The sequence below is a fragment of the Theobroma cacao genome, chromosome 4 (genome assembly GCF_053813885.1).
Source record: "Theobroma cacao isolate CCN51 chromosome 4, ASM5381388v1, whole genome shotgun sequence".
NCBI classification, from domain to species: Eukaryota; Viridiplantae; Streptophyta; class Magnoliopsida; order Malvales; family Malvaceae; genus Theobroma; species Theobroma cacao.
This window is the reverse complement of record NC_142642.1, coordinates 32244252-32504849: the sequence shown is the minus strand read 5'-3', so window position 1 is coordinate 32504849 and position 260598 is coordinate 32244252. Positions and strand designations below refer to the sequence as shown.

The 260598-nt window shown below is 33.8% G+C and overlaps 23 protein-coding genes, 1 long non-coding RNA gene and 5 pseudogenes across 45 annotated transcripts; 16 read left to right on the top strand and 13 right to left on the bottom strand.

Annotated features, from left to right (window-relative positions):
• Positions 1–6134: 6134 nt before the first annotated feature.
• Positions 6135–9499, bottom strand: LOC18602302 (uncharacterized). 4 transcript variants are annotated; one of them, XM_007033588.3, is made up of 4 exons: positions 8903–9336; positions 8498–8819; positions 7501–8274; positions 6135–7048 (listed from the first exon to the last, which is right to left on the bottom strand). In XM_007033588.3, the coding sequence occupies exons 1-3, from the start codon at positions 9088–9090 to the stop codon at positions 7549–7551; spliced, it is 1236 nt and encodes a 411-aa protein (XP_007033650.3). In that variant the 5' UTR covers positions 9091–9336; the 3' UTR covers positions 6135–7048; positions 7501–7548. The 4 variants fall into 4 exon arrangements, with proteins under 4 accessions (XP_007033650.3, XP_017975332.2, XP_017975330.2 ...); XM_018119843.2 differs by lacking the exon at positions 6135–7048 and adding an exon at positions 7103–7339 and having other exon boundaries at positions 8903–9337; XM_018119841.2 differs by lacking the exon at positions 6135–7048 and adding an exon at positions 9346–9499 and having other exon boundaries at positions 7405–8274; positions 8903–9161.
• Positions 9500–10207: 708 nt separating this feature from the next.
• On the top strand, positions 10208–12154 carry LOC18602301 (flavonol 7-O-beta-glucosyltransferase UGT74F1-like). Its single transcript, XM_007033585.3, has 2 exons — positions 10208–10906; positions 11211–12154. Exons 1-2 carry the CDS (start codon positions 10259–10261, stop codon positions 11937–11939), a joined length of 1377 nt encoding a protein of 458 aa, XP_007033647.3. The 5' UTR covers positions 10208–10258; the 3' UTR covers positions 11940–12154.
• A 10195-nt stretch (positions 12155–22349) lies between these two features.
• Positions 22350–24947, top strand: LOC18602299 (UDP-glycosyltransferase 74F2-like). Its single transcript, XM_007033583.3, has 2 exons — positions 22350–23054; positions 24070–24947. The coding sequence occupies exons 1-2, from the start codon at positions 22410–22412 to the stop codon at positions 24790–24792; spliced, it is 1368 nt and encodes a 455-aa protein (XP_007033645.3). The 5' UTR covers positions 22350–22409; the 3' UTR covers positions 24793–24947.
• Positions 24948–27850: 2903 nt separating this feature from the next.
• Positions 27851–28096, top strand: LOC148763302 (protein transport protein Sec61 subunit beta pseudogene; annotated as a pseudogene).
• A 2751-nt stretch (positions 28097–30847) lies between these two features.
• Positions 30848–35760, top strand: LOC18602125 (UDP-glycosyltransferase 74E2-like). 4 transcript variants are annotated; one of them, XM_088805827.1, is made up of 3 exons: positions 30856–31160; positions 33373–33748; positions 34785–35760. In XM_088805827.1, exons 1-3 carry the CDS (start codon positions 30898–30900, stop codon positions 35505–35507), a joined length of 1362 nt encoding a protein of 453 aa, XP_088661953.1. In that variant the 5' UTR covers positions 30856–30897; the 3' UTR covers positions 35508–35760. The 4 variants fall into 4 exon arrangements, with proteins under 4 accessions (XP_088661951.1, XP_088661953.1, XP_088661952.1 ...); XM_088805826.1 differs by having other exon boundaries at positions 30857–31116; positions 33293–33748; XM_088805825.1 differs by lacking the exon at positions 33373–33748 and having other exon boundaries at positions 30848–31533.
• A 326-nt stretch (positions 35761–36086) lies between these two features.
• On the bottom strand, positions 36087–42358 carry LOC18602126 (zinc finger BED domain-containing protein RICESLEEPER 2-like). 3 transcript variants are annotated; one of them, XM_018120245.2, is made up of 5 exons: positions 42067–42358; positions 41033–41171; positions 38885–40858; positions 38735–38808; positions 36087–36935 (listed from the first exon to the last, which is right to left on the bottom strand). In XM_018120245.2, the coding sequence occupies exons 2-4, from the start codon at positions 41061–41063 to the stop codon at positions 38735–38737; spliced, it is 2079 nt and encodes a 692-aa protein (XP_017975734.2). In that variant the 5' UTR covers positions 41064–41171; positions 42067–42358; the 3' UTR covers positions 36087–36935. The 3 variants fall into 3 exon arrangements, with proteins under 3 accessions (XP_017975734.2, XP_007033377.3, XP_007033376.3); XM_007033315.3 differs by lacking the exon at positions 42067–42358 and adding an exon at positions 41515–41975 and having other exon boundaries at positions 38735–38799; XM_007033314.3 differs by lacking the exon at positions 42067–42358 and adding an exon at positions 41515–41973.
• A 500-nt stretch (positions 42359–42858) lies between these two features.
• Positions 42859–44365, top strand: LOC18602298 (protein trichome birefringence-like 43). The gene is made up of 5 exons (XM_018118867.2): positions 42859–43139; positions 43221–43392; positions 43488–43666; positions 43779–43937; positions 44068–44365. Exons 1-5 carry the CDS (start codon positions 42859–42861, stop codon positions 44363–44365), a joined length of 1089 nt encoding a protein of 362 aa, XP_017974356.2.
• An 826-nt stretch (positions 44366–45191) lies between these two features.
• On the top strand, positions 45192–47425 carry LOC108661751 (mogroside I-E synthase-like). Its single transcript, XM_018119428.2, has 2 exons — positions 45192–45984; positions 46513–47425. Exons 1-2 carry the CDS (start codon positions 45361–45363, stop codon positions 47233–47235), a joined length of 1347 nt encoding a protein of 448 aa, XP_017974917.2. The 5' UTR covers positions 45192–45360; the 3' UTR covers positions 47236–47425.
• Positions 47426–52876: 5451 nt separating this feature from the next.
• LOC18602297 (protein trichome birefringence-like 43) lies at positions 52877–54383 on the top strand. Its single transcript, XM_088805778.1, has 5 exons — positions 52877–53157; positions 53239–53410; positions 53506–53684; positions 53797–53955; positions 54086–54383. Exons 1-5 carry the CDS (start codon positions 52877–52879, stop codon positions 54381–54383), a joined length of 1089 nt encoding a protein of 362 aa, XP_088661904.1.
• A 796-nt stretch (positions 54384–55179) lies between these two features.
• On the top strand, positions 55180–60097 carry LOC18602296 (mogroside I-E synthase-like). Of its 3 annotated transcripts, none has more exons than XM_088805425.1 (3): positions 55180–56071; positions 58017–58648; positions 59187–60097. In XM_088805425.1, exons 2-3 carry the CDS (start codon positions 58043–58045, stop codon positions 59907–59909), a joined length of 1329 nt encoding a protein of 442 aa, XP_088661551.1. In that variant the 5' UTR covers positions 55180–56071; positions 58017–58042; the 3' UTR covers positions 59910–60097. The 3 variants fall into 3 exon arrangements, with proteins under 3 accessions (XP_088661551.1, XP_088661550.1, XP_017974918.2); XM_088805424.1 differs by having other exon boundaries at positions 57971–58648; XM_018119429.2 differs by having other exon boundaries at positions 55181–56071; positions 57995–58648.
• Positions 60056–69509, bottom strand: LETM1 (LETM1-like protein). The gene is made up of 15 exons (XM_007033578.3): positions 69212–69509; positions 67601–68275; positions 67181–67493; positions 66300–66446; positions 66121–66209; positions 65903–65995; positions 64495–64621; positions 63819–63883; positions 63561–63735; positions 63085–63279; positions 62911–62958; positions 62433–62579; positions 62259–62341; positions 61169–61284; positions 60056–60543 (listed from the first exon to the last, which is right to left on the bottom strand). Exons 2-15 carry the CDS (start codon positions 68191–68193, stop codon positions 60461–60463), a joined length of 2274 nt encoding a protein of 757 aa, XP_007033640.1. The 5' UTR covers positions 68194–68275; positions 69212–69509; the 3' UTR covers positions 60056–60460.
• A 352-nt stretch (positions 69510–69861) lies between these two features.
• LOC18602294 (integrin-linked protein kinase 1-like) lies at positions 69862–77097 on the bottom strand. The gene is made up of 12 exons (XM_007033574.3): positions 76316–77097; positions 75715–75789; positions 75496–75600; positions 74532–74617; positions 73381–73501; positions 72643–72722; positions 72348–72410; positions 72110–72231; positions 71913–71998; positions 71442–71566; positions 71028–71159; positions 69862–70387 (listed from the first exon to the last, which is right to left on the bottom strand). The coding sequence occupies exons 1-12, from the start codon at positions 76733–76735 to the stop codon at positions 70381–70383; spliced, it is 1422 nt and encodes a 473-aa protein (XP_007033636.1). The 5' UTR covers positions 76736–77097; the 3' UTR covers positions 69862–70380.
• Positions 77098–81009: 3912 nt separating this feature from the next.
• LOC18602293 (ACT domain-containing small subunit of acetolactate synthase protein) lies at positions 81010–98087 on the top strand. 2 transcript variants are annotated; one of them, XM_007033572.3, is made up of 12 exons: positions 81013–81297; positions 82246–82459; positions 82832–82915; positions 83014–83082; positions 85351–85434; positions 85655–85807; positions 87242–87328; positions 88290–88394; positions 88468–88590; positions 96014–96166; positions 97633–97698; positions 97831–98087. In XM_007033572.3, the coding sequence occupies exons 1-12, from the start codon at positions 81083–81085 to the stop codon at positions 97912–97914; spliced, it is 1437 nt and encodes a 478-aa protein (XP_007033634.3). In that variant the 5' UTR covers positions 81013–81082; the 3' UTR covers positions 97915–98087. The 2 variants fall into 2 exon arrangements, with proteins under 2 accessions (XP_088662143.1, XP_007033634.3); XM_088806017.1 differs by lacking the exons at positions 96014–96166; positions 97633–97698; positions 97831–98087 and adding an exon at positions 93091–93251 and having other exon boundaries at positions 81010–81297.
• A 62-nt stretch (positions 98088–98149) lies between these two features.
• On the bottom strand, positions 98150–101964 carry LOC18602291 (2-alkenal reductase (NADP(+)-dependent)-like). Its single transcript, XM_018119552.2, has 5 exons — positions 101491–101964; positions 100767–100944; positions 99298–99464; positions 98922–99004; positions 98150–98670 (listed from the first exon to the last, which is right to left on the bottom strand). The coding sequence occupies exons 1-5, from the start codon at positions 101731–101733 to the stop codon at positions 98292–98294; spliced, it is 1050 nt and encodes a 349-aa protein (XP_017975041.2). The 5' UTR covers positions 101734–101964; the 3' UTR covers positions 98150–98291.
• A 957-nt stretch (positions 101965–102921) lies between these two features.
• On the bottom strand, positions 102922–123495 carry LOC108661793 (2-alkenal reductase (NADP(+)-dependent)-like). Of its 3 annotated transcripts, none has more exons than XM_088805371.1 (5): positions 123253–123495; positions 105130–105307; positions 104134–104300; positions 103722–103804; positions 102922–103501 (listed from the first exon to the last, which is right to left on the bottom strand). In XM_088805371.1, the coding sequence occupies exons 1-5, from the start codon at positions 123493–123495 to the stop codon at positions 103123–103125; spliced, it is 1050 nt and encodes a 349-aa protein (XP_088661497.1). In that variant the 3' UTR covers positions 102922–103122. The 3 variants fall into 3 exon arrangements, with proteins under 3 accessions (XP_088661497.1, XP_017975359.1, XP_088661498.1); XM_018119870.2 differs by lacking the exon at positions 123253–123495 and adding an exon at positions 108382–108633; XM_088805372.1 differs by lacking the exon at positions 123253–123495 and adding an exon at positions 106231–106467.
• On the bottom strand, positions 111048–118110 carry LOC18602290 (uncharacterized). 2 transcript variants are annotated; one of them, XM_018119873.2, is made up of 5 exons: positions 117309–118110; positions 113190–113232; positions 112921–113080; positions 111532–111673; positions 111048–111421 (listed from the first exon to the last, which is right to left on the bottom strand). In XM_018119873.2, the coding sequence occupies exons 2-5, from the start codon at positions 113196–113198 to the stop codon at positions 111415–111417; spliced, it is 318 nt and encodes a 105-aa protein (XP_017975362.2). In that variant the 5' UTR covers positions 113199–113232; positions 117309–118110; the 3' UTR covers positions 111048–111414. The 2 variants fall into 2 exon arrangements, with proteins under 2 accessions (XP_017975362.2, XP_017975360.2); XM_018119871.2 differs by lacking the exon at positions 113190–113232.
• A 5850-nt stretch (positions 123496–129345) lies between the features above and the next one.
• On the bottom strand, positions 129346–131535 carry LOC18602286 (2-alkenal reductase (NADP(+)-dependent)-like). The gene is made up of 5 exons (XM_007033563.3): positions 131206–131535; positions 130690–130867; positions 130442–130608; positions 130117–130199; positions 129346–129784 (listed from the first exon to the last, which is right to left on the bottom strand). The coding sequence occupies exons 1-5, from the start codon at positions 131443–131445 to the stop codon at positions 129406–129408; spliced, it is 1047 nt and encodes a 348-aa protein (XP_007033625.3). The 5' UTR covers positions 131446–131535; the 3' UTR covers positions 129346–129405.
• A 3716-nt stretch (positions 131536–135251) lies between these two features.
• LOC18602284 (2-alkenal reductase (NADP(+)-dependent)-like) lies at positions 135252–138819 on the top strand. The gene is made up of 5 exons (XM_007033559.3): positions 135252–135601; positions 135688–135865; positions 137313–137479; positions 138035–138117; positions 138309–138819. Exons 1-5 carry the CDS (start codon positions 135359–135361, stop codon positions 138688–138690), a joined length of 1053 nt encoding a protein of 350 aa, XP_007033621.1. The 5' UTR covers positions 135252–135358; the 3' UTR covers positions 138691–138819.
• Positions 138820–140229: 1410 nt separating this feature from the next.
• Positions 140230–142477, top strand: LOC108661788 (uncharacterized). Its single transcript, XR_001927616.2, has 2 exons — positions 140230–141692; positions 141794–142477. It is a non-coding gene; the product is annotated as an uncharacterized LOC108661788 (long non-coding RNA).
• Positions 142478–143312: 835 nt separating this feature from the next.
• Positions 143313–148328, bottom strand: LOC18602281 (putative disease resistance protein RGA3; annotated as a pseudogene). The gene is made up of 2 exons (XR_016025972.1): positions 147278–148328; positions 143313–146896 (listed from the first exon to the last, which is right to left on the bottom strand). The product of XR_016025972.1 is annotated as a putative disease resistance protein RGA3 (transcript).
• A 6655-nt stretch (positions 148329–154983) lies between these two features.
• LOC18602280 (putative disease resistance protein RGA4) lies at positions 154984–159340 on the bottom strand. 4 transcript variants are annotated; one of them, XR_001927614.2, is made up of 3 exons: positions 155835–159340; positions 155353–155431; positions 154984–155275 (listed from the first exon to the last, which is right to left on the bottom strand). XR_001927614.2 is itself a non-coding variant. In XM_018119830.2 (2 exons), exon 1 carries the CDS (start codon positions 159187–159189, stop codon positions 155884–155886), a length of 3306 nt encoding a protein of 1101 aa, XP_017975319.2. In that variant the 5' UTR covers positions 159190–159339; the 3' UTR covers positions 155191–155431; positions 155835–155883. The 4 variants fall into 4 exon arrangements, 1 of the variants encoding a protein (XP_017975319.2); XR_001927613.2 differs by having other exon boundaries at positions 155162–155259; positions 155345–155431; XR_001927615.2 differs by having other exon boundaries at positions 155162–155259.
• Positions 159341–166538: 7198 nt separating this feature from the next.
• On the bottom strand, positions 166539–167461 carry LOC108661612 (probably inactive leucine-rich repeat receptor-like protein kinase At5g48380; annotated as a pseudogene).
• A 4855-nt stretch (positions 167462–172316) lies between these two features.
• Positions 172317–177580, bottom strand: LOC18602278 (putative disease resistance protein RGA3). 3 transcript variants are annotated; one of them, XM_088805104.1, is made up of 4 exons: positions 177278–177580; positions 176475–176772; positions 173410–173527; positions 172317–172738 (listed from the first exon to the last, which is right to left on the bottom strand). In XM_088805104.1, the coding sequence occupies exons 1-4, from the start codon at positions 177481–177483 to the stop codon at positions 172620–172622; spliced, it is 741 nt and encodes a 246-aa protein (XP_088661230.1). In that variant the 5' UTR covers positions 177484–177580; the 3' UTR covers positions 172317–172619. The 3 variants fall into 3 exon arrangements, 2 of the variants coding, with proteins under 2 accessions (XP_088661230.1, XP_007033614.3); XR_016025681.1 differs by lacking the exons at positions 176475–176772; positions 177278–177580 and adding an exon at positions 172833–172878 and having other exon boundaries at positions 173410–176463; XM_007033552.3 differs by lacking the exons at positions 176475–176772; positions 177278–177580 and having other exon boundaries at positions 173410–176463.
• A 1214-nt stretch (positions 177581–178794) lies between these two features.
• LOC18602274 (protein LURP-one-related 15-like) lies at positions 178795–179905 on the top strand. The gene is made up of 3 exons (XM_018119246.2): positions 178795–179150; positions 179278–179505; positions 179610–179905. Exons 1-3 carry the CDS (start codon positions 178902–178904, stop codon positions 179751–179753), a joined length of 621 nt encoding a protein of 206 aa, XP_017974735.2. The 5' UTR covers positions 178795–178901; the 3' UTR covers positions 179754–179905.
• Positions 179906–183362: 3457 nt separating this feature from the next.
• LOC18602273 (protein LURP-one-related 15-like) lies at positions 183363–185682 on the top strand (annotated as a pseudogene). Its single transcript, XR_016025888.1, has 3 exons — positions 183363–183610; positions 185112–185339; positions 185444–185682. The product of XR_016025888.1 is annotated as a protein LURP-one-related 15-like (transcript).
• Positions 185683–189014: 3332 nt separating this feature from the next.
• On the top strand, positions 189015–190304 carry LOC18602272 (protein LURP-one-related 10-like; annotated as a pseudogene).
• A 2593-nt stretch (positions 190305–192897) lies between these two features.
• Positions 192898–194224, top strand: LOC18602271 (protein LURP-one-related 10-like). The gene is made up of 3 exons (XM_018119355.2): positions 192898–193176; positions 193681–193902; positions 194078–194224. Exons 1-3 carry the CDS (start codon positions 192898–192900, stop codon positions 194222–194224), a joined length of 648 nt encoding a protein of 215 aa, XP_017974844.2.
• Positions 194225–196933: 2709 nt separating this feature from the next.
• On the top strand, positions 196934–202300 carry LOC18602270 (TOM1-like protein 6). The gene is made up of 9 exons (XM_018119407.2): positions 196934–197340; positions 197977–198055; positions 198145–198243; positions 199040–199153; positions 199298–199461; positions 199569–199650; positions 199735–199820; positions 200188–200466; positions 200852–202300. The coding sequence occupies exons 1-9, from the start codon at positions 197210–197212 to the stop codon at positions 202131–202133; spliced, it is 2316 nt and encodes a 771-aa protein (XP_017974896.2). The 5' UTR covers positions 196934–197209; the 3' UTR covers positions 202134–202300.
• A 311-nt stretch (positions 202301–202611) lies between these two features.
• On the bottom strand, positions 202612–215440 carry RAPTOR1 (Regulatory-associated protein of TOR 1). Its single transcript, XM_007033538.3, has 23 exons — positions 214629–215440; positions 213384–213486; positions 212326–212408; positions 212083–212241; positions 211874–211990; positions 211599–211756; positions 210106–210260; positions 209865–210009; positions 209709–209787; positions 209442–209543; positions 208943–209026; positions 208739–208849; positions 207974–208327; positions 207687–207876; positions 206602–207186; positions 206127–206450; positions 205901–206030; positions 205152–205276; positions 204925–205070; positions 204723–204824; positions 203922–204007; positions 203468–203552; positions 202612–203334 (listed from the first exon to the last, which is right to left on the bottom strand). Exons 1-23 carry the CDS (start codon positions 214953–214955, stop codon positions 202996–202998), a joined length of 4089 nt encoding a protein of 1362 aa, XP_007033600.1. The 5' UTR covers positions 214956–215440; the 3' UTR covers positions 202612–202995.
• Positions 215441–260598: the final 45158 nt, after the last annotated feature.

The window sequence follows — 260598 nt, the reverse complement described above, 5'->3', positions numbered from 1 at the left end:
TTTGTTTAAAGATCAATTAAAATAAAGGTAATAAAATTCAACCATATTAAGATATAGTAACACATACTATATTCACAAATTCAATATTTGTCCCTTATTTTATTTATTACAAATTTGGTAATTTTTCAATATTTAATAGTTTTTTATTTTTATTTAATAATTAAATGAATTTATATTTAAAATTCATAAACGTTGATATGTTGTTCATCACATGGGGTCAAAACTAGTTTTTCAATATTTAATAGTTTGTTGCTTTTATTTTCTTTGTCTATCAAATCTTTTGACGCGTCGGAAAATTTTTCTTCTTTTTCTCATTTTTTTTAACAAACTTCATATTACTTTTCATGAATTAATTTTTACTTTTTGACATTAAAAACATTTAATTTTATTGAAAAGAAACTAATGTAAATTATTAATTTATGACAAAAATATACTCATTTTTTTATAACAATTTAAAAGTAGGAAACTAGAAATCCAGCTATTTGAAGAGAAGGATATCTAACAAAATTCTTTAATTTGAAAACTAAATAAATTAATGGAAAGCAACATATTAAATTGGCAAAGGCATAATTAAATCAATTTGCCAAGTAACTTGCAACAAAATGAAAGAAAATCAATGTCATGCTTTAATCTTCCATCAAAATTCAAGCGTTTTCTATTTACTTGAATGGATGTCCAATTAGAAATGCTATGTAAATGAACACTTGCTTACCTCTCTTTAATTATGAAATTACACCCAAAAAGGACTAATATGGAGGTATGTAAGTAATTTGAGGAATTTAACAAGTGAAAATCCAATTTGGGTAAAAGTTTCTATTGGTGGTCTAAATATATAGAATACATATTAATTAATATTTAAATCTCTGGGATTTTCATCCTAGATCATCCAACTCCCAATTACCCATTCTAGCTATTATGCGATTAATTAAGGATTAAAATAATATTCCATACTTGGTAGCATGCATACCTTTGTGTTTTTCAATACATGACTTTTAAATTTTTTTCATTTAAATTGTTTGTTGTAAATAAATTGATACAACATGAGATCGTGAATGAAACTTTTTGAAAAAAACTTTATTTTTGTATTGTGTTTAATCGAGTTCGTGTATTTTTATTTTTTATCAAATTATTATTAGTCAAAATATTATTTATCATTTCATATTCACATAATGTTAATATAATATTAACGTAAAGAGTGAAAATATCATATTACTATATCATCATACTATTTCATCATTTGTTATAACATGTTAATATGTCACGTTAGCATCGCGTGTTATTTTGACTAATAACAGTTTATTAACTATTAGTTATAAAAACTTATTTAGTTCAAAATAAAAATATCAAGTTTAAATTGAACGTAATAAAAAAATAAAAATTTATTTAAATTTTTATGAATAATTTAGAGTTTTTTTTGAAGTATTATTCATTTTCAAATTTAGCCCATGTTGTGTTCATATAAATCTAAAATCACATGCAAAAATTTTAAGATAATCTTCTTGTAATTAGTCCTTAACTACAAGTAATTGTGATGCTATTAACTGAATGCACAGTCCTAATAACATCAAGTGTTCGAATGTATAATAAAAAATAAATTTTTTTTATTTCACAATAAAACCATGTATGAAATGTTTTAAGTCCTGATTTTGAAATTTTCAAGTAAATTAAAAAATTTAATTGTTATACAATAATTACTTAAAAGTTTTTTTTGAAAGGTAATTACTTAAAAGTTAATCTCTTTTATAAAGGTTGTGTTCATATAAGTCTTGATTTTTTTTTTATTTTTGCAAAGTTTACTTTGCTTAATTAATTATAAAGGTTAAACTATAACAATTTAAACAAAACAAGTTGTCATAACTTAGTTTGTTAGAGTGCTTGACTATTAATGAGGCGATTGTAGATTCGATTCTCATGGATTACACTCTTTTATTGCTCATTTATAACCAGTTAATTCGTCAAAAAAAATTTCAAAATCAAAACCGACGAAATTAATGGAATTAACCCATTAATCAAACTGTTTTAACTGTTTTTTTTTTCCAATTAATTGGGTTTTAACTAAAAATTACTCACTCCGAGAAGTTACTCATTATATAGCAAAAAGAGAAAAGTTTGGGGTGTAACCCTACTTAAATTAGTACAAGTAGCACCAAAGGACCGCCCCTACTCCTAGGACATCTTACTCATACCTCACCTATTATTCAATCAATTACTTTAATATATACTAAAGTGTGTTGTGACAAAAATGCTTATGCCTTAATTTCGTCCAGAAACTAAAGGAATGACGCATTGAAATGCCCCTCCATAACGTCTCTAATATTAATGATTTATTGTCCTTTGGCAGAATCCCCATACTCTCTCTAATCCAATAATTTAACCTTTTTCCAACTTGACATCGCAATTAGTCGGTGCGGAATGAAAGCACAACCATTCAATTTCTCTGTGCTTTCATCTATGCAATTTTGTTTCTTGTCTAAAAAATTGGGATATCTTTTTGCCGTGAGATTTCCCATATTTCTATTTTTGTTTTATTTCGTGATATGAATTGACACCTAAATAGTTTCAAAAGGGTCTTATATTACTTAACATCAAATCGCACACGAGTTGTGTTGGCAATGTCGGCATATTTTTTTTAAAATATAATACTTAACTAAAATTTTAAATTATTTAAAAATATTTAAATAAAATTTTATTTTTTATTATATTTAATTAAGTATCATATTTTTATTTTAAATTAAATAAATTTTTATAACTAATGATTGACTAATTGTCATTAATAAAAATATCACTTGTCATATTATATCGACATAATCATATTATCATACTAAATTAACATATTATATTATCATCAATTATAATATACCAGCATATCACATTATAATCAAATATGATATTTTGATTAAGTCAATAATTAGTTATGAAAATTTATTTGATTTAAAATAAAAAATATAAAAATTTATTTAGCTCAAAATAAAAATATAAAAATTTGATTAAATATAATAAAAATATAAAAATTTATTTAAAATTTTTTAAATAGTTTAGAAATTTTTTTGTATATTATGCTTTCTTAAAACCATGACAACTTTTGATTACCTTTTTCTGTTTTTTTTTTCCAACTGGTTTAAAATTTGCCTTTAAGATTGAAACAAAAGTGGAAATAACTATTTACCAAAAATTTTGAGCTATTAACTATTTCTGCCTGGTTGTTTTATGTTTTATAATGTAAGGCTCAATTCTTAATTCTCCTTGTATAGTTGCTTATATATGCGTAGATAATTATCTTGTTAAAGTATATTTATGAAAATTAATATATATATATATAAATTAATTATAAATTTAAAAACTTAACTATAAGTGTATAAAATAATAATTCTTACTTCTTCTGTTTTATAAATTTTGTCTTAGTTTGACATTTTTCAGTAAAAAATTTTTTAACATTGACTTTATTGTTTTAAATATTTGATTAAAAATTAATTTTTACAAACATATATTTGAATTACTTCGTTAAAAGTTTTGGAAGAATTTTAAAAGTTTAATTAATAATAATTTATAAATAAAATGGTCAAATTTAAAACTCAAAACAATTTGATTAAAAAATAAAACTCAAATATTGCTTATGGGATCATATTATTAAAAACTTTTGTTTTGTTAAAATCAATGCATATTTTTATATGCTATTTGGATTATTGTTTTATATATTGATAGTGAAATTTTTAAATATCACCTGCAAATTTAAAATGATGGTTTCGGGTTTATTTATTAAATAAATGATTATTTTAAATATAACATATAAAATTGGAGAATTAATCGGATATATTTTTTTAAGATAAAAAATGAAGACGCTGACGATGATGTCAAATTCCTAATCGAGGAGATTTTGAATTTATCAGGACATGAGACGATAAGAAAGGCAAAAGATGAGAGATGGGGTGTGACTGTGTAACTGGCGGTGGTGATTGCTTTAATAAAAGTGGGGGCCACCTCGCACGTCCATACGACCACAGTGTGACCAAAATTAGACGGACCAATAGTATATGGACACGTGGACAAACATGATAGAGCCGGGAAAAGGAGAGACTGGGAAAATGGGGCGGCCGAAGAAAGACAAGGAGAGGGACTGGCCGGTAGAGCTCGTGTGGAAAAGGAAAGCAAAGCTGAGGACATTGCTACTAAGAAATGTGACTCTGATCGAACGCTGGTGGGTCCATCGCGGCATCACCTGGATCCCACTTTCTCTCCCTGTTTTTCATCGTTGTTGATTTTCTTTCTGCTTTGTGGGGTTGCCAACTTTAACAAACGTTTTCTATTTTTTTTCCTTGAAATTAATATTTGATAAATTAATAATTTTAATTAAATAATATTTTTGATTGATTCTATTTAAGATTAACTTGATAAATTAATAATTTGTAAAATTTATAAAATAATATATTAACAAAATATAAAACCTACTCTATATATATATTAATAATATTTTTTATATGTCAAAATTATATATATATGACTTAATAAGAAAGTTTTTGTAAAATATGATTATAATATTACTTTTTTTTTTTTCAATTGATGTTACCTTGAACTTTATTTTTAATTTTTCTTAGTGCATTGAGAACCTCAGGTGTAATGTTTTTGTATTGCAATTTAGTGCATTAAGTAGCTCTGACGTAATATTCTTGTATTACAAAAGAAAATTATGTAATGTGATTATTATTTGAGTGAATTTTTGTGCGAGATAAACTCTAGTACAAAATTATCATCTTCAATCTCATTTTCTTTATCATTTTTTCATGTCGTTCTCAATAATTTACTCATAAAAAATAATGATAATTCGTAATTCAATAATTATGTAATATTTGTATATTAAGTTCAATGTTTTGGAAAAAAAATAAAGAATACCTTAATAAATTATTTTTTTATTAATTAATGTATAAGTTAATAAATTATTAATTTATTGATTAAAAATATCTCTATTAATTAATAATTTTTTATGACTCAAGAGTATTAATTTAGAAAGATTTTATTGTAATTCGTTAATAAATTTTACCAATTTTAAATTTATTTTTATTGCTATATTTTAACCAATTTTGAACCAAATAAAAATGTACAAAGAAAAATTAACACCTATTAAAAAATGAACGATAACAAATTTAGATTTTATCTCGTTCATTTCATCATTCCATGAAAGTCATCCTATTCATCTTTTAGAACTTTTAAACTCCAAAAGTAAAGTTAGAAGCTTGACACTTGTTCGCTTAAGATATATTTATAAAATTAATAAAACATTTACTTAATATATGATAATCATTTAACTTCACAAAGTGGATTTTAAGACCATCGATATAAAAAATGATAGTCCTAATGTGAGTAAAGTTAAGAGGATTGACACCTGTCTGAATAAGATATATTCATAAAATTAATAAAATATTAACGTATGATAATCATTTAACTTTGCAAGTGGAGTTAAAATCGTCAATGTATAAAATATATATATATATATATATATATGTATATATGTCTGTATGTATTTTATACACATAAAAAAAGAAAAAAATATAATAACTAAACTAAAGTTATATTTCATTCAAAAGAATTCAAATGTGAAATTATTTTATATGTATGATTTGGGACAACACAATAAAAGATAATCATTTTTATTTTTTTAATTAAAAATTTAAACTCGAGAAGAAGGTTTATAAATTCTAACTAATATAGTGTTCCATAACATGATTTTTTTTTTTCTTTTACTTCTGTGGAAAATCAATCCATTTTTGCTTTCTATGTGGTTAACAGTTCCATTTAAATTGAGCCCATTCCTGCTGCTTTCTTCTTATTTTATTTGGTACAAGGAGCAAGGCTTGTTATGGATTAAACCAAATACAACGACACAACCATTGGACTATGGACTCAAAGAGACCAATTCTGGCCTGCCTACGGGCAACAATATCGCAATAAACCCATCTCAAACCACTTGCTATTTACTCTTACCCTGCGTTAATTCTTTGATGCTACCCCTAATAAATTTTTCGGTTTGATATAATCCATTTTATATCATGCATCCAAGTGGTTTGGCCTATTACCAAAACTCAATTCAATACATGTACTACTTTTGCACGTGCAGCGTGATGGGAATCTATCACAAAGCATACAATAATTGAGATTCAAGTTGTTATTAAGATAAAAATTGGAAAACAAAATGTTTCTCTTACTCGGTTGGTAATGGTTTTAAGTAATAAGAGGAAAATGAAAAGGGGAAAAGGTCTGTGGTCTACAACATCAGCAACACCCGACAACGACCCTCTTAAGCTTCATTTTTGTATCCAAAAGTTTAAAAACACCGAAGGGGAGTCAAACAGAGAAAGAAAGACAAGATAGCCATGGAGAAGAAGGCTTACGGAGGGCATGCGTTGGTGATTCCATACCCAGGCCAAGGTCACATAAACCCCATCCTCCAATTCTCAAGTGCTCAAGGCCACCCTAGTCCTTACCCTCTTCATCTCCAAGTCCATGAACCCTGAACTCTCATCCTCTGTCCAAATCGACACAATATCCGACGGCTGTGATGAAGGTGATCCTGCACAAGCTGGCATGGCCATAAATACATCAAACGCATGGAAGCTGCTGGTTCAGAGGCCCTAGCTGAGCTCATTATGAAACACAGAATCTTCTCACCCGATTGATTGCATAGTTTATGATTCTGCATTGCCTTGGGATCTCCATGTAGCCAAGCAATTTGGGTTACTCGTAGGCCCCCTTTTCACTTAAATGTGTGCCGTTAACTATATATACTATAGTATTTATCATGAAATACTTGGCCTCCCAATTTCTCTGATGCCTGTTTCGATTCCTGGAGACTTGCCATCCATTGTCCTTTCTTCAGGGGGGTCATATGCAGCTTATCTCAAGGGTGCGGTGAAACAGTTCTGTAACTTGGACAAAGCTGATTACATTCTTGTTAACACCTTCTACAACTTAAAAGACAAGGTTAGTTTTACTTTTCGGTTTACACCCAGTTAAAGCCATTGATTGAAGCCGGCCTCCTATTTTCCCTACTTTATCCCTGCAATTGGGAAACATGTCCCTTAGTTCCATAGTCTATATCAACAAAAGAGAGTACCATATCATTTACATTTTATTTAGAACTCAAATGTCCAATTAAGTGAGTTAAAGGGAAATATGGTTCAAACCACCTAAGGGTAATCAGAGACCTGTTGTTCACATTATGTTTGAATGACACTTCGGAAATTTAAAAAACTATTAGAACACTTCCTCCAAAACAAGAAATTCTCCCGTGGATTAGTCCTAACGACTAAAGTGAGACCATAACAGGCTTCTCATTCCATGCAGAATGCTGAAAATAGTACAAGTAAAATTGAAATCTCCCAGCTTAAATGGAAGCTCACTGAGAATTGAAAATTGAAAAGGTAAATCTAATTCAACTTCATATTCAATATCATGTAATTACAATACCCTGAAGAAAGCACACCCATGAATGGAAATGCAGGAGCATACCTGGATTATGAGAATTGGCAATGCAAAGAGAAGAAATGATTATAAGCATTAGCGTCTAAAAGCATTTCCTTCTGATCCAGACCTGCCTTGTGAATAATGTGTTCTGCGACGGACGCTCTCTTCTATTGTCAAGCTTCCTCCCTTCTCAGCACCGTAGACACTTCTATGAGCAGCATCCAAGAAGTTTCTTCCAACAGATTTGCGGGCCATTGTATTCTCCCACGCATCTTTCTCATCTGCCTTTTTCAACCGCTTCCATCTTTGCTCTTCATGCAACTCAGCATCCTCTTGCATTTCACGAAGCCTGGCAGCTCGCTCCTCTTCAGAAAGTTTAGAAGCAACATTTCGACGTTTATCATCCCGAGGTGCAGTAGCTTTATAGTCATAAGACCTATTTTTTTCTTGATATTTATCTGCATCAAAACTTTTTGGAGCGTGAGAAGAATATTTGTCATGCTTAGACTTGTCATGGTTCCTCTTGACAGCATCTTGATAATCATATCTGTATTTCTGCGTGTGGCAATTCTTCTCTCGACTTTCTGCTTCCTTCAATGCATCTTCTGAGTCTGACTCTGTTCTGTGATAGTGGCCCTCATAATCAGAGCTCTTACGATGGTGACTTCTAATCTTTTTGTCCTCCTTAGAAGTGTCGTCTTCAGAATATGAATGCTGCTTGGATGAAGAATGTTTCCGATGCTTGGAACTAGTCTGGTGGTGCTTCTTATGGTTTTCCTTGCGATCATGGGACTTATCCTTTTGTTTCTTTTCTCCAACCTGTTACATCATTAATAGGAATGGCAGTCTAATTAGGAATTGCAATAGTTATTATCATGAAACTGATTCAAAGCACAAAGTAATTGCAGAGATTGATGGGTTCCCTCCACCCTAGTTAACAACACATATTTGATTCATATAGAAATCCATCGGAAATATGGCATATATTTGTTTGCTAATTCCTTAAAAACGAAGAAGACAATAGACTAGATGAATAACATACAGATTTGCGAATGATGGCCATCTGGACAGGGTTGTTCTTAATGCGGGCGAGGGCTTCTTGCTCACGCTGGCGAATCAAAAGTAAGGGATCAGAATGGAGCTTGCGCCAGGCATCATTTGCCGAGTGGGGTTTGTCCTCAAAGAGGGCTCCTGGGGCAGAAGAAGACTGCTTAGCAGAAGCATCGGCAGCCTTGGACGTTGGGAGGGCTTCTTCAAGAGCTTTGAAACCTCCACCTCCACCTCCGCTGCCTCCAGCAGAGCTACTAGAGCCCTTCCCAACGGCAAGTCCAGAATCGTACAAGAAGTCCAATCTCTCCTGCTTCCTGCAGAATTAAAAGATGAAATCGGGAGTAAGACCCTCACCCTTAGTTGTATACCAAATAAAAAAAAGGAAGGAAGCACGTACGGAACAAGGCCGGCCTGCTCCTGGAGAAGACGAAACTCAGAGCGCTCCCTCTCCTCATGGATCTGCTTGCGGAGCTCTTCCAATTTCTTCTGCTCAGCCTCATGCTTCTGTTCCGCCTTCCACACGTTTTCTATGTTCCTCAAGCTTCCCGTGTGCCATCCTTTCTTGTTCAGAAACTTCAACGCCATTATTCAGATTTCGACGCCCAATCGGCTAAAACCAATTACCCTCACCTCGAATACGCCTATATTAACCTCTTCTAAATCAGATTAAAAGGTTTGGAGTTAACTATAGAATTGAGAACAAATACGTAATTAACCCTAAGCAATCTAAGGTTGAACAAATTTGCAGTTAACCCTACGATCAATAACAAATTTTGAACTGAAAAACGTATCGATTTCACTCGCAAAAACCCTAAATGAAAACTAGGACAGAGAAATTACCGTCAAGCGTTCGATTATAAATCTGGAGTCAAAGAGAGAAATTTAAAGAGACGAATTTTGATGAGGAGAGAAATTAGGAAGACAAAATCGACTTTAGATGGAGGGAGCACGGAAAGAAATTTGGGCCTTCTTGGGCGGACTGAACGGGTCTGGGTTCAGCCCAAAAGACCAGTGATATGATTATCCCTCTATATTAAGTGAGTTTAGAGCTCCTGGTTTGAAAGGGAACCTTTATCCTCATGTTCTAATTAGTGTATGAGTTGATATTTTTAATAATTTTTTTTCAATTTAGTTGCCATTTTATTTTCAAATTGTTAGTAATAAAAGTTTGAATAATGTAACTTTTGAACATATATTTGTTAATATTTAATTTAATAATTAATGCCAAAGTCGAAAACTCTAACACAAAAAGGAATAAAATTAAGATAATATTAATTAATAGGACAGAAAAAATATTTTTATCGAAAAAATAATAGATACATGGTTAAGTGTTCCTAACTCTTTAACATATCCTATAAGCTCACAATTAATTCATACAACAAGGGTTATTGAACATGTAATATCATAATATATCAAAATCTTCCTTATGCTTAATTGAAATTCAAATTTTACCTCTTACAGGGGAGTAAATATTTTCAAAGGCAAAAGTCTCTAAGTAAAAGCCTAGTAGAAATATTTATACCTGTTGGTGGTAGGAAGCTTCCTTAGCAATTTCATGACACAACTATTTGGATCTATTAACTTTGTTAAAAACCTACCAACCACGTGACTGACTGAAATCATCTGCTTGGCCTGATCCAAGGATTTCTTCCCTTGCAAGTTTTGACATTTCTTATAAATAGCTTATGTCCACATAGATTGTGGGCATCGAGCCTAGTAGCCTACCTTGTTTGGAGAGAGAAAAAAACAAGGGATGGAGAGCAAGGTTGACCAGCCACATGTGATAGTGCTTCCTTACCCAGCCCAAGGTCACATAAACCCCATGTTCCAATTCTCCAAACGCTTGGCTTCTAAAGGGTTCAAAGCCACCCTAGCCATCACAGTCTTCATCTCCAACACCATGAAGCTTGAATCCTCAGGCTCCGTCCAAATAGACACGATCTCTGACGGCTATGATGCCGGCGGCTTGGCTTCTTCCGGGGGCATCCAACATTACCTCCCACGGCAAGAAGCCATTGGGTCAAAGACCCTAGCCGAGCTCATCATAAAACATAAAAGAACTTCCCGCCCTATTGATTGCATAATTTATGATGCTGCGATGCCATGGGCTTTGGATGTAGCCAAACAATATGGCTTACACGGAGCAGCCTTTTTCACTCAAATGTGCGCTGTTAATTACATTTACTACAATGTTCATCATAAATTATTGAACCTCCCAATTTGTTCAACGCCTATCTCCATCCCTGGATTGCCATTGCTTCAGCCTGGAGACTTGCCATCCTTCGTTTGCTCTTCAGAAGGGTCATATATAGCTTACCTTGGAAGGGTACTGAATCAGTTTAAGAACATTGACAAAGCTGATTTCATTCTTATCAATACTTTCTACAAGTTAGAAAATGAGGTTAGTTTACTCTTAATTTTCTTGCTTTTATGTTATTTATTATTATATTATAAATTCTAATTTCCAGGTGCATGGTTTCTTTCCAAAAAATTAGAAAGTAACGAGATCTGTCAAAGCAAACATTAAATAAATAGATAGCAGACCATGAATTATACAAGGCTGCGTGTCCAATTTGTTTTTGTGGGTAGGCTATCACGCGCTTCTCAAGTGCCCTGATGTCATTCGGTTGACATCCAAAGCCCACGGCATAGCAGCAGCATAAATTACTCATTTTCTTTTTGACTATGTTTTACCTCATGGACAGGCAGTGGAGTCGATGTCAAAGGTTTATCCAGTACTGACAATTGGACCAACAGTTCCATCTATCTACTTGGACAAACCAGTAGAAAATGACAAAGCTTATGGTCTTGATCTCTTCGACTTTAACTCCTCCACCAGCACCGATTGGCTAAGCACCAAACCACCAGGGTCCGTGATTTGTGTATCCTTTGGGAGCGTGACCAGTATAAGCAGCAAGCAGATGGAGGAAATTGCTAGGGGCCTGAACAACAGCAATTTCTACTTCTTGTGGGTGGTTAGAGCCTCGGAGGAAGCAAAGCTCCCAAAGGGGTTCAAAGAAGAGAGCGGCGAGAAAGGCTTGATAGTGAACTGGAGTCCTCAGTTGGACGTGCTATCGAATGAAGCCGTGGGGTGCTTTTTCACTCATTGTGGATGGAATTCAACGACCGAAGCTTTGAGCTTGGGAGTGCCAATGGTTGCAATGCCACAATGGACGGATCAGCCGACGGTTGGTAAGTATATTGAGGATGTTTGGAAGGTGGGGGTTAGAGTTAAGATTGATGATGTCAGCGGAATTGTGAATAGAGAAGAAATTGAGTCCTGCATAAGGCAAGTAATGGAGGGGGAGAGAGGAAAAGAAATAAAAGAAAATGCTAAGAAATGGAGGGAGTTGGCCTTAGAGGCAGTTGGTGAAGGAGGAACTTCGGACAGGAACATTGATGAATTTATGTCAAAGCTCAGACGCACTGCCTAGCAAGTCAGTGGTGTCGATCAGTCTGAAATCACTGGAGAAAAAAGGACTGATATAATTAAATAAGATAATAATGACGTTTACAATTAAGGAATTTGTCAAAGTGCTCTGATGTTGCTAAAATTTCATTCTGTTTTTTCCTTTCTGCTTTGCGCTAGCGTTCCAGTTGTGTTGTATTGTCTGGCATTGCAATAAAAGTTTTTTTTTTCTTTTTTTGAGTTTGGTATGCATTGAGAAAGAGGGAGAGAATCCCTCCATTTAAAAAAAAAAAATTGGAGCCTATATGCCTTACAGGAATGGCATATCGACCCCAAAACCTCATAGTCTATATTTTCAAAAAGGTATTTTAAAAAATAACTTTCAAAGATAATATTTTTAAAAATAATTTTTTTTTTATAATTTTAACTATTTTTAATCAAACTGGATAAATTTATTTTTAATGAAATCTTTTCATATTCAAGTACACATATGTTACATGGTCATGTTGAAAAATGTTATTGTTACAGATCATGTACAAAAACATGTTACACGTCATAGTTAAAAAAAATTATTACACATTATGCTGAAAAAAAATATTATCGTTATATATTTTGTACAATAACATATTACATGTTACGTTGAAAAAAATATTATTGTTACACATTATGTTGAAAAAATATTATTATTATACGTTATATTTAAAAAAAATTATTATACTTTAATTTATAAAATATTGTTGTTACTTGCAAATAAAAACTTCAAATCCTCTCAACTATCTTTATTTTTTTTATGATTTGGCATTGATTAAAGAGTTTTTAACATATTTTTATAAATCAAAATACAATTTTCCTTATTTAAAACATCTGTTTCGACTAAAAATTGAAAAAAATTTTCTTTGAAACTCTAAGTTTATAAATTTTAAATTCTTGAATTTATTGGTGTCTAGATCCCGAATTAATCCAATTAAAAATTATTTCAAACATATGTGATCATTTTTACCGTTTCAATTTCATTCTAAACATAAAAAAATTAAAATTTTTAAATAGTCACCCACCCTAATCACATCAAAACTATCACTCAACATTCTAAAAGCATGAGAGAGAAATCGAGAGTACAATAAACGGTTGTTAAAGAGAGAAAGCGATAAAATTAAAAAAAGCTAGATGGTGAGACAAAAAAATAAAAAACAGAAACGAAAATAAAAAAAACTGTAATGAATTATTTAATTTATTTAAAATGATTTCTAAAATATTTTTATCAACTCATAGTTAAATATGAATAAAAACATTCCATTTTATTTTGAGTGCTAATTTTAAAGTCTAAATTATCAAGATTAGCATTTCTCACAATTTTTTATTTACAAATTCTCAACACCAATGAACCCAAAAGCCCGGGCCACAACGCTACATATCTCAAACATTAGAGACAAACTCAAACAGAGCGGAAACATAACCGGACTATCTCCTCCTCTAGCAAACATTCGAATAGCACAAACACAAACATCAGCAACTATCCACAAAGGTCCCATGCCAAACGGAATGTGTAAATAACCCCAAGTAACAGAGCAACACAAGCAGCAGAAAAAAGGAACCCAGGGTCAGAGCACCCTGTAGTCCATCCACAAACCCAGACACACAAGATACACAATGCCAACAGCTCCGAAAACAGGGCAACTGAAGCATCTAAGGGAACTCATTCAGCAGTGCAGCCTCCCTAAGCATCCCCTCCTTTGTCAGCTGGCCAGCAACACTACTAACACTTCTCGAGGTATGAACAATATTCCACCCCTTTAACCTATTTTTGAGACAATCAATTTTAAGGACCCACAGTATATACTTCCAAGGTGCCAAGCTCGGATCCCTAATCCACTTAATAGAATTGGTGGAATCGCTATCGATCCTGAGGCAGCGTGAATCCAACCATTGAGAAGAAACAAAGATGGAGAGTGGCTCAAAAATAGCCCAAGGGAACTCTGCATAGTTGGCATCCCCCGCACCTATCGATTTCGAAAACTTCACCTTTATGGTTTCTCAAAACTCCCCAAATTCTAGCTTGATTGCCTGCATAGTTGTTCTCATGCATTCATTTACAATATACATATATATATATATATATATATGTATGTATATAACATATTATATATATGAAAGATGAATTTATTGAACCATATTACCGGATGTCATGTCAAGTCTCTTGTCTGCGCAATGAGCAAATTAACTGCTACATGAAGAGGAAGATGGCCGTTCAAAAAAAAAAAAAAAAACACAAAAGACTCAAAAACTCAAAAGAGGAAAAAGCACAAAGTGCCTTGGTCCAAAAGCATGGCCTGTAGCAAGAAACAAAGGCCAAACTATCACAAAGAGCAAAAACCATCTGCTCGAGGCAAATAAGAAACTACTTCCTAGAACTTGAATAAAAATAACTGACTCTCAAGCCAAACCCAGTCCAAGACCGCCAGACAGAACGGTATTATGAAGCCTAGAACCTCTGTTTCCAACATCAGCATCGCTCCAGGACAAAGCATTCCGTTGCAAAGAGAAACTAGCATCACATTGAGAGTCTAGGGCGACTCAATAAATTCAAAAATTTAAAGTAAAATATTCAAATGACATTTTTTTTATTAAAATTAAAAAAATTATTAAAAAAATCATAGTTCTTCCATCCTAGTTTTACTACAACAAAATTCTTGTTAATATTCTTTTCCAATGTTTTTCTCTTTTTATTTGTTCTTGAACAACTTTATCAATTGTTTTATTTTTCAATAATCTCATTTTTAAATCAATCCAAAAACTCATATTAGTAATATGTTCATTACTCATTTCATGACTCTTAAGTTTAGTACTAAAGTTTCTCCAATCTCTCGTGTCAACATTAGTTAATTTTCTTGTACTAGAAACCAAATTAAACAATTTGCAACAAAAACAAAATACTCTATCTAAGTCTTTTAAATAAACTAGCCATCTTCTTTCATATGTCTCCCCATTTGCCAAATTTTGAAAAGAGTATGTAACCAAAATATGTCTTGAAAATTCATCTTTAGAAAAATCTAAATCATTAACTTTAATTGAAACTTTTTCTACTAATAAATCTCTTAAATTTGTATCAATATTTGTCCATTGATTTGGGTCGTAAATATTTTTATGAATGCAATCATTAAATTAATAAGTTGATCCTCTTCATCATGATTTCTGTCATCATTTTGAATCTCTTCATGATTTCTATAATCATTTTGAATCTCTTCATTAACTTCTTGGTCTAGTATTTCATCATCATCTAACTTTTTAAGATTATTAACTTGTTCGTAAGGGACATTTATTAATAATTTCTAATTCATTATTTTTTTCACTTGTAAAAAATTTATCAAGTGCTTCTTTTTGAGGTTGCATTAAACTTTCAATTCTTCCATTTTTTTAAGCTTTGAATAACCATATTCATATTTTTGTTTTGACATATTTGAATATTTATTATGAGATACAAAAATATTTAACTATTATAATTATCTTATATTTTTTAAATAGCTAATATAATTAAAATCAACAATCAAAATTTCTAATTCAAATAAATTAACTATCACATAAAATAAAGACAATATAACAATATAACAATATAATATAAACTCTAAATTAAAGTAAAAAGGTTTGTAAAGATCAAAACAATAATACTTAATTGTTGAATGTTTATTGTAAAGCGCAAATGAAGCTCACGATTTTATGAAAATAATAAATCTTGTGTATTTTTTAGAGGAAAATTGAAGTTAAAGGAAGAAAATGCAAATGAGAAAAGAGAAATTCAAAAGTAGATATTATACATTAAAAATAAATAATTTGTTTTATATATAAAAAAATAGTTATTAAAAATCATTAAATACATTAATTGAAAATAGAAAAAAAAGTGAAAAAAATAACCGTTAGAGATAAATAAATGCATATAACAATTATTTTTTACTTTATATATTTTTAATATAATTAATTATATTATAATTATTATAAAATTATAAGTTCTTTCCCAATTGGGCCTCTCCAAATTGAGGGCCTAAAGCCCTTGCTAAAGGGCTTCACCCAAGGGCCGGCCCTGTTCAGAGCCCCCACAACCTGACTGCACCAGCAGGGAACACGCACCAAATCAGAAGACCACCCATTGCAAACCATTCCTCAAGAAACCATCGACGTTTCGAAGGTCCTTAAACAACAGAAAGAAAACAAGAACCTTCCCCCCTTCTAAAAGCGGCAGGAGTTCACAACCAGCATAACACGCAAGATGGGCAAAGTGAAACGCAGGCCATAGAGGTAAGTCGTATCCCCTCCACACCAAAGACCGCAGCACATGACATCCTGCAGGTACAAGCAGGGATAGAGTTAGCTAAATTTTATTAAAAAAGTCAAACACAGTTAAATAAGAGTTAAAAATTTTAAACAATTAATATGTTAAATTCAATTAATAATAAAAATATTGATAATAGAAATATAAAATTAAATATAAAATTATAATTTATAAAATATAAATAGTTAAAAACGATATATAAGATTAATAATTTTTTTATATAATCAGAATTATTTAAATACTATATATTCAAGAAAATTTTATTTTAACTAAACATAAAAGGTAAATCATATAAAAAAATATACTCAAATTAATTTTATCTTACATAATTAGGATTAATAAAAAAATGATACGTTGATAAAATTTTAAGTAACAATGTAATATTACAATTTTTATTTTAAAACTATATAATAATTTATTAATTTTTAAAAATTAAAATCATATAAAAGAAAATTTATGTAACATAAAAAAGAAGAACTTGACAAGTAGAAGGTAACTATTATATATAACCTAACAAAAAAGAAAGAAAAAGAATATAATTAATGGTTTGTAGAAATTTGAGAAAAAATATTTATACAAACTTATAATATAAAAATAAAATATAAATATAAATATAAATATAAATTAAAAAATTTTAAAATTAAGTGAGATAAGTGAAATTATTTTATTATTTTTTATTTATATTAATTATTAAATAAAACATTATTTTGAGAGAACTAGTAATAGAATATATTGCATAACAAAAAGGAAAGAAAAAGAATATAATTAATAGTTTGTAGAAATTTGAAAAAAATTATTTATAGAAATTTATAATATATGAATAAATAAAAATAAAAATAAAAATTTAAAAATGAGTAAGAAAAGTGAAATCATTTTATTATTTTTTATTTATATTAATTATTAAATAAAATATTATTTTGAGGGAATTAATAATAAAATATATAAAAAAATTTAAATTTTTATATGTTATGAAAAAAATTTTAAAAATTTTGGAGAGTCATGGCCCACGTCACATAAGGAGGCTCCACCCCTGCGTACAAGAATCCTTCCCGAAAGTCAACCCAACCGGGTCAGCCACTCAAAGTCATTACACACGCAGCCGGACAACATCACCAGACAGGAGATAGGAGGCAGCACGTGGAAGGAACCCTACCAAAAGGCCGAGGCCACCTGCCCATCTTGATAATGTAAAGCATATTATATATTTATTTTGTAAAGGAAGGATTAGTATTTAATTTTTCTGTCTAATCCACCTGTCTTTAACAAACAACAAAGAGAAATTTGCCCACAATCAAATATATATGGATTAGAGTCATCAAGAAATAAAACGTAGAACTGAATATAGTATGTGAAGCATAGTATACATCATATTATATATGTGAAATATATTATGCATGGAATATTACAAAAAGCCATCATTGGCATGCAATATCATCCTTTTTCATGAACAAGAAATGACAGGGAGGGAGAGGAACGGCGAGGTAGGTGTAGAGATTTGAATTAAATATATTTTTTCTCACATGGTCTGTGAAAATATCTTTGACGAGATATTGTCCCTTCGGGGACATCCAATAAAATCTTTGACGAAATATTAGTGTCTAAATCTTTTAATTTTGTTGTTATTTTTGAAAAATTTCGTTAAAAATTCATTGAATTTTCTGGTAAAATGGTGTTGAAATCATTTTTTGCTGAGAATTTGTGAGAATATTTGAACGAAATCTTTGCAACAAAAAACTCTGTCCCAATAAATCTATTATTTTGCAGCATTTTCTTTTCTTAAATTGGTGTAAACGCTTGCGCTTCTCTTTTTACATAAGTCTAAGTTCCTACCGAATTGTAAGGAAAAAGAAAGTAAAAAAGCAATGACATCCATTTTGGATTGTGGCAACGCATACTAAATAACCAACCAATTCAAAAAAGTCAACAATATCAATTTGAGTTTGGAATATACTAATCCTACGAAATTTCAAACTTGAATTTTGTGTCCCAATGTTGTAGTCTTTGATCATATGGTTTTTAAAAAAATAAAAAGAAAGGAGGAAGAAATTAAATCTAGACTTATGGCACCTTGTCGCTTCACACCCGCTCTTACGCTTCAAAATACAAATGGAGGGTTCCAATGTCGCAACACATCATATGTTTGGACGTATAAGCAGTGGAGTGTGGTAATCTGCAAACAAGCAAAAATCAATTAAAAAAAAGAAAGTAATTAAATTATGTCACTTGTTAACTGTTATTTATTTAAAAATAAACACTAAATGCTAGGATCGATGCACATGATACTTAATTTAAGATAAACATGTGATAATTATTGCGATGCACATGATACTTATTTTAACAAAAACATGTGATAATTATTGTGATATTTTAACAAAAACATGTGATAATTATTGTGATGAGTAGATTCATTCACTTTACGCAGAAATTGTAAAATTAGAAACGAAAGAAGTAGGAGTCGACGGAGGACTTGATGATGTCACTGACGACGTTTAAAGATTCGTAATTGTCCATGCAATACCGCGTTTAGTTAACTAGAGGACGATAGTCGTGCAAACAACAACCATTGTTGCTAATCATTATTTCTTTTCTTTCTTTATTTTTTTAATAAATTGATAAGAATCATTATACATTATTTTTACCTAATGAAAGTAACTCTGCCATCTACAGACAATTCGTATGACTTTAACCCACATGTCGTACAAATTTTTTATTAATCCTGTCAATATCAAAATTTTCAAATTACAAAAAGAAAAGTTATAAGTATTCAATATTTTGTTGTGGTTCTTTGGGTATATAAATTAAGTATTCATTTTAAAATTTAAACATATTTTCTTCATTAATCATAAAGTAAAAGAAATACATGTAGCCTGTAGAGCAAGGTAATCTCACTTTCTTGAAAATGATGGTTGATAGTAATACTTGGAAATTTGATTATGAAACATTGCTGCTGTAGATGATATAAAATCTCACAACTCCTTTGTGCGGTTACAATTGACATGTTAAATGATAATATTATTTTGTTTTATAGTTATTAAATCAAAAGGCGTATTATACATTGAAATCTTATTTTTTTAATATTGAGTATCATATCGTATCATAATATATGATAAAAAATTTTAAATTAATTGTAAATAATATTTATACATGTAAAATAAAAAAATTTAAAAATATTATATTTTTAACAGAATTAAGATTATAGCACATAAATTAAAAAGATGATTATTTTTTTACTTTAAACTCTTAAAATTTTCTTTAGTAATATATATTTTTAAATAAAATATATATTTTCCATATTAATTAAAAATTAAAAAACATTTATCACGTTGAAATCAAAAGGGAATTAAATTTTTTTATTATTTTTTGTTTAAAATCTAAACATTTAAATTCATAAAAAAGTTTTTCATATTTTAACTAAAAAAATAATAAAATAACAAAAATTTTAATAATTAATTAAAATTAAATTTATAAAAAGTATATCAACTATATTGTACAATACGTCTCATATCGTAAAATTTGTATTATATATCATATGATATATTTTCAATATTTAATTAAATGTGATACAGTTATAAATATATATCGTTTTTTACTAATATTGTATTATATCATATAATACATATTATGTATTATATAATATTGATAATTATATTTTATTTTATGAAATTATCGTGTTTTGTGTGATTGTAATCATCTCTAAAACTTCTTGTTAGTAAAAAAGAGGCTCAATTGTATACACTCGCACCTAAGAATAGTGTTTATTGAAAATAGGTTTAATTATATCTAGTCCCATCCAATAATAGTAGCACTGAAATGAAGTTGAATTATATATATATATATATATATATAACGGCATAACGCAATCCAATAACAATAATCCTGAACAGAAGGTGAATATTATATATAAATCTATGTAATGGATAACAAAATTTTTTTATCTCATTTGATGTATTTTAGTGTTCTTTTCATAAATTTGTATCTCATGTTTATTAAATTTTTTATATTAAATTTTTTCTTATTGTTAAATTATTTAATTTTGAAAATTTTAAAAATTAAGATTTTTGGTTTATAGCATAAGACTAAGCAAGTGACTTAAAATTATGAAAAAAAAATCAAATAAGATGTGAAGCTAAATATCAAGTGAAGATAAAGAAGTTTTATGTACCTATGAGTTTTGAAGTTCACTTTGATGATTGGGTTTGTGTTTGACAAATATGTCATTGATGTCTCTCTCTTTTCTTCTAAAAAAGTTGATTTTTTAATTATAAATAATCAAGATTTTTTTTTTTTATAATTAGGAGAGAGGGATTCAAATTTTGCTCTTTACGCAAAGAGATCATGCACCAACCAATAAACCAAATACTTAGGCGTTTATAAATAATCAAGATTTGATTACCCTTTTGAAGAGCTTTTTTTTAAGAAAAATAAATTTAAGGTTCAAATTTCCTCTTTTTTCTTGAACTCTCTTACAACACACATAAAATTTTACACACATTCACACACACCCACACATATTAAATATATAATTTGTTGTTTTTTTTTTAGATACAAAAATGTTAGCTCTATAATGTTTAAATTAATTTTGTGTTTTGAAATGGCAAAAAAAAAATGACCAAAATTCATCCAAATATTGAAATATCAAATTTACACATCTCCAAACAATGTCAAATGAGTTGAGAATATATATAAGTAGTATTATTGTCCTTGAGAACACCAATCAATAAATGCATTAAATTGCAACCTTTATCCTACAGTTGAAAAGTGTTCAACTTCCAAATTGCTAAAATGCGATTTTCTCTCTATCTCCACAAGGGCAAAAGTCACTTTTTTTCAAAGAAAACGAAGAATTTTCAAAAAAAGTCAAACAAAAAGAGACATTACACAGAGAATTTCATATATAATTTAATTATTATTTATTTAAAAAATTAAATAAAATTTAAAAGATATTAAACATATAAAAAAAATACACATTAACAGTAATGATAATGTCATTTATATATATAACTAAATGAAATTATAAAAGAAGTCTGTCACTCACTCTTTGGGCACAAGAGTAAAAGAGAAAATAATTTTTTAAACTCAAATGAATTGCCTCTTTACTTTGTATGTTCTAATTCTCTTTTTATTTTCTATTTATCTCTTAAATTGCTAATTAACATATTAGATAATTGGATTGAACTATTGAGATATAATATGTTATGATAAGTTATTAGATTAGACTGTTAAGATATAATATGTTATGATAAGCTTAGATTTATATTAAAATTTAATAGGTTTGGATTAGTAGACTCACTTTTATTTTTTTTAAAAATTTGATAAGCTTAACATATTAATTTAGAATTTATTTGTTGAGTTTAACTAGTAATATGCTAACCATAATGACTCTAATTTTATTAAACAGTTTGAATAATAAAATTAATTATTAAAAAAATTATTTTGAGAGCCATTAAAAATATATATAATAAATAAAATTTTCTTGAAAAAAATACAATTATTTCATTCTATCATTGGTATGTATATCTTTATTATTTAAAGTTTACAACATACATGCTAGAATGCATTTGTTATTTTGAATAAAAAATTATTTATTGATGAAATTCTAAGCAACAGTGTAACAATGTAACTTATATTTGAAAATTATATAATAATTTATTTACTTTTAAAGATTAAAATTATTAAAAATAAAATCCACATAACAAAAAAAAAAAAAACATGACAAGTAGAAAATAGAATTCACATATGACATAATGAAAAAGAAAGAAAAAGAATATGATGGATGGTTCGTAAAAATTTGTGAAAGAAAATTTATAGAGATTTAGAACATATGAGTAAATAGAATAAAAATAAATAAATATGAATAATAATTATATAAATTGAAAAAAATTTAAAAAAAATTAAAATTGAGTCAAGTATATGAAATCATTTTGTTATTCTTTATTTGTATTAATTATTAACCAAAAATTTATTTTGAAGGGCTATTATGAAAATTTATAAAAAAATTATATAGTATATAAATTTTTTTTAAAATTTTGGGGGGCCCATAACAGGCTCTGCGCCTGCTTTTCTTCTATTGGAGTGATGCAATGGTCCCCTATTCACCCTTTCTCTAATTATAAATCTCAGCTTACCCCAACATGGTTGGAGATCATAAATTGGAGAGAAAATTAAGGGAAAGAAATGGAGAAGAAGGCTTACAGAGCCCATGTTTTGGCACTTCCTTATCCAAGCCAAGGTCATGTTAACCCGATGCTCCAATTCTCCAAGCGCTTGGCCTCTAAAGGAATCAAGGCAACCTTTGCCACCACCCTCTTCATCTCCCACACCATGAAGCCTGAATCATTAGGCTCCGTGGAATTCGACACAATATCCCACGGCTGTGACCAAGGCGGCTTCTCGGAAGCAGAGAGCATCCATGACTACCTCAAACGGCTAGAAGCTGCTGGATCAAAAACCCTAGCTGATCTCATCATTAAATACAAGAACTCACCACACCCTTTTGATTGCGTAATATATGATTCTTTCCTTCCGTGGGCTCTGGATGTAGCGAAGCAATTCGGTTTAGTGGGAGCAGCGTTTTTTACCCAGGCATGTGCTGTCAATTACATTTACTATTATGCTCATCATGGATTATTGAGTCTGCCGGTTTCTTCAGAGCCAGTCTCCATCCCTGGATTGCCATTGCTTCAGCTTCGAGATATGCCGTCCTTCATTTACGTGGCGGGCTCATATCCATTTTACTTCGAGCTGGTGTTGAGTCAGTTTTCTAATTCCGACAAAGCGGATTTCGTTCTTGTTAATACCTTCTACAAGTTGGAGCATGAGGTACTATGTCTTTTACAATCGAAAAGTGCGTATGCATATATGTATGTGTAATCGTTTTTGTTGATTTAATTACCTAGCAAAAATAATTATTTAACTGCAAATGCACAACTTTCTATTGCACAACATAGTTGTGGTAACAAAGCCTCTCATAAAGTCTATGAAATCAACACAAAAATCTAAAAGAAAAAGAGAAACACAACTCTAATTTTATTTATAAATACCATATAGATAATTGTTAAATATGTATTGTGTATTGAAATTTTATTTTTGAGCGTCGAGTATTGTAAGTATGGTAAATTTTTTTTAAAATTAATTATAAATAACATATGTACATGTAAAATAAAAAAAATTAAAATGTTATATTCATTAATAGTATTTAGGGTTTTATGACATAAATTGAAAAGATTATTGTTTTAATTTAAATCCTCAACATGTTTTTTAATAGTATAAATTTTTAAAAAATAAGCATTTTCATGTCAATTTATTAACTAAAAGTTGAAAAATATATAACATGTTGAAATCAAAAGGGTAAATATAGTTTTTTTTTTTTATAGAAGTCTAAACCTGAAAGGTTGAAACTAGATTTTCATGTTTTTACCCAAAAAAATAAATAAATAAATTTTAAAAATAAACTAGGATAAATCATATCATACGTGTATTACACATGTATCAAGCGATAGGTATAAATCATATTATAGGTATGGAATGATACACTTTGAATGTTTAATTAATATGATATAATATTTCATTGTATTATTTTTTATTAATGTTATAAAATATCATAGATATGTATCACGTATATTGATAATTGTAAACACATATAATACAACATATGAAAGTGAAAGAGATATTTATCCAACAAAAAAGGGGCGTTGCAATCATTCGATTTTCTTCGACTGGCATTATTCAAGTCTGTTTTATTAGGAGAATCGGTAAGCTCCAAAGGGCAAAAGCCGTAGGGCCGCGGATTAATAGCAAAATATTGACTGTTTCATCTCATCTGATTAATTAACAGGCCGTGGAGTCAATGTCGAAAGTGAGTCCATTGTTGACAATCGGCCCAACGATTCCATCCATGTACTTGGACCAAAGAGTGGAGACTGACGAGGATTATGATCTTAATCTCTTCAAATTAGACTCCTCCAGCAGCACCGAGTGGCTAAGCACCAAGCCACCAGGATCTGTTGTTTTTGTGTCATTTGGCAGCATGGCTAACCTAAGCGTCAAACAAATGGAGGAACTTGCCTGGGGCATAAAGCAAAGCAATTTCTATTTCCTTTGGGTGGTGCGATCATCCGAGGAAGCGAAAATCCCAAACAAGTTCGTACAAGAGATGGGGGATAAGGGCGTAATCGCCAACTGGATTCCCCAAATGCAAGTGCTAGCGAATGAGTCCGTGGGTTGCTTTTTCACGCATTGCGGGTGGAACTCAACCATCGAGGCTTTGTGCTTGGGAGTGCCAATGGTGGCGATGCCGCAATGGACTGACCAAACCACGGATGCCAAGTTTGTTGAGGATGTTTGGAAGGTTGGGGTCAGAGTTGAGGTTGATGAGAATGGGATCGTGAACAGAGATGAAATCGAGTATTGCATAAGACAAGTAATGGAAGGGGAAACGGGGAAAGTAATGAAAGAAAACGCTAAAAAATGGAAACAATTAGCTATTGAGGCAGTCAGTGAAGGAGGAAGTTCAGACAAGAACATCAATGAATTTGTTTCTAAATTGACAAGAACTTAGAGCTGATTCTATGTTCTTATTAAAAGAAACTGTGATATATATTAATGTCGTTGATCTTTATAGTATTTAATTATTTTTGTCCTTTCTAAGTCTCTTAGTTAAGTTTATCATGACATCAACTCAACATTTTATATATTTGGATGAATTAATCTTCACCTTGGCATGGGGTTTTCTTACTTCTATAATTGCAACTTGCCATTTTAAAATTTTCATTCCACGTTAGAGTCAATGAACTTTCCATTAACTGACAATTTACCATTGTTAGTAGTGTATTAGAAAAGAGAAATGTTAAAGGTGTCTATAGTTTGAATGTTCAATTACTCATAAAAAAATAAATATCTAAATAAAATTTATTTGTTAAAAAATATCGAACAAATTAACATTTATTTATTAAAAACTCAAATTTTTCTTTTGTACAATAACAGTTGAGTTTTTAAATTTCATAGATAGATTGACATGTGTCTAATTTTGTAATTATATTAATTTATTAATTTTAATAATTATATCATAAGGGACAGACGTTCCATAAACTTTGAACTCTTTTAATAATTTTAAACATGAAAATTTATCTTCTACATCGGTAAAGTTTTTAAACACTTCAAGAGTGCTAAACGTTTAACAAATGTTCTATTAAAATATATTTATAAAAAAATAAATAATTAATTATTCAATATATATATATATATATATCCATCATTCTAACTCTATATGATGAAAAAATGCATTTGTTATTTAAGCAAGAAAATTATGCACTAATTTTTCAATTGCTACAGTGTTTAAAATCTCCCACATAATGATTTAAAAATTCCCTAGCCACCCATAAGATAAATTTCCGTAGGAAAATAATGAATAATTCCTTATAGAAAGAGAAGTAGCATGGTGTCACTGCTGACGTTTGGAATTTGTACGTATTATTTTCAGCCATGAAAAGAAATGCCAATAAAGAATCTAATTGTCGAGAATTTCAACACTCCACTCCCTCAATTCCCGGATTGTGTGTCCAAACTGTCAGTTAGCTAGCTCTACAATTGGTTGTGTCTGACCAAATTCCTGTCTTATTATTTTTATCTTTATTATAGGATTATTTGGTTTGCATTCTATTGGTGACATCTTTATCACCAACTCATTAATTTTACCTTTCAACAAAAATTTCAATTTGTTTATAATATATTTTAGATTTCATCTTAACTTTTGTCACTCTTTTTTATTTTTTTAAGACTAAAATTTAATATTCAAATTCTCTAACTGCTTCATACATTTCATTTAGACGTTTTCTTATTATTCTATATTTAATTTTAAAAGTCAAAGATATATATATATATATATATATATATATATATATATATTATGCTTTTGTAATGATAGTGTACCAAAAAAAAAATCAAAGTTAAATCATTGGGCGACAGCTTAATGTCACTCTATTCTTTTAAAAGGCATTTGATGCTAAGTGCAAAATCTCCCACCTTACATTTTGTCTTCAATGTAAGAAAAGAAAATTGACTTTGACAAAGTAAAGTTTCCAAGACAAAGGATTGATCTATGAAATTATTCAGTAAATATCATTTTTATTCAAATTTTAACAGATCCACGTATATAATGTTTACTGATATATAGATTCATAAAATTTTAAATATGACTTATGAGAAAATTAATTATTTTTCATACATTATGCATGAGGATAGTAATGGATAGTATGTGAATGGATACTCAATATTGACTCGTTTAAGTAGGATTAGCGCTCTAGAAACGAATTTGGATAAAGTATGGATAGTAACCTTAGAGTATCTATTAACCGAACTCAATTATACATAATGAATTTTTTTTTGAAAGGATATATAAGTAATTTTTCAATATTTACTTTTATTCTTATATTATTTTTTGTGTATGCATTATTTATAATTGACAAATTATTTATTTTCATTTATAAATTATTTAAATATAAAGTTACTTTGAATTTATTAATTTAATTTTAATTGATAAAATATATAAAAATGGTTAAATTTTATTTTTTATTATTGAATTCGAGATGGGATGGATTTTGTAGTGGGTACCTAAATTATTTTTGACTAAATAAATGAGTTTGGACTTTAATAAGATTTTAATAAGACCTTGTTAATATATAAGATTTGGATATGTTATGAGTATTAAATTTCATAATTAGATTTAGATATAATACCTTAAAATTAAGGAGCTCACTTTTTTTATTCAAAAGACATGTCTGTTATTTCATCTTTTTGACATTCCACCTTATCCAATTGTGGAACACCCCCGTTGCAATGGCTTTTTACCCATAGAGAAGAGTCTCTTTATCTATAGATGAGAAGAACCTTTACATTGGTTCAAGTCTAATTTGATCATTGTGACTCTCATGGGAGAGTCTCACATCAGTGAAAATTTGGATCTGCCTCTGATACCACTTGTCACAGGTCCATTTTTCTAATTTAAAAGACTGGTTTGTTAAGTGGAGGAAGACCTATATCTATATATCCAAGACTTACTCCATTTCTTACTGATGTGAGATTAGTGACACTTTTCTCATTTTTCCCTCACTCTCTCCCCTTTCCTCCTTCATCTTTATCTCCCCACCTCATATAGTCCCCCCCCCCCCCCCTCCCCTTTTTTTTTTCTATTCTTCCTATCCCTTGCCTTCTGTCATTCCTCCTTCCCCTTTATTTTTCCTTTTCTCTCCCTTTTTCTTCAACCTCTTCTTCCTCTCGAGCTTGAGCCTTATTTCTTTCTTTAAAACCTTTGTTCTTTGTTTCCAATTGTTACTCTCAAAGTTGCTCAAGAAATATCGAATATCTCCTAAAATTTCTAAAACTCTGTCATATCCCAGACTAGGTGTTGTTAAGAAAAACTTTTGTATTTAATTTTCATTTATAGGATTGATAAAAGGAACGATTATTTTTACCCCTAAAAAACAAGTTGTTTTAAAAGATAACCATCTTTTTAATTTTAATTATTTTTAGTCAAGAGAAAATATTTTGGAACAAAATTTCTCTTAAAAAAATCTTCTTATATTCAAATTACATGATTTGAAATTTAAGTCAACTCAAAAATGGCAACTGGAATAACTCCACCAAGAGGAAATGCAGTTGCAACTGCAAGCATGAGAAAGAGAAAAACGACAAGAGGTGCGACCGTTAAAGGGGTTGTCGGGACTACGCTTCAGTTTTACACAGATGATGGACCATGACTAAAAATCTCCCCAAATGTTGTGCTTATCATGAGCATAGGTTTTATTGCTTTTGTTGCAATTTACCATGTCATGGGCAAGTTGTGCTTTGATTGTAAGAAGGCTTGAAAAGTGTATTAACATTAGCAAAATTAAGTTTCAATTTGGTGATTTTCAATTTTACTTTAATGGATTCAATTTTTCTCTCATTTTTTTATAATACCAGTATATTTTAATTTTCTTTTACTAGAAAAATAAATAAAATAACCAAAAACCTAATTATCTAAATTAGAGGATTTTAGATAATATCTTTTTGTCCAAATCCATTTCATTCCTATGACGTTGAATGATTTTTTAGTACATATTCATTTTCATGTTAAATTCCTTTTTGATTTTAAACTTTTATCTTTATCGTGAAAGTGTTTAACTTCAAAAGTTTATATCTTAGTGAAATACAATGGTAGAGAACAAGTTACACGTTATATTTAAAAAATGTTATTATTACATGCTATGTTTTAAAAATATTGTTATAGTTGAAAAAAAGTTGTTAGACGTTTTAATTCCAAGAGTTTATATTGTAGTAAAAATACAAAAGAGTGAATTACACGTCATATTTAATAACAAAAAAGAAAAACAAAATGACATAGCAAGCCTAAACAGATGTTACACGCTTCAGCAAAAAATGTTACATGCTTTAGCAAAAGATGTTACACACCAAAACTTCAATAGCAAATGTTACATGTCAAGGTCAAAACTTCAACACCAAATGTTACATACCAAGGTTAAAGCTTCATCATTAGATGTTACACACCAAAGCCAAAGTAGAAGATGTTACATACTAAAACTTCAGTAGCAGTTATTACATGCCAAGATCAAAGTTTCAGTACTAGATGTTACATGCTAAAACCAAAGCTTCAACACTAAATGTTACATGCCAAAGTTAAAGCCTCAGCACAAGATATTGCACGTCAAAGCCAAAGCACCAAAACTAAAGCAGAAGATGCTACACGCCAAGGTTAAAGTTTTAGCACTAGATGTTACAGGTCAAGACCAAAGCCTTAGCACTAGATGTTGCACGCCAAAGCTTTCTTTTTCCTATTGATGTTACACACCAAGGTATGAATCACTTTGTTACATGCTAAGGTATGTTCTACCAGACTTGAATCACTGAAAAACTCAATACCAGTAAACCTAAGAATTTATTGTTACTCATTATGCCATACTTTTTGGTTATAGATCGACGATAAAGGGTTTTGTGAATGTAAACTAATAAATCCAAGAATATGTTATTATTTTTTATATTATATTCTTTGATTTGTAGATTGACGACGATTTGGCTAGATGACGATAGATAAACAAAGATGGTGACGATGGTAAAATTAGAGAGAGCTAGATGAAGAAAGAGAAAAATAGAAAGTACAACAGACGATTGGCAAGAGAGAAAAATTGGGAGCATTTAATTTGTTTGAAATAGATTTAAAGCCATTTTTGTCATCTCATGGCTAATTTTGGCTAAAAAAAATTAAATTTATTTTAATGGTTATTTCTGAAATTGTCTTATCAAGATTCCTCATAATTTTCTCTTGACAAAATAAAAGGGTATAGTTCATTGTAGAAGTTAGGAGCTTAACTTTTATTTGGGCATAATGCTATAAAAAGCTTTTCAACTATTCAAAAAAATTCAAATAAACTCTTATTCTTTAATTATATCTAATCAAGTTTCTGCATTTTTATTTTGAGTTAAATAAACTCTTAAGATTAATAGTTGATTAATTATCATTAGTGAAAATAACAATTGTCATTTGATACTCATGTGGTGCTAATGTGGTGTTAATGTGAAGAGTGAAAAATACCACATAATCATACCATCATGTCATAGCAGCATGCCGAGTTGTTAGGCACTATGACATGTTAACATACCACATTAGTACCATATGGTATAAAATGATAAGTTACGTTTTTACTGATGAATAAGAGTCTATTTGATCCAAAATAAAAGTATAGGAACTTAATTGAATGCAATAAAATAATTAATAAATTTTTTAAATAATTTAGGATCTTTTTTAGGTATATTATGCCTTTTAATTATGCAACAATGTTTTTTTTCCTTTATGGCATTATATATATCCAGTTGCTTTTGCTTTTGGTAGAACACAAGATTAAAAAATCAAAGTGTATTAAGAAATTGTTTCAAGCCGTGAATCAATTAATGTTGTTTTTTTTTTCTAAGTTTCGTTCGTTTCTACCAATTATTGAATTAATGTGAAAAATGATAAATCTAAAAAATATAATAAAACTCAATGACTATAATTATGGTTTACATTGATAAAATCAATTCACTTAGTATTTCCCTAATGTATGATAACATTATTAAACTCTTATAAAATTTTTGTTTCAGTAAAATATTATACAAGAAATTTGAGAAAACTTTGACAACAATAACGGAGACTGTATAAGAATTGTTATTATCCTTTATCAGAAATTAGAAGAGTTCCATTAAAAAATAATTATATATATATATATATATATATATGTATGTATAAACATAACTATTTGAATGTTTCAATTTCTACATACACATGGTTGGAACTCTTAGAGTAGTTAACTTACCATTTAAGTCAAAAATTAAACTTACAATAAAAATAATAAATTATTATTGCCATTATTAAATAATATATTAATCATACATTATTTAATTAAAAATTAATTCCTTACAAGGCCAAACTAACATGAAAAGTTGTAGCCATAAGGCATAAACCAATTTGGCATCACACCCACATTAGGCCAATTTAATAAGACAAAAGTTTCTTATTTATAAACTCTTTTCTTTTGATTTTTTCTTACAGATATTGTGTTGTTGAAAATGTCACGACAGCTTTTCTTCAATTTAAAACAAGAGAGCGCAAGAGTTGCCTAGGTGAGAAAGTTGGATGATAATGGAGAGGCAGTCGAGACTTGGAGAAACTCATGTCCTGGTATTACCTTTCCCTATTCAGGGTCACATAAACCCAATGCTTCAATTCTCTAAACGCTTAGCCTCAAAAAGCCTGAGGGTCACCCTAATCACCACCTCCAAGTCCATGCAACCCTCAGCCTCCTCCGTCAACTTCGAGTCTATTGAGTTTGAAGAAGGTGAAAGAACAAATAGCGTGGATGATTATCTTGAGCTTTATGAAAAACTGATCCCAAAAAGGCTAGCCAAGTTCATTGAGAATCAAACTTGCTCTCAACATCCTGCTAAAGTCCTAGTGTACGACTCTTGTATGCCGTGGGCTTTGGCTGTGGCCAAAAATTTTGGCGTGCAGGGAGCTTCATTCTTCACTCAATCTTGGGCAGTGAATGCCATCTTTTATCATTTGAAGCAGGGAACATTCAGGGTGCCTCCGGAGGAGCCTGTGGTTTCTTTACCGTCAATGCCAGAACTAAGGCTCAGTGATTTGCCATCGTTCGTTTGTGATAATTCAGGGTCATATCCGGGTCTATGCAAGCTCGTCAAAAATCAGTTCTCAAATTTTGAGGAAGCAAATTGGGTCTTCTGCAACACTTACGATGAGCTGGAAGATGAGGTCAGTTAGCTCCTACGCTTCCTTTTTCCTTTGTTTTTAACCATTGGGAATTAAAATTACTAGAATGGCCTTTGTTTTATTACTATATAACTTAAACTTTTGCATAGAAATTAGAACCATAGATTGAATATGCGTTTTTGAAACTGCCATGTGCTAAATTTGTTCTTTCTAAACTTGAAAGTTGGGTCGGTTGGCATCACATGATAGGCCTTTTTCTTCTCTGTTTCCATTTGTTGTCGTATGTATTTAATCTTTTTAGGGAGAAATCCCTTGGACGTAGGAGATGAGGATTGAACCCTGACTAACGGGAGAACGTGATGAGGCACTGGACTAAACCCCGTGACCCTTCCCTTCCCCAGAAGGTTTATCTTCCCCTTTTCCATTTGGCTGCATCACACATATATCACATAAGAGCAGGTGGACTTCAATGCAACTTACATAGTACATTTATTCAATGTGGATGTGACCATGTGCTTGGGCCACCAATACTCTGTAGCTTTGGATGATACATATAAGTGTAAACAAACAAACAAACAAACAAACAAAAAAAAAAAGGGAAAAAAAGAAATTGAACACAAAACATATTTTTCATTTGACTTTATTCAGGTTATTTTTAGATTAGACAAATTCGGACTAACTAGTGATTTGGGTATTTAAAGTACCGATTATAATTAATTTTGATACATTTATTTATTATCCATATCCGTTTGATTTTATTATGTGTTCCTTCTGTTCAATAATTATTTGTTTAATTTGAATTTTTTCGATCAAATTTGCAAAGTTTGATTTTTTTTATGAATCATTATTAATTAAAACTTAAAAAAAACAAACTTTTTTACAACTTTTGATAAAATTAATTTTTAATATATATTTGTTACAATTTAATTAAATATTTAAAAAGTATGATGCTTGAAAAAATTTATAAATTATTCAAAAATATTCAAATAAAATTTTATTTTTATTATATTCAATCAAATTTCTATATATTTTTAAATCAAATAAATCTTTATAGTTAATAATTAACTAATTGTAATTAATCAAAATACTTCTTGTCATTTTATATTCACCTAACTCTAATATGCATGATTAAAAATACTATATGTTTATATTATCATGTCATATCAATATGTTATGTTATCATTTATTATGAAATGTTAATATGTCACGTCAATTATACGTGACATAAAATGAAAAATAATATTTTGATTAAATCATTAGTTATAAATATTTATTTAACTCAAAATAAATTGAATCTAATAAAAATAAAAATTTATTTAAACTTTTCTCAATAATTTAAGTTTGATTTTAAATATTATATCTATTTAAAATAAACAATATCAATTTTTTTTAAAAAATTGACTACAAAAAATAAAAAAATAAAAAAGATTGGAACAGCCATGACAAGAGCCGGCATAACAAATCAAATAAAAATTGGCTTCCTCCCCTCATATCCAAACTGTAGACGACTTTTCAAAGAGACAAGCCACTTGCCTTTATGAACAACGATAGTTGACACTTCTCAAACTGTTTGGAGAGAAACAGAGAATTGTAGAAACAACAAAGAACAAACAAAAGAAAAATGGAAAGGAAAGAGAGAAGTAGTGAAGATGAAACTGATGTGCTGGTGTTTCCATTTCCAGTGCAAGGTCACATAAACCCAATGCTCCAATTCGCCAAACGCTTAGCTTCGAAAGGTCTAAAAGTAACCTTCCTCACCACCAAGCCCATGCAATCCCCATCAACCTCCATCAGCATCCAGATCATTGAATTTCCCGAAGGTGAACAAGCAAATGGAACAGAGGAATTCGCTCATCTTTTCAAGACCCTTGTTTCAGAAAGACTAACCAATCTGATTGACCGCCTAAATTCCTCCTCTTCTGATCCTCCTAAAGCCCTGGTATACGATTCTTTTTTGCCATGGGCTTTAGATGTGGCTAAACAATGTGGTCTTCATGGAGCATCATTTTTCACCCAATCTTGGTCCAATAGTTCCATTTATTATCATTTAAATCAAGGAACTTTAAAGGTTCCTTTGGAGGAGAACGCTGTCGTTTCATTGCCTTCAATGCCGGTGTTGGGGATCAATGATCTTCCATCGTTTGTTTCTGATACTGGGTCTTACCCAAGTTTGCTGAAGATGGTTGTAGATCGGTTCTCCAATTTTCAGGAAGCCGATTGGCTTTTCTGCAACACTTTCAAAGAGCTCGAGCACGAGGTAAATTTCGAGAATTGGGTTAAATTGTTGAGTTTTTTCTGGCTTGTTATTGTTATGCAGTGTAGATGGTCGACTTATTTTATCGTAGGATCTCGGCTGGTTAGGTGTTCTTTCATCTACAGATTTTGTTTGAGAAGGTTCTCTGCTTTGTGGCCTTTTTTCGTGGCAGATTTGTTTTTCAGTCATTTTCTCTTTTTAGCCTAAGGAAAGGTCTATGATTAGAATATTTGGTACATTCTTATTATGCTTAGAATTGAGACTTTTCCATCGGAAAACCCATTTACAAACTTCGACTCTAGCTGTGAATAACACTTAAAAAGTATATTTCGTGTACCGATTAAGGTTGAAATTTTCTGCAAATATTTATGCTTGACGTTAATTCTCCTTGTCCACGCACTTAATCTTACCCTTGAGTTGCTATGGACATCATCTTGTTTGGTTTCTTAGGTTATAATGACATTTACCACGTTGCCACTGAAATTTTGGGGAAAGGACGAACTTAGGGAAGGGCATGGAAACCAAAAATCCATTGCAAGAATTCTGCAAGTCCTGAGCCTCCAAAAAGTCTAAGGTCATAGTTGTCAATGCCACTTGCCTCAAACAATTTCTTGCTCGCCTAGGCAAGAATGTTAAAACTGAACAATCTTTAACGGGTTCCAAGGTGTCAGGCACTCAAACGCCCTCCTACGGTCCTCATATCATTTGCATCAAGGAATTTCATGATACCTTTCAAAGAATCTGTCGTTTTTTGGTTTTTCTTTTTAATGGTGGTGGTAGGTTTGCTGCTAGTTCAGGGTTTACAGCCAACCATCTCTTGTTCATGAGATGCAAACACATCCATCCCTTATTTATACTGGTTTCTTATTTATACTTTGAACATCTTACAAGTTCATCCTGAGTTTCCGGATTCATACTAGGAAGAACCTACGTTCGTGAATATTAAAACTAGGTTATCCATAACTTTGAGCATCGATTGCAATTTATGCCAAAGTATTTTTCTCGGTCTTTGATGCAAAATTTTGCTGATTTCTTACAGGTAATCAACTGCATGGCGAGCAAGTGGCCAATCAAGACTGTGGGGCCCACAATTCCCTCCATGTACCTAGACAAACGAATAAAGGATGACAATGATTATGGCCTGCACCTCTTCAAACCCGACAGTGAACTTTGCATTAAGTGGTTGGACTCAAAAGAAACTGACTCAGTTGTCTATGTGTCATTCGGAAGCTTAGCTGGTTTGACGGAGGAGCAAATGCTGGAACTATCCTTGGGGCTGAAAAGGAGCAACAGATACTTCTTGTGGGTAGTTAGAGAAGCAGAACAGAGTAAGATTCCTAGCAACTTCATAGAAGAAACATCAGAGAAAGGGCTGGTAGTTTCGTGGTGTCCTCAATTAGATGTTCTAGCTCACAGGGCAGTGGGTTGCTTCATGACTCACTGCGGCTGGAACTCAACGCTTGAGGCATTGAGCTTAGGGGTGCCTATGATTGCAATGCCGCAGTGGACAGATCAACCAACTAATGCAAAATTTGTTGCTGATGTATGGCAAGGGGGAATCAGAGTGAGCAAGGATGAAAAAGGGGTCGTCACAAAGGAGGAGGTAGAATGGTGTATAAGGGAAATTATGGAAGGAGAGAGAAGCCTGGAAATCAGAAAGAATTCAGAGAAGTGGAAGAATTTAGCCAAAGAAGCAGTTGATGAAGGTGGAAGCTCTGACAAGAATATAGAGGAATTTGTGGCAAAACTTTTGTGCAATTAGCATTATATTATCTCATGGTGTTAATAGCTGCACTGCTGGTGATTCATAGCATTAGCAAAGACATTTGTTTAGCCTGCCAGAAGAATTAAAGGGCTGGATGAAGTAAAAATAAACCCAATATAATAAAAAGAGGGGACAAATTCAGCTTTAGGGAGGTAAGAAGCCAAGCAGGAACTGTACTATGAAATGAAATTGACTGTTGTGATTTTGTTTTTATATAAGTTAACAAAGATGTTCTGACTTCAAAATTAAATTTTATTTCTCTTGTGTTACACTCTCCAATCCTGAATGAATGTAAAAAATATTGGTAGGAGATATTCAATCCTATAATAATAATTAATATTACATATTATAGACCACAGAGTAATGTATCAACGTAAATTTTCATAATGTCTAAATATAACTTTTATAATTAGCATTTTATATTATGTTTGTGGAAATATAATTTTCACAGATATCTAAGGAAATATCTGTGACATTTTCACATAAATATCCTCAAATTTTGCAACGTTTTATTTTTACTATGAAAAATCAACTTATTTGTATATGCATATATCTATGAATATTTTGGGATGTGAATAAGAAAAAATTGAAAATGTGTATCCATACCTATGAATATTGGATATATACATGAATCCATGGAATTTAATTCCTTTGTTTGAATCTGAATAATCAGAGTGAAGTAGTAGAAATCAAGCACAAAAATTACAAACCTTCAATGGTTTTGGCATCATCATTTCACCTTTTCTCCATTCATGAATTCGAAATGCTAGAAATTAAGTCATGTGCGGAATGGGAGAGTGTTGGTGGGAAATTGGATGATGCAAAGAGTTGGTGAAAACTTGTGCGCTGGTACATTTCCTTTTCCGATACAAGGTCACATGAATACTAAATCCAATGCTGCAATACTATAAGCACTCAGCCTCAAAAAGGCCGCAGGGTGGAGCCTCATCACTACCACCAACTCCATGCAAGCCTCAGCAAGCTCCTTCAACACAAAGCCCAAATCATTGGAAGGAGGTGAAAGGGTAAATATTAGCGTGGATCAATATCTTCACCTCTGTCACCAACACTTGTTTCTCCAAGGCTAGCCAAGCTCATTCAGAAACTGATACTGAATTCTTCTGCCCTCCTCCTGTATGATGTAGTTAGTCACGAGCTTCAGATGTAGCTACAAAATCAGGTATGGCGGGAGCTGCATTCCTCACTCAATCTTGGGCAGTTAATGCCATATATTTTCATTTGAATTTTGGAAACGTAAGGGTCCCTTTGGAAGAGCCCACTGTTCCATTGCCTTCAATTCCTGTGCCGTACATGACTGATCTGCCATCATTTGTTTGTAACTCAGAGTCCTATCCAGGTCTATTGAACCTCATCATTAATCAGTTCTCAAATTTCCTGAAACTCTTCTGCAACGTTTTTGATAAGCTGGAAGAGGAAGAAGTAAGTTAAAAAAACTCTGCATACTTGTATGCAATTGAACATGCTACATGTGACTTCTAGGTCAAATACAGTACTGATCTATATAAATTCAAGCATGCTACGGAAGTTGACCTTAAGTTGCATGAAAGTGGTCATCAAAAGAGGGAAGAAAAGACCAAGTTAAATGAGTACACTCTCCCATCACTAATATCCTCCTTTTCTTTTATCCATAAAACAAAAGTTTGTCTTTTCTTTCCCAATACTCAGACCCCAGTTTCATGGTTGGTGAAGATTGCCTTCAGATCCTCCTTTTGTACTTTTTACTTCACATATTGTTCCACAACTAATTTTGCATATATGGAACTAAAAAGGATTGGTTTGAACAAATTTTAACACATATTTCATTTCTTATTTGAACCCAAGATTCTCCAAATCATTATCCCCAAAGCCCAAACCCACAAAATTCATAACCTACAAATATGAATCACTTCCAAAATCTGATCTAGTTATCTGGTAATGATGGCTTTGGGCATTTCTGATCTTCATGGTTTGGTTAAATTTTTAGGCTTTCAAGCTCAATTTAGGTCAAGCACCAGGTTGTTTGACTTTATTATTTTCTCAAAACAATCCATTTTATGTTTAAAATATTATTTTTCAATAAAAATCCATTTTCTGTTAAAAAAAAAGACTAAAAAAATTGTGCAAAAACATAACAACGTTAAACAAGTTTCTAATGGAATAAAGCTTGGGGTGGTTAACTGTTAGTTTTTCAACCACAAGGGCAAACTTCTTTTTGTGCCTAACCACAAGGTATTTTTTATTTTTGGTAGTTTGGCTAAGATAATATAGCATTTGATGGCGACCACTAAGGGCCAACTAATCAAATCCTACCACTCTTAGTAGGTTCATGCTACTTAAACAGCTCAGCCCTGTGCATGCAAAGTTGCAAATAGTGAAAACAAATAGGTCACAATATTGGAAAACCAATTATACACAAAAAATAAAAAATTGTACAACAAATAATACTAGAAGGCAGGTGGCAACATCACCTGCTAAATGTTATTAATGCTCTTAATTCAGGGTTAGCCAAGGCCATGCAAAGTTCATGTTCCATACAATGCACCTTAATAGGATTCTTCAGTTGTTTTACCAGTCTAAACTTGAGCAAATTTATCATCAAAGCATAAGAACCACTAATCTACAACCTGATTGGCCACCAATTTCATCAAGGGATACTTAACTTAGTCCTTACTAGGTGACAACTACAAAACACAATAAAACCCCATAAATGTCTCAAGAACCAGAGGGAAATAAGTCTAGGCTTGCAGCCACATAATACATTCCAAGTCATTTATATCCCCATGCCTAACTGACCTGTATCCCCTCAGGTCAGATTTAATTGACAAGTCCCACCACCCCCAAAGCCCACAACAGAGCTGGGCCAAAACAACCAGAAAAATAAAAAGGAAAAGCATTTTACATTTTGAAAAAGTTCAAAGGGTAACTGAATGTCCTAATAATCCCTGCAGAACTTCTAAGGAAAGAAGATTTATCTAGCCATCAGAACCAATACAACCTAATCATTCTACAACAAAAATGCACCCACTATCACAAGGTATTAACCCAACAAAAGACTCATGAGCTTTCTTTTCCCCCTCAATAGGCAAAAGGATAGTGAAGAATTTTTAAACCTGAGGGAGGCTTATATGTTGTGACTTTTAGAGAATCAGTAAAAGGTAAAAACAGTATTTAAAAGGAAAAAGAAGAAAACAATGGCAATTGGTATATGATTAAAACAAAAGTACCTAATAGTCATCATCACCATCACTAGAACTGGAGCTATCATCTTCAGTTCTGCTTTCCATAGAGCCTGAACCTCCTAAAGAGATTATGAGCAAAACAGTTACACATAGGATAATAGCAATTACTATATGCACTCAAAAAAGCCAACTTACTTGTTTTATCAGAAGCCAACATCCAATCTTGAAGACAAACCAATGCTTGTATCATCTTTGATTTCAGAGAACTACGATCAGTGCTAATCACTTGAGGCCCAATGTCAAATGCATTGTCAGAAGCAATAGTAGACACAGGAATGGTTAAAACATCACGAGCCATTCTTGAAAGCTCTGGATACCTCAGGGAGCATAAAGTCCAATACTCTAAGACATCAATTTCACTGTTTAGATCATGGCTTGGTTCGTCTAAGTAAAGATCCAGTTGAGACTTCTCCACTTGAGTTTGAAATCTGGCACTTTGAAAGGTTTCATAATCTTCAAACCCGTCGTTATCATCTTTATCATTGGAGATTTTAGTGGTAAGAACTGATAAGGTAGCAGTATGAGAAGGGCAGGCAGAATTTTGCATGTAGTCATGAAACAAGCCATACAAAGTGTTAACACTTGCACTAACATATTGCTGTGCACCACTACCATACAGTTTGGTGTAACAATATTCAACAAACTTAATCTTATACCTTGGATCCAAAATAGCAGCACATGACAAGATCAAGTTATACTCTGACCAGTATTGGTTAAATTTTGACTGCATTTCCTTGACCATGCGAGTCATAAAATTTTCTGGGCCTCTAACCATATCTGATAAGCGACGATGAACTTTCCACAGTGCTTTGAAATACAAATTTGACGTTGGCTGTCTGTTTCTAAAAAATATACATGCCACCTCAAAAATGACTTTCAGAAATTTGTATGACACACTTACTTTTTCCCACTCATCTTCAGATAATTTGTGTATAAAGTTTTTGTCCTGTTCTGCCAAGTACAGAAATGCATTCTTATAACACAAAGCAACTTCTATCATGTTATAGGTGGAATTCCACCTACTAGGAGAATCAAGACACAACTTTTTTTGAGTATCCAAATTCAAAGTCTTAGCAATTATGTAAAAGTTCTTCTTCCTATGGGGGGATTGCTGCACATACTTAATACCAAGTCTCAGTTTTCCAATGATATCAATAATTAGGTTGAAACCAGCTTGCACAATCAAATTCAAAATGCGAGTAGAACAACTCATATTAAAAAATACACCCTTAAAAGGGTGGTACTTTTTTGCATCAAGACGTGTTTTAAGTATGTCAGCCACACAATCATCACTCGACAAGTTCTCCAGCGTGACACTGAACACCTTGTGTTCAATGTTCCACTGAACCATACACAAACCTATCTCATCTGCAATGGACAAACTATCATATGGAGGGGGTATAAGCTTGAACCTTAAAATCCTCTTCTGCAACCTCCATTCATGGTCAATGAAGTGTGCAGTGACACAATTATAATGATCATCACAATTCGATTTCCATGTACTGGATGTCAAACAAATCCGACCAGGACATGCTCCTAGCAACTCACGAATATTCTCTCTCTCCCTCACATAAATGGAAATTATGTCCCTTTTAATAGCCTTCCTACTCAGAAGAGGAAATTCAGGACATGCAACATTCAATACATGTCTAAAACCTGTATCTTCAACCACTCTAAATGGTTGTGCATCAACAATGATCATCATTGCAATCGCACGACGAATCTCATCCACATCTAATTTATAGCTCTTTAAGGGTGTAGTAGCATCAATCAAGGTGCCCTGCGAAACAGTGTGGCGATTTGCATCGCGGTTAACAGGTTTAAAGCATGCTTCCGTTGAACGCTGGTCAAGGTCATGATTGCCACGTTTAAGGCACGCCTCTATATGACGTCTCAGGTGAGAGGTACCACTAGTGGTTTTAGCAGTATATATTCTCCTGCATAACTTACATATAGCCTTGGAATCCCCTTGCTGTGCTGGAAGCTTCTCAAAAACATCCCAGACCTTAGATGTTGTTTTTGGTCTCTTTGAGGAGCTTTCATATATGTCTTCATGAATGACGACGCTTAACGGGGAAATGGTTTCCCCAGAGAGATTCTTCAAAAAATCTGCCGTTGAGAAAAAGGAAGATGAGAAATGTTTTTCAAAAAAACAAGGGAAAATAAATGGAGGCAATGAAAAGAATACTCTAAGAAAACAAGTGGGAAGAGAATCAGAATTATGAACAAAATAAAGGGAAGAAAGGCGAAGGAGTGATTTGGATGCAAAAAAAGAGAAGGTACCTGGACCAAGCTTCTGGTCAAAGTTATCCATTTGTTGCTACTTTCGAAAGCCGAAAGGTAAAGCTCCAGTTGACGGGGGATGGCGAGAATCAATAAATTAGTTGGAATGAAGAAAGTTCAAGTAGGAGAACGAGAAAACCTGGTATGGTGGAGCAAAAGGATATAATCAAAATCATGACACTGGAACCAAAATTTTAAATTCAGACTTCAATTCTAAATACACCCAATTCTTTTCCTTTCAACTTTCAAACAATCAAATGCGGGGAATTTTCCCACTCTTTCTTCTCCTTCAAACAAACAACTATTTTTAATTTTTCTTTTGGCAGATTGATAGAGAAATTTCAACTCTCAACTTCAACAAACAGAGCAACGAAGAGCAAAAGCTGAAATACGAAAACGCACAAAATCCCAAATAAAAAAAATAGAGAGATATTAAAAAAAGAAAAATAAATAAATAAATATAGAGCGAAAAGAGATCGAACCTCAATTCTGATCGCCCAGAAAATATATATCTGACATTAAGAGAAAAAAAAAAATCATAAAACCCTAAGAAATAACGCCCTCTTCTTTGAATGAAATTTACCCAAAAGGCATTCTTTCGGTTTCAGACTCACTAAACTTGGCAGAGTCTGAGTGATTGATTACCGTTTACCCGACCATGGACGATATAATTAAAATTAGAGAAATTGGAACAAAAAAGAAAATGCCTCAGAGATTCGAACTCTCGCGGGGAACCATTAAGTACTTAACGGGCACACACCGGAACCACAGCGCCAAGACGATTAGAACACATGGGCGTAAGAAAAAATATGTAGTGTGCTTGACTATAATCTAACCTCAACAAGTCAAAAGAAAATGTTAATACAACTTTATGGTCGACCACAATTAAGGTTCGATCACTTCAACTTGGTACAAGTTCATACGGACTTCCGTATATAAATCATTTTAACCTTTTATCATATATTATGCAAAAAAATTCAATCAATGCAAAGTGATAAAATGGATGAACTAATTAGTTTGGAAGAAGGCTCAACTGGTTAGCTTTTCTACTTTTTGTGGAGGGGAGTAGTGAGCCTCGACTTATATTTCTCTTCATTCAATGGCTTCGGTGTATCCTTTCGGGCCTAGTAATCTTGAGATTCGACCGTGGATTCATGTCCTTAAAACTTGCGCTTGCGCAGGAAATTTGACCGAACCAGAACAGATTCATTAACCTTAGCTCATTGACATCCCTTCTTGGCAGTAGTAGTGTTGGGGAATATTGAAGATGGTTAAATAAAAGAGATGGAAAGAAACAAGCAAGCCTTGGCTGAAACTATGCTAAGCCTTAAAACCAATTTTGGGATGCAATTCAATACCATAAACCACCTCCAACAAATCAACTCAACTCTCCTCTCCTAATTAGTATTAAAAATGCTAAATTCAAATACAGTAATAAAAACCAATTTCTTTTTCATATGTAAAAGAAAGTTCAATTTTCAACTGTTACAATAAGCTTTGTATATATAAAAATTGTAAGCATCAAGGTTAAATGATCTTCAATAAAAGAAATTTAAGTCTAAATGATAACTAAAAATAAAGGCATCACATCAGCTTTAAAATATTTAAAAGGGTTCTAATAAGAAATAAAAAAAGAAATTTATTGATACAATAGTACAAAATATCAATGTATTTATTTGATTGACTAATTAAAAAAAACTGTTATTTAAGTAACTCATAAAAGAAGAAACTGAATATTTAAAATGGACTAAAAACTGCAAAAGCAAAGGTTATATATATTAAGATTGATTTTATCAATTTTTATTCTAAATTAAGAAGACGCAAGTATGGCATTCACGGCGATTATGTTTCTTCTAGGTACTGCCACTACCGCTGGTTTGTTAGGATTGGGTCATTATTTCACTCATATGGGCAAACACAAAAAATTTGAGGTTGAGTGCGATATTTTCCATGGCAGATGGGAATATGATGATGCTGATCCCTACCCTCTTTACTCTCCCCATACTTGTCCATTCATATCCAACCAATTCGACTGCCAAAGCAATGGTCGTCCTGACCAAGATTATATCAAATATAGATGGAAACCATATTCATGCACTTTACCACCGTACGTACTTCAAACAATTTGATTTTTCTTTCTTTTGATGCATGATGAATCATGATAGAGAATGTTAAATTTGTACTACAGGTTCAATGGTAAAAGGTTATTGCAGAGATTCGAAGGGAAACGAATCATGTTCGTTGGAGACTCAGTTGGATACAATCAATGGCTTTCCCTCGTATGCATGCTCCATTCGGCGGTTCCAAAAGCCAAATATCTTCTCGAGACCAAAGGAGGCCTTTCTACACTTACCTTCCCGGTAAAGGAATTGTACTTCAATTGCTTAGCTTAATTAGTTGATTACTTGGTATTTATGTTCTTAATTTGCTTCTCTTGGTCGCAATTAATTTGCAGGCACACAATGTCTCGGTGATGTTTTCGCGCAATGATTTTCTTGTTGACATTGTTGACGACAAAAATGAAAGAATCCTAAAGCTTGATTCAATTAGGAATGGAGGACAAATTTGGAAGAATGTTGATGTGTTGGTCTTCAACGCTTGGAACGAGGGGCTTCAAACTGGAAAGAAGCAATCGTAAGCCTTCTATACAATCATATATTTGAAAATTAATTAGATTTCCTAACATTAATTTGATTAATTACTTGATGGTTTGGAAATTTTTGGTGTTGCAACTGCACTGCATCAGATGGGATGTCATTGAAGAAGGCAACGCTAGGCACAAGGACATTGACCGATTGGCGGCTTTTGAACAAGCCTTGAATACATGGGCCAAGTGGGTAAACTCCACCGTAGATCCCAAGAAAACCAAGATTTTGTTCCAGGGTGTTTCCCCAGATCATGCAAAGTAAGCATAGCTGTTAATGTCGTCTAAAACATATCCTAACCATGATTTTCCTTAAAACAAATGCCATCATGTCCTGTCCACTGCATATATACCTTACAATTTTCGTTCTTTGTTTCAAATACTACTGTAGTTCAAGAGATTGGGCAGATCCCAATGCAAAGAACTGCAAAGGGCAGACAAGACCCGTGGCGGGGCATAACTATCCAGGAGGTCGACATGGAGGAGAAGCTATTCTGGACAAAGTATTGGGCAGAATATCCAAATCAGTTCGTTTACTTAACGTAACTGCACTGTCACAACTAAGAAAAGATGGACATCCTTCATCCTACGGTAGCAGCAAAGGCGCCGTTGACTGCACCCATTGGTGTCTTCCTGGAGTACCAGATGCTTGGAATGAGCTCTTATCTGCAACTCTACTGCGCTACTAGACATTGTTTGTCCTGAAAAAAGCTACACTACCTCTACCTCTATGCCAACTTAACTCCTTCAAATAAAACACAAGTAACTAAAAGCATAATAAATTAAAGTTCAATAAAGATCTTAATTAGTGATTGTTAACTACATATGAATAATTAATGTTCAGGATTTTGCCAAGAAGAAAATTTGATGATGAACGATATGCATTCGGACAAGATGGGTTCAATATATACATGCTTTACTATTCTACTATATTATTTTTGAATGAAAATCTCCTACCCCATTTGGTGACTCCATTGGTGCCCCATCTCTATTGTAATGACAAGTGTCATGCATCTTAATTACACAATTTTAAAGAGGTAAAAGATTGTGTATAATAATATTTACTTTTTAAAAATAAAAAATCTACATATTAAATGTTAATTATAAATTTCATAAGGAGGCATCATTAAAAATCTTCGAAAGGGCCAAAACAAGATTTTTTATATTTTTGTTGAGAAATTACAGATCTGTAAAGAATCCTTAAAAGCTAAAGGGGTCGGGAGCCATGGCCCCTGTCAGTGCCAGTTTACATCTTCTCCAACATAAACATATTTTCACTATTGTCATTGTCACTGCATTCAGAGCCAGTGGAACAAAATTGTGGAAAACTAATGGCCACAAAGAATTTGCAGATACATTAAAGCTGCATGGCCAATAATTGGTCATGCTTGAAGCAAATGTACTCTAGAGGACCCAAGAAAATGACCAATCATTGGTAATGTGTGATGTAAATGTACTCTCAAGGGCCCAAGATAATGACGAATAACTGGTTGTGCCTGCACTGTATTCAGTGACCGAGCTTAGGAATTAATGCGGGAGATGACGATGGTTTATACCTGAGATTTCTTCCCACCAATTTTTCGTGGCCAGCTAGCTTCCTTAACACATAAATTTGTACATGTTTAAGTGTGTGTATAGACTAAGAGAGAAAGGAACAGCGGCTCGTCAGATCGGATAGGGAAAAATGAAGAAACAAGAAAGTGTTTTTCAGACACACGTACTGGTAATGCCATTGCCTGTCCAAGGCCACATCAATCCCATGCTACAGTTCTCGAAACGCCTGGGTTCCGAAGGGCTGGAAGTCACACTATGCACCTTCTCTGGTAATAAGTCTATGCCAGTCCAAGTCGGTCCTGTAAAACTTGAGCCAGTTTCTGATGACCTTCAACTAGACAATGATCTAAAAACAGTCGATGCCTATCTGGAACGCTTCAAGGCAGTTGCGACCCTAAGACTACCAGAGATCATCGCGAAACGTGGCATAAGTTACCTAGTTTACGACTCGGCCATACCCTGGGCACTCGACATAGCCAAACATCTAGGCCTCCCTGCAGCTGCATTCTTCACTCAATCATGTGCTGTTGATACCATCTACTACAACGTTCATGAAGGATTGGTGAAGCTTCCGCTTGCCGAGTCCTCTTTGTCCATTGATGGCTTGCCACTGCTTCAAGAATGCGACCTGCCATCATTTGTTTATGATATAGGATCCTATCCAGCCCTCTTACACACTTGTGTTAATCAGTTCTCAAATTTCATGGAAGCTGACTGGGTCTTTATTAATACTTTCACTAGCTTAGAAGATGAGGTACGTGCAGCCTGATTTTGGAAGCTTTCTATACTAACTATACTAGTTAATTTTCTAACTTTGCACTATATATGTTTGGTAGAAATTAAGATAAATAGAGTGAATTAATGGGGAAAGAAATTAAAAATGAAGTAGTAAAAATGTTTTTCTAATTATGTTTGGTACAAAGGGTAAAACATTGAGGAAAAAAAAAGAGATTAGGGATCAAATTATGAATAGAATGATTAATTTAAGTAAAAAGAGTATAATCCTTTCAATTTGAAAGGATTAGATTTAGAGGAAAAGAAAAGGTACAAATTCATCCATTTTCATTCCTCTTTCCTATTCCTACGAATCAAGAATTGAGAAGGAAAGAAATATTATTTTCCTTCCACTTGAAAGATAAGTTGTATCTTTGAACATATCCGGCAATTTTTATCAAAATATTTTATTTATTTTTTTGTAATACAAATACTTAAGAATGAGTGAAATATTCTGATTAGAATGTCGTAATTCTTTAATTTTAAATTAGTTAATAATTTCGAATAGGTACTTAACTGGATGGCCAGCCAGAGACCGATCAAGGCTATTGGACCTGCAATTCCATCAAAGTACCTAGATAAACGAGTGGAGGATGACGAAGAGTATGGCTTACACCTCTTCAAGCCGGAGATCGACATTTGCATTAATTGGTTAAACTCAAAGGAAACTGGCTCAGTTGTTTATATATCATTTGGAAGCCTGGCGGCCTTAGGAGAAGAGCAAATGCAGGAGCTCGCATCCGGCCTACAGAGCAGCAACAGCTACTTCCTGTGGGTAGTTAGAGAAACTGAACAGAAAAAGCTTCCTGCCAGCTTCATAGGCGAGACTTCAGACAAGGGGCTGGTAGTTTCATGGAGTCCTCAATTAGAAGTTTTGGCTCACGAGGCAGTGGGTTGCTTCATGACTCACTGCGGTTGGAATTCAACGCTGGAGGCGTTGAGCTTGGGGGTGCCTATGGTAGCAGTGCCGCAATGGACAGACCAAACAACTAATGCAAAATATGTTACGGATGTGTGGCAGGTCGGAATCAGAGCTAGGAAGGATGACAAAGGGATCATCACCAAGGAAGAGATACAACGGTGTATAAGGGAAATCATGGAAGGAGATAAAAGTAAGGATATTAAAAAGAATGCAGAGAAATGGAAGAACCTGGCTGTGGAGGCAGTTAATGTCGGTGGAAGCTCAGACAAGAACATAAGAGAATTCGTAGCAAAACTTACATGCAATTAGCAGTCAGTTACTTTAAGTTAGTAAGTGCACCATGCACATTCCCCTTTAGCACTACAATAAGAAAAGAAAGTGCAAGCGCAACCCCCACTCTCCACCCTGTGTATTTCCATCCTTTCTATTTCTGAAAAACAGAGTACAGTAGTACTTATCCCAAATGAAATAATCAAGCAAATTAAACCATTCATAATAATATTTACTTCCTATTTTGTATTAACGTTACAAAAATTATAATTTATAAAATTATTAATTATAATATATATGTATCTTTATTTATGTAAACTTATCAAATATATACTTAAAAAGAAATTATGAAATTAGAATAGTTTTGGAACCAAATTATGTTTTTTTAATTTCATGCAATTAATAACAAACCTATATAGTTAATTAAACTTGTAATGCTGTTTAAGTTGATATTTGAGATATTTATTTTTTATTATTTAAATTTAAATTTTATTGTTTGTGTGTTTTTATATATTTAATTATTAATGAATTATATAAAATATGGATAAAAATATTATTGTATATAAATACGGGTATGGATTTGGATTCGGATAATTAAGTACCCATTAAGAGTATTTTAATAATTTTTTTATGTAATCGAGTTTTTAAATAGGCTCAATTAATTATTGGGTAGTGGATATGTATTAGGGTTCGAGTTAGGGTAGTAAATTTTAAAAATATTTGGATAATTATAAGATTCGGGTATCCCATTTACTAATCGAGTTTTGATAGTTCAAAATTAGTGGATACCTGACCCATTGACATCCCTAACCAAACTTACCAATTATTATGACATGAAAATTAAGTTACTAACTAAAGGTTTTTTGCACAGAGAATGTTGGTAAGCTAAAAAGCATAAAAAGAATGATTTTTTTGTTTCTACGATATTTGATAAAAAGAAAAAAGAACAAGAGGTGGTGATTGTGAAGTTTTGGAGAAGTTGGATTTAAGAATAATTTTACTACAATAGGTTTTATTTTAATCTTATTAAAATTAGTTGTTAATTGATTGTTATGGGGCATCTCATCAAATAAAAAATTATTGTAGAGGTAAAATTATAAAATTCCCAAAGATAAAATTATATCATAAAAATTTTAAAATTTTTGTAGAGGCAAAATTATAAAATTTCAAAAAAATAAAAGTAAGTTATAAAATTTTTAAAATTGTTGGGGGGGCAAAGGCCCCATTAACATCCCCTCCGCCTTTGAGTGTAATGCTATATAAAGAATAATGAGAACAACTAAAATAAATGAAATACTATTTCACATTAAACAACTAGAACAAGTGGACAATTACTTCATATAAAACAACTACTTCACGTGAATAGTAATGAAAGTAATTTGAAATAAGTGACAGGATTTATTGTTTACTTTCACTTTGGAATGTTCGAGCGAGCTTAGCGTAATGCCTTAGATATAAAAGGAATTAAAAGGTCTTTTTCTTAATTTTTTTTAAAGTACAATTTTTACCTTGTTCTCTTATATGATTTGACATACATTTTTGTTCTCTCTTCTTGTTATTGTATCTCTTCACATCACGTATATCTTTTCCTCTCACTTTTTGTTCAAAACTAAGTCTAATTACATTATTAATAATTATAAAACTCACTACTTTATGGTCACATAATGATTTTCTTACAGTTATTCATCATATGCAATAACATCACTACTTTAATATCCATAAAATGGGTGTCAGTAATGTTTACCCATATTGTGCATTGAAGTTCTTCTCAATAAATGTTATCCATTATGTGCATTAGAACTCATTTTGAGTAACTCTTTCTTTTGGCTCTAGAAATAGGGCTTTCACAATTCATTTGAGGAAGAGACTTTTTTAGAACTAGTATAACATATTTTCACCCAAAGCATCTCTCTAATTATCTTTTACTCACTAATTCTTCACTTATTCCCTTCCATTTACCACAATATCCAGTATTTCAGAAACTATTTCAATCTTCCCTATTGTTGCCTTTGTTAAATCCTTTTATTTGTTTGCAACACTTTTTCTCCCTTGAAAAGAACTCCTTTACAAATTACAATCAAACTTGATGCAACACTTTTTCTCCCTTTCACCAAAAACTCCTTTACAAATTACAATCAAACTTGAAGGATATCTTTTAATTTACACATCTTACAACCTCCCTTTTAATCAAACTTGGGCAAGAATTGCCATGCTCTTTTTTTCCATGCATGCTATCTAGTATATGATTCAAAGCTTGGCACACACCAATTATTTGCAGAATCATAAGCTAAGATACAACTGAGCACTAGCGAAGAAGGGCACAACTCGACAATAATTATGTTCATACTCAAAATGCATTACTTTTTATAATTACTCACTTACATATCTCCTAATAAAAACATTTTATAAGTCAGATTGTTGAGGATCATAAAAACATAATCATAAAGTTAATTGATCATCGAATCCATCAGAGCAGTAATAAAACAAAACTGTATGGCAACAAATTGAAACCTAATCAATTGATCCCCTCATTCTATCCTCATATCATTCTTGATGCTATCTTCTCAACTTGTAAGGAAATAGCCACCAATTGTTATACATAGCAGTATTTCCTCATAAAGAGAAAAAAAAGACCAAAAATAAAAAGCTACAAGCAAAACAGGTAGCTCAAAAGGTTGTAATGACGTATCAAAAAAAAAGAAAAAAAAGGTTGTAATGACAGCTCTTATTGTTGCTTATAATTTTCAGAAAAATGATACATAAGAATTGCATATTATAAGGAGGAATGCCGAACAAATTAAAGTACCCAACACATCAAAACTGTGACAAAAATAGCAAAAGTGTTTTTAAAAAATTCCAAACCTAAAAATAAGAAAAGATAAGATGAAATTCAATAATGTTACACTTCTAACCTTATATGTGTTTAAAGTTTGCTAACACTTCTCATTTATGGCACGGTCCAACATAGTAAAATTATCAGAAAGTAGTGCTTTTTGGTGGGAAACAAAAGGTTAATCTAAGATGGAAAAATTTACTTTAATTGTAAACGCAACATCTAAGACAGTTGAAATTTTTATAGTTAACTTGATGTGGTTTCAGTTCTTCAACAAATAGATCAATTTCAGGTTTTCTTAGTATCCTTTCCAAATAAACCTGCCAGTTTCATATTAATCCCCATCAAGATGGACTTCAAGGTTTTGTCATTGAAATAGAAAACGATATGCAAGACTAGTGCATGTGGAGATGCATATGTGACAAGGTGCCGCTGGATGCATAAGAGTGAAGGAGAACCTTTCGTAATATCAGATAAATATTCAGCTTAGAACACGTTCATCTTGAAACATGGCCCAAACCATTAATATAATTAGAATCAAACAGTAAAAAAATTTTCATATTACATTCCATCAAGAGAAAATATTTGATTTGTACAAGGTGGCAAGAACACGGGAACGTTGAAGACGTGCAACAGCTAATTGTACTTGTTACAGCAGCTGATAAAGCTTGCTCTTTAGCATCCTCATCGATTGTTCTGGAATAGGTGAACAATTATAATTTTGTATCGTAATTCCTCAAACATGATTCCAAGAACTTCTTTAAATCCAAAATCCTTGCCTAACAGACCTGAAAACAAGTTTGATTAATGTCGGGTTTACACCTTATAAATCAGGTTATATTGCTTTCCGCCAATAGCCTTCATCCCTTTTCAATAGATCAACAATGGCAGTAAAGAAGAATCTCAGATTCGAACGGCTTCAATCGAAATCGAAATTTTGTTTTGAACGGCTTGAATTGCAATTTGTTAAGATGATTAGGAAATTTTGCCAAATCCTAAATGTTGCTTTGAATCTAAGTTAATTTGAGAAGGAATCAAATAATTTGATAAATAGTTAAGTTTTTTTTTTTTTAATTTTTTTAAAAATCTCTAAGGTAATCATTTTAAAACATGTGATTAAGTAAAAAAAGAAAAAAAGACAATTTCTATCTAGCAACATGTGGCTGAGTAAATCTTTGGATTCGACAATGGATTGGATCCATGTCCTTAAAATTTTGGCTTGCGCAAGAAATTGGACTGAATCGAACAGATTTATTGAGCACCTTTTGTTTTATTATGGCTTTATTTTAGATTGGCATAATGTTTAAATAAATTCATAAATTATTAAAAAATTAAAATAAGTTTTTATATTTTTATTATGTTTAATTAAGTTTGTATATTTTTATTTTAAATTAAATAAACTCCGTAAGATTAATAATTAATTAATTGTTAATAATCAAAATATTTATTATCATTTTATATCCACGTAACATTATCGTGACTCTAACATAAAAAGTAAAAAATATAATAGAATTACGTCATCATGTCATATCAACATACCTTTTCATCATCTATTATAAAATATTATTTTATATTCATGTAACATTGTCACGATTTTAATACAAAAAGTAAAAAATATAATATGATTACATCATCATGTTATATCAACATATCTCGTCATTATTTATTATGAGATGTTAAACTTACCATTTATTCAATCATGGGCGATATAATCAAAATTAGAGAAATTGAAACAAAAAGGAAAATGCCTCAGAGATTAGAACTCTCGCAGGGAACCATCAAGTACTTAACGGGTACACGCCTGAACCATTGCGCCAAGATGAATATGTCATCATGGCAAAAGAAAAAATATGTACTGTTGTTGATGATAATCTAATGTCAAAAAGTAAAAGGAAAATGTTAATACAACTTCATGGTCAACCACAATTAAGGGTCGATCTCTTCAACTTGGTACAAGTTCATATGGGCTTCCGTATATAAATCATTTTAACCTTTTATCATATATTATGCAAAAAAATTCAATCAATGCGTTTGGAAGAAGGTTCAACTGGTTAGCTTTTCTACTTTTTGTGCAGGGGAGTAATGAGCCTCGGCCCATATTTCTCTTCATTCACTGGCTTCGGTGTATCCTTTCGGGCCTAGAAATCTTGGGATTCGACTGTGGATCCATGTCCTTAAATCTTAGGCTTGCCCAGGAAATTGGACCGAACCAGAAGAGATTCATTAACCTTAGCTCATTGGCATCCCTTCTCGCAGTAGCAGTGTTGACTGTTGAGGAAGATTGAAGACGGTAAAATAAAAGAGAGAGAAAGAAACAGGCAAGCCTTGGTTGAAACTATTTTAAGCCTTAAAACCAATTTTGGGATGCAACTCAATACCATAAACCACCTCCAACAAGTCAATTCAACTCTCATCCCCTAATTAGTATTAAAAATGTTAAATTCAAATACAGTAATAAAAACCAATTTCTTTTTCATATGTAAAAGAATGTTCAATTTTCAACTGTTACAATATGCTTTGTATAAATAAAAATTGTAAGCATCAAGGTTAAATGATCTTCAATAAAAGAAATTTAAGTCTAAATAATAACTAAAAATAAAGGCCTCACATATGCTTTAAAATATTTAAAAGGGTTCTAATAAGAAATTAAAAAAGAAATTTATTGATACAATAGCACAAAATATCAATGTATTTATTTGATTGACTAATTAAAAAAAAACTGTTATTTAAGTAACTCATAAAAGAAGAAACTGAATATTTAAAATGGACTAAAAACTGCAAAAGCAAAGGTTATATATATTAAGATTGATTTTATCAATTTGTATTCCAAATTAAGAAGACGCAAGTATGGCATTCACCGCGATTATGTTTCTGCTAGGTACTGCCACTACCGCTGGTTTGTTAGGATTGGGTCATTATTTCACTCATATGGGCAAACACAAAAAATTGGAGGTTGAGTGCGATATTTTCCATGGCAGATGGGAATATGATGATGCTGATCCCTACCCTCTTTACTCTCCCCATACTTGTCCATTCATATCCAACCAATTCGACTGCCAAAGCAATGGTCGTCCTGACCAAGATTATATCAAATATAGATGGAAACCATATTCATGCACTTTACCACCGTACGTACTTCAAACAATTTGATTTTTCTTTCTTTTGATGCATGATGAATCATGATAGAGAATGTTAAATTTGGACTACAGGTTCAATGGTAAAAGGTTATTGCAGAGATTCGAAGGGAAACGAATCATGTTCGTTGGAGACTCAGTTGGATACAATCAATGGCTTTCCCTCGTATGCATGCTCCATTCGGCGGTTCCAAAAGCCAAATATCTTCTCGAGACCAAAGGAGGCCTTTCTACACTTACCTTCCCGGTAAAGGAATTGTACTTCAATTGCTTAGCTTAATTAGTTGATTACTTGGTATTTTTGTTCTTAATTTGCTTCCCTTGGTCGCAATTAATTTGCAGGCACACAATGTCTCGGTGATGTTTTCGCGCAATGATTTTCTTGTTGACATTGTTGACGACAAAAATGAAAGAATCCTAAAGCTTGATTCAATTAGGAATGGAGGACAAATTTGGAAGGATGTTGATGTGTTGGTCTTCAACACTTGGAACGAGGGGCTTCAAACTGGAAAGAAGCAATCGTAAGCCTTCTATACAATCATATATTTGAAAATTAATTAGATTTCCTAACATTAATTTGATTAATTACTTGATGGTTTGGAAATTTTTGGTGTTGCAACTGCACTGCATCAGATGGGATTTCATTGAAGAAGGCAACGCCAGGCACAAAGACATTGACCGATTGGCGGCTTTTGAAAAAGCCTTGAATACATGGGCCAAGTGGGTAAACTCCACCGTAGATCCCAAGAAAACCAAGATTTTGTTCCAGGGTGTTTCCCCAGATCATGCAAAGTAAGCATAGCTGTTAATGTCGTCTAAAACATATCCTAACCATGATTGTCCTTAAAACAAATGCCATCATGTCCTGTCCACTGCATATATACCTTACAATTTTCGTTCTTTGTTTCAAATACTACTGTAGTTCAAGAGATTGGGCAGATCCCAATGCAAAGAACTGCAAAGGGCAGACAAGACCCGTGGCGGGGCATAACTATCCAGGAGGTCGACATCGAGGAGAAGCTGTTCTGGACAAAGTATTGGGCAGAATATCCAAATCAGTTCGTTTACTTAACGTAACTGCACTGTCACAACTAAGAAAAGATGGACATCCTTCATCCTACGGTAGCAGCAAAGTCGCCGTTGACTGCACCCAGTGGTGTCTTCCTGGAGTACCAGATGCTTGGAATGAGCTCTTATCTGCAACTCTACTGCGCTACTAGACATTGTTTGTCCTGAAAAAAGCTACACTACCTCTACCTCTATGCCAACTTAACTCCTTCAGATAAAACACAAGTAACTAAAAGCATAATAAATTAAAGTTCAATAAAGATCTTAATTAGTGATTGTTAACTACATATGAATAATTAATGTTCAGGATTTTTCCAAGAAGAAAATTTGATGATGAACTATATGCATTTGGACAAGATGGATTTAATATACACATGCTTTACTATTCTACTATATTATTTTTGAATGAAAATCTCCTACCCCATTTGGTGACTCCATTGTTGCCCCATCTCTATTGTAATGACAAGTGTCATGCATCTTAATTACACAATTTTAAAGAGATAAAAGATTATGCATAATAATATTTATTTTTTAAAAATAAAAAAATCTACATATTAAATATTACTTACAAATTTCATAGCTGGAGCATCATTAAAAATCTTCGGAGGGGCCAAAATAGGATTTTCCATATCGTTGTTGAGAAATTATGAAGCTGTAAAGAATCCTTAAAAGCTCAAGGGGTCGGCGGCCAGGGCTGCTGTCAGCATAGGCGGACCCATGTTTGGAGCACAAATTTTCTGACCCTGTTCTGTGACCCGTTTAGTGCCCCTCTTATAATTTAATGCCACGTGTATGATAGGTTTTTAATTGTTAACGTCAGCTGTTAGGTCATTTGTACTGCCGTTTAGTAGTCTAGGTTAATATCAACCCTATTTCTTTAAGAGGCATGGATTCCAAATAAATAAATAATAATAAAAAGAGAGAAAAGAAAGTGGCGGTGGGCAAATTTGAAATAGAAATTCAACAGAAACACGTAATCTAAAAGCTGAGGAAGCTGGAAAGGTCAAATCACATACTTGCTGCCAAAGGCAGTGGCCAAGGCTTTTGTCTGCCAATAGAGATGCCTGCAAAATAGGATTCTCTTCCCACGGCTATAAAAACCGGGAGAGAAGCACAATGAAAGAGGGGAAGAAAAAAGAGAGAAGAAAAAATAGATTTCTGTTGGTTCTAGAAATCCCCAAAAAAAAAAAAAAACCAAGAAAACAAAAAATCCCTAGTTTCTAGCAGTCGGCATTATACCCAAAGATCTTCAAAAAAAAAAAAAAAAAAACCAAAAAAGAGAGAAAGAAAATCAAAAAATATTCTGGAGAGAAGGGTTTTATTTAGGGCTTCTGTGATTTAGGAAGAAAAGAAGAGTTTAGAGGGGTGAGAAAAGGGGAGAGAAGATCAGTGTTTGAGTAGTGGAGCAGCGGTAGCCTAGGGGTAGAGGTTTTGGTTTGGAGAGAAGAAGGGAGGCTGGAAAAACAAACAAAAAAAAAAAAAGGAGAGAGAGGAGAAAGGCGAAAAGAAGCTGCGGGGAAGAAAGGAAAACGAGTTTTAAGTTGGGCATTGTAGAAACGACGCCGTTTAATGGGAGATAGGAGAGTCAAAGGACGTTGCGTTGGAGGACTTGTTTTGCTGCACTAAATGGTGCATTTGGAGTTTGAAAGTGAGCTAAGATTGTGAAATCCAATTACACTCTTCCGAAGCTTGATTTGTTGAACTCTTGAGACAAGCCCGTGACCTCAGCTGGACCTAGAGAACAGGCCTTGAAGCAGACCCTTGGTTTTGGTACTTTGAGCTCCGCCCGTGAGCCCTCCATCAAACCCAAGACTCTGAGGCAATTTCTGCCCAAGCTTAGGTGTGTGTCTTGGACTTTTTGGTTGATGAGCTTTGTGTTGGTTTGTTTGGGATGTTATTTTTATCCATTTTGTTTGGTGTGCTTTATTGTTAGTTCCAATTATATTATGGTAATAAAATATATACGTATTTATGTATATATAAATCAATATGCAATACTTAGTTATATGGAGTAACAAATGGTAAATATATAAATATATGTAGTTATAAGTGAAATAAAATGAGTCTCTAGTCAAGTGTGTAGAATATAATAAGAAATGTTTTAGATTAGCTAATGTTATAAGAGAAGGCCCAAAAAATAGAATATTCATATTCCTACAGAAATTAAAATGATGAGATATTCGACCTTTTTTTTTCTCTTATGATCGTTATTAGAGGTACGTAGGATAATAAAAAAAAATAAAATGGTTAGTTGGAGTTAACCCAATGATGAAATGTCATTCGGTATGCTAAGAGTCACATTTTTTAGATAGGTACAGAATTCGATTAAAATTTTCACTGAAGCATTGAATAAATTTTAATCTTATATTTCAATATCTTGTTAATTCAATTAATCATCTTAAAGAAATAAATTTATATAATATTTTATTAACTCAAACAATTAAAAAAAAATAATGGAATCAAATTGTTCAATAAAAGTAATGTTAAAAATAACAATAATAATAATAAAAATCATCAACTTAAATAAAACGTTAATATATATATATATATATATAATAAGACTAAATGAAATAGTTAATTATATTAAAATATTAAATATATTGCCAAAGAAATTAAGATCAAAGAAATTATTTTATAAATGCGTACCACTTACGAATTTATCTTGATATGGCATATGCTATTTTTATTTTGCTAATGGATCGAGAACCCCAATGTTGGGTGTTTCTTGAAGGATTTATAGAAATGAGTCTTTTCGGGGATATTTTTAAGTGAGGAAAGCTTTTAAATTTTATCAAAGCGGTGAGATGATTTATGAATAATTTTTTCAATACGTGGTTCTTGTTTTTCATCATTTAAAATTAGTAAATTATGATATTATTTTGTAATTACATTATGTGTATCTATAAAGTCGAGTAATCAAACATTGGTTTAAAAAATAATAAAAATAAAATAAATAAAAAAATAATAATAAATTAAAAAGAAAGATTATAAAAAATCAAATCAGGAAAAATCAAGAACAGAATAATAAATAATGATTAAGAAAACAAAAGAATAAAATTAAAAGTTAAAGTTAAAATAAAATAATAAATGATCAAATAGTATTTTTCTCGTGTGTTAATGTATTCTTAAACTTAACTTAAAACTTGCAGATCAAATTATTGTTCTTTATATGAATTTAAAATCAATTTAAGATTTTGTCAAATAAAATAACATTTAGATATGAAAAGATTAATGTCAACTCTCAACCATTCCGCATCAAGTGGTTGAGTTTTTAATCCCGAACATTAGGATAGAAGGGAGTGGTGTCACATGACATCACTCACTTCTTAAAATGTTTTAGCATTTATTCTATTTATCTAGGATGTAAGGTAGTTAATATACTAATGAACTCTTTTTTGATAATTTTATAGAGAGTGAGGTCAAAGGTTCTAAGTAAAAATGATTTATCAAAAAATAATTTATATATTAATATTTAAATACTGTAAGGACAGATAATTTTTTTTATATAATTTAAGATTATATTTTAAAAAATTAAAACCTAAACTATGATCTTCTTGTCTTAAAATTCAAGTTCTTATCGATCTTGGATTATGTTTTTCACTTTTAAAATAATTCATCTAGGTTTTAATTGTAAGTAATTATTAACTCAAATTAAATTTTTAAATACTTCATATCAAAATATTTTTTGATTAGTTTGATAATTTGTGTTAATAATTATAATCTAGTTAATAGAAAATAGTATTACATGTTTTAACGTGTGTAGAGACTAAGAGAGATTGGAACAGCGGCTCGTCAGATCGGATAGGGAAAAATGAAGAAACAAGAAAGTGTTTTTCAGACACACGTACTGGTTTTGGCATTGCCTGGCCAAGGCCACATCAATCCCATACTACAGTTCTCGAAACGCCTGGGTTCCGAAGGACTGGAAGTCACACTATGCACTGCCTCTGTTAATAAGTCTATGCCTGTCCAAGTCGGTCCTGTAAAACTTGAGCTAGTTTGTGATGAGCTTCAAGTAGACAATGATATGCTTGAACGCTTCAAGGCAGTTGTGACCCTAAGACTACCACAGATCATCGCGAAACTAGGCATAAGTTGCCTAGTTTATGACGCACACTTCCCCTGGGCGCTCGACATAGCCAAAAAGCTGGGCCTCCCTGCAGCTGCATTCTTCACTCAATCATGTGCAGTTGATACCATCTACTACAACGTCCATGAAGGATTGGTGAAGCTTCCACTTGCCGAGTCCTCTTTGTCCATTGATGGCTTGCCACTGCTTCAAGGATGCGACCTGCCATCATTTGTTTATGATATAGGATCCTATCCAGCCTTCTTACACACGTGTGTTAATCAGTTCTCAAATTTCATGGAAGCTGACTGGGTCTTTATTAATACTTTCACTAGCTTAGAAGAGGAGGTACGTGCAGCCTGATTTTGGAAGCTTTTTATACTAACTATGCTAGTTAATTTTCTAACTTTGCACTATATATGTTTGGTAGAAATTAAGATAAATAGAGTGAATTAATGGGGAAAGGTGGGGAAAGAAATTAAAAATGAAGTAGTAAAAATGTTTTTCTAATTATGTTTGGTACAAAGGGTAAAACATTGAGGAAAAAAAAAGAGATTAGGGATCAAATCATGAATAGAATAATTAATTTAAGTAAATGGAGTATAATCCTTTCAAGTTGAAAGGATTAGATTTAGAGGAAAATAAAAGGTACAAATTCATCCATTTTCATTCCTCTTTCTTATTCCTACTAATCAAGAATTGAGAAGAAAAGAAATATTATTTTTCTTTCACTTGAAAGATAAGTTGTATCTTTGAGCATATCGGGTAATTTTTACGAAAATATTTTATTTATTTTTTTGTAATACAAATACTTAAGAATGAGTGAAATATTCTGGTTAGAATGTCGTAATTCTTTAATTTTAAATGAGTTAATAGTTTCGAATAGGTACTTAACTGGATGGCCAGCCAGAGACCGATCAAGGCTATTGGACCTGTAATTCCATCAAAGTACCTAGATAAACGAGTGGAGGATGACGAAGAGTATGGCTTACACCTCTTCAAGCCGGAGATCGACATTTGCATTAATTGGTTAAACTCAAAGGAAACTGGCTCAGTTGTTTATATATCATTTGGAAGCCTGGCGGCCTTAGGAGAAGAGCAAATGCAGGAGTTCGCATCAGGCCTACAGAGCAGCAACAGCTACTTCCTGTGGGTAGTTAGAGAAACTGAACAGAAAAAGCTTCCTGCCAGCTTCATTGGCGAGACTTCAGACAAGGGGCTGGTAGTTTCATGGAGTCCTCAATTAGAAGTTTTGGCTCACGAGGCAGTGGGTTGCTTCATGACTCACTGCGGTTGGAATTCAACGCTGGAGGCGTTGAGCTTGGGGGTGCCTATGGTAGCAGTGCCGCACTGGACAGACCAAACAACTAATGCAAAATATGTTGCGGATGTGTGGCAGGTCGGAATCAGAGCTAGGAAGGATGACAAAGGGATCATCACCAAGGAAGAGATACAACGGTGTATAAGGGAGATCATGGAAGGAGATAAAACTAAGGATATTAAAAGGAATGCAGAGAAATGGAAGACACTAGCGGTGGAGGCAGTTAATGTCGGTGGAAGCTCAGACAAGAACATAAGAGAATTCGTAGCAAAACTTACATGCAATTAGCAGTCAATTACTCTAAGTTAGTAAGTGCACCATGCACATTCCCCTTTAGCACTACAATAAGAAAAAGAAAGTGCAAGCGCAACGCCCACTCTCCACCCTGTGTATTTCCATCCTTTCTATTTCTGAAAAACAGAGTACAATAGTACTTATCCCAAATGAAATAATCAAGCAAATTAAACCATTCGTAATCTGCAATGTATAGCACTTCTTTTCCTATTTTGATTATTACACCACCAACAAGGCTTCTATGCAATCTACTGTTTGAATATATTTGCTTCCTACTACTTATAATTTTTACAGCATTAGAAACACATCTGTTTCATCGGTATGTGGGAAGTGTAAAATCAGCTTCTTTATAACTGGCCTTAAAGAACTATTATGCATAAAGCCAAGGTCTACAAAAACTGACCATTGGAACTCAAACCATCAAGATTTGGTCCAGCATCATTTCCAAAGAGAACCCTGCCAAGAGATGCATTTGACCAACTAATGCTAAGTACAAAATGTTTTAAGGAGTCAAAGAAGGACTAATATAATCTCGACTTTAATTTCTACATTCTCCCCTCCTCCACACTATTTTCATCTTCTGTCTGACTGCCCAATTTGACAATGTCTTCCACAAGAATTTTGCCATCTATTGCATTGAAAAGATGAGAATAGCTGTCACTCTTGTGAACAAATAAATCAATTGATTGCCCAACAGCTTAAAGGTAACAATGATGCAACACTGCAGTTTGATAAAATTAAAGAAAAAGGAAAAAGTAAATTCATACTATATGAAAACACATAACACCAGATGACAAATAACCCCACCAGATTCAGCTAATTATCATTTTTCTCAATCATCCTTATCATCTCAAAATATGAATTTACCTTGTCCACCATTAAGAGAATATTCTCTTATAAATGTCTAAAGACAAAACATGCTGTCTCATCAAATGATAATTAACTTATATATCAGAAGCATAAATTGTAATTTTCTGGTTATTCATAATGCCCCAAGGAGGAATGGAACAAATGCATCTTCCAACTATTTTACAGCCTTAAAGCAGAATAAGGTGCTCTCACACCAATGGTTTCCAAGAAGTAAGATAAATTCTCCAATTATAGAAGGAAAAGCAGTACGCATTTTAACAAGCCAAACAAAAAAGAAATGCTCACATACATCAAAACGCATACCTAAAAGTATATCCCTGCCTTCTTATTTATTTGGACAAACAAAGTAAAGGCATATCAGCAGAAAAAAAAAATTAGCTGACCTCTATCTTTGGAAAGACTGCTGATGAGTTCTTGCACACCCTCCTTGCCTAATGTATCCTTCAAGTATATAGCAGCAGCAGCCACCTCCTCAGGCGTGACTTTACCATCATGATCTCTGCAGACATAGGTCATTTTTCACATATTTGACTACATAGACCAAATGCCAAGTTCAGCAAAATGGTCCTGATACTGTTCCATATGATTTATGTCCATGAGCATTGCAAGATGGCTTCAAAGAATATTATTTAATCAGCTATGGGGCCCCCAATAGCAACACCCTAGCAGTTAGAACTTGAGACTCCAACGTGGAGGTCTCGGGTTCGAATCTTAGGATGGGAGGGGTGGGATTTATCGGATGGGAGATGACTACCTCCTATTGTGTAGCCCAAGATCACATGTACCAAAAAATAAAACAATAATAATAATGATCAAGTATGAACATCTTCTTTGCCCATCAAAATTTAAAGAATAACAACATTTTTATGTAGTTAACAAAATGAATTTATTAAGAAGCCCAGATTCAAAAGTTGTAATCAAACCGAAAGTATCTTCTACTAGTTTTTGGCACCAAGATCAACTAAAAATATTAGGATTATTAATCCAAAGGGGCAAAGGTCTATAAAGGTAAATAGCTCCTTCAGCTGCACAACTTCTGCCTTTGTATACAGAATCTAGTGGGTGCAAATAACTTTGTTTTGGCAAAATCAAAATTTATAATTCATTGTAACTTTCAGTCCTTATGAAATAGCACTAAGATATTTAAGTTATCTATGGGCCTTGTTGTGGAGAAAACATCAATCATCAACTTTTTGATGTTGAATACTTTAACCTTTATCATTACTGTAAGCCTAATAACACAAACATTGCCAACTTCAATAACTTTATTACAAGGTAACCATGCCCTTGCGATCATTAATATGTGGGTAACTGTGCCCATGACAGTTGATATGAATAACACCACCAAACTCTACAAATACTTTTCAATAACAGAATGTAAAATCAGGATAACAGACATCACTTTGTTTGCACAGCTACATAGAATGAAGCTAAGATAGGAGAAAAAGAAACAATCTAGAAACATATTTGCACCTGTCGAGTAATCGCCAGTGATCACCTATTTTTGCATCTACATCATCAATTTCCTTCTCAAGATTTTGGAGCATAGCATCAACCTAGTAAGGGACAAGAAAGGTAAATGCTTTACTTTCTATCACATGATAAGAAAAAGAGAAACCATAACAACTGAGTTCCAATAACTCTTACTTTTTCAATAAGTGCTGAAGAAACCTCATCACTTTCAGACCCTTCACTAGAATGGTCACTTTCCTCCCGTGCAGCTCTATATGCCTTAATGGCATCCTTTTCACCATCTGTGCCCTCTTTGTCTACCATGCTATTATAAAGTTCTATCTGGCAACATTGGCAAAACCCAACATCAGCAGAAAAGAAAAAAAGAGCAGAAACAGAATTAGAAAATTTATCATTTGCTTAGTCATTTTTCCAAGTTAAAAAGTTGCAACTAAAGACCAAATTATGTTTCCACTAACCTAGCAAGTCACTACTGAAAAGGAAGAACTTAAAAACATCTAGTCCAAAAGAATTCCATTAGGATTTTATAATATGCTTTATTTATTAAACTTGCTTAATTGGCTTCTGACATAACTAGTTAAAAATAATACGTAGACATCATGCAAATGCAGTTCACCACAACCAAATCAAAATATCCACGTTATTAACACACCTCCTTGTTGACAAGACCCAGGAACTCTTCACGCTCTCTGCTTACAGACTGCATGGTATAAAGAAAATGAAGTTACATCTAGATTGCTAGTGGCAATACTAGGAATAATACAATAGAAGAACAGAATCAATAGAATGACAGTCACTGAAGAAAATATTAAAATAGAGTCCCTACAGATGCTGAAGCTAAAACAGCCAATGCACGACTGAGTTCACAAAGCTGCTCTCGTTTTTCCAATGTTCTAGCTACAGCCTGTTCTTGTGCTTCCCTAGCAGTTGGGATAGTCATCTCTTTAAGTGCCACATCCTCTTCACTAGCTTTAGATTCTTTCATCCTTGCCAGCTCTTCTTCTTCGTTCTCTTCCTCCTCCTACAAAGATACCAATTTAGAACAGGCAAGGCAATTCAAAAGAAGTGCTCAAAACCTGAAAAGCTGCTTTTAGGCACATTTCTAAAGCCTAAGCTGAACACTTCAGGACTGGAGGCTCTATTTACTGGCAGTAAGATTCTATCAAACTACTTCACAAAACGCAGAATGAACTGAACACAGCATGCTTCCAATAGTACACAGCCTATTTTGTCAAATTCTTAAAACAAGAGAGGAGGCTTTTCGTATGATAATAATATAAAGAAAACATCTTCCTTTTTAACCTTGATCAGTTCTTCCTGCATCTCAAGGTACTCCAGCTTCCTTCTCCTTTCTGAAACAGAATCTTCAGATGGTAAAGCTGTAACACCAACAGTATCCACAACTTCATCAGGTAAAGAAGAAAGGGTAGCTCGTACAGCATCTTCTGGCTTCAGCTTTCCTGATACAGTGAAGGCCCTGCAGATTGTAATCAATTGATGAACTTCAGAACCCAATGAAGCAGGGAAAGAAAGAAAACGTAAGACTAAACCTTTAATCACCTAGAAAGAATCAAAAGGGAAGAAGGGACTGAGTGATTGAGAGACAAATCCAGCCAATCTCGAAGCTGCAGGCAGATGTTAACCATGTTAAAGAGTCACATAAAAATCTACTTGCTATTGCAATTAATTTAATAACCACTAAATAGAAGAAAGACGGCCTAACAACTTCCTCTATAAGAATTTAAAAGATAAAGATAAAACAATTCTTCCAAAAATAATGCCTTTCATATAAATGCAAGCCAATTCAAAGTAAGATAAACCTGAAATGGAAACATGGTAGTGTACATCCAATCATCCAAGCATGCCAAATTAGAAAAAAAAAAAAAAGATTGTTCCAATAGAATTAAATCAACAAAGCACAATGGTTACAAGAATATGAAGCTACTTTCATTTTTTGTCTTCTTTCATGTTGGTGGTTTTGCCATGCTAGGGTTCTGGAGGGGTGCATGTTTGTACAATCTTCGTAACGGAACCATATAATCAGCATAAAACAAGACATAATGGTCTTAACAAAATGAAACTATGCAAATCCAAAATTGTATCAATAAATGAGACATTAGCATATCTCATTAACCACTTATCATTGCAAACATGGTTCAGATAGAGATTGTAGAGTCTCAAGCACTTAATTGGCAAAGAGAAAAGAAATAAGCAAATAATAAAAAAAAAAAAACACCTGTTGACGCATTTCTTCTACTGAGAACACTCCAAGCATGCCTCGCTCCCTACAATCTTCACGAAGTTCAGCTTCTGATAGGGACTCCACACCCTCAGCTTGAATCAACTTGTCATCATTCTTGATCCTAAAACATACATAATAACTATAAGAAAATAGTAACAATAAGAATATTCACAATGACCTCAAAGTACTGGAAAAGGAGAGAGATAGACAGAAAAAGAATTTAAAATAGAGTTTAGTTGGATCCTAAAACTTAAAGTGAAGTAGAAGCTAAAGAAACAAACTTACTTCAACTAAAACCCATTAGAAAACAAAACCATATACCAAGGATAACATACTATTTGCTGAATCTCCTATGTGCATTATAATACTAAAATCCCCAAAATGATGGATCAATCTCTAAACGATTTTATACTAAGAGATTCAACCCTAAATGTCAACAAGACTCAGTAACTCCGCTTATTATATTTTCATATTTGCTTCTTCTCTATGCTTATTCTAACAATTCCAACCTAAGATAATTCCACCAAATGCAGAAAAACCAGAGTAGCATAAAAGAACTGTATCATCTAAACAGAAAAAAAAGAGTCAAGTATGCATCTTTGCAGAAATCTTGCAAACAAGAGAGCTTAGAGTGTGCAGCCTATTCTTCCATAAAAATAAACAACTATATGGCAATAGAAGTAAATATTTTCTGTGATCAAGCAGATATATGAAAATAAAATTATACTTGAGGACAGAAAAACAATTTTAAGCACCACCACAATATACAAATATACCAGCTCAGTTCTCTATATATGCTAAAAACTTTGCAGCACATTCCAGATATCAGTAAAGGCATTCAAGGAGACATGCCTATAGATTTAAAGTTTGAGTATGAGCTGGCAGGTTCCAGTACAATAACTCCCATGTACCAAAAGAATTCAAGGAGACATGCCTATGGATTTAAAGTTCTACTTTTATAGAGATTCTACATTTTGTATTGCAAAGCTGCATCAATAAGTTCTCAACATGAAGACCTCCCACCCAGAAAACTAAATAATAAATGAATATCCATACCATGAAACCTCATGGTTTTAAAATGCAATAGGAGAAGTAATGGTTTAAGCAATAAATTTAATTATATTTAAACTTTACAAGTGGAAAAGGAGAACCATAAATCATGCAAATAAGCAGATACCCCTCCAAAAGCCAAGATGTTATCATGAGTTCACAAATGATCAAGTAAAATAAGATCAGGTAAATTTAACCAGCCCAAGCAACCACAACAAAACGCAAATTCAATGCAGCAGATGAGGAAGATTCTATTCACTCCTCTCTAATTCATTCAAATCCATTAACATGTTCTGCCAAAACAGGGTACAGAACTGTTAATTTTAATTCAGATTGAATAAACAAGTTTTACCATTGGAGTCTCTTCCGAAGCATATAACGCAAATATGCATCTGTTCCAAAGGGGCTGATTCCCATATATTTGCACATATTTACCAATCGAGGCCTGGCAAACAAAACAGAAGAACAAACATGAAAAAAAAACAAAACAACTTTGCTTAATTAACCATTCAATTTAAATTAAATAGTCAAAAGCTTTTAAATACCAGAATACTTGCAATGGAGACCAACCTGCTGATGTTATCCAGAGTGAGCTCATCATTAAACAGCTTGGCAAAGGCAAGAATCTCCTCATTTGATACACCAGCACCCCTTCTGACCTGCAAAATATCAAGATTGCAATTGCAAAGTTAAATAACGGAAACTAGGGGGAAAGAACAAGAAAAATCAAAGGTAAGATAGGATCTTACCCTATTCAAAAATTCATCAAGATCTTCAGCAGTCTTCTTAATTTCTCCACTCCTTGAATTTTGAACCTCCTTTGCCATTTCTTTGACTGTATCTTGAAGAAACTTGGCATATTCTATTCTTGCATGGAGCCTCCTTTTCAGTGCTTCCTACATGTTCAGAAAGTGAGAAGAAATGCATTGGAAAAAAAAAAAAAGAAGAAAAGAGTGGGGAAGCAGGGAAATGCCACAGCCACACACACACTTGCACGGTTAGCACCACAAGCCTGCCTCCTCATAACAGACAAATAGGTAAGTAAGAATGTTCCAAACAGGTGCAAATTCCACAGCAGGCACATGCAGCCACCCATGTTTTATGTTATTGATTCTTTTCCCTATGCTTTTCTCTTTTCTTGACTTTCTCCTAAGCAAGGTACTTTAACATCCCACTGGTTAATCACTCATATCCTGATCCATATAAGAAGCTTAAATCAAGGTGAACACAAATTTTAGTAAAACTTTTATTCACATATCTGATCTCAACCAAATAATGAGAACACCAGCCCTTCTTTATTTTAAAAAAAATTGGAATACTAAATGCATATTTTATTAACATATGCAATCTCAATAAAAATTATGGAGCATGAAATTGGAAAGAAAAGAATAAAAAAAGATGTCAGTTTAACTGTTACAAAGAAAATCCATTCATTAAACGAAATGCTGGCACATTCTCGCCCACTTTATGACTTCATGCATGTACCAAAGGACAAACCTAACTTGAATGCTTCCTGCTTTAACAGGAGAGATTCTAAAAATAGGTACAAGAACATAAAGGATAAAGCTAGGACACCATTGGAATATAACAAATTAGCCAGCAATAATAATTTGAAAGAATGCCACCATACCTGCTCTTTCATCTTGTCTTGAAAGGTCGATGGCAACATATTAGGGAACAGTTTCAAGAAAACAGGGAGAAGAAATTCCATGAATGGGACTATGATAAAAACCGCAAATGGAACTAGCCTAAAAATATCAGCAGTAGTTCGAGTCAACTGTTGCCTCTCCCTTCTAGATAGACTTCTACCACCAGCCAGCTTTAGCAGCAATCTTGAGCTGATCCTAACATCGGCCCAAAGTAGCTTAAACCCCAACCAATAATGTTGCAAAGTTGACCGAATTTCATGTTTCCAATGAACAAGTTTCTTTGCCCAATCCTCCCTGTAAGAAGCAATAGAATATCAAATATGCAGTACACTAAAAATCTATTAGAATCATGTTAATTGATTTATTAAAAAACCTTAAAGAATTAAAGGATAAAATTCAACCTGCTCATAGAAGCTACAGCTCTTAAAGCAGGACCAATCCCAAGAATTGTGGCCCATACTCTTTGCAAAACGGATTTGGCAACCTTCTGAGAATCTTGCAACTGTTTAGCTTTCACTTTGGCTTTAGCAGTACTCAAACCTTCAACAGCTTGATCACATTCTTCTGGAGATGCTTCCTTTCTCTTTTTAGCAACCAATTCTTCATCGCCCTCATCATCACTACCCAGTTCGCTTTGCTTAGCGGTAGCTGTTGAAGCATGACGAACAGAATATGACATCAGTCCGACACTCAATGGAGAATTGAATTGGAATCTTGCACTTCCAAGACCCAAAACTGAGATTCCTTGAAATCTAAAACTAAAGGATCCCAATCCTGAAAAACCCAGTAAACCCTGTTTCGCAACTGAATTTACATCCAGTTTCTTTACATGATTAAAATCTTCAGATGGATGGTCCACAGTAGATCTATAACCACATGATTTCGACTTCTGTGTAGGATGGCCAAGACTCTGGAAGGTCTGGACTGACCGTGATGACGCATTCAGGTAATCAGAAATAAATCTCTTCCTTCTTAAAATTGCTCTAGAAGCCATTATCAATCGTTTTTCTTGTCAAAGGGAGGAATACATTCACATTTCTCAAACAACCACTCAATTAACCTGGTAGATATAACATCTTGAAAAAAAAAGAAAAACAAAAAAAACTACTCAGAAAATGAACATCACTAAATGCAATTTTGATTATTCTTATACAATATTATTTTGCTGTGATCAATTACAAAACCTAACAAATTCATAAAACATACTAATTCAAATCTTGTCAATATCCCAAATTCCCTTTTTTATCCTTAAGCCTCGAATTGTGTCACATCAATCAAGGAATCAGAAAATCAGTCAAGCGTAGGAGCTGGTCATGTGAAATTAAATTTTTTATTTTGTTCAAGGCAGAGACAAAAAACATATAACGTGAAATGACAAAATAGGGAAAAAAAACTAAAAAATTTTTAAAAATTAAAAAAGACAAAACGAAAGAAAGAATAGAGGGGAAAAAATCCAAAGCATGTATTACTCATAAAAAATAAACTAATAAAAAATCGAAAATACAGGTAAAAAGATTATAAAAAAAAATGACAATCTGTTCATAAATATTTACTCAAAAAACTAAAAGAGCTAAAAGAAGCATTTTTATGATAAGCTTAATATTTGAAAAAAAAAAGCATAAATAATAAAGAAAAATAGTAAAAACATTATTATAGCCAGTCGTTGAGCATTTTTTCGATTCTCGTTTTTCTTATACCAATTCTCTATGCGTCTCACAGAAGAAATTTCTTTTTCATTTCAAACAATACTAAATATCAACTTTCATTTCGTATCAAGCAAAAAAAAAAAAAAATTCTTAGCAACCAAAGAAGAAACCAAAAACTGCGAAACTCCTACGCGAAAAAGAATTTAAAAAATAAATACATATATTCGACAATCATAACTCATTTTCGGATTTGATTAACAAAAAAGAATAACTGAAACGAACTTTACAATAAAATTAGAAGAAGCAAAAATCGACGATAACCAGAAAACATAAATAAATTGATGAATAAAAGCGCATATTACTTACAGTGTTTATGCGAGAGCTGAGATAGAATGTTATGGATCGATCAAAAAAATTAAAAATCTGAAGTTAAAATAAAACAAGGAACAGAAAATAGGGGGTCGTTGGTGAACGCGAGAAATAGGAGAGGGTTTAAGAGGGGGACGGGGTTAGGGAAAGTGACTGTGGTGCGCGAGTGTATTGTCGGAGAGTTTTGAGCCGTTGGATGTGTGCTTGACAGTTGATATTGACTAGCGTGGGAAGTTTTTGCTCGCGGTGATCGTTGATCCTGGTGGTCGGTCGTAAGTGGATTCTATGAATGCCACTTGGATCTCCAAGACAATTACAAAACGTTTCCAATTTGGCCTCGTTGAATGTATTATGAATTGTGGAATATCTGTCGATATTATGAATTGACATAGAATTGAATATTTATCGAAGATACTATAATTTTTTTATGCTTAAAAATTAGCCTATTTGCACCTAATTTAACCTCATGAAAAGGGTTGTGCTTTTTTGGGTTATCAGTCGCAGTAGCACTTTAGCAGTAATCCATCTTGTAACAGAGCCATAGAGGTGATGAGAGGAATAACTGGGTGACCCAAAATCAAATCCAATGAACGAAAGAGAACCAAGAAAAACAAGCTGTACGTACGACATGTGATTTCATAAGCACATTTAAGATGCCAAAAATTTATAGTCCAAGATATATATATTATTCCCATTTTACTGATTAACCGTTGCAAATGAGTCATGACCCACTCCATAAATACTCAAGCATCAAGCGTTTTAATCAAAGCCAAGATCAACTCCAAGGCCATCCAATTAGCATTATCCAGAGTGTGGTCCGTCCTTCAATTTCAATTCACTCCCAAAAGCAATTACAATTACAGTAATTCTTTTCATTTTATATATATATATATAGATGTCTTTTTTTTTTTTCCATTTGCGCGCACGGTCCGTAACGTAAGCTCTTTCACACATCATACATAACAAGGAAACTGTTCCAGCTCCTTGAAAGAAGAAAGACTGAGGGAACATCACTTTTTGATTTCGACATGATTTTTGTACTCTGTTAACTCAATTATTATAACATACAACATTTAAGATGAAGCTCCAAAAAACTTGAGATTGAAACCTCTCCCTCAAAATCTTCATCTTATTTCTCTTTTTTTTGCAGGAACTGAGCCCCTCCCTTATTTCCTGCAAAGAATCACATGTAAGGCCTTAGATTTCCTCACAAACTTCAACATTTTGGAGTCCCAAGATTTGCTGGGATAACTCCACCAAAGAATCTTTAACTTATACACTAGTATGTTCTATGCATGTAAAATCCCTATTTAACTATGGATACAATGCTTTAAAACAGGATTCCATTACATTTCAGCACAACATGTTGCCTATAGCAAGGCACCAATGACCCATGGTACTTTGTTTCACTATTTTTATTCAAATGTTCTCAGAAATTGATCACATTAAACCATCACTCCTTCACTTGAGTGAATCCGTTTTTATCAGCACAAGATTTTTTATCCTTTAACATAAAACTTGCTGCTTGAGTAAATAATCGATGACACCTTACGAACAATGAATGGACAGCTAACATTTCTAGTATTATATTTCTATATTATTTATTTAATCATAAGGCATCAAATCAGAAATTCAATGTAGAACAGCCTAGAACTTTTTAAGGGGCAAAAGATAAAACTCAAGCTCAAATTAAAGGCCTTATCAAAAACTTTTGGGTATAATCATGATATACAAGGAACTTCAATGACATTTCGTTCATCTGCAACATATACAAACTACCTCTTAACAAAAAAGATTGATGATAGAAGCATACCAGGGAAGCTTGAAAGTGTCTTTCCACCACCCTTGTTTTGAGCAGTTGGCAATTATTTTGTCTAATCGTACAATAATCTCCGCAAAAATCGGCCTGACAACAGGTTCTTGATCCCAGCAGTTCTCAACCAGCCTGTTTATATATTGCAATGGTAGTAAAGCTTAGAATATTTGTACGGGCAATAGTTGATCAAGATAATTTTTAGAATGTACAGCACTTTTTTCTCCTGAGAAGAAAGACATAAAAAAAAACAGACCTGGGTTTTTCTTTTTTCAAAAAAATAAATAAATTTCAAAGGAACACAAAACACCAAACAAACACACACACACACAAATCTGACCCTGTTATTAATTCAATAAACTTGATGCTAGAAACCAAGGTAAGTCTACTTTTTATCTCGAATCCCAAACTTACTCTCTTAAGTCTGGAGGATAACTTCTTGATTTGGTCTTGAATGGTGGTCTCTTTCCTTCCAAACACATCAATTTTACAGCCTCTTCTGCAGGCTTGGGATGAAAAGGCACTACTCCTTCAATCATCTGAACCCATACAAGAACAAACAGAAAAAGTGGTTAATACCTAGTTTCAGACTAAAAAGCAGCTTTGATTTGCCTGAACAATTACTTGCCTCAACCCCATCCTAAAAAAATCCTCACATTGACTTCTCATTCTCACTCACACACTCTCATACACACAAAGCAAACTAAAAGAGGAAATGATCACAGTGTAGGACACAGGTGAGCATCTGTTTTTCTAAAAAACACAACATATTCACTATCTGAAAGATGTCAGAAAGAAAAACAAGGAGTTCAAAGGACAATTAAATTGCCTTTAGCCTTGTAACATTTGTGTCAGTCGATAACAAGTTTTTGAAAAACAATGTACCTCATATAGCATGATACCGAAAGAATATGCATCAACGCTTCGATCAAAAATCACATTTTTATAAATCTCAGGTGCCATATATATATCTACAATCAGAAAAACCAAATCATTAGTCACAGTTTTACCATAGCAGAAAGAATACAAGTATCATACTTATAATAAACATCCAACTAAAAGATTTTTGGTCACAAACTCACTCGATGGATCAACATCAGCATTTGGCTGTGCTAATTTTGCCTTGTCTGGTGATATTTTTGACAATCTTATCAAACCAAATCCAGCTACCTTCAAGTGACCACCATTATCCAGCAACACATTTCTGGCACCTTACCAAAATTTCAAACATTAAAGAACAGTACACAACAATGAGTAAATAAAAACTTCAACTTGCAATTTCTGCAACCATTATATCAACTTCTACGGTGGTTGCCTTACTTTGGCTTTAAATCACAGTGAATGATTGGATCTGGTTTACATTCATGAAGGTAATTCATTCCCCTGATATCAAGAAAATGATAGTCATTAAGTGAAGAACCAGGAGAAATAAACGACTTGAAGCAGTTCCATGCGTTACTAAATAGAGAATAATGTAGAATAGAAGAACAAGAAGCATATTCAGCACATTAACATTTGAATTTTGCATAGGTGAAAAATAGGACTTATGATGATTAAAGTGATAATACAGACAAATATTCTTAAAGTCTGATGCAAAAGAAAAAAACACACATGCCTGGCTATGTCAAGAGCAAATCTTAAAACTTTGGATGGAGATAGACGCCCTTTCCTTTGAAGGTAGCTTCCCAAGTCACCCTGAAATAAGGATCATCACAATAGTAATGTTAAAGTGGGGAGTAAAACACTAAAGACTTTCTCTAGACAAAGCAAATTACGCTGCTAGTACAATTCCTTGGTGTAGAATACCAAATACAGGAACCATGCCAGAAAAACTTATGAGTACATCCCATCTCAAGAACATCTAAAACTAAACTGAATGAAAACCACGTGCAATAAATTTGAAATATCAGAAGCTCTAATATAGATATGCAGGAGAAAGAAATCGAAGTTGTATTCATTAATGACTGAAGATGGTTGTGGGGTTAAGTCCATTAATTAGGAAACACCACTTCAGGCAATGAATAAGTCTTTATTCCTTGTTTCTCCAGACATTGAATGCATATTGATCATGGCTGCAAAATGCACATACATGCTAATCCTCCTACCTAGTGTCAATTGTTTGGCTCATGCATATGGGAAAAAAATTATTAGGCCCTATGGGGAAATCTTCATTCTCTAGTCATCCCACTTTTCTTCTTTTCTCTCTAAATGAACAAACAATGTGTTTATCTTCTATCATAATTAAATATAAAAGCATGCCTATACATATAAAATAGACAAATTGAAAGAACAAAAACACAGACAGGATAGTCAAGGGGCAGGCAGGAAGACAAAGGGAGAGAGACGTGCTTACTTTAGAATGATACTCTGAAACAATCATCATGGGAATATTTTGTGTAACAGCTCCGACAAATTGAACCACATTAGGATGTCGAACTTTTTCTAGTAAAGTTAGCTCATGCTTGAAAGCATTTCTGTTAAGGGAAGAGATATGAATATAGTTTTGTGTTAGAGCTCTGCAACAAAGTTGGTAAACAATAACATCCCATCATCCCTTTAACAAGAATTGCAATAAAACATGCAGCTATTATGAAACAAGAAATATATGGTAACCAAGTGAGCTACACTCTGTAAAAGTTGAGACGATAAAATCATTTACTTAGCCATGTAACCTCAAAATTTGTATCAAATGCAATTCAACACATCATTTGGTGCCATTATACCAGATAACAAATGATTGAAGGAACTCAGAGGCATTCCCTAATCAAACTAACAGAACATGCTGATATGAATGAATGTAGGTGCAAACTCGTTAAAAATTAAACCAAAATTTTACATATCAATCATTCTAGTGTCCACTGCAGCACAAGGCCACTTTGAAAGTTGCTTTGTACCAGCTTTGTGCAGTACTAATTATCAAGACTAGAGTTATATCCTGGCCATTTTTGCTCCCATACATATCCCTTAGTTTCTACTTGTTTGAAATTTAGACTGCAGAACTCATATCTGCTGATAATAAGAAAATTAGCAAACTATACTCTGTTTCTTTCCCCGTTCTTGGACTATGCACAAGAATGAACACTCTTGTTAAATGCAGTCACAAGCCATTCGAGTTGTGTCAAAAGCAAATCAGAAAAAGAAGTACAACAGAAAAAGAAGAAGGATAGCTGGTGCGGAGGGGGTCAACATTTTGAAAAAATTTATGTACAAACTTATTAGCATAGGCCACAAAGGCAGATAAAGCAGTGGCAAAAAATGATACGAGTGGTAATAGACATCAAAATGATAAGAAACAAACAAATTGTATTGCTGTAAGAACATCTAGATGAGAATCAGCATATGGCATGAGAGACACTTTGAATTCCAAGCAACTGTAAGAAGTCAAGGCAATGTGCAAAGTAACATCATAAGTGTAAATGACTGATGTCAGACCGGAAAGTAAATGTCTATTTTCATTGACATGAGTCAAGCACATATCCAAAAGAAAACAAGGTAAGTGCATACATGGTCTCAGGGTCTGAATAGCTGTCCTTATCTAGTATCTTTACAGCAACCTTTGTGCCATTCCATCTTGCCACTTGATATGATCCCTGGCAAGTGATTTATGAAACGTTAAGAATCCATCCATGAAAAGCACAAAACAAGAAAGAAGAGAAAAGAAGAAAGAGAATCATGTAGCCCTTCTACTCTTTCAAACATGAGACAATAAATATAAATTCATAAAGATGCACATCTGCGCATCAACCACAAAGGCAATGACTATGATTGCCTACACCATGGTCAAGGGTATACCAAAAGTTTGCTCAAAGGAGCAACAGTTTTGTCAATCCTTGAGGGGGATTATGCAGAGTTAATTTATTTCTTCTTGGAAAAATATGAAGGAGATTCACCATTTCATAATATGATTGACAAGTTTCAACTTGTGCAGCAAAAGCAAAGAAAAGCTTTAACCTTTAAAACAACATGTCATCATTGATATTTGGGAGGACATTCTTAAACAAGTTTAAGAAACATGTCTTTCTCAGAAATCTAAAACGTGTTACCACCACAAATATAAGACAACGGCTTGTTTTTACAAATAACTGACTATGCAAAGACCAAAAGAAAATGTTGGATGCATATGGCATCCAAACTAATGCCAAATGAGCCACTATTAACACCTAAAAAAGCCATTAAAAATGCCTACCAATCTGTCAACACTTTAATGCTTTTATAAAAATTGTAGCATGCCCAGTAATCTTTCATCAATTGTAACAATTTCCCACAAGAATTATCATGACTCTTGAAAGTGGAACTGGACTGAAAAGGGAACCAGATCTGGTAAAAGAAGCCTAGACTAATCATTTCACAGTGGAATGAATGAAATGCAGAATACTATCTGCAAATCAACCTAATCACCTTTCAGACTGGACCATACATGAGCTTCCAAAAACATCAATCCAATAAAAGGAAGTGAAGAGAACCAAACCTTTGTTATACCATCGGACTTCCGAACTTGAAGCTCCAATGGATTAAGCTCATACTCTGGAACCTCTCGAGGGTTAGCAACTGTCATTGGCGTTTTCCTGGTTTTCTAATATCATGGCCAATACGTAAATATCAATCTTCATTCAGGCATAAATCATCATTCACAAACAGAGATGATGCATAGATGGAAGAAGAAAAGGAAGAAAAGTTAATATCGTACAGGAACTTTGGCTCCACGAGCCTTTAAAATATTATACACATCTACATTTCCATAAAACTTTGCATCAGCAGCTGCCTGCCCATATAAAAAGAACTTCATTAGCATTGCTAAACATGCATCCATATCATCATGAATTAAAGTACTTTTGATAAGTATTCTGCCATATGAAGTGTTACGGAGCAACTTAAAATTCAATTTGGGGCCATTAGCAACGCTTATAACTATGCACATTTGTCTACCTCCTTTTCTCCTTAACCTTTTGTCCTAATTTGCCAAATCCAAGCACCAGATAATGTACCAACCCCACAAGATCCCAATTTCATATACCAGAATCCCACAAATCATTTAAAGCTAAATAGCTGAAATATCAAAACGAAATCTAATTGCACATTTTTAAATCTCATTGTCCAAAATCAATACAATAGATTTATCCCAATTCAACAAACCAACTAATAAAGACCATTAATCAAAATCAAAACAATTAGTTTAATATGAAATCTGTAATCAAATCCCACCTTTCCGAAGAATTCAAACAATTGAGGGATTAAAAATTAACAAAACAAAGAAGTGAAAAAATTTGAAAAGGAAAAAAGAAATGTACCGTGCTACCCCAACGATCACGGGCATCAATGTTAGCCTTCCTAGTAAGAAGAAGCTTAACAACCTCAACATGACCCTCACAAGCAGCAATATGCAAAGCAGTACGGCCATCCAAATCAATGCTATTAACATCAATGCCTTCATTCAACAAATCCTCCACTCCTTTCACATCCCCTCTACACGCCATGAACAGCAGCTGCATGGTCGAGTCCAGGTTCTCCGGCACCGTCAGCTCATCACTGACGGGACTCCTCCTAATGGGGTCAAGCGACGACTGCCGACCGAAGCTGAACCGCAGATTGTTCTTCCGCGGGTCGAGCGACGATTGCCTCGTGAATTGGCGGCTGAAAGTCCGTTTTAACGACCCAGTTGAGAATTGGCGGGATATTCCCCGTTTAAGCTGCGCTGCCAAGTTTTCCATGGTGGTTCCTTGTGGTACAAGCGAAAGGGAAATCCGGCAAATCAGGTGAAAAAAATTGGAATCGCAAGATTACATAATCATCAAGGAACTATGACATGTAAGGTTTTGGCTTCGACAGATCGAGAGCGAAAAGGGAAAGGAGGAGAAGGTTAAGCTCAGGCTCTCGATATCGAACCGCGGAAGGAAAAGGAAAGAGAAGATGATGATGATGATGAAGTGAAGGCGAACGAGGAGAAAGGATTTGAGATCCGAGCGAAGCGCATGGGAATGGAGAAAAATGAGGAAAAATGGTAGAATTTGGCTTTTTGACAACAAAGCCCTTTTTTTTCTCTTCGCCCTCTTTCAACCGAATGCAGCGAAAATGGAGTTCATGCGGAAATAAATTTATACTGCAATTTGGACGTGTAAAACGCCCTACAGCCTACAGCCTGTAGACCCTACACCCTAAATCCTACTTTACTTATTATCAATTTTAATTATATTTTCCTTTTTCAAATTTTCATTCCGCTTTGCTATTTTTTTCATATTTAATCTTGTCCTCAACTTTGGATCCTAAATAAATCGGTACCAAGCTTTTATAATGTTGTTAGATAGATGGTCAAGTTTAAAGTATTTACTAGGTATCTTTATCATGAATCTCTTATCACTAAAAATATAATGAATTGAGATAAATACAGATTAATTCTCTTTCATAGGTGAAATAATGTATTTTAATAAAAATTACTTCATTTAGGAAGTCTATTTTTTAAATTAAAACTACAAATTCGTAACATCTCATTTACGCAATAAAAGCTTAAAAGTTAAGCTTTTCTTTTTGCCGACCTCAATCACTTTTGCTTGGTAATTAACTTTGTTTTACATGCTGACAGAGTTGATGCGCCCCACAACTACAAAACACAAGTCTGCCTTCAATTTGTTGCCACGTGGAAAATGAGGGATATGGTGGGGTTCATCTGACAAGGCAAGGGAACCACCATAGTTGACTTGCGCAAAAATCCATTGGCTGCTGTCGGATTCATGGGGATTGGAGCCAATATGTGGATTTCCCCTTTTACCTGCCATGCCTTGAGACCATCCCTCTATTTAATACCCAACCAAATAATGAGAATCTTATCTTTTAATTATGCTCATAATCTGAATCTGTTTGCTCTCAGATTTGTCTGATTAAGGAAAGGTTACTGCTAATACTTAAAAAAGAAATAGCTTGATTAAGGGAGATTAACTTCTTTATCCACACTACCATCATTAACTTCTTGTGAAGTATGATTGACTTGACTAGGTCAACCAAGTCATTATGGAGATGATGATGCACTAATTTGGGGTTTAAGTTAGAGTAGAGTGCGATTAGGGCAAGTGATATTTATTGTCAATGTGACAACTTGTGATGAAGATATGGGAACCTGTCACTTCCCCAGTTGACTGCAAAATTGACTCCTTTGAAAGGGTTCCTATAATGGTAAAAATACAACTGGCAGTGCTACTCTTCTAGCCTTCAATGCTAGGGGAAGCATCAGGCGATTCCGTCGACCTCGGCTGTGGAGGATGGCACAACCGATCAAGTTGACCGAGGTGGTGGAATCGACTGCCACCGACCGAGCCAAAGCAGAAGCCCATTAAACCATGACCGACTATGGTCGGTTAATTCTAACAATTGTAAAAGTAAATTTGACATAACAAACATGGTGGTGACGGACATCCTCTCAAAGCTTTCACTTGAATCCTGGCATGTTTCAGTTGTGTTTGTAAACCTTGATCTTCTTCTCTCTAAACGTTTGATTTCATTAGTAAACAATAAACATCACCAAATAACTTCAAAAATAATAACCTTAATCTTCTTCTCAAAGGTTGTCATAGCATCACCCTTAATGACATTCATTATTTCTTAACACTTTCAACAAAAAAAGAGAAAAACATTTTAGTAGCAGAGAACATTTACAATTCACTTACCCACTTTTAAGAATGATTGCTATACCCTTGTAGTTTCATGTCCTTGTAATGGATATCATGGAATAAGCTTAGTTGAAACTCTTGTGAGTGTCGTGAATAGTTTTCAAAGCAAAGAGTGAAGGGATGATCAAAAAGAGGATGTTAAACAAAGGTTAGAACTTAGCCTCTCACTTTATAAGGGTCAGTTATTTGATTAATATTTGGAAAAAGGATTCCCCATCGATGATCGAAACCGATTAACCTTTCAAATCGTCACGATTAATATACTCTTCAATTGGAGTCGATTGACCAAACATTGTTCAACAGAAATCATCGAAAACTGTTAGTTGGATGGATGGTTTCAACCGCCTATATGCTCAACCCTATTGAATGCTATTAATGGGAATGTAAATTTTGAGGGTGAAATATATATAAATGTGGCCAAACTCATTATACATTGATTTATTCCAAATACATTGTATCATCTATTTAATGTTAGTTTTTTTTATAAGAAAAAAAATTGAGACTTAACAGTTTGAATAAAAATTTTATGTGTTTATTATTGAATAAAATATTCAAGGATAATAATGTTTAATGAAAAATGTTATACGACTTATTATAAACAGATATGATTAAATTAAGTTGAAAGACAAAAACTATCTTGATATGACCAGACGAATATCGAATATCGAATATCAAATAGGTTTAAATTCGGTGAAATCTAAAGATTCCATATTCTTTTTCTTAAACCCAGCAGAAATTGAAGTGCAGACAATGAGCAAAAGGAGGAACAATCACATGCAGTGGTCTACGTTTTGTTTGGCAAATTGAAGCAAAGTTTGAATGAAATCCAGCTCAGCTCAGCTGCTTTTTGTCTGCCGAATTGAATTCATCCAACTAAATGTTTTGGGCTCTTTTTTTTTTTTTAATTTTTTAATTTTTGTGAATGTTGGATATAGAAAGACAAGAAGAGAGTGTACAAGGACAAGCCCATAAAGCAAAAGTGCTTTAGGAATTAGGATCTTATGGTCACCCTTTTGGATCCTAAACGGAATACGAATCCAAAGCCAGAATCTACCCAAATTTTAATTAGCGAATAACATTTTATAATGTTCTTAGCTAAATTTATTTATTTTTATAAATTTGATTAAACTATTCTAATAACATTAATGGCAAACTGGCATAGAGATGGCTGTTCTATTTAGGGCTCATGTGATTGCGTTTGCCGTGTTAAAAAATGATTTTGGTTCCAACATATTTTTAAGATTACCAAAAACACTTTTGAGTATCAAATTATCAAAATATTCATTTACATATTTTTTTTTGAATTACAAAATTATTTCTTTAATTATGTAAATTTTTGAATTTAAAATAAAATTTCAGTGCATTTTAAAAAATAATAATAATATAGTGAGAATTTAACTATTTAATTTCTAATTTAAATCCATTTTAAAATTTTAATATATATGTTTAAAATTAAATTTTACAAAAATAGTTGTTTACACATCTTAAATAATTATTAAAACTATAAAATAATGACTCAATCTGCCTATATGGGACGCATAATAATAACGGACAAATATCCCAGACTTTAATGGAAATTTCACTTTCAAGCCGAAAGGATGGACAAAAAAGGGATTCGCCAAGCTCCTGCCGACTGTGAAGAAAGTTTATAATTAGTGCCATACTTGGTTCAAGTTTTAAAAATTTTTTATTTCTGAAATAAAAAAAAGTTAAAGATTTAGGTTTGATTAACGTACAAATTTCGTCAAGTTGAAATGAGTAAAATGTAGATACACATCTAATTAAATTTAAAATTTCAATTAAATTATTACAAAATCATTTTTTTAAGAATAAAATTTACTTATATATAGAATAAAAAACAAAAAGCATAATAAACATTTAATTTTATTTTGAATCAAATAAAATCTTATAATTAATAATTGATTTAGTCAAAATATTATTTATTATTTTATATCATATTTATAAAAAATATTTTTAATGAAAATAATTTGATAAATTAAAATTCTTATATGTACTATTTAAAAATTAGATAAATCTTATTCATATTAATCATAAACACGTTTGAAAATGACAATTTAGAAATATAATGAATAAATATTACTATTTCATCAATTAAAATATTTTTCAATATTCGTACTATTATATGTATATTATTAATTATAGATATAGATAAATATTTTAGGATCCAATAAATAATTGTTTCTCAGAAAAAGTTTTAGTTTATTGCACATTCCCTTTTTGCCCATTTGCAACGGTTTGTTCATGTTCTAAAAAAGGAAATATGAAAAAAACTAAAAAAATCAAAACGCAGCCGTAGGTAGCATTTCCGTTTTGGTATTTCCTAACGATCTTTGCTCTGACAACAGCCTCATATCGTGTAGTTTCCACTGTTCTCTCATGGCGGCTCTCTCGACTCCCCACCTTCCAATCCACTGCTCAAAACCTGAGTCAGACTCTGCTTGGAAAGCCATTTGTTTCCCAGCAAGGATAGGAAGATCCATCAGCCATGTTCCCAGGAAACTGGTGCTCTCTCCGAGGAGTGTCGACAAAAAGATCTCTAACAACACGTTCTCTGCCAACGGCCCTGTTCCTTCTACTCCAACTCGATCAAAGTTTGTTATCTAATCCACTGTTTTCTATATTGGCTTTTGATTTCATTGTTAATCTTGGTTTCCCCCACCAGTCTTCAATTTTATTGTTTTTTCCTAGTTAGTATTTATATATAATTGCTGGCTTTGGTTTCGTCTCTTTCGTTTTGATTGTTACTTTTGCTACTTGCGTTTTGTTTCAAGAAGCAACAAGCAAAAAGTATGGTTTGGATAAATAAGGAATACCAATATTTGAAATTATTAAAAGTTTAAAACTACTTAAATTTTGCTAATCAAAATGCATAATTTTACTTCTTATCATATGGAACAACTACGCTAAAATACTTGTCACATTTTAATTATTTGCTTATTGTGAATCAAATACGATTTAATTTTTATCATTTGCTGTGGTTTTGCTTTATTTTGCAAACTTTGAGGAAGCAAAGTAACAATCAGATGGAGCCTTAATGTTCAGTTAGATTTTACATTTTGCTATAAGTTGGTGGTAAGGGCAGTGAGATGTTCAAAAATGTTTGGGTATACTCTTTCTTAGGGACAGATTGTCCTTGTTCATGCATTAGATTGTGTGCCTTATTTATGTAGATAATGCGGGTAGGGCACAAAGCTTTGCCAGTCATGTGGTAATGTTCAGTGTATTGGATTATAGTTTGGATTTTATGATTTAAAAGGAGTATTGTTGTTCTTTTCTTCTATGGATGAATATGAACACTTTAACACTGAAAGTCCGTTTCTGCACTAAACTGCTGCTGTGTAGAATTCTGGATGTACTTCAATGTATTTCTCAAGGTATTCTATCTGTTACTAGTTGAAGGTTCTTTTCAACAACCTGATCACTGTTTGATAGTATTTGGATTTGCTGGTTTTTCTTTTGGGAGCAACATTGCGTTAGTATGCTTTGTTTCAATATGCTTATAACTTATGTCTTCCTATTGCTTTCTGTGATGAATCAAGGGTGAGACGACACACAATTTCAGTGTTTGTTGGTGATGAAAGTGGAATGATTAATAGGATTGCTGGAGTTTTTGCAAGGAGAGGATACAACATTGAGTCCCTTGCAGTTGGTTTGAACAAAGATAAGGCACTCTTCACCATAGTTGTCTCTGGTACTGAAAGAGTGCTCCAACAAGTTGTAGAGCAGTTACAAAAGCTTGTGAATGTTTGGAAGGTACAATAGTAACCTGAACCCTTTATTTTATATGAATTTTTGGCTTTATTAGGCATGATATTATCTTCTAGAGAGAGAGGTGATAGTTTTTTGTTCGACAGTGAACCTCTTTATTCAATAATTTTCCGGTATTTATGCCTGGTAGCTCTTATTATTGCTGGTAAAAAGATTTAAAATTGTAAATATCCAATTTCAAAATTGTCCATTAGATCTCTTAAAAGAGTAGATGACATTCTTAAGTCGTACCCCGTATTCTCATTTTTTTGCCATTTATTATTAGATGGCTGTACCTTTCTATTTCCAATTAGTTCTGTCTGCCTCCTTTTCCCCTTTCTGTCTGCCTGAAATTGCTTCTTTTAATCTGATGAACAGGTTGAAGATCTCTCAAATGAGCCCCAGGTCGAACGTGAGCTAATGCTTATAAAAGTGAATGCCGATCCTAAGTTTGGAGCTGAGGTAGATCTTGCTGTGATTTTTAGAATGTTAAGAAATCCTCTGAATTCTGTTTTTGTCCATTCTTTCCTTTGGTTTGCTAATCTTTTCTTGCTTACCAGATCAAGTGGTTAGTGGACATCTTCAGGGCACAGATTGTGGATATCTCAGAACACTCACTCACAATTGAGGTAATGAATGGCAGACATAAACTTGTACACGCCCCTTCTTTTCCCTTGCTTCTCCTCTTGTTGCTATGAACCTCAAACATGCATTGTCTAGGAGAAGATGAATTTGAAAACTCTACATTTGTTATTATGATGTCTGGTAGGGATTATATGATTGTGAGAGTGACTAGATTATCCTATTGTTTCTTCAGTTTTTGATACTTGCTTAAAGATGAGTTTCTGTGCAAATGCATCGTGACTGAGAATGAACAATTTTAGTAGCTACTGTGTTGGAAGTAATAGTATCTAAATTATAGCAGATAATGGTCAATGGTTTTTGAATCTAGTTAAAGAAACCTCCCCTTCCTATTTCTACTTGGAGTTTTAAGCTTATCTTTCAGACAATGTAGAAGCATTTTTTATGGAGTAAATGATTGCTTCTACTCAGTAAAACTTTTTGTTCTGAGGTTGATTTAAGTCCATTACATAATATTTCTCCAGACCCCTATTCTTTTTAAACAATTATCAATATTGGAAATGTTGGGTTAGAGTTAAAAAGCAAGACGATAAACATGTGAGACATTTCTTTGAGTTTTTTCTGATTTTGATAAAAAGATATATTTAGAAATAAGAGTACAAAAAAACTTTTTGCAACAGGGTATATAACATTTATGGGAATGTGATACCTTTGGAAACTAGAAAGTATTTCCAGAATTTATTGGGAGGTAGTCAACTGGCTATTTATTTGGCTAGCTTGAGGATTGAGGCAATGTTAAGGGATACTGCTATGTAAATTCAGCTATTTCTCCCTGGAGCATTTCAAGGTTGTGTTTGAGAAACTGAAACCATTGTTGCATGCCATTAGTTTGATTTTCTGTCACGGAAAGAAATATCATTCACATTTGCAAACAACTTTCAAATTTTTGGTTTTTCTAATATGCTATGCAAGAAAAGTTTGAGGTGCTGGTGCCAAGGATTGATGCATGTAACAAGAGAAGGCAGCTTGCTTTTTTTATTGTTGGTGGGGCAGTCATTGCATAGAAGTGGAGCTTGTGTTTGGTTTGAGGGAAAGAGCTAGGAAAGAAAGGGGTTGGAAGGAAAATGGTTTTTTCTTCTACTTTTTCCTTTGTTTGGTAGGACAAGAAGGAAGGAAAATGGTTGGAAATGAGAAATGTATATTGGGCCAACAAAATAAGCAAAGATGTGTATGTTGGTATTTTCCTGTGTCAGATATAAAACAGATCGTGTCATGCCGATGAGGGTACTCCTGAATTTCCAGCCAGTCTGAGCAACATGGACTAAGTTGTGACTTAGTTTTATATGCCAAATGGATTATGGTTTTCCCTTTTATTCCAACTTAGGCTGGAAAAGGGAGTTGATCTTCAAGTCCAGAATCCTTTTCACTTGAGTTTTATATTTTCAAATTGGGTTTAACAAATGATTATTACTTAGTCTGGCCAAAAATGGAAAAGGATTGTGTCTTGGGCTTATTTATATCTTGGGCACCTGCCTAGTTGGTGATTATGCACATTCCAACTTCAATTATGGGTTTGAGGTTGTCAAGAAAAAGGTTTTTAATCATTTTTGGATGAAACCTAGAATTAATAAACTAGTTAAAAGTAAATTTGATAAAATAAAAGACCGTAAAAGAAGAAGATTTTCATTTCTTTAACCAAAGGAGAAAGAAAAGAAGTCTTATTTATGCAAGGTATTGTACTTGTATACTTTTCCTGACATATTTACTAGACAAATCCACGTATCATTATTCTACTTCTGAACTCTTTTTAGCCCGCTCTGCAACTCCAGAATTTTCAGCAAAAGGTGAGTCATCTGTATCAGCGCTTGAGTCCTTGAAACTTTGTTGCCATTCTTCTTGGATTTATGTCTGAACATTTCTATCAAGAGATAAAGTCAAATGGAGATTGTTGAACTTGTTGAAAGTGCTGAGGTCATTGAGCTGAACTAAATTATATCAAACAGAAAATTATAAGATGGTGAATGAATTAAAGTGCTAATTTTCTAACAAGTTTAAATAGTGAAAACTGAAAAGTTATAATAAACATATCACATCAGAGTGTAAAAGAAATGTCTTTCATTCTTCAACCTGTTGAGCTATGCTGTCCTTGTTATTCATTTGAAGTGAGTATTCCTAGACCCTACTTATGGAACCTTATGATTGAGCATTGTTCTTTTTTGTTTTTAGTTTTCATTTTTTTCTGGGGCGGGGGTTAAGGGATACTGATGTGTTCTTGAATGTTATCTCATAAGTTACTTATTATGTGGTTAAACCAGGTAACAGGAGATCCGGGGAAGATGGTTGCTGTTCAAAGAAATTTAAGCAAGTTTGGGATCAAAGAAATTGCTAGAACAGGAAAGGTAATGATCTTTCCTTTAAATTACTTGGTGACAATTTTCTAATTGTTACTATTTTTCACTAGTCTTTAAAAGCTTTTAAACATGCTTGTCATGTTACCGATCTTAATCGGCATGTAATTGGTGTGTGGTTTGGTAGCTTCTTTAACTTTCCACCAATCAACTTCATTTGTTAGTTGAAGGCTATTTATGTGTAAACGTTTTGTCCTCTTTTTCCTAGTAGATTGCCCTGAGAAGGGAAAAGATGGGTGCATCTGCTCCATTCTGGCGATTTTCAGCTGCTTCATATCCAGATCTTCAAGAAACAGTGGCTGTTAATGCTCTTGCTGGGGCCAGAGTTAGACCAGTAATCAGTGAGGCTGATGTTTCTGGAGGGGTAAGCATTTCTCTCAGCTTTCAGTTCAATTTTTCCTTGCTAAGTATATATTTTAATTTCTTTGTATGTGGAAGATGCTGTATCTACGGTTAGTGTATTAGTAATAGTGTTTATCCATCATCCTTTTGTGACTGTAAGTTTTAAAGACAGGTATAAAATCAAACTAGGGCCTGTAGATTGCACCTTATAGGATTATAGTAGAAATGGACATCCTTATTTTTTGATAATACCATTATAATCATTCAGTTGGTTAAGTACATTATGAAATCCTTGATATTTTTTTTTTTAACTCATGGGTTACAATAAATTAATGATTGATGTTTCTTTGCTCTATATGATATGTCTTAATTACTAGACAATTTTACTTGCAGCTTATGTACATCCAAGTTTCTGTCCTGCAAAATAGGGATGATGAATAACCAAAAGAGTCAATGCACCCAAAAATGGAGTATAAAGAAACTTTAAAGCATTTACTTGCTTTTTCACACATGCATACAACATGCGCATGATATGCATGTACACAAAACTCAGAAGTAACTCTTTTGCTTTTGCTTTTGGGATTTTTTTTTTCCTGATTGAAACATTTGAAGCTGAGGTCATTGGATTTCACCTTTGGTTAAAAACTCATATTAAAATGATGTATATCTTGTGACATGCTCTATTATGTTGCGAGGATCTTACAGGATGGCCTTTATACGGTAGTTTTTGCTAAATACTACCTTGCTGTTTTTCTATTAAGCCTAGTTGACTAGCATATTGAGACTTGATGCACCTAGTCATGTTCCAAAAAATTTTTAATATGTTATTAAAGTTTGCTCTTGAACCTGCAAAGTGCTTGGGAAAATATTGATTGAAAAAATAAGGACATGAAAATAAATTGTGGTGGAAAGGTATGAATTTAATTAGCTTACTTACTTGCCAGGTCAGAAGGAATGCCATATAGATATGTGCATTTATCATACACATGTTTTAGTGAATTCATTTTGGTACTTGGACTTCTAAGGATGTGTTACCAGTTATCACCTATTGGCACTTTTATGTCTTGATCAGACATTGTTATGTTCATATTTTTGTACCTTGTATTTTTGTGTTTTTGGTTTTTCTTGATTGTTGTTCATTTGCCATTATGAAATATTTTATCATTGTGTGGTGTTGGATTCACATGGCTACTCAAATGTTTATAGTAATTTCTGCTTGTTACAGGCTACAGCAGCAGAGTCTCTAGTAATGTGTGTATGCATACTTCTTGTCTTGTTTGCCTTGTCAATAGTTACACCCTTGTTTAACACTGTATATTTCTTTTTTGACATGTTCTTCACTCGTTTATTGATGCTTCCAACTTTGACCTTGTGTTCTCTATCCTTATATACCACTTCAATTGTGTACAATTTCTGCTCTAAAATCTATAGTTTATGTGTTTGTCTGCTCATGCAGGGTGATGTTTACCCAGTGGAGCCGCCTGATGGTTTCATGATCGATCAAGTTCTTGATGCTCATTGGGGTGTTGTCAATGATGAAGATGTAAGAATGCTTATTTGTGGTTGAATGTCTCTCTGTCTCTCTCTATGACACACACACACAGTCATGGTCCTTAGTTTCTGCTTACTGTTAATTATACATGAGCGAGCAACCAGATTCATTACTTCTGACAGTGTTGCAGTGCATCTTGGAGTTTTGTTGAGCGTCGGTTTTGACTTTTTGGCTTTCAAAATTATATTTCTTGGTCTAGAACACACTGGGGTCTATGTTCCGAGGGGCATTATAGTGGAAAAAGGAGCTAGTGTAGTAGGAAGTGACCTATCTAGGAGTTATGGGAGTCCTATCCTTGTAAGTGACCTTGTATTCAGCTTCTTTGTGGCTTTTGAGCTTCCTCTGAATGCATAATCATGTTGCATTTTGGTAAGTTAATACTTGGGACTTGATAGCAGGAACTAAGAAAATATGGTTCATGCTTGTTAGGTATGAAGTTTGTACACTACCTCATCCTTCATGCAGAAAATGAGTCATCTCCTGGAACTTCTGATGTCTCCTGAGTGAAAATAATAGTGCTTGTTGGCAATATTTTCAATAAAAGCATACGTAGTCTTAATGCTGCTTAATTTTAATATGCTTTGTGTTTGCGAGGAACCTTCCTTTTAAAGAAATACAAGTCTCCGACGTGGTTATCACTCTCAGTTGCTCTACTCAGAACTTAGTTATTTTATTCCAGTAGGAAACTCAACAGTTTTGATTGATATCTGAATGGACAACGCTGATCTGGTAAAACAAGAATTTATAAGGGCTTTAAAGCTTTCTATGACCAGATATAAGTTTATGTGAAATTGAATTTTAGTAGACTTTACAAGTTCCAAAGTCTGAGCTTATTGTTGCTGAGTTCGCGTTTATACATGAGTCACAATTTCTTCTCCTTACTAAAAAATATCTTAGTGATGGGGTAGTGTATTTTAGTATAAAAATTAATATTTGTGCAAATATTTTTCAGACAAGTGGATTCCAATCTCACACTTTATCCATGCTTGTAAATGACTCTCCTGGAGTTCTAAACATTGTTACAGGGGTTTTTGCTCGGAGAGGCTATAATATTCAGGTAAGTTTGCTCTTATTATTTCTCTTCTCTTCTCAGGGTTTTTTGTCTTCTGAAATGTCTTTCCTATCATCAGAGTTTGGCTGTTGGGCACGCAGAAACTGAGGGGCTCTCCCGCATTACAACTGTTGTCCCAGGTACAGATGAATCAATTAGCAAGTTGGTGCAGCAACTCTATAAGCTCGTAGATCTGCATGAGGTGAGAATATTTTTTGGAAAGATAATTGAGTATAATTTGCTAGTGGAATTACATGTAAATTGTTCTATGGGCTTTGGCAAATTGTTTTGTTGGGTAATGAATAAATAGCCTAAGAAAGGTATGTAGGGCAAGTTTGGTTCGCGGAATAAATAGGAATAGAATAGAATAAGAATTACGTATTTTGGTATAATGAATAAAATAAAATAAAAATAATTATAATGACTTATTGTAGTGTTTGGTTGGTAACAATAACTTTAAAATAAGAAAGGAATAGAAAATAAAAAGGTAAAAATATTTTTTATTATATATATAATTATTTTATTTTATTTTTAAATATTAATAATTTATAATTAATTAAAATATTAATAATTAATAATTTAAATATCAATATTTTAGTATATTTTAATTATTAATATTTTATATATAATTTAATATTATTATGATTAAAATATTAATAATTTTTTATTTTTTATTTATACTCATTAAAAATTTAATATATTAATAATTTAATAAATAAAACATTAATAATTTAAAATATTAATATTATAATATTTTAATCATATTAATATTAATAATGTTTAAATTATATATAAAATATTAATATTTTAAATTTTACAAATAATTTTTTTTATTTTATTTTTTCTTTTTTCTTCTTCATGGGTCGATCGTCGGAAAGGCAACCGGTGTAATAAAACGTCGATCTGGTGCACCATGTGACCGGATTTGGCCACTACGAAGCCAAATCGGTGTTTCCTCGCGACTGGATCTGGCAGTGGAGTGCTAGATCCAACCGTGGGATCTGGTCAGAAAGCACCAGATCCGGTGCTTCTCGCGGCCAGATCTGGCTGGATCTCCTTTTGAATCTTGTCCGACCATATTCGGTCGTGAAATCGTCGTCGTCACGGTCTCCAGTGTTGAGAGCCATTGAGAGAGAGAATGAGAAAGGAAAGAACATGAGAAGAGAGAGAAAGAAGGGAAAATGAGAAGAAAAAAAATATTTATAAGTCTAGGGTGATAATATTTTTAAGTTATAAGGGGCATTTTAGTCTTATCACATTTTAGAGCTATTCCTTCAGTCATGGAATAGCAAAACTCATGGGGAAGCTCGGGTATAGTTATGCTTGAATTTTATCCCATTTTAAAGAATAGCTATTACTAGATAATAGCTATTCTTTGTACCAAATCTGTACCAAGCGGAGGTAAGCTATTCTTTTGGGAATAGACAGGGAATAGCTTAGCTGTTCCTTGTACCAAATGTGCAGGTATGGTTGCAAGAATGGAATAACTATTTCCCCTCTATGCCTAAGCTTCCTTTAAGAAGCTGTTTGCTTTATGGAATGACCATTTCATGATAAACTTGAATAGCCATTATCAACAGGGATTTTGGTAATAGCTATTCATGATGGGGAGGAAATAGACAAAAAATCTATTATTGGACAAAATTGCCTTTCATCAATTTGAAAAATTACCATCCCATTTTCTTTCTCTTTCTACCCATCTACCTCTTTCCTTCTCTTCCTAAATTTCCTCTACCACCAAAGGAGGCATCAGCGATATCGGTGCCTCCACGGTTGAATTTGGCCACGGGAAATGTCTATCTGACACTCTTCAATCAAATTTGATTGTAGATGCATCAGATTTGACATTCCAAGTCGTATTTGGTTGCAAAAGTATTGTATTTGGCATTCCTCAATCAGATCTCTGCAATCGGATTTGGCACCTCACAGTCAGATATCGAAAGTGCTAGATTAGCACTCTTTTACACCGTCAACATCTTCGAAGGTGGACTGACAAGAAAAAAAATACTAAACTGAATTTAAAATAAAAAATTTTAAAATTTGAAATATAAATTACAAAAACATTTTGAATTAAAAAACTTAAATTAAAATTTTAATATAAATTATGAAAATTAATATTTTAAATTTAAAAATTAAATTAAAATTCTAATTATAAATTATAAAAAATTAATATTTTAATTTTAAAAATTAAATTGAAATTCTAGTTATAAATTAAAAAAATTAATATTTTAATTTTAAAAATTCAATCAAAAATTTTGTTAAAATTTTTAATTATAAATTATAAAAAATTAATATATTAAATTTTAAAATTAAATTAAAATTTTAATTATAAAATTTTAATATTTTAGTATTTTAAAGAAAAAGAAAAAATAAAATAATGATATTAATGTTTTAAGTATAAATTATTAATATTTTAAATGAAATATTAATTACTAATATTCTAAAAAATAAAAAAAAATAATGATATTAAATATTTAAATAATAATTTATTAATATTTTAAATAAATTATTATTTATCTTTTTATTACTTATTTCTTTTCTATTCTAAAGGTTTTTTTGCCGGATAGAATAAAAAAACCTTTTTTAAAACATTTCAAAAGGATATTTTGGTCTTTCTTTTTTCAAAATGATGTTTTTAGTTTTTTAATTGTTAACACCGTTAGTCAACAATTAAAAAAATTAGACTTAATACTACATAACTATTTTAAGATATAAAATACTTTTTATATTATTTTGTAATTTAAACAAATTCTTTTTTTTTTTAAATCTACTTATGCTTCCCTTCAAAACCTTTATAAAAAAAAACTTAGAAAATTTTGATTTGAAGGTTTGGAAATTTGAAATTGTATCTATCTTGAAAATTATAATTTTTTTTTTTATAATTGAGGAAGGGGATTCGAACCTTATTATTTAGATAGGGAATCATGTACCAACCAATGAACCAAATGCTTGGAAACTTGAAAATTATAAACTTGTTTCTTGGAGTGAAGTTTATTTTCATCAAACTATTTATTTCTCTAATAGTTTGAGAAATTTTTTTCATTGAAAAAAATGTATTAAAAAGTAAATTTTTTGTTCAATGAAGGATATTTCGAATTTGATGGTGTCGGGTCAAGCGATTAATTTTTTACTTGTGATTACTAATTTTATCGAAAAATTTTTACTCAAAATTTGTTCTTTGAGATTAGGGTTTAGGGTGATGTAAAAAGATTTTAACTTGATTACTATATATTAAAAGTTTCAAGTTTTTTTCTTCATAAAATATTGAATTTATTAAGTATCAAAGAGAGACAAACTAACTCATTCACAAATCGTATTTTAGAATTTTATTAAGTTTTAAGTTTTTTTTTCTTTTCTGTCAAATATTGAATTTTATTAAATATTAAAGTGAATTTTATTAAGTTTTGAAAGAAAACATGAACAGATTTTGTTTAAGAAGTCATTTGTGTCCTAAAATATTTATGTAGTATTAGGTATAATTTTTTTTAACTGTTGACTAATGGTGGTAATAGTTAAGGGATAAAAAACATTATTTTGAAACAAAAGGACCAAAAACATTATTATTAATATTCTTAAAAATAAAAATAAATAATCATATTAAATATTTAAATAACAATTTATTAATATTTTAATAAATTATTAAAAAAATCTAATATTATAATAAAAGATGTTTTTATGGATTTACCCTTAATTCCTTTTCTATTCTAAACTAATTTTTACTAATCAAATATTGAAATAAATTATAATAATAATTTTTATTTTATTTGTGTTTTATAATTTAAACTAGATAGTAGTTATTTTTACCTTATTTTATATTATTTTTCTTTTATTCTATTCGACAAATTAAATATTCTTAGAAGTTGGTAGGTTCCGATTGTTATCCCCTCAACTAGAATTTGCAAGTCTGCTTGGACAGAGAAGGTTCTTTTTAGTAAGGGTTAGAGGTGGATTACCATGGGGTAGACTTGACGGTTTCACGAAATTTGTGGTTGGCTAACTGATTCAAATGACTAAAACCCTTAACAAAATCTTGCACTCCCTTAGGTTGGGAAACTTCATCATCACGCAGTCGTTTTACTTCGTCATCACGTAGCTGGTTTTCCTTTTTTTAATCTATATATTACTTTTCAAGTACATGCCTGTCACTTTCAAATTAATGAAACTCATTTATAAATTGTGAATTCCACAAATTTAAATTATTATTTTATACAAAATTATGAATTTCAAAAGTGAATATAGTGCATAATTATGTCGTTGATAATTTATTAATTAATTATTTTGTCTTTTATTGATAAGTATTTTATAAAATTAAAATACTGACTCAGTTTTACTCAACCACCAAAGCAAAATCTAAGTCCAATGCGAAATAGGAAATAAAAAGGATATATTAATATGTGTACATATATTACACTCTCGGCTTCTCTTTCTTTTAAAATTCCCATACCAATCATCCTGACCTCTCTCTAAGGTCTCACTTTCCTCCTTAAGTTTACTCTGGTTTTTGGTTTTCCTCTTTAAGGACGTTTCCTTTAATTTTCCATTGTTGAGCGGTTCAAGAATCGAAATTGCTTTTAATTTTTTTCCATTTAGAGAAGGATTTTCCTTTTGGCGGTTAAGTGAGTGATAGAAAGATAGATGGTGAGTTTAGAGGGATTGAGTGGATTGCCAATGTCCGGTATAACAAAGCCGATATCAATGGCAGGTCCCACCAAGGCTGATATACTAAAAAGCCGACAATTGAAAAAGTTTTTGGTGGAAGCTAGGCTTTATGAGAGCAAAGAAGAAGCTGCAAAGAGAGAAGAAGTTCTCGGTAAAATCCAAGAGATTGTAACAAGTTGGGTGAAGCAACTTACTCGTTTGAAAGGATACACAGATAAGATGGTTGAAGATGCAAATGCAGTTATTTTTACTTTTGGTTCTTATCGACTTGGGGTATATGGACCTGGATCTGACGTAGACACTGTATGTGTGGGACCATCCTATGTGAACCGGGAGCACGATTTCTTCTTTGTATTGCACAACATCCTGTCAGAAAGGAAAGAAGTTACAGAGTTACAACCTGTTCCAGGTGCTCGTGTCCCTGTAATGAAATTTAAGTTTGATGGAATATCAATCGACCTTCTTTATGCAAGAATCTCTCTTTTGGTTGTGCCTCAAGACCTTGACATCTCTGATGTGTCGGTATTTTACAATGTTGATGAGTCTACTGTTCAAAGTCTTAATGGCCGTCGGGTGGCAGATCAAATTCTGAAACTAGTACCAAATGTTGAGCATTTTTGCACAACACTTCGATGTCTGAAGTTCTGGGCTAAAAGGCGTGGTGTTTATTCCAATGTGACTGGATATCTTGGTGGTGTTAGTTTGGCTCTTCTAGTAGCTCGAGTTTGCCAGCTTTATCCTAATGCGGTTCCTAGCATGCTTGTGTCACGATTTTTTAGGATCTATACACAGTGGCGTTGGCCAAACCCAATTATGCTTTGTGCAATTGAAGAAGATGAACTTGGATTTTCTGTATGGGATCCTCGTAAAAATCCTCGTGATAGGACTCATCTTATGCCAATAATTACGCCTACCTATCCATGCATGAATTCTAGCTATAATGTGTCCACAAACACCCTTCGAGTCATGACGGAGCAGTTCCAATACGGTAACAACATTTGTGAGGAGATTCAGTTGAATACAGTAAAGTGGAGTGCTCTATTTGAGCCTTATAGGTTCTTTGAAAGTTACAAAGACTACCTGCAGGTTGACATTGTTGCAGCTAATGCCGATGACTTGCGTGCTTGGAGAGGCTGGGTGGAATCCCGGCTAAGGCAGCTGACTTTGATGATTGAGCGAGACACTTACGGGAAGTTGCAGTGCCATCCTTATCCTCATGAGTATGTAGATACATCTAAGTCACGTGCCCATTGTGCCTTCTTTATGGGTTTACAAAGGAAACAGGGGGAAATTGTTCAGGAAGGTCAGCCATTTGATATACGAGGGTCGATTGATGAATTTCGGCATTCGGTAAGCAAGTACATGTTTTGGAAACCTGGGATGGAAATCTCTGTATCATATGTCCGTAGAAAGCAGCTTCCGGCTTATGTTTTTCCGGATGGCTATGAACATCCTCAGAATCGATGGCTTACTCCCCACCATAAGTTGTCTCATAGCAATGGTAATGCATGTACTGAATCTGGTGGGAAATGCCTTAAAAGGAAAAAGGATCTTGATGGAGAATATAGTGAGCATAGTAGGCTGGAGAAACGGCAGTATCTTGATGGGAACAAATCTGTTTCTCCTGAGATTATTAGTTGTGAGCTTAACAGAATGTCTTCAGGTTGCTCTACATTCGATCAAGATGAAATGAATGGAGCTGCTGAAGGGAATGCATCATCTACTTCCAGTGTTATCAGCTCTTGCTCAAATGAGGATATTGGGAATGAATGTCCAGCAGGTATCAGTGAAGGAAGCAATGGAGGTGATAATGGGAGCGTAGAAGGGAGTACTAGTCCATCATCTTCTCAGAGTGATTCGAATGATGCAGATTTGAAATCTTCTTTGGAGGATGAACATGCTGATCACCGTAATAAGGTTGAGTTTGAAGTCAGCAGCATGAGAGAAGTTATTAGGTTGTGATATGTTAAATATACAGAAAATTGGAATCTAGTTGTGGTGAGATGACTCTGTGTTGCTCGTGAGATTTTTTTTGCCCATTCTAGGGAGCTTGTTCATATTTCTGGGTCTATAGTTTGATTCAGCTGCAATTCGATTATGTTTTCTGCTTTCTCTTTCACATACGCAGAACAAGCCACGACATGGAGCTTCATGTCCTGCGTGTGCTGTGCTGCACTACCATGCAAGGGTAGTTTTTTGTATATTTATTTTGAGTAATAAAACCATTACAATTGCCTTTCAAAAGAAAAAAATGGAGTGACTTACTTCTGGTAGCATTTTTAAATGGAGTGGCTTTTTTCTGGTCATACTAAAATATTTTAATGGTAGATGAGGCATGAAGTAAGCTGTTCCACCCATTCCTGATGATTTCTGTGCATGAGATATGTTTTAGTAGTTTATTTTATCATTTACTTTGAGTAAGTTTCATTACCTAACTTGTTATACTGAATCTGTTCCTACATGGTCATCTGTTTGTAAATGGAGTGACTTGTTTCTGGTAATAGTCTTTTTTTTGAAGATTTGTTTCTGGTCATAGTTAACTATAAAAAGTTTTAAATCGACTCGCTTCTAGTTATTCTTCAACATATTTTGTACTGTAGGTGAAGCTTCCATTAGACACTTGCAATAGTTTACCTGTTCCCTCATGGTTGTCTCTTCACCCTAAATTCTCATATTTGACTGCTTATATGTATAAGGAAGTTTATTTTAGGTGATGCTTTTGGTGTTGCCACTTTAAGGTTTTCTTTTTCTTTTTGATATAATTATGATAGGAAGGGTAAATTCATATAGGTTTTGGATCATTTCCTTCAGCTGCTTGTATTCTTGATCTTTTGCTTTAGATATCAGATAGAGACAACATTATCCATTGGGTTGTAGGAAGATATCTCTTTGCCAGTCTTATGATTATGGTTTCTTTGTTATGATATCTCAAGTGAACCATTGGCTGACAGTTGTTGACTTCTTAGGTACGGGACCTTACCTACTTGCCATTTGCTGAACGAGAATTGATGTTGATAAAGATTGCTGTGAATGCTGCTGCTCGACGAGATGTCCTCGACATTGCCAACATTTTTAGGGCCAAGGCTGTTGATGTTTCTGGCCACACAATCACTCTTGAGGTAAATATTCTTACTGAGATTTGTGTTTGCACATGATACTATTTATTATTCATTTTTTAATGCCATCAGATATGTAGCAATAGCTAGCTTTTTACCAGTGTAATACAAATATAATGGCAAGCGGTTGCCAAAATATTTATTAGAAAAGATTTTTGGGCCCTTGGACCTGTTTGCTTTTCAAGGTTTAGTTTCTTTCTCTTCTGAAGGTGCTCAAGGGCTGATTTATTTCTTAAGAGGTTGAAAATCTAGACTAGTCTATTTAAAAACTGTGTAAGTAAAGGACCTCATGAATGTATTCTTGTCTAATTTTGTCTTAGCCTTTTAATTGGGAGGTGTTGTTGGCTTGCTTAGTGATGCAATGCAAGAGGAAGGGGGTGAATTGTATTGTGACATAGGATTGAAACTTTTCAGCAATAATCAGAAACTTTTTAACTAAAAAATATAGCAAAACCTAGTATAAGACACATAGATTGCACATGTGACTTGTAGTGGTCCTCTGCAAGGCGTTTATATCCACTACATTGGCCATTCTAGCCAAGGAATTTTCCTGCAATTCAATATATAAAGTGAATTACAATCGGCTTTTAAAGGTTCAAGCTAACAATAGTAAAAGGTCTCACTGTTTCTATGCTTAAGTGAGACCTGTTCACGAGATTTATCATAATCTCTCTACCTTGATGAGGTTGATCTTTGAGGTAGCTAACCTGACTCTTTAGGTCATCGGTTTGGGGTAGGCACATCAGGAAGTGTCATTGTCTACAATAAAAATAAATCTACTGCTTGAGTCAGCAAACTAAACTTTTCATTTAGACAGGAAACTGATCCTTAACTTCAAATGGATCTGGTTGGTGGTGCTGAAAGCCTGGATACTGATCTTACCTGGAAAAAGTAAAAGAAAGAAAGAAAATCTAATGCAATTGGAGATGAGATAAACAAAATGGCATTTTATCTTTCTGTAGAAAAAAAAATGTAATTGAGATTGTGCCATATGCTGAAAAAATGTTTGAGTATGCTTTTATGATTGCAAAGTATCACAGGAGAAACCTCTTTGAACCAATATCATCCAAAGGTGCATCAGCTTTAAGTACTGGTGTAGAAGCCATGTCTAAAATATGCAAATTGTTGTTACGTGTAGTGATTGATTCATCACATGATCTATTTTGTTTTTCTTTGGTCCTGTAAGAGGTAATGTGGTGGGTGGACAGTTACTGGTCTCTTTGCAAAGATTATTATGACTGATCCTTGTTCCCCATTTCCACTCTCATCTTTTTTTTTCATACTTTTCTTTGGAAAGGGGGAAGGAGAGGAAGAAGGCATGATTGCTAATGGAATATTCATAGATCATGATTCTCTATCGGTTGCATTTGTTTCATGTGAACTGTATACTCTGATGTTTGTTTGGCAGCCTCTTATCTGTTCTTTCTGACTGCTGAAACTCTTATACATGATTTCAATGCTTTTCCCAGCTTACAGGAGATCTGGACAAGATGGTTGCACTGCAGAGATTGTTGGAGCCCTATGGCATTTGTGAGGTTTGTTTCTGATGTCATAAAATCTTCTTTATTTTGTGATATTAACAACATTTGGTTTCCATAGTTCAATGCATTGCAGAAACTTTACAGTACAGTTCGTAACATTCCTTTTTTCTTTCCCTCCATATGTAGGTGGCACGAACTGGCCGTGTAGCATTGGTGCGAGAGTCAGGTGTGGACTCAAAATATCTCCGTGGATATTCCTTTCCTGTATAAGTTTAAAGAATTTTGGAGTTTTTCGTGTGTTGTGGCAAAGTTTGCTTTGTATATATTCACCTTGTGGCAGAAAATTTTGTTTATTTGGCCAAAGAGGAGGTGAAATATTTTAAAGAATCAATTGTGAAAAGTTTGAACAATCAAGCTTTAGTTAGCAGCCTGATTCTCGTAAATTGTTTTCTCCATATGACAATTATGGTAAAAATGATGAATATTATGATTGTGTTGAGTGCACTGAGAGAGAAGAATGCATTCAGAGTCCTGATAGATCAGAGATTCTTGTTCTACATCCTTTTATTCAATCAAACAGGTGATCAGTTTATAAAAGCAGCATACAGCCATCACAAAACCTCGATTAAGGTTGTAGCATATTTACATCAATCATGGGAGACTACAACTAACTGTTTCCCAACATTGCGACCAGTGAAGAGGCCAACGAGAGCTGCTGGAGCACTCTCGAGGCCTTCGGCTATGTCTTCAACATACGCTATCTTTCCTTCTTTGATGTAAGGTATAATCATTTCAAGAAACTTTGGATAGAGATGATAGAAATCACCAACCAGGAATCCTTGCAAGCGAACTTGTTTTCCCACAAGATGCATCAAGTTGTGCACTCCTTCAGGCCGGCCTTGGTTGTACTGCGAGATCATTCCACATGCAGCGATACGACCGTGGACCCTCATATTCAGTAGCACTGCATCAAGCATCTTTCCCCCAACATTTTCAAAGTAAATATCAATGCCTTCTGGAAAGTACCTGGCAGAAAAATACAGCATTGTCAACATGTATGACATCCAAATGAAAAAACAGCATCTTGATTCCCTAAATGAAAAGCAGACAGAAAAATTATAAAGTGGACTGTTGTTACTAAGGCTGGTAAAAAGTATCATGAACTTTTAAGACCGAAAATCAACTATTTTATCCACCATAATGTCAGATCTCTGATTGAAGCTTTACAATAGTTTACTAGACCTTTGTTAGAGGTTAAAACATCTTATGCTACTGACCTTTTCAAAGCAGCATCCAGGTCTGGCTCTTCCTTGTAGTTGAAAGCCGCATCAAACCCAAACTTGTTCTTCAACAACTCAACCTTTGATTGCAGAAATGGCAAAGATAATTAGATATAATTACATAAAAAGGGGAAAAAAAGGGAGACACTGGTTAATGAGGTCAACGGAAACATGAGCAATGAAAGTTTGTGCCCACATAATTTTCAGTTTAACAGCTTATTTACTTGTGCTGCTTTTGTCACATTATGAAGAATACAATGACTGAATGGAGGGAAGTTTTCAATAATAATGCATGCTGTGGGATCTGATCAGATAATGAAGCTAATGAAAACAGATAAGTGTGATAAAGATGCCGCATCATCACAAAACTCACTTTCTCTTTGCTTCCAGCACTTCCAACAACATAGCAGTCTAACAGTTTAGCAAACTGCCCAACAAGCTGACCTACTGCTCCAGATGCTGCTGATACATAGACGTACTCGCCTTTCTTAGGGGAGCAAACCTCATAAAAACCAGCATAAGCAGTCATACCAGCCATACCTATGGTGTACAAATTGAAGAGAAAATAGATGAGCCTAAAGCCATCTCAGAAAACACAAAATGACTAAAGGCTTTTGAATGTAACTTATAATATGTAGTTAACTCTTACACAGCAGAATAACAGATGTAGAAAAGTAAAATAAGGAACCAAAATTAAGTGGTAAACAGAATAGATATCCTTCTTAATTGACATGCCTTATTGACTGTACCATTTTGCTGCATATGTACACAAGTGTAGATGTTATGCCTGACTGACAACTAGATCTGAATGACCAAAAGGACATAACCAGCATTATTAGCGGCAAGAAACTAACTGACTTGATACTGTAATGTCACCCAGGTTTGTGTTCTTTGACAAAAAATGATTCTTAATGTTGCTATCCCTCTCACCAGTATGGCAGCATTATAACTAACATTTTTTAGGACAACACTCAGCTAGCACAAGGTGCTTACATTATGAGTCATAGTTCATCATTTCAGACAGTATATATTATCATTTCAGACAGATTATATACCTTCTTATGTCCACTTACTCTCCAAGCATAATGCAGTGCCCGTGAATCTAGTAAGTGCCCTAGAAAGTGGCACTCCCTTTTAAATAGATTTCTAGTCTTTGCTGAAAGTAGCTCTAACCTTATGATGCAAGCAATAGAGCCATATGGAGGCTTTCTAACACTGCATCAAGCATTTCCCTAAAAGTTGCAGCTCAAATGTTATTCCAGTCCAACTCTATGTCAACTCTTTCTATTGCAAAAGACCTTCCAGGAGTTGTCTGCAAAACTAGATAAGTGCAGAGATGAAAAATAAAATCCACTTTGGGGGGGGGGGGGGGGGGGGGGGGGGGGGTTGCGCAAGTGGCAACATTACAACCTAACATGATGAACTGATAAGTTCTTTACAAGTTTATAATGTCATTCTTACTATTACAATATTCTGGTTCAAATCTAAGCATAGACTAAGCTATTCTTAACATGACATGTGTGAAAGAACAGTGTGAATTTCATAATGGATTATCAATTAGTTTTTTTTCCCCAATAATGAGCCCATAAAAGAAGGTTCTTTTGAGGTTACTAACGACATTTTGAGACTGATCCCATGGATACTTCAGCTATGATGCTGGAAATGTATAACAGTCTGTTTTGGCTTGTAGCCAAATAAATTGATCTTTTAAACGAATTGAACTAGCATAATTATTTAACTTGTGAAAATAATTGGCAAATATGTTATCACAAAAAAGAGGGGAAAAATCAGTTTCCAGCAGTAAATAGCATTGTCATCTTGAAAAATTTGAAATCAACTTACCAAGAAGTCCAGTATAGTAGGTAAGAGGCACATCTGTGTGTTGAATTTTGAACAAACGATCTGGTTCTATTATGAGACTATACTCTTCCCAACCAGTCATCCCCCAAACAAAATCGCCATTTTTGAAATCTGGAAGAGTAGAATCCAGAACCTTGGCCACTCCATAACCACTTAGAGGCTGGGCAATTTCACATTAAAAGGTCAATTAACTGAGAGTAGAATGCCAAATTTGAGTAGAATCAGAAACCAAATTTGTTTGGTTTGCTTCCCCGTCTAATAGAATCCAATTCTGAGTTCTGTTTCAATTGCAGCAATTGTATTCAATAAATAAATTTTCTCTTAGCCACTGTCCTGATTAATACTCCATTTGAATGTTGAACCATATGAGAGAGTTTCGTAATTCGCTGATGCTGTAACTATCATCTATGATTTGAACATAATTAGAACGAACCCAATACAATAATCCTGATTTCCCTCTCATGGTTCATAATATATGTTCATTTTCATGAGTCTCTAATCTATAATTTCACATATTAACTTTGTCTTCTATATAATCATCAAAGCTTCAAATTGACCAAGAATATATTACCAGAGAAGTAATCAAAATCTGCATGTAAAGATCACTACTAAAAAAAAAGGAAAATCAGAACAGAGTAATTCTTGAAAGTAAAGAGGTAAATGAAATAATAAAGGAAAGAAAAGGTGGTCTGATTCACACACTCACCAAGCCAGTCTCAAAAGAAGCCACATATGAAGATGTTTCAAGCTTCTTCATGCGGTTTCTCATATAAGGATCACAAGACAAGTAGAGATTCTTGACCACAACTGCATCTTTAGTACCCTCTGGCACCTTCAGTTGAATGCTACCTTCTCTTGCTTCCATGTCTGATTCTTTGGGGAGACCCTCAGTCACATAATTCTTCAATATCACCTGCTTGTTCCTTACCACTTGCTCACCACCGGCCATTCTTAGCTGACGCAAAGAGATGCAACTGAAAAACAAAGAGGAGTAGAATTGGAGAAACGAATGCCGAAGTAAGCAGCCAAGACTGAAGAAATACAAAGAGAAGAAGAAGGAGAAGAAGTGAGGAAAGGTAGCAGTGGCAGGGTGAGGTGTTGAGAAGGTAAAGCGGAAGATATTTGTATTTTGGAAAGGTATAAAGAATGGGAAAGAGGAAAGGGACGTTAAAGTTTGATTTGATTTTCTGTTTCACATTGGTGCCGACAGGTGTAGCAGCGAGCAACTTTGCACCGAAAGCGGCAGATTTTGTGGCACCCACTCCATACCATGTTCCCACGGGATTAATACTTCTAATTTAATTTTTTAATACATAATTCTTAATTTTGCTACTGTTTAATCGTTTTTACTGATATATGTAAGACATTTTTACTAATAATAATAATAATAATAAGATAACAAAATCTTTTGAATAATTATGATTGTTCAAAAGATATGTTTATTCAAATAATTATATTTATTCAAACAGTTACAGTTATATTAAGACATTTTAAATAATAAGAGTTGAACGTTTTGAATATAATATTAATAATGAAAAGATAAAAAGAAATTTTTTTTAAATAATTGTGATTGTTCAAAAATTATGTTTTTTTTTTCAAATAATTAGATTTGTTTAAACATTTATGTCTATACAAAGAGATGCATTTTTCTTTATAAACAATATTCTTTGATTTTTTGAATATAAATGAATAGAAATAATTTACAATCACCCTCTTCGTCTTCTCAAAGTTTTTTTTAGAGTTTAATAATCTTGTCATACATGAGAACTCAATAGATTAATTTTATCAATGTAAAATACAGTCAATTACTGAATTTAATCATATTTATCACTTATAACTTTTTGCATAACAGTGAGAGAATAAAATCTTTAAGTAAAGTGATATAAATACACTGTCTTAAAAATTTAATATTTTTTATTTTCCAATCTCGAGTTTCAACAATCTATAAATAACTGAATAAAAAATCAAATTTAAATGATTAAAAAATTGAATCTAAGCTCTTTACCACATTATAAAAATGAATTATGATTGTAAAAATTTAAACGATTGATATATATTCATTTGAAAACTAAATTAATTTATTAATTCTGATGTATGTACTCTTAAAGATATAAACTAATCCTTTAATTTAATTTCTTAGATGATTTTCTATCTAAGAATTCACGGTTTGCATTTAGGATGATGGCGAAAAACCGAAATAAACATGATCACTCTCCATTGATGAATCTTAAAGCAGCATATGCTTGTAAGTTATGGCGGTTTCCAACAAATTAGCAACATCCATCCAATAAGGAAGCTTGAGAGCTGAAAACCTTTGCAATTGGATTCGATCACAATTTCACAAACAATTAACAGCAACCACTTGTTTTCCAATATTTCGGCCACTGAAGAGCCCAACTAGCGCTGCTGGAGCATTCTCGAGGCCGTCGGCTATGTCTTCCACGTACACTACTTTCTCTTCCCTAATCTTTGGCAATATCATTTCCAGATACTTTGGATAGAGGTGGTAGTACTCGAAGACCAGGTATCCTTGCATTCGGGCTTGTTTCATCACGATCGACGTCAAATTGTGCACGCCTTCAGGCTGCTCAAGGTTGTACTGAGAGATCATCCCACACACAGCAATGCGAGCACGGACTCTCAGGTTGAGCAGAACTGCGTCCAGCATCTTTCCTCCCACGTTATCGAAGTAAATGTCGATGCCTTCAGGAAAGAACCTGCCACGATGATTAAAGGGTTGCCACTAGATTTCACATCAGATATTGGTAAGCTTGCAGTTGAATCGCCAACTGTTAACTATGGGGGTAATTACAAAGTTTTTGGCTTAGCTGTTCACTCGGATGCTCCTTAAAATTTCAGGGTCAGTATCAGATACAACTTGGCTAAGGTTTCACAATCGGCTATCAGATTTCAATTGCAAGAAATATTGCTACTGACCTTTTCAATGTTGCAGTAAAGTCTGGCTCTTCTTTATAGTTGAAAGCCTCATCAAATCCAAATTTGTTCTTCAACAGATCAACCTTAAATCGAAGCAGTTACAACAATATTCAGACATGAGAAGCAAACTGATTATAAGGGAAGAAAATGGTTCAAAAAAGTTGTTCCCTAATATTTCTAGCAATCACCTAAACGAACAACAATGTTCTCATCATCGAGCGGGGCAACATAAGGAGAAGATATTACATCAAAAAAAACTATGACATATATATAAATAAAAACCAAAAAAAAAGAAGAAGAATGAAAACATTGCATTAAAACAAGGAGAGCATATAGACAACAAAAACTGTTTAAGTACTAAGGCAAAAAAAAATAGCAAACCACGGAATGAACAATCATAAGGCCTGGCTACCTTCTCATTACTTCCAGCACTACCAACGACATAGCACCCTTGCAGCTTTGCGAACTGCCCCACAAGCTGACCAACTGCACCACATGCTGCTGAAACAAAGACATATTCTCCTTTCTGAGGAGAACAAAGCTCATAGAAACCAATATATGCAGTCATACCAGGCATACCTGTCAAGTATGTTATACATATATCAGAACAACAGTTAAGGAAAGTTTATTGCAGTATTTCATCTTGAGAGGATAGTAAAAACGAACAGCAGAAAGGTGCTAATTAATACCTATAATTATTCTTCAAACGGTGTCAACAGATCGGTTCCTTGAACATAAACAAAATAGAAGCGAACAAAGGATGGTTCATGCAGTACTTCACCACAAGCCAGGTGCGTTCAATAAGACAAGCTTTGGTAGCCAAGGAATGATCTCTTATAAATTATAACCATAACAGACTATTTTAGCTCATAATAATGGGAGATTGGTAGTTTAGCTTTAGCTTTTGACCTTTGGGTCCTGGACCATTATCAGTCAAATAAAATTGATTAAGTTTTATGCATTCATTCAACTATCAAGTTCTCAGATGAGCTAGTTGAATTGAGTTTCAAGGATGTAAGGCTTAATTTGTCTGCTATTCCATTCGTCTATATGGCCGAGTATGAGCTAAGTATTTGTGTTCTAAACTTTCTTATTCTATCCAAATAAAGTGTCAATACGTTTCTTGCGTCGCATAGGCATATTGAGTCTAGTGGACTTGGAGTGATCAACACAAATCCAATAATTGTGATAATTAGGACTTAGGAGGCCTTAATACTGATAAAATTTGGCATGTCATATTACTAAGTTTGTATTAGACTACTCTCCTAGCACAATACTCGTAGGATGTCATCTGTATCTTCGAAAAAGAACAAAAAAAAAGAAGAAGAAAAATACTAGCTTTACTACTTTCCTTCCATTAACATTTCTAGGAATCTGTAGTTCATATATTGGAAAAGAGACAACTTACCAAGAATTCCAGCATAGAAGGAAAGAGGCACATCTGTGTGTTGAATTTTGAACAGGTGATTTGTCTCCGTAATCAGACTATACTCTTCCCAACCAGTTAATCCCCAAACCAAATCATCCTTTTGGAAGTCTGGATGTGCAGAATCTAAAACTTTAGCCACGCCATATCCAGTTATAGGCTGCATCATGTATCAATTTTTTTAAAAAATAAGTCAGTTACTCAAGGAAATGAGTAGTGAACATATGACACCACCAATCGATCGGTCCAATACTTCATTAAAATTCCCCCTCCTTATAATTACTTAACATGATATACCAATATGAAAAATCAATTTTCTATGCCTTTTCCATATTTTATAGGGTAACCTCTTGCAACTATATCCACAAGTAATTGCCGCTTTTAATTTGCAATTCCCATAACATTATTGATAACAAATTACTTTGCAGATATCATCTCTGACTTAAAAAGCCCAACAAACCTTGGGTAAACAATCAACAATTCTTTTGCTAAATTTCTCTGCTGAGAAAATTTGAACAGATACAAAAAATGAAAGATATAAAAGACAAACACGTTAAGAAATGTGTTCTTGTTAAGAACAGAAGGTCCAAAATAAAAAATAAAAAACAAAAAGAAAACTAAGAGAAATGGGCAGTGAGCCGCTGATCACCAACCCGGTTTGAAAGTTTCAAAATAGGCTCTATTACGCTTCTTCTTTAAGTATCAAAGAAATAAGTTACTCTAGTTAAACTTGACTTGCATATACTTTGAGTTCACTCCAGTTACAGCTCGAGTAGATAGCCTGCAGACTTACTAGAATAAGCTCAAAATTAATGGAGTTTCAACCCCTTATTCATAATGTTCTTTTCTAGTACTAGTTGTTTAGTTTTTTGTTTTTTCAAATTCAATAAACTTTGAATTTTAAAGAAGAAAATAAAATAGCTCTCTTCTATGCACATAATCTCACCCTTCCACAAAGAAATGCATGCAAGCAAACTATAGTAGTTTGTTGCATATAAAAAAAAAACAATTCAAGAAGTTAATACAGTCTAGTTCATAGGGAAAATTAAAAAACAGCCAAAGGAACACGCATGAATCACTGACCAAACCCGGCGCATAAGACTCAACGTAATGTCCTTGAATCTTCATCATTCTCGTTGTCATGTAGGGATCACATGACACATAGAGATTCTTCACAACAATTCCTTTACAGCCCTCTGATACCTTGAGTTTTAAGGTACCAATGACCAGTTGCATGTCTGTTTCTTTTGGAAAACCACACACATAATTTTTGAGTATCACCCTAATGTTGCTTGCATCTTCAATGCCTTGGCTAGCCATTACTTTTTCTTTCTCAGAGAGACCAGGGCAAATGAATAGAGGGAGGGTTGTTTTGAATGTGTACGGTATAGTTGAGATGTGTGGGAAATGTGAAAAGTTATCTATTTTTTTTATTTTATTTACTTAATATCTACTAGTCTTATCTCCTATGCACACGCACTATATAAGCGTGGGCGAAATAAATAAATAAATAGATTTATTATTTGGATAATTGTTCAAAAAAAGTAAAAAATTAGTTAACTATTGTAAGTATCAAAAGGGGAAAAATAGGAATAAGTGCTGAATGTACAGGTTTTTAAAATAGAGTAAAAAAAACACAAATTGAGTTTGAAAAGATATAAGACCCAAATGAATTTATATACAAATCAAATTGTAAAATAAAAAAAATATAAACATGGGTATGTTTATCTTTGATTTTCCCATTTTCTCGCTTTCATATTTATGATAATTTAAATTTTTTTTAACAATCATCCAAATAATAACATTATTTATTTATTTCACCCACATAGTGGATGTACATTGGACTAGTATATAAATATCTTTCTTTTCTATCTCCCTATATAAAAGTGCCAACTTTAAGTGTTAAAATTAGTGATTGATCTAAATACCCCTTATAATTCATCAAATTATATATAATAAATATATTACATATATATATATATATTATATGTATATATCTCTCTTCTCTATTTCTCTATATAAAAGTGCCAACTCCAAGTATTAACAGTGATTGATATGAATTACCCTGAGGATAGTATGCAATAGGAGTTGATAGAGAGATTTCTTTCTCTTTGATATTAAAAGCCATGGAAAATCAATTTTATAATTTTTTTTGAAAAATTTTAAAATAACATACACTAAAATCATAGTTCTTTTTTCCCCTAATCTTCATGAATGTTGATAAGAGAGACAATGAATTTATGATCTAGGAAGTAACAAAGTATTAAAAAGACAACATAATGGAATTTTAGTTATATATAGAAAACTGTATTTTCCGTGTGGCATTTATTTGATCTATTATTAATTTGATTAAAAAAATAATTTAAGTTCTGCAATGATTAATGAAAACTAAAATTTGAGAATGAAAATTAATAAATTGATAGAACTTGTTAGATAATTTACTCATAAAATTTTTAATACTATTTTTTTATTTAAAATGGTAGTATAACTGAAAATTTTGACAATATTTTCACAGTCCAACAGCTATCAATTAGATTTTATGTATATATAGATGTAATTTGGGCTACCTATTTAAATATTATTGATTTGCGCAATAAATTCTACTTAGAGGGAATTCCATGAACTTTATCTAATGAATTTTACGTAAACCTTTCCCATTCTAGTTTCTGCAAAAAAAAACTCTAATTGAAAAGAAAAAAAAGGCTGTTTACTTGACTCTATTGTAGAGGAGGAAATCGTTAATAAGTAGGATAGAGAGCAACAGTATATAGAAAACCAGAAGATGTTCTTTGGGTAGCAACTAGCAACGCCCATCCCGGACAAGGAAAAGGTCAAGAGTAATTTATGGCCTTCAGTTTATTCTCTACCTTTTGAAGTAATCTCGGATGTGGGAAGTTGTTGAGAATTCGAAGGGTAATTATGCTCAAATAATTAAAAGGAATTAGAGAAAAATCGACCACATAATATAGTTAACTTCTAAAATCATACCATAACTTGCAAAACCATTACTTTTATTTTGTTGTATTTCCAGTAGTTAAACCTGAGAAGAAGAGCTCTAAATAACGAATATAACAGAAAAAAAAAACAAAGAAAACATGAAAAAAAAAAAAAGTAATCAAGAAACAATATTCCTAGTGTGGGTGTGTTCATCTAATTAATTATGATATGACAAAAGGAGAGAGGAAATTCGATCAGAAAAATAAAAAGGGGAAAGAGAGAGAAGCATGAACTAACTGAACCAGGTGTGTAAGAGTCAGAATAATGTCTTTCGAGCTTCATCATTTTGAAAATCATGTAGGGATCACAGGAGAGAAAAAGATTCTTGACAACAACTGCGTTGGAGCCCCCTGATGCTTTTAGTTTGATGGTCCCTGCAGTCAAGTGCATATCTGTTTCTTGTGGAGAACCAGATACATGGTGTTTCAATATCACCTTCATGTTGCTTGCTTCATCAATGGCTCCCGTCGCCATCTTAATTTGCTTTCTTTCTTCCTAATTTCTCTTTAATACTACGAAGAGAATTAGAAATTGAACTATTGAAGACAGGTAGAGAAAGCAAAGGGTGTCTAGTATTTATAGGAGGAGAGAGATTCAAGTTGAAGCTAATGGTGTATAATGTGAAAGGTTTTAGGATGCATGTATATTCTACACATGGTGCTTTCTTTTTTTTTTAGATTTAGAGGAATAGATTAAAACTCAATTTTGTTAAGTAGAGAATATATGTATTTTTTATTGAATTAAATACTCTAATGTCTTTATATATTAGCAAGTTAAAGATAAAAATAAGAAATGTCTGTCCTTTTTAAGAGACGACTCAATAACTGCTGCGTCGACAAAAGGGAAAATCCAAATGAGCATAAGATCTTTGAAACATCCAAAATGTTTAATGTCTGGATTATTGTGGCGAAGAGCATAATGGGGCAGCAACCAATGTCCTTCAGAAATCAGGAAGTGGTCCTTTTGGGTTCATTTTGTTGGGAAAAATCATATAAATGAGTATACATGTGCAAGGAAAATTTAAAAACTTTTTCTTCACGCAAAAAAATTTTTTTTTTTTGGATAAGACTGAAATGTTTTCATTAATAATGGGGTTACCTTTAAATCATAACCCTCCCTATATAGGAAGACAAAAGTTTAACCCATATCCAGCACCCTGTACAAAAACAACCTTTAAACTGCCCTATACAAAATGGAACCCACCTTGTAGAAATCCAAGTCTGAGTCCTGATTTATTAGTCTGGCGCTTAGGGCCAGCAAATGCAAGGTTGCAACCTGCAAGTGAGCACACTATCAACCTCAACTTTCCATATTTCGTGCTAGTATCCGGGGAAAATGAATGCAATTCTTATGAATTCGCAAAGCACAAGTGGACAAATGGAAGGGTGATCAGATGGTTACTCCATATAGATGCATTTAACTGGTAAAATTCGTTAGAGTTTGTGTCAAGGATTTAACTGGTAAAATTTGTTGGAATTTATGACAAAGGTCACAAATCGGCCCTTGGGTAAAGTCACCCAAGTAAGGGCCTTAGGTCTCTAATTTGAGGAGGTTTTATAATTTTATAATATAATTTATTATATTAAAAATATATAAAAATTAATAAAATTACATGTTTTCTCACTTTCTTAATTATGTATCTAATAAATTTCAATTTTCCATCACTTTCTAATTTCTATAATACTATATTATTTCCAATCAACTAACGGTCATTTGTATTTAATCATCTCCAACAACTATTTTTTTCTCACTTACATCTCCTATTTCCAATCAACATATTTAATGAGTTATAACAACTAATTTTTCTCTTATATATAAAACCAATTATTTCTTTTTCAATGTATAATATATACTTTTGAATTTTTCTTTTCTCATTTATTCTTTCTTCCTTCTTCCTTTAACTTCAATTTTCTTCCAAAGAATACATAAGAAGTCCGTTATGTTATTATCTTCATAAAGCCGTGAACCTCATTTACGGTTTTCAGTAAGTATTCAACAATTAGGTACTACTATTCTAATATTTATAAATTTTTTTACTTTAATTTTTAATTTATATTATATTGTTATATTACCTTTATTTTATGTGGTATTTGATTTATTTGAATTAAAAAATTTGATTGTTGATTTTGTATTAGACATTTAAAACATATAAAAATTTTACATCTCAAAAAGTTAAAAGAATAAAAATTTACTAATATTTTTAATTTTAATAAAAAAATACCTCATTAAATATTTCGCTTTAAGCTTTTAAACTTATTGAACCGCCTTGCAAAGGTGAACATATTCATATTGACACATGAAGGTTAAAGGTTTATGTTCATTGAGCATATTTTGTTCGATTATCTAAAAAGATATTGACATTAAAGACTATCATTATTGTGTTCATTTTACTAAGAGTTTTAAGATTTTTAAGTTGGTTTTGGATGATCAAAGTGGTGAATTGTCCGAAGAAAAAAGAGATAAAGAATATAGACAGAGATGTAGTGTTTTTATTAGTGATAATCAAACCTTAACTATTTTGGTTTTTAATTTTCTTAAAACCCAATCTTATTCTATATATCTCACATATAATTATTTTATTATTATTGTCTAAAACCGGTTCATGCTCAAGATATTGATTTTTTCAATATAAAAGATGAAAACGTGAAAATACATTACCAATTCAAACCTTTGCACACAAGCATTTACCTCCTTACATTACATTTAAATTAATCATGTCATAACTTTGATTTTTGTAAATATACGTTCATTTAATTTTTTTCATCAATATCATCTTTAGATTCTCTTTTAAATTTTAATTAAGTATTATTTTATTTTTATTTAACGACTGTTGCATTAACTTCTTTCTTCTAAAACATAATGACAATCTTAATTTTAAAAAATGCTTTCTATACACTTGTCAATTTAACAAGAGAATGATAATGATATATTAAGAAGTCATTATCCGTAATTATTTAATCAATAAAACAGTCATAATGGAATCAAGGTTGGGTATAAATACATAAAAAGAAAAAAAAAAGGAAAAACTTGTTAAATTCGAATAATGTTCCTTCCATCAGGATTCCGAGCATGGATTCCTTCAAAATGATGAATGAGGGCATTTGCCGCAAACATCAGCTCCATCTCACGCTTAGTCTGTTCAGCTGCAACTTGGAGGGCACTCACACCCCTCTTCTTCCTTGCAATTTGATCTTGTATCTGTTTCTACTTACATACCATATCTTCATCATTTGCCTATGTCACTATATGGCTTCAATTGGGGTTGAGATTTTAACACCTGAAAAATAAGTTTGCAGTGAAAAATAAGTTTGCAGTGAAAGATTATGGTTTTTGAATAAATTTAAACCTCAGATTGAGAAATTTTTTGTTCACCAAATCTTGTATTACCAGAATCCACCAGCATCTCTATTCATGCTATTCTGATCTGATTCTGTTCTTTTAGATGAATGGATGGTCCTCCTGCTTTCAGTACCAGTACCACTGACCTCCCTGACTTGATGAACTATGGAGCTTAAGATGTCCAACTCATCTGAAACAAAGGCATGTCAATTTTAAGGAGAAACTGCAAAAGCTCGTGATATTATAACAATCAACAGATGCTGGAGAAGGCAAGCCTCAGAATGAGACTTTTCACATACTTTAGCAGCCAAGAGTTTCTGCAGTTTAATAGGTAATAAAGAAGCGTGTCCCTATAGGAACTTGAAGAACTCCCCATGACCAAGGGACTTGAACTCCTTAACATAGAATGGCTCAGCCAGCCAAGACCCACATTTAAACAGCTTTCTTGGCAAAATTAACTTTTGTTTTTCAAGTACTTTACCACCATAAATTTCATGATTAGGCTCAAAATAAGTAATAATTTTCCTAATAACATCTTCTGCTATCACACCTAGCAACTAATATATTTCTAAAGAGAAGAGACAGAAGACTGAGGAGTCATAAAATTGACAATCCATTTTTGTACAAACACCGGTGGTTGTACAAAAGATAACACATTTGGCTGCTGTTTGAGGCTTGCATCATTGTCACTGCATTTTCACTTACACACAAATCTAAGCCTTGGTATGTCAAATCAAAGTTATGCAGCGGGAGAAACCTTGCCATTTTTGGAAATTCTTCAGGTGATCTGGTTATTTCATTCTCAGCAATTTGGGTATTTAATCTCTTTCTCTATTCAAATTAACCACATCAAAAAATGGCACCAAGCTTTATCAACCACTCAACCCACAATCAGCCATGCAACCCTAACAAAGCAAATGCTGGTGACCATAAAATCGCAAGCCAAAGTTCTAACAGAAGCAAAATTGACAATTAAACTTTAAAAAGAAAAAAAGTCCAAAATGCTACCATCTGAACAAAGAAACTAAAGTAATAATAAAATCTAATAAACATCAAACTAAAAGAGAATCAGATCCAAGCCAAAAAACAAACAAACAAACAAGAACTATCAAAAAGACCTGATAATTTCAGATACAATCCAATCAATAATTAGGCCCATTTCTAGAGAAACAGAAAATTATTAAAATAAAGCTACAAAAAATAATTTAACTAACTATAACAATTAAAGAATCACCAAGGAACTCATCCACCCCACAACCCACAGTCACCAAAAAAAAAAAAGACTTCAAACAAAGGACAAGAAAAGAAATATTCTTGAACTACTCAACCATGTTTTTTAAAGAAGGAAGATGCAAAAACCACAAAAGCATACTAGAACTTCCTTTCTTTCTTTCTTTTTCTTATTTTTCCCAATAGCATCAAGCAAAATCTACTTACAATGTCTGCGTACGAGGAGCGATGCATCCTTCTCACTTGGTTCAACATCAATGCTTTCATATCCAGATTTATTATCAGCTGTGTTAGTCAATTCAAATTGTCTGATGGCTTGGATGGTATCATAGATGCCATCCAACATTCCTTTTCTGATAGATGTCACCTGTTATATTGAAAAAGAAAGTTTTATCATAATCCTAGATCCCATAATAGCTTGTCACAATAAACATACCTAGCAGATAGGAATCCATAAAATAAACTTGAAAAGTCACCGCAGTCATTGGCACACTGAAGGTGATAGGACTGTTGTGCCACCTACGACAAGACATAAAGAAGGCACTCACCCAAGTGAATATATCATAATAAATAAAAGCAGTATCAAAATCATGGCACCCAAGATGAAAAACCCAAAGTATATGCATTCAAAAACTTGACTCAATTCCATTGCCTAATATATCATAAACCTAAATGCATTGTCATAATTAGCTAAAAGTCACCATCAAATTAAACTCTAGCTATAAGGTCCCTACACTTATACCTCCAAGAAGAAGTTACATATGGACAACATTATCCTATCCTTATTCTCGTAAAAACACATTTAAAGACCTTTTATGTATATATATTGAAAATACAGCTCATACAATTAAAAAAAATGGGGTCACTTAATTGAGGTACATCTTTTATACTTTTTTTTGGTACAATGAAGACTGTTACTTCTCAAACATAAGATTTCTACCAAACCCATCCCACCCTTACCACTTGAGCCTTTTTGTGCCTACTACCTTTCAAGGTGCACACCCTAGGCACTAAGGTGAGTGTCTCAAAAAAGGACCCTCAACTGAAGGGGTCAAAGGAGCTTTCACTATATTCTGCAGCAACTTAGCACTTAGGTAAATGCTTCAACTGTAGCAAAAAACATTTTTACCAGGAAAAGGTAAAAACAGGAGAATGCTTTAATATACAATTGAAAGTAAACAATGTTATGTCACATGCACATGCTCTTCAAGTTACCAAATGATAAAAAGAAGATAACTGAAAGAATGCAAGGAGCTTTCACTAGATTCTGCTGGAATTTAGCACTTTAGTAAATAACAACTTATTGCAACCAGCTAAAGCACAGTAAACTTACAGCAACATTTTTTTTTTGAAAAGCAACTTACAGCAACATTTAATAATCAATAAATGAATAAGAAATAAACATTGACTTCATTGTCATCCTCAGCTGTTGACTTGTAAAAGGAGAGAATTCTTTGCAGGACCTATGAATAAAAATAAAAGTCCACAAAATGCATGTCCTATTACAGAGTGATTAAAAAAAAAAACACTCAATGTTCTGCCTCATGCAGTTAACATTCAGGAAAGGGTTAAATCCACAAATCTCTATACTAACAAGGGTTAAATCCACAAATCTCTTCAAGGTTGGTAACAAGTCCACTTTATGCCAAGAGATGTAGCTCAAATTACTTATAAAATTGAAATGAGATCAAAAGGAGGAAATCCTTGATGAGATCTCTAATTAAAAGTGCCAGGAGTAAAATGAACGTTATGAACGCAAAGCAAGCAAACATTAAAGAGAGGTCTCATGGTGGCTTCTTCCTTCAAACAATCACATTGCTCATTCTTTAAAACCACAAAGTGCCCAGGTTAAGCTTCAAATTCAATTAAGCCTCTTTTGAGATCTAATCACAAGTGAATAAACCCTATTTGAGCTTTAAAACCTACTTAACTCCTTCCATATCCCTAAACCTACAATTGATAATTTTATAATCCCAACCCCACCATAAATCTGGGTAGATTCTTTTAAAAATATTACAGATGCCTCAGGATGAGACAACATTGGGAAGGGGAAAAAAAACAACACATTAATTTTTTGAGAGAGTGAGTGTACATCTGCTGTGGTGTGCTCCCTCCATGCCTCCTTTCAGGTTGTGATGAATTTCTTCATCTAGTTATCAGAGAGCAAAATATCAGCTTCATCTAAATTACTAAACTTTTCAGCCTCATTGCCATTTTCATTTGGAACAAGATCTTGCTTTCCCCATCTGTTCTGCTTAACTTAGGTGGTCTAGAGATGGAAGGACTGGGATGACCAATTTCTTTCAAGCCAAGCCATGTCAACTCTTCTTTTTTTTTTTTGAAAATGTGTCAACTCTTCTGTTGTAGAGGGGTAAGGACAACTACTAACCCGATCAAAGCTATTAACATGTGAAAACAACTTGGAGTTGTTACCTTCATCGTTGTCATTCTTTTCATCTTCATGTGCACAATCATTGCTACCTTCCTCCTCGGAGCTCGATAAATCAAATCATATATGCTTGGCACAAAATCCTTGTGTACTAAGATAAATGGTTCAACTTGTTGCGATGGTTAATATAATGTTCTTCTAGTTTCAGTCCCTTGCAATTTTTAGCTTCAGTCCTTTATGGCATTTCTTTACCTCAAAACCTTTCACTCTCTTGGCCTTCATAATAAAACTAGCATGCATCATATGATCACAACAGTAACAATTTCAATAAACTATAATATCCGATTTTCTGTCAAACTAGCATGTAGTCTCTGAACATATAGATTCCTTCAATTGGGTACCAAATTTATACAGGTATGTATAACCACCAATGCGCACTAAAAGCAGATGCAATTAGGCAGTCCAAAGTTGACTTCATAAGGTAATGTGTTTACATGCATGATGTTGATACCCAATCAAGCCTTAGAACCAAATTATAGGATATCAAAAGAAAGGGCAAAGAAACAATCCATGTAACAAATTACCAAATTATAGGACATCATACAGAAAGTGAAAAGAAAACTAACCACGTAACATATAACCAAATTACAGGATATCATATGGACAGTGCAAAGAAAACAAACATTCAACTATGCTACATATAAATCTTTACATTTTAAACCCAAAAGAGGAAATTTTGAAAGTGTAATAGATTCCTAGGCTATGCTGACAAAAGGCCAACTCCATTACTGTTAAGGACTAACAGTTATAAATATTTTATACTATACTAATGAAAGTTTTACCAGGTCATAATTATCAACAATGCACCTTTGAACCAATAACCAAGACATTAGAGGTTGTAATTTATTAGCAAATTCACCAACTTGTGAAAAAAATCATGATACATCACTGTAAAGCACATACCAAAATAAAAATAAGTCATGCTTTATGAACACAGTTTTATGCAGCTCTCAAGGCAATGGTTTGTATCAATGCATGACACTTTTCCTACTAAATGATAGTAGAAACATATGCAATACATACATCAGGCTTTGAATATGCACGCCAAGCTTTTCCTTGCTTGACAGCAACAAAATCCAGAAATTCATCAATAATAATTTCTTGATTTTTATGATGTCCATATATTTATGAAGGTAAGAATTATGTCCTCACTTGCTATGTCAAACACTTCAGTATTATCAGAGCTAAGTAGAATGTAACACAAGACAAGCATAAGACCTAGCAAAGGGCCAAGCTCCAGCATTTAGATGTCTTAACACCCAAATTCTCACATATTGTCAACTCCCACTCATAGAACATAGTAATTTGCCATACTCCCACAAAACATTGGATAAACGCTTTTACCTCAACAATAGACAGAAAACAAAGCAAGAAATTGAAAAAAAAAAAAAGGATTGAGGGAAATAATCATTATGTTTCAAATAATAATTTGGTCTCCAATTGCAGGAGGGTAGAAATTTTTTATTTGTCTGCTACGTATCAAAAGCTCTTCTCATATAACTAGACAGATGTGCCCTGCCTGTTCCCTTCTCCCCCAAAAGGAAAACTAACAAACATTTTGTCATCAAAGTTTATAATTCCATAAAATTCCAACTTTTTACTGCAATATATATCTTCAACTCTCAAAAATCAAATAAATAAATAAATAAACGAAATAATAAATCCTACTCTTCCCTTATGGCTCTGTTTAGTTGTCACTTTTGCTACTTGCCTATCTCTAATTGCTAGTTGCTTACTATTAATATAAAAGCAAATTCTAAATTGATTAAAAATTAAAAATTGACTAAAATAGTAAAATGTAATTACCATCTCTAACATAACTATTCTTATATAAAAGTAAAATCACCCATTTCATTCTCCAATTAATTTTAACATTTTAACTTTGGAATTTTCAATAAAATTATTTGCCTTGTGATTTAAATCGTAATTCCTGTTCTCTCTTTGGTAGAGGAGGGAACAAAATGCAAGTAGCGAAGTAAAAAACCCCAGTCTTCTTAAAAAACCTTTATCTGCGGCAACAAACAAAAAGAAAATTGGCATATAGTTGCTGCCTAATCTACCTCAAAGATTTCAATATCCATATTAACTACTAAATCGCAACAAAACGTGCATATATACAAATATATAATTTCTGGTGTGTAATTACCCTTCCTTCAATGGTTATAAGCTTGTGAAGAGATAGAATCCCCTGCATATCCAATCCCAACGAGCTCCATAAATCAGCGGCGCTGCCTACGAAACTTTACACGCTGTAACACTCTTTCTGGACGCAATACGCTCGCCCCACGCCTGCTTCACGCCCTCGTCTGTTCTTTCTCGAACCTCCTTCAGGACTTGGCCAGAGGCGGCGGTGTCTCTCTGGTCGCTGGTTGCCCGGTTCTATTGAATACCTGTTGTATGTTAGGGTTTAGGGGAAAGAAATTATCGGGGTTTTGGAAGAAGAAATATTTGGGTTTTGTTGGATTAGAAATTGGAATGATGGCTGAGATGGAGGACGGTCACCCAGGAGCAGAAGGGAAAGAAGGAAGTAGGAATTAAGCGAGGATTTAAGAGTGTTGTCGTCAGGTATTTATTGTGAGGCTTTGCAGCTAAAATTAAACTCTTGTAATTTTGAAAATCGCTTGTCCAAACAGGGTCGTCGCCGGAGGGCTATGAAAGTGAGATTGGCAGGCAAGGAAGAGAAAGGATATTCGGCGTATGCGACAGCCGCTAAGTGCTCTGCAAGTTGCAGCTGAACAGATTGAGCGAGAGAGCGAGTTGATGTTTGCAGTGAATGCCCTCATTCATCAATGGGCCTAGGATCCTCTGACTGAGATTGAAAACATCCTTTTGAAGGAATCGATGCTCAGAATCTTGATGGAAGGATCGTTATTCAAATTTGATAAGTTTCTCTCCTCCCCTTGTTTTTTTTATACCTGCCTTTGATTCTATTACGATTACTTTTGATAGGGTCGGTGCTTAAACCAAGGTCATGTAGTCTTAATCAATCCGTCAATCACGCGTTCTCTTGTATGTTTTCATGATTATATATTCAAGAGTTATCTCGAAAACACGTTTGATAGGTATTAAAAAATTTATATTTATATACATGTTTAATATTTAAGATTTATCTCAAAGTTATGATTGATAGGTATCGAAAAATTATATATATATATATATATATATATTCAAAATCTTTGTATTGTTCGATTCGTGATATATTACCTTATCAAATTGTGTAAGCCTTTGATTCTATTATGACTACTTTTGTTATGGTCAAAACTTAATCCGAGCTCATGTGGTCTTAACTTGAAGACATGCTTGATAGGTATTGAAAAATTTATATTTATATAACTATTTAATATCCAAGACTTATATCAAATTTGTAATATTTTATCTCACTCAATTATAGTTTTAACTCGAATACATGCTTGATACGTGTTGAAAAATTCATGTTTATATACGTATTTAATATCCAAGACTAATCTCGAATCTGTGACATTATACGCCACTCAATTGTGCAATGATCCGATATATTTTTTTACCCAATTGTGCAACATTCGAAAAGGATCCCACATCAATGAGTAGAGGAGAGCTTTGCTGATACCATTTTTATCCGTATTTATAGAACCAAATCTCGTATGACCTTAAATTTTGAAAATAGAGACTAAGTAAGCTTAGAACTCACAGTCCATATTCTTAACTCAAAAGACATGCCTAATAAATAATGAAAGACTCGTATTAATATACCCAAGACCTACTCCATCTTTTAATGGAATTCATGATAGCTTTAATGATTATATATTTATGGATTATGGCTTTTTAATATATCGTTAATTTTTTCGCATTCTCCAGTTAAATTGATAATGTATAAAAATTATTAAAAAAAATAAGTTTATCATTATATTTCATAAAAAAGTTAATGCAACAATTACTAATTAGTTATAAAATAATAATTGAATAAAATTTAAAAGACAATCTAAAAGCTATAAAGATGAAAAGATAAAATTAACATATACCCTAACCCTAAAAGTATAACATAATTAATTTTAATATAAGTTAAATTTATTTGGTAGTACGATCCAAATGTATAGAGTTAGATACTTGTTTGAAAGATCAAATTGGTAATATATTCCCACTTTCCGGTTTTTAGGTTGAAAAAACCAAAATTTGGAGAGCCAATTGGCTAATAAGTACTAATAATGATATAATCAATTGTGAAATATATAAAATTAGGTTTGCCTTCAAAAAAAATTCGAAATTGACATAGCTAAGGTCTGATTATTACTCACAAACACTACATCTTCATCCATACTCAAAGGCGGAGCATAGCATGGTAGTCCCCCAAAATTTTTAAAACTTTTATTTTTTATATATATTTTTAATACTCTTTAAAATAATTTTTTATTTAATAATTAATACAAATAATTTTTTTATTTATTCTGTATTTTTTCTTTTGTTTTATTATTATTTGTTTATTTTTTTCATTTCTCTTTTATTTGCTCATATGTTCATAGTTTCTATAAACTTTATTTTAATTTCTATGAACCATCAACCATATTTTTCTTTTTTGTTATATAAGTTCTATCTTCTACTTGTCATGTTCTTTTTTTTTGTTATATGGATTTTATTTTTTATGATTTTAGTGTTTAAACACTGTTAGTTGTTGCTTAAAATTTCATTCATGTATCATTTTTTTAATCTTATTTGATTGATTAATTCGTTTTATTTTGATTCTTTTGGTTTTTTGCAAATAATTTAGTTATTTATATTGAAAAAAGTATTACTCGCATTTTCAGTATAAAGTCAATAATTGAATTGATGAATTGGAATTGAAGAAATATCGTTGAGCACAACTTTTCCTAAATGATTATTATAAGTCTTTCTTTTTTTATTTATTTTGATTTACATGTTTTATAAAATTATTGTCTATTATAAAGTTTTTGATTATTAGTTAAGTTCAACATATTAGTTTTAAAAATTTTTAACCTTTATTCCTCATTGTCTTTGACTCAAAAACAAAAATTGACTAGATCCGCCTCTATTTATATTTTTTTACCTCTTTTTCCTCTAACAATTCACCATTTTGATTATCCAAAATAAATTTAAAAACCTTGAAACTTTGAGTGAAATGTGCACAACAATTATAGTCCTTAACACCAACTATCTTTTTTTTTTAAAGACAATGATTCATTAATCAACCAAGAAAGAAATCCTTTCTTGAGAATTAACACAAAACAGGGAAAGACCACAAGTGATAAAAAAGAAACAAAAAAAAAAGGAAAGAAAAGAAAGACCCTGAAACAAAGAAAGCAAAAAACAAAACTCAGCGAAAGAACTCAGAAATCAGCCTGAAAGATTTGTTGAACCAAGTAAAAAGTATAAGGTCTGCAAACTTATCAAAGCACTTTATAGGCTCAAGTAAGCTCCAAGAGCATGCTATGAGAAGATGGATAGTAACTTGCAAAGTCAAGATTTTTTTAGATGTGACAGTGAACATACTTTGTATGTTAAAAACTCAAGTAATCTAGTTCAATTAATAGTTTCACTCTATGTTGACGATTTGCTTATCATTGGACCAGATGGTAGTTTTGTGGATGATTTCAAATTGAAAATGCAAAAAAGAATTTGACATAAGTGATTTTGGCAAGATGTCACAATTCCTTGGTTTGTAGATTGAGCAAAAAGTTGATTGCATATTGATGAATCGGAAGAAGTATGCTTCTGATTTGTTAAAAAAATTTAGAGGGGAGAATTGCAAGACAATAGCAACACCTTTAGCCTATGGTAACAAGCTGAGTAGGGATGATGGAGGTGTTGAGACAGATGAAACTTCTTATAGGAGGTTGATAGGAAGTTTGTTGTATCATTTTGCTACAGGACCTGGCATTATGTATGCCACTAGCTTACTCTCTAGATTTATGCACAATCCTTTTGAAATTCACTTAGTTGTTGCTAAGAGAGTACTCATGTATGTTAAAAGGACACTGAGCTATGGACTGAAGTTTAACAAAGTAGAAAAAAAGAGCTTCAAGGCTATTGTGATAGTGACTAGGGTGGAAGCGTACGTGGAAGACACTAAGAGTACTAATGGGTGTTGTTTTTCTTTTAGAAGTGCTATTTTTGCTTAGTACTCCAAGAAGTAGGATATTGTTGCACAATCCTTTGTTGAAGCAGTATATGTTGTTGCTACTTCAAGTGCAAATTAGGCAATTTGGTTGAGAAAATTTCTTCAAGATTTGAGGTTCAACTATGATGAACCTATTGCACTTTGGATTGACAACAAGTCTGTCATTTCTAAGACAAAAAATCTAATAGATCATGGAGGATCAAGCATATCAGAATCAAATATCATGCCATTAAAGAGGTAATAAAAATGGTGAGATATCTGTTATTCATTGCAGTACAGGTGAGCAGGTAGCAGACATTTTCACCAATGGGCTCGATAAAGACACATTTGAAAATCGAAGAGCTAAACTCAAAGTCTACAATTCAAGCTTCTAAGAGGTGTGTTGAAGATGGAAGCTTGCTGCAACCATGGTGTGTAACATCCAGTAACTCTGGCGTGTAACATCTTGAAACCTTGACATGTAACATCTTGGAGCCACATGGTGTGTCACATCTTGAAACCATGGTGTGTAACATCTAGCGGCTCTGGTGTGTAATATCTTGCAATTTTGGCATGTAGCTTTCAGAAGTTGTAGCGTGTAGCGCATTATGATCTTGGTGTGTAACATCTGTGTTACACGTGCTGCTGTTTTTTTTTTTATTTCTTTTTATTCTTGTCATTTTTTGTTTAATTTTAGCAGTCTGTTAATGCATTTAGCTTGAAAAATTTCAAGTGTAAAAAGACCTCTGGTTTGTTGTTGCTTTGGAGAGTGTGAGTGCTAGATCACCATATGACATCGTTTTTTTTTTCCTTCTTTGTAAAAGTCTTGATAAAAGACTCCTTTTAGCTATTATTTTGTATAATAGAAATAGTCTTCTGCCCCAAAAATATTTTTCTCTCTTCTATGTTTCCTTGAACTCCATTGTTATAGTCCATATTCATAAGATAAATATCTTTATGAAAATTTAACAGTCCTGGACTGGTAAAATGGTTGGATTCTCTCTGCAATATCCAGATGGCATGTGAAATTTTAATTGACGTATGCGGCTGATATGGCTAAACAAACATGCACGAAGACAACTGGTCAAAACATCAGTCTGCAGTACTATTTTGCACTCAAAATGAAAAAGAGATTAAATAAAAAAAATAAAAATCATTTGACTGTAAAATAACTTACCAAGAATCCCAGCGTAGTAGGAAAGAGGGACATCCGTATGCCTGATTTTGAAGAGTCTTTCAGGTCTTGCTATGAAACTGTATTCTTCCCATCCTCTGGTTCGCCAAACAAAGTCACCTTCCTGGAAGCCGTGGTGCGTTGAATCCAAAACTTGAGCCACTCCAAACCCAGTAATGGGCTACAAGTGTTCATCAAGGGAGGGAAAACAATCACTATATAAGCAGCCATACTAAATGGCCATCTCCCTTCTTTTTTACGATAAGTAAAAGTCATCTCACTCACTTCATTACTAAACATGAAGGGCATATATTCTTATGAAGCCTGATGGTAAGTTCAAGAAGCGTGTGCTGGGTTATCATCTTATTATACTCCTAAACCCGAGCAGAAATGTTTAAATTGTCAAAATGACTTTGAGAAATCATAATGCTTCCACTCAAACTTATTCATTACAAGCATCCCAATTATGGTAACCATAATCAATGCCCAAAATTTTAAATCATTAATAAGAAAAGAAGAAGTTCATGAAATTAGCAGGAATTGAAAATATTCTATATGCTTCCCAAAGAAGGATGTAATACTCTTCTATCAATTTAACCAAACTTTGTCCTGTGAACAATTGAAGTATGGAATACATAACAATTTTTAAATTCATATTATTCGGTCAAAGGGAATCAAAAACTGAAAATTTCAGTTCAGGAACAACCCCTGAAAGAATTACACATGTAATCAACAAAATCTGAGTCATAGGCTTCGGCTTCAGCTTATCATTGCAATTTCAGCACGTGAGGAAGCAAATAAGAAAGCCGAGAGAGAGGGAGAGCATACAGAGCCAGGAGGGAAGGGGGTAAACTCGGGATCTTGATCATTTCTCATGCGAAGTCTCATGTAAGGATCACAAGACAAGTAAAGGTTCGTGACCAGCACAACTCCTTTGTGGTTTTCTGGTATCTTCGAAGTCATGGTACTAAAGCTTATGTACATGTCTGATTCTTTTGGAAAACCGGTCACGTAGTCCCTCAGTATCACCCTTTTGTTCCTCACCACTTCTGGAACATAGTCCTTTGCCATTTCTAATACAATAGTAATATAAAAAGGAAAAGGTTTGTGTGTATGGTTTTACCTTGTTCAACTTTGGTGTGATTTATACATTTCCGAAAGGATTTCATAAATCGTGATATTCACACGAGAATGTCTTTTTTTTGTAATTCTTTTTTAGAAAAGTGAATTTTAATTATACAATCGATATGTTATTATTTATCTCAAGTTAAAACTGTTAAAGACTCTCGTTAGTAGGAAAATCGACTTAATAGTACTTACTGATAAAATATGTGAAAATCTTGATAAATTTCATGTCAAAACTTTACTTTTGACACGAAACAGCAAATTAATTATTTTTAACTAATTAACAAAGTAAAGTGAATGTAATAAACAGTAGCATTTGTCCAAATAATAAATGATAGATGCTTATATCCGTTATTTATTATTCAAAGAGTAAGATTTAAAATGTGTAAAAAATAATAAATATAGTAAATATAATAGAGTATTGAGCATTTGAACTTTTTGTTTTTGAAAAGCCAAATTATTATTTAGCTTCAGCACCGTAATTTTAGGTCTCTTGCTTAAAATGCAAAAGACTCACGTTACATGAGTCGCACCGATCTGGGCCAAGAAAAGCTGTACATTTGTCAGAAGGACCAGCCATTGAATAGACAATGGTGTACACTCACCAAAAGATCCTAAAGGCTCTCGTCAAAAGTCGACTTAATAATATGTATATATTTCTTATTTAAAAAAATTAAATTTAAATTTTTTAAATAAAAAAATTTCAACTAATGAAAAACTTCAAACCAAAGAGTAGTATTTAATTCGAATTGATTTTTTAAAAAAATTATGAATTTTGTGAAATAAAAAAATTTAAAAACTTGAAACCACAATGAAAAAAAATTAAAAAATTAAATGTAATTTTTGAAAAATTTTCTAAAATATTTCAAAAATTTTAAATAAATTATTATTTCTCTGTTATATTTAATTAAATTTATATATTTTTATTTTAACTCAAATAAACTCTTATAACTAAAAATTAACTAACTATTTTAATTAAAATATCATTTATTATTTTATATTAATGATGTTAAGATAACGTTAATGTGACAGATAATATTATATGATCATATCATCATATTACATTCTTATGCATTATGACATATCATCGTATTATGTTGGCATAATGTGATATAAGATGATAAATAATTTTTTTTATTAAAAATAAAATAAAATAAAAAAAAAGAGAAAAAAGAAAAAAGTTAAAAAAAAAAGAAAAAAGGGGAAAAAAGAAAAAATAGAAAAAGGAAAAAGAAGAAATGAGAAAAAAAAGAAGATAATGTCAAGTAGCTTAGCTGATTCAGAGGCTCAATTCCTCTCTCAAACCATCGTTCCCTCGGATGGTTTTTTCTTTTCTTTGCTGATGTTTTCTTTGCAAGTGATTCTATTCTTCCAGCATTCACCTGATGTTTTATGTAGTCGACTGAGGTTTTCCCTCTGATCAGGGTTTGTTTGTTTTGTCTTCAGTTCTTTCCTTTCTCTGTAGCTTTGGTTTTTTTATCTTGATTTGATTTGATTTGCTTTGGCTTGCCTTTGCTCTTTTGGTGGTTTGAAAATTTTGTACTTTCTGGCTCTCTCCTTTCTTGTGTTGGATCTCTCTCGGTTTTTCCATGCTGTCTTTGCTGTTTGTGGCTGTTCGAGATTCCTGAATTTGTTCGGTCCGGGCTTTCACCTATCATGAAATTTCTTCTTCTTACTGGAATGTCTCACTTCATTAAGCTGCTCTTCTTTTTGGCTCGTCGGAAGGTGGAGATCGTCAGCTTTCTCTTTGTGAGGAGGCTTGTGTCGTCTTCAGAGTGCTTTTGGGGTCTCCCTCTTCCTCGGAGGCTTTTCTTGGTCGTTCCTTATGTTTCAGTTCGGGCTGCGATCTCTCAACTCTCCTTCACGATGGTTTGATGATGGTAGTTTGTGCTTGACCCTGTCTTCTTTGCTGGTCTTTGTACGATGCCGGGGATGCTTTCCTGTCAGCTTGTAGCTTGAGACGGGCGTGCTGGCTGATTGGTGGGTTGCTGTTCTCAGCTTCTATGAGCGTGTTAGGGTGCTCTCATTCTGCCTCAAGATTGATGCTGCTTTGTCGTTCCTTTGTTCTGGGTATGTAATGGATAAATTTTGTGTAGGTAGTCAAGGGTCGTGATTGCTTCGGTCTTTTAAGTTTGGTTTAGGACTAACCGTTATGCCACTAGAGTCTTTTGCATACTACAATCAAGATGAGAGCTGGTATTGAGGTTAATAAAATCACTGAAAACAAATTAATCAATTATTAAAATTTATTTAATTTAAAATAAAAATATAAAAATGTAATAAAATTAATAATAAAAATAAAAATTTATTTAAATTTTTTAAAAAATTAAGTGCTAAATCTAGAAAATGAAAAATTAAAGCCTATCCAATTGGATTTATATAATTGCCTGGTCTAAGTTGAAGTTGTCTCTAGTCGTCACTTGATTTACAGAAGAAAATTTTCCTAGAAAGGTGTGGGAAGTGTAACAAATGCTGTAGACGTAGGCACTCAGCCATTCCAGCCAAAGACTAATGTTATGACGTGTCATTTCAGAAGTGAAATTCGGTGGTATTTTGGACAGTAGCAGCAAAAAGCCAAAAGTAACCGCAACCAGGGGCGGGGGTTTATGCATGGCTCTCAAAATTTTTAAAATTATTTATTTATTATATATTTTTAAAAAATTTTATTTATATATTTTAAAATTCTTTATTTATTATATACATCTTTGAAATGATTCTTTCAAAATAATTTTATTTAATGATTAATATAAATACAAAATAATAAATTACCATTATAACCCTCATTCAATTTTATTTTAATTTTTAAATTTCTCTACCCTTGTTTTTCTCTCTTTCTTTTTCTTTTTCTATTCTCTTTTAATTTTTTATCTTTACTTTACTCTCTTTTATATAACTCAACAATGAACCATGCTTTATTTTTTAAAAAAGATTTATGAATTTGTGAGTTTAGACAAACAAAAATGAAACTCTTCATTACAATTATATAAAATTAAGAAAAAGTAAAGTTTTTATCTTTTTTTTTTATTTATATGATTTAACTATTTACATATTTGATCATTTTATGGATTCTTATATATCGTATTTAACTTTTTATATTTTATGCATTGTAGTTTTATATTTAATATTTTAAATTTAAATAAAAATAAAATATTAACTATATTAATTTTTTTAAGTTTTATTAAAGTATGACTAAGTTGAAAATAATTAACAAATTTTAAAAAAAAACGTAAATCATCTAATTAATTTTTCTATAATTGAGCCATTAAGCCATCTGAAGTCAATTTTAAAAAAATTGTTAATTAAATTCAAAATATTAATCTTAAAATTTTTAATTTTTATTCTTTTTCGTCATTGATTCTCAATAAAAATTGACCACAATTTTCATTCTATAATTTTATGGAGTTTTATAAGTTTACACATCCAATGTCCAACATACGTATAAACGCACAGAAACTGGGCGTACATTGTATATGTATACCTTTTTATCTGTTGACTATAAAGCAGAACATATTTTTGAGATTCAAGGCACAATGGGCCCACCAAGTAATGGGGACAAAGCATCGTAAGTGGAACTTGTGCCAGGATCCGGCTCCATTCCAAAGTGAAATTTCATTTTCCTTCGTCCCTGCCTTTTTTTTTTAATTAAATAAATATAATATTTGAAAAAATATTTAAATTTATTTAAAAAATTTAAATAATTTTGATATAATATCTATAAAATTTTTAAATTATTTAAACAATTCAAATAAACCATTATACATTTATTACGTTTAATCAAACTTATATACTTTTATTTTGAATCTAATAAATTTTTATTTTTTTATTTTTAATCAAATAAACTCTCATTACTAAGGATTGATTTAATCAAAATATTATAAAAAATTAAGTTTTAATCATATTTCTTTAAGCGATATATTTTTTATTGGTAAAATTTTAAAAAGTTGAGTAATTTAAACTTTTAGCTTCATTTTTTTCACATTTAGTAACAATATAAAAATTGCAACATTTGCTAGCGTATGCAATTTCTATCGTTACATTTTATTCATAATGTTTTTAAAAATTTATATAGTGAAGTTAGATAAAAAAAATGTTCTAAAAAACGTAAAAAAATGTGTTATTTAAAATATTTTTAGTAGTACGTTTTAAAAATATATTATCTTCAGTTAAATTTGCTATAGTGAAATATTATTTGTCATTATATAAGTGGCACTAACGTGAAATATTAACATGTCACAATTAATAATGATGTGCATGTTAATATATCATAATTGATGATGAAGTGACATATTAATGTGACATGATAACCTAGTTATGTAGTATTTTTCACCTTTTATACCAATGTTATATCAATATAAAATGACAAGTGATATTTCGACTAATGACAATTAATCAATTATTATTCATAAGCACTTATTTGATGTAAAATAAAAATATAAGAGCTTAATTTAATGTAAAAAAGAATAAAGATTTATTTGAAAATTTTTAAATAGTTTCAGAACTTTTTTGAATATTATATTAATAATTTTTTTATTACATTTAATCAAATTTTTGTATTTGTTTAAATATAAAACTTGTAATATATTACTATAATAAGGGAGGTTCATATAAAATCCTTTAGAACAAAAAACTAAGGCATATTTTAAAATAATTAAAGAAAAATCCAATGTTTTAACTTTCCCCATCTTGACAACCTACTGATAAAACCGAAAAACAGCAGATCCTATGATAATATAAACACTAGGTTCGATGCTTCCCTATCACTCAAATGCCCACTAGCTTTCCCTCCTAACCTCCTCTTCTTCCTCGGGTGAAATCATTATTGATTTTGAAGGTCCTGTGAATCTCCTCTGATGTCTTCCTTAGTATATTTATTTTGGGTATGATGGTTGGCTAATAAGATTTTTTTCATTCCACTTTAATGAGAGTTGCATTATGACGTTGAACCATTAAGAATTGAGATATTTGTACAAATTAAATGAAATAAATAAAATTTTTTTATTTTACATTGTAATCTTTTTTCGTTTTAGAAAAAAGAAGAAAAATTACATAATCCTAGACACGATTTACCTCTTCAAAGATATAAATGCAAAAAACTTAGGTAGGCCATAAAGAGCTTTTGATCATAAAAGCTAAAATTGACTGAAAACTATCTTTTTAGTATTGCATCGGATTGTATAGTATTTATAGTACAGGGAGAGTTTGACAAGATAAGTTTACAAGTTCAACAACAAATTAATACAAAGTAATATAAACTTTAAGAGAGAGTCCAAGAATTGCAAGGGCAGGTGTTGTTCAGAGGCTTAGTGTCTTGGACGGCGCCATATACTTCCATCTTTATTTAAGCCTTTAGTAAAAGGCCTTCCCAGGTAAAGATCTTTAATCAAGAAAAAGATGGGAAAAGTTTGATAAAAGTTAAACATTTTTGGAATCAGTGAATTTGGAGATTGGAATGAGATTGGGTTTTGCTAGCTTTTGGAACATAAGGAACATTATTTAATGAAAATGAGTGAGCAAAAAAGAGAAGACCCAACATGAGTGAAAGATAATTTTGTGCCATACCAACAAAGAGCTTATCTAGACCACCATATTCCAAGGAAAAGTTTAGTTTTTTAATTTTAACTTGTTTGTAGCATGAAGAGATACACCTGAATCAATTAACCACAGTTAGATGTTGCAGTGCTAGCATTATTTGTTGTTGGTGCATATTGCTTAAGCCTGATTTTGATGCAAGTTTTAGCCGAATGGTTTGCTTTTTCACAAAATTGACAGATAATTTTGGGAGTTGACTCAGAGAGGTTCTTAAAACAACTGGTGTTTGAGGATTAAACCGGTGCTTAAGTAGAGAAGGGTGGCCAGTCAATCATGGTCGACCACAACAACCTGTTTTCCAACATTTTGGCCACTATAGAGTCCTATCAGAGCAGCAGGGCCGCTCTCCAGGCCTTCAACAATGTCCTCCACGTACTTTATCTTCCCTTCACGGATACAGGGCAATAGAGTATCCATGAACTTACAATACAATGGGAAGTAATCGGAAACCACAAATCCTTCTATATGAACCCTCTTATAAATGATAGATGTCAGATAGTGTACAGCCTCAAGCTGATCGACATGGTATTGGGAGATCATTCCACAAACAGCGATGCGGCCATGGACTCTCATGTTAAGAAGCACTGCATCCAGCATTTTTCCTCCAACATTTTCAAAGTAAATATCGATTCCTTCGGGAAAGTACCTGCTGACAAGCAACAATCATGAGTTTTCTTAAGCGAATCTACCCTTCATTGTTCCGTTCATCTACTAAACTTGATTTTGGTTCAGGGATAATGATTTAACACCTGTAACATTCATTCTTATATGATCTTACTTAGGAATACAGAGACAATCGGTGTTTCGTCTTTGCAGTTAATGCAGCGATCCCTTAAACTTGTAAATGAAAGAAGAATTAATTTGTAAAGAAAATTATGAAACAAACAAGTTAATCTCCTGGTTGGGCAGAGATGATATATGGACAGAATGATGTTACAGATTCTGACATGCAAATTATATATATTACTGATTACTGACCTCTTCAAAGTTGCATTGAAATCAAGCTCTTCCTTATAATTAAAGGCGTCATCAAATCCCAACTTGTTTTTCAACAAATCAACCTAAGTTCAAAACAAAAGCAAAACAGAGTCGAGTTTCACTTCACAGTTTAAGTATTTCCAAGTAATAAAATATTACAGAATGTTAGATTTATTTCTAGCATTGATCCGTAATAGGTTTCAAAATTCAAAGTCAATTATTCAAAACTATGAGTAATATAGGGTAAAAAAAAATTCATGAGCAGTATGACGTTGTAAGTGAAGAACATTGAAGGTATAAGAAATAGTAATAAGCCAAGTAACACCTTTTCTTTGCTTCCAGCACTACCAACAACATAGCAACCCATCAGCTTTGCAAATTGCCCAACAAGCTGTCCAACTGCACCGGATGCTGCTGATACGAGGACATATTCTCCTTTCTTAGGACTGCAAATCTCATAGAACCCTGCATAAGCTGTCAAGCCAGGCATACCTATTTGTAAAGAAGAAGAAACATTCAATTATGGTGTTCTCATTTCCGAAATCGATAACAAAAGAACTTTAAGTCACACACCAAGAATTCCTGTATAGTAGGAAAGGGGTACATCCGTATGATTAATTTTAAAGAGTGGTTCTGTTGCTGTGAGCAGAGAGTACTGCTCCCATCCAGTTATCCCCCATATTAAGTCCCCTTTCTTGAAGTCCGGATGGCTTGAATCCAAAACTTTAGCCACTCCAAATCCAGTTATCGGCTGCATATTCCACAAAATTTTCATGGAATAAAAAAGTTAATTAGGATGTATGTGATTTTTTACTAGTTCTCTTTTTCAGAGATATATTCACAAGTCAAATTGCATTATAATTAAACAAATTCAATTAATAGCACTTATTATTTCATGAGTATGGAATTTTTTTAAGAAAAATTATAATTATGATTTACTATACAATTTTGGAAAATGTCTCAATTCTTTAGTTCTGTTTTTAAAATTTAAATTCGTTAATGATGTATAAACTAATTATGCACGTTACAATAGGAGAGGAGCGAAGAGCACTAACGTATCTGTGTGACTGAAAATGAAAGCCAACTTACGGAGCCAGGGGTGTAGGGATTGTGCAAGTCGCAATCCGGATGCTTCATCGAGTATCCCATATAAGGATCGCATGATAAATAGAGATTCTTCACAAGAACGGCTTTTGGTGACCCTCTACCTACTTTCAGACTTATAGTGTTATTGGTCGTCACAAGCAGGTCTGATTCTTTCGGAAGCCCGGTGATGTATTCCTTCAATATCACCTGCTTGTTACTGATCTCCACTCCTTCATTCGCCATTGTTGTTGCTTAATCTCTCCGTCTCCTCTTTCTCTTCCGTGCAAACGCACCGAGCTCAGATCTGTTCCAAAAGATATTTCTGCGATTCATTGTGGGACATTTGTTGTGGGTCCCTTCAATAATTTTTAAATTTTTATAACTTGTATCTGCTTTTTAGAAATTTTATAATTTTCTTTTTACAAAAATTATAAAATTTTTTTAACATATTTTTATTTTTTTAAAATTTATAATCTTACTCCTATAATAATTTTTTGTTTAGTGAAATATAGTACAATAATTAATCAACAACTAATTTTAATAAAACTAAAACAAACCAATTGCATTTAAAAAAAAAATAAAATCAATTACAATAGAATTATTTTCAAACCCCACTACTTCAAAATCTCACAACCAACACTTGCTCTCTTTTCTTTTTGCCAAATACTGTAAAAACAAAAAAAAAATCATTTTTTTACACTTTTTTACTTGTCAGCATTTTCTACGTAGACAACTTTTAATCAATAACTCAATTTTCATGTCATGATAATTGGTAAGATTAATTTATTTACTTGTTTTAATTTTAATATTTTCAACTTTAAATTTTTCTTCATTTAATGATATTTACTTGATGATTTTGATTTAGAATTTACCGTTTTAGCTATTTGCTGTTGAAAGCAATTTAATTAAGCATCTAAGGTTAATTGTTACTTATTTATTTAGGGATTGCTTGACTGTTTTCCTACAAATTAGTTGTGTTTTCCTATAAATTGTTATTGTTATTTACAATTAAGTTTTTAATTCAAGGATTGCTTCCTAGTTGAATTATTTATTAATATTATATTTAATTTTGTAATTAATTTTAGAGAATTACTTCTCCATTGAATTGTTTATTGATAGTACTTAATATTGTTTAAGGGATTGCTTTCTATTGAGATTTTTGTTATTATATTTGTTAATTTTTATTTGTTATTAAGTTTATCTAGAAAGTGAGATCATTGTCATTATTAAATTATTTATGATTATACTAGTTACTTCTTTTAAGCAAATTATTAAGATTGATTCCTTTGAATTAATTTTCAAGATTTATTTGTATAATGTTCATATGAACTTTTTTTTTAAGTTGTTTTATATTATTGTCAAATATTGAATTTCTAGTAAAATTGTTTAATTTATAAATATTGTTTTCGATTTTTCATCTCAAAACATAAAATCCTAACTCTGCTGCTGATCATAATCATAATTGACTAAGACTCTTGAGCTCAAGAGACATTAGAAGCCTACCTTTGTCCGGTGGTGGCTGGCATGTATGTGATTCACGTTCTTTGAATAGCTTGATGGTTGGTTTCATGGTCACATTTTCAACCCAAAAACAAATATAACAAGTGAAAGAAGACACTTATTTATAAATTTAAATCAACTCCATGAGATCTGTGATATTCTACCATCCAATTGTGCAATGCTCATAAAGGAGAGGACTTTTACATTGGTTTGGATCTACCTCAACCTTGATATCCCTAATGGAGATCTCACATCAATAAAAATGTGAATTTTTTCTGATATCATTTATCAGAGGATCACGTTTCCAATTCAAAAGACAAACTTAATAAATGGGGAAAAGTCTTTATTTATAATCCAAGATCCACTCATCTCTTATTGATACGAGATTTGTGACTGTTAACTGTGTGTTTCACATTTCTTGAGTGCTTAAGTGCTTGGTGCATTTTATGATGTCATTAATCACACCGAGTTACAATGGCGGATGCGAAGTCAAGATTTCTATGCAACGGGCCAAATAAAAAATAATACAAGTTCACAATATAGAATATATGCATGTAAATTGTAACCGTTCAACTTGTTCTAAAGAACCTATACAACTAAAATTGAACCCAGTTACTGTTTAAGTAGCAATGCTTTATTCGCATAAATACATTATTTTAATAACACTGGTTTCATTTTCTCTCTGTTTTATTCTTAGAAGATCACTCAAATGGTTAGCCACATTTTCTTTTTCTCCATTTTTCTATTGGCTTTGCATGGTGGTTTGTCCATGGAATAATTGTAGGCCATGCTTAAGAAATTTATATCTTTCTTTTGGAGCATTTTTTACTTTGATTTCGGATTGGAGATCTTTTTTAAGGATCCAGTAATTAGCAAGTGCTTATAGACATTACTAAAAAAATAATTAAAATATTGTTTAAGAAATTTTTTTCTATTTAATGTATTATTTGCAACAAAAGATTCTTATTCTATATATCAACGTGAGGTGAAATAGTTATCATATTATAGTGTCAATTTTTTTAATCTATTTGTAGAGTTTAAAAATTTCACAATCAATTTATAAGATATTTTTTTATGCATTTCAAAAAATATATTAATTACAATTTTTTGTCTAAATCTCACATTAACTAATGCCAATGCAATAACACTAAAAACTATATAACATTTCCCAATTTTTTTTAGAAGCATTTATGCCAAAAGCTTTATAGTCCACATCATGAGCTCACCAAACTTTCCCTTCTCTTGGTCATAACTCGTTATACATAATTTGAATAAATCATCACATATGGGATGCATGCACTTATTATATTAGTTTCTATTATAAAATTTTAGTTGCATATTTGTCCAAAAAAAAAAGGGTTAGATTTCTTTATGTCTTTAATTAGTAGAACAATTCCTACTTTCACAAGAAAGGATTCTTTGATGGACAGGAAGGAAGGAGCCTCTAGATTAGTCAAATCTCATTGTGCCATCGCGCATTTGTTTCGTTCTTGCCTTAGCTGCATTGATGTCGGCAGCATTACCACCTAAGTTCAAAATGAATATTTGATGGGCATTTCTTTTGCGTTACCGACTAAGGATTAGTTCAGTATAAGAGAGAGATTGATAGTGATGAGATTGAAAACATTAGTGATAATAAGATTGATAACCCACTGATGAAATTGGGAGATGCAGTGATGAGATTGAAAACAATGTGCTTCGTAAGAAACATGGGTGGTGCTGAAATGAGATGCAGTGAGAAAATAGAATGACTATTAAGGTTATTAAGTTGAAAGTGTATAAACAAATTATTTTAAAGTATGTTTTATAACTTATTTGTCTCATTGGTTGGTGCATAGTCCCCCTGCCTAAAGAGCAGGGTTCGAATTCCCTCTCTCCCAATTATAAAAAAAAAAATTATTTTTTTTAAAAATAAATCTAAAAAAATATTTAATAACACTATTAACATATTATTTATAAATTGATAATATATATACATATATTTAATTTATTATTAATTAACTAAATAAATTGATTATTTATATTATTGATAGTTTTTCGATTATTTATCACTTATAATTGTTTTTATTTATAGAATTATTTTTTTTATATTTATGTATTTATTTAGTTATTACGTTATAAAAAAATGAAATCAATAAAAAATATTAGATAAAAAAGGAAACAATATTATAAAGAAAAAGATATAATGTAAAAAAAGTTGAAGGAAATCTATGATTATTGATAAACCCAATACTTATAGCTAGCTTCGAGTGGGCTTATGAGTTCCTTCTTTTTGTGTAGTTAAGGGGGGGTAATAACAGCAGTTCATTACCCTCTGCTCCGCAGCTTGCTAATTTCCACTGGACCCCAAAGGTGATTCGCCCCCTAATCGGAGGTGTGGTGCGGTACAAAGAAACAAAGTCTGGTCAACATTTTCGTGCTCAATTCTTGTGGTCCTTGATAATATCCCTTGTCATCGACGTGCTTTGGAATTTTGGTCTCCACGACACGGTTTCCTGGAGCTTCTGTTGAAAATACCAGCCACGTACGCAATCAAACCAAGCCTCATATCTGAAATCTATCAGACATTTCTAGAAAAAAAAAAAAAAAAGATTTTACAAAGAGAGCTCAGCCCAGTGTCTCTGCACAGAAAAGAGAGAAACATTAATCAACAAAAATGGCGGATGGTAGTGATAAAGAAGTAGTTGTAAGAAACAAACAGGTGATATTCAAGGACTATATCACTGGGTTTCCAAAGGAATCAGACATGCATGTCACCACTGGCAATATAAAGCTGAAGGTACCAGCTGGTACGAAAGCACTTCTCGTGAAGAATCTCTACTTATCATGCGATCCTTATATGCGGATTTTAATGAGAAGCCAAGGCTCTGATCTATTCAGTCCTTATACCCCTGGCTCCGTAAGCCTCTTTCTTTTCTCTTTCTTTCTTTCTTTCTTTCATCGCAACTTTTCGTGGAGTCTGTAACTTTTCTGGAACATGTGCAGCCAATAACTGGGTTTGGAGTGGCTAAAGTTTTGGATTCGGGACATCCAGACTTCAAGGAAGGCGACTTGGTTTGGGGCACGACAGGATGGGAAGAGTATTCTCTGTTGACAGCAACCGAAGGACTCTTTAAAATTCAACATACTGAAGTACCCCTTTCCTACTACACAGGAATTCTTGGTAAGTGCTAAAAATGGACTTATTCTTTCAGCAAATTTAACTCTGGTTGGAAGCAAGAATGTTGGGCTATTTTTGGATTCTCAAGTTCTTGAGTGCATCTAGAGTATTTGGTTCAAGAAAAGTTGCATGCATCTCTCATGCTCAAAGATCCAAGTCTGAATTTCTATTTTCTCTAATAAAAATATAATAAAGTGTACTTTATTAGTCTGTCTCCAACCATGGACTATGTTATTTGAAGTTTGTAGAATTTTTAATAAAAAAATAATTAAGTTAAATTTAAATGTCAAAATTTATACATTAATATTAAATCTGTTGAATAAATTTATCATATATATATATATATACATAAAATGAGTTGAGCCATCTTGTCTCGATGATAAAAAGGAGACCTTGAAACTTTTAGGTCTTACATTGGAGATCACCACATGAGTTTGGTCTAGTTTTATCTTTTTTTTTTTTTTGAAAAGTATTGATTATATTAACTTCATTACCATTGTGCCATCATCAACTCTCTCGTATGAATTACGGAAGACTTTTTATGGCACAAAAGGATGGTCAGAGCTGTGAGTAACTGTACAAATAGTTACAAAAAAGAACTGCCACTCAAAGGATATGGCAGCAATACTCATCACCCATCCACACACTAGCAGACAATGCCCCTTGAACAAAAGACAGGGATTGCCAGTGAAGCATCAATTCAGACCACCCAAGGGAAATCAACAGAACACGCAAAAATCGACTAGCCGGCCCCTGTACACTAAACAGCTGAAACGAACAAAAAATCCACTATCAAGACCAAAGAGCCCCAAAGAGGACGACCATCCACCCAAAAACCACAAACCATACAACTCCTCAGCAAGCGCTCAGGGACAACAAAGGCAAGGGGAGTCTTCAAACATAAGACCAGCTCCCCTGACTGAGGCACAATCAACAAGAAGCATCCGGAGCAAAGAGAAATCCAGCATCAAACAAACGAAAAGAACGCAACATTAGCTTTTAATAATTTTTGGTCTAGTTTTATCTTAATTAATTTGTTGGTTTATTTAGTTTACTTATTAATAATTTCTTTTTAAAAGGGCAATAGTCATATATGTCAAGTAGTCTTATATTAGATTTTAATTTTTATTTCTATATATAACCTCATCAAATTAATAATAATAATAATAATAATGTGAAATCAATATTTAAACAACATATCTATTGAAAAATATTAAAATTGGTAAATTTATTATAGTTAGTTCTGATTAAACATTATTTAATTAATATATTTGAATCTCACGTAGACACTTTATTTAAAAGGATCTATCAAATTCAAAGATCTCAATTTAGTATTTCCTAATTCTATGTTAATCCGAAATTTCATGAATTTTAATAATTAAGAAGGAGGACTAATAAATTAAGTTTTTGGCCTTTTAATTAATGTCCTTGATTATTTTATTTGTAACAGGCATGCCTGGTATAACTGCTTATGCGGGGTTCTATGAGGTTTGTTCTCCAAAGAAAGGGGAATATGTTTTCGTATCGGCAGCATCTGGCGCTGTTGGACAGCTTGTTGGGCAATTTGCGAAGCTGATGGGTTGCTATGTTGTTGGTAGTGCTGGGAGTAAAGAAAAGGTAGGTATCGGACATGAGGATCTTATTCTGTTAATCTCTTAGCGTATTAGGGTTGATTTTCAATATCGTTACATTTTTTAATAAGATCATATTTAAAAGTAAAAATTTCAATCATAATAATAAAAAAGAATCTTATATTTCATAAAAAAACCAATAATCAAATAACTAATCTTGGATATATAATTTTTTTCAAAAAAATAAATTTATTAGTGTCACAACCGTAATGCCATTTTGAATCTCTTGCTTAGATCACAAAAGACTCTGATGATATAAGTAAATTTGATTGGAGCAGAAGAAACATGTACAGTTGTCAAAAGTATCAGCCATTACAATAGACAATGGCTTGATCAAAAGAAACCAAAAGAAGCTCTCACTAGAAGCAAAGATGCCCATGGACAGAAAGAGGGTAAATCAAAGACCACACTTGTTTGGAGTAGTTAATGTCGAATTGCTTAAAAATACACATGTTTGGAGTACGTAGTTAATATAGAATTGCTTGAATTAGTCGATGTAAACACTTGTTTATTATTAAAGTTTCCATTGTTTTGGACCAAGGTTGAACTGTTGAAGAACAAGTTTGGGTTTGACGATGCTTTCAATTATAAGGAAGAACCTGATTTGAATGCAGCTCTGAAGAGGTCAGCATATATAACTTCCATGACATATGTAAGATGTATAATATGATCAGTCTCTACTCAATAACCCCTTTCATTCATCAGGAGATTATTTTCTCTAGCCTCATGGCTTCCTTCACAAATTTAATCTTAATTTCTAGTAACAACGGAATATGTTCAATGCATTCATAATGCATCCATTCTTGTGTGTGCAGATACTTTCCTGAAGGTATTGATATCTACTTTGAAAATGTTGGGGGCAAAATGCTGGATGCTGTGCTCCTCAACATGAGAATTCATGGCCGCATTGCTGTGTGCGGGATGATCTCGCAGTACAATCTTGATCAACCGGAAGGCGTACACAATCTAATGACGATAGTTTACAAGACTGTTCGAATCGAAGGATTTTCGGTCTTCGATTACTATCCGCAGTATTCCAAGTTCTTGGACCATGTATTAGCGTACATCAAAGACGGGAAGATAAAGTATGTGGAGGACCTTGCTGAAGGCCTCGAGAGCGGCCCTGCTGCTTTAATAGGACTGTTCAGTGGGCGCAATGTGGGAAAACAGGTTGTTGTAGTCGATCATCGCCTCTGATTCAGCCTTCTCTTCTCACGGGATTCACATATAGTTTCTGTCAAAGTGGACCAATTTTAAATTGTGTGCTAGTGTGAAAACATTAGGTTTATCTTTGTTATGCCACGTCTACACATCTTTCTATGGTTATGCGGATTGGATTCTCTCCCATAACATCTAAATACGTTCGTTTATTTTCCCTTTTTAACTTAAATTAAAAAAAGCAAAAAAATTAAACAAAGCTTCTCAATTTTTTTGTCACTTTTTCTAAGCAAGCCACTTTTTAGGTAACTAAATTTTTTTCCTATCTTTTACTTAGGTTGAATGGTTAAGATAGAAAATTTTGAAAAATAATTTTATTTTTTCTTACAATTTTTCTAAAGAAGAGATTAAAAATATTATTTTAAATTCTGATTATAATGAATTAACTTTCATCATGATCCTCAAACACAATTATTTCAAAAATTATGGTAAAAAAATTTTAAAAATATCCACACTTGAAAAAGCATATTCCTTTCTTCAAACAATGAAATGTCCAGACTTTCCCTATAAAAGAATGTATCTTTTTTTTTTCTTTTTGAATTTTGATCTATTGACAATCTATTTAACTTCTTTTTATGCTTAGTGATATGTCCTTCCTCTTCAATATGCACTTTGACTTTACTGGAAATAAAATTACGTTTTTGTTTTTTGTATTTCTTTTTAATTTGAAGATGATTAGTTAATATTTAAAGAGTTATTTTTTCTTTCTTATGTTTCATATTTTTTTAAAAATCTTTCTATGATGGAAGCAATATTTCTATAACGGAAGATACAATTATAGTTTCATTCATGCTCATCTTATATTTAATAGACACATAGATCTAACCACATAACTTTATTACATATGCAACAACTAAAAATTCAAGCAATTCATGAAAATAGATTTGAAAATGAAAAAAAAAAAAGATTTCATAATATCAGGAAAATCGTTATGTCATTTTCTTTGTCATCATCAAATCAGTCCAATTTCAAAGAGTTAAGAACCAATTCACTTAGTGTTCTATTTGTAGCAATTATTATTGAATCAAATTAAAACCTTAAGAATATTAGAACTTGGGATTGTAAAACCGAAAGTATTATGAAAATACTTCAAGTGCATATCAATGTCACTTTCTTTAAAGTTTTATTCGCCCTTATTATTGGTAGGCAAAAAAGTTACATGTAATAAATCTCGATGATACAATAAAATTCAATTATTGATTGCATTTTATATTAATGCAATCAATCCACATGAGCAATTATCGGTGAATGATAAGATTATAAAACTCTTATACACTTTTTTGTGACAATATAGAAACAATCAAAAGAGAACCTAGAGAAAGTGAAAGAGTTATCGCAAATTGTTTTTATTTCTTTTAAGAAAACCAAAAAACTTTATTTATAGACAAATATATATATATATATATATATATATAAATTTGTACAAACATAATCTTTTAAACAAATATAATTGTTTACATAAACATAATTAATGAAATATTCTTCTTTTCAATTTTTCAATTTGAATTTGTCCGTTTATTGAAAATGTCTAAACAAGTGTTACCTTGGAGGCTGAGGAGAGAACTTCTAAGTTTAGAGGGCCTGAAGAAAAGGTTAGGAGAGTAGCAGGTTAGAAAAATTCCTAAAGAAGCGAATGAGACGGCAGAGGACTGGACAAAAACAGGTTTAAGGAGAGAGGATAAGCTGGTACTTGTGCTGGACCTTCTGGAGAGCAATACTGAAAAAGTGGCGACAGGGAGAGGGAGTGTTTCTTCTATTTTCTAATTGTGACGTTTTTCTATTTCCATTGGTGCTGTTCTAACTTCTCTTCCTTCACGAGCACTATGCAGGTCTCCAGGTGGCGGGCTTTCCCTTTCTTCTTTGTAACCTTTCTTTTCAGGTGCAGGATGTGCTGGAGGCAAGAAGAAAAACAAGAGAAAAAAAAAGAGAAAAAAGAGCGATAAATAAAGAAAAAGAGGAAAAAAGAGATAAGAGAAACATATAAAAAAAAAAAGAAAAAAAGAAACAAAATCATAATCAATGCTTGGGCTTGTTTGTGTGCTCGAAATGCATGGGACCCAAGGTGCTTCGCTCGGCCCTTTTTCTGCTAAAAGCAAGGGCGGACTTGTCTTTGGTGAGTGATCTGTTCTTTGATGTTCACTTCACCTTGTTCCTCTTTGGACTTGTTTTGGGGAGGTTGATTTTCTGTCCTTTAGTGGGTTCTTTTTTGTGAGGTTTTTCCTAGGTAGTGATTGTTCTGAACTCCCGGCGGATTAGGGAGTTGTTGAGGCATGCTGCTGCTTGGTTGAGGTCTTGATATCTTTCTGGCTCGAAGTCTCTTGCTTTTGGGTTTATTTTTGTACTACTATGTCTGCTCCAAAGTTACCAAGGGTTGGGAGATTTGAGTCATGTCCTGTCTCATGGAGTTTGCTGTTCTTTAGAGGTATGTGTAGGCTTCATTTAGGGTATGCCTCTTGCAAAGGCACTCTGACAATCGTGTTGGTTTAGGAATCTAACTGTTATTAAAAAAAACAAGAGAAAAAAAAGAAGAGAGAGAGAGCAAGAGGAAAAAAAGGGAGAAAAAAGAAAGGAGAAGATACAATAGAGAAGAAGAGGAGAAAAAATAAAAAGAGAAGGAAAAAATATAAGAAAAAAAAAGAGAGAGACAAAAAAGAAGAAAAGATTGAAACTAAAATAAAACAATAACATCATCATTCAAACAACTTTTAGTTCATTGAGAAGGCATGATCTCTTGGGAAACTCTCTGCTTCCTCTCCTTGCTTTGTACAGGTGTTTTTCTGTGGGGACCGACCACGTTGTTTTTTATTTGTTTTGATCTCCCATGTTCCTTGGGTTGTGTTTCCTTTTCAACGGGGGGATGATGAGGAGGTGAAGGAGGCACGGTTACAAGAGGCTTTGCCTCTTGGTGGTGGGGTGTCCTTGTTTTGCTTCGGTTCTCATTTGATGCGGGTCTCTTCTTCATGCTTTGGTTGTCTGACGAGGTCAGGAGGGCTCTCCTTGCTGTCAGCTTTTTAATTTATTCCTTTGGTTGAGCTGTGATTATGGTTCGGCTTTGGTTGGAGCTGGTTTGTTGAATGTGCAGGTAGCGTCGTCTTTGCTCTGTGGATTCCGGAAGGATAGGGAGGGGGTTGTTTATGTCTGCTTCTCCTGCAGTACCTGGCCTGCTGTCTTTTGAGTCTGCTGATGGTTAAAGCTGTGTTGATCTTCTGTGCCTGACCTTTGGGGTGCCTTGATGCGATATGTCCTCACCGGAGTCGCATGTTTTTGTTGTGTGCTTCCTGTGATGACTCCATTGTCGTGAACGCAAGTTGTTGTTTCCTTGTGGGATGTCGGCTTCATGCCCTCGCTGTTCTGGGGTGACGCTTGGGATGTTTTCTTCTTCTGCGATTGTTGGCGCCCGCAAGGCTTTGCATGTCTCAGGCTCCCGCAATTGTTCTTCCGGGTTGCTCTTTTCTTTTTCTTTTTTTTTTCTCTTTTTTCCTTTCTTTTTTTGTACTTTCTAGGATTGTTGATCCTTGGCTTTTTACCATGAGGATCTCCAGGAGGTAGTGTGATCTTTTTTCATTAGGGAGCTGTTGATCCTAGGGTTATGCTGTTTCGCTGGGATGAGCATTGTTCTAGGTTTCAGCCTGAACTTCTTGTTTAGGGGCTGTCTTTTCTTTTGGGTGCTGCCAATTCCTCTGGAGCAGCTTTGATCTCTTGAAATTGTTTGTTTCTGACTTTTCCAAAGTTGGCTTTATGCCAAAAGGACTCTTTTACCATTGAAGTATAAGACTCTTCAGCCGTTGCTATCAACAAAATCCCAACTTCCAAAACAAAAAAGAGTATCACCTTTACTGAAGCACCAAGCAGCTCTTCAATTGCCTCAACTTCCATACCATGGAAAGACAGAAATGTCTGGGATTTTTTGAGAAAGAAAAGAGGGGAATTGTTCTGCAACTATTTTGATTAATAATTTATCTAAGCAATGTGTATAAGTGGCGGCTTTCATTCAGTTTTTGACAACATCCAAGTACTAATAAGGTTTAGTATAATACAACAGGTTATAATAAATTGGTTTATAAAGTTGGTTTTTGTTTCTGGTTCCAGAGGATCACTTCTTCTCGACTGCTAAGGATGTTAGGCTGTTTGTTGACTTTCATTGTGCCAATGCTGTTATTGCTGGCTACCGGTTTTTGTTTTCTGTGTTGTGCTCTTTTCTTGCATAGGTTAGCTCCTAGGTTCTTACGGTGAAGTCTTCAAATTAGATACGTTTGCTGGCTTCTCTGGACTCTGTATTGGCTCTCTTTTCCTCAGTTACCACTTATGCCATGACAATCTTTGGTAACAAAAACTTAAAGACTTAAAATGGCATTGTGGTGAGCTGATTAATATATTTAACCTTTCAAAAAAAAAAAGTAATTGGTTTATATCTCAAATTGATAACAGTTATGAGATTCATGCAGCTAAAATGACAATCAGTTGACCCGTTTCTCCATCTCCAGATGTTGGCCAGCCTGTAATGCACTTTAAGAGACTTCCTTATCATTCCTGATCCTGTTATTTCTCTGTTCTTGTAAATACCACCGATCTCATGGTTAAATGTTCTTTTGCAAGTGCTTGTTAGAAGTTTATATGCAAGTTTCCAACAAGCATACGTACATTAATTTAGAAGATAGTTTTTGGCAACAGTTGATAAGTAGAAGCACATCATTTAAAGGGAAACTTTTGACCAATAACATACACTGCACTGATACTAAAGCACAGACACATAAAGAAGGCCACTCATTCAAAATTAACTGATTGGTGGTAAAAAGAGGTGAACTAATAGCAGCATAAAATGAAGGTTTCTCAAAAGGATTTATTCTGAGCTGCAGACTCAATATTAAATGCATCGCCAATCAATCTGAATGTACTGAATGCGAGCAATCTTGTGCCATTCGGGGCCGCTGTCCTTGGTGCATCTTTCTGCCAATATTGGACTCCTGTGAATTTCTAATCTCTGTAATTTGGAGAGACATTCCATGGCTTCCATAGAAGGTAGATGCATCAGATTGTTGCAGTGACCAATTCGAAGTTTTTGAAGGGACGATAAGTTTCCCAACCACTCTGGCAAAGCTTCCATTACATCGAAGAAAACTATTGCAAATGATTTAAGGGCAGCAAGGTGTTGAAGCTGAGGCGGTAGAGACTTCAGTTTTTTCCATCCAAACAAGTGCAGGTATTCAAGGGACGCATGGAGAAGGTGGATTGAATTTAGACCTGGAAATTCCTCAAGCTCTTCTGAGAAAAAACCAATTTTCAGTTCCTTCAAACTGGTGAGATAGCCTAAGATTTCCTCTGGAATGGTGGTCAGTTTGGACAAAAAGAGATTTCTAAGTGGACAAGAGATTGCAGTTCTCCTACATCTTTGGGGACAGAGACCAGACTATGACACCTCCATATTCTTAGTTTTTTCAGAACTTTGGAGGCAGAGAGTCCATCCTTTAAATTACTTAATCCGTCACAGTAGCAAACATGAAATGCCTGAAGAGATGTAAGTCTTCTCTGTATTGGAACACTCTTCAACTTAGAACAGCTCAAGACAATTAACTCCTCAAGTTGAGGAAACAATACCACATCCTCTCTTCCTTCTGTCCCCAGGTCCACACCTTGTACCCACTCCTCAAGACTGCACATATTCTCTAAGCTGAATCTTCTCAAAGATGGGAATAGAGTGATTCCCTCAACCCAGCCTGAGCTATGGCTTGCTATTTCACTGTTATATATGCATTTCACCCTCTCCATTCCATCTATTTCAAGAATTCTCAGATTCCGTAATTGCCCAAGACTCGAAATGTTTATGCATTGCTTGCATTTTATTAATTTCAAAAAAACCAAATTATCAAGGGGAAATGTGCAACCAAAATCATGGACACTCATAAGCATCCATGAAGGCAAGTTTTCTCCCGGATAATTCACTATCATTAAGCTTTTCAAATTTGAGCAAGGCTTGAGGCCATCCAATACTTCCTCGTCATTACCGTAGCCTTCTCGTTTGTTGCTCCATAACAATTCCACCTCATATAGTTTGGCCTTCTCTTGCAACTTTGCTCTAATGGCTTCAGCTTTGTCTTCTACATGCTCAAGGTTGTATATTTTTAATTCTCCTCTAAGTTGGCTCAAGCATCCAAGTTCGTCAATTCGGCGTCCTCTTTCCGTACCCACATAAAAGAGTGGCAATGTTCGAAGACTAGTTAAGCAGCCAATCTTAACTGGCATAATCTTTTCCTTATCAAAATAAATATGCCTCAAGCTAACTAGTTTTGTTATTCCTTTGGGAAGCCTCTCAAGACAGCAGTCCATAATGTTTAAGGTCTGCAAATTGTAGAGTAGGGTGAAAGATTTTGGTAATCTTCCGATATTAGTTCTTGAGATGTTAAGGTATCTTAAATGCTTCAATTTGCCGATAGAAGCTGGCAACTTCTCAACCTTAGCATTCTGAAAATATAGGACACGCAAGCTTCTGGGTTGCTTTGACATATTTTTGAAGACATCAACCTTCGAAATCAAAGAATGCAACTTTGTAGAAATGCCTTCTGGAATAGTTGGTACCTCTTTTCCAGTAGAAATGACACTCAGGCGTTGAATACGAGAAACATTATTCATGGAACCAGTCTTCTCTAAAACCAAGGTTTCTGCTTTCGAAACAAACAGAGCAAGATCATGAACTAGGTCGTGCATCTTGCAAGTTTTAATGTTTCCATACAAATCCCTTTCCACATCTTGAAACAAGGAATTAAATAACAAGTCATTAAAATACTTGTCACCAATAATTTCCATCTCCATCTGACTACCTTCAGAGGATTGAAGAAACCCTTCAGCCATCCAAAGCTGAATTAAATCTTCCCTTTTAATGTCAAAATCTTTGGGGAAAAGTGAGCAATATGCAAAACACTGTTTCAAGGATGATGAAGGTAAGCGATCAAAACTTAATTTTAGTATACTTAAAATGCCATTATCCTTTTCAAGAGAATCCCAAACATGACTGTTTCTAATTGACAACCACTGATCTTTGTCCCTTTTATTGCTCATTGTACCTCCTATAACTCTTGCAACCAATGGCACACCTCTACATTTTTTTGCAATATCCTTCCCAATAACCTCCAATTCTGGGGGTATGGAAGAGTTTTCAAATGCTCTACCTTTGATTATTGACCAACACTCTTCATCTACAAGTTTGCGTGGATGATGCATATATTCAGGAAGTGTTCCCATCCCCAACGCTACATTCTCCTTACGAGTTGTCACAATAACTCTACACTCTATATTTTTTGTTACTCCCAACAAGCAACTTCTCAAGTCTTCCCACTTCTCGGTGTCCTCATTCCATACATCATCAAGTATAAGAAGATAATTATCCCCTCCCAATTTTTCAAGTATTTTTCTAAGTATAGTATCTTTATATTTAACTGTACATGAGTTTTGGGTAAGAGATTCCAACATCTCTAGTAAAATCCTTTCAACATTAAAATCGTCAGCTACACACACCCAAATTATTCTACTGAAATGTTTTTGTATTTGATCATGTTTGCACACTAATTTTGCTAATGTTGTTTTTCCAAGACCTGGCATCCCAACTATTGATAAAACAGGGAGGGCTTGTAGACACGCTGAGTTGGTCAACAATTCAACTGCTTTTGAGACATCATCTTCCCTTCCAATAACTTGAGATGAGTCTCCAAGAAAGGAGTGAGTCACTTGGTTTACTCTAGGTAGAGCAACCATATCAGTAACTCTTCTCTGGAGTCCAAACAGATTGGCTTGGTTGTTAATGTTTCTGAGGGATATATTAATCTTTCTAATTTTTTTAGCCATCATGACACCAAATGCCCTAGAATTTGAAAGCGAAAAAAAGTAGCTAACCTTTTTCATCAATCGGTTCTGAATCTCCACCTTCCTTCTGAGAACATCATAAGCAAACTCATCCAGTACATCGTCAGCCTCATAAGCAACATCTCTAAGCTTCTCAAGCCAAAGCTTAACAGCCCTGTCTTCTTCTTGCCTTCTGTCCGCATCTTGCAGCAGAGCTTGGATGATAGTAAGTGAGTCATGGAGCAATGTCAACTCCTCCTTGAAACCCAATGCAAGGCTGATCTGTTCGGCAGCAAGTGAAATCACCTTGGCTAGTATCACCTCCACAACAGCACCAACCACTTCCATGCTACTGAAAGTTCAAAGAAAACTTTGCTGTGATCTCCTACATCAGGTAGCAAGTAGTACCATATAATCTGAAAGATTAATATCAATTTCAATATAATAATTCTAATAAGAAAATTGACTCTGCTCTTCTACTTCAAATTGAAATTTGTTGATAATTCAACCAACAGTGACTATTTTGATCCCTTCATTTTTCTACATTCTGCGTCTTCTATCATTCATTGATTATTCAATTAGAACTTGCCAAGTGAAACACCGTCAAGCAATTGTTGAAGTCAACAGCACGACTTGAAAATTTAACAAGACAAAATCTGATTGATTAAGATCAAAGTCTATAAATGAAAGACATATGTAAAGGAAAAGAAAGATGAGGATGCTTGATTTCTACCTTTGAGTCATGACTAAAGACAGTTGACATAAGCAACTTTCCAGGACGGCAACCTGCTTAAGACAAACGTTTGGGCATGACCATAAAGTCTTGGCTTTGATTGTGTTGATGGCTAGGTGATGTGGATATTAGCTCACAATCTCTTTTCCCATTGAAGTTTTTCAAGAGAATTTTCTAGTTTTTTACCCATTATAATGCACGACTGATTTAAGTCACCTAGTCCTACACTTAAAAACTTCTCTTGACTGTTGCCGGCGTCCCAACTGTTTCTTAGTAACTCACCATCACCAGTTATCAAATTTAAATCATACGGAAACATTATCGTGTTGGAGAAAAACAAGTTTATTGTGATTTTTTTTTAAAGTTCATATATATACTAAACCTGAGGGAAGCAATCGTTCACCTCTGAGAAAGGTACAAGAAGATTTATACCTGTTAAATCTCAGAATTTGAGAATAACAGCAGCAAATCAACTCCAACCCCACAAAAAAATCTACACATAAGTCCAGATTCCGGCATCCCTAAACAGAGTGAGGAGTGATTGCACACCAAAACACAGCATAATCAATCCCAAAACAACAATTCCCACCGATCAACATAACCCCACCCAATAGAAACAAACCCCATGCTCTCAACAAAATATACACAGCATCCTGTACATTCACATCAAGACCAGTGCAAGAAAACAAAAGAGAAAGCAGCTGGGCATTATTTTTTCTCAACCATATTCAAACCTGTGCAGAAGCGAATCCAGTAACCTCCCCAATCGAATTAGGTCTAGGTGATAACTTGTGATTTAGTGATAACTTTTGGCGCCAGGTACTTGAACTAGGTCTAGGTGGGTATCTTTTTAAGTGAAATGGATCAGTCTCTTCAGCCCTTAATCAACTAATTTTATAACTTCCAAGAATTTGTGCACATCCATTAAGTGGCTGAAAATGAGAGAAAGCATCAACAAGGAGACTTAACTCAATGGATAAGTTCGTCAGTTTAAATCTTGACATTAATCTCTAAGCACGATGACCCCTATGGAGTATGGCACATAACACTGCCTTTGTCCATGGACAGTACAAACACCAATAAACGCCAGTACATCATAAAGAAATACAAACAATTCATCATTTGTACGTTATCTATCTATACTTTATTTCACCACATTATTTAACTGTTACTGCATGTTTCGTCACGTTTAATTTTTAACTATTTATGCATGTTTAGTCATGTTTAATTTTTATATCATGTTTCGTCGTATTGTTTTTTGTGTTGTGTTTCGTTATGTTAGTTGCCATATGTTTAGCCATACCATCTTCTAGGTCATTTTTTATCATGTCATTACGTTTTGCAAACTCCCATCTTGATTTTGAAGAAATGTTAAGACAATTATACAAATTATTTAATTAAAGTTATTATATAATACTATAATCTAATTTAGTTAAATTATAATATTTAATTAAGAGTTATATTACAATATTATTTGTTAATTTAAATTAATCTATAAACAAAATTATTTTTTCAATCAATATGTTATTTCATTAAAAGAAAGAGCTCAATTATCTATGGTTGAGTAAGCCAGAAATGCAGATTGGATTCTCTCTTATAATAATACATTCCTTTATTTTCTCTTTTTAACTTTTTTTTTTTTAAAGATGACTCTATTAGCAATAAGGCACCATGCCAACCAAAGTCTCTAACTGATTGTTGGAAGCTCCCAATGGCGTGAAGTCAATGGCTTGTGCAAAGGAAAACTATATACAATTGCAAAAAGAGACTGATTCCCAAAATTCATAACAATCTCCTTACCTAATTTAAGTTGAAAGAAATTAGAAATAGCTCTCTTCCCTTTTCCTATCGACTTGTGTTGTACATAAGAAAAACCAGAACCTAAGAGATCAAGCACATCAGTCTCTAGCCTAAAAACCCGGGTCCAAGAAAACTGTGTGAAGAAAGCCCCTCTTCCAGTCATGGACCCAAAAAATGAAATCACTGCCTAAAGCAAGCCGAAAGGAGAAATAAAACATAATTGTACAAAATCTGCATCTGAGGACCCGCCTGCAAAACCTTCCTTATTCACTAAATCTGTCATCATCGAGGACATGCGAACACAGAAAAATAACCACAAACAACCCCATGCGACATCGCCAGAGTCGTCAGATTCAATCCCCCATTAAACCATTTCAACTTAAATTAAAAATGCTAAAACATTAAACAAGCTTTTGAATTTTTTCACTTTTTCTAAACAAGCCACTTTTCAGGTAACTAAAGTTTATTCTTATATTTTTCATATGTTGAATGGTTCAAATAGAAAATTTTGAAAAATTAGATGATTAAATAGGTAATTTTTTTGTTTTTACTTGTCTTTTTTTCAAAACAAGAGATTAAAAATATTATAATGAAATAACTTTTATCACTATCCTCAAGCACAATGTTTCCAAAACTTGTGGTCACAATTTTAAAGTATTAGCACTTGAATAGGCATATTTTTTTCTTTAATAATTGACATTCTTTTTCAAAATGTCTTGACTTTTCTTATGAATGAATGTGTTTTTCTTTTTGACTTTTGACATATTAGTTATTCGACATTTTTTAATAAATATGGGACACAATCTCATGTTGCAATAAAAGGAAAAGTTATATCTATGGAAAATTAGAAAATAAAAAAAAAGTCATATCTATTATAAATAAAAAAAAGTCATGCATGTTGGAAAAGATCAATAGTTGTGACTATTTGAAACAGACATAGTTGCCTATTAAAAATGACCTTCCTTTAAATAACAGAACTTATAACAGAAAACAATAACAACAATCTTTCCTTCCTTTCTCAACATTCTCCAATTTTTCTTCTATATCTTTTTATTGCAGAAAAATCTTATAGAAATTTGATAATCTTATTATACTCCAATGAGTGCTCAGTGGATTGATTTCGTCAATGCAAAACGCTAGGCTTCATTGTATTTTCGAGACTTATACATTGCTAACTTTTTTGCACACTATAAGTGAGGGCGAATAAAATTTTAAGGACAATGGCATTGATACATACCTTGAAGCCTTTTCGATATTTTCCAATTCGGTGTTCTAACAATGTAATACCTCGGCTCAAATGACATTTTGGACTAATGTATCTACATTGTATCAAAATGTGACAAATAGACCTTTCAAGTTAATTAAAAATAATTGAGGCCAAACCATAGTCTTATGCTAGGGTTTATTAGAATATAAACTAGCGTTAATATAAATAGGTCAGTTAAGTTTAGCAGCCACTTTTCATTTGATTGAGAAAACAAATGCTTTAAAGTGAATTTCACAAAAATCTTTCTCTGTGGTAAGATTTGGAGATTTTCAAGAGCAAGTTTGGAGAATAAAAATTAAAGGTCATTGCTAGATTCATCATTACAAGGTGAGTAAAACCCTCTTTTAAATTGAAGAAAAACACTTGATTAATTTAGAAGAATTTGAATTAAAATTGAAAAGAAAATCTACTTGAAGAATCGAGATTTGTATACTGTACTATCACTTTAAGTCTGGTTCTATATTGATTTTTGAAATTTGTACTATTTGAGTTATATAAATTGGAAAGCTACATGAGTCTATTTTCTAATGAACCAAACAGAAGTAGATTCTGAATTTCCTACGTAAAGATATGATCTTTTTTTTTTTTTGTAAAGATAGTGCAAATTGCTTGGTAGCAACGCCAACGTAAATTTCGAAATGTTTCTGCATTTTTTCTCCAATGAATAAAGTGTTTAGATTTACATGGATAGAAAGCTTATTAAGTTTGCTTTCCAACACGTTAAACAAATCTCAATCTTGAGTTTTATAGCTTAAGATATGGTCATTTTAGTAAATGATGTGCAAGCTGTTCAAATTTCTGATTTAAGAGAGTTTGGATTATTTTGTATAGATTTAGGTGATAAACAGATTTCAAAGAGTTAGATTGTTGCTAATATGTGTAAATGGTTATAATTAGGCTTTTGATTATTTTGAGAGGAAGCGAGTTTGTTAGAATAAAGGGAGGTAAGTATATCTTAAAACACCTTGCTTGTTTCAAAACTTTCGTAAATGCATATTTCTTGAAAGAATCAAACATTTTATTTCATTATTTTCAGTATATGAAAATAGAGTCAAGCATATGATTATTTTCTGTTTTGGGCTTAATAATATGATGAATAATTATTTATAAATGATTTGGTTTACTTAAGTGAGGGAAAATGGATTTTCGAATGATTTGAGTTATACATATAACGAACATTGTTTTATGAATGTTTTAGTTGATTTATATGACGAATGTCAATTTATGAACGAAATGAGATCTTTGATAATCTTTAGAAAATGTTTTAAGAGCTACAAAATAATTTCTGGGAAATAAGATAATCGACAATAGAACTAGTTTAACGGTCTTGTTAACATGATATAATAGTTAGCACATGGCCCAGCTAATGGGATATAATATTAATAATGATCATGAGAATGATTAGTTGATACGATCTTTGTCACGAGATATAATAGTGATTGTAGCTAAGATGATGAAACTTTACAAGTTTCAAAAATTGAAACTATGATTTGCTTGAACAATTTTTTAAGAATGATATTTGAATATCAATGATTTATGAACCCATGAAATTCTTTATTTTTGGATATAATGATTTGTTTAACTGTTTGAAATCATAATTTGTTAAATATATTCCTGAATGAACTATACGATATATTGAAAATGATGCATGATCCGGTAAGGTGTGTGTGGTTATACTTATTGAGTTGTGATTTGCTCCTTCCTTCCCTTACAATTTTGCAGATGGCTAGAGATTGAGAGCTTTAAAGTTATGGGAGCTAAAATAACAATTTGGGAAGTCTACCTTAGTGTCAAGATTGTTAGCTATCTTGAGACCCTACCATATGTAATTGATACTTAAATTTTTAATTGTTTAATTACTTATCATCTTGGAGATTTTAATTGGTTTGTAGTAATTACATAGGCGAGGATGTACATATGGAATTGTCAGTATGACTTCAGTTGAGGATTTATACATGAATGAAAGATAAAAAGGCTTCATATTACTTTAGGGCTTAGTCACAAGTTAATATGGTTGTGTCATGTCTTAATTTTTGGGATGTAACATATAATGGTATTAGAACTTAGATTTAAAGAGAGAATTTAGAAAAGTAGAATAGAATTTAATATTCTTAATATGGTTCAAGTCGTTAAGAATTATATTATGCGTGAAAGAGGTCAAGAACTAGTAGTTGATTTTTATATATTTGGAGACATAAGATGTTGATGTTATTTTATGTATGAATTGGTATTAGAGTTTATGTAAACAATTCTATGAATTCAAAGTACTTAGTTTATTTCATATAAGATAATAGTTTTAGAAATTTGTGGTGAATAGAAAATTAATTTAATAAAGAACAATGATGTGTCTCTATAAGTTGACAAAGAGCAAGTGATTGTGGTATAAGTTAGGAAAAGGTAGATACCTTACATTCAAGGTTATTGTGGAAATGATTTTGATTTTAGAGATCTTATGAAATTTAGATCAAATTTTATTTTTAGAGTTTTTCAATGGATAATTAGTGAATCTTTTACCATGATTAAAATTGTAATGTATTAGAGTTTAAGTATGAAATATCAAAGTTTACATGAGATAATATTTTTGAAATCTTGAGATAATTGTTAATATTAATAATTGTGAAGTGCCTGGGTGAATGTTGATTTCAGTCTCACTTAACATGAAGTGACAATTTGGGAAGTCTACCGTAGTATTTAGACATTGTTAGCTATCTTGAGACCTTACCATATGTAATTGATATTTAAGTTTCTAATTGTTTAATTACTTATCATCTTGGAGATTTTAGTTGGTTTGTAATACTTACATAGGCAAGAATGTAAATATGGAATTGTCAATGTGACTTCAATTGAAGATTTATACATGAATGAAAAATAGAAAGACTTCATATTTCTTTGGGGCTTAGTCTCAAGGTAATATGATCGTGTCATATCTCGGTTTTGAGGGCGTGACAAACAATTTTAAGGTTTTATTTCGTTTTGATAATGGTTGCTACAAGTGAAACACTAAAAGAATCAACTTCTGATTTTTCTTGAACCAGGTTGATGTTGACAAAGAAAATAAGAAAATGGTTTTTCACCATATGGCAATGGTAAGAAGTCCTTGGCCTTTGAAGGTTGGCCTTTTACGATAGGGAATAAGTTTGACATTAATTTAGTTCATCCTCTATCTCAAATAAACTGTTAGGTACCCGTAATGGGAAGGAAATGATGAGTTATATATTCTTAATAGACCTATAACATAAAGTTTGTTAGAATGTTTTAGTTACGAGGGCATTCTTAATAGCATCTACCTATGTGAATGTGAAGTATGGCCACTTCTAAGAGCTCAAGAGCTTGGCTCTATTAGCACTCATGAAAAGAGGATGTAGACGCATGGTCATAAAAGCATTGTCGGATATTGTGCATTCATTAGTATTGAAATCATTGTGTGAAATGTGTTTGATTAACCAAATAGAGTAGCTAGCTCAAACCATAGTCTACTATACAATTTTGATTAGCTTTAACATGTTTCAACTGAGTAAAGCTTTAATTAAAAGACACCTTCATTTATGCAATCAAGTTCCAAGATTATCAAAATTTTGGATTAATTTGAGAATGGTGGGGAATTGTTGGACATTTTCAAATGAATATGGAACATAATCCCATGTTGCAATAAAAGGAAAAGTCATGTCCATTGGAAATTAGAAAATAAAGGAAATGTTATGTATGTTGAAAATAAGAAAATAAAAAATGAGTCGCGTCTATTGGAAAAAACTAATAGTTGTGACTATTTGAAACAAACACAACTGTATCTGTTGGGAATAGACACCCAAGTCTACAAAAAGGTCAATCTTTTAAACAACAGAATGTACAACAGAAAATAATAACAACAATGTTTCTTTCCTTTCTCAACATTCTCCAAGTTTTCTTTTATATCCTTTCTCAACAATAACAGAAATCTTATAAAAGTTTGATAATTTTATGATACTCTAGTAAGTGTACGGTAGATTAATTACATTAATGCAAAATACCGTCAATCATTAGATTTTATTATATTTTCGAGATTTATATGCTGGTAACTCTTTTGCGCACTATAAATGAGGACAAATAAAACCTTAAAAACAGTGACATTGATACTCACTTTGAAGCCTTTTCGATATTTTTCAGTTCAGTGTTCTAATATTAGTAATCTGTTTAACTTCTTTTTATGTCTAGTAATATATCCTTCTTCCACATCATGCCCTTCTGCTTTATCAGAATAAGAATTACGTTCTTGTTTCTTGTTTCCTCTTTAATTCAAATATAATTAGTAAAGCTTAAAGAGTTATTTTCTCTTTCTTGTATTTCATAATTCTTTTAAATTATTTCCGTGATGGAAGCAGTTTTTATATCATGAAAAAGACAATTATATTTTCATCAATATTCATCTTATATTTACTAAACACATACTTCTAATCGCAACAACTAAGAGTGACAATCAGTTTCAATAAATTGGTTTATATCTCAAATTGATACAATTATGAGATTCATGCAGCTAAAATGACAATCAGTTGACTGTTTTTCCATCTCCTGATGTCGGCCAGCGCTGTATTGCCCGTTAAGAGACTTCCTTATCATTCCTGATCCTGTTACTTCTCTGTAATTGCAAATACCACCAATCTCATGATAAAATGTTCCTTCATAAGTGCTTGTAAAAAATTTATATGCAAGTTTCCAACAAGCATATGTACATTATTTAATAAAATAGTTTTAACCACAGAGTACATCGGATTCTATTTCCTCACCCTCTTTTATTGTGCTGCAAATTATTATCTTTCTATGCTTCCATTTACTCCTTCACCGATAGGGGAAATTTGAGTAAATACATATATGATAAGAAACTTTAACTGTAGCAGAATCAAATAAACTTCCACGATGGAGTAATTGGCCTCAGAATTGCCTGGAAAGTTACAAGACTATATATCATGTCAAGATGTCAATTTTTTAAAACTAATTGAAGAGATGAGAAATTGCAATGACCCTACATTCTCACTTTCTAACTTAACGCAAAAATCCTGCTTGCTTATCAAATCATATCCAGGCCCATGTCTCCCAATAAACACCTCTGTGCCCTATAACCGTCAAAAACAGAAACCTTGTTAGAGTAAAGAGATTGGACTTCCAGAATTATTAGAATCCAAATCAGTTAGTGGTCGGACTATTTAGCATTAACTCTGAAAAAGGAAATCCAAATAAAGCCAGTTAAAAGAGATTTAAAGTGAAAACATAAACCTTCTTTGTTTATGATGAATTATTCTTAAGGTGTAAGAAGATTGTGATTACAAACTAACCAACAGTTGACAATAATGTTAGAAACACATCATTTAAAGGGAAACTTTTGACCAATAAAATACACTGCACTGGTACTAAGGGACAGACACATAAAGGAGGCCACTCATTTATAATTAACTGATTTGTGGTAAAAAAAATGTGAACGAATAGCAGCATAAAATGAAGGTTTCTCAAAGGATTTACCATCAATTTTTTGCACTTATTCTGAGCTGCAGGCTCAATATTAACTGCATCACTCAATCTCAATGCATGGAATGTGAGCAATCTTGTGCCATTCGGGGCCGCTCTCCTTGGTGCACCTTTCTGCCAATATTGAACTCCTGTGAATTACTAATCTCTGTAATTTGGAGAGACGTTCCATGGCCTCCATAGAAGGTAGACGCATCAGATTGTTGCAGTGAGCTATTCGAAGGGTTTGAAGGGATGTTAAGTTTCCCAACCACTCTGGCAAAGCTTCCATTCCATCGAAGAAACCTATTGTAAATGATTTAAGGGCAGCAAGGTGTTGAAGTTGAGGTGGTAGAGACTCCAGTTTTTGCCATCCAAACAAGGACAGGTATTCAAGGGACGCATGGAGAAGGTGGATTGAATTTAGACCTGGAAATTCCTCAAGCTCTTCTGAGAAAAAACCAATTTTCAGTTCCTTCAAACTGGTGAGATGACCTAAGATCTCCTCTGGAATGGTGCTCAGTTTTGGACAAAAAGAGATTTCTAAGTAGACAAGAGAATGCAGTTCTCTTATATCTTTGGGGACAGAGACCAGACTATGGCACCACGACATTCTTAGTTTTTCCAGAACTCTGGAAGCAGAGAGTCCATCCTTTAAATTATTTAATCCATCGCAGTACCAAATATTAAATGCCCGAAGAGATGCAAGTCTTCTCTGTATTGGAACACTCTTCAACTTAGGACAGCTCAAGACAAATAACTCCTCCAGTTGAGGAAACAAGACCATGTCTTCTCTTCCTTCTGTCCCCAGGTCCACACCTTGTACCCATTCCTCAAAACTGCTCATATTCTCTAAGCTGATTCTTCTCAAAGATGGGAATAGTGTGATTCCCTCAACCCAGCCTGAGCTATGGCTTGCTATATCACTGCTATATATGCATTTCACCCTCTCCATTCCATCTATTTCAAGAAATCTCAGATTCCGTAATTGCCCAAGACTAGAAATGTTTATGCATTCCTTGCATTTTATTAATTTCAAAAAAACCAAATTATCAAGGGGAAATGTGTAACCAAAATCATGGACAGTCATCACCATCCATGAAGGCAGGTTGTCTCCTCGATAATTCACGATCATTAAGCTTTTCATATTTGAGCAAGGCTTTAGGCCATCCAATACTTCCTCGTCATTGCCGTAGCCTTCTCTTCTGTTGCTCCATAACAATTCCATCCCATATAGTTCGGTCTTCTCTTGCAACTTTGCTCTAATGGCTTCAGCTTTGTCTTCTACACACTCAAGGTTGTATATTTTTAATTCTCCACTAAGTTGGCTCAAGCATCCAAGTTCGTCTATTCTGTGTCCTCTTTCCATACCCACATAAAAGAATGGCAATGTTCGAAGACTAGTTAAGCACCCAATCTTAACTGGCATAATCTTTTCCTTATCAAAATAAAGATGCCTCAAGCTAACTAGTTTTGTAATTCCTTTGGGAAGCCTCTCAAGACAGCAGTTCATAATGCTTAAGGTCTGCAAATTGTAGAGTTGGGTGAAAGATTTTGGTAGTCTTCTGATATTAGTTCTAGAGATGTCAAGGTATCGTAAATGCCTCAATTTGCCAATAGAAGCTGGCAACTTCTCAACCTTAGCATTCTGAAAATTCAGGACACGCAAGCTTCTGGGTTGCTTTGACATATTTTTGAAGACATCAACCTTTGAAATCAAAGAATGCAACTTTGTAGCAATGCCTTCTGGAATAGTTGGTACCTCTTTTCCAGTAGAAATGACACTCAGGCGTCGAATATGAGAAGCATTATTCATGGAACCAGTCTTCTCTAAAACCAAGGTTTCTGCTTTTGATACAAACAGAGCAAGATCATGAACTAGGTCATGCATCTTGCAAGTTTTAATGTTTCCATACAGATCCCTTTCCACATCTTGAAACAAGGAATTAAATAACAAGTCATTAAAATACTTGTTACCAATAGTTTCCATCTCCATCTGACTAATTTCAGAGGATTGAAGAAACCCTTCAGCCATCCAAAGCTGAATTAAATTATCCCTTTTAATGTCAAAATCTTTGGGGAAAATTGAGCAATATGCAAAACACTGCTTCAAGGATGATGAAGGTAAGCGGTCAAAACTTAATTTTAGTATACTTAAAATGCCATTATCGTTTTCAAGTGAACCCCAGACATTACTGTTTTTAATTGACACCCACTGATCTCTGTCCCTTTTATTGCTCATTGTACCTCCTATAACCCTTGCAACCAACGGCACACCTCCACATTTTTTAGCAATATCCTTCCCAATAACCTCCAATTCAGAGGGTATGGAAGTGTATCCAAATGCTCTTCCTTTGATAATTGACCAACACTCTTCATCTACAAGTTTGTGTGGATGATGAATGTATTCAGGAAGTGCTCCCATCTTCAACGCTACGTTCTCCTTACGAGTTGTCACAATAATTCTACTCTCTATATTTTTTGTTATCCCCAACAAGCAACTTCTCAGGTCTTCCCACTTTTCGGTGTCCTCATTCCATACATCATCAAGTATAAGAAGATAATTATCCCCTCCCAGTTTTTCAAGTATTTTTCTAAGTATAGTATCTTTATTGTTAACTGCACACGAGTTTTGGGCAAGAGATTCCAACATCTCTAGTAAAATCCTTTCAACATTAAACTCATCGGACACACACACCCAAATTATTCTACTGAAATATTTTTGTATTTGCTCATGTTTGCACACTAATTTTGCTAATGTTGTTTTTCCTAGACCTGGCATCCCAACTATTGATAAAACAGGGAGGGCTTGTAGACAAGCTGAGTTGGTCAACAATTCAACTACTTTTAAAACATCATCTTCCCTTCCAATAACTTGAGATGAATCTTCAAGAAACGAGTGGGTCACTTGGTTTGCTCTAGGTAGAGCAACCCTATCAGTAACTCTTCTCTGGAGTCCAAACAGATTGGCTTGGTTGTTAATGTTTCTGAGGGATATATTAATCTTTCTAATTTTTTTAGCCATCATGACACCAAATGCCATAGAATTTGAAGACGAAAAAAAGTAGCTGACCTTTTTCATCAATCGGCTCTGAATCTCCACCTTCCTTCTAAGAACATCATAAGCAAACTCATCCAGTACATCGTCAGCCTCATAAGCAACATCTCTAAGCTTCTCGAGCCAAAGCTTAACAGCCCTGTCTCCTTCTTGCCTTCTGTCCGCATCCTGCAGCAGAGCTTGGATGATAATAAGTGAGTCATGGAGCATCGTCAATTCCTCCTTGAAACCCAAGGCAACGCTGATATGTTCGGCAGCAAGTGAAATCACCCTGGCTAGTATCACCTCCACAACAGCACCAACCACTTCCATGCTACTGAAAGTTATGTTGAATTTTCTGGAAAAATGGATGAACAGCTTCGAAGGCTCAAGAACAGAGAAGAAGTGAATCGGGGGAGAGGAGAGAGAAGATTTAATAAAATGAAAGATAAGGGTGTAGTGTACGGTTTCATTAAATAACAAAGCATTTAAATACACGGCTTGTAAGAGAGATATACTGTAACCAACCAATCAGTATAAAACATCTGGTACAGCGAACGTTTGAAACAAGATTGCACCGAGGCTTACGCAAAAATTCCCTGTTGCCTGCCCAAGACACTACACGCATAATGGTCTAAACGATACAGCATAGAGGAAAGAGAAAAATACAATCCCTCACAACCAAATGAGTAAAGTAAACAAAAGAGAAAAGTAAAAACGACATTGAAAAAGAAATAAACGGCAACCTTATTCAAACGAGTCATGTGTCGCAACACGTGCTCTTCCTCTTCTGTTTTTCCAAATTGATTTTTCACGTGAGACTTTATCGAGGAACCAGAGCAAAGCTTAACAGAGGAACAAAACCCAGCTCTTCAACACACCTCCTTGGGTTTTGTTTTGCACACTCCCAATTTGTTCCTCAAATAAATGAATTTCTCCTTGCTCAGGCCTTTGGTAAACATATTTGCTAGTTGTTCATTTGTTCCACAATGCTTAACTTCAATTTTTCATTTTTCATTGCATCCTTAATTGAATGAAATTTAACTGTGATATGTCTGGTTCTCCCATGATGAACTGGATTTTTTGCAATCGAAATTGCAGATTGATTATTAATGAGTAGAGTAGTTCCCCTTTTGGTCAAACCCCAAATCAACCAGAGTCTTTTTGAGCCAAATACCTTAATTTGTAACTGTTGCTAGTGTTATATACTCTACCTCTGTTGAGGATTGAGCAACCACCTCCTGCTTCTTAGAGTTCCAAGAGAACATAGCACTCCTAAATGAAAAACAGTAACCATTTGTGCTCTTAGAGTCATCAATACTATAAGCCTAGTCATTGTCACAGTAGCCAATCAGTTCGCCACTTTTTTCCTTTTCAAACTCTAAACCATACTCAATTGTGCATTTGATGTATCTCAATACTCGTTTTGTCGCTAAGTAATGATTCTGAGATGGTTTCTACATAAATCAAGATTGAAGACTTGTAGAAAACATGATATTTGGCCTTGAAGCTATTAAATACAAAAGACTACAAATAATGCTTCTGTATGTTGAGCTTATAGCTTTAAAAGCCCCATTTTCTTTGCTTAATTTGCAGTTTGAAGCCAATGGAGTTTCAACTGCTTTACTGTTCTCCAAGTGAAACTTCTTCAGTAACTTATTTGCATATGTGCTTTGATGTATGCAAATGTAATCTAAACTTTGAATGAACTATAATCCAAGGAAGTAATGCATTTCTCCCAAGTCTGATATTTCAAATTTTCTCATCAACTTTGTCTTGCGTTCATTCAAAACTGTCTCATTTGAACCAATAATCAATAAATCATCAACATATAAGGATATAATCAACTTAACTGAATAAATCGTGTTGTAAACATACAAAGTAAGTTCATTAACACTCCTTTGAAAACCTTTTGAAGTGAGAAAGTTATCAATTCAATCATACCAGGCTTTAAGACCTGCTTTAGTCCATATAAAGCTTTAACTAGTTTGCAAACCTTACCTTCTGTGCCAAGAGAGCTAAAGTCTTCAAGTTGCTAAATGTAGATATCTTCAGTAAGATAGCCATTGAGGAAAGTGACCTGACATCGATATGCCATATTTTCCACCTTTTTCTAGCTATTATGGCAGTAAGTAACCTAACAGTGTCATGCCTTGCTATTGGTGTAAGGGTTTCCCAATAATCAATTTCATAAATTTAAGAGTATCTTTTCACTACAGGCTTTGCTTTGTACTTGACAAATCCATTAGCATTAAGCTTTGTCTTGTAAATCCATTTCAGACCAATGATATGTTGATCAGATGGTTTATCAACCAAGATCTAGGTTCCATTTTTCTCAATCATTTCCATTTCTTTTTCCATAGCTTGCATCCATCTGTTATCTTTTGCAACTTCACTAAAAGTTAAAGGTCCAATGATAGCTACATTACACCTTGCATATATATCCTGTAAAGACCTTATGCCTCTCACTGTAAGACTCTTATCTTCAATGTCTTTTTCTTGATTAGCTTCATTCATAGTTTGATCATTTATCAAATTCAGATTTTCAGATAGCTCAATTATTGACTTTTCCCAATTCTATCTTGATCTTTCATCGATCCCGATGTCCCTACTAATAAAAATCTTCTTTGTTTCAACATTATATAACTTGTAACCTTTTGAAACATCATTGTAAGCAACATGAATAGTTATCAAACTCTTTTCATCAAGCTTTGTTCTTTTATCATCTAATATATTTGAATAACAGATGCACCCAAAGACTTTCAGTGGAAACACTAATGGTTTGTGTCCAAACCAACACTCATAAGGAGTCTTGTAAGCTAGATACCTTGTTTGAGTCAAGTTCAAAAAATGAATAACTGTATTAATAGCTTCTGCCCAGAAAAACTAAAGCAAACTCTTCTGGAATAGTAAACACCTTGCCATCTCCATAAATGTTCTATTCTTCCTCTCAAATACCCCATTCTACTAACAGTTATAAGTAATTATCAGTTGATGTGCTATACCAAGCTGAAAAAGAAAGGGGGACTGGGAGAGGGGGGTGGGCAGTACCTTTCTGTTGAGATATGATTCAAAGTTTGATCGAGTATTTCTCTGGTTTGTTAGTTTGATAATTTGTTTCCTTTATTTAAGCAAGTCAAATACTGTTGCAAATAAGTAGCTTAGTAGTGGGTTATTTTTTGACCGAATATTTTGCTTTGTTTGTTAAATGTAAGCCTATATATATGGGTACTATTTGTTTGTTTATGATTGAACTTTAGAAGAAATATAAGCACAATAACTTTCTCTTTATTTACTCTGTTTTTTGTCTTTTTTTCTTTACCTCTTCCAACAATTCTAGTATCAGAGCCTGGTTGGGTCCATTGGGTCCTTTGGGCTGGTTTGGTCCTTTGGGTAATTGAGTGAAACACTTTTTTGTATACTAACGGGAAACACGTGAGAAGTGTGAAAGCAAGAGCAGAGATGGCAGCAAATGCTATTTCATCATATACACAGCCATTCATATCGATTTTCACAGGTGAAAAGTATGAGTTTTGGAGTATTAAGATGAAGACTCTTTTCATGTCTCTAGACCTTTGGGACTGATGGAATATGGTTTCGTGGATCTAAAAGAACTAGATGAAGAGGCAGAAGAAAGATTGAAAGAAGTAAAAAAGAAAGATGCCAAAGCTCTATTCTTCATTCAACAAGCTGTCCATGAAACAATTTTCTCAAGAATTGCAGCAGCAACAACGTCATTGGAGGCCTGGCAAATTTTGAAGAAGAAGTTTCAAGGTTCCTCAAAGGTAATTACAGTAAAATTACAGACTTACCGACGTGAATTTGAAACTTTATCTATGAAAAGTAATGAATTTGTTCAAACTTATTTGTCTAGAGTTTCTTCTCTTGTTAATCAAATGAAGTCGTATGGTGAAGATATATCTGAAGAAACTGTTGTTGCAAAAGTTTTAAGGAGTCTTACTCCAAAGTTTGAACATATTGTTGCTGCTATTGAGGAAGCCCATGATTTATCAAATTATTCATTTGATGAACTAATGAGTTCTTTGCAAGCTCATGAAGAAAGGTTGTTCAGGTCACATGAAAAGAATGAAGAAAAAGCTTTTCAGGTGAATGAGGAGTCCAATCTGAAGGAGACGCTCGAAAATTCTACTGGTGGTGGTCGTGGTAGAGTTGGCTTCCGTGGAAAAGGCCATGGAAGAGGTCGAAGCAGAGGCAGATCTAATGAAGAGAGGCAAAATAAGACCTTTCAATGTTACTACTGCAAAAAGCCAGGTCATAGAGCGGCTTATTGTTGGCAAAAACAAAAGGATGAGAATAACCAAGCAAGTTTTGTAGAGAAATCGGATGAAGAAATTAGATTATTCATGGCCTTTTTTTATGAGAAAGAGCAGTCTAACGATGTTTGGTTTTTAGACAGTGGCTGTTCCAATCATATGTCTGGAACAAGGTCATTATTCAAGGAGCTTGATGAGTCCAATAAAACAGATGTGACGTTAGGTAACAGCAAGAAGATTCGAGTTGAAGGTAGAGGTACCATCAGCATTAAAACCAGTCAAGGTAATGCTAAGATTTTACAATATGTGATGCTTGTTCCTGATTTATCTCATAATTTGCTTAGCATTGTGCAATTGATGATTAGTGGATACTCAATTTTGTTTGATGATGGTTTTTGCACTATTAAAAATAAAAAATTCAAGCAAATCATTACTAAAGTCCCAATGGCTAAAAATAAAATGTTTCCACTGGAAGTTTCGATGATTGAGAATTATGCTATGGTTGCTAATGGTGATAGTGAGGCTAGATTGTCGCATTTACATTATGGGCACTTAAATATTAATGGGTTAAAGCTATTGAGTCAAAAAGAAATGGTTTTTGGCTTACCAAAACTTGAGAATCTTGGCTTTTGTGAAGGTTGTGTTTATGGAAAACAAAGCAAAAAACCTTTTCTCGTAGGAAAGGCTTGGAGAGTCTCTAAATGTCTTGAGTTAGTGCATGCAGATTTGTGTGGGCCTATGAACATTGAATCTCTTGGTGGTAGTCGATATTTTCTGTTGTTTACAGATGATTACAGCCGTATGAATTGGGTTTATTTTTTTGGAAAAGAAGTTTGAAGCTTTTGACAGATTCAGGAAATTCAAAGTACTTGTGGAAAGAAAAAGCAGTCTTTTAATAAAGACATTGCGAACAGATAGAGGAGGTGAATTTGTCTCAACTGATTTTAACATTTTTTGTGAGGAAAATGGGATTTACAGGGAGCTTACAACACCACACACACCAGAACAGAATGGTGTAGTTGAAAGAAAGAACTGAACTGTGGTGGAGATGGCCAAAAGCATGATGCAAGCAAAAGGTCTTCCCATTTATTTTTGGGCAGAAGCTGTCACAATAGTGGTATACCTTCTCAATTTGTCTCCTACAAGAGCTGTTCGTAATCAAACACCATTTGAGGCTTAGATAGGTAGAAGACTAAGGGTAAGCCACTTAAAAGTTTTTGGTTGTATAGCTTATGCTTTGGTTAAAACTTATTCTAGTAAATTTGATGAAAAATCTGAGAAATATATCTTTGTTGGTTATTGTTCTCAATCCAAAGCATATAAGCTCTATAACCCTATTAGTGGCAAGATTACCATTAGCAGGGATGTAGTATTTAATGAAAATGCAAGATGGATTTGGAATGAAGAAAATAAGGAGCAACATATTCAAGTGTTAGAAGATAATACTGCATCAACAATTTCTAGCTCCAGTACTCCTAGAAGCAGTAATCCATCTCCTCCTACAAGTAATGAATCATCATCTTCAAGTTCATCAAGTGAAACTCCTCCAAGGAAATTCAGATCCTTGCAGGAAATTTATGATTCTTGCACCTTTGCTTTGCTTGTTTCAGATCTTATTTGCTTTGAAAAAGCTGCAAAAAGGAACGAATGGTGCAAAGCTATGGAAGAGGAGCTGTTGGGTATTTAGAAAAATCAGACCTGGGATTTGGTAGACTTGCCGAAAAGAAAGAATACTATTAGGCTCAAATGGGTGCTTAGAACCAAGTATCATGCAAATGGGAGCATCCAAAAACATAAGCAAGGCTGGTTGTAAAGGGTTATTCCCAACAGCAATGTATTAACTTCTATGAAACTTTTTCTCTAGTTGCACGCTTTGAAACGGTGAGAACCTTTTTAGCCTTAACTGCTCAATTAAATTGGCCAGTGTACCAATTTGATGTTAAATCTGCCTTTTTGAACGGTGACTTGGAAGAAGTTTATGTCTCACAACCTGAAGGTTTTGTAGTTAATGGCAATGAAGATCAAGTTTACAGGTTGAAAAAGGCGCTTTATGGCTTAAAGCAAGCACCACGAGCATGGTACTTCAAAATTGATTCTTATTTTCAGGAAAATGGATTCTAAAGAAGTGAAAATGAGCCTACGCTTTATTTGAAGAAGAATGGTAAAAATGAATTTCTGGTGGTATGTCTCTACGTTGATGATATGATTTATATGGGTTCTAGTGAGTCTATTATTGCTGAGTTTAAGTCTTGCATGATGAAGAAATTTGAAATGATAAATTTAGGTTTATTGCATTACTTTCTTGGTCTTGAAGTGAAACAAGGTTCTGATGGGATCTTTATTTCACAAAGAAAATATGCAATGGATCTTTTGAAGAAGTTTAGTATGGTGAACTGCAAAGTAGAAGCTACACCCATGAATGTGAATGAAAAGTTGAGTCAAGATGATAGTGCTGAATTTGTGAATGCAACATATTTTAGGAGTTTTGTCGGAGGATTAAACTATTTGTCCCATACTTGACCGGATATTACTTTCTCGGTTAGAGTTGTGTCCAGATTTATTCATAACCCAAGCAAGCTTCATCTTGGAGTTGCAAAGAGAATTTTAAGATATGTAGCAGGAACTGCAGAGCTGGGAATTTGGTACTCCAAGGTATCAAATTTCAAATTGATAGGTTTCACTGATAGTGATCATGCAGGTTGCATGGATGATAGAAAAAACATATCTGGATTTTTGTTCAATCTTGGGCTAGGAGCAATTTCATGGAGTTCAAAGAAGTAGAAGGTGGTAGCTTTATCAACATCAGAGGCCGAATATATTGCAGCAATAGCATCAGCCTGTCAAGCAGTTTGGCTAAGAAGACTTCTTGCTGATTTTAATCAAAAGCAAGTTGGAGCAACGAAGATCTATTGTGATAGCATGTCAGTTATTGCAATGACAAAGAATCAAGCCTATCATAGCAGAACAAAGCATATTGATGTTCATTATCACTTCATTCGGAGTCTTGTTACCAATGTAGAAATTGTGTTGAAGTCTTGTAATACAAAAGAACAAGTTGTTGATATACTGATAAAGGCGCTTCCTTTGGAAAAGCACGAGAACTTCAGAAAGCGAATAGGAGTTTGTAACTTTGAATTAAGAGGGAGTGTTGAGATATGATTCAAAGTTTGACCGAGTATTTCTCTGGTTTGTTAGTTTGATAATTTGTTTCCTTTATTTAAGCAAGATAAATACTGTTGCAAATAAGTAGCTTAGTAGTGGGTTGTTTTTTGACCGAATATTTTGCTTTGTTTGTTAAATGTAAGCCTATATATATAGGTACTATTTGCTTGTTTCTGATTGAACTTTAGAAGAAAAAAAGGCACTGTAGCTTTCTCTTTATTTGCTCTGTTTTTTGTCTCTTTTTTGTTACCTCTTCCAACACTCTCTGCTGGCTTCATGTAAGAGATCTAAATGTACCAATTTGCTTGTTTGATGAGAATGTTCTCTCTTGCTACTCCTCCTACTCAATATCAGATTCAACATGAATTACCGCAGCATTTTATTCCTCTTATTCCTGTGTACCCAAGGGGCACAGTAGGACATAAAAATGCTTATAACTGAAAATATAGATGCCATATAACCTATTATAAAACCCCTCTTGAAGGAATCACTGAAAAAATTAATGCAGGGCTCTAAAGGGAAACCACAAAGCCCCAGATTACCCGCATAGGAACTCTCGTTAAAAGAACGACCAAAGTTAGGCACCGGGCCATATAATTTATTGTTAGCAACACTAAATTGCTTGATCTGATCTAGTTGAGCAAGTTCTGGTGGAATGAGGCCAGTTAGTTGATTGTTGTCGAGTTTCAGTGCATTTAAAAAAGTTAAATTTGATATTTGTTTCGGTATGTTACCAGAAAATCTGTTGGAGGATAGATCAAGTTCAGTTTCAAATTGGAAGATGCTTCAAATATTAGATGGAACAACCCACTAAACTCGTTATTTGAGAGGTATAACCCCACCAAACTCTTGCAATCTGTAACACCCCGAGGAAACTCGCCTTTCAAGCCCATGTTGGTTAGGGGAATCTTTAGCACTTCATTCGAGTAAATGTGCTAACATTTGACCCCAACAAAATCATAGATGAAACCTTCTATATTGTTGTTGAAGTTCCATGAAGATTTGAAGCGATCATGAGGGTCATCCAAGGAATCTTTTATAAATTTCCAGCAGTTGATATTTGAATGGAAATCTTCCATTAAGCAGATACTTACAGTACATAACAATGACCACACCAAAGTATGGAGCAATAACTTGCAGCCAAGTCTTGTGTTTGGAGCCATTTGCATGTAACAATGGGTCATTGCTAGAGAAAATTAGAGATGAAATTTAAATGCAAAAAACCATAAAAGAAGATTGAAATGAATGAAGGAAATAGAGAGGTACACTAACAATCTAACTTGTGAGAGCATTACAGGGACCAACTACACTAGAAAATAAAGTAGGGAAAAAGAATACTCAATTTCCTTTCCATAAAAGCGGAATCAAAATCAAGAAGCAAGTCTACTGAAATCTACATGATCTAAGGTCAAAAAGGAAGCGGTAGGTGGCATGGGCGACTTCCTTACTGTTAGTATAAGCCTTACAAGTCAATCTGTGGTTGTATGGGAATTGCAATTTTGAGATATTCATGTATGACATTTTGTTATTCATGATAACATTGAGGTAGTTCTTTATCCATAAGTTTGTGATTTAATTACTTTTTCTACATATGTAGATAAAGCCCATAGAACTATATATGCCTTGCAAAAGAATTGTATTGGGATACAATTATGAAATCCTTACGCATTAAAGCATTGTTCCTAAAAATTCTTGATTATTGTATTATTGAGACAGGGCATAAATAATGCTCAAAGATTAGCACATGTTATGTTCTTTACTTGTGAAGTAAACAATCGTTTTAATAGGTTGAAGTATAGAGATACTTGGAACTAGCATGTGGGTGCTTGTCATGGGAGAGCGAGTTCACTGAACATGACCCGCCATGAGAAGTGCATTTTGTATTTCACTAAAGTGTCTATGCAATACTTCTCATGTGTCAGTTGTGTAAATACTCCCTAGACTTGAGACACCAGGTTGTCTTATGTGTGGAGTGCTATGCTTTGATTTTATCTCTATAGGTGCCTAACCAAGAATGCTAAAACAGGATGCTTTTGGGTATAACATGAAGCATGTAAAGGCAAATGAGTGGTCAAGATACGAATCATCACCCTAAGTGATTCAAGGGGAAATATCTCATTAGTTCTTGGTTGATATAAGCTTAATCAAATCCTTAGCCAAGGTGATTAGGAGATTATGAAATGAGTTTCATAAGTTTCTATAAAGCTAATGATCTAACTGTAAGAACAAATATGGAGATAAATAAGAGTAAGCACTGACACCAAGCTCTTATCATTTTCAGGATATATAATGAGGGAATGAATTACATTGAAAAACTGTACACTGAAAGGTTGTCAAAGAATCCTTTGACTCTCCTAACAATTGGGTGGCCATGATGCATTGCTAGATGCCAATCATGGTCTATAGAATTGAATTAGTTAATTTAAAATTGAATATGATTCATTTAAATTAATTAATTAATAATATTATAATTCAATTCCATTGCCAACATGTTAGGAACCTAATGTGTCACACACAAAGGTTGCAATTTAGATTAAATTGAGAGTGTGATGATTTAAGTTAGACTTAAATCAAATTCTAGGTTTTAACTACTAAGGACCTAATTAAAAGAGTTTAATTACGTATTGGTTAAATATTATAATTGTTATAATATTAAGGACTTATTTTGCAAATTTCAATAAGTTAAACCTAGATATAAATATCACATTATAGCCATTTTTTTTTAAGGAGAAAGAAACAAAAAAAAAAAAAGAGATTTTCTCTTGAGTGCTGCCACTCTTGAGAAGTTTATTTTCTTTTGAAAACTTCTCCTTTGATTCTTTGCTAGAAATTAAAGAAGAAAAAAGGACAAATCGTTGTCCGCTTGCTAGCACAAGCCCGTGGCATAAAGCTCTCTCCTTGAGAAGGATCCGTTGCAATCGTGTGTGCATCATTGGAGGCCAAGCGATTGAGTGGCTGGGATTCTTTCACACAAAAGGTGTTCACTTTTTATCACCAAAATGAATCCATTTGATTACGATATCATTTGGAAAGGTAAAATTTTTTTTTATTGATTTTATGTGGTGCTTAACTTTACATTAAATAACCAAGGTAATCTAAAGATAGGAGGCATAATTTTTATTTTATTTCAATTTTTTTTTCGCTGCGTTAATGCTCTAATCATGCCGTTCCTAGCACTTATAACTTCAAGCTGAACGTTTAAAACAGGTAAGAATATAGTCAAAATTTGAATTTAATCCATCTACTCTATCAAAATATTAAATTTATTCCTTTCAATATCATTTGCATAAATTAAGTCTTTCTATTTTCAAAATTTAGTCTTTCTATTTTCAAAATTTATCAATATCAGTTAAATTCATTAAAAATATAATTGGAACGAAATTATTATGTTTAATATTGAATAAAAAATAAAGTGTATATACGTATAGTATTTCGTACTATGATAAAGCACCTAGCACTAGATGTTGGTTTTTTTTTTTTTTTTTTTTGCAGGAAAGAGTTAACCAAGGTTTATTGTAGGTCAATCACATCTCTACGGTTCATCAATTTGCAAATGCTCTTACCAAACCTTTATCTCGAGCCAGATTTCACTTCTCTTACATCAAGATAAGTGTCACAAATGGTTCCACTATTCTACGGAAGCATATCGAAAGAAATATCATATTCAAATCTGATTCGGATAATGCTAATGATAACACTAAGTGACAAGCCTAAGGTTAAAATAATTCGAATACTAATTTGTATATCAGATGTTTTCATTTCATACTAGTCATACTTGCCACTTATAAAGCATGTCCTATAATCATACACAAGTACAAAGTATGCCTTTTCACTCTATTTATCTTCTTCTTCAAACCTTGTTAAGTATTACAGAAAGTATGCACAGAAAAAAGAAAAATTAAACCATAGAATATGTAAGTCTAAAGCACTAACTGAACTATTCAATCTTTTAATATTTACGACTTGCTCCGTTTAAATTGAATATTTACTTTTTCATATGATATAAAAATTTAAATAGTGAAATATTTTATTCTCTATTTTATAACTTTTACCTTTCAAGTGAAATATAAATTATAGAGGTACACCAAATATTCATATGCTAGTATCAATTTTAAATTTAATGTGAATGGCTCAATAAGGGGTGGACCAAGCACAACTATGATGGTTATGTGGTAGGTGTTTCTTTGACCCACTTGGCGTCCAAGGCTCCAACTTTGCAGAGCTTGTGGTCATTCTTCATGCATTACGTCTTTTCTCCCGCTCCTTCTCTGCAAGTTCTAAATTGATTATTGAATCTGACTTCAAGAATACTCTATCGTGGGTGGGTGATCAATATCGATACAAGACCTTGAGACAAGTAATATTTATTTAACAAGATTGATACACTTGTTCTTTCACTAGATATTATATCATTTATCCATACTCTAAGAAAAAGTAATTATTTTATAAATTCTCTAAAGAAGTTTGAAGTTGACAGAAATACTAAATATCAATAAGCGAATCTTTTGTTTAATGACATTGAATATCACTAGACTTGTAATTGATCTCCATATATGGACTCATTTTTACACAGTAATTTTAATATAAATTTCATTTAACTGAGAAAAAAAATGTTAGTGCCAGTGTCGATATGAAAAAGAAACGAACAAAAACGCAGCATTTCAGGTGAAATGAGTTGTTAATTTCTTATTGAAGTTGTGGCTCTAGAATGTCAAAGTGACACGTATGCATCACTTTATGACATTGACTGCTACTGCGTCTGCGTGGCGTGCGTAGTAAGGTAAGGTGGACTGACCATGGAGTTTAGTCTTTACATCGTCACCAACCCCGAAGGGAACGCTATTAAAGACTAGAGTCAGTCAGCCTGCCGCTTTCACCCTATGAACAGAGAAAGCAATGTTGTTTAAGGTGAAAAAAAATCAGTTTTTCTCATACCCCCGAATTTACATAGAAGATCACCACCACCAGCAACCCCGACAACAAGGCCAAGGGGAGGGGTAAAAACCACTTAGCTAAGCCCGGGCAGTAGGCTAGCATGGCCTTAAAAACTAGCAAGTAGTAGAAAAAGCAGGGCACCTACACAAACAAATAGCGAACTGCTTTGGTTATGTTCAGACCTATTATCAAGCTAATGCTATACCTCAAGATCCGTCATCTGTTTATTGAAACATGTATCCACGCTGAAAAGGAACAAAAAAACGCACCTTCTACTCTGTATCAAGTTCATGGACTAATAAAGGAAGATAAGAACTGCAAATTTAAATAACTAATGGATTTATTTTTTGTAAGTATAACTAACAAAACAGTGGTCCAATACAACGGGTGACGCTGATGCTCAAAGGCAACACTGGCCTGGCCTCGATATTGGGTAACAAGTTCCAGAGTGCATGCTTCTCTCAGCAACCAAGAGATTTATTAAAATGCGACTGCAAACAAAATATCTTGTCCGAGTAGTCTTGTAAAAAGATTGACGGTTGAAAACTAGGTATGGACTGAATAGACTAAAGGCAGACGGGTAACTGATATATAAGAGAAGTGTTCTAACATTCAAGAAACTACCAAGAACATTACCCGCAACTCCATTACTTACTGCCCGAAGAAATCCAACCAAAATCCCCTACATGCATTGCTGGTCATTTAATTAGCTAGGATTTGTAGGTATAATTGAATTAGTCAACAAACATATGAAGGAAACAATTCTGTGAAATTTGATGTAGATAGCCGCACCCCTATCATGTAGCTATTCAAATCCAAATAAAAAAAAAAAAAATTCATGTCACTAGTTTGAATGATATCATTAGTGAGATTCATTCCTACATTTTGAAAATAAAAATTATCATATTAAAAAATTAAGAATGCTAGTAATACCTTGATAAAACCCCCAAACAATCATAAAAGCAGCAAAGTAATTAGAAGCATGTATCATATGTGTGTTTAACTATAAAGCAAGAGCTGCTTGACAAGCAGTGCATAACTCTGTAATTAAAGAACAGTCAAAATTTAGAAAATAGTGTAAACACAAAATGCGGGAAGGGCCTTCTAGCATTAGAAACTAACCTTATTTGAATGTAGATTTCAGAACTAGACATGATAATGTCATTCCAAGCCCTTTATAATGAAATAAACTCTCTCAAACATTGACAATTATTCAAAATCTCAAACAGCTTTGGACTGGATAGTCTCATCAGAAGTGTTTACAATGTCTATACCGAAAGAAATATTAGACCACTCTCCTTGGGACATCTTTATCTTAATTGAGGATTCCCAAACAAGTTCAAGCTTCTTTTATTTGAGGAAAGATTTTAGCCCTTTGCTAAAGCAGATGCATTAGGTTCTTAAAAAGCCTAACTTCAAGTTCTTGAAGAGATGAGAGGCTTCTTCAGCAGTCTGGAAAAGCTTCCAACTCCGCAAATAGATTCCCTTGAGCACTCTGGCCAAGCTTCCCACTAAATAAAAGATGCATAAAGGTATTAAATAGAGCTCATACTCAACAAATACTTATTTCATTCAAGCACACATATCAACAAATAGAGCTCGTACAGCAATCTGAAGCCTCCATGGCCCATTAAACTCTATATCATCCTCCCTGCAGTGTTAAGCACAATGTCATTGAGGTCATGTTATAGCATTTAAGTATGATCCAAATTCGATCATTTTCTATGCAAAGAAAGTAGCAATCTTTGTTCCCAGATCAGCTTTCAGAAAATTGAGAAAATAAACTTTCCTTCTGCTAACTAATCCATTATAAACTTTTTGGGAAATAAAGGAGAAAATGTAAAAGGAAATTTGAGTACAGCTAATTAGAAGATATTTCATTAAAAACATAAGCATTTCTTATTTATTATCAACTCTGTCTAGATGTATGACAGCTGCAATTGCAAACTAACCGACAGAATGAAATATTTAGGCAACAGTTGATATTGATAGCAATAGATAACTTGAAGGGAATTTTCAACTGATAAATTTGAAAAGGAATTGAGATATGCTAAACAGATAGAGAGGGAGAGAAAAATAAAGAAGATAATCATAATTAAACAATTAATTAATCAACTAATTGGTGAAAAAAGAATGAATCAAAGAATTAGAGAAGAAAATGAAGGTTACTCAAAGAATTTACCATTAACATTAGCACTTAGTCGAAGCTGGTCACTGTTTAATGTGTTGCCAATTAATTTGAATGTATGGCATGTGAGCAATCTTGCGCCATTCAGGCCTGCTTTCCTTGATGCATCTTTCTGCCAATATCGGACACCTATTAATTTCAAGTCCCTGTAATTTGGAGAGGCATTGCATGGCTTCCATAGAGGGCAGATGCATCAGACTGTTACATTTTTCAATTCGAAGTTTCTGAAGTGATGAGAAGTTTCCCAGCCACTCTGGCAAGGATTCCATACCATCAAAGAAACATATTACAAAAGATTTAAGGGCAACAAGGTGTTGTAGTTGAGGTGGCAGGGACTTTAGCTTTTTCCATCCAAATAAGTACAGACATTCAAGGGATGCACAGAGAAGGTGGATCGAACTGAGACCTGGGAATTCCTCTAGCTCTTCTGAGAAAAATCCAATTCTCAATTCCTTCAGACTGGTGAGGTTACCTAAGATCTCCTCTGGAATGCTTGTCAATTTTGGACAAAAAGATATTTCTAAATAAATAAGAGATCGCAATTCCCCTATATCTTTGGGAACGGAGATAAGACTACAACAATTCCACATTCTTAATTCCTTCACAAAAGTGGAGACAGATAGTCCATCCCTTAAACTACTCAACTCATCACAGTAGCAAACATGAAATGCCTGAAGAAATGTAAACCCTCTATGTGTCGGAACACTCTTCAACTTAGGACAGCTCAAAACAATCAACTCTTCTAGTTGAGGAAACAAGACCACATCTTTGCTTCCTTCTATACCTGGACCCACACCTTGTACCCATTCCTCCAGGCTATTCATATTCTCCAAGCTGAATCTCCTCAATGATGGGAATAGAGTGGTAGCCTCACTCCAAACATGGCTACTGCTTTCTATGTTGCTGTTACAGAAATTCTTATATACGCATTTCACCTTCTCCATTCCGTCTATTTCAAGAATTTGCAGATTGCGCAATTGCCCAAGACCCGAAATATTTGTGCATTCCTTGCATTTTATCAATTTCAAGAAAACCAGATTATCGAGAAACGAATATCCAAAATCGTGGACACTCATAAGCATCCATGAAGGCAAGTTGTCTCCCCAATAGTTGACAATCTTTAAGCTTTTCAAATTTGAGCAGGGCTTGAGGCCTTCCAATACTTCCTTGTCATTACTGTAGCCTTCCCTTCTGTAGCTCCACAAAAATTCCAACTTATAAACTTCAGTCTTCTCTAGCAACTTTGCTCTAATGGCTTCTGCTTTCTCTTTTACATGTTCAAGGTTGTATATTTCTAATTCTCCTCTAAGTTGGCTCAGGAACCCAAGTTCTTCAACTTTGCGTCCACTTTCAATGCTCACATAAAAGAATGGCAATGTTTGAAGACAGGGTAAGCACCCAACTTTAACTGGCATAAGCTTTTCTTTATTAAAATAAATATGTCTCAAGCTAACTAGTTTTGTTATTCCCTTGGGAAGCCTCTCAAGACAGCAGTCCATAATGCTTAAGGTCTGCAAATTGTAGAGCTGAGTGAAAGATTTTGGTAATTTTTTTATTTTAGTTCTTGAGATGTCCAGGTATCTCAAATGCTCCAATTTGCCAAGAAAAGCTGGCAATTTCTCAACCTTAGCACCTCGAAAATTTAGGACACGTAAGCTTTTAGGTTCATTTGACATTCTGTGCAGAACATCAACGTTTGAAAACAAAGACCGCAACTTTGTAGCAACATCTTCTGAAATAGTTGGGACCTCTATCCCAGTAGAAATGATGCTCAGACGTCGAATATGAGAAGTGTCGCTCATGGGACCAGTCTCATCTAAGACCAAGGTTTCAGCTTTTGAAACAAACAGGGCAAGATCATGAATTACGTCATGCATCTTGCAAGTTTTAATATTCCCATGCACATCCTTTTCCACATCTTGAAACAAAGAACTTAATAACAATTCATTAAAGAACCTGTCACCTATAATTTCCATCTCAGTGTAACTTCCATCAGATGATTGAAGAAACCCTTCAGCCATCCAAAGCTGAATTAAGTGTTCCCTCTTAATTTCAAAATCCTTAGGAAAAATTGAGCAATATGCAAAACACTGCTTCAAGGATGAAGAAGGTAAGCAATCAAAACTCAATTTAAGTACACGTAAAATTCCATTATCCATTTCTAGGGGACCCCAAACAGGATTATCTTTTATTGACAGCCACTCATCTTTGTCCCTTTTATTGCTCAATGTTGCACCTATAACCCTTGCAACCAATGGCAGACCTCCACACTTTTTAGCAATATCCTTTCCAATAACCTCCAATTCTGGAGGTATGGAAGAGTGTCCAAATGCTCTTCCTTTCATTATTGACCAACACTCATCATCTACAAGTTTGTCTGGATGATGCATATATTCAGGAAGTGTTCCCATCGCCAATGCTACATTCTCCTTACGGGTTGTCACAACAATTCTACTCCCTACATGTCCTGATACTCCCATCAAGCAATCTCTTAGGTCTTCCCACTTCTCTATATCCTCATTCCATACATCATCAAGTATAAGAAGATAATTATCCCCTCCCAGTTCTCCATGCATTTTTCTGAGTACGGTATCTTTATTTTTAATTGCACATGAGTTTTGGGTAAGGGCTTCCAACATCTCAAGTAAAATCCTTTCAACATTAAAATCATCAGATACACACACCCAGATTATCTTACTAAAATATTTTTGTACTTGCTCATGTTTGCACACTAATTTTGCTAATGTAGTTTTTCCAAGACCTGGCATGCCAATTATAGATACAACAGGGAGGGTTTGCAGACAAGTTGAGTGGATCAACAAGTGGACTACTTTTGAGACATCATCTTCCCTTCCAATAACTTGTGATGAATCTCCAAGAAAGGAGTGGGTCACTTGGTTTCCTCTAGGTAGAACAATCATATCAGTGACTCTCCTCTGGAGTCCAAACAGATTGGCTTGGTTGTTAATGTTGCTGAGGGATATATTAATCTTTCTAATTTTTTTAGCCATCTGGAGACGAAATGCTATAGAATTGAAAGAAGAAAAAACGTAGCTGACCTTTTTCATCATTTGGTTCTGAATCTCCACCTTCCTTCGAAGAAAATCATAAGCGAACTCGTCCAGTACGTCATCAGCCTCATAAGCAACATCTCTAAGCTTCTCAAGCCAAAGCTTAACAGCCCTGTCTTTTCCTTGCCTTCTGTCCGCATCTTGCAACGCAGCTTGGATAATGGTAAGTGAGTCATGGAGCCTTGTTAACTCCTCCTTGAAACCCAATGAAACGTTGATCTGTTCCGTGGCAAGTAAAATCACCTTGGCTAGCATCACCTCCACTACAGCGCCAACCACTTCCATGCTATAAAAATATTAAGAGTAAGAAAAGCTTGGAATAAGTGAGAAGGGAAAAAGTAATTTTAAGAAACTTTGCTGCAATCTTCAAGATCAGGCAGCGAGTATATATTAATATAATCGGAAAGATTAATATCAAGGGGATTGGCAACAGTGGACAATAAATGGAATTTCTTTAACAGTAAGAGCGCCCAAATTCAATTGAGAATAACTGTTTACTCAATTAGAAGGAAAATTGACTCAGCTCTTTCAATTCAAACTGAAATCTGTTGATTGATTGAACCAACAATAATTATTTTGAACCTCATCTACTTCATTTCTGCATTCGGGGTCTCCTTGCATCGGTGAGAATTTGACCTTTTCCGGGCCCATGCCATGAGCACCATCGAAGATCAAACACTTTGTGGAAGACAATAGTAGGACAAGCAAAGCAATCTGATTGATTAAGATCAAAGTCCACAAGAGAACCACGTAAGTAAAGGAAAAGAATGATGAGGATGCTTGATTCGGACCTTCGAGTCAAGGAGTGAAAACTAAAGACGGTTAATGCACGAGTTGTCACGGCAACCTGATGAAGACAAACGTTTGAGCATGACCGCAATCGGAAGGAAACACCCTTAACGTCTTGACTCTGATCCGATTGTGCTGTTGGCTTGGTTGCATGTGGATATTTGCTCATAATCGCTGGATGTTTTCCCACCCAAGTTTTCAAGCGCATTTTCTAGTCTTTTACCCATTAATGCACCAGTATTCAAACTCAACGCATAAGAACAAACTTGAACTAGCTAATAACTTTTTGGCGCCCAGATTCTTGAACTAGTTCCAGGTTGGGCTTTCTTCATCTTTTTGGGCTCTTGCCCTCAACTTCTTTATGGGCTTGGAGCAAGTGAAGTCTTCCTTCTTTCTTTTCAGTCCGCTTTGGCTGCTGATGGAAAAAATTGATAATGTTTATTTGTTGAATTAATTTATAATAAAACTATTTGTCAAATGTTTCTTTTAATTGATAATAAAAAAAAAATATTTTTTAAATGGGTTTAATGATTAATTGTGATCATTGATTCTGTTTTTTGGGTTTTCTTTACCTTTAAATCTTCTTGAATTTTAAACATAATGTCTACTTGAACAATAATAAACTATGTGTTAATTGTTCTTTCAGCTTTCGATATATGTATTATTCTCATCTCTGTTCTTTGGTGTTGGAATGAAGTAATGTTTATGTTCATGACCATTTATTCCATTGAGTCTTTGTTCTTGACCTATATCAATAAATTCATTGAAAAAATTCTTAAAGGAAGAGATATGATTAGTTTTACAATTCTAATTTTAAGAGACCTTAATCTTTCTTGATTGTTTTCTACTTGGCCCATTTAGTCCTTGTTGTTGACCAGTCAATAAATTCATCTAGCTGTAAAGGTCTTTATCTCCGATTTGAAATCTATTGTGTTACGTGAATTATGTGCTGACCCTGATTATTAGAAGATTAAAATGAGGGTATGAACACCCAAATGGTCTTTGACTAATGAGAAAATTCTATCTTTTCTAATCTAATGTATTATAATAGGTTCAGCTGTCGATTTGTTTTTATATGTACTGGTTTCTTTTGGTTTATAAAGCTCTTACGTTTATGTTGTTATCTGAAATCGATATTCCCACCGTTTTAGAGATTATGTTATTGGGGGGATATTTTCTTTAATAAAATTTCATTGTTTGAAACAATAAAATAGATTATCGTGTTATTAATACCAAAACAAAAAAGAACATGGTTTATTTTCGTGGTAAGAGGATTGTGAAAGAGCTTCCCGTTGACAAACATGAATTCTTAACTCTTTTTTTTTCTTTTATATTGGTTGATTTGGCGGCTTGAATGTTAGTACATGCGGGGAAGACTAATTCAATTCAAAAACGAGTTGCAGAAGGAAGTTTAGAAGAAGTTTGCCCTTTGCAAGTTTAAAACTTTTTCTGGCTCATTCTCTAACAAGTTGTTGTTTCATAATAAAGAGAGCCACCTACTTTCCACGAACGAGAGGCTTTGATTTATACTTTTTTATATATAGGGTGCCTCATCTAAGAATGTGCTAGCTGCTACCAAACATCAGAAGAGACGAATTTCCATCGATTCATTGCCCTCCCAATCCAATGGCACATCCTAGTTCCAGCGCACCATCAGCTAACCCCGTATCCATTATCGGCCCTCAGTTCTGTGCTCCTTACCCCGTTGATCTTGCAGTTGTCCGAGAGGTTTGGACCATCACTGATGGCAACTTCGTGGTTACAGACATCACTGGCAATATCCTTTTCAAAGTTAAAGCAGCTTCTCTCACCATTCATGACCATCGAGTTTTGCTAGATGCCGCCGGGAATCCCATTATCACATTCAAAAACAAGGTTTAGCTAGTCCTAAACGTCAAGTTTCCATGTTTATTAGATCAAACGGCATGCCTTTATGGTATGAAACAGCTTATAGATATTTTCACCATTATTCATTTTCTTCCCCTTGTGTTTAATGATGCAGTTAAGGAGTGCACATGATAGATGGCAAGCCTTCAGGGGAGATAGCACGGACTCCAGTGATCTTATCTTTACAGTTAAACGATCTTCAATGTTTCAGTTAAAGACCACATTAGATGTGTTCTTGGCAAACAACACGAAGGAGGAAGTTTGTGACTTTAAGATCAAAGGGACTTGGTCGGAAAGATCCTGTGTTATTTATGCTGGAGAGTCATCCACTACAGTTGCCCAAGTAAGATTTCTGCACCTCCTTCACCCAAAATCTCTTCCGTTTTTTCTGATTAAACCTGAGGCACTTGAAAACTAATCTAAGTAATGACTGTTGAATGTGAGCAGATGCACAAGAAAAACACAGTTAAAAGCATCTTGGTTGGAAAGGACAAGTTCATGGTGACAGTGTATCCCAACATCGATTATGCATTCATCGTTGCCCTAATCGTGATTCTTGATGGGATAAATACTAACAATGGGGGGGCATAGCAGTATTGATTTGGGTGGGTTAGACTTCAATCTCTAGAAAATTTAGGCTTATATATATAAGGAGTAGATTCTTTTTATTTTTTCTGTTTTTTGAATACTCTTGTACTTTTTATGTATTTTTTTTAATTTCTATGAATTGTATTTTTGAAGAATTTTCTGCATTTTCTATTTTTATTAGTGCTCTCTTTATTATTATTATCCCCCACAACTTGGGCCACATAGGCCCATAAGACCCAAAGGCCAATTGAAAAATAAAACAATAATTTTAATTAAAAGGTTCTGATAATTAGTTGGTAATAAATATCATGTGGTATAGCAATATTCTTATATATTAAAATGAAAGTGACAAGTTAAACTGATGAAAAAAAGGTTGCAACTTATAAAAAATATCGACTGAGAGAAAGAGATTTAACATATTTAAGTGAAATTATACAATTAGTTTTTATATTTTTTTGAATGTTTTGGATTTAATTTTTGTATAATAATTTTTAAAAATCTAGTTTATTCTTTTCAAAATTAATAATATTAATCCAATTATGAAGTAAAATAATAAATAAAAAGAACCGACTATTTGATTCTCTCCAGTGGAAAATACAGTGCTTATGACAGAGAACATCGGATGCTTGTGAGAGAGACGAATCGAGTGCTTGCACTAACAGAAGTTAAAGGAAAAATGAGCTGTTGATTTCCTTGGAACGGATGATATGAAGAATTTTGATGAACATGATCAGAAATCTATGATGAATACTATTACTGCTATGATGAATAGTGAAGGCGGCCATGGCGGCAAGGGGGAAGGACAGTTACTTGTCAAATGTCACAACATCACATTTAACTTTATATCAATTTTATTAAATGTCACGTCAATAAACATAATAAAAAAATATAAAAATTCAATTTTTAAGAATTATTGTACAAAAGTTAAATACTACAACAAATTGATAGAATATAAAAATTAATGGTACATAATTTGACGAAATATTTTTAAAAAAAATTAGTACCTTTATTGATTTGGCTGAGAAAAACCGTGTGCTCTGGCTAAGAAGAAATCAACCAGAACATCGGTAGCAAAGTCCCAACTTGTCATAAATATCACAAAAACATGAGTTGTACCTTGAGGCAAGAAACCAGTCAGGCTCACTCTACATCACCGACTCAACCAGCGTCATACGGCTCCAAAACACGAAAATTCCACACAAGGCATTCAAAACCAGACACATCAGGTCTCACAACTATCTGCCACAGAAAAACGTAAGAACTTTAAGCATGGGAGCCATGTCCCTGTTTCCAATTCTTGCACTATCTTATGGCAAACTCACCAACTGCAAAATCAGTTTCGCACATGACAATAGGAACGCAACATAACCAATAGTCCCTAATTCAAAAAAAAATTACAGTGGATCGAGACAATTCCACACCTTGGTGTAAAAATGAGCGGTGAAAGAATGCCCTTACAGAAAATGGCTTTGCCATCCGTTTCATCACATACCACCAGTACATTCATAGCTCATGCGCTGACTCTGGAATAAACCCTCAGCAGGTCCTCCTCTCTGTCTACATCGACTTTAGCTAATCTGTCAGCATGATCATTAGCTGAACGTGGTGTACATATGCTGAATCTTCCACTCCTCCACCTTGGTCGTCAGGAAGTTGATGTGGAGACACATTGCACAAAACATAAACTTTCCTTGAAACCCTTACCTTGGTGAGCTAGAAGGAGTGACTCCCAAGTACAAAAACCTCTCAATGGAGCCTCCAACCAATCTTTGGAGCTTAAATCCTCAAATTTGAGCAAGAAATAGTGAGAGAGAGTGTTTGGCGGAGAGAACGAGAGGGAAAAGTGAAAATTGGGTCGCTGCATGGCCCCCTTTTATTTTTAATTACAACCCACGTCTGAAGAATCGATATTCACATGCAGGTATGGATACCTGTACAAATAAAGTGCTTCTCAAAAGCATTAGTTCTCCACGTAAGGTATCAATATTATCTTAAAAATATCATACTTTTCACACAAGTATCATATCGATATTCATTCATATATATATATCGCACTTTTCTGATTCGAAACTCTATCATTTAACCTCATACTCATACTCTCTCTTTAACATACCACGTAACCTCCAGACAAGGATTTCTACAACGGTTTTGAGACACGTAGTTCGAAAATTAAGCCACCGGGTAAGTTTTTTTGAAATTCGTGTGCAAAAAATTCAAAGTGTCTCATCGTACCTCCATCCACAATACTAAAGTCAACTCCTTTTCCTTCAACTCTCTCAATTTTTCTAAACCATCAAGCTTCTTGACTTTTGTCTCTGGTTTTTCAATGGTTTCTTTAGCCTTTGAATTTGTATTTCCATCTTTCTTCTTTTAGATTTTGAAATATGTATTCTCATCTTCGTTCTTTGGTGTTGGAATGAAGAAATATTTACGTTCTTGATTTGGTATGATGCTTGGTTGTTGCACATAGTCTTCCAAAGGCTTGTCCTCTTTTATTCCGTTCACCCGTACTTATTTTTGGTTGATAATGAATCCTATTTTTCAAAAAAAAAAAAATTACAAACTCTCCATGGAAATTGCAAATATAATACTAGTTAAAAATTTAAATCATTATCCCATGTAATGTCAGCTCCAAGTCATATGAGAAAATAAGTTCAAATTTTCAATCTCCCCAGTAAAAGTCTTCTCACTAATCTTAATTTTTCTTTTTCCGTTTTTTCTTCATAGTTCATCTAGCGTTAAAAGGTCTTACATGGAATCGATATTCCCACAGTTTTAGAGATTCTCTTATTGAGCGGATATCCTTTTTAATAAAAGTTTATTTTTTTGAAACAATAAAATAGATTACCGTGTAATTAATGCAAATTAAAATATAGTTTATTTTCGTGGAAAGAGGATGGTGAAAGAGTTTCCCGTTTACATAGCTGAATTCTTGACATTTTTTTCCCTTTTAAATTGGTTGATTTGACAGATTGGAAGGTAGAAGTTGGTACATAATATTTGGAATTGGGAAGACAAATTCAAGTCAAAAATGCGTCGCAAAAGGAAGTCAGGCAGAAGTTTCACCTTTGCAATTTGCAGTTGTCGTTTCATAAATGCATTGCCCCCTCCTTTCCGCGAACCTGGGAAGCTTAATGTATATTTTTTTCATATATAGTGTGCCTCATCTAAGAATGTGCTGGCTGCTGCCACGAATAGGAAGGAGACGAATTTCCATTTATTCAAAAAAATTTTCCTCAACCAATCAACAATTTCATTGATAGTAAAAATAATTACCAAAGGTAGCAACCGCTACTTAAAGAGTGCAGTGATGCTACCTGTTAAACAAACTAAAATAAGATAACTTTTGTCAAAAAGGTCCTCACATCATGAAACGAAAAATAAATAGAGCAAACTAAGGATGCCCTCTATCCTCTATTGTGACAGCATCAAAGCAAAAACATACACACCATAAACGAAAAGGAGCAAATTATGTGAAAATAACGTATCAAAAAATAAACAATAATAGTCATAACCGTCAAGCAGAAAAAGCAAAATTCCTGTCAACCGCATACTTGGCTAAGGAATTTGCAAAGGCATTACCTTCCATTTATTCAATTCCGTCACAATCCAATGGCATACCCTAGTTCCAGAGCACCATCAGCTAACCCCGTATCCATTATCGACCCTCAGTTCTGTGCTCTTAACTCCATCGAGCTTGCAGTTCTCAGAAAGGTAAATAACATCACTGATGGCAACTTTGTGGTTGCAAACATCAACAACAATATCCTTTTCAAAGTTAAAAAGCTTTTTTCAATGTTCATGATCGTCGAGTTTTGCTAGATACCACCGAGAATCCCATTATCACATTCAAACACAAGGTTTGATTAGTCCAAAACGTCAAGTTACCATTTTTTTTTTTTTTGAAAAGTAGAAATTTTATTAGTTCCAAAAGTTTACGTATCATAACAAATCTTGAATTTTGTTGAATTACAAGATGTTATCATTTTGTAATTGTATTACTCTTTTTCTTTCCATAGCTTGACTTCTTATGAGTTATATCTTCATAATTGGCTCAAGGGTTGAATCTTCCCATGATAATACTTTTGTCGTTTTGAGTTGTTAAGTTCTTTTGTAATTGTATTACTCTTTTTATACTTTTCAAAAAAGTAACACAACTACAAAAGAACTTAACTGCTCAAAAGCATTACCATGGGAAGATTTAACTCTTGAACCTATCTCATTCTCAACTAATTCTAATCTAGATATGCCTACCCATTCATTAAATACTAATTAATTACACAAAAGAAACTATAACACAAGCACTCTGTATTAACTTAAAAGCATCTAGTATTCGCTCCACCAAAAAAAAGAAACTTGTGGTTGACGTCTCTTGGCCCGAGCATATCAATTTAGGAATCATTTCCCATCTCAAAAGCCTTGGTAGCATTCTTGCATCCATCTTCTAGCAGCCTGGTTCAATTCCTTGAAACTTCTCCATGCAAAACATCACTTGTGAAGCCAAAACATCATCTCCCACGGCAGCACACATGCATTATTGATTTCATTTTAGTGGCCTATTGCGTGATTATATATGAGCTAGCAGCAATGAAGTTACTCCCACTCTTCTCTCTTCTCCATGTTTTCCTACAGAGCAAAAACCCTAAAGTACCTAACCATTGTCTTATTGAGCATCAAAGTGCATACGACCATATCTTAAATCCCTGCCTTAAAAATCTCAATAACAGAACCAGCAAAGAGACATCATAAAACGCCAGCCACAAGAAACCACAGCACAAAAACCCCAAAAAAATCACACATCAAACTGCCTACACTTTATCAAAACGCCCTTCACTACAATCCAATCATCAAGAGTGCTCAAAGTCCACATCAAATGCCGCAAAAGTATCAACCCTTCACCTTAAATGCAGCACTGGTCCGGATGGTGTTCTCTGCTTGCATCTACAGACTCGAATGCCACCAATCTATAAAGAGCGTCCTCCTTTTCCTCCTGAAAAACCAATCCCAATTTCTGACTCAACCCCCAGATTTCTTCCGCATTGCTTCTTAGCAGTGATTTTCCTCCCCTTATATCCATATCTGGGACTGAAGCACTACCCTTAACCTCAATATAACAATCCACCAGACAATCTTCCTTCACCTTTCCACTTCTATTACTCTTGAATAGGACCCCCTACTCACCATTTTTACCTTTGTCTGACTACTACCTTGTTTGCCTTTATTCAACCCTTTTTGCTGTTTGATAGGTCCTTTTCAAGCTTCCATGGTTATTAGATCAAATGGCATGCCTTTATAGTATAAAACAGCCTATAGATATTTTCACCATTATTCATTTTCTTCCCCTTGTGTTTATTGATGCAGTTAATGAGTTCACACGATAAATGGCAAGCCTTCAGGGGAGATAGCACGGAATCCAGTGATCTTATCTTTACAGTTAAACAATCTTCAATGTTTCAGTTAAAGACCAAATTAGATGTGTTCTTGGCAAACAACACGAAGGAGGATGTTTGTGATTTTAAGATCAAAGGGGGTTGGTCGGAAAGATCCTGTGTTATTTATGCTGGAGAGTCTTCCACTATAGTTGCCCAAGTAAGATGTCTGCACCTGCTTCAACCAAAATCTCTCCTTTTTTTCTGCTTAAAACCTGAGGCACTTGAAAACTAATCTAAGTAATGACTGTTGAAAGTGAGCAGATGCACAAGAAACACAGTTGAAAGCGTCTTGGTTGGAAAGGACAAGTTCATGGTGACAGTGCATCCCAACATCGATTATGCATTCATCGTGGCCCTTATCGTGGTTCTTGATGGGATAAAGACTCAGAAAGGGCATAGCACAGCTATTGATTTCGGTATAAACATCGATCTCTAGAAAGTTTAGGTGTAAATATAAGGAGTACATTTCTTTTTCCGATTTCTCTGTTTTTTTAATCTTCTTGTACTTTTTATGTAATTTTTAATTTCTATAATTTGTATTTTTGAAGAATTTTCTGAATTTTTTATTTTTATTTTTTGTATTTTTATTGGTGCTCTCATTATTTATTATGGACTCCCACAACTTGGGCCACACAGGCCCAAATGACCCAAAGGCAGATTGAAAAACAAAATAAGAATTTTAATTAAAATTAAGGATTAGATAATTAATTAATAATAAGAATCCTATGGTGTCTATAGTAATATTCTTATATTAAAATGAAAGAGATGAATAAAAGTTATAAATTAAAAAATATAGTATTTGAAAAAATTCTTGAATTATTTAAGAAAATTTAAATAAATTTTTATTCTTTTTTTACATTCAATCAAACTCTTAAATTTTTATTTTAAGTCAAACAATTTTTCTAATTAATGATTAATTAACTAATTATCATTAATCAAAATACTACTTATCATTTTATGTTCATGTGACACAAATATGAAAGGTAAAAAATACTATATAAACATATCAATATATATGTATATATATATCACATCATCATTCAATTATAAAATTGAAATTCAATTTTAACGCAATCTTTATACTATTAAGTTTAACTCAATCCTTGTACTAATTAATTAAACACATTCATTTAAAACCTTGAAATTCAAAACTTCTTTTCAATTAATTCCAACTGAATTCCCAATTTTACATTCTTTCATTGCCATCTTTTAATGTGTGTGACTCGTTAGATTCTTAACATGTTAACAACAAATATAAACTATAATCCTTAACCAATTAAAATTAGATGAATCAAACTATTTTGCATTCATAATCAATTTCCAAATGGATTAGTTAATATTTTTAAGTCAAGATTAACATTTAGCAATGTGTCATATATAACTACCCAAATGTTATGAAAATCAAAGAGGTTTCACTTAACCCTTAAGTGCTTAATCTATCAATGTATTTCAATACTTAATCATTTAATATCTCGATAAAACATAGATCATAGATTCATGGTATAGTCTTTATACTTGTCTTTATCATTTTAATTCTTGAAACTTGTTCTTAACTCTTTAATGAAATTCAAAAAAATCATTTTCTGGATCTTTATTTTACCTTGATCAGAGATTTTTTTGAGTTAAAACATGTTAAGAAACAATGGGTTATATCTCTCAAAGATCACTTAAAGGTGATAAATCTTTTTATTAATCATTCATTTGTCTTTCATACTATACCAATATCCTCCCATTGTACATCCTTAGCTAAGACTACCTAAGATAGTATCAAAATATAACAATCTCCATATAAGATTACGTATTAATCTTAAGTCTAAGAGCCACTCATACAATTGGCATATGAGAATATTTTCATAAATACTTGAATGAGCTACCAAATGAAATTGTCATCATGTATCATATCCAATGAAATTATTCTTCTAACAAGCATCCATATATTAGTTTCAAGTATCTCTGTACTTCAATCTATATATGAAACCAATTGCTTACTCATAAGAAATAAACATAACATCTAGTAGTTCTCGACTTTATCAATATCCTGTCTTGAAAAGCATTGATTAGGAGCTTTTAAAAATGATACTTTAATATAAAATAAAGATTTCATAATTATAACTCTTTTTAATTCCTTTTACAAAGCATATTCATTCCATGAACTTTATCTTTATAAGTTAATAATATGAAAATGTATAAACTCCTAAATAAAGAGGACCTTTTATTAATTATAATACATAAAACAATATAAATTTTTTACAAAACATGTTGATTGGCTCGTGGGGCACATGTCAACCCATCAGTAGCATACATTTTTAGGTAGCAAAAACATAAATAATATTGTTATTCAAACTTTTAGTTACACTTTTTACCTTTAATAACAATTAGAAAAGTGTAGTCATTATATTTAAATATTATAAAAAAATTATATAATGTAGTTAAATCCATAAAACTATTATTAAAAAGTAAAAAAAAGTACAACTAAAAACACTTTTTGACAGCATTATAAGAAAATTTTCAGTCATATGTCAAATTTGTTGTCATGTGATTTCTTTCATGAATATAAAATATTTTATATATGAAACTTATTTGATTGTAATTAAAATTTTATTTATAATTGTAACCTCATAAAAGAAATTGTCTTAGGAACAATGTATCGAATTTTAATTGTGTTATATAATATTACGTATAAATTTTATTTTACAATCAAAACTTAAATTAGAGGAGTCCACAAATTGGGCTACATGTCTAGCTTGCAAGCTTGGCTTGACTAAAGATGATTGCGGACATGAATTTTAAGAATTTTAAGCCCGTGACTCCATCCGACCCAAAAATATTATTATTTTAATAAATAATATATTTTTATTTAATTTAAAGTTTAAGTTTTTTCTTAGGAGTGATTTAAAAGTACTCCTTAAAGTTAGCTCACCTTTTATTTATACTAACATTCTTGCATTAAAATGTATTAGAAATGTCTATGACATAGAGATTGTTGGTGTAAAATTCTTCTGTAAATTTATAATTTACATGATAAAAAATTTATACACTTGAGGCCATCAAATCAAGGCTGACTTTGAAGGTGCTTTTTTTAAAAGAAAAAACTAATGTCATAAATTTTAATACATTGGGAGAAGGTATTAATTAATATGGTAACCTTAAAAAAGCATCTTTAAAGTACTTGTTAATAAAATTCTTAATTTTAAAATATATATATAATAGCATTGAAATATTAACATAAAAATATTTTGTTACTAATATTTTATATTTAATATACATAAATAGATAAGACACGCCGATTTGAAAGTACAAAACTAAATTTTCCATGTATCAATCGTGCTGACACATGTAATCCAAATACATCTTTTGCCATGCAATTATATTTTGGTACAATATCTTTTAACAAATTTTTTTGTTAGTAGGTAATAGTTAATTATCTGTTAATTTTTTGTGATTGTTTATTGCAAAGTTTTGCGAAAATTGTTTTTAAGTTTATAGATAATATTTTCTGTTAATTCTCTAAGAAAAGAGCCAAAATTTGTATTGTTGTAAGTGAAAGGTGCGCAACAAACACTTCATACCCGACCTGGCCTCATCTCAAACAAAACAATGATCGTCAGAATTTGATTCAAACGCGTACCTTCTAAACAGAACTCTACGAATCCCTCAGATTTGCCATTCCTATTCTCATCAATTTCCATAAATAAATACAATACTACTCAAAGAATCAATCATCAACTCCATAACAAATTTACACCCAAACGCCAAAAAACACAAAAAGGAACATTCCAAATTGTCTCTCAAGTTTCCTGTTGTTTTTCCTATTAAGAGTAAAATGAACCCAATGGCAGCCTTAGGAGGAATCTTGCCAATGCCAGCACCGGCCAATGCCTACACGCCACCAACTAACCCCATTGTGGTGATTCGGGAACAGTTCCTTGCCCCATATCCTGTGGAACTTAAAATACAACAGAAAGTATTTACACTTGCAGAAAATAACTTCGATGTTACTGACGCTAATGGTAGTCTTATTTTCAAGGTTAAAGGTAAGTTATTCAGCATTCGTGATCGACGCGTTTTACTTGACGCAGCTGGAAATCCTCTCGTCTCTCTCAAACAGAAGGTAACTTTTCCATTTATTTAGTTTCATTTATCTCGAACAATGCTAGTTTTCCGAAAATGTGCTTTAACAAATACAGAATATCATCATATTATGTATATTTTCCGACCAATTTCGATCTAAAATTTTCAAACATATATCTCTTTTATTTAATTGATTAGCGTATCATTAAATTTTCTTATTCTTCACGAAACCCAACTATTTTTTTTTAATTCATATTTCATTCTCTCCGGGTTAGTAATATCATTAGTCAATGGCCCTTATCATTAATTAATGTCATGGAAAGAAGATGTGGATATATATGATTGCAAATTGTAAAAATTTCATGTGAAATCAAGCATTTAGTTTGTTTAGTAGCAAATTAATATAAAAATTTAATGGTATTTATCAGTATCATAGTTGTAGTACTGAATCAATCAACACATTGATAACTTGGTACTTATGTCTGTTTTTTATTTGTCTTTGTTCAGATATTGACTGTGCATAGGAGATGGCAAGTTTTTAGAGGAGAAAGCAACAGCTCCAATGATTTGCTTTTCAGTGTGAAGAAATCGTCTTTCCTCTAATTGAAGACAACATTAGACGTTTTCTTGGCTTCCAACACTGGTGAATCAGTGCCTGATTTCAGGATCAAAGGGGGCTGGCATGAGAGCGAATGCACCATCTATGCTGGAGAGACCATGATTGCACAGGTAATTCATTGCACGTAAACATTTAAATTAATGCCATACACATGAAGAGATTATCATTATAAAGATAATATTGTTACCATCTTGATAGCATTACACTGTTCAACAAACATAAATAAGAATTAAAGAGTTTGATATTGGAAATCCTGGAACTCATTGATGGATACTGATAATGCAGATGCATAGAAAACACAGCTTGCAAACCGTGGTATTCGATACAGACAATTTTGGAGTGACTGCATGCCCTAATGTTGATTTCGCATTTATTGTTACTCTGGTGGTGATTCTGGATGAAATCAATGCTGATCGTAGTGGCGAGGACTGAACATAAACTCCCTAATCCTTAACATGTTACACCACTTTGTTTCTCCCTTTGATTTTAGTGCAAATCTTGCTGATGTACCCACATATCATTATTTTTTATTTAAAGTGAATTTTATTCTCTCATTATCAGTAATGTCATAACAAGTCTTTAACCTAATTGATAGAAAACTTTAGTGGCATAAGAAACCTAGTGAGGGCAAGATCACTGTACAATTGCAAAAGTTTTCTAAGTGTGAATTTTAGCTCAATAGTTTTAGTTTTAAAGATCACATGGTGTCCAAGATTGAGACGGTGAAAAAATGATTGAAACCCACCCCAATGATGGGTGTCTACTCTATATTTGTTTTTATCATTTTAATTCTTGAAATTTGTTCTTAACTCTTTAATGGAATTCGGAAAAATCATTTTCCGAATCTTCATTGTAGCTTAATCAAAGATTTTTTTGAGTTAATACATGTTAAGAAACAATGGGATATATATCTTAAAGATCAATTAAGGTGATATATCTTTTTATTGATCATTCATTTGTTTTCATGTCTTTCATTCTATACCAATATCCCCCACCATACATCTTTAGCTGAGACTACCTAAGATACTATCAAAATATAACAATCCTTATATAAGATTACTTGATAATTTCAAGTTTAAGAGTCACTTATTCGATTGGCATTTGAGAATATTTTCATAAATACTTGAGTAAACTGCCAAATGAATTTCTCATGAAGGATTATGTTCAATGAATATGTTCTTCTAATAAACATCCATATATTAGTTTCAAGTATCTTTATGTTTTAATCTATATATGGAACCAATTGCTTACTCATAAGAAACATAATATGCGTTAGTTCTTGACTTTATCAATATCCTGTCTTGATAAAGTATTGATTAAGAACTTTTAAGAATGATACTTTAATACAATAAAGATTTCATAGTTATAACCATTTCTAATCTTTTACAAGACATATTCATTCCGTGAACGTTAAATAACATAAAATGTATAAACTCCTGAATAAAGAGGACCTTTTATTAGTTACAATATATAGAACAATATAAATTTTCTACAAAACATATTGATTGGCTCGTGCGGTGCACGTGGATCTCATCAGTAGCATACAATTTTATGCAGCAAAAACTAACACATATTGTTACTCAAACTTTTAGTTGTACTTTTTTCACCTTCAATAACATTTTAAAAAATATGGTCATTGTTAATGTATGCAATCTTTATCCTTGTATTTTATTTAAAATATTGTAAAATTTATATAATACAGTCAAATCTATAAAACTATTGTTAAAAGGTAAAAAAAGAGTACAACTAAAAAGACTTTTAACAGCATTATTAAAAAAAAGTACAGCCAAATGTTAAATTAGTTGTAAGGTGATTTTTTTCATGAATATATTATATTATATATATATAATTTATTTGATTGTAATTAAAATTTTTATTTATGATTGTAACCTCATAAAAGAAATTGTATTAGGAACAATGTATCCGATTTTAATTGTATCATATAATTTTGTGAATAAATTTTATTTTAAAAATAAAAACTTAAGTTACAAGTGTTCACGAATTGGGCTACATGTCTAGCTTGCAAGCTTGCTTGACTCGAGTTGACTTTGGACATGAATTTTAAGCCGTGGCTCAATTCGATCCAAAAATATTTTTACTTTAAAAAATAATATATTTTTATTTAATTTAAATTTTAAGTTTTAGCTATCGAGTGCTTTAAATGTACTCTTTAAAATTAGCTCACTTTTTTATTTATAGTAACATTCTTGTATTAAATGCAATAGTTGATAAGTAATGTGATGAATTTTAATACATTGGGAGAAAATATTAATTAATATGGTAACTTTAACGAGTGTCTCCTAAGTACCTGTTAATAAAATTCTAAATTTGTATGTATTTATATAATAGTATAAAAATATTAACATAAAATTATTTTTTTAATATTTTATATTAAACATATATAAATGAATAAGACAAACCAATTTCAAGCACAAACCTAAGTTTTTCGAGCATCAATTGTGTTGACACATCTAACCTATAAACATCTTTTGCCATGCAATTATGTTTTGTTACAATATCTTTAAACAAATTTGTTTGTTAGTCCTTAATATTTAATTAAGTTAATTATCTGTTAATTTGTTGTGATTGTTTGTTAGAAAGGTTTGTGAAAATTGTTTTTAAATTTATAGATAATATTCTCTGTCAATTCTTTATTCATAAAAAACCTATCTGTTTTTAAAAAGAAAAAGGGCAAAATTTGCGTTGTTGTAAGTGAAAGGTGCAACAAACATTTCATGGCTGGCCTGGCCTCATCTCAAACAAATCAATGACCGCAAGAATTTGATTTAAACGCATACCATCCAAACAGAAAACTCTGGGAATTCCCCAGAGTTGCCATTCCCAGTTATAGCAGCTTGTTTCGCCTTTTCATCAATTTCTATGTATAAATACAATACTACTCAAAGAATCAATCATCAACTCCAAAACAAATTTACCCCCAAATACCAAAAAACACGAAAAAAAACATTCCAAGTTGTCTCTCAAATTTCTTGTTGTTTTTCCTGTTAAGTGTAAAATGAACCCAATGGCAGCCTTAGGAGGAATCCTGCCACTGCCAGCACCAGCCAATGCCTATACGCCGCCGACTAACCCCATTGTGGTGATTGGGGAACAGTTCCTTGCCCCATATCCCGTGGAACTTAAAATACAACAGAAAATATTTACACTTGCAGAAAATAACTTTGATGTTACCGACGTTAATGGCAGCCTTATTTTCAAGGTTAAAGGTAAATTATTCAGCATTCGTGATCGTCGCATCCTGCTTGATGCCGTTGGAAATCCTCTCGTCTCTCTCAAACAGAAGGTAACTTTTTCATTTATTTAGTTTAATTTATCTAGACCAATGCTAGTTTTCCGAAAATGTGTCTTAAAAGACACAAAATATAATCATATTATATATATATATATATATATATATATATATATATATGTTCCAACTCATTTCGTTTTAAAATCTTCAGATATATATCTCTTTTATTTAATTGATTATTATATCATTAAGTTTTCTTATTCTTCAAGGAACTCAACTATTTTTTTCGAATCCATATTTCATTCTACAGGGGTTAGCAATACCATAAGTCAATGACCCTTATCATTAATTAATGTCATGGAAAAAAGATGTGGATTGTGGATATATATGATTGCAAATTGTAAAAAGTTTCATGTGAAATTAAGCATTTAATTTGTTTAGTAGCAAATTAAGATAAAAATTTAGTGGTATTTATCAGTATCATAGTTATAGTACAGAATCAATCAAGACATTGATACCTTGGAACTTAATGTCTGTTTTTTATGTGTCTTTGTTCAGATATTGACTGTGCATAGGAGATGGCAAGTTTTTAGAGGAGAAAGCAACAGCTCCGATGATTTGCTTTTCAGTGTGAAGAAATCGTCTTTCCTCCAATTGAAGACAACATTAGACGTTTTCTTGGCTTCCAACACTAGTGAATCAGTGCCTGATTTCAGGATCAAAGGCGGCTGGCATGAGAGCGGATGCACCATCTATGCTGGAGAGACCATAATTGCACAGGTAATTCATTGCACGTAAACATTTAAATTAATGTCATACACATGAAGAGACTATCATTATAAAGATAATATTGTTACCATCTTGATAGCATTACACTGTTCAACAAACATAAATAAGAATTAAAGAGTTTGATATTGGAAATCCTGCAACTCATTGATGGATACTGATAATGCAGATGCATAGAAAACACAGCTTGCAAACCGTGGTATTCGACACAGACAATTTTGGAGTGACTGCATGCCCTAATGTTGATTACGCATTTATTGTTACTCTGGTGGTGATTCTGGATGAAATCAATGCCGATCGTAGTGGCGAGGACTGAACATAAACTCCCTAATCCTTATCATGTTACACCACTCTGCTTTCTCCCGTTGAGTTTGAGTGCAAACTTGCTGATGTACCCACATATCATTGTCTTTTAACTCGGAAAAGATTGCTGATGCTGAAGAGTCCTTTGATATCTTCAAAAGATATATATATATATATATATATATATATATATATATATATATGTTTATGAAATTAATTTGACAGCCCATTTTTTAGTTCATATTTTGCTAGTTGAATTGCAAACAATATTGCTCATTTGTTAATATAGAAAATGCCTTTGAATTGAACTTGAAAAGCTGGCAAAAAAGTAATGACAGTAAGTAAATAAACCCTGCCTACCCCTCTGCAGTAATTTTTGCTGGAGCATGGGCCAGCTTATGTAGCTAGAGTAGCGCATGAGTCATGAAGAGTGGAGCTTTTAATTTTGTTGGTGATTGCATGCCCGGTGTGCTTTATGGTCGGGTTGTTTCAAAAGTAGGAGTATCCAAGGCTGTGATAGTTGCCAACAACCCCTTCTTGTTTGGGCTTGGGGCACGTCAACATCCAGAAATTGAGTGAGAAATTTAAGAGAAGAGGGGAAGGAAGGGTAGGATGATTGTATCCATCAATGCCCAGAAAAGCTTTTTGCTTTTGCAATTTGCAGTAAATGGAGAATGATTGTATTTCCAAGGAAGACCTGACGGTCGCATAAGGAATGATGGGGGATATATGAGCGTTGACCTGCTTTTGCTTCCAATTTCCCGCACCATACAATAAGCAAAGTCCCTCACAATCACAAATCACAATGGATACGAGTCTTAATTCCTTTGTGAAACTTGGAAGCAACTCTTTTTGTGCATCTTTTATTTAAGGCCCTTCGATTCGCAATTTTTAGTGTTAGATTCGACCCAAAATGATCACCATAATATTTTTCTTGTGAACCTATAATTAAATTGAGTTTTTATTGCTAAAAGATTAATTTCTTTACTGAAAAGAAAATTGTTAAGCTTTCATTACAGCCATTTTTACGACTTCATCGTTAATATAAAACCACCAACAACCACAAAGTCAATACGACAATTCCCCATTCATACTTCCTCTGAAACACTATGGATCATCAACATCTTTATTCACAAGTTTTTTTTTTCTTTTTTTAAAAGAAAAAATACAAAACAAAGAGCTATTTCGTATACTCATCTCCCTATCCTTAACTGGCCATGCTGTATTGGAATGTTTTGTACGTGCCTAATTGTTTAGCAAATCAAACTGTCAACGCCAAAATAAATGAGAGAGGCTGATGATTATGTATTTTTATATATAGTTGAGGGAAAGAAAAATGGATAGTGGGCATACGTATTAAGTAAGGATGAGGATCGACCACTGCAAATTAATTAATTCCTGGAGCAATATTTGATATAAAACAATTAATGTTGCTTGAGTCAAAGATTTACGCTTCCAACGATTATAAAATCAAAGATCACAATCATTCTCCATTAAAATTAACGAATCTAGAGTGTTATTATGTATTATCTTTCTTATTATGATTGTTGCTGTTGTTATCATTTAAATTGAGAAGAAAAAGTTTGGTTGGCTCCACCTTGTTTAAGGAGGTGATCATCGTCATCATGCATTCTTCATTTTCGTTTACCCATTTTTCATCTAGTAGTACAATTTTAAGGAAGTGGGATTAATATAAAAAATTATGGTATTTGTTACCAACAAGGAGGCAGTCAAGGTGCATCAGTGCTTGAGGCTTGAACGTATGGAAAATTGCAGTTGAGTTCAGTTTGATTTTTCATTTTATAATCTAAAACCCAAATCAAATACATATACTTATTGCCACTACTAAGTATTGGGTTCAACCGAACTGAACATTAATGTGTGATTCCTTTTTTAGTTTGTCACAATTTTAACAGTCCATGCATATACAAAAATATTAATTTCATAAAAATTAATATGACATTGAAAAATGAAGAAATGTATGTATATATATATATTAAGAATTATTTGGAAGAAAGAAGCGATATTTGATGATTAGACACGAGGGTGAGGGTGACATAATTGCATGACAGAGAACAAATGGTTGAAGATATGGATTGCAATAAATGTGGGAATTGGAATTTCTGTCTAAGCGACCCACAAAAAATCAAAGCCAAGGCATATTTCATCTCTCTTCTTTCTTCTACTAACTACTTGTCACTTGCTCTTTCCCTTGTTACAATCATTGGCATTATCCGTAAATTTCTAGGAAAACCTTGTCCCATAGCACTTTACATAAATAAAACCAGACAAAGCCGGCCCCCATTTTGACAATTCTTCTAATAATTAAATTAAAATGCTTGTTACTGTAGGCTCGGTGGTCTTTGCCTTTTTATAATAGTGATAATAATACAACTAAATTCCACAATGACTTTTTTTTAATTAAAACAAATATAAAAAAGTATTATATTTATCCTTTATTGCCAAAAGTTGATAGAAAAGTGGGGAAAAGGAGTTTCCCAGGAAACTCACTCTCCCTTCGCAACATTACTGCAAACACTCGCTCCTCCTAATCTGCTAAATGGTTCACCAGATAAGATTACGCCAGCGTAGCGCGTTCCCTTCGCCACAGCATTAGAGCGCGTGAGTCAGCGCACTCACGCACAAGAGGCGTCCCCAAGCTGGTCTAGAACAAGGGAAAGAAAGTAGGAAAAAGAATAATAATATTATTAAAAGCAACGAATTTTCCGCTGCAATTTACAAATTACAATTTCAGAAATTTCTTGCTTAAAAGCCTTTTAAAGGAAAGCAGAGAAACCAGAGAAAGAATTTCCCCCTTTTTTTAATTTTTCTCTTCGGCTTTCAGTTTTTCTCCTTTTTTTTTTCTAGGCATCCAAACAGACGGTAAGGCGGTGTTGTTTTCCAGGGGAATTTGAGGTCGTTGTTTCGGTGGAATTTTCTCGGGAAACAAGCGGAAACCTTTTTGTTTTTGTTAAGGGAAGAGAAGAGACGGGGAAAGATGATGATGATGTCTTCGGCTTCATCGTCAGCAGCAACAGTAGCAGTAGACAAGGCGACGAGCGATCTTCTAATCGGTCCTGATTGGACTATGAACATCGATATTTGCGATTCTGTTAATTCTAATCATTGGTATAAAAAAAGTTTTATTTTTTTTCTTAATTTTTCTGTTAATTTCTGTGAAGGGGTTGACTTTTGAGTTTTTTCAGTTTCGTTTCTTGATTTCTACGTGCATGCTTTTATGTTGATATTTAATTTTTATGTTTTAGAGGTTGTTCTTTAATTTTTTTCTCATCTCTTCTTTTTGTCTTTGGATTATGTATTAATTCGGTAGGATTATGGGTGTTGATTTTCTTTTTCTTCAGTGGAGTTAATTGATTTTTCTTTATTTATTTATGTTTTATTTTGGGTTTTATGGAAAGAATTATGATTCTTGTAAAAGGATTGAATTAGATGATGCTGATTGAAGAGAAAGGTGATATAATTTTCCCAAGCATCACTGTAAAGTATTCATGGGGAAAAGACTAAATGATGATAGACATAAAAATAAGAAACTTTCTGAGCAAAAAACATTTAACAGATAAAAAGCAATACTATTTGATTTCGTTTTGGTTTCTCTTCACTGTCTCTGTTAAAGTCATGGCTCTTTGCGATTTTATTATTTGTTTTATTACCTTTTTGGGTTTTTGATTTTTTCCCGTGGAAGGGAATTAATATAAACTTTGCTAGTTTACTGATATGTGGACTATGGATGGTTCAATTTCTCAGGCAAGCAAAGGATGTTGTAAAGGCTGTGAAGAAAAGGTTGCAGCACAAGAGTTCTAAAGTGCAATTACTTGCTTTGACGGTAACTTTCATTGAAGATCATTTTTCAAATTCCATTTTTTGTTGTCACATGTGTTTGTGGATTAACCCTGTGTGATCTCCCCTTTGTAGCTTTTGGAGACAATGGTGAAGAACTGTGGTGACTATGTCCATTTTCAGATTGCTGAGAGGAATATATTGGGTGAGATGGTCAAAATTGTGAAAAAGAAGGTAATTCTTTGATTTTACCAATTCAACTGTTTTAAGAATTGTTGCTTACATTCTTCTGGTAAAACTGTTAACTCTTACTCTCTTGTCTTTTCTAAAAGGATTTTGTTCTCCTGTAGACTTATCTTAATTCAATGGTTTTTAGAATGCATAGAACTAGCTCAGAGCCATTAGGTTTCAAGGTGTCATTGTCATATATGGAGCAAAAGTCTACAATAAAAGCAAGAAGGGTTGAAATGTAGTTGTGGGATGAAGATTTTTGTCCATATGGTAAGATGTTGGAGGACAGGTAAATGATGTAGCTAAGTCCTCTGAAAGAAGACAATTTTGTTTTTGTATTGAAGGCATTCTTGATTCCTTTTAACTGATGGCTGAAACTAGTGTTCTTGAACCTATGTTCTGCACACTAACAGCCATATTTGTATTTCAAATTTAAGTTTGGTTCATGTCATCTTGGAGGACAGGGATTTTTCTGGATGGATGGCATGACTGGTGCAAAATCCAAAAGTGATGGGTGTTGGAAATTATTGAACCGGTCACTAATGTTGTATGGTAGTGGTTGTCTGGGTATTTTGCTTTTGAGGAGAGTTATATTACCAAGTCATAGGTTTGCAGAAATGCAGTTTCTTTTACCCATGTTTAGTCTTTTGATGCATGGATGTAGCATCTCACTTCCATTAATTTTGATCTTGCTGGTATTTGACCATTTTGTTTAGTATCATTGTTTGTTGAACTTTGTGTAATCTGAATTCTTCTCAATCTGTCAGTTTTAATGAGCCTGACTGACTGAATTCTGCAGGCAGATATGGTAGTGAGGGACAAAATCTTGGTTTTGTTGGACTCTTGGCAGGAGGCATTTGGTGGTCCTGGTGGTAAACATCCTCACTACTACTGGGCATATGATGAGCTAAGGGTAAGCATGGCACCTTAAGTAGTTAGATGTCATATTGGACTGGCATCATGGACATGATCCAGGATTTCACTTCTAAGATCAATTGCTCTCATTGTTGTTGACTACACTAGTGAATCTAAAATGATATGACTGTACAAATGGCAGCGTTCTGGAGTAGAATTTCCCAAGCGTTCATTGGATGCAGCTCCTATCTTTACACCACCTGCTACCCATCCAACCGTGAGACACAATCATCCTGGTTATGGAATGCCAAGCAATTCTTCTAGAAGGCTTGATGAAACAATGGCTACCGAAATTGAAAGTTTAAGGTGTAAATTCACTTCACTTTATATGTTGTTTAGAAAGTTTCTTTGTTCTTCTATTGCTGTTTTCTCCCCTCCTTTCTTTTGGCTGAAATTTTCCTTGATTATCTTAGTTTATCTAGCTTGGACTCTATGAGGGATGTTATGGAGCTCTTAAGTGACATGCTGCAAGCTGTTAACCCCGATGACCGTGCGGTATCAACAACAATAATAAAACTGTTTCTTTTGCTTTAGCTTGGTTGTAAAATCCATAACTGTACTTTTTGTTTGTATTGGCAGGCAGTAAAAGATGAAGTGATAGTTGATCTTGTCAACAGATGTCGTTCCAACCAGAAAAAGCTGATGCAGATGCTAACAACTACTGGGTTAGTTGTCTCCAAATATCTCTTATTTTAAAAACCTTAATGATTTTCTGTACATAGCGTTCTCTATTTTCTTTGTTAACTCAATTGTGTATCAGATTGGTCTGCCTGATTGTTGGCCCCAATAGTTGGGAAGTCTAGGACTAATGCTGGAATGACCTGGGAAATTAAAATCTAGGATTTGGAAAGTCTTTTTATTTTATCCTATTATCATCATTAGGGTCCTGTTCTTTTCTATGGCATCCACCTTGATGCTTGTGTTTCTTTGTTCGCACGTGAATTGTGTGTTGATTTTAGAAATTTAGAAGTTCTTTGTTTTGCACAAGGCTTATGTGCAGATATCAAAAGTTCTTTCTTGGCTATGTGGCAGGGATGAGGAACTTTTAGCGCGAGGTCTTGAACTAAATGACAGTCTGCAAAGCTTGCTTGCCAAACATGATGCCATAGCCTCAGGTTCCCCCTTGCCAATTCAAGTTACTAATGTAAGCTCCAAGCCAGCTGAAGCAAGTACCTCCAACAAATCAAATGAAGTGAAGGACTCAAGCCTAACACCTAATATCAGTCCATCTGCACCCATTGCTACTGTGACAAGAAGCCAGATTGATGAAGAGGAAGAAGAGGAAGATGATTTTGCACAGCTAGCTAGAAGGTTTCTATGCTAACTTTTAATTTGTCTTATATTTCTTGTTGCAATCTTTGAAATGACTAATTTTTTGTTGGTGTATGCTGCTTGCAGTCAGGGAAAATCTACCCAGACAGAATCAGAGCATTAATAATTTGTTATGATCGTTTATTTGTTCTTTTTTTTTATTAAAAAAAAAAAAGGAATAGAAGCAGCACTTGCTTATAAGTTATTGTATAGACGTACTAGTCAAATCTTTTCAGTAGAACCCATCCCAAGCCTTGATAACTATTCTCGTCCTTTACAGAAGGCCAAGAGCACGCTGACCTGTTCTTTTGTCTCTGATGAAACATCATAGTTTAAATATGTTCAGTTTAGCTTAGTTCTTGACAACATTTCGTTCTGAGTGCAGGCATTCTAGAGCACAGTCCACATCTTCTCAGAGCACATCTGCTGGAACAAGTGAAGGTATTGTGCCAATCAACAATACTGCTCCGACAACTTCATATGTGCCAGCTGCCTCAACCTCGAGTCCATGCAATGCATTAGCTTTGCCAGATCCACCTGCACCAGTTAGGACTACAAAAGAGCAGGACTTGATTGATCTTCTAAGCATCACCTTGTCAACAACATCAGCTTCCTCTCCCCATACCCCTCCTACACCATCTGCATCTTACCAAAATATGCATCAGGCACCTGTTCCTCCTAGTACCCAGGGATATCCTTATGCTTCCCAAACCTATCCTGGAAGTCAGAGACAGCTGCCATATAATAGTTATGTTGTTCCTTGGGCCCAGCCTCAGCCTCATCCACAGAAACCATCCCAGCCTCAAGTCCAGCCACAATATCTTTCCCAACAACAGGTACACCCACAATCTCAACATCAAATTGACCAACAATCCCAATCCCAAAGCCAGTTCCACACAGATTCCCAAACTCAAATCCAGTCAAATTCACTGTCTCAGGCCCAACCTCATTTCCAAACACAATCCCAATCTTTACCCCGGCCACAGTCCCATCCATTGCAGTTACAGGCAGCATCCCAAATTCAACTCCAGCCACAATCACAATCTCAACCTCAGCGCCAAGCACAACAGCAAACTCAACCTCGCCTCCAAGCACAGTCCCAAACACAAACTCAGTCATTCTTACAACCTCAACACCAGCCACAATCACAATCTCAACCTCAGCGCCAAGCACAACAGCAAACTCAACCTCGCCTCCAAGCACAGTCCCAAACACAAACTCAGTCATTCTTACAACCTCAACACCAGCCACATTTTCAACCTCAATACCCGCAATACTCATCTGGGTACCCCCCTCCACCATGGGCTGCTACTCCAGGTTATTTCAACAGCCAAAATCACCTTTCCTCTGCAAATAACATGTTTTCTACTCCCCAAATGAACATTGCCACATCAAATCCCGTGATAGGTAATAGGCCCTTGCAGCATGTTAATTCATTCCCTGCAAGAGGAAGCAATGGAGCACCAATGAATGGGGATTCTTGGGCGAGTACAGGTTATAAGAACCCCACTCCCGTAGCAGGACAGAAGCCCTTTATTCCATCATACAGGTTGTTTGAAGATTTGAATGTGCTTGGAAATACAGATGGGAGGCTTAAGATGACAAGCAGTACATCCCCTAGCTTGTCAGGTACTTCTAGCCAAAGTATGGTTGGTGGAAGGAAGTGAGGCAGTAAAGCATTATGCGAAGGGTATGTCCATGTGAAAATGGTGTAAATCCGTATCCAACGTGGAATTGTCTTTTTAGATTTGATTGTTATTCATTATTGTCACATTATAATTTTTCGTTGTGGTGCATGATATGTTTATAGCCGCTGCCACTTCCATCTTCAGAATCGACGTCTATACTAAACCCCATTGGGTACTTAAACCTTCCATTTAACAATGAACCCAGCAGCATCTACGAGGTGATTCCTGTTGTACACGTTGGTTGATTTACAAATTTATCAGCCAAATAAATGTTAGATCTAGACGTATATAAAATTATTGTTCGGTGGGATTGTAAATGTAATACTAAGTTACTAATAACGAAGCAACAGAGTCAGGTTGAAGCCGAACGCTTAGGATGCCTTCGCCCATGACTAATCTGAAATTATGATGATGACAAGTAGGTTGCGTTTACAAATCAAGTCAAGGGATGGAACAATGAACACACAGAAAAAGGATGAAATAATAATGGGAAAACTATTTACATGCTTTTACCTATATAACAAATTATTTGCCAAAGCCCCCCCTTCCCCCATAAATATATGCAGGATAGGATTTCTTTCTAACATGTAAGACCATCTACACCGGAGGCTAATGAATATATCTCTATATGTAGCATACAATCAGCTGATTGTGCCCCCCCCCCACCTGAATTTCCAGGAACACCCCACAGTGAATTTTCGTGAATGTGGCAGCGGCAGCGGCAGCAGCAGCATCCAAACTCAAACATTGCACCCCATTGACCTTGATCTCCGTATCCACGACACCATTCGTCCTCGGTGTACTGCCTCCCAAATTCTTGAAATTGGGAAAGAATAAACATTCATCTTGGCTGAGAGTTGTCATCAGCATAGATAGAGACACAGGCATCAGTAGCCCCAGCAGCAAGCCGTACTTGGTACGGATGGAAGGTTAGGCAGCTTACAGAACCAATCTTCTGGGCCATGAAGGTATGTTGGTATCGAATGGTGCCTAGTTGTTCGCCTTGCAGACTGAAGACTTTGATTAGCTGTTTTGCTGAGCCACTGGCAATTACTGGGGCATGTCTATGAACAGCTAAAGCAGTAAGTGAGCCCCTGAAAGCATCGATTGTAAGGTAAGCATCTCTCAGACTTCTAATATCAAGGAACTGAATATCCCCAGCCTGGGCTGCACTGACAATCTGAAAACAGGACATGAAAAGTCCATCAACTTTCTCTATTTCCACAATCAAAAGCTGAATGAAATGTCCAATGAGGAACAATGATGATGTCAACATTTGAACATATCTCTTTTAAGACTTATAAGCTGCTTACCTTTCCTTGATCAAGTCCAGGTTGAAAGCCAATACCCACAACTCTTTGTACTTGCTGAGTATGTGGCCTAGTTGCACAAACCATCCTAAAACATTAAAATAACAAATTTGGGTCAGACAAAAAATGCAGATTAAAACATGAGAGCTGTTCCTTCTGAATTCATAAAAAAAAAAAAAAAAAAAGCCTGATGGAAATTAATAAAATATAAGTAAATAAACATTAATAATCCATTCAATAAACTAATTGGACAATACTTCACTTCCAATAGTTGACAAAATTCATTAAGGGAAAGAATATCAGCTTTTAACCGGTAAAGGGCACAGGAATAAATTTTAACTATGGGGAAGCTCACATCATTCAATGCTCAAAATGATAGGTAAAATTATTCCTCATTCCAGAAGAAATATTTCATTATCTTCTCAAAGAAAATGATATTTCATTATAGAGTGCATACATGTCAGGTGTCCGGATGTCATAGAGTCTGACAGAACCATCCACAAAACCAGCTGCAAATTGACCACCGTGTACTTGAGAAGAAGCCTGTAAATGTAGGGGGGGTGGGGGGAAATCAATGAGGATAATAGGCAACATTAAACAAACTGCCAAAATAAAGTAAGGAACAATGACAAACTATTAATGTTCAATAGAAGTCAGATGATAAGATAAAATTAAAGAGGTAGATCTTCAATGAAAATGAAAGACAGAAGTCACAAGCCACTTTAACTCAACTCACAGCTCTGCTGCATTCTCATGGAAAATTTTAGGTGATGGGACATTTCACCAAGAATGGGATACAATTTCCCGTTGCTTGTTAAAAACCATGTCAGAGACAAACCAATAAAAAAGTAGAACAAAAGCTATCTTCATTTACCCATCAAACCCAAGAAACAACTTAAATCAGATGCAAAAGCAAGGTTCTAGCAATCTAACATAGAACTGAATGAAAATGTTTACCTCCTTTAAAAACAACAAGAGAATTCCTCTGCTAACCTTTGACTCGATTAACTCAATATTCAGGAAAGCATCCTTAACTAATAAAAGCAACACATTTTAAAGCACAGTACATTTTCCAGCATGCTTCTTATTTGCCAACTCAATAGTGATATGCAGTAATTTTTCAAAACATATAGCTTGTAAAAGATTACTACTTTGATTAGGTACCTGTTGCCACTGGCATTTACGCAAACATGCTTAATCCGATCGCTTAAACATAAATTAAATTTAAATGCAAAGGAGCTTGAGGAGCTAAACTCACCAGTGCTGAGATGCTGCAATCTGAGGATGATGATATCGAATTAACAAGCTGCTCCTTGTCCAGGTCCCAAAGCATGATGGATGATATCTCTCCAGAGGCATACTAATTGTGTCATCAGAGCAATGGCAAAATACTATATTAGGCATCAAATAGTAAGCAAGAAAAACACTCTTAGAGATTACATTCTAGAATAAATACATACGAGATATCCGGACTGCTGCTGCCAGTCCACGACAGCACTCAAACTCCGCACACCAGGTTTGTGACCTTGGATTGAAGAAAATGCAGTAACAAGTTTCTGTTTGCCACTCACTGTATAATCTTTCCAAACCCGGATATTTCCATCACCTGCATGAGATAAACCCTAAATTAATTTTACAAAACAAGACCACCACAAAATATTAAAAAAAAGGTGGAAAAAAAAATTACATGAAGCAACAAGCAACAAGCTCTCATCAAGCTCATTCAAAAGACACAGTTTAGAAATTCCCTTCTCTGGAAAATCATGATTATCAAAACCATTGAGGAGGGCAGCTCCCTCATAATTCCATATCCTGTAAAGAAAAACCAAAAAATTAATATGCCAGCAAAAACTTTACAAAAATCAAATGAAAATGTCGTCAAAACCAAAATCCTAATGAACAGTGACAAAACTCATCTAACCCGTTTTGGAAGCATTGTCCACTATTCAGTAACAAAACAAAAACCACTTGTATGAAGAAATTTACATTTTTAACGTTTCATGAAGAAAAGAATTCTAATATTTCAATATATTTGGAAGTCAGCATCAGATCTTCTAAGAAACAAAAATATCAGTTTTCTTAACTTAAGAAATTATATATGACGCACAGAGTGTGAATGTGAATCACAACTTGCCACCTCGTATATTAATAAGATTCAACTTGATGCATTTCTGGTGCGTAACTTATACACTGTCAATGACTAACCTCATCATCTAATTAAAAAAATTTTTAAATCCTACAAATAAATGTTAGTTTTAATGAGATGACATAACTTGTCATCAAATATAGACAGTGCATCAAATATAAATCTTATTAATATATACTTTTTATTAAAGAACTAGATACAATTCACTGGGAATTAATAAAATTTTACACTAAAAGTGCATCCCAAAATATCTCAAAAATGGAACTGGTGCTAACACAGAAATCACATACCTGATCCGTTCATTCTCATCTGCTGCAATCACAATAGGAGAATAAGGGTGCAGCAAGGCTGTTCTTGTGCCTGTCTCAAATCTTGTATCCCAGCTAGCAATTTGATTATTATTATTAAGTTTGCTAACAGCTAGCAAAGAAAATGAGAAACCTATTAGTTCCAAAGAAAAAACTGGCATGAGAATAGTATAAAAAGAACAACAAACAAATAAATTAAAAGGCATACAGGAGTGCTGGCATTTAGCAATATGCTCCAGTGCAAATCTCTCTCGCTCTTCTCTTCTGGCCAATAGTTCTTCACTATCATCTGATGGAGTAAGAAGGGGCTTTGAAAAGTGACCACAACTAAAATTGTAGATAGTTGATTGCGGAAGTAAACTGCGCTCTGAAGTCCCAGAACCAGAACCTAAAAGTGCGTGAGGTAATCCCGAGTCTGGAGAATTCATCAGATGAGGCCTGAACTCTAGAGAGCAAACTCTACGCATTCCTGCCAAGTAATTTTGTCGAGGAGGGCTAACAGGAGGAGTTCTAAATGTTAACGGCAGATGACCTGTCAACATCATCTCCAAATTAAATCTCATAACTTTAATGTCTAAATAGAATAAAAGATAGCATCATGGCATGAGATATCAAGGAAAAGAAAAGGTCATAATAATCAGGATGATCATTATGAGGAACTAACAGAGAACAAAAATATTTACCTCCATTCATGTCGAACCACGAAGACGAACGAACTAGTCCAGCAAAATTTGGAGTTGGTGAGGAAGTTGTGGGTTCACCAGGCCGGCCAGTGCTACCAGCAGACTTCACAGATTTTGTTACTTGTTCAATCCCAATAATTGAAAGAACCCGCCGACCTAGATTTGCTATGCGTGGAGATGGGTCTTTAGCTAAAGAACACATAGCCAGTACACACTGTGAGTACATTGCATTATCCAAAGGTTTTGGCCTTGAATGATGAACTACCCCATTACTGACACCATCATTCAATATTCCAGAATCAGAATGTTGTGATGAATCATCAGATAACGGAGATCCATGCATGATTCCAGCAGTAGCAAGAGGACTGCTGGTGGAAACCCTTCCATCCCGAACTACGGCTGTGTTGTCATTTCCAACTCGAATTAAAGGACCTATTTGGGATGAAACTATATTTCCACTTCCTGTTCCATTTATATTAGCCAGTGAAGGCAATGAATTCAACAGGGAATTAGACTGAGGTTTCCAATATGCAGCAGCAATTGACTTGAGGTGCTGCTTATGTCCGAAGGCAAAGCGTGCTAGAGCTGCCAAGACAAAAACAAGGCATCAACATTGATCCACCAATATTATTCACAAACATAGTAAATCTGCAGAACACCCACTGACAACCCCCGATCAGAAGAGAAAGCAGTTCAAAGACAGAATCATGTTTGCACAAAACATGCAAATATTAGGTTCCAGTGACAGAGAGGCTGATAGACAATTCGTATAACAAAGAGTATACTAGGATCATAATACAAGTGGCTCTAACGTTTTGCATCATACCATAGCACAGAAATGTTATACAGAAGCAAGTATCTTAAAAAATCTCAGAAGCTCACGATGATCCAGAATTTGGAATATAATAAATTACAGGTAATAGTCCAGCATTTACAACTGCTATAAAAAATTTTCAAGATGTTTTGAACTGCAAAGATTCTGAAAGATTCATTCAACTATGTCACAATAATGTTCAAAAACTGCAGAGAACACCAAAAGCAATTATCCTAATGCATGAAATATGAATGAGATAACTACCACATACCTACAGCAACTTCTGCCCGGACAAGAGGGCTTCCATCAGAAACAACATTCAAAAGACTTCTTATAATAATAATCTCAGCTCTACTCTTGTCATCATCATCACATTCTTCATCCCCTCCAACACCATCTCTAAATGAGTCAAACCCAACATCAAGCAAGGTAGCCAACGCAAAAACTGAAGAAGCCCTAACCTGAAGTAAAACAGCCTCTACAATTACAAAATCTGTAAAATGCAAAATAGAAACTACTAATTTATCAGAGAGATATATAGTTAGTGAGAAGATATACCTCTGGCTGAGGCTCAGAAAGTAGACGAGCACATATTGTAGGCGCATCTGCCTGCAGACCTATTATTTGAGCCTCGGGAAAATCCTCCCATAGCTTTCCAAGACACAGGCATAGCCACTGAAGGAATAAGGGTTCAGTTTGTGCATCACTTTGCATGGAACCATGAAGGTGCTTTAAGCACACAAGTATTAACCCTGCTTCAATACAGGCTTCCTGGCCCCGTCTATGCCCATCCACAATGACAGCCAGAACAAATGCAGCCATTGCACGCTGTTCAGGATATGCTTCCACACTATTAAGAAACCTAATGAAATAAGCATGACCGCCATCCTTTACCAGATCAACCTGACATGACTGCAATCCAAAATGATAGAATTTCAAAATTACCATAGTATAAGGTGATAAGAATATGCTAACATATACTGCTGCAAAAGGCATCAAATAGAATAATGGAAGCAGATTCAGTTCTCAAGTGTTGACAAATAAAAACAGCAGACTATCAAAACAGACTAATTTTGGCACCTACAAGAAGTGAAGACCCAGAATTTTCACCACTACAACACCAATTCTGAACACAGACAAACTATATAGAAGCTTCCACCATATACAATAGAGCACTTAATGACTACTTAAAATGTTAAGTTCAAAGGCAGACAGGCACACGCTGAGTACAAGTAAATAAGTTAGACTGTATGCATAAGTAGCTATATTAGCATAAGCAAACAAATATGCATCCCCAAAATAATGAAGCATTTGTGAACACACCTTATCAAGGGCTAAAATCTTTGTCCATATAAACACAAGGATTTGACGCAGTTCTGGTGTGGTTGTTTGCAACAGCTTCAGAACATATGGAAATATTCCAACAGAAAGGGCCTAAAAAAATGAAACCACTCTGTCAGTAAATATCAGCATATAATGAAACACAATAAAAAGCTCATATCAAAGAATACACCCATCTATAACTACCAGATCTACAGCCCAGGGTCCCATATCAAGGAATCTTCCAAGAAGGACCAGTGCACGGAATCGATGGCATTGACTAAGCAAAACCTGAAACATGAATGATAAGCTGGTCAGTCATTAGATTAAAAATTTTATATAATTAAAGCCATAGTAACTATAAACCATTCGCACATGTCACTGTCAGTGGCCCTGCATAACAGACTGCCTATCAATTATGCTTCAAAATAGACTACTCTTTAAACAGACGCATCAGCTCAAATTCCGAGTAAATGGGATTTCAATCTAAAAATCAATTTATTAGCGAACATGCCAATGGGTGTAGATTCTGAAGGAGCATTTCTCCACCTTACCATTAAAAATTAACCTATAAAACAGAGGACTCAATGAAAAAAACAAAAACACTATTTAGCCTATATCTCATTAAATTTAAAATCACCATAAATAGGAAGGGCAACCAAACAATGGCCCCCACAGCTACAAGGACCAGGAAATAGTTCAGCACCTGAAGAACGATAGGCAATTGCTCTGGTGGCTTTTTATGCTCAGATCCATGGTCAAGCCATACCTCAAAAGCTGTCAGCTGTTCAGTAAAAAATGGACTCGGCTGACACAAAATAAACGCACACTCAGAAAGAATAAGGGTACACAAGGAACTGAAAGTAAGCACCTTTACCTCCTATCTAGTAATTCTTGTCTAGCTCGAGTAAACATTATGAAAATTCAGGGTAATAAATTAACACCCAGCAAAAGACTTCGAAAAAAAACACACCTGGAACTCTGCATTTGGATCCTCAACCAATGATGGAAGCTGAGAAAGGCAAATTTCAGCAGCCATGTCCCATGCATCCCTGGAGTGCACAGAAGAAAAAATTTAAAGAAGAACTGAGAAACAAGTTGTAAAGTTAGTGAAGATCCCCTGTAGTACCACATATGATGTTGATGGGTTGGTGGCAACACTGGGTGAGAAATTGGAGAACAATTTGCAGAGCGCATAATCCTCTCAGCAAGTAAAAAATTTCTGAACAAACTGGCAACTAGTAAATCTTGCCTAAACAGTCTCTGAAAAAGGTCTGCATCACAGAAATAAGAGTTGATTAAATAGATCAGAAGACAAGAACCACTTATAAAAGAAAGAACACAGCTGAGCAATACACTCAAAGACCTACCATGAGGGAGAACATTCCAGGCAATTGTGTCTGTCACTGCAGTGAAAATCCAATTCAACTCCCCTAAAAGTGTTTTACGGTCATTTTGGCGACCAGGAATTTTATCTATAAGCGAAGAGTCAAGAGACTCATGAAGCAATGAGCGTGTGCAAAACCTGGAAGATAACCATCAGAAGATTAGTAAGCGCATCTTACACATGGTAACCAAATACATTAAAATTAGAAAAATCTGCAAATAATTAAAATAATGCAATAAGGCAATGTTATAAGATATCCAGAAACAGCAAAAAGTAAATAGAGAAACATAGTAAAAACTAATTCAAAATGCAAATACCAAGAAGATCTTTAGCCTAGCAAATAGGCATATATTATTTGAGTATAAAATGCACCACTTAGTGCTAATCTTATCACATAAAACCTATTAAAAGACAGATCAACCTGACAGAAACACCTTATGAATCTTAGAGTATACCCTAGGTCATGCTCACAGCAACTAATAATTACCAAAAGAGCAACTCCTGGAAACTGAATGTGAATTGTTTCTGGGCACCAAAGTGCAAGGAGAGAATCACTCCTCAAATAGATAGGTACTTTCATGTTCTCTACATAGGTGAAAAAACTACTTTGACCTCAATATCATACAAGGAGTTATCAAGATCAAAGACATAAAACAATTTACAGCTAGTAGCCACTAAAACGACAGTGCATCTGAACATTTTACACAAAGCATCTCATACAATTTCAAATCTTCATAAATACAATCTTTTTTTTAAAAGATCAGTGAGATAGCTCAGTTATTGCTGGATATATATAAGGTTCTTTACAACTCAAAATACCATGAGAAGCAAAACAAAGCAGCTTTCCTCACCATTGATTTAACTAAACTACCCAACAAAGTTTAATCCTCCAAAACGACCCCTAATCCTAACCCATTACATAGGAAAATGAAGAACCCAGAGATTCAAACACCGGTGGATCCAAATCCCCCAGCGCCTCTTGCAGTAGAATCCAGATCATCAACTTCTAAAACATCGGGTGTCATGATCTTCTCAATAATCAACTGTGCAATTCTGTCACCCACTTTCACTTCAAAATCAACATCCGAATGATTGAACAAAATAACCCCAAGAGGGCCCCCATAATCAGCATCGATTACTCCCGCACCCACATCAATGGAGTGCTTCCAAGCCAAACCAGACCTTGGTACAACACGACCATAGGTGCCAGTATAAATACAATCTTAAAGTGACAGTAACAATTCATGGAATTCTAGATTCCAGCAGGAAAGAAAAAGAAATGAAGTATTACAGTTTACTCCATAAAACATTAAAAAGACAAAAGCAATGTAAGAATCAAGCCAAAAAAACAAAGAGAGGAACAATATTTACAAGCCTGAAAGATGCATTTTCATGAGTTATCAACAGCATGAATACCCAAAAGGCCAACATATCCCAAAAGAAAATAAAGACTAAAAGTAGAACAGGAAGTTTTACCATCTCAATGCCATTTTGATAGGTGTAGTAAGACAAGCAGTAAACACATCAGCAGGAAATTCAGCACTCTGAGGAAGAGTCTCATGTGCTTCACATGCAGCAAGAAGAATGCAGTCTCGTGCAGACCCAGGGTAGTTAGAAGTGCCACAATCAAGAAGCTATCAACCAAATTATATTCAAAAGTCATCTCAAGCTAGACAAAAAGATCAATTTGAATATTGTAGAAACCAAAATATATACAACTGACAAATTGAGGATAGAACACAAGCAAATACCTCAATGAAGGAATTAACAATGTTTCCAGCAGCAGAGCAATCAAAAACATATATAGAAGGTGTCCTTAACCATGAATCAAGGTCATTGATAGGTAAGGGAATATACTGTGTATAACTCTGCACAGGACAATGATTAGGCTGAGCAAGGACACAATTAGGCAAATAGCGCAAACAAAAAGCAACAAGAATTGTTTATAACCAAAGAACACCTTATTGAACAGCCAGATTTCACCATTTGCAGTTGGTTTCGGAACACCATGTCCGTTATAATGAAATAGAACACGCTCAGACTTGGCATATCTTCGACAAGTATTACAAAGTTTCTTCACTTCATCCACTGTAGGATCAAGTTCAACCTTACAGCGAGCCTGGTCACATCTCAACAAAGAGCATTAGAGTATAAACTTGATAGAGTAACCTGGATGAAACATAATTTGGGGCCGTGCTCACACCTTGGGCTGCCACCTCTCATATTGATCTCTCAAGCTTTTCCCAATAGTTTCAAGTGCTTTTTGTGGTGCCATAGAAAAGGGATCTGCCAATGATTAAAGAAAAAAAGTGTGGGACAACCTAACTTTCCCAATAAAAACATCAAATCAATAAAAACATTTTTATTTTCATTTTACATCATTTGGTCACAAGGGGGAGATGGATGATAGAAAAGAAAATATGATGAAAACTTATTTTGTGTAATTGCAATACTAGGATTCCAATTTCATGTTCCTCCTTCCTTCTTGGCAACCAAATAAAGCATGGGTAGTACAGGAGTTATACAGAAATAATAAACAGATAAGCATTCTTGAGACTGAACGCTAAACACCATTTTCATGAAGCGATAACCCTACTAAGAGCAATAACTTAAAACTATTTGTAGCTTTGGCCTTTATAACATTCGAATTTCAGTTTCTTGACCCCCAAACTCAATAGTTCTTATTTCAACTTTCCATCCAATTTTCAGTTGCTTGTTTGCCACTACTACTTCAAACACCACACCCCCAATTCATTAAATACATGCTTAAACAAAGGTACTCCCACTGCCTAAAATTTATTTCCCTATTTTTAAAGCTAAAAGATTTGTAAATTATGTCAAAAGAGTTCAAACTATTTATAGTTTCACAATATTCCAGTTTCCACCCTACATAAATGGATGTACTGCTTTTGTCCTCAGTTGATAAAAGGTTACAACAGAGAAGAGCTTAGTTGGATGTATGAGGGTAATTAGTCTTGGATAGAAATTATAACAATTCTTTTCAGATATCTCAACACAAAATTAAGGATAATTATGACGGAGCAGAAAGAGCAACATCCAAGAGCATAATCATAGCCAATATTAACAATTCATTACGCTCAATGAAAGCCGCTAGCATTTAGTTCCTTTGGATGATATAATAATAAAAACCTTATAAAAGATTTCCTGAATCCAAACAATATCATTAGCATCAAAGTGTTAACAACCATTAAACAGCAAACCCACAAAAACAAGAGGAGAGAATTAACTCCGAAAACATACCTATCCAACACTCCATTCTTGCACAAGGAGATATCTTTATTACATCGGGTGGATCAACACTAATATTTAAACATAAAACTAGAGCTACACATCCTGTCTTCATCTGCATATAAAGTTGAGAGTCAAGCAAATATGGTGAAGCCTCCCATATCATGACAAAATTGAAGGGAAAATAACTCTTAATGGATGATTTATAAATATTTATCAAGAACAAGAAACAGTCCATGGTCCATACTAGTATTATCTAAGAATCAAATTCAGTCACATGAAAAGAAAATCGCTTAATGTGTATTAAGTAAACCAGAGTACAGAAGTTGCTTAAGATAAAAAGGAAAATCTATTAAAGGATGCTATAGGAGAGAAGAATGTCGACAAATTTGACATAGTAGAACGTAGTTTCTCATTATTACTATTCTTCCTTGTTCACATGCTTAGGCTTTAGAAATTTCTTCAAGAAGACTAAGAATCTTCCACCAATATTCTTCCCTCATTTTGCGTTTAAATTTCTAAGCTCACATTAAAAGATAAAATAGAATAGATTTCATCATCACAATTTTAAAACCCAAAGCTGAAAAAGGTAGGGAAATGTTGCTTTACCACAGATGAAAAAAAAAAGGATTGAACAAACTAAATATCTACTTCGAGGGCATCTACTCATCTGATGAATTCATGCCTAACCAACTACTTGAAATATGCTTCTTTATCCTCGGTGCATCACAAGGCAAAGAATATGTTGGAAAGGCAAAAACAACAGCAGATTACTTGTTGTACAAAGTATTGAACTTCCTAATAACTCTCATGTTTTTACCTAGAACTAAATCAGGAATGGAATGCCTTTCATTGCCCTTGCTCACACCAAATTCAAGAATTTCACTGAAAACTAATTGACACTAATAATTCCACAATGCTAGCACATCTCAGAATTCCCCTCCCTTCTATCCAATGCACTAAATACATATTCACATGTTACTTTTATACCAAAAGTAAGATGGCTTGGTTATGGATTAATTTTAGCAATTGTAATCTAATACATATATCATTTCAAATAACCTATACAGTAACTCAAAATTTGAATACAACGATAGCAATAGAGAATTCCAAGTATTTGCACAACACCCATCTTTTACTACTGCAGTCTAAATGTATGCTCATTTTTTTTTTCTTCGGCCTATGATTAGATATAAAAAGTCGGATCAAAGGTAGAATCTGAAAGGAACAAAATGAGTTTGAAAGGAAAGGACTTACTCGGTCCTTAGGACGCCATTTGGAGACAAGGCCACTATCGGAGGGTCCAGTAGGCGTGGAAGCTTCAAAGGCAGCATGTCGAAGCTCGCATAAGACAATAGTTTGAGGCAAGTAAGCCATGCTTGTAGGCGCTGCGGCGGAAGAGGCAGCGGCATTGGTGTAACTGCTGGTCGTTGCAGTATCAAAATCTCTCCTTTGAAAGGCCACGTCAGCAGCAGCATCATCCTCATGGTAGTCGCTGCTGCTGCCGTTGCCCTCGATGACATGATTGGATACCGCCAACGGCAATTGCGAAAACCGTGACGTCATCAGATCGCCCAATGCCATCCAAATCCCCGAAGAAACAAAACCAAAACAAAAAAAGAACCCTCGGATGAAATTTAATTAGTAATAAAAAAATAATCTCAACAATTTGCCCCACACAAAAACCCTAGCCTTTTCTTGATACTGATCGACGAGAGAAAGAGAGAAAGAATACAGACGAGATTTAATCAACGAAGCCGCTGAACCAGCGGCGCATGGAGATTCGCCTGAGGAAAGAGAGAGAATCCAGCTCGGAAAGTTGTGGAAAGAAACGAGAAGGAAAAAGAGAGTATTTCAACCCCTAGAACAAACCCTAGGTGACGGCGGCGACGGTGGTGGTGGTGGTGGCGCATAGAACAGTGGCGGCACAAGAAAAATTATATAAATTAAAAAAAAAAAAAAGAAAGAGAGAGAGAGAGAGAGAGAGTGAGAGGAGAGAGAAAAGGAGGGGACTCAACTCTCAAATTAGGATTTTGTCAAAAGCGAGAGTGTCTATGCGTTCCAGTGTTTGTGCGTGTGTTGCTGTATATTTGTGTTCTCTCTCTTTCCAATTTTTCCTTTTTTTAGTTTACAATTTTTTCTTTTTCTTTTTCCATCTTATTAAATTTCATTAATTTTTTTGGGTCTTTTCTTCTAATCTATTTTCACCTTTGGCAACTAAAATAATTCCTACTATAAAAATTAGTATAATACCTCTTTCTAATTTCATATTATAACTCTAATTTCGAGTTCTAATTTTTAACCTAAATAAACTCATTTTAAATTTAAAAAAAATTACTTTATTTTTCAATATACATACATATATCAAAGGAACAAGCACTTATTTGAGACATGAAGAAACTTTAGTTGTCAATTTAATGTTTCAAGATGTTATGATTCATATTAAAAAAATAATTTTTGAGACACATAATGTTCTTAAAATTTATCTTTGTGTATTGAATATTGAATTAATATTTTTTGCATTATTGATAGAATTTTTGAACTTCATAAACATATTTATAAAAAAGTTAAAAAATAAATTTAATTACTATATTTCATAAAATTACGGACTTTGATCTATTTTTTATATTTCCACAAATTAAGTCCTCAAATTATCATTAAATGTTGATTTATATCTTTCTGTCAATAAACATCGTTAAATTGATAATGTGAAAATTATATAATAACTTTTTACCAACAACGTGACACATCAATCTAACAAATTTTTTTTAATAAAAATCACTAAAAATTAATTTGTTATTTATCTAGTTGCTAAAAAATTGCCGTATAACTTGTTTAGTGAACAAAAAAGTATTTTACAAGTGCATGTCATCAATTTAAGGTGTCATCGACAAATGGATTAAAATCAACATTGAATAAAAAGTACAAAAAACTTAATTTATTGAAATATAAGAAAACAGAAAAATTTTATAATTTGATAAAGTGCTGGACCAAATTCACTTTAATCGCTTATGAAATTGTCACGTGTGAATTTAGTAATTATATTGATTCATAAATGCTTTTAATTATAACTTAATGAATATGTGATAACTCTCTAAACTCGTTTACAATGTTTTTTTCCTTGGTTAAGACCTCTTCGTGGAGTTTGGAAGCTTCCTTGCCTTACATATAGAATAATTTACTTAAAATATTTGTATGAAAAATCATAAAATAAATGAGAGCACTAATTGAGGTTTTAATGTCTAATAATAGAAAAAAAGTATAATATCTAAATAAGTTTTTAAATTATTTTTAAAAAAATTAAATAAATTGTTATTTTTTTATTATATTTAATTAAGTTTATATTTTTTTATTTTGAATCAAATAAGTCATTATATTTTTATTTTTAAACTAAATAAATCATTATAAATAATTATTAATTTAGTTAAAATAACGTTTGTCATTTTATGTAACATTACGCTGATATGACATATTCACCTATCATAGTGAATGATGATGTAACATATTGATATAACATAATCATATGATCACATATTTTTCACCCTCTAAATCAGTGTCATGTTAACGTTATACAAATATAAAATAATATGTGATATTTTGACTAATTATAATTAATTAATTATTAATTATAAAAATTTATCTTATTTTAATAAAAATATATAAACTTAATTGAAAGTGATAGAAAATAAAGATTTATTTAAATATTTGTAAATAATTCATAGATTTTTTTTGAATATTACGTAAAAAAAATAGTAAAAAGAGGGAAAGAGCAGAAGATTAGCATAGTCAGATTATAAGAGCGCCTTAAATAAAATTGGATGAACAGTGTTTTCCTTATTAAGAATATTTTATACGTAGTTTGTAAAATGAAATTAAATTTTTCAAAATTATAATTTTTGTTTATACTGTTTGTAATAAAATAAAATATAAAAGAAAAACACCATGGAAAGAGAAGGTGAAATTCGGAGATTTTGACTCGTTTCATGGCAACAAATCCAAACCATGAAAGTCAATTAATTATTTATATCGTTTGTTATATTTATTATTATCGTTTGTTATATTTATTATTACTCATATAATATATACCTTTCTTTTCTCTTTAGGGAAGTCAAGACCAAAAAAGGATCTGAGTCTTTGAATGAGTTGACATTTTCTTTCCCTATAATCTTCTATTGACCTTGTTACAGTTGAGGAAATTTGTTTCACGATATTGTCTATCAAATTTTCCTAGAGAAGGAAAATTTTGCAGTAACTATTTTTTTCTTAATTAAGATATGTGAAATTGCACTCCTTGCATTTAAGCATAATTTTTTTTTAATTTAAAAGTTATTATGAATTTTTATGAAAAATAATAATTTTTAAAATTAAGTTGAAATTGTTTGGTAAGTTATTTGTCATAATAAATTATATAAGTTTTAATTTTAATTAAAATTACTATAAAGGGTATTCATATCATGTTCAATCAGTTAAAAAATTAAAGCAAAATAAATCTATTTCGAGTTTATATACAATTTCATATGTTAAAATCAAACAAATCTATAAAAAAAAAAAACAAAACTACTCTCAAACTTATATAATAATAATAATATTAGATTTTTATTGATCTAATAAGTAATTGGACCATGATACTTCAATTCTTCAATAAATAAGAAAACGATGTATTTGATATTAAAATCATTTGATGAAGAAAAGAGAAAATCGTTAAATACTATCTAAATGTAACTTTGAATTTTGAATCTTATTTTCCTTTATTTTTTATAAAAACAAAAAAAAATTCTAGATTCTGCTTGCTGTATCTTTTGTTTTTTTGTTTTAATAATCTTTATAAAAAGAGATAAAAGAGAAAGAGATCGCGATTTAAGTTAGAGAAAAGTGATTTGTAGAGAAAGAGAGAGGAAAAGGATGTTGATTGAGAGAGATGGGTATTTATTGAAAAATTGATATATTTTTAAAAGAAGAGAAAAGAAAGCTTTTATTTAGAGCTTTTTTTAAGCTTTTTTTTTAATAACTTTTGTCTTTAAAAAGAATTACTTTTTTTAAAAAAACTTCTCAAAAATTCAATTTGACTTGACTTATGCTTTTAAGAGATCAATAAGTTAAAAAAAGTTAAATCAAACTAAACATATGTGTGTATTTTACTCATACAAGCATATTCGAATTCTCTCATTCTTTAAATAAAAAAAAAGTGAAATTAAATCAAAATACATTTACAACATTCAATTACTTCTAGTATATATAATTAATATTCTAAGAAATGTACCATTATATTTAATAACCTATTTATATCCCTCAGGACCCTCACACAAGTAAAATTTAAAGTCATTATAATACATAAAATAGGTTAAACATTTTTAATTAATTTTAAAAGTTGGGTTAGCAAAAATAAAATTATATATAGAAGTATATTCTAAGAGTGCATATTGTCGTGACGTGCGGGTCCGGGAACCCGTCCGCCAGACGCGGGGCGAAAATTAAAATCGCAAGGTGTGGGAGTCGCCACCAATCTTTTTTATCTAGGTGTGATTGGTCACCTATTAACCCGGTTCTTAATCGACGAAGTCCTAAATTAATTTTAGGTCCGTCGAAAGAACGAGAACTGGTCCACGTTTTAGAGATGGGTTCGGGAGTGCGGTTACGCACGGAGAAGGGTTAGCACCTCCGTGACGCCCGTTCTACGAACGGTACCATTTAATCTTAAGTTATCTTAATATAGCATTTTCTTAGTTTAATCCCTATTTCATTAATTAAATTTTTTATTGAATTGTCAGACTGAGTTTTTCACTTGGTCTTACGTATGCATATGATGCAAGCGTAGAATGATGTCGTGACTTGTTTATTTTAAATGATGGAGTCGGTAATCTTTTATTGGAAAATTATTCGAAAACTATCCCAACGCTTTGGTGAAGTCTCGAAATTCTCCTCACCTAGAGATATCCCCGGAAGAACTCGTCTCTACGAGCTCCTCGGGGAAATCCCATCATCGGGATTCCCGCGCCATTTGCAAAATAAGAGTGGCATGCAATGACAGTATAAAAGGATGGTATGTACGTGTACGCGTTTATTGATTATTTAAAAATTTTGATTATTTGTTATTTATTATTTTTTATTTATATATATACTTTATTTTTTGGTCTTCTATTTAAATCCATATTTGTTGTTGGTCAATTTTTTACTTGATTTCAAAGCTTATCTAATAAATAATTAATTAATTTTTAAACGATTGGATTAACTTTATTTAGTAATATTTATTTAAATTAATTCGAATGTAACAAAATTTTCCTACATATATTATTTTTTAACAATGACTATTTGACCTAACGGGTATTGGAGTTTAGAGTTCGGACTTATCCCGACGCTTCGGTGAAAATCCGTCTCGAACTTTGCACCCAAAAAAAAATTCACTTAAAAAAAAGCAACTCTTTGCCTTTCTTAAGTGAAATTTTTCCAATAATCATTTTATTTTTTCATTCATTTTTTTTTATATATATATATATATATTTATATTCGTATCATGTATTTTTGTATGTATGTTATATTTACAACTATCTAAATATATTTATAATATAACTATTTCTTTCTTTTTTTTTTATTTTATTTTTCGCATTTACTTACTCTTGTTATCGTTATTATTATTATTTAATTATTTATTTGATTTCTTAAATATATTTTTTCTTATTTATTATTTTATAAATACATTTATAATTTTTGTAAAAACTATATTGAATGTTAATAAAATTAATACTAATAATATAATAACTCAAATAATATAAAATATAAAACTTACCTAATTTTGAGTCCGACGAAATCCAGGTGAATTCAAGAGCCCACACTTTTTTTCTTGTCTTGTTTCTGGGTCAACTTGCATTGTTTTCTTTTTTATTTTCCTTTTCTTTCTTTTTTTCCCTTTTTTTTTCCTTTCTTTCCTTTCTTTCTCTTTTTTTCTTTTTCTCTTTCTTTTCTTCTCCCTCCTCGCGGGTCCCCCTTCTCTTTTTCTTTTTCTTCTTCCTTCCTTTCTTTCTCTTTCTCCTTCTTCTCCCGTTGGCTTCTTCTTTCTTTCTTTCTTTCTCCTTCTCTTTCTCTCCTTTCTCCCCGCGGGTCCCCCTTCTCTTTTTTCTTCTTCTTCTTTCTTCCTTTCTTTCTCCTTCTCCTTCTTCTCCCCGTTGGCTTCTTCTTTCTTTTCTCCTTTGCCGACCTCTCCCCTCTCTCTCTCTTCTTCTTCTCTCTTTTTTCTTTTCTTGCTTTGTGTTTTTTTTTTCTTTTGTTCTTGTGGCTAACTGCCGTTTCTCTCTCTTTTTGCAGGGTTTTTAAAGAGCCGGGTTGTCCAATTTTTTGGACAACCCGGCGAGGGGGGTTCTGCCACCCCCTGGAGTTGGTGGTCAGAGCCCCCCACTTCACGCGTAGTGGGTGGGGGATGGGAAGGCGACGGGATGGCTGGGCGTACGCCCAGCCATTCCGATTTTTTTTTTTTTTTTATATTTTTTATATTTTTTATATTTTTTATTATTTAATTTATTTAATTTATTTATTTTTTTAATTTATGTGTCTACAGTTGCCCCTCTTTGCACATTCTTGAGAATCAAGGATAGTGCAAAGACGTAGACACCACATTTGGCTTATCTCGAAGCCAGTTGGTTTAATCAAATCGATCTAGAATCGACTTATCTCAAAATAAGTTCGATTTTAAACAAAAACGAAATTTTTAGACTTGATCTGGGCTTGACCCATGTTAGGACAAATTCAATTAAAATTCTTAGACTTAATCTTGGCTCGACCTCTCTCACAACAGGTTCGATTTGAACAAAATTAAAATTCCTAGACTTAATCTAGGCTCGACCTATCTCACAACAGGTTCGATCTAAAAAATTAAAATTCCTAGACTTAATCTAGGCTCGACCTATCTCACAACAGGTTCGATTTAAACAAAATTAAAATTCCTAGGCTTAAACTAGGCTCGACCCATCTCACAGCAGGTTCGATTTAAACAAAATTAAAAATTCTTAGGCTTAATCTAGGCTCGACCTATCTCACAACAGGTTCGATTTAAACCAAGTTAAAATTCCTAGACTTAATCTAGGCTCGACCTATCTCACAACAGGTTCGATTTAAACAAAATTAAAATTCCTAGACTTAATCTAGACTCGACCTATCTCACAACAGGTTCGATTTAAAAATTGAAATTCCTAGACTTAATCTAGGCTCGACCTATCTCACAACAGGTTTGATTTTAAAAAAAAAATTGAAATTCCTAGACTTAATCTAGGCTCGACCTATCTCACAACAGGTTTGATTTAAAGAATTTCTTTAATGCTAACTTAATTGAAATAACATGAAATGAAAAGACTCAAATCCTTCCATTGAAGTTTTACAATCTCAACCCTTTAGGTCGAGTGACTTTCTACCTTCGATGCTTGGGACATGAACTAATTTTGATTCTTGTCGAGTGCATGGCTAGGCATGTATGCATGTATGCATGATTGACATGATTGAATGCTTTTCATGTTTACGATTCATTAAGGTTCCAAGACCTTCCTCTTGTTTCATCCGATTTTTCACTGCAACTTTCGATCTTCTTTGCCTGTTTTCTTTCCTCTTGTAGAATTCAGGTAACTCCAAATTTTCCCTTAATTACCCTCTCTCTTGACATCTGGCTTTGCCTTTGGTTCAGGGCTCTGTCACTCCTCTTTTTTTTTTTTTTTCATCATTAAGTCTTTTACTGAACAATGAGTGTAACTTCTTGCTTAATTAGTTTATTTCTTTTACCAATCATCATTCCTTTCCATGACAATCATTATGTGAATCATGGGATGGTAAATAACGAAAGAGTTGAAATAAAGAGGCGAAGAAAAACTTCATATATGAGGAATCAAATAGTTCAAGGTAAACAGAATTTACAGGGCAGACATTAGATCTTTTCAATAATGAACACCCAGACCACCAAGAGAAAACAATCTGATATTCGACTTCAAGAATTGTCCTTGATTGATGCTTTGAGCAAATCTGTAGGTTGCAGATTCCTTAACTTCCCCTACTTTGTGAAATTGTGGAGCTCCGTCCATGGTGTATTTCTACCTCAATCTTTAGGCTGACATCCCCAAATTCCATTCTATCTTCCTGTTTTTTTTTTTGGCTTCAAGCCGCCCTTTTTCGGGTTTTCGGCATGAGCCTCCTCCCTTAGGTACGAGCTGCCCTTTTCGGGTTTTCAACACGAACCCCCTCCTTTAGGTACGAGCCGCCCTTTTCGGGTTTTCAGCACGAACCCCGCTCCGTTTTTTTTTTTTTTTTTTTTTTTTTTTTTAGGCATAGTACTTCTTCACCGCATCCGCATTTATTGGATTAGGCAAATCTCCCCCATCCATGTTAGCCAAAATCAAAGCTCCTCCTGAAAAAGCTTTCTTTACCACGTATGGCCCTTCCCAATTCGGCATCCATTTTCCCCGAAAATCAGTTTGATTAGGGAGTATTCTCTTGAGAACCAACTCTCCTTCTCGAAACTGCCTGGGATGAACTTTTTTCTCGTATGCTCGCATCATCCTTCGTTGGTACATTTGACCATGACAAAGAGCCGTCAGCCTTTTCTCCTCAATCAGATTCAACTGTTCGTAGCGGGAGCGGGCCCACTCAGCATCTTCCAATTCCGTTTCCATCAACACCCTCAATGATGGGATTTCTACTTCAACAGGTAGGACTGCTTCGGCACCGTATACTAATGAGTACGGAGTTGCCCCGGTGGAGGTACGCACAGAAGTTCGATATGCATGTAGGGCAAACGAAAGTTTCTCATGCCAATCTTTATAAACTTCAGTCATCTTTTCGACAATCTTCTTGATGTTTTTGTTGGCTGCCTCTACCGCTCCGTTCATCTTCGGACGGTAAGTTGTCGAGTTATGATGCTTGATCTTGAATTTAGCGCAAACATCCTTCACCATCGCACCATTCAAATTGCTTGCGTTATCCGTAATGATCCTTTCTGGAAGTCCATACCGACATATGATCTCCTTTTGGATGAACCTACACACCACCTTTTGTGTCACATTGGCATAGGAAGCTGCTTCTACCCATTTCGTGAAATAATCGATGGCCACCAATATGAATCGATGTCCATTAGAGGCTTTTGGCGTAATAAGTCCAATCACATCCATTCCCCACATTGAAAATGGCCAAGGTGCTGTGAAAACATGCAATGGGGCTGGTGGAGCATGGATCCTATCAGCGTATACTTGACACTTGTGGCATTTTCGAGCAAAGTTTATGCAGTCTGATTCCAATGTCAACCAATAATAACCAGCTCTCATAATTTGTCTAGCCAACATATGCCCATTAGCATGAGCTCCACAAGTTCCTTCATGGACTTCTTTCATTATTTTATTGGCTTCCGCAACATCCACACATCTCAAGAGTACTTGGTCTCGACTCCTTTTGTAGAGCACTTCTCCGCTAAGGAAGAAACCCATTGCTAACCTTCTAAGAGTTCGCTTGTCATTATCCGTGACATTCTCAGGGTATGTCTGGTGCTTGATGTATTGCATGATATCATGATACCACGGCTTACCATCAACCTCTTCTTCAACATTCAAGCAGTGTGCGGAGACTTCACGGACTTCTAAATCAAAAGGGCGTACATCGGCCGCCTCTTTTATTTTGAACATCGCTGCGAGGGTGGCTAAAGCATCAGCAATCTGATTCTCTTCTCGAGGCAAATGGTTGAAGCTGATTTCTTTGAACTGTTTGCTTAATTCTGTAACTAGCTTTTTATATGGAACTAGTTTAGGATCTCTAGTTTCCCATTCACCTTTCATTTGACATATCACTAAAGCCGAATCTCCGTAAACATCTATCGCATCAGCCTTCATATCAATTGCTGCTTGTAATCCCAGTACCAACGCCTCATACTCCGCCATATTGTTAGTACAATTGAAATTCAATCTTGCCGTGGCCGGATAGTACTTTCCATTTGGAGAAATCAACACTGCCCCAATTCCGTGCCCCAAAGCATTGGATGCCCCATCAAAATACACCTTCCATGGATTAAGTTCATTGGGACCAACCTCTTCTATATGCAAGACGGCCATCAAATCTTCATCTGGGAAATCGAAACTTACAGATTCATAATCTTCATTAGCTCGATCTGCAAGGAAATCGGCGATGGCGCTCCCTTTGATTGATTTTTGGGACACATACACAATGTCATACTCAGACAATAGCACTTGCCATCGAGCTATTCTTCCGGACAGGCAGGGTTTTTCAAAAATATACTTGATGGGATCTAATTTCGCCACCAACCATGTTGTGTGATACAACATATACTGCCGGAGCCTTTGAGCGGTCCATGCTAGTGCACAACACATCTTTTCGAGCGCAGAATATTTGGACTCATACTCCATGAATTTCTTGCTCAAGTAATATACGGCTCGTTCTTTCTTCCCAGTTTCATCATGTTGTGCCAACACACATCCCATAGAATTCTTGTTCACAGTCAAATACAAAATGAGAGGTTTTTCGACCATCGGTGGCATCAACACCGGTGGATTTGTGAGATATTCTTTGATTTTATCAAAGGCTATTTGACATTCTTCATTCCACTCTCCTGGGTCTCGTTTCCGAAGCAGCTTGAAGATTGGATCACATTTGCAGGTGAGCTGGGATATAAATCGAGCAATGTAATTCAGCCTCCCTAAAAATCCTCTCACTTCTTTTTGCGTTTTGGGAGGTGGTAGCTCTTGAATAGCTCGTATTTTATCCGGGTCCACTTCGATTCCTTTTTCACTGACTATGAACCCCAACAATTTCCCAGAGGTTACACCGAAAGTGCATTTTGCAGGATTCAACTTGAGCTGGAACTTCCGCAATCTCTCGAACAGTTTCTTGAGATTGACAGTATGATCCATTTCTGTATGAGATTTTGCAATCATGTCATCCACGTATACCTCTATCTCTTTATGCATCATATCGTGGAACAAAGCTACCATTGCTCTTTGGTAAGTGGCGCCTGCATTCTTCAATCCAAATGGCATTACTTTGTAACAAAACGTTCCCCACATGGTCACGAACGTTGTTTTTTCCATATCTTCGGGTGCCATCTTAATCTGATTGTAACCAGAAAAGCCATCCATGAATGAGAACAAAGCATGTTTTGCCGTGTTGTCCACAAGAGTATCAATATGTGGCAAAGGGAAGCTATCCTTCGGACTCGCTCTGTTCAAATCCCTATAGTCGACGCACATTCGAACTTTTCCATCCTTCTTAGGAACTGGAACTATATTAGCTACCCATTCAGGGTACTTAGCCACCTCCAAAAATCCAGCATCGAATTGCCTTTTTACTTCCTCTTTAATCTTCAGCAACATCTCTGGCTTCATCCTTCTCAACTTCTGTTTAATAGGCTTGCAATCTGGTTCCAAAGGTAACTTGTGAACAACCATGTCAGTATTAAGACCTGGCATGTCCTGATATGACCAAGCAAACACGTCCACATATTCACGGAGCAATTCTTCCAGCTTTTGCCGTTCATCGGATGACAGCGAGGTGCCAATCTTAACCTCTTTCTTCTCTTCCCCACTTCCGAGGTCAATCATTTCCGTGAGTTCCTGATGAGGTAAAATCTCCTTTTCTTCCTGTTCCAACATTCTCGACAAATCAGGGGGTAAGCTGTAGTCATCCACCTCCTCTTCATTTTTCAATTCATCAATGTTCGGGATTATCTCAAAATCGATATTCAAATCGTTGTCTAGATTGTCTTCGTGTTCATTATTTAAAGACCTGCAAACAGGTAAAGTTGGACGGGTGTATGGGCAAGTATTTATTGGCTAAAAGAATAGATGAATGGAAATATGCAAAAAGATTGATGAGTTATGAAACACATTATGCATTGTCATTTATTCAAATGATGAAGGTAACAGAAAGCCCTACTTAAACAGGAAATTAATCTTAACACCATTGGGCATAGGCATTTAGATAAAATTGTTCATTACATTTTCGAAGACTTAAAGATGATGGGCAGTTCCGTGGCTGTCCAATTGCTTAGCTCCTCTCCTGGCAGTACTGGATACACCACAGGGATCTTCCCATCAGGTTCTTCATCTTTGATCATATGAATTGATAGCTCATCAAACACCCGTGGAACCTGATTGACCTCGTCCGATGCCTTGCACCCCACGAATCGAAAGGTTTCATACAAAAAGGGAATTGTTTTTTTCCAAAATTCTTCTTCCTCACTTTCTTCATAAAACTCGATTTCTGACAAATCCATCAACTCTTGCAACTTAAGACGAAAGCCATCACAATTTTGAATGGAATGTCCAACAACCCCCATATGGAATTTGCAAGAAAGGGTGAGATCATGTCCTACTTCTTTTATCTCTATCGGTTCTGGAGTGATGGCTTTTATTTTGGACAACGCCTCAAACACTCTATCCATCGGTGTTCGAATCTCGTTGACATTCTTTTTCACCCTTCGAATCATCCTTTCATGTATTGCATTCACTGTCGGACCTCCATGGTTAGGCAATGGATTCCCATCAACATTTGAATTGTCTTTTTTGGCAAAATTTAGAAGTCCTGCTTTAATGAGCGCTTGGACCTTATGTTTTAAAGCAGTACAATTCTCGGTGGAGTGCCCTTGAATTCCAAAATGGTAATCACAATGTGCATTCGGGTCATACCATTTCGGGAAAGGTGGTCGGAGTGGTTCTAAAGGGGTTCGAGCAAGGAGTCGATTTTCTATGAGTTGTGGCAGCAATGTAGTGTAAGGGACTGGAATAGGATCAAACTTTGGTCTTTCTGGGGTAGTTTTAGGTCCTCTTTGACCATGGCTAGGATTATTGGTTGAAGCTACCGGTCTTGGTGGTGGAGTTTGTGGAAGAACATTGGTTTGAAATGTTGGTTGCGGGACGGGTTGGTACACATATGGGTTTTGTGTGATGTTGCCTATGTGCGGATAGAAGGGTTGGTATGGAGGGTACGGGTAATATGGGTTAAAGTTGTGAGCTTGTTGGCTGTCGTGAGCAACTGCTTGCACATCCCCTTCTTTCTTTTTGGGCGTACTCCATTTCTTTGAGCTGGCAACTTCATGCCCTTCAATTTTTCCGCTTTTGATAGCTCCTTCTATTATTTCTCCCGATAAGACCAGATCTGCAAAGTTTTTTGTGGCATTGCCGATCAAGCGCTCATAGAATGGAGCTCGGAGGGTATTTATGAACAAGACAGTCATCTCCTTATCAGTGAGAGGTGGCTGAACTTGCGCTGCTGTATCTCTCCACCTTTGGGCATATTCCTTGAAGTTCTCGCTTTGCTTCTTCTCCATAGTTTGTAATGACAAACGATCAGGGGCTAATTCAGCCACATGCTTGTATTGGGCTATGAAGGCTCTTGCTAAGTCTTTCCAAGTCTTAATACGGTTTCGATCTAGCTGTACGTACCACCGAGCAGCTGACCCAGTCAAACTGTCTTGAAAAAAATGGATCAGTAACTTATCATCGTGAGACTGTGCAGCCATCTTCCGACAGTACATGGTGATATGTGCCATGGGACATTTTGTTCCGTCATATTTTTCAAATTCCGGAACCTTGAACTTGGCAGGGATCAATACATCCGGCACTAAGCATAGCTCGGTTGCGTCCATGGTACCAAACCTATCAACTCCTTCGATAGCACGAAGACGCTCTTCCAATAAGTCGTACTTCTTCTGGTCTTTTTCATTTTCTCCTGTTTGCGACGAGTCTTTTCTCAGTTTCTCTTGTTCTTTTGGGTCATCTAAATCTGGGACGTGTATTGGTTCAGCAGGATTTATCCCAAGGTATGGCCCAAATTGCCCCTGAGTCGGTTGATGGCCTAGCGGGGGTGGTGCATTGTAATAGATGGATGGCATCACTTGAGGGTGGACCCTTTGAGAGGTTTGGGCATGTGGTGGAGTGAACCCTGGGGGATAGGATGGATCGTCCTTTTGGTTTTCACTGTCTTGTGCTGGTGGGTTTTCTAACGGAGCTGGCTCTTCGATCGCTCTTTTTCCTTTACTGAGACTCATCATCAATTCCATCATCTTTGCTAACTGTTCTCTTATTTCTTCTTGAGCTCTCTCCATTCTATCCATTCGCTCACTTTGTTCTTCTTCCATGATCCTTGCTCGTCGACGCGTATTATGAACACGTTGGTCACTTGGCTTAGGTGGTCGAGCTATTTTTGGAACCTTATTGTAATCATAAACGTGAATTAGATGCATGTATGAATGAAAAAAATGAACCCCTTATCTTTATTTACAGGTGAAAATACTTATTGTCATGAAATGAGGATTTATGCACATATGAATGATCATGTACTAAAAGTATCTGTCACATAACACCCCTCAACAAAGTAATTCAATGCATAAGCTATTGTTTCTTGTTGCAATTCAGGAGTCATCTTTTGCATCTACTTTGTCAATGGTTGTCAAATGACATACTTTTCCTATATACAAAATTATGATGCAAACATGCATATGCAAAAAGTTCAAGTTAGCACTATAAACAAAAATTCCAAAAGATGAATGAAAGTAATTAATAACCTGATACCTTTATTATTCGCGGAGAAAAATTTAGAACAAGGGGATTATGAAAATTCCTTCATGTGTACCTAGTCAAAAGGTATATTCTCACGGGTGAAGCTCTACCTAAGCAAAGGCGACTCTCGGTATTCTACATGCTGAGTTTGGGTTGAAAATGGAGCTAAAGGTTCCCAAATCGCTCCTCACTGTCGTCCACACGGACTAGTAAGGCACCCCGGTCCTCACCCATTACAGGCTTCAGACGGACTAGGTTCGATCTGAGTGGGAGTCTTCACTAGCCCATGCGGAGGTTATCACCTCACGAGAGCGTAGCTACTGAACTCCCTCCTAATTAAGGATAAAGCCCGGGTGGAAGGCTTATGCATGAATGCAAGATGTGTAGTGTGTGAGAAGGAATATACCGACCTTGGACCAATAATTTCACATTCCCCTTATCCTAAATTTCCCGCAATTATTAAAAACAGTGAAGTAATAATAAAATAAATAAATGCATTAAACAAAAATATGCCAAATTGATGCTAGGGAAAACCACAAATTATTCAAGGCTAAAGATAACTTATGATTAATTAATGGCTTCACTCTCGAAGATCCCCAGTGGAGTCGCCATCTGTCGTGACGTGCGGGTCCGGGAACCCGTCCGCCAGACGCGGGGCGAAAATTAAAATCGCAAGGTGTGGGAGTCGCCACCAATCTTTTTTATCTAGGTGTGATTGGTCACCTATTAACCCGGTTCTTAATCGACGAAGTCCTAAATTAATTTTAGGTCCGTCGAAAGAACGAGAACTGGTCCACGTTTTAGAGATGGGTTCGGGAGTGCGGTTACGCACGGAGAAGGGTTAGCACCTCCGTGACGCCCGTTCTACGAACGGTACCATTTAATCTTAAGTTATCTTAATATAGCATTTTCTTAGTTTAATCCCTATTTCATTAATTAAATTTTTTATTGAATTGTCAGACTGAGTTTTTCACTTGGTCTTACGTATGCATATGATGCAAGCGTAGAATGATGTCGTGACTTGTTTATTTTAAATGATGGAGTCGGTAATCTTTTATTGGAAAATTATTCGAAAACTATCCCAACGCTTTGGTGAAGTCTCGAAATTCTCCTCACCTAGAGATATCCCCGGAAGAACTCGTCTCTACGAGCTCCTCGGGGAAATCCCATCATCGGGATTCCCGCGCCATTTGCAAAATAAGAGTGGCATGCAATGACAGTATAAAAGGATGGTATGTACGTGTACGCGTTTATTGATTATTTAAAAATTTTGATTATTTGTTATTTATTATTTTTTATTTATATATATACTTTATTTTTTGGTCTTCTATTTAAATCCATATTTGTTGTTGGTCAATTTTTTACTTGATTTCAAAGCTTATCTAATAAATAATTAATTAATTTTTAAACGATTGGATTAACTTTATTTAGTAATATTTATTTAAATTAATTCGAATGTAACAAAATTTTCCTACATATATTATTTTTTAACAATGACTATTTGACCTAACGGGTATTGGAGTTTAGAGTTCGGACTTATCCCGACGCTTCGGTGAAAATCCGTCTCGAACTTTGCACCCAAAAAAAAATTCACTTAAAAAAAAGCAACTCTTTGCCTTTCTTAAGTGAAATTTTTCCAATAATCATTTTATTTTTTCATTCATTTTTTTATATATATATATATATATATTTATATTCGTATCATGTATTTTTGTATGTATGTTATATTTACAACTATCTAAATATATTTATAATATAACTATTTCTTTCTTTTTTTTTTTATTTTATTTTTCGCATTTACTTACTCTTGTTATCGTTATTATTATTATTTAATTATTTATTTGATTTCTTAAATATATTTTTTCTTATTTATTATTTTATAAATACATTTATAATTTTTGTAAAAACTATATTGAATGTTAATAAAATTAATACTAATAATATAATAACTCAAATAATATAAAATATAAAACTTACCTAATTTTGAGTCCGACGAAATCCAGGTGAATTCAAGAGCCCACACTTTTTTTCTTGTCTTGTTTCTGGGTCAACTTGCATTGTTTTCTTTTTTATTTTCCTTTTCTTTCTTTTTTTCCCTTTTTTTTCCTTTCTTTCCTTTCTTTCTCTTTTTTTCTTTTTCTCTTTCTTTTCTTCTCCCTCCTCGCGGGTCCCCCTTCTCTTTTTCTTTTTCTTCTTCCTTCCTTTCTTTCTCTTTCTCCTTCTTCTCCCGTTGGCTTCTTCTTTCTTTCTTTCTTTCTCCTTCTCTTTCTCTCCTTTCTCCCCGCGGGTCCCCCTTCTCTTTTTTCTTCTTCTTCTTTCTTCCTTTCTTTCTCCTTCTCCTTCTTCTCCCCGTTGGCTTCTTCTTTCTTTTCTCCTTTGCCGACCTCTCCCCTCTCTCTCTCTTCTTCTTCTCTCTTTTTTCTTTTCTTGCTTTGTGTTTTTTTTTTCTTTTGTTCTTGTGGCTAACTGCCGTTTCTCTCTCTTTTTGCAGGGTTTTTAAAGAGCCGGGTTGTCCAATTTTTTGGACAACCCGGCGAGGGGGGTTCTGCCACCCCCTGGAGTTGGTGGTCAGAGCCCCCCACTTCACGCGTAGTGGGTGGGGGATGGGAAGGCGACGGGATGGCTGGGCGTACGCCCAGCCATTCCGATTTTTTTTTTTTTTTATATTTTTTATATTTTTTATTATTTAATTTATTTAATTTATTTATTTTTTTAATTTATGTGTCTACACATATGACGATAAACAATGCATTATAGATGCATGGGAACCTAGGAGTTCATTTTTCTAAAAAAAATGCCATAAAAGTTTTTATCCTTATGCATTTTAAATTTACAAGTAATTACTTAAGTTTTGAATTCAATATTTTTTAAATTTAACTTTCCTTTTTTTTTTTTTTGTCAAATTCAACTTAAGCCCCTTGGAATGGCAAATATGTCATTTTCAATAATAATCAAGATCATATTAATAAACGTTTTAACTATTTCTAATTCAAATTAGCTTTAAGCCGTGAAATGTTACAAGTGCAATTTTCTTTTATATATATATATATACACACATTATTAACATAAGGAAACATTGTTATTTAAATTTGAAACAATTGGTGTTTCTAAAAAGAATTATGTTTTTGATAAATCATTGAAAAATTTTAAAATATTAAAAATTAATTTTTTTAATGGCTTAATTTTTTCAATGCGTTTAATAACTTACTTTTGGAAACCATTAATAGGAATATATTTCAATAAAAAAATGCTGAAAATTTAAAATAGTTAAAAGCTTCTTAATATATTTGGTCATCTTCGTTGAGAAAAATTTGTTCATATGTTATATTCTTTATTTAACTATTTCTTATTTCCCTTTTAACTTTTGCTAATGAATTGTATAATCATTAATTAATTTTCAGCAGGATGGAGGATGATGGGTGGAGATACTAGTCTGTTTTTATGGTGTAGTTAAATTTGATGATACGGTTGTAGACACATAAATAAAAAAAAAATAATAATAATAAAATAAAATAAAATAAATAAAATTAAAAAAAAAAAAAAAATCGGGATGGCTGGGCGTACGCCCAGCCATCCCGTCGCCGTCCCATCCCCCACCCACTACGCGGGATGGGGGTTCTGGCCACCAACCCCAGGGGTGCCAGAACCCCCCCCTCACCGGGTTGTCCAAAAAATTGGACAACCCGGCTCCTTAAAACCCTGCAAAAAGAAAGAAAACGGGGGTTAGCCACACAAAAAAGAAAGAAGCAAAAAACAAAAACAACAAAAAGGAGGGGATCTGAGAGGAGGAAGCCGGCGGACGGAAGAGAGGGAAGGGGTCTGTAGATGTTCAACCAGCGTTGAGAGAGAAGAGAGAGAGGCCGACGAAAGAGAGGGGAGGCGAAGAGATTCGCCGGGAGAAAGAGAAGAGAGAAAAAAACCGAGAAAAGAGGGCGCCGGCGCCGGAAGAGAAAAAAAAAAAAAAAAAGATTTTTAGAGAGAGAAGGGAGAGTGCCGCCGCTAGAGAGAGAAAGTGAGGGTTGGAAGTGAGGAGAGAAAGAGAGAAAAGGGGGTTAAATACCTAGGTTTAGGGGGGCAAAACGGCGTCGTTTCGGAGAGGCAAACAGAAGCTGGAAAGACCGGGCGAAACGGCGTCGTTTTGAGCGGCTTCGCAGGCATCAAAACGGTGCGTTTTGGACTTCTCTTTGCGGGCTTCCAGAAACAGGCCGGGTGCTGGATTTGGGCTCCCACGGGCCGCCGGGTTGGGCCGATTGCAGCCCAACAAGGTATAACCTTTTTTACTTGGGTCTAGCCCATTTTAATGTATTTATCATTTTTTAGGAGCAAATATTTATATTTAATATTAAAAAATAAAAATAAAATCAAATAAATAATAATAATAATAATTCAATACGCATATATATATTATATTATATTTTTAGATAAAAAATGAAAAAATAAAAAAAATAAAAAAATATATAAAATAAAAATATATAAAAATAATGATAATAAAATGAATAAATAAATAAATGAATGTAATAAATAATATAATAAATATTTGAGTATTACCACCAAAAAGGGGCAAAGAGTTGCCTCTTTCGGGTGGATGTTTTTCGGGTACGAAGTTCGAGGCGGATTTTCACCGAAGCGTCGGGATAAATCCGAACTCTAAACTCCAAAACCCATTAAGTCAAATAGTCATTATTAGAAAATATTATATGTAGAAAGATTTCGTTAATTTAAATAAATATTACTAAATAAAGTTAATCCAATCGTTTAAAAATTAATTAATTATCTATTAGATAAGCTTTGTAATTAAGTAAAAAAAATTGGCCAACAACAAACATGGATTTTAAATAATCAAAAAAATAAAGTATATATAAAAATAATAAATAATAAATGATAAATAAATAAATAACCAATTTTTTTTAAACAATCAATAAACGCGTGCATATAGATACCATCATTTTATACTGTCATCGCACGCCACCCTTATTTTGCAAATGGCGCGGGAATCCCGACGATGGGATTTTCCTGAGGAGCTCGTAGAGACGAGTTCTTCCGGGGATATCTCTAGGTGAGGAAAATTTCGAGACTTCACCAAAGCGTTGGGATAGTCTTCGAATAATTTTCCAATAAAAGATTACCGACACCATCATTTAAAATAAACAAGTCACGACATCATTCTACGCTTGCATCATATGCATACGTAAGACCAAGTGAAAAACTCAGTCTGACAATTCAATAAAAATTTAATTAATAAAATAGGGATTAAACTAAGAAAAGGCTACATTAAGATAACTTAAGATTAAATGGTACCGTTCGTAGAATGGGCGTCACGGAGGTGCTAACCCTTCTCCGTGCGTAACCGCACTCCCGAACCCATCTCTAAAACGTGGACCAGTTCTCGTTCTTTCGACGGACCTAAAATTAATTTAGGACTTCGTCGATTAAGAATCGGGTTAATAGGTGACCAATCACACCTAGATAAAAAAGATTGGTGGCGACTCCCACACCACACGATTTTAATCTTCGCCCTGCGTCTGGCGGACGGGTTTCCGGACCCGCACGTCACGACAGATGGCGACTCCACTGGGGACCTCGAGAGTCAAGCCATTAATTAATCATAAGTTATCTTAAGCCTTAAATAATTTGTTGTTTTCCCTAGCATTAATTTTGCATATTTTTGTCTAGTGCACTTATTTATTTGTTTGTTATTATTACTTCACTATTTTAATAATTGCGGGAAATTTAGGATAAGGGGAATGTGAAATTATTGGTCCAAGGTCGGTATATTCCTTCTCACACACTACACATCTTGCATTCATGCATAAGCCTTCCACCCGGGCTTTATCCTTAATTAGGAGGGAGTTAAGTAGCTACGCTCTCGTGAGGTGATAACCTCCGCATGGGCTAGTGAAGACTCCCACTCAAATCGAACCTAGTCCGTTTGAAGCCTGTAATGGGTGAGGACCGGGGTGCCTTACTAGTCCGTGTGGACGACAGTGAGGAGCGATTTGGGAACCTTTAGCTCCATTTTTAACCCAAACTCAGCATGTAGAATACCGAGAGTCACCTTTGCCTAGGTAGAACTTCACCCGTGAGAATATACCTTTTGACTAGGTACACATGAAGGAATTTTCATAATCCCCTTGTTCTAAATTCTTCTCCGCGAATAATAAAGGTATCAGGTTACTAATTACTTTCATTCATCTTTTGGAATTTTTGTTTATAGTGCTAACTTGAATTTTTTGTCATATGCATATTTGCATCATAATAGGAAAAGTATTTGTCACCTGACAACCATTAACAGAGTAGATCCAATTGCATACATGGAGTCGTCATGGCCATCCTCCAGTTACGATGGAATTTATCAAGTGACTCAGCATATGGCGAGTACCCAACAAAGTGAAGGAGATTGCTTGTCAAAGGATCACTTCTCATCACTACCTGATAGGGTCCACCTTGATCTCAAACAGAACGACTTCACCGATTTGCTCAACATATGGGATAAGTGGGGGGCTACCACTCGGGCAAATTTCGATAGAAAATATGGTCACATTGCTCGACTCCTTAAGGTCCAGGTAGATGAACAGTTGTTGAAAGCCATTGTGCAATTTTGGGATCCGTCGTATAGATGCTTCGTGTTCAATAAGGTGGATATGGTCCCCACGATCGAAGAATACTCGGCTCTCCTGCAAATCGATCTCGATAATCCGGACAAGATATATTGGAGAGGACAGAAGACCGGACACAGGCGAAAGTTAGCCAAGATGATGGGTATTACTTCGGCAGAAATTGATCAGAACCTAAGGAAAAAAGGGGACAATGAGTGTATCCCGTGGAGTTTTCTACGTGGTTATATCATGAAGCAACGGGACACCGAGCAAGGACAGCTTGTGATGGCCTTGGCAATTTATGGGCTAGTGATCTTCCCCAAAGTTTTGGGACATATAGAAGTCGGAATTATAGACTTCTTCGAGCAAGTCATCAACAAGACCAATCCTTCACCTTCTATTCTAGCGGAAACTCTCAGATCACTGAATTACTGTCGAAGAAAAGGTGAGGGACGATTTGTGGGATGCGCACAGCTTCTTTCCATCTGGATAGTGAGTCACTTCGAATGCAAGGTCGATAAGTTCAGAAAGCCATTTCATCCGCAAACCGCCCCTATCAGAGAATTTTGTGAGAGTGAATGGCCAGAAAATAGGACTAAGGAGCAATGGATCTCTAGATTTCGGGAACTCATGAGTGTGGAAGTGACATGGAGAGCTCCGTGGATGCCGCATCACCCGGTCTTGTACAAATGTGGAAACGAACCTTGGGTACCGTTAATGGGGCCATGGGGAGTCATCAGTTACGCCCCAATTATGGTGAGAAGACAATTTGGGTCAGAACAGTTTGTACCGATGACACACCGACTTAATACTTTAGAGTTTGCTTATGGAGAGCCGGGTTTTCTGAAAAGGATTGAGGAAATTGCACAAGCTTGGAAGAAAACTAGCCGAGTTGATCAAGGGAGGTACACCGATGAAGTGACTACCGGATATCAGATATGGCATGACCAACGAGTTAAGGACGTGGTATATCCGAAAAAAGATGCACTACGTGGCCCAGTTGATCCAGAACCACGAGACGCTTTGCTCGAAAGTGAGTTGGCTCGAAAGAAGTCCGAAGCTGAAAATGCCAGTTGGAAGCAACGGTATGAAGACCTCCAAAAAGAGTGTGAGAAAATGAAAAGAGAAATAAGTGAGCAAAGAAAGAAAGTCCGAAAAATGGAAGGGAAGTATGAAGGCCTGAATGATAAGTTTTCTGCCACAACCAGCGAACTTCAAAGGGAAATACAGGTGAGAGAAAATCGAGGCAATGAACTTCAAACGCACAATGATGGGTTAAGAAGACAAGTGCGATTCCAACAAGAGTCCATCCAATTACTAAGACAGGAGTATGAAGAGCTCGAAGGGGTCATGACGACTTATCAACAGGAATATGAGCGCCTCAAGCAACAGAGCACCAGAATCCAAGAATGGGGTGAATCGTACAGACAAGCTTATACAGAGAAGTACAACCAGATGGATTACTTGGTTTGGCAAATGAGGGAGGTGGCTTACAAGGCGAGAAGCATGGCTTGGAAGACGGACATATTAAGAAGCCAGATCTTTCCAGTTGGAAAACAAGAGCAACAGTTGATCAAGTATTTAGATGAGGTGTATAGCCATTATAATAAGATTGGCGAATATTTCTAGATGGCCTTTGAGTTGTAATCTAAGACAAATATCTTATGCAATGGATGACTTTTGTTGTTGGGTGTCATGTGATGAATACTTTTAGTACATAATCATTCATACATGCATAAATCATCATTTCATGGCAATAAGTATTTCCATTTAAAAATAAAGATAATGGGTTCACTCATGCATCAAATACGCATCTAATTCATGTTTATGATCAATAATAAGGTTCCAAAATAGCTCGACCACCTAAGCCAAGTGATCAACGTGTTCATAATACGCGTCAACGAGCAAGGATCATGGAAGAAGAACAAAGAGAGCGAATGGACAGAATGGAAAGAGCTCAGGAAGAAATGAGAGAACAGTTAGCAAAGATGATGGAATTGATGATGAGTCTCAGTAAAGGAAAAAGAGCGATCGAAGAGCCAGCTCCGTTAGAAAACCCACCAGCACAAGACAGTGAAAACCAAAGGGATGATCCATCCTATCCCCCAGGGTTCACTCCACCACATGCCCAAACCTCTCAAAGGGTCCACCCTCAAGTGATGCCATCCATCTATTACAATGCACCACCCCCGCTAGGCCATCAACCGACTCAGGGGCAATTTGGGCCATATTCTGGGATAAATCCTGCTGAACCAATAAATGTCCCAGATTTAGACGATCCGAAGGAGCAAGAAAAACTAAGAAAGGACTCGTCACAAACAGGGGAAAATGAAAAAGACCAGAAAAAGTATGATCTGTTGGAAGAACGTCTTCGTGCTATCGAGGGAGTTGATAGGTTTGGTACCATGGACGCAACCGAGCTATGCTTAGTGCCTGATGTATTGATCCCTGCCAAGTTCAAGGTTCCGGAATTTGAGAAATACGACGGAACAAAATGTCCTATGGCACATATTACTATGTATTGTCGGAAGATGGCGGCACAGTCTCACGATGATAAATTACTGATCCATTTTTTCCAAGACAGCTTGACTGGGTCAGCTGCTCGGTGGTACGTACAGCTAGATCGAAACCGTATTAAGACTTGGAAAGACTTAGCAAGAGCCTTCATAGCCCAATACAAGCATGTGGCTGAATTAGCCCCTGATCGTTTGTCATTACAAACTATGGAGAAGAAGCAAAGCGAGAACTTCAAGGAATATGCCCAAAGGTGGAGAGATACAGCAGCGCAAGTTCAGCCACCTCTCACTGATAAGGAGATGACTGTTTTGTTCATAAATACCCTCCGAGCTCCGTTCTATGAACGCTTGATCGGCAATGCCACGAAAAACTTTGCAGATCTGGTCTTATCGGGAGAAATAATAGAAGGAGCTATCAAAAGCGGAAAAATTGAAGGGCATGAAGTTGCCAGCTCAAAGAAAGGGAGTACGCCCAAGAAGAAAGAAGGGGATGTGCAAGCAGTTGCTCACGACAGCCAACAAGCCCACAACTTTAACCCATATTACCCGTACCCTCCATACCAACCCTTCTATCCGCACATAGGCAACGTCACACAAAACCCATATGTGTACCAACCCGTCCCGCAACCAACATTTCAAACCAATGTTCTTCCACAAACTCCACCACCCAGACCGGTAGCTTCAACCAATAATCCTGGCAATGGTCAAAGAGGACCTAGAACTACCCTAGAAAAACCAAAGTTTGATCCTATTCCAGTCCCTTACACTACATTGTTGCCACAACTCATAGAAAATCGACTCCTTGCTCGAACCCCTTTAGAACCACTCCGACCACCTTTCCCGAAATGGTATGACCCGAATGCACATTGTGATTACCATTTTGGAATTCAAGGGCACTCCACCGAGAATTGCACTGCTTTAAAACACAAGGTCCAAGCGCTCATTAAGGCAGGGCTTTTAAATTTTGCCAAAAAAGACAGCTCGAGTGTTGATGGGAACCCGTTACCTAATCATGGAAGACCGACTGTGAATGCCATACATGAAGGGATGATTCGAAGGGTGAAAAAGGGTATTGATGAGATTCAAACGCCGATGGATAAAGTGTTTGAGGCGTTGTCCAAAATAAATGTCATCACTCCAGAACCCATCGACACAAAGGAATTGGGGCATGATCTCGCTTATTCTTGCAAATTTCATATGGGGGCAATTGGGCATTCCATTCAAAATTGTGATGGCTTTCGCCGTAAGTTGCAAGAATTGATGGACTGATCGGTAATTGAGTTTTATGAAGGAGCTGAAGAGAATTTGGTCGGAACCATAAACGGAGACACCCCAGCTGAAGTGGCATCAAGTTCATTCGGGGCAAACAAACCTAAACCTCTCACCATCTTCTATGAAGAAAACAGAAGCCCGATGAATGATACGTCCCCAACTATGATCCGAAATGGTATCACCATCGAAGTCCCCAGCCCATTCCCTTACAAGAGCGATAAGGCTGTCCCATGGAATTATGAGTGCAATATTTTGGGCACAGCTTCATCCGCCCCCCAAGCATCTTTTGAAGACCTAACTGGTGTGGGGGGTATAACGCGAAGCGGGCGATGTTATTCCCCTGAGGTAGCAGAAAGAGTTGGAAAAGGGAAACCATCACAGGGAGAGGGAGGCCTAAAGAAAGCAGATACCGTTGCCAAGGACCAAGTTGACGAATCCGTAGTTGCCCCGAACAGTGAGGTCAAAAATCCTGTCACCGAGAAAGAAGCGGGTGAATTTCTCAAGTTTATCAAACACAGTGAATACAGTGTGGTAGAACAATTAACCAAGATGCCCGCTCGCATCTCGTTGTTGTCTTTACTGTTGAATTCGGAAGCACACAGGAACGCACTGCTCAAAGTCTTGAACCAAGCTTATGTGGCACAAGATATATCAGTGGAAAAGTTAGACCACATCGTGGGGAACATTACAGTGGGAAACTTCATTGCCTTTAATGATGAAGAAATACCATCGGGTGGTCGAGGAGGTAACAAAGCGCTGCACATCACCATCAAATGCAAGGACCATGCCGTACCTAGGGTCTTGGTCGATAATGGTTCAGCTTTAAATGTCATGCCTCGCTCTACTTTAACCAAGTTGCCAGTAGATGTGTCGTATATGAGAACCAGCCGCATGGTTGTGAGGGCTTTCGACGGGACCACAAGGGAGGTGGTAGGAGACATTGAACTACCGATAAAAATCGGCCCTTGCATTTTTGAGGTCCAATTTCAAGTCATGGACATTGCCCCGTCCTACAATTGCTTGCTAGGGCGTCCATGGATTCATATGGCTGGAGCCATACCATCTTCCCTTCACCAAAAGGTTAAGTTCATAGCTGAAGGCCAACTGATAAGTGTATGTGCGGAAGAAGACATACTGGCTATTCAACCATCATCTGCTCCCTATGTAGAGGCAACAGAAGAAGTCCCAGAATACTCTTTCAGATCTTTTGAATTTGTTAATGCTACTTATGTGGGGGAAAGGAAAGTGATACCAACCCCTCGTTTGTCAGTAGCCACTAAAATGGGAGTTAAGCAGACTGTGGGTAAAGGATGCCGTGCTGGTTTGGGGTTAGGCAAGAATTTACAAGGAATTAACCGTCCTCTGACTCCAATGAAGAACGAAGAAAGCTTTGGTTTGGGGTATAAGCCTACCAAAGAAGAGAGAAGGAAGCTGACAGCTCAAAAGAAGATTAAAAGGATGGCTCAACTGGAGGGAAAGGAAGAAGAATTCGGGGAACGGACAATCCCACACCTATACGAGACTTTTCGCTCTGCGGGTTTCATCCATCCCGAAGCGCCATCAATGGTCAATCAGGTTCCACGGATGTTTGGTGAGCTATCAATTCATATGATCAGAGATGAAGAACCTGATGGGAAGATCCCTATGGTGTATCCAGTACTGCCAGGAGAGGAGCTAAGCAATTGGACAGCCACGGAACTGCCCATCATCTTTAAGTCTTCCAAAATGTAATGAACAATTTATCTAAATGCCTATGCCCAATGGTGTTAAGATTAATTTCCTGTTTAAGTAGGGCTTTCTGTTACCTTCATCATTTGAATAAATGACAATGCATAATGTGTTTCATAATTCATCAATCTTTTTGCGTATTTCCTTTCATCTATTCTTTTAGCCAATAAATACTTGCCCATACACCCGTCCAACTTTACCTGTTTGCAGGTCTTTAAATAATGAACACGAAGACAATCTAGACAACGATTTGAATATCGATTTTGAGATAATTCCGAACATTGATGAATTGAAAAATGAAGAGGAGGTGGATGACTACAGCTTACCCCCTGATTTGTCGAGAATGTTGGAACAGGAAGAAAAGGAGATTTTACCTCATCAGGAACTCACGGAAATGATTGACCTCGGAAGTGGGGAAGAGAAGAAAGAGGTTAAGATTGGCACCTCGCTGTCATCCGATGAACGGCAAAAGCTGGAAGAATTGCTCCATGAATATGTGGACGTGTTTGCTTGGTCATATCAGGACATGCCAGGTCTTAATACTGACATGGTTGTTCACAAGTTACCTTTGGAACCAGATTGCAAGCCTATTAAACAAAAGTTGAGAAGGATGAAGCCAGAGATGTTGCTGAAGATTAAAGAGGAAGTAAAAAGGCAATTCGATGCTGGATTTTTGGAGGTGGCTAAGTACCCTGAATGGGTGGCTAATATAGTTCCAGTTCCTAAGAAGGATGGAAAAGTTCGAATGTGCGTCGACTATAGGGATTTGAACAGAGCGAGTCCGAAGGATAGCTTCCCTTTGCCACATATTGATACTCTTGTGGACAACACTGCAAAACATGCTTTGTTCTCATTCATGGATGGCTTTTCTGGTTACAATCAGATTAAGATGGCACCCGAAGATATGAAAAAAACAACGTTCGTGACCATGTGGGGAACGTTTTGTTACAAAGTAATGCCATTTGGATTGAAGAATGCAGGCGCCACTTACCAAAGAGCAATGGTAGCTTTGTTCCACGATATGATGCATAAAGAGATAGAGGTATACGTGGATGACATGATTGCAAAATCTCATACAGAAAGGGATCATACTGTCAACCTCAAGAAACTGTTCGAGAGATTGCGGAAGTTCCAGCTCAAGTTGAATCCGGCAAAATGCACTTTCGGTGTAACCTCTGGGAAATTGTTGGGGTTCATAGTCAGTGAAAAAGGAATCGAAGTGGACCCGGATAAAATACGAGCTATTCAAGAGCTACCACCTCCCAAAACGCAAAAAGAAGTGAGAGGATTTTTAGGGAGGCTGAATTACATTGCTCGATTTATATCCCAGCTCACCTGCAAATGTGATCCAATCTTCAAGCTGCTTCGAAAACGAGACCCAGGAGAGTGGAATGAAGAATGTCAAATAGCCTTTGATAAAATCAAAGAATATCTCACAAATCCACCGGTGTTGATGCCACCGACGGTCGAAAAACCTCTCATTTTGTATTTGACTGTGAACAAGGATTCTATGGGATGTGTATTGGGACAACATGATGAAACTGGGAAGAAAGAAAGAGCCGTATATTACTTGAGCAAGAAATTCATGGAGTATGAGTCCAAATATTCTGCGCTCGAAAAGATGTGTTGTGCACTAGCGTGGACCGCTCAGAGGCTCCGGCAGTATATGTTGTATCACACAACATGGTTGGTGGCGAAATTAGATCCCATCAAGTATATTTTTGAAAAACCCTGCCTATCCGGAAGAATAGCTCGATGGCAAGTGCTATTGTCTGAGTATGACATTGTGTATGTGTCCCAAAAATCAATCAAAGGGAGCGCCATCGCCGATTTCCTTGCAGATCGAGCTAATGAAGATTATGAATCTGTAAGTTTCGATTTTCCAGATGAAGATTTGATGGCCGTCTTGCATATAGAAAAGGTTGGTCCCAATGAACTTAATCCATGGAAGGTGTATTTTGATGGGGCATCCAATGCTTTAGGGCACGGAATTGGGGCAGTGTTGATTTCTCCAAATGGGAAGTACTATCCAGCCACGGCGAGATTGAATTTCAATTGTACTAACAATATGGCGGAGTATGAGGCGTTGGTACTGGGATTACAAGCAGCAATTGATATAAAGGCTGATGCGATAGATGTTTACGGAGATTCGGCTTTAGTGATATGTCAAATGAAAGGTGAATGGGAAACTAGAGATCCAAAACTAGTTCCATATAAAAAGCTGGTTACAGAATTAAGCAAACAATTCAAAGAAATCAGCTTCAACCATTTGCCTCGAGAAGAGAATCAGATTGCTGATGCTTTAGCCACCCTCGCAGCGATGTTCAAAATAAAAGAGGCGGCCGATGTACGCCCTTTTGATTTAGAAGTCCGTGAAGTCTCCGCACACTGCTTGAATGTTGAAGAAGAGGTTGATGGTAAGCCGTGGTATCATGATATCATGCAATACATCAAGCACCAGACATACCCTGAGAATGTCACGGATAATGACAAGCGAACTCTTAGAAGGTTAGCAATGGTTTTCTTCCTTAGCGGAGAAGTGCTCTACAAAAGGAGTCGAGATCAAGTACTCTTGAGATGTGTGGATGTTGCGGAAGCCAACAAAATAATGAAAGAAGTCCACGAAGGAACTTGTGGAGCTCATGCTAATGGACATATGTTGGCTAGACAAATTATGAGAGCTGGTTATTATTGGTTGACGTTGGAATCAGACTGCATAAACTTTGCTCGAAAATGCCACAAGTGTCAAGTATACGCTGATAGGATCCATGCTCCACCAGCACCATTGCACGTTTTCACGGCACCTTGGCCATTTTCAATGTGGAGAATGGACGTGATTGGACTTATTACGCCAAAAGCCTCTAATGGACATCGATTCATATTAGTGGCCATTGATTATTTCACGAAATGGGTAGAAGCAGCTTCCTATGCCAATGTGACACAAAAGGTGGTGTGCAAGTTCATCCAAAAGGAGATCATATGTCGGTATGGGCTTCCAGAAAGGATCATTACGGATAATGCAAGCAATTTGAATGGTGCGATGGTGAAGGATGTTTGCACTAAATTCAAGATCAAGCATCATAACTCGACAACTTACCGTCCGAAGATGAACGGAGCGGTAGAGGCAGCCAACAAAAACATCAAGAAGATTGTCGAAAAGATGACTGAAGTTTATAAAGACTGGCATGAGAAACTTCCGTTTGCCCTACATGCATATCGAACTTCTGTGCGTACCTCCACCGGGGCAACTCCGTACTCATTAGTATACGGTGCAGAAGCAGTCCTACCTGTTGAAGTAGAAATCCCATCATTGAGGGTGTTGATGGAAGCGGAATTGGAAGATGCTGAGTGGGTCCGCTCCCGCTACGAACAGTTGAATCTGATTGAGGAGAAAAGGCTGGCGGCTCTTTGTCATGGTCAGATGTACCAACGAAGGATGATGCGAGCATACGAGAAAAAAGTTCATCCCAGGCAGTTCCGAGAAGGAGAGTTGGTTCTCAAGAGAATACTCCCTAATCAAACTGATTTTCGGGGAAAATGGATGCCGAATTGGGAAGGGCCATACGTGGTAAAGAAGGCTTTTTCAGGAGGAGCTTTGATTTTGGCTAACATGGATGGGGGAGATCTGCCTAATCCAATAAATGCGGATGCGGTGAAGAAGTACTATGCCTAAAAAAAAAAAAAAAAAAAAAAAAAAAAAAAAAAAAACGGAAGGGGTTCGTGTTGAAAACCCGAAAAGGGCGGCTCGAACCTAAGGGAGGAGGCTCATGCCGAAAACCCGAAAAAGGGCGGCTTGAGGCCGAAAAACAAGAAGATAGAATGGAATTTGGGGATGTCAGCCTAAACACACCATGGATGGAGCTCCGCAATTTCACAAAGAAGGGGAAGCTAAGGAATCTGCAACCTACAGATTTGATCAAAGCATCAGTCAAGGACAATTCTTGAAGTCGAGTATCAGATTGTTTGCTCTTAGTGGTCTGGGTGTTCATTATTTAAAAGATCTAATGTCTGCCCTGTAAATTCTGTTTACCTTGAACTATTTGATTCCTCATATATGAAGTTTTTCCTCGCCTCTTTATTTCAACTCTTTCGTTATTTACCATCCCATGATTCACATAGTGATTGTCATAGAAATGAATGATGATTGGTAAAAGAAATAAACTAATTAAACAAGAAATTACACTCATTGTTCAGCAAAAGACTTAAGGATGAAAAAAGAATGACAGAGCCCTAAACCAAAGGCAGAGCCAGATGTCAAGAGAGAGGGTACTTAAAGGAAAATTTGGAGTTACCTGAATTCTACAGGAGGAAAGAAAACAGGCAAAGAAGATCGAAAGTTGCAGTGAAAAATCGGATGAAGCAAGAGGAAGGTCTTGGAACCTTAATGAATCGTAAACATGAAAAGCATTCAATCATGTCAATCATGCATACATGCCTAGCCATGCACTCGACAAGAATCAAAATTAATTCATGTTCCAAGCGTCAAAGGTAGAAAGTCACTCGACCTAAAGGGTTGAGATTGTAAAACTTCAATGGAAGGATTTGAGTCTTTTCATTTCATGTTATTCCAATTAAGTTAGCATTAAAGGAATTTTTAAATCGAACCTGTTGTGAGATAGGTCGAGCCTAGATTAAGTCTAGGAATTTTAATTTTCTTTAAATCGAACCTGTTGTGAGATAGGTCGAGCCTAGATTAAGTCTAGGAACTTCAATTTTTTAAATCGAACCTGTTGTGAGATAGGTCGAGCCTAGATTAAGTCTAGGAACTTCAATTTTTAGATCAAACTTGTTGTGAGATAGGTCGAGCCTAGATTAAGTCTAGGAATTTTAATTTTGTTTGAATCGAACCTGTTGTGAGATAGGTCGAGCCTAGATTAAGTCTAGGAATTTCAATTTTGTTTAAATCGAACCTGCTGTGAGATAGGTCGAGCCTAGATTAAGTCTAGGAACTTCAATTGTTTAAATCAAACCTGTTGTGAGATAGGACAAGCCTAGATTAAGTCTAGGAATTTTAATCGAACCTGTTGTGAGATAGGTCGAGCCAAGATTAAGTCTAAGAATTTTAATTGAATTTGTCCTAACATGGGTCAAGCCCAGATCAAGTCTAGAAATTTCGTTTTTGTTTAAAATCGAACTTATTTTGAGATAAGTCGATTCTAGATCGATTTGATTAAACCAACTGGCTTCGAGATAAGCTAAATGTGGTGTCTACGTCTTTGCACTATCCTTGATTCTCAAGAATGTGCAAAGAGGGGCAACTGTAGACACATAAATAAAAAAAAAATAATAATAATAAAATAAAATAAATAAAAAAAATTAAAAAAAAAAAAAAATCGGGATGGCTGGGCGTACGCCCAGCCATCCCGTCGCCGTCCCATCCCCCACCCACTACGCGGGATGGGGGTTCTGGCCACCAACCCCAGGGGTGCCAGAACCCCCCCCTCACCGGGTTGTCCAAAAAATTGGACAACCCGGCTCCTTAAAACCCTGCAAAAAGAAAGAAAACGGGGGTTAGCCACACAAAAAAGAAAGAAGCAAAAAACAAAAACAACAAAAAGGAGGGGATCTGAGAGGAGGAAGCCGGCGGACGGAAGAGAGGGAAGGGGTCTGTAGATGTTCAACCAGCGTTGAGAGAGAAGAGAGAGAGGCCGACGAAAGAGAGGGGAGGCGAAGAGATTCGCCGGGAGAAAGAGAAGAGAGAAAAAAACCGAGAAAAGAGGGCGCCGGCGCCGGAAGAGAAAAAAAAAAAAAAAAAGATTTTTAGAGAGAGAAGGGAGAGTGCCGCCGCTAGAGAGAGAAAGTGAGGGTTGGAAGTGAGGAGAGAAAGAGAGAAAAGGGGGTTAAATACCTAGGTTTAGGGGGGCAAAACGGCGTCGTTTCGGAGAGGCAAACAGAAGCTGGAAAGACCGGGCGAAACGGCGTCGTTTTGAGCGGCTTCGCAGGCATCAAAACGGTGCGTTTTGGACTTCTCTTTGCGGGCTTCCAGAAACAGGCCGGGTGCTGGATTTGGGCTCCCACGGGCCGCCGGGTTGGGCCGATTGCAGCCCAACAAGGTATAACCTTTTTTACTTGGGTCTAGCCCATTTTAATGTATTTATCATTTTTTAGGAGCAAATATTTATATTTAATATTAAAAAATAAAAATAAAATCAAATAAATAATAATAATAATAATTCAATACGCATATATATATTATATTATATTTTTAGATAAAAAATGAAAAAATAAAAAAAATAAAAAAATATATAAAATAAAAATATATAAAAATAATGATAATAAAATGAATAAATAAATAAATGAATGTAATAAATAATATAATAAATATTTGAGTATTACCACCAAAAAGGGGCAAAGAGTTGCCTCTTTCGGGTGGATGTTTTTCGGGTACGAAGTTCGAGGCGGATTTTCACCGAAGCGTCGGGATAAATCCGAACTCTAAACTCCAAAACCCATTAAGTCAAATAGTCATTATTAGAAAATATTATATGTAGAAAGATTTCGTTAATTTAAATAAATATTACTAAATAAAGTTAATCCAATCGTTTAAAAATTAATTAATTATCTATTAGATAAGCTTTGTAATTAAGTAAAAAAAATTGGCCAACAACAAACATGGATTTTAAATAATCAAAAAAATAAAGTATATATAAAAATAATAAATAATAAATGATAAATAAATAAATAACCAATTTTTTTTAAACAATCAATAAACGCGTGCATATAGATACCATCATTTTATACTGTCATCGCACGCCACCCTTATTTTGCAAATGGCGCGGGAATCCCGACGATGGGATTTTCCTGAGGAGCTCGTAGAGACGAGTTCTTCCGGGGATATCTCTAGGTGAGGAAAATTTCGAGACTTCACCAAAGCGTTGGGATAGTCTTCGAATAATTTTCCAATAAAAGATTACCGACACCATCATTTAAAATAAACAAGTCACGACATCATTCTACGCTTGCATCATATGCATACGTAAGACCAAGTGAAAAACTCAGTCTGACAATTCAATAAAAATTTAATTAATAAAATAGGGATTAAACTAAGAAAAGGCTACATTAAGATAACTTAAGATTAAATGGTACCGTTCGTAGAATGGGCGTCACGGAGGTGCTAACCCTTCTCCGTGCGTAACCGCACTCCCGAACCCATCTCTAAAACGTGGACCAGTTCTCGTTCTTTCGACGGACCTAAAATTAATTTAGGACTTCGTCGATTAAGAATCGGGTTAATAGGTGACCAATCACACCTAGATAAAAAAGATTGGTGGCGACTCCCACACCACACGATTTTAATCTTCGCCCCGCGTCTGGCGGACGGGTTTCCGGACCCGCACGTCACGACAACGGTAAGCCTTGATCACTCAGAAATAAATAAATGCTATTTGAGTTGGCTCCAGATTCATGGATTGGATTCTAATCTATCACTCCTCCCTTTTGGCTATTAAGGGGAAATAAATAAAGGCTATTTGAGTTGCCTCCAGATTCATGGATTGGATTCTAATCTATCACTCCTCCCTTTTGGCTATTAAGTAAATTTAACTACAATTGGTTTTCAAAGTTTATTACGATTAGGGTAAGCATGGTTCGGTGGGTGGTCCTGAAATTGGAATCGCAGCTTACCCATGTAGGGTTTGGTCCTCAAAAATTAGGACTACGAATTGGTCTTTGCCTTCACAGCATCAACTCTAGGACCAATCCTATAATTTGGTGCAGTTCAAGGTCAACTTTAAAGTTTATATTTTTTAAAAATTAATCAAAAACAGTAATATTTTTATTATTATAAATGCAAATTAATTCGTAAAATATTATAAGAAAAATTATAATTCGTTTATTGATTTATTGTTAAGTTTTATTATTTTTAAAGTCTTATCATTTTGTTTAGTGGTATTAGTAACTTATTTATTTATTTATTCATTTATTGTTTATATTGAATATATATACGTTTTAAGTAAGTAATTCTTTAACTTAACATTTCAAAACTTTTAAAAAAGATATTTTTTAATGGATTCAAATCTTACAATTTGAAAATATTTAATTTAGTTTTTATATATAGTTTTTAAATGATCATAGTTTTAAATCGGTCTAAAACTCGATTGTATGGTTTGATTTTTCGGTTTAACAAAGGTGGGTAAATGTCTAGGATCATAACCCACTTTAAAAGTGTCAATCTTAAAAGATTTGAATTTTTTTTTCTTTGAAAAGAGAAATTTATGGAACCCAAATCAGGCAAAATTTTGGTCATGTGGTACATGTCTACAAACTGAAAGAAAATAAGGAAAGAAAGTAACAGAGATAGTTTCCAAAATTGTATTCTTGAGGATGAGGACCCGTCTATGAGAGATAATATGATTGCTGAAATCTGCTTGATAAGACTAAGGATTATATCCCTGCCGATAGGCTCACAAAGTTGCTGTTGAATGTGGTTGAACCAACAGCGGCTTCAACCAATGGTTATGTGTATCTGAGAACTACAGATCAAGCCTCTGCGAAACAAGCCAGAGCTTTCTCGGACTGGTGCTGTAAAGCTTGAAACTGCGACAATTGTCATGTAAAAGATTTGAATTATAAAAGCACCTAGTCCGTTTTATTTTTTTGTTAGTGTTGTATTTATTATAATCATACAGAGTATGGTGTTTACTTTGTCAAGAAAAGAAGAAAAAGAAAATGGTAATGATAAGATTTTCAATGATGAAGCAATTCTAACAGTCCAAAACAAAAAACAACTGCCTGGATCATCTAGGATTCAAGAATTTCAACATTAACAAGATATGCTTTGAATAAGAATTAATTAGTATAAATTTAATAAGCACATACATATTGACACATGCATCGTGACTTGAGTAGATCACAATCAGCATGAGATACAAAGCTCGAACTCAATGATTACTCACTTGATTAATTTCGAAGCTAAAGGATTAGTATAATTGAATCACTTGCTAAGATAAAAGACCATCCACGTGTTCCTCGCCGCCTCATCCATTGTCTTCTTTTTGTGTGTTGGCAAAAATATTAACAGGGTAAGGCTTATTGAGACAATTTTAAATTCTGCATTGACAGTTACTTAATCTTACATGTTGTATTTTGATAAGGAACCAGTGGATCAATGGGGTTAAACTTCAAACTTATTAGGAAGGAATCTTATGTAAAGCCAAAAACTCCGTTATTTGTATGTATAAAATGAAAAAAGTTGCATTATTACTAGGGTTATGTAGAAGGTCTCTTTTCACTAAATAGAAAAACACGGGAGAAATTTGTTTTGATTGTAATAAGTGATGGATCTAAGATTTTTATATGAGAGATAATTAACGTGTAATCATACAAAATTATTAATTGGATCAATGATTCAATTTGAAACAAAAATTAAAATTTTGAGAGAAAACGATTATCATTTTTGTTTATTTTTAACTATCATATAGGGTGATAGGGATTAATAATAGAAAATGAGAGTCATAATTAATACAAATCTCTAATGCGTTAATGAGATACTTCAACAATTAAAATTTAAAAACGTCTTCCAAAGGGTGATACTATTTTTTATTTTTCTAGTGAGGCAAGAGAATCATAGAGTTAGCACTTTTTCTCGGGGAAAAAGAGGCAGCATAGTGAAGAATCATGTTACTACTTACTATCTCTTACCTTTTGTTGCCTAAATGGAGTAATCTATTGGTATAGCAGGCCGCCATTGCATTTTTCAGTTTTCACATGCAGTCAGACACCACTGGTAAAATACTCATCTTTCTCATCTAAAATTTTTTCACTTATGGCAGGAATTTTCTATTTTAAGCGCACTTCTTTTGGATCATTTACGAAAGAGACGTAGAAGGACAATCCAAAAAGTTCTAAGCACTTTACTAGTTAAAAGATTTCTGTTTTGATTTGGGCTACAAAGGAATTATCAACTTCTGAACTATAGCAAGGTACTTTTCTTTTTTTTTCTCTTTTCGAATTCTTAATGAAAAGAAAAATATCTTTATTTATACCTACTCAAAATTGTGTCCTACACGCTTTTGGTAAAGAAAGTTATTGATTTTTGGATTATATAATGGGATTGGAGTAAGTTTTTATCCTGTAAATCTAAACTTCCAATCCCTTATCTAATCCAGAACTCAATAACTTTCTTTGACATGCCAAATCTTAATGTAAGATTTTTAAATTCTTAAATAAAGAGTAAATAGAATATTCAGATATAAGATTTTTGAATTCTCTTGGACATGTAAAATTCAAATTCATTTATTTAGTTAAAAGTATATAAATTTTTTTAAAAAAAATTAATCATTCATAACAAGTAGGGATAACCCTGTTGCAAAGGGAAGCCAGTGATTAATTTGCTAATGTAAAGCTAGACATCAAAGACATTAATGCTAAATTCACGACCTCCCAATAACAAAACTAACAAGATATTTAACCACTACTGCCACCCCATTCTGGGTCATAACTCTTCTGCCTACATTATCCACCCACCTAAGCACCCAGTTCTTCTCGGTTAAGACAGTTCTTCTCGGTTAAGTCAAAAGAAAGAGAAAAAGAAGAACCCAGACAATACCTCACGCACTCCATAAAGATCATTCCATCACCAGGTACTACAGGAACGCTAATGTCACACTTAGTAAAGAGTAGTCAAGGGCAGAGCTAAGGTGGCATGGTCGTTATCTTTTAATTTTTAATTTTTTTATTTTATATAATTTAAAATATATAGATTAATGATCTAATATGATTATTTTTAATCACTTTTTATATAAAATTTTGAATTTATTATTATATATAACACAGCATAATCAAACCACAACACAAAACTAAATATAAGTATAGTTACATTAGTCTTATGGAGAAATATTAATATAATCACTTTCCCTTTAACACTCCATCTTTCGCCAACTAATCAGCAACCCCCTTAGCTCTCCTCAAAGTATGAGTAACCTTCCAATTTTTTGTCTTCCATTTGAGAGATTCAATTCGAAGTATCCAACTTCTACATTTCCAAGGTGCACTAGACAATTCATTAACTCATTTGACAACATTAGCAGAATCACTCTATGTTAGGATAATCTTGAATTGTGATTTAATTAAGATTATTTAATTCTAATTAAACTAGTATATCTTATTCATATAGTTTTTAAATGGATTAAAAAATAATTAGTACGTAGATTTAAAGAGAGTGATTTGTGTGTACGTGAGATAAGGATTGTGAGTTTGAAATTGTTTTTCTAATCTCTTGATTTTTCTCTTAGTGAATCTTTCTTTGTTGTTGTATCTGTGGATGTAAGTCATCAAAAGATTGAACCACGTAAATTCTTGTGTTCTTGTAAGTGTTTTTGATTTTTTTTTATTCTATTAATTAGGTAAGATCTTGACAACTCTTTGAAAATAATTTCGTAATTTTCACAACACTCCGTGGGAAGATTGCCATTTGGACGATACAATCAATTTAAAGACATCAAGTACAGCACTAAGTTCTGCAAAGTTTGCATAATACAACCCTTTAGACTTAGAAAATATAATCTTAATTTCACTCACATCGTTCCTCAAAACTCCACCAATACCCACCTTCCCTAAATTTCCCCTAACAGTCCCATCGATATTAAATTTCAATCATCCATCAGGAGGTGCAACCCAATCCACCACTATAACAACTTTTTTTTTTTGAAAGTTACCACTATAACAACTTTAGAGCACTTACTAGGAACCTTCGCAATGTTCAGAGAGAGTAAAATATTGAGTGTAGAAGCAGCAGTCCCAGGCTACTTTGCATGCGTCCAATGAGCAACACGAACTTTAATTAAATCAAATACTTGCTCTAGAACCCAAAATGTCCCTCTAAACACAATTTCATTCCTAAACAATTATTCTGCCCAAAGGATAGCGATGAAAGACGTATCCCACAATTCCCTAGCTCCCTCTTTAATCAGTATTCCTTTCCAAGCAAGAAAAAAGGTTCTAGCGTCCCTGAAAAGGACCATTGGGATGCCCATAGTTGAAGCCATAAACCTCATAGTTTCCAAATCTCACGACAAGTATCTCTAACTCCACATTCCAAATAGCACACATGCCAGTACTTCTACTAAAATAATCCTCTCTTTATTAATTCACACTTAACCGCAAATAACCACTATAAAAACCCCAACTCGACTTAAATTGAAGTATTGAACAACAGAAAATAAAATTAAACCCATTTTTTATTATATTACACAAAATTAAATTAACGAGTTCAATAAAAAAGTTATATTTGGACAACTTATAAATTTTGGGGTGAATTATAAAAAAGCAGCTTGTGGTTTAAGACAAGATAATTTGTCCCTCGAAGTTTGAAAAATGACATTTAACTATCCCGAGGTTAAATGCATTAAGTTTACATCTAACAGCGTTAGCTCCTTCACCCTATTTTTTTTATTGTTTACTATCCTGAGATTAACATGTTAAGTTAACATCTATACTGGTTTATTAGAAAATGCTAATGGTGCTAATAAATTTCTAACAAAATAAAGTCAAGATGGTTGCTTGTCAATTTTTAAACCTAAGATGGTAATTTTTTTGAACCAAAAGATAGGGTTTTTTTTCTTTTCGGTAATTTATCCTATATTTTTTTATAAATAAAAGAATTAAAATAAATATTAAAAAATTATTATCTATTATTCGATTCAAATAATAGATATCTGAAAATTATTATCCAAATCCGTTTATAAAATGTCTTAATTCTACTTTAATAGCTGTAGCAGTGCTAAATTAAATAACTTATACCATACTATAAGGTATGTATTTTATAACCATCCCTATCTCTCACATTTTTCTTACAAAGAAGCAACTATCTTGACTTAAAAAATTTGAAGGGGACTTGAGGAGAATGGTTGACCTAGAAATGTTAAACTGCATAAAGAAACTATTTATAATTTGATCAGTTTTCTCTTTTCTCCAACTTTCTTCTTTAATTTTTGTGCATATTGCACAAAGAAGAAAAGGCACTAGGTGAGCACATCAGCGACCGTTGGGCTACAAAGTCGTCCCTACAATCCGGGCTCCAAGCCTACAAAGGCCATTAAAGGCATTCTTTGAGTATACGGAACAACGTACATAATTGTCTAGTCTTCATGCAACGAAACTCAAGGTCCCTACACAGTTTGGTAACAGCTGTGATAATGTCGTCCGACGTAATATCACTTACAAGAAACATTAAAGTTTTAGAGGTGACCATTTATAATGTGTCTAGAGTCATTCAATCTCTTTTATCTATATATTTTTATATATGGATTTAGAGAACCTATATGTTGTTACAACCTTAGCAAATATGAGGAATTATCGCTCACACTACACATTATAGCATCGAGGTGGGATATTAATATACTCAAATCCAACAGTACTATCAACTTATCGATTTTGAAATGGGCAATCGTACTAATTAAATTACCTCCCTATATTTTGTTTTTTTTTGTTTGTATATTAATATATTACAACTTTTAAAATCCTGTGGATGTGGAAAATTAAAGATGACAATTATTTAGTGTGCCACCTCAAATTTTCAATGTGGTTGTGTGGCGACCAACAGCAACATGGGGAAGAGGAGAAGAGTCAAAGTGACCCACTTGATTTTTTTGACAAGAAATTTTCACTTTAAGCTGTCGTCTGAACGTTCCAAACCTTCTGGCGTTCATATCTTATATTACTGTCTCTCTCTCTCTCTCTCCCGAAAAAAGAATCTGATATTTTTGAATCATAAAATAAATAGAATTAGCTGAAACATGACTGTGATTGTTATCCAAAAGTCAAGAGACTCTTCATTTTTTCCCCCCATGTTTATAGTAATGAAATTGAATAGGTCATGAATGATGTCAATCTCACTCTTCCATAATCGATCGTTGCTTATGTAAGAGTTTAGTCCCAAGGTCTGCCGTGATTGCTGCCAAATACATTAAACTATATTGATTCAGTTTAGCATTCCCTAATTTTGGGCTACCACTCAACAAAAAAATTGATTTATTAGTTTTAGATTCATGCGACGTAAGAGTATTATATTATATATAAAAAAATTTCAATTATAATAAAGGAATACAAATTTTAATGTGGAATAAATAAAGAAAAAAGATATTGGAGATCGATACGTTGGTATAATAAAGTTATAGAAAAATATTTGAACATGTGTGGAGCATAGTAAATGGCAAAATTGATCATTTTTTTTTTGTACAAACGGCAAACTGATGTTGGATGTCAATAGTATTCATTACAATAAATATTTGAAGATGGGGTGCATCAATTATCAATTATTAGGTTGAAACTCAATTGGTTTTCTACATTGGATTAGAGATTGAAACATGGGAATTAATAAGAAGCAAATCCTAGTGTTTGGTTATATTAAATTTCTGAAGGTAAGCTGGAATGTTGGTCCAGTTGAGAGCACAATGAATCAACAGGGCCCATTGTGTATGAGAAAAATTAACGAATATGTTCACTCGTGGGTGAGTTGCCAGGCTGGTGTTTTGAGCTCATCACAAGCTTCTAACTCAATCTATTTGGGCCCATGAATATGTCGTCACCCTCAAGATCCTGTACGAAGGGCACACCCAGCTTTTGAGCTTTTGACAGCCAGCCATGGTATCCCCCCTCAACTGCAAATAAGCAATTATGAGATTTTGTGGCCTTCTGCTGCTTTTTCTTCTTTCCTTTTTATTTTTATCACCAAAAATGTATTCCAAATATTTTTTTATTTGATTCAACAGGAAATATATATATGTATCCTCCCTCCAATTAGGGTAATTGAAATATGAGTGTAATTTACTTTTCACCCTCATGTGGGCCTTTTAGGGTCACTGCCCTTGTAATTCAGGGCTTCAAGGGCGGCATCACCCAAAACAAGAAGAGGCCTTCATGGGGAAATGGTAAACCGGCCCAAGGATTTTTAACAAAGGTTGACTTTGCACTACATATAGGCTTTGGTTTGGGTTGAGTGTTTGACTTTTAAAATTTTTATATATTTTAAGTTACCTTGAAAATTGTATTTGAGTTTTTGGTAGAAATTACAAATCAAAAATTTTTCAAAAAATATTAATATGTAGTAACAAGTATTTAATGAGATTTTTCTATATTCCCACTATCCCTTTCAATAATTCATAAAATTATAAAAAAATATTTTTTCACGTTCATTTTTTTATTTAGGTTCAATTTTTTATCTTGATTTAATTTATATTATAAAATTATTTTATTTTGTTTCTTTCTTTCATTCTAAAATTAATGATTTTGTTTAACAAAGTTGATTTTTTATTTATTAAAAATAAATTAAATAATAAGAAATAGCTGTTTATACCCTATAACACTTTTGCATTAAATGTAACAAATGCTATTTTAACTTTTCTTTATAACACTTTTAAATTCTTATAGAAGTTTTAATCAATTCAAATAGGCTCTAAAGACTCTGACATTTGGTATTTTGTAAAGAATGTAATTGCTGATAAGATAATTTTGTAACGTTTGGTATAATATGAGAAAGTGATGATTGCAAGCATTGTGATTGTTGAGGATATTACATTGTGTTATTTGGTTTGAAAGCATTTTACTGAGAATGTAATATAATTTTACAAAATTATCTTTATATATGAAAATATAAAATTAAATAAATTTACATTCTTGTTAATATAAATTTTTAACTTTTCAATTTATTCTTTAAAATGATAAATAATAACGTGTCAAACTAATATTAAAATATGTAAAATTACTAAATATTTATTTTTAATAAATTAGTTTTTTTGAATGATAAGATTCATTAATAAATAATAGAATGAAACATTCCAAGAAATATACAAATAGAAATAAACAATCTGGATAAACCAAACAATGAAACAACCTAAAAGCATAGATCAATTTTTAATAAATTAGTTCAGTTTTAAATAATTAAATTAGTTAATTTAATTAATTTATAAATATTTAATTATTTTTATTTTACTCAATAAATAAAATTAATTTATAAACCAAAAAATTGAATTAATTTATAAATATTTAATCCTAGTTGTTTGCTCTTGGTACAATGTGCTTGTTGAGTATTAGAGAAAAAGAAAATTTCAACTTTACTTCAATTGAAGAAAAGGAACATTTCCTCTGTGAGTTAAGAAAATGACATTCCTTTAGCTGATTGTGATGACTTTCCCTTTATAATCACATTCTCTCTTATTATTGCAAACCAAATGCTACAAAGCCATCGTAATCATTTAAATTGCAAGAATGTCTTCCACTTCCGCTAAAACCAAACGTCCCCTAAATACAGAGGTAATGTTTGATATGAGGGAAGTGAAAGTACATTCTATACAATGTGTCTAATTAAATTATATTACAGTATTTATTTTGTAATAAACCATTGTTATGTAAGATTGCAAATTAATACAATTCAATTGCATTGCACTCTACAATGTTATTAAAGACATTTTTACCTTTTAATTTCGTTATTTTATTAAAAAATTTTACAATGTTATAATTTATTTTTTTATATATAAAATTCAAGATATGTCTTGTTATTATTTTTAATAGTTAGAGTGATTGTCAATAAAATTTATATTATCTTTTAAAAGAAAAAGAAAATAAAATAAAATATATAATATGAAAATTATATTAAAAAAATAAAATAAAATATATAAAATTATAATAAAAATAAAAATAAAAATAAAATATATGACATTAAAAAATTATTTAAGAGATAATATTATATATAAATTAACAACAAAAAATATAAGTATATTAAACTTATATTTTAATAAATAGAGATAATTTTGAAAATTAACATCATATTCTCAACAAAATATTTGTAAATCAAATGCTATAATGTTATTTTCTATACGTTTTAATCAATATTTTGCTTATATACCAAATACTGCAATATTATATTCTTTACAATCACATTACTTACTATTACATTATCTGTAATCATATTCATTCTAAAGTACTAAACACCACTATTGATTATTATGCTAAAAATGAGTTAACACTTTTCTCAAATTTCAATTTCTTTACCACCTCTGCTCTAGAATTTAAATCTCAAAATACTCTTGCTTCTCTCTCTCTCTCTCTATATATATATATATATTAACTTTTCATTGTTTTTGTTTTATTTTTCACATTGAAAATTTTTGACATAAAAGTACATTAAAATAAAAAAAAATTATTTTAATTTTTGTGTCAAATCAAACATAAAAAAGAATTAGGGGACAAAAAAATATATTATATGTATACATAATATAAATTATTTTCATATAATTAAAATAATAACCCTAAATTTTATTAACAATAATTTGAAATTTGAGAAACATGAACTAAGTAAAATAGCATTAGCATATTAAATAAAATGGAAAATTCTCTCAATCTCATAGTTTAATCATTAATCGTTAGATCAACAATGCACTCAAACTTAATTATTAGAATTATTTTAAGTGGGCAAGTACGTTTGGTTTTATTTCGGTAGAGAAAAGAAAGTGTTATTCTAATTACTTTCTCGACAGAGTGTCGACATTTTTCAACCAAAATTGTTCAATTAGAGCGTACGAACTGTTTAAAATTCGCCGTGTCAACTACAAGATGACCTCATAATGTCCTCATCTAGTATTTAGCGGCAGCCACCCTTACATCCTCATATAAAATTACTTTTCTGCCCCACCCCAATTTCTGCTATTTTCTTTCTTTCTTTCTTCTAGAATTTCACATTAAAAAGAAGGTTTTGAAAGATAATTTATTGTAATCTTATATTAAAAAGTTGTTGGTGGCACCCAATCAGAAATTCATTCATTAATTGAGCTAAAGATTCTTTAATCAGATCTTTAACAAAAATAGAAAATGAAGGAATAAAATGAGAGAAAGAGGGGCAATTTAGTAAGTACAAGCGGAACCATGTTTTGTCAAGAACTTACACAAAGAATGCAGCATGGAATATTATCTAGTTACTTGGATCATTTTGTCATCCCAAGATCAAGAAATGCCTAGATTTGAGCATACAATCTCGATACTGATGAGTGTGATCTTAAGGAAGTGCATAAGCATGTTCCAGGAGCTTTCGTGCTTGCTCATGGACTTAGCTTCCGTTCTCACGTCAGCTATCAGATTCTCAAGCTTGCTGGCTCGCCAACCCTCTGCAACTCACAGGAGATACTATCGCATATCTTCAACGCCTGTTCCAACATGAAGTTTCGACTCTTTTTTTTTTTTTAAATCGCTGCAAGCATCAATTTTGAATTGATGGTTCTTCTCCGGTTAGTATTATGAATTACCTTTTCAATGTTTCCCAGTTTCCCTCGGTTTTCTGCTTTGACTTGCGGATATGTATAATAATGTCACCAAATTAATGTTTCATCTGTCGACAATCTCTGTTTTTCCTTGCTATTACCAATCTAATTATCTACTTGCAATTTATGCTTTATCTATTTCAAAGCAAATCGAGGTTTTTGGTCTATCAATCCTTCTCCCTTGAAGTAGTAGTACTCAAGAAAGATTCAAAGTTTAGAGAATGCTGTCAAGGCATACTCCAAAAAGAGTAAATTTTAATTATAAAGTAGTTAATTTCTATTTTCCATTTTGTAAAACATGAAATATGGCTTAACATGGAATGATATATGCTGATACAAATAAAGTAGAATACAAGACTATTCCTAATTAATTCATCAATATTGTAATTTTTTTCCTTTCAAAAGAAAAAAAAAAGTCTTAATTTCAGATCATATTCGTAAGCAAGAAATTCATTAATATGTACAAACCCACTCTTAACTGTTTTAGATACTTGCATGTGCGCGCGGACCCAGCCTTGTTGGAGTGGTGCCATGGCACCTCTCAATTCCTAAAAATTTATATAAGTATATTACTTAATTAGGGTTTTAATTGAAGTCTTATACAATCAATGACAATAATGAACTCATTTAATTTTTTTTTTCATAATTTTGTAAGGAAGAGATCAAAGAATTTAAATAAATTTATCAAAAAGTAATTTATATATTAATATTTAAATGTTAAAAGATAAAAGGAATTTTTTTTCTATAATTTAAGATTTTATTAAAAAAAATCAAAACTTAAACTACTTTTCCTCTCTCTCCAAAAAAATTCAAATCCTTGAGACTTGTAGTAAGGCTTCTTCTTCTTCTTCTCAATCCTTGACTATGTTTTGCACTTTCTCAAAACAATTTATCTAGTAATTTTCAATCTAAACTAAATTTTTAAATATTTCATATTTAAATATTTTTCAATTAATTTGATAGTTTGGGACTCAAACAAAATCTAGTTAATAGAAAATAATATTGTATATCAAATAGTATCTTGAAATTATGAGTCTTTCTGTTTTTTATTTATTTTGTAGATATATTATTTGATTATTTGATTTTTATATTTAACTTTATATGATTTGTGGATGTTTACACTTAGTTTTGATTGATAAATAAAAACTTATTAAATTGTTAATTGTTGACACAACTCATAAAAATTTTTGGATCCGTCCCTAGATATTTGAGGGCATCATCTACTAACCGGAGCACTGATTTCTATAGGATGTCTAATACAACGATCTAGTTCATAGAGGTTTCAATGAGAGAAGATTTAATCAATGCATGCACTTTGCCAGATCAGAGACATATCT

Excerpts from the sequence above, each read along its gene's own strand:
- LOC18602297 (XM_088805778.1), top strand. The coding sequence starts at position 52,877 with ATGGCATTCACCGCGATTATGTTTCTGCTAGGTACTGCCACTACCGCT. Across the intron at positions 53,158-53,238 it reads TATTCATGCACTTTACCACC|GTTCAATGGTAAAAGGTTAT; the intron begins GTACGTACTTCA and ends TTTGGACTACAG. Across the intron at positions 53,685-53,796 it reads CAAACTGGAAAGAAGCAATC|ATGGGATTTCATTGAAGAAG; the intron begins GTAAGCCTTCTA and ends GCACTGCATCAG.
- LOC18602280 (XM_018119830.2), bottom strand. The coding sequence starts at position 159,189 with ATGGAAGTGGTTGGTGCTGTTGTGGAGGTGATACTAGCCAGGGTGATT.
- LOC18602278 (XM_007033552.3), bottom strand. The coding sequence starts at position 176,426 with ATGGCTAAAAAAATTAGAAAGATTAATATATCCCTCAGCAACATTAAC.
- LOC18602291 (XM_018119552.2), bottom strand. The coding sequence starts at position 101,733 with ATGGCCGGTGGTGAGCAAGTGGTAAGGAACAAGCAGGTGATATTGAAG. Across the intron at positions 99,465-100,766 it reads CTACTATACTGGACTTCTTG|GTATGGCTGGTATGACTGCT; the intron begins GTAAGTTGATTT and ends TGTACACCATAG. Across the intron at positions 99,005-99,297 it reads GTGCTGGAAGCAAAGAGAAA|GTTGAGTTGTTGAAGAACAA; the intron begins GTGAGTTTTGTG and ends CTGCAATCAAAG.
- LOC18602290 (XM_018119871.2), bottom strand. The coding sequence starts at position 117,356 with ATGCAGGGGATTCTATCTCTTCACAAGCTTATAACCATTGAAGGAAGG. Across the intron at positions 113,081-117,308 it reads TTATAACCATTGAAGGAAGG|GTGACATCTATCAGAAAAGG; the intron begins GTAATTACACAC and ends TCAATATAACAG. Across the intron at positions 111,674-112,920 it reads GCTCCTCGTACGCAGACATT|ATGAGTTGGACATCTTAAGC; the intron begins GTAAGTAGATTT and ends CCTTTGTTTCAG.
- LOC18602286 (XM_007033563.3), bottom strand. The coding sequence starts at position 131,445 with ATGGCGAATGAAGGAGTGGAGATCAGTAACAAGCAGGTGATATTGAAG. Across the intron at positions 130,200-130,441 it reads GTGCTGGAAGCAAAGAAAAG|GTTGATTTGTTGAAAAACAA; the intron begins GTGTTACTTGGC and ends TTTTGAACTTAG. Across the intron at positions 129,785-130,116 it reads TTCAATGCAACTTTGAAGAG|GTACTTTCCCGAAGGAATCG; the intron begins GTCAGTAATCAG and ends GCTTGTCAGCAG.
- LOC108661793 (XM_088805371.1), bottom strand. The coding sequence starts at position 123,495 with ATGGCAAAGGACTATGTTCCAGAAGTGGTGAGGAACAAAAGGGTGATA. Across the intron at positions 104,301-105,129 it reads CTTCTATGCTGGAATTCTTG|GTATGCCTGGTATGACTGCA; the intron begins GTAAGTTGTCTC and ends CATACTTGACAG. Across the intron at positions 103,805-104,133 it reads GTGCTGGAAGTAATGAGAAG|GTTGATCTGTTGAAGAACAA; the intron begins GTAGCCAGGCCT and ends CTTCGATTTAAG.
- LOC18602302 (XM_018119841.2), bottom strand. The coding sequence starts at position 9,090 with ATGGCGTTGAAGTTTCTGAACAAGAAAGGATGGCACACGGGAAGCTTG. Across the intron at positions 8,820-8,902 it reads GAGCAGGCCGGCCTTGTTCC|GAAGCAGGAGAGATTGGACT; the intron begins GTACGTGCTTCC and ends TTAATTCTGCAG. Across the intron at positions 8,275-8,497 it reads TGGCCATCATTCGCAAATCT|GTTGGAGAAAAGAAACAAAA; the intron begins GTATGTTATTCA and ends ATGATGTAACAG.
- LOC18602294 (XM_007033574.3), bottom strand. The coding sequence starts at position 76,735 with ATGGAAAACTTGGCAGCGCAGCTTAAACGGGGAATATCCCGCCAATTC. Across the intron at positions 73,502-74,531 it reads TATTCAGACCCTGAGACCAT|AAATGCTTTCAAGCATGAGC; the intron begins GTATGCACTTAC and ends TTCCCTTAACAG. Across the intron at positions 72,723-73,380 it reads TTTCAGAGTATCATTCTAAA|GGTGACTTGGGAAGCTACCT; the intron begins GTAAGCACGTCT and ends TCCTTATTTCAG.
- LOC18602299 (XM_007033583.3), top strand. The coding sequence starts at position 22,410 with ATGGAGAAGAAGGCTTACAGAGCCCATGTTTTGGCACTTCCTTATCCA. Across the intron at positions 23,055-24,069 it reads TCTACAAGTTGGAGCATGAG|GCCGTGGAGTCAATGTCGAA; the intron begins GTACTATGTCTT and ends ATTAATTAACAG.
- LOC108661751 (XM_018119428.2), top strand. The coding sequence starts at position 45,361 with ATGAAGAAACAAGAAAGTGTTTTTCAGACACACGTACTGGTAATGCCA. Across the intron at positions 45,985-46,512 it reads TCACTAGCTTAGAAGATGAG|GTACTTAACTGGATGGCCAG; the intron begins GTACGTGCAGCC and ends AATTTCGAATAG.
- LOC18602125 (XM_088805826.1), top strand. The coding sequence starts at position 30,898 with ATGATAATGGAGAGGCAGTCGAGACTTGGAGAAACTCATGTCCTGGTA. Across the intron at positions 31,117-33,292 it reads AAGGTGAAAGAACAAATAGC|ATCATTGAATTTCCCGAAGG; the intron begins GTGGATGATTAT and ends ATCAGCATCCAG. Across the intron at positions 33,749-34,784 it reads TCAAAGAGCTCGAGCACGAG|GTAATCAACTGCATGGCGAG; the intron begins GTAAATTTCGAG and ends GATTTCTTACAG.
- LOC18602296 (XM_088805425.1), top strand. The coding sequence starts at position 58,043 with ATGAAGAAACAAGAAAGTGTTTTTCAGACACACGTACTGGTTTTGGCA. Across the intron at positions 58,649-59,186 it reads TCACTAGCTTAGAAGAGGAG|GTACTTAACTGGATGGCCAG; the intron begins GTACGTGCAGCC and ends AGTTTCGAATAG.
- LOC18602301 (XM_007033585.3), top strand. The coding sequence starts at position 10,259 with ATGGAGAGCAAGGTTGACCAGCCACATGTGATAGTGCTTCCTTACCCA. Across the intron at positions 10,907-11,210 it reads TCTACAAGTTAGAAAATGAG|GCAGTGGAGTCGATGTCAAA; the intron begins GTTAGTTTACTC and ends CCTCATGGACAG.
- LOC18602274 (XM_018119246.2), top strand. The coding sequence starts at position 178,902 with ATGGCACATCCTAGTTCCAGCGCACCATCAGCTAACCCCGTATCCATT. Across the intron at positions 179,151-179,277 it reads TTATCACATTCAAAAACAAG|TTAAGGAGTGCACATGATAG; the intron begins GTTTAGCTAGTC and ends TTAATGATGCAG. Across the intron at positions 179,506-179,609 it reads CATCCACTACAGTTGCCCAA|ATGCACAAGAAAAACACAGT; the intron begins GTAAGATTTCTG and ends GAATGTGAGCAG.
- LOC18602293 (XM_007033572.3), top strand. The coding sequence starts at position 81,083 with ATGGCGGCTCTCTCGACTCCCCACCTTCCAATCCACTGCTCAAAACCT. Across the intron at positions 82,460-82,831 it reads AGCTTGTGAATGTTTGGAAG|GTTGAAGATCTCTCAAATGA; the intron begins GTACAATAGTAA and ends TCTGATGAACAG. Across the intron at positions 87,329-88,289 it reads GTGTTGTCAATGATGAAGAT|ACAAGTGGATTCCAATCTCA; the intron begins GTAAGAATGCTT and ends AATATTTTTCAG.
- LOC18602298 (XM_018118867.2), top strand. The coding sequence starts at position 42,859 with ATGGCATTCACGGCGATTATGTTTCTTCTAGGTACTGCCACTACCGCT. Across the intron at positions 43,393-43,487 it reads TTTCTACACTTACCTTCCCG|GCACACAATGTCTCGGTGAT; the intron begins GTAAAGGAATTG and ends ATTAATTTGCAG. Across the intron at positions 43,938-44,067 it reads GTTTCCCCAGATCATGCAAA|TTCAAGAGATTGGGCAGATC; the intron begins GTAAGCATAGCT and ends ATACTACTGTAG.
- LOC18602284 (XM_007033559.3), top strand. The coding sequence starts at position 135,359 with ATGGCGGATGGTAGTGATAAAGAAGTAGTTGTAAGAAACAAACAGGTG. Across the intron at positions 135,866-137,312 it reads CTACTACACAGGAATTCTTG|GCATGCCTGGTATAACTGCT; the intron begins GTAAGTGCTAAA and ends TATTTGTAACAG. Across the intron at positions 138,118-138,308 it reads TTGAATGCAGCTCTGAAGAG|ATACTTTCCTGAAGGTATTG; the intron begins GTCAGCATATAT and ends TTGTGTGTGCAG.
- LOC18602126 (XM_018120245.2), bottom strand. The coding sequence starts at position 41,063 with ATGGATAACTTTGACCAGAAGCTTGGTCCAG. Across the intron at positions 40,859-41,032 it reads TGACCAGAAGCTTGGTCCAG|ATTTTTTGAAGAATCTCTCT; the intron begins GTACCTTCTCTT and ends TCTCAACGGCAG. Across the intron at positions 38,809-38,884 it reads GTTGGCTTCTGATAAAACAA|GAGGTTCAGGCTCTATGGAA; the intron begins GTAAGTTGGCTT and ends TAATCTCTTTAG.
- LOC18602270 (XM_018119407.2), top strand. The coding sequence starts at position 197,210 with ATGATGATGATGTCTTCGGCTTCATCGTCAGCAGCAACAGTAGCAGTA. Across the intron at positions 197,341-197,976 it reads TCTGTTAATTCTAATCATTG|GCAAGCAAAGGATGTTGTAA; the intron begins GTATAAAAAAAG and ends TCAATTTCTCAG. Across the intron at positions 199,462-199,568 it reads ACCGAAATTGAAAGTTTAAG|TTTATCTAGCTTGGACTCTA; the intron begins GTGTAAATTCAC and ends TGATTATCTTAG.
- LETM1 (XM_007033578.3), bottom strand. The coding sequence starts at position 68,193 with ATGGCTTCTAGAGCAATTTTAAGAAGGAAGAGATTTATTTCTGATTAC. Across the intron at positions 66,210-66,299 it reads TTGATGAATTTTTGAATAGG|GTCAGAAGGGGTGCTGGTGT; the intron begins GTAAGATCCTAT and ends GATATTTTGCAG. Across the intron at positions 64,622-65,902 it reads CTTCGGAAGAGACTCCAATG|GATCAAGAATGATGACAAGT; the intron begins GTAAAACTTGTT and ends TGTATGTTTTAG.
- RAPTOR1 (XM_007033538.3), bottom strand. The coding sequence starts at position 214,955 with ATGGCATTGGGCGATCTGATGACGTCACGGTTTTCGCAATTGCCGTTG. Across the intron at positions 209,788-209,864 it reads ACCCATCAACATCATATGTG|GGATGCATGGGACATGGCTG; the intron begins GTACTACAGGGG and ends TGTGCACTCCAG. Across the intron at positions 209,027-209,441 it reads AATTGCCTATCGTTCTTCAG|GTTTTGCTTAGTCAATGCCA; the intron begins GTGCTGAACTAT and ends TTCATGTTTCAG.
- LOC18602271 (XM_018119355.2), top strand. The coding sequence starts at position 192,898 with ATGGCAGCCTTAGGAGGAATCCTGCCACTGCCAGCACCAGCCAATGCC. Across the intron at positions 193,177-193,680 it reads TCGTCTCTCTCAAACAGAAG|ATATTGACTGTGCATAGGAG; the intron begins GTAACTTTTTCA and ends GTCTTTGTTCAG. Across the intron at positions 193,903-194,077 it reads GAGAGACCATAATTGCACAG|ATGCATAGAAAACACAGCTT; the intron begins GTAATTCATTGC and ends CTGATAATGCAG.